The sequence below is a fragment of the Crinia signifera genome, chromosome 5, assembly GCF_055691185.1.
Source record: "Crinia signifera chromosome 5, ASM5569118v1, whole genome shotgun sequence".
Lineage (NCBI taxonomy): Eukaryota > Metazoa > Chordata > Amphibia > Anura > Myobatrachidae > Crinia > Crinia signifera.
Genome location: NC_139221.1, coordinates 168,361,486 through 168,646,493, shown reverse-complemented (window position 1 = coordinate 168,646,493; position 285,008 = coordinate 168,361,486). Strand labels below are relative to the sequence as shown.

The window sequence follows — 285,008 nt, the reverse complement described above, 5'->3', positions numbered from 1 at the left end:
ACCATTTTTATCAAAATTGTTGTGATATATTAGCGCCCTCTGAAACCCCACTTTCTTTTTTCATTTCTATTCCCTGGATCTTACCTAACAGAAGATCCCTCAGAGGTGCTGCTCCATAGTTCTAGAGTGCAGAAAGGGGACCCCCCATATCTTGTTTTTATATATATATATATATATATATATATATATATATATATATATATATATTCTTACAAATAAAGATGCCATCACGGCATCCTTGTTTGTTAATCAATATAACGCTAGTTCTAATTTGTGTCCCACTTCAATTCTTACCTGATGTAATTATATCTGTTTATACCACACCTGTGAGATTTACTGCTGACAAACAAATGATTGGACAATTGAGATCTTAAAAGACATCCTGTCTGGATACATATGGGTAAAGAATCACTTGCGCTATTGGGAAAAAGCTGCTCAATAGAAGTTTGCAATTTAAGTGGAAAAAAATGAGCGCTAGTTGGAATGAGAGTATTATTTAAAAGAAGTAAGAATAGTGTCTAAAAGAGTAAAGAGAAGACACAGGAAGAGGGAGAAGAGAATAAGAAGAAGAAGGTAAAAGAATGCAACGGCACCTGAAAAGAAAAAAAGGTTAATGAAAAAATGCTTACGCTCCTTTGCAGGAGTGTTTAGTATAGGAAGTCCGTGGGGAGCCCTGTCTCTTGCCCTACCTCTACCAAACTCATGCGTTCAGGCTGCAGCGAGTATGGAGCTGGCGGCGGTGATGGTATGAGCCGCGTCTATGTGCGCTCCGTTGCTGCAGCGCGTCAGCGTGTCGCGGCGTGCTTGGATGGAATTCTTTGCCGGACTTGAGCAGGATGGCGGGGTGCAGACGGCCGGGTCTCCTCTTCTCCACGGGCAGCAGGGATCAACGCGTTTCATGCGCAAAGCGCACTTTTTCAAGATGAATTCTGCTTCATGTGTTTGTCTCTTATATTGAAAACTTTATTGTTAAAAACGGATGTGGTCATAGGAAATTCGGTGGGAACCACATGGTCGCAATAGGAATTGAGACTAAGAAAGCCAGTATTTCTTTCGATGGCTATAATTATTAAGAATAATGCTTTGATAAAAAATAATGAATGATTATCAATTATGGAAAAAATATTAAAAATTAATAATTAATAATTAAAAATTAATTAATGAATCATTAATTCAGGAACAATTTAAAAATGCAGGTGCCTAGCCAGAAAAGGAGATAAAGAAGAAAAGGTTTAGAAAAATGAGAACAAGGATGAATGTGAAAAGAAGAAGAAGTTTGATTTATAAAAATGCGTTTAATTCGAAGTCAATATTCATGCCTTTTCGATGAAGGCTTTGTAGTTCAAAGATCCATTTCGCCTCTATCTGTTTCAGGCGTCTAATGTGGTCACCTCCTCTCCAGCTAGGTTGGACTTTTTGGATTCCGAGGAATTGTAGACCTTTCGGGTTTCTTGCATGACAATTTAAAAAATGATTTGAGAGGCTATGTGCAGATAAGCCTCTGTTAATGTTGTAAATATGTTCCGAGGTCCTGACTTTCAGCTGGCGTTTTGTCTGGCCGACATACTGGAAACCACAGGGACACTGGAGGAGATAAATGACTCCCTCTGACTCGCAAGAAATGAATTCTTTAATTTTGTATTCTTTTTTGGTGCTGTATGAAAGAAAACTGGTGACTGGTTTGGTTGATGTTCTTCCTTCATTTTTACACGCTCTACATTTTAGACAGAAATGGAAGCCCTTGGTTCTTCTTCTCTCTTCATTAGTAATTGGGCTGATGGTACTGGTGACAAGTTCCTGTTTGAGGTTCCGGGCTTTTTTATAGATAATGCGTGGTCTATCTTGAAGATGCGGTTTCAAATCTTCGTCTAATTGTAGAATGTGCCAATTTTTCTGTAATACCTCTTCAAAGGCTTTGTGGTTACTGTTATATTGGGTGATGAAAGAAAGTTTATGTTGGTCATTTTCTTTGTTTTTAGTTTTGTATTGTAGTATAGTTTTACGATCTAATTTGGAAACTGTTTCTAGTTGGGTTTTCAGTGTTTCTTCTTTGTAGCCTTTCTGGATGAAGTTGTTGGTCATTATTTCACCTTGTTTGAGAAAAGTTGCTGTGTCTGTGCAGTTGCGACGAATTCTTTTATATTGTCCAATCGGAATATTCTTAACCCAAGTTGCATGGTGGTTGCTTTGAACAGGGAGAATATTGTTGCCGTCGACGGGTTTTGTATAAGTTTCTGTGATGAGCCGGTTATCTTCAACAGAAATTGTGAGGTCTAGGAAGGTGACACTCTTCTTACTTGTTGTGGTGGTGAATTGAAGGTTGAGGCGGTTGTTATTTAGATGTTGTTTAAAGCCTTCTAGTTCATCTTCTGACCCCCCCCCCCAAACAAAGAAGATGTCGTCGATATAACGCTTCCATAGAATTATTTTGTCTAAATATTGATTGTTCGACCAAATGGTATCCTCCTCCCATTTAGCGACTAATAAATTCGCGTAAGATGGTGCGAAAGAGGTCCCCATTGCGGTTCCGCAAACTTGGATGTAGTATTCGCCTCCGTTCCAGAAATAATTGTGGTGTAAAATGAATTCAATGCCTTCCATAATGAAAACTACTTGTCGGTTTGGTAATGTGGATTTTGTTAAGAAATGGTTGGTGTGATCACATCCTTCTTGATGTCTTATTGATGTATAAAGGGACGTTACGTCACTTGTCCCCAGGATGTAATTGCTTTTCCATTCTAAGGTCTCAAGTATTTGTAATATATGGATTGTGTCTTTAAGAAAACTTCGCTGAACTGAAACTAAAGGTTGTAAAAAAGAATCGATATAAACTGAAAAGTTGGATGAAATAGAATTGAGTCCAGAGACTATGGGGCGTCCAGGGGGGTTGGTGAGGTTTTTATGAATTTTGGGAAGGCAGTAGAAGGTGGGAATTTTTGGATATTTAACAAGAATGAAATCATATTCGTTTTTGTTGATGAGTCCTAAAAGTAGGGCCTCATCTAACATAGAGGTCAGTTTATTCTGAAAAATAGTGGTTGGATCGGTTGGAAGAGTCTTGTAGGTTAAAACATCTGAAAGTAGTCTGTTCAGCTCTTCTTCATATTTTGTTTTCTCAAGAATCACCACCCCTCCGCCTTTGTCTGCGGGTTTAATAATAATAATAGTTTGATCTTCTTTCAAGGATTTTAAGGCGTGTCTTTCTTTTTGAGAGAGGTTAATTTTTCTTTTTTGCTTGTCAGGGATATTGAGAATTGCTTTTTCTACTGCTTTTTGAAAAGTTTCTATGTGTGCACTTTTGCAGAATGCGGGATTAAAAGTTGAAACTGGTTTGAATTTGGACTGATTTGTTGGTTCTGCTGTTGATTGTGAATGTGTTTTTTTCGAAAAGAATTTCTTTATATTCAATTTTCTAATAAACTTGTGTGTATCTACATACAAGTTAAATTTGTTAGCCGATGAATCTGGCGCAAATTTGAGGCCTTTTTTGAGTACTGCTAGTTCATCATCTGTGAGTGTACGGTCACTTAGATTGAAAATGGTGGTATCCGTTGATTCCCCTATGGTTGGATTTTTCTTTTTTCCACCTCTGCAGCCTCTACGTCGTGCCCGGTATGGTTTTTTTGTTTTTTGTTCTTGGGAGTGTAGTCGGGTGGTTTCCTCTTGTTCTGATCTAACTCCAAAAAATGAAGACCAATAGATTCGTCTTCACTCTCTTCTTCAGATTCTACTAAATGTGAGCGTTTAGTTGGAATCTTTCTTCTCACCACTTGTGTCTCAGCTGGTCTGGATGAGATCTTCTTTAGGAGTGAGGTGAAGTCTTTATTTTGTTCAAGGATTGCAGCCTGTGTTCCTTGTTCGAAAACACAGGCTGTAATCCTTGAACAAAATAAAGACTTCACCTCACTCCTAAAGAAGATCTCATCCAGACCAGCTGAGACAAGTGGTGAGAAGAAAGATTCCAACTAAACGCTCACATTTAGTAGAATCTGAAGAAGAGAGTGAAGACGAATCTATTGGTCTTCATTTTTTGGAGTTAGATCAGAACAAGAGGAAACCACCCGACTACACTCCCAAGAACAAAAAACAAAAAAAAACATACCGGGCACGACGTAGAGGCTGCAGAGGTGGAAAAAAGAAAAATCCAACCATAGGGGAATCAACGGATACCACCATTTTCAATCTAAGTGACCGTACACTCACAGATGATGAACTAGCAGTACTCAAAAAAGGCCTCAAATTTGCGCCAGATTCATCGGCTAACAAATTTAACTTGTATGTAGATACACACAAGTTTATTAGAAAATTGAATATAAAGAAATTCTTTTCGAAAAAAACACATTCACAATCAACAGCAGAACCAACAAATCAGTCCAAATTCAAACCAGTTTCAACTTTTAATCCCGCATTCTGCAAAAGTGCACACATAGAAACTTTTCAAAAAGCAGTAGAAAAAGCAATTCTCAATATCCCTGACAAGCAAAAAAGAAAAATTAACCTCTCTCAAAAAGAAAGACACGCCTTAAAATCCTTGAAAGAAGATCAAACTATTATTATTATTAAACCCGCAGACAAAGGCGGAGGGGTGGTGATTCTTGAGAAAACAAAATATGAAGAAGAGCTGAACAGACTACTTTCAGATGTTTTAACCTACAAGACTCTTCCAACCGATCCAACCACTATTTTTCAGAATAAACTGACCTCTATGTTAGATGAGGCCCTACTTTTAGGACTCATCAACAAAAACGAATATGATTTCATTCTTGTTAAATATCCAAAAATTCCCACCTTCTACTGCCTTCCCAAAATTCATAAAAACCTCACCAACCCCCCTGGACGCCCCATAGTCTCTGGACTCAATTCTATTTCATCCAACTTTTCAGTTTATATCGATTCTTTTTTACAACCTTTAGTTTCAGTTCAGCGAAGTTTTCTTAAAGACACAATCCATATATTACAAATACTTGAGACCTTAGAATGGAAAAGCAATTACATCCTGGGGACAAGTGACGTAACGTCCCTTTATACATCAATAAGACATCAAGAAGGATGTGATCACACCAACCATTTCTTAACAAAATCCACATTACCAAACCGACAAGTAGTTTTCATTATGGAAGGCATTGAATTCATTTTACACCACAATTATTTCTGGAACGGAGGCGAATACTACATCCAAGTTTGCGGAACCGCAATGGGGACCTCTTTCGCACCATCTTACGCGAATTTATTCGTCGCTAAATGGGAGGAGGATACCATTTGGTCGAACAATCAATATTTAGACAAAATAATTCTATGGAAGCGTTATATCAACGACATCTTCTTTGTTTGGGGGGGGGTCAGAAGATGAACCAGAAGGCTTTAAACAACATCTAAATAACAACCGCCTCAACCTTCAATTCACCACCACAACAAGTAAGAAGAGTGTCACCTTCCTAGACCTCACAATTTCTGTTGAAGATAACCGGCTCATCACAGAAACTTATACAAAACCCGTCGACGGCAACAATATTCTCCCTGTTCAAAGCAACCACCATGCAACTTGGGTTAAGAATATTCCGATTGGACAATATAAAAGAATTCGTCGCAACTGCACAGACACAGCAACTTTTCTCAAACAAGGTGAAATAATGACCAACAACTTCATCCAGAAAGGCTACAAAGAAGAAACACTGAAAACCCAACTAGAAACAGTTTCCAAATTAAATCGTAAAACTATACTACAATACAAAACTAAAAACAAAGAAAATGACCAACATAAACTTTCTTTCATCACCCAATATAACAGTAACCACAAAGCCTTTGAAGAGGTATTACAGAAAAATTGGCACATTCTACAATTAGACGAAGATTTGAAACCGCATCTTCAAGATAGACCACGCATTATCTATAAAAAAGCCCGGAACCTCAAACAGGAACTTGTCACCAGTACCATCAGCCCAATTACTAATGAAGAGAGAAGAAGAACCAAGGGCTTCCATTTCTGTCTAAAATGTAGAGCGTGTAAAAATGAAGGAAGAACATCAACCAAACCAGTCACCAGTTTTCTTTCATACAGCACCAAAAAAGAATACAAAATTAAAGAATTCATTTCTTGCGAGTCAGAGGGAGTCATTTATCTCCTCCAGTGTCCCTGTGGTTTCCAGTATGTCGGCCAGACAAAACGCCAGCTGAAAGTCAGGACCTCGGAACATATTTACAACATTAACAGAGGCTTATCTGCACATAGCCTCTCAAATCATTTTTTAAATTGTCATGCAAGAAACCCGAAAGGTCTACAATTCCTCGGAATCCAAAAAGTCCAACCTAGCTGGAGAGGAGGTGACCACATTAGACGCCTGAAACAGATAGAGGCGAAATGGATCTTTGAACTACAAAGCCTTCATCGAAAAGGCATGAATATTGACTTCGAATTAAACGCATTTTTATAAATCAAACTTCTTCTTCTTTTCACATTCATCCTTGTTCTCATTTTTCTAAACCTTTTCTTCTTTATCTCCTTTTCTGGCTAGGCACCTGCATTTTTAAATTGTTCCTGAATTAATGATTCATTAATTAATTTTTAATTATTAATTATTAATTTTTAATATTTTTTCCATAATTGATAATAATTCATTATTTTTTATCAAAGCATTATTCTTAATAATTATAGCCATCGAAAGAAATACTGGCTTTCTTAGTCTCAATTCCTATTGCGACCATGTGGTTCCCACCGAATTTCCTATGACCACATCCGTTTTTAACAATAAAGTTTTCAATATAAGAGACAAACACATGAAGCAGAATTCATCTTGAAAAAGTGCGCTTTGCGCATGAAACGCGTTGATCCCTGCTGCCCGTGGAGAAGAGGAGACCCGGCCGTCTGCACCCCGCCATCCTGCTCAAGTCCGGCAAAGAATTCCATCCAAGCACGCCGCGACACGCGGACGCGCTGCAGCAACGGAGCGCACATAGACGCGGCTCATACCATCACCGCCGCCAGCTCCATACTCGCTGCAGCCTGAACGCATGAGTTTGGTAGAGGTAGGGCAAGAGACAGGGCTCCCCACGGCCTTCCTATACTAAACACTCCTGCAAAGGAGCGTAAGCATTTTTTCATTAACCTTTTTTTCTTTTCAGGTGCCGTTGCATTCTTTTACCTTCTTCTTCTTATTCTCTTCTCCCTCTTCCTGTGTCTTCTCTTTACTCTTTTAAACACTATTCTTACTTCTTTTAAATAATACTCTCATTCCAACTAGCGCTCATTTTTTTCCACTTATCCTGTCTGGATACATATCTTATAAGGAAACAGTTATGCTATATAGTAGAGAAACGCATCAAGAGACCTTTATATCCTGCTGTTTGGACAATACTAATCCATTGGGTAAGAAGCGCCCTCCCCCTTGTTACCTGTCATTTCCAGCTTGACTGCCTGCTGCTACACCACCGCTCTGGTAATTATTTAACTTATTAGAGCCGTTACTGGCCTCCACTGCACAGTGCACCACAATACACAGTGCTGACTAAGTATGTGTCAAATTGCCGCAATACAGCTCTTTGAGTTATAACAAAGAAAAAGGGATTCTGAAGATACAGCTCTACCTCAGCTGCAGGTCACTACTTGAACTAGACCAGAGCTAATATCAAGTGATGTTTTGCAGGGATCAACAAAATAATCTTCTCCTTTATCTTCAGAGAAGGTATGTGTAAATCACAGAAAAAAACACATGTAAAGCAGCGCTGTAATTGGTTAAAATACAAATGCAAAATGGGATTGCCTGTAAGAATATAACATCTTATTAAGCGTAACACGGTACTTAGAATAAAAAAGGATAAATGTAAAACGAAAGATGGGTATTTTGTTAAAACATAATAGGAATAACGGTACTTGTGTAGTTTCACAGCGCCAGCGTGCGCCCGCTCTATCTTAGAATCCTGGCAGCTTGCCAAACTACCTTACGTCAGTGTGTGACTTTGAATTCTGGCAGCTCGCCAGCTGCCTTACTTGTGTAGTTTCACAGCGCCAGCTTGAACTATGTTGTCAGCGTAGTGACTCTGCGCAAGCCCAGCGCTGACAGGTCATTGTAGTTCCACAGAGAAATATTCTATGTTATCAGCATCCTACACTGACTCCGCGGCAGCGCAGCGCTGACAGGTCATTGTGGCACTTGTAGTTCCACAGAGAAATAGACAGCCCGGCACACGCTAACAAAGGGGGCGTCTAAAGTAGACACCCTGGCACTTATAAAGTGTGGCGAGCGCAGCGAGCCACAAAGCCCGAAGCGTGGCGAGCGGACGCAGATTACTTCACATGTATTCCGCAGGGCTCACCATGCTTCGGGCTCGGTGGCTCACTGCGCTCGCCACACTTTATAGAATCAACTCCATGCCGACGTGGATAGTATGGTATAGGTCAGGAGGACGCGTACCCTCGCTGGGCTCACTTCTCTCGCCATGCTTTGGGTTGGCGTGGATGTTGGGGGTGTTTCAGGAACATATTCACACCTGCAAAATCATACTCCTGAGACAGTACTGAAGACAAGTGTTAACTGTTTTTTTAGTGAATGATAAAGAAGATGAATGAGGAAAAAATTATTAAATAACAATACAATTAATTTTAAGAACAACAAAAGACATAAAAAAGAAGAAAATCTAGAAAGAAGTCATGATTAAGGAACTGCAGTGCCAACATCAGCACTTGAAATGGAAGCAGCTGCTGAAGTGGACGCTGTTGACTCTGGCTCTGCGGCATTGACTTTGTCTACTTGGGGGAGCAGGGTCAGTGTGTGCAGGATGCGCTTGAAGGGGTCCTCTGCACCTAAGCTCTTCCTCCAGATCAGGGCTGGGCAATAGTGGCCCTCAAGCTGTTGATGAACTACACATCCCAGGATGCTTTGCATTAGTTTTGCTATGTGTTCATGATGAAACTGATGCAAGGCATGCTGGGATGTGTAGTTCATCAACATCTGGAGGGCCGCTATTGCCAAGCCCTGCTCCAGATGAGCTCCTGGAGATGACGTGCCTTTGGCGCTTATTGCGCCATTTGCACAATCCCCACAGTCTTTCGATATTTTTGGTGTGAACCCCGGTGTCCGGATCCACAAAGTGGTACCCAGCCTGCTCCAACTGCTGTGTGTTATACGCCCTCCAGCAGTCTCTGTAGATAGTGGTACCTGGATCCACCTGGGTCTCAATGGCAGCCATTAGCGTGCTGGCATCACGCCTTTCCACTGCTGTGATAAAGCACTGGCCTGTCTCCCTCGAGATGCCCCTGAAGACCCACTGCTGGGGAAGCATGTGGCCAACGTGGCTCTTTCGTTGGACATAAAGGCTCTCGTCCACCTCCATGATGGTGCCCGGGCCACCAATGCGCTGGTGAGGCTCCGATAGCAGATCAAAAGTGCAGGCCTCCCGCATTAAATTATTATACATGACGGTCGTCTTCTGCGATATGCCCAGGTGATGCTTGCAGAACCAGATCTTCAGCCCAGCAGTACACAAAGCGGATCAGGGTGACAAATGTCAGATGACACCCACTGAACCACTGCGCTGACCTGGCGCTGACCTTTTTCCGGCAGCTGCGGATATGGCAGAGCCACATCCACTCCCTCACACTCAGCCTCATGGGGTGACCATTATGGCAGGTCTGGGTGTGTGGCAGGAATTGGTGGCCCTGCAGAAATGCCACCGCCTCCTCCTCCATCTGGGGCAGAGAGAAGATAGTCAGGTTAGCCATCATGTACATTAGTCTCACACAATCCTACAGCTGACTGACTATGCTAACTGCGGTGTGCTCTGACTAAGTTACGCTAACTGCGTACTGCTCTGACTAACTATGTTACACTGTCCGCGAAAACACTGTACACTGCCTCCGACAGGAATGCTACTACACTGCCTCCGACTACAGGGACGCTACGCTACCCTGACTAAGGTGGTCGCGGGGACACGATAACTGCAGCTAGAAACACTATCTATGCTGACTAAAGTGGTCGCGCTCAACTGAAAATAAAAGTAACTAATGTAGCTTAGAGAAGTAAGGCAGTTTGGCAAGCTGCCAGGATTCAAAGCTAGAGCGGGCACGGGCTGGCGCCGTGAAACGACGCAAGTACCGGAAAAACCTCTCCGGCAGATGTAAATGCAATGGTAATAACAGTTTAGTCCTTTTTGGAAGGTTAGCAGTTTGCTGGTTTATGCACTGTGTTTTAAATTGAAAGTTAGGACTCACCACTTATTTGGGTATTTTCTGGGCTTGGGTCCAAATGTCCTCACTAGAATGCCGTTGAGCAATGATGGTAAGGGCCACTGGAGGAAGATCAGGAACCTTGTGGAGCTTCACAAGTGTGGTAGTCCTCTTGTTGGTATGCAGTTGCAAGCAAAGTGTGCCAATAGGGTGTCCTGCCAATGGAAAAGGTGCAGAGGGTGACAAAGTGGATACTGCCATGGGTTGGGGTCCAAACACGGATGTGTTTTGCTGATTTTATTTCAGCTTTTTCAAGGTGATGTGACTGGCTTGGCCATGTTGGTTTATATAACCTTACATGATTAGTAATCTCACATTTGTGTTAGGCAATCCCATTAATTAACAAATATATAATGTATTTCACATATATGTAAACCTAATAAAATGCAGAAGACCAACCTACTGTATATTGACTGAGTTTAAAATGTATTCAAAACGAGTATTGCAAATAAAAAAATTGAAGGAAAAAACAGTTGAAACTTGGGAAGGACAGCACTTCCGGGACTCGGGGCTTGGCGTGACTTGTTTCTGGCCTCTGGAATGCATTAAGCCTAATTTGCTGAACACAAATGTATGAGATACCCAAGCCAAGCACCTTTAAAAATCAAATTTTTGCCACAAATTCACATATGTAATGAGATGCGAATTCGCGGCAAAAAAAGTGCGATATGGTGCGATTTCGGGCGATTTTTAGACTTGAAAATGTGCGCATATTAAGACATGCGATTTTGTGTAAAAATAAAAAAAACTGCGGGGTCCCCCCTTCTGAGCATAACCAGCCCCGGGCTCAAAGAGACGGTCCTGGTTTCATAAAATCACGGACAAACATTTTGGGGTTCCCTGGATTTTACAAAACCAGCACAAGGCTCAAGGGCCGGTCCTGGTTCCCCAAATACGGGGGACAAAATGACAGGGGGTCCTTCGTATTTCTAGAACCAGCACCTGGCCCAACCAGCCAGCAGGGTAATGCCACAGCGGGGGGGGGAGGGGGAGACTTTTTATACAGGCCAAAGCATTTATCCCTCTGACCGGTCAACATGGGCAGGGGTCCTGGGGAAGTGGGGACCCCCAAAGTAGGGGTCCCACCCCTCCAGAACTTACCTGCCTATATTGAAGCCCGGGGATGTCCTTTTTTTTGGATGTAACCATGCACAGATCACAATGATCAGTGCATGGTTCTGTCAAATTCGCCAGCCACAACCTGGTCTAATTTTACATGTGCGATTTTTAGAAAACGTGCAATTTCAGAAGTTTTTTTACCAAAAATCGCACATGTCTAAAAAATCGCCCCCTGTTACATTTCGCCCTCTGTTCCGGTCACAGGCAAATTATAACTGGCAATATTGTCATTAATATTGCCTACCTAATTTCTCTGATCCTCACACAGACTATTCCGTATTGCCAATAGCCTAAGATCAGAGTTTGGTTGTCTAAATAATATACCTGCCGACTTTATGGTGTTTATATCTGATTTGTCTAAATCTTGACTGTCTAAGGGTGCATACACATTAGACCAGTGGTAGCCAGCCCTAGCCCTCAAGAGCTACCAACAGTTCACATTTTCCAGACAACCTAGCTGCTGCACAGCTGCACTCATTAATCACTGACACATTTTAAAAGATACACAGATGGAGCTAATTAGCTCACATGTGATTCTGTGAGGAGACCTGCAAAACATGCACTGTTGGTAGCTCTCGAGGACTAGGGTTGGCTACCCCAGCATTAGACAATAATAGTTAATGATATGCACAATTTTAATAACAATATTATCATGCATATCATCTATTGTGTACATGCCGGATCAATAATGATGCGTGCTGCTGTGGGTCGTTAACAATGATCTCCACCGACCTGCATGTCCAAAAGACGGAATACATCGTAAGTGAGGGACATGCTGCAGTATGCAGAATGACCCCAATAACTCCTCTGCCATTGTTCATCTCTGTCCTCTTGCCTATAGACCGCACTGGGTGCACACATCATTCTAGTTCACTCTTTCTGACAAAATCCTTCTTAGATGGACAAAACCATGTGCACTGCAGGGGGGGGGGGCAGCTGTAAAATGTGCAGAGATAATTAGATTTGGGTGAGTTATTTTGTTTCTGTGCAGGATAAATACTGTCTGCTTTATTTTTACACTGCAATATAGATCTCACTTTGAAGTAAAACCCCACACAAATTCTCTCTGCACAAGTTACATCTGCCCCACCTGCAGTGCACATGGTTTTGTCCATCTAAGAAGGATTTTGTCAGAGTGAACTAGAATAAGGCCCTTAGTGAGAAACTTTTTAGGACTTTCTATGCACATTTTTTTAGCAGGGTGTCTATCCACCCCACTAGGGGGAAAAGGGTTCTGTTGATATAATAACTGCACCAATAGCTCAGACTTGTGTCCTTAGAGGCATCAGTCGCACATCCCTAGTAAGAGTCCTGCTTTAAAAAAAAAAATGAATTCGTTTTTTCTGTGTATGCCTACTGAATGATCATTCCGAACTAATACAGTTACACCACTGATAATCTGGCACCTGAGGTTCCTGCACTGTGCCGGATGCCCCCAGCAGCGCATCTCAGCCCCTGTAGCATGACCAACCCACCCATCTTCAACTCAACTATCCCCTCTCTGCCCATCTAAACCCTTTCCGCTGCCCTTCTAAGCATCCCGCAGCCCCTGCTAAGTCTAAAGGTGCCCAGACAGCACAGCGATTTATCGGCCGAATGGCCGATTTCTATTGCAAAATTAACGATCGCAAACCGATGCGCACTCCCGCAGATCTTTAGCTGGATCTTTTGATTTTACCTACTGCAGGGAAGATCAGAAAATGCAGCTAAAGATCTGTGGGAATTGGTTGGTCCATGCATTGCGTCAGGTGGCCTATTCGATGTGCATACAGTCCTCCAGTTTATTGCACAGATGTGGTTAAAATTGAAGGATTGCTTGCAATATTGCCCTAGTGTATGGGCACCATAACTCCCACCCGAATCTTAACTTCCTCCAGCACTTGATGTGTCTGAATTAAAAGAGGTTACAGACCATCATGTGCCGATCGGTGGTCAACCTGTTGTTACAACACCCTGCTTATGCATTCATACAAGCAGATACTGTACTCAAGGAATGAAACATAGTAATATGTTTGTTTAAAAGTATATTACAAAGTCATGGTAATGTTTTTTTTTTCCTTTTTAACTGAGATAAATAATACATTATGACTTATGTCCCTAGCACATTGTACATTGTCTAATCTTATAAACATTATATAATGTTACAATTAAAAAAATTAGATAATTTTTTTTCATACAGGAATTATAACTATATGTGTTAATATACTGTGCTTACCAAATGGTATGAAATCTTTTTTGCTTTCATTGTTCTTTAAGCATCAGCTAGAGAAACAGGTTTTGTTATCTTGAATAGATTATACTAAATTGTGTACAAAGACCATGTTTAGAGTGTCTTTATACTGTATACCTTTCAGCTGACAGCTCTTCATGTGGCTCAGTTATGTAAAGTAGATTGCGAAACACTCACACCTGCAATTGACATGACAGTTTAACAATGGAGACATTTGTTCAATTAGTGAATGCTAGAAGCATGACATCATTAACAGTTACAGGTTAGATACAGTATCTTTGTTGTACTCCCAATATGTGTTTTAGTCCATAACTATTTTCATCTTTCCCTAATATATTTAATTATTAGATAAGCGGAGCAGTACGCACTTTGAAATAGGTTATCACTTGTATGAGTCAGTCATAATACATTCTGCATTCTGAGCCAGAAATGAGAATAATACCTATGTAAAACCAAGGAAACCGAGTTATTTCATCCCCATGGCAACCGTGAAGCTAAGTGCCATTGGAGAAACGGCAAACTAGCATCTATATTATTTTGGTTTGTTTTTCAGCATAATTCAATTATCTGCATTTACTGTATGTGAATGCTATAGGACTACACACATACTGCTCATTGCAAATTCAAACAGATCTCCATCAAATGCAATTTCTAAATGAATTTGCTTCCTCCATAATTGAACTGAATCAAATTTTGAATGCCAATATCTTTTTAGCATGATTTACTGTTTTGCTGTACTTCTCATTTCCTACAGTGACTCATTATTGAATGTAAAGTAAGACATAATGGTGGGGCTGATTCAGTATCACTCGCAGTGATCTAAATTTGGCCCCTGCCCTGATGGTCGGGGTTTGCAATGTGCATGCGCATTTCTGCCCATGTCCAGGAACTCGCTGGGCCATCCGCAGCAGGCAGGGAGGGAGGGAGGGAGACTGTGATGGCACTGGACCATGGGAACGCCCAGCATTTTATGGGCTTCCCCATGAAAATACTGGGCCTTCCCATGCGTACATTTGTCCCGGCGCTCGGAAATAAAAGTCAGTTGAGGCTGACTTTTATTTGCAAAGGCAGGACAAATCATTTGATGGTTAGCAACCATCGAATGATTTCTCCTGCTAGCGGCTCATGCGAGAGGATGTGTTATCGTACACATCCCCAAATGAGTCTACCCGTGCCACAGTTGGGTGTTTCCGTCAGACTCTGTACCCATAGCGAGGCCGAGTGTCGTCCTTCTGATGTCCGAGTCTTATATAAGGCGCCGTCACCATTATATGGGATGGAAACCTGCGCATGCTTTGCTGCCTGCTCTGGTGTTTTTTTGGATTGCTGTACCAGGGCCAGACTGGCCATCTGGTACTTCTGGCAAATGCCAGAAGGGCCGATGGCCAGCTGGGCCGATTTTGTCCTTACTTGAAGTGCTAGTTGCTGCACTGCATCGCCCGGACTTACCACTATAACAAGGTAAGGCATCTGCCGGCACTAGGACCCAGTGGCTTAACAGAGGCTGGACGGAGGCAGCAGCATACAGTAGTATTATGGGTACTCTTTACCTAGCACGGCGCCCATCGCGGGCATTGAATGCACTAAAAAATCGGGTGCGACGCGACCGACGCGATGCCCGCGATTTACCATAGGGAACAATGTTAAATTTCTCAATTGACCCGATTTTTCTGTTCAATGCCTCAATTGACCCGATTTTTCCATAGGAAACAATGTTAAATGGCCCACAGAGGCCAAATAGGCACCCTAAAGTGTGAAATGGCCCCCACAATTGTTAACGCCACCCCACGATCAACGTGAACCCGAAGCGTGGTGAGCGCAGCGAGCCCGCGAGGTGCGGCGGTACGCGTCCTACGACCTTTTCATACCCCCACTATCCACGTCGGCGTGGAGTTGAGAATAGAATAGTGTGGTGAGTGGGAAATCGCGTCGGTCGCGTCGCACCCGATTTTTAGTGCATTCAATGGCCGCGATGCCCGCGATTTTTTTACCTGCGATGCCCACGATCAAAATCGTGGGCGCCGTGCTAGGTAAAGAGTACCGTATTATGAACCAGGAAGTGTCATCTGCAGTTCACGTGCTGGCAATTTGATCGGACGGAGGTGAGATACAGGAGCATGGAGATTAGGCACACAGGGAGAGACAGTACAGCCTACCATACTATAGAGACTGGTGGCAGGATAAGGAAGAGAGAGCAAGTGCAGCCATAATAAAGAGACTGAGGATAGGGAAGAGCAGAGATACAGTCAGAGATAGTTGGAGGGGATAGGAAAGAAAGGGGGTGCCAGCAGGGGACCGGGTATATTCACTACACCCGATCAAGCATATGTAACAATCGGGTGCAGTAAATATATGAATATCTGAGCGGCTCGGCTCCGGCGCCCCCTGCTGGCTGGTCAGTGTAAAAAAAAATATATATTTTTTTAAATTAAATATATATTCATGTGCTTACAGCACATGAATAAAAATAGCATGCCCCTCCTCAGAATAAAATTCCTGATTTTTTTACACCAAATGTAAAAAACAAAACACTTTATTTTAAAAGTTCACATTCCACTTCACCATAAAAAGATAGCGATTGCTACTCGGTGAATCATGGCGAAAAAAACCTTGAAATGTATTCGCCATCTGGTCATTGAATAGGGTGATTCACCGTTTTTGTAAAAAATTTGCCTTACAGCACAAAATCGCCATAAAAACCTGGCGAATCAGCCTCATTGAATACTGCCCAGTCAGAGCCTGGAAGTTAAAGCCCACAAAGACTGCTCCTAGGGGATAGAGACAATGAGAGAGCTGTAGGAGTCACAGCACACAGTGTCTCCAGCTGTGGATTGTTGTCCAGTCAGAGTGACAAGGAAGTCAAAGGACACAGACAGAGAGAACTACGGGAGTCACGAAATACAGAGACTGGGCTGGGTCTCTAGAAGCTGGGGGTTCCCTTTAAAAATTTTGCCAGGGTGCCCACAATTTTCTAGTTACGCCCCTGCTCAGCAGCAGTGAGCACCGCTTCTTGGGCATCACTGTGCTGAATGGATGGCGCCTTAATTTGCATATGGCGTCATGACGCACAATCAGGTGGGCCTGTGTGGCCATAGCAGGTGGGCCTGTGTGCTCAAAATGCCAGGGACGATTTTTGATCCCAGTCCGGCCCTGGCTGTACCCCACTGTGTATTGACTACTGTAACTGCGGCCTGTACCCCACTGTGCACTGTATACTGTGACTGCTGGCCATAACCCCACTGTGTATACGGTACTGTGACTATGGCCCGTACCCCACTGTGTGTTAACACATAAAGGGTTTTTTAAAATTCCATATTTATTTTGTTACTATTTGTTCCAACTTTTTTTATGCGCATCTATGCAGAAGTCCGGTGATCCACACACAGGATAAAATAAAATAATTATTGGTTTGTTAAACTATGCATGTCCTATTTAATAATATATACAACACAAGGGTGGTGGGAGGGCCATTTTGGAACTCATTTCTTTGCATTATGTGTGATTTGGAGCATTACGTCATAGTTTTAAACTTCCACCCTGCCTGGATAAAAACAATATTATTGTGGATTATGAGGTAGTCAAAATTGACTGGAAATAAGTGGAAATGAATGTAATTGAGGTTACTAATACCATAGGAACAAAAATAGGCCAACATTCTGGGGGTTTTGTTTTTTTGCAAAAACAATACAGATCCAAAACCAGCAAGGGCCGTTTTGGCAAAACCAAATACAGATCCAAAACTAGAAGGAGATATAGATCCAAAATTAATCATCGACGCCGACGCACATCCCTACTTGTGTGAGCTTGTGAATTCAACTGCCATTGGTTAACGTGCCATTGTTTAAGTGTGGAGTTACATTCAAGAAAGTTGTTTAAATTGTATTAACAAAGGAAGAATCTTCAGAAGATCCACAAATTAAATGCTCGGCTCTTGTTTGCTAGCAAACTGTATGTCTCAGTGAGGAAATAGTAAAAAATAGATTACAGAATCTAAATAGTAACAAATCTCCTGGCTCGGAAGAAATACACCCTAGAATCCTAAATATTTAAGTTCTGTGATATCACTACCATTATAGCTGATATTCAAAGAATCAATAAACTCCAGGATGGTACTAAGGGACTGGCGCATAGCTTATGTAGTACCGATATGGAAGAAAGGTAGCAAACTAACCCTGAAAATTATAGACCAGTCAGCCTTACATCCATTGTGGGGAACATATTGGAAGAATTAAGAGATAGTATCCAAAATTTTGTACAACAGGAGAATGTGATTAGTAAGGCTCAGCATGGGTTCGTCAAAAGTAGATCAGGTCAGAAAATGTAATTAGCTTCTATGAGGAAGTCAGTAAGGGACTGGAATTTGAGAAATCTGTTGATGTAATACTTCTTGTTGCTAAATTTTTTGACATGTTGCCTCATAAAAGGTTATTAATAAAACTAGGTAATTTAGGGTTGGGAGATAAAAATTGTAATTGGATTAAAAACTGGTTGCGCAATCGGGGATAGAGAGTGGTGGTAAATGGCATACATTCCAGCTGGGGTAAGGCCCAAAGTGGAGTCCCGCAAGGTTCAATATTGGGACCCACCTTGTTTAATATGTTAATTAATGATATAGTAAGTGACATTGTGAGTAAAATTGCAATAGTTGCGGTTGACATGAAATTGAGTACAGAAATTAACTCAGGAGAGTATGTGGATACACCACAAAGGGACTTAGTTAAACTGGAAAGGTGGGAAATGCAGTTTAACATTGATAAATGTAAAGTAATTCAATAATGGAACAAAAATGAACATGCTACTTATAGGCTAAATAGAGTTATTATAGAAAATTCTGCTGTAGAGACTTGGGAATCATCATAGATAAAAAATTGGGTAATAGTGCACATTGCTCAAGTGCAGCAGCAAAAGTAAACACTGGCATGCATTACAAGGGGAATGGATTCAAGGGATGCCAATGTGATAGTGACTCTTTAGAAGGTATTGGTGAGACCACACTTGGAATACTGTGTTCAGTTCTGGGTACTGCACCTTAATAAACCGGCTTGGATGGGAACACTTCGCGGAGCACCTGATCCAAAGAGAGAAACAGGCATACCAGGGATGCCTGCTTTCATCAACACCTATGACTATATGTCTGGAATGTTTTTGTAGACCTTCCAATTTGGTGAGAGTTCCTCTGTAATGTTTTCTCCCCAGTTTTATTCTTTATTTTTTATTCTGTATTTTTTATCTTGGTTGGAAAAAAAACTGTATTACACTATAGTAACTTTTCCATTTCATGTGACTGATCCTAATTGGAAAGTGAATGGAGTGTCAGATTTGACAACAGTGTCCCTCCCTTTGCGTTACATGTCTACCTCAGTGTGGACCAACTAAAATGGTACGGGTCATGTGGTTCTCTGACCATCTTGAATGAAAGTTTAAAGAAAATAGACAGTACTTCACTACTGTGTATATTCCTCTATATTCTTTTTGGGTACTGAGGAGGATACACAGGGAGTGAATTGCCTGGGAAACATCTATTTGGCGCCTAGGAACAATCTATATATTTTGGTCTATGGTATGGTATGTAAGGTGTTACAACTTTTAGAAGTACCCCCTTTTTGTCTCTCCAATGCTTAGTAAATAAACCTCAGAATTTAGAATGCGGATAAAACACATTTTTATAATTTCACTTTGTCAAAAATGTAAACCTTTTTATTTTCCAAATGTTTAAGTACATGTTGTTTTGCAAAGCCTGTCCTTCAGCATCTTCTGAATGTGCTATTGTAACGGGTGTGTGGCTGGGAGATACTGATTTACTTCTGTGATTACAAAGGGCTACCATGGAAACTAGTTTATACAATAATGCGAAGGATTAGGAGAGAGCAACAGTTCAAACCTTTGCTCTAACCTACATTTAAGCCTAATACACACTAGGATGTGGGGGCCCAGCGGGGGGTGCCAGCATCGTCAAGTTCATACACACTTGGCAATGCCGTCTCCGAAGTGAGTGACATTGAGGGGGGGGGGGGGGCATCGTTTACAAGGACCTCCCTCACCCACACATTCTGGACTTGGGAAAAGGTCGTTAATGAAGCGTGGGGGTGCGCAGTGTTAATGTCTTTATAGTAAAAGATATCTTCCAGGGCTTTCTGAAAGCTATCTTTCACTTTATCTTCTGGTGTGTATAAGGCTTTAGGGGCAGTGGCATAACTATAAATTTTACTCTACATTTTCCAAAAAAAGTTTCTGGTAACTCCCCCTTCCCCCATTATGCCATTTACACTATATGTCACAATGTAATGCTACTTACTCTATATACAAAGTATAAAGAGAAGAGCAAAAGAGTGTCTGATGTCAGCGCACTAAATAAGAATACAATAAAAAAGTAACTTGGAATGAATTATTGTAAAATTACTTTTTTACTTCAGCGAAATATATTAAAATAGAGAATTGTGTAAAGAAATTAAATGTGAATTAAAATAAAGTGGTGTGTGGTTGCCTTGGTGTGTGTGTGTTATTAATCTGGTTTGTTGCTTATTACATTTAAATGATAGTATTGATCCTTATTCAGACCTGCATGTTGCCCATCGGTACACCTGGACCGATGTTTCCCGTGGGATCTGCTGGTCATTCAGAGGTTAATTTAATGAAATGGGATCAGATCTATATAGATTCCTTTACTCTCTGATACCCCTTTCCCACTGCAGCTCTAAACGGTAAATTGCCATTTTTGGGGGCTTTTTAAACAGGTAGAGCTGCAGTGGGAAATCTCCAGGTTGCTTTACCCGGTTTACCAAATACCGGTATTTGTTAAATGGGTAAAAAGCAGTGTCCTACACGTTTAAGACCCATTTTTTTGGCAGTGAGAATGTGTCTTAAACAATATTTAAGATCCCACACTAGTCTTCCCCCCCCCCCCCCCCCCCCCCTGGTACCTGCTGACTAGGAGCCCTGGCAGGCCGCTGCCTACTGCACTGCCCCGCTGCCTGGATGGCTTGCTGCCCGGTACCAGGGGAGCGGGGGTACCAGCTGGAAGGTACCAGGGAAGGGGGGCAGGACAGGTACCAGGGGATGGGTGGTATATTACTGGTGAGTTTTTGTAGCTTTCAAAACGTGTGCAATGTGAATGGTCCAAAAAACGGTAATTAACCAGTAATATGCCATTTACAACATGCAGTGGGAAAGGGGTTTCAGACTCAGACCCATTTTATACCGCTTTCACACTGCACTTGTATACAGTATATAACAGTATATTGCCGTTTTTCCCTCTTTGGCACTTTCCCACTGCAGCCTTAAACGTTTTGAGAGTTGATTTACCGGTTAAAGATAACCAGTATTTCAAAACGTTTAAAAAGCACGTTTCAGAGCCATTTTTTTTATGCAGTGAGAATGGCTCTGAAAAGGTATTTAGTAAAAAAAAAAAAAAAAAAAAGATTACAGACATGTGATAGGCTGTCCCCTGCATTCTGCCTTGAAACGTGTTCAGGGGATTAAACGGGTTGACTGATGTGAATGGTACTTAAACGGTATTTAAAACGGTAATCTACTGCAATGTAAAGGCTCACAGGGGCGGATCCAGGATAAAATGACAGGGGGGGGCACCATGATAAAAGAGGGTTTAAGTGGGGGAGGGGCGGTGTTAGTGGTGCCAGTGTACAAGCTAAGAGAATGGCAGAGAGAGGGTGAAAATGGGATTAAAAATAGGCCCTGGCATTTAAAATATGCAGGCCCACCATGGTGACAAAAGTGAAGGATGTAGTTGTGCGCGCGCCGAAAAAGGGGTGTGGCCACTCAACAGGGGGCGTGTCCCTGAGTGTAGTGTACAACACCATATACAACTTCTACACATTATGCAACAAAATACTAGACCCCATTATACTTGCCCCTTACACATGATGCCAAATGGATTGAGCCAAAATTCACATAATGCCACACAGATTAAGCCAAAATTCACAATACGCTTCATAAACAGGGACATTGTCCACCAAAGGCGCGCATTAAACATTTACACCATAATGTCCATTACACGTTAAGTTACACGCCATTATGTCCATTCCTATTAAAAATTATGCTAAATAAGTGCTGCTTATCTACATGCTCATTGCCAAGGGTTCCATACTCATTGCCAGAGGTTCCATGCTCGTTGCCATGTGGGATTACATGCTCATTGCCAAGGGGGAATACTTGCTCGCGGTAAATGGGGGACAGCCGCCGCAGGGGAGAAGTGATAGCCACTGAACGTGACAGAGCCTGGCTGTATTCAGAGCACTGCAGGTCCCGGCTATTTGAAATAATACCCCTTTCACACCAGAAAATGCATTCCCATTAAGACCCCTTTTACACCAGCCTAGTCCCTGCATTTTCTGGTGTGAGGGGGAGAGAAAACCACCCCTCCCCCCCTTTAACCAGTTATCTCACTTAACCGGCTATATTTTCGGAACCAACTGACCCATTTACATGAGACAAGTATCATATTGAAGAACTTTTGAGTGGGCTTTGAATGATTTTGGTCCAGTGAAACTGGAACGTTTGGTTTCAGAGTAATCTGCCCTCAAAGAACATGAACAGCCATGAAATTACATTTCAAAAATAAAAAAATCGGTTTACATGCAATATCTCTGGAACCGATTGACCAATATGGACCAGCCTGATATCATATTGAAGGCCCAGCGATTTGGAATTGAATTAGATCAATCACAAGCTTCTGTGATGCCAGGGGGGAAACTGGCAGCCATCGGAACTGGGTGGGGGTCAGAATTGACAGGTCCCATATTATCCTATGGGGAAAAAACGTTACAGCTTTGCCAGGCGATATCTCCGGTTCCCGGGGGGCTAGAGACACAGGGCTTGGCTCGTTAGAAAGCCCTGGCCCTCAGCTACAAAATTACAGGGGGGCACGTGCCCGGGTGCCCCCCCTGAATCCGCCACTGAAGGTTTAGACCGGTTTTAAATACCGTTTAAAAATACCGGTTTTAAAACGTTTTGGCAGTGTGAAAGCGGTATCAAAGTCCCATTTAACAATACCGGGTCTTTACCCATTTCTGCAGCATGATTCTAAGCTTATGCTCTTATGTGGAGGAATGGGATTCGATATCTTGTATAGTTATTATAGTTCATGCCAGTTCGTATACATACATTGTATCTCTATTTCACAGGATTATACAATGTATTCATGCAGAGAACTCCAGCACAGTTGCTGGCGCAGTTCCCAGAGTCAGTTTAAAATATGTTCATTCTTGTTGATTCAACTATTTAGTGGTATGCTATCGGTTGTGGGTTATTTAGATGAGAGCATCAGGTATTTTCATCTAATATGGTTGAAGACCACTAGCAAATATACATTACAGCTGCAGCTGTATTTGATCAAGGTCCTGGGATACCTATTAGTTCGATACCCAGTGTCAATGAGATGTAAGTTAAATATATAATATTTGTACTAGACTCTATACACAGTATTGGCGTGCCCTGCTATGTTGTTATAGTCTGTCAGTGAGGGACTCGAGCTGTTCTGTAATCTGATTGATACAGCAGCCCTGTTTCTTTAATACAGTAGCTTAGTTCTATTCTGCGCTATTAGTTTTCTATATAGTGGTATTGTTGCAATATTATGCAACAATTAAGGGTATTTTTATTCATACTGAGTGCTATTATAGCATAAGTTTGAGCGCAGATGCCCTCTAGAACAACTACCAGTGCTGTTTACAAAGGTATAATTATTTATTGTACAACATATTTTCATAAATAATTAGTGCAGGTGTGTTGTACTAGTATAGATAGTGTCACACTACCCGGCAATCAGGTGTATTTGGTGTGAGCCTGAGGTAGCTAACAAAGACTGATAAATTATTGGCCAGTCTCTGGGTTGTGTTATTGCTATTCTAGTTTATACAATATAGGTAGTCATTTTGTAGTAGAGGGATTGGTGTAGTTTTATGTGCCACTCTGTGCTATCACATTACCCGACGGTCGGGTGTATCTGGTGTGAGTCAGAGGCGGCTATAGTGTATACAGGGCTGCTTTATTATCGGCGGGTGGGTCTGTGGTGGTAGCATTTACACAGCGCCTCCCCGCTACAGCGGGGGCTGCGGGGCTATTGTTGCGCCACTGCATGCGTGCTTACAAAGACTGATCGAGGATTAATCACTCACTAGGCAGTGTTACTGCTATTCTAGTTCATGCAGTCTAGGTAATAATTCAGTTCTTTGTTGCACTATAACAGTTTGTACGTGAAAGAGGCTGGTGTACTTTTGTCTGCCACTCTGTGCTATCACACTAATAAAATAAAGAGATACAATGTATGTATATGAATTGGCATGAACTATAATAACTATAAAAGATATTGAATCCCATTCGTCCACATAAGAGCACAAGCTTAGAATCAGAGAGGAAGGGAATCTATATAGATCTGATCCCATTTCATTAAATTAATCCTTCTCGCAATAAGTGCATCAGCCAAAACACATGGGAAAGCTTTATTGCTACCCTACCTATTTCAACACAATCCCAGATCCATAATACCATGCGTCTAACTCAACAAGAACCGCATCTTAATGGGTGATCCCCCTATTGAGCTGCCTGGTGGGTGAGCATCAGACAAATATATACTCTTATTACTTTATGTGCCTACATACAATGTGTACATTCTACATCATTGACATATTCAAATTGTTAAATACCTGTAGGTGAAGACAAGACATGTTAATAGGTGAAGGCAAGAAACGATGACAGGCTCCTATGATGGATTAATCTTGGTCCGGTTTTTCACCTGCAGTTCTAGCCTCTGAGTGCCTTTGTTCACCCCCCAACTGTATTCTGTTGGCTGTGTGCATACACAGCCATCTTGCAAGTGGCAACAGAGCAAGTTATGTTATCCAGCAGCAGAGCTAAGTCCTAAGTGATGGTCCTTCCTCTTTGTCTGTATATATATATATATATATATATATATCAGGGTCTCAGAACGGCACTCAGTATGCAGGCAAAAAAACTTGGTGCAGGGTCCATAAATGCATAAACACAGCACTTACCCAACCTCAGTTTAGTAGGAAAGGACCAGACCAGCACTCAATTTAGGTGAAGAAAAAGTTTTGTATTCAGCATTTTCAGTGTAGACAACAGGGCTGACCCGACAGCCGTTTCAACTAAAACCCAGTCCAGTTTTCCTCAGGGGTAACACAGAATGAATTCTAGCAGGTTTAAATAGCAAGTACAAAACAGGCGCCAATCCCGCCTTGAGCCTCAGCTCCAGGAGCTGTCACTCAGGACCACGGGTGGTGTGCAGAGGCTTGCGTCTGGTAACCTGGTTACCGGGGCAGTGTGTGGGCGCGTCATCAGGGAACCCCTGTGACGTCTCCTGCTGGTATTCCTGTGCCCCGATGTCTATACTAGAAACACGGCACTGTCACTCACAGAGGAGGTAAGCGCAAGTATGTGTCAGACACGCTGAGCGTCTTGAATATGTGATTGTTAAAGATGTGATAGTGAGCTGACTACTAATGCTCAGAAAATTGGTGTGTGGAAGGTAATGTCCAATGAGACTTCGGAGGTGGCACACAGCGGGTCACAATCAAATGCATAATAAACGGTCTGTCTTAAGTGCATCGGTGTTCAATTCAGGTCTACAGTATGTGGCAAAGTACATATATATATAAATTAAATCCCTGAATAACCAGCAGATCCCACAGGTAACATCGGTCCAGGTGTATGACATGCGGGTCTGAATGAGGATCAATACTATAATTGAAATTTAATAAGCAACATACCAGATTAATAACACACACACACCAAGGCTACCACACATGGCTTTATTTTAATTCACATTTAATTTCTTTACACAATTCTCTATTTTAACATATTTCGCTGAAGTATAAAAGCAATTTTACAATAATTCATTAAATGTTACTTTTTTATTGTATTCTTATTTAGTGCGCTGAGACCAGACACTTTTTTTGCTCTTCTCTTCATAATCAGTTAATCCAATATCTGTGGCTGCACCCCCTCATCAGAAGCATTAATTCTTGCAGATTGTATCAATAGAGGGACCTCCTCATATAAGAGTATCAAGAATATTATCAAATTATTGGTCCACTCCTAATAAATTCAAATCAAAACCCCAACACTGACCACTGCATATATCACCTTAAAGCTACTGTTAGATAACGAAACACCTATGAATACAGATAGCACACATATTGAGGATCCTGGTGCTGGGCAGTTGGGGGAAGGATCCCTGCTGCTGTCTCTGGATAGATGTGCTGTAGGGTGAGCTTCTAATGCCTGTGCTCTGGCTTACCTGACCACTCCCAGGCTGGTGAGCCATCCCACAGTGCGTGGCCAGCAGTCAATCTCTGCACCTATCCCACATGCATGGTCCACATTTCAGCTGAGGCTGGCGTATTACTGGGGATTGAGTTGGGTTTGCAGGGCAGTCTGCAGAATTAGGGTGTTTGCATGTATCATTTGAGCACTGCATACTGCACCCAGCACTCCCTGCCAACTCTGCAGGCACTTGCTTCCCCAAGCCACCGTGTGGTCTGTGAGCCTATTGTAATGCCACTGCTTAGGGGGAAATTTACTAACACGTGCGTTCTATTAAAAATGGGATGTTGCCCATATCAACCAATCAGATTGTATCTATTATCTTTTAGAAGTACAGTACAATCTGATTGGTTGTTATAAGTAACATCCCATCTTCAATAGAATTCCCATTTTAGTAATTGTACCCCTTAGCAGGTAGAAATAGACTAATCCTTTAAAGAAGCGTACAGCTTTAACAGGCTCTGCTTTGTATTACTTAGAAAAAAAAGGAAATAAAAAGAAAGCGCTCAGGTTCAGGTATAAACAATTGCCAGTCTTTTAGAAAGTTTAAAACACAATATTTATAGATACAATAAAAAATATAGAATAACAATAAATCGTATACATCTTAATGATCCATCTAATAGGTACCGGCCGATATCAAACAAAGGATAAATAAGAAAAAAAAAATAACTGCTAAAAAGCTTGTTTTGGAGGGTGATATTATTGCCAAAGAGTCTCACTTGTTAGATCCACTTTGATCAAGCTTGGTGTGTTAGTAATAAGGATACAGCCAGTCATTAGTGGTGTTTAGTATGCAGGCAGTCCAGCAGTACAAACAGTCTGGATTAGTTTATTTAGACACTGTCCATCAGTCCAATTTGATTGGTTAGTCAGTGGTAGTAACACCGAACAGTTAGTTGCAACTATATTTACCAAACCTCCAATTGATGGCTAGATGGCATGTAGAAAGAAGGAATTCTTCAACAGCAGTGATCACCAAGAGTTCTGGATAGCTGGAGACCAGGTTCTGGTTACAATTCAGAGTTAAAAAGGCCTGCCAGCAATTCCTTTTAAACCGTAAAAATATCCAGGACTGACGCATTTCCCCACTTACGTGTGTCAGCAACTTCCTCAAAGATCAAGTGTCCTTTTTTGTCTACTTCTTACTGGGAGTGGTAATACCCTCAAGTTAGCAGCTGGGTTACTAAAGGTTTTTCAATTCTGTCATTAGCGCTACTCTATATTCTTTGTATTACTCAGCTTTGATGTGTAACTGATGTGTACTCCGATCTGGACATTAATTGATAGCATTTGTGCATCAAAGACAATGTAACAGTTGATTTAACTTTAATCAAATAACCCATTCGTTATGGCAAATAACAGGGACTAATTTAGCATGGATCACTAATCTGAAAAGTTGCAATTGTCTGCGAACAGAAAGACGCTGCATAGATAGAAAGAAAATCACCCTTCACCAAATTGCGGGAGAATTGCAAATGGATCTCTAATCCAGAATTTGCAAATCTATATGCAATTCCCGAAACATTGAAGAAATATTGGCATCTGTACAAATTTGAGTAGCTTTGAGGGTTTCATTAATCTGCGGATGAGGCAGGCTGAATGGAGTCAACACTGACGTCACAGACCCAGCCAGAAAATGTCTGGGCACGCCTGCATTTTTTCAGATACTACCATAAAATGTCAGATTTCATTTTATTTTATTTTTTAATGTATACTGTACATATTTATTAAGTAGGACAGCTAACAGGGGAAGTCCTTCCTATGTACACTCAACTGAAGTTGTTGTATGGTACAATAGAGTAAATATTTAGCACTTACTGGTACCATTCAGTCTGACACTTGATAATGATAGCGCCACCACCTATTAAAATTCAGACCAAATGAAATCATCAAAGTATATCTATTTCAATATTGCAAATATATTATAATCAGTGGCAGATTTTATGTATGAGCTGCAAGACAGCCCCCCTCTGTAAAATCTGCCATCCTGCTCCGCATTAGTGAAGACAGATACAGTCTGTGAGACTGCCCCGGCTTCACAGTGACTGGCAGTCATGGCAGTAAATGCAGTCACATTGGGAGGTGGATCCATCCTCCATGACTGCCTATTCAGGGTGAAATAAGCAGAGATTTGGCTTGCTGTAGGAAGCCACTCCCTGCCTTCTTGTGTAGCCCTAGCAGTCATCCATGGGAGCTTATGCAACCCATAGGAGACAGGCTTTTTGCACATTACTGTCACCACTACTGTGCATGCATCAGGCCACGCACCTGGAAAACTGCACTGTACAGGATTCGGGACCCTAACCTGCAGTTGGGAATAGACAGTAGTGACCAGACAGGCCAGGTAGGAGCCAATTATAATTATTTACCAGAAACCATTGTAAAAATTTTGGTACTTATGTAATATCTGGGCTCCCGTTTTTCTTATGAGACCGCGTCCCCTTGCGGTGCTCGCTGCGCTCGCCACGCTTCGGGCACGGTGGCTCGCTGCGCTCGCCACAGTATATAAAATCAACTCCATGCGTAGTTGGGTTATGAAAAAATGGGGTTCATTTAACATGGGAGCCCAGATAATACATAAGTACCAAAATTTTAAATAGTTAGCTTGTCTGATGGAGATCCTCTCAACTCTGAAACCAATAAACTGATTGCAATTCTTTTTTCACCATTGTGTACTGTAGGTAATTTTCTCGAGCATGTTTTAGACTAAAAGCCATCGCTATTTGGTGTCAGTGGGGTGTGGGCAAGGAACAGAGCTGGCTCTATCATTAGGCAGCTGTCTAGTGGCTGCAGAGTCTGGGGGGTGCCCTGCGTCTATCACAAAATTAAGGATGACTTAGAGAGGCATCCTATTTTACCGTTAGTGTCTGTCATGGGAGCACAGCACTCTCCTTGAGTGACGGATTTTGGGAGCGCTGGCACGCTGTGAACGTCTACCATCTGGCACGTTACCCCCTGGCAATAAGCATGTAACCCCCTGGCAACAAGCAAGAAACACATGTAACCCCTGGCAACACGCATGCAGGTAAAAAAATATAATTAATATATGACAGGAGCCAGAAACTTTTTGGGCAAGAGGGAACAAAATTTCAAATTACACCCCTGGTGTGTGGTTCATGGTATGATTAATATTCTATATAAGCAACTTACAGGCCCCAGCAATCCTGCCATGACAATAAAGGACATGGTACCTAGGTAGCGGATTGGGTGCTGGCAGGGGGGGGGTCACCAAGCAGCTAATTAGAGGGAGGGAGTAAATCCCTAAATACCAGAAAAGAAAACAATAAAAGCTGCCTTTGACAAAGCTGTACCTGGTTACAGTGCAATGCGTTAGGGGCTGAGAGCCTACCTATCTACAATGCCAGCCTATGCACGACTATACTTTACATTGGATCCGGACCTGTCACCAACATATTTCCACATATTGGAACATACTTGGAACTATTTCCACTGACACTCCAGTGAGCCCTATTCTCTCCTGCTACCACCTCTATGGAGGATACTGCTGCTATGTGTTCCAAGTCAGATTAATTCCCCAAGTGGACATTTGTGGTAACTATACCCATTATATCCATGTACAGAGATATTTATTGGAGACTATATGTGGACCCCTACAACTGTTGGTGTATATATATATATATATATATATATATATATATATGTATCAATTTCTCTCTAAACCAGGGTACCATCTCGCATTTAGTTAGTACTTTCACTCATCTCCCAAGTTTAGCCCAAAGAACCGCGCGAATGGGTAGTGGATTAACGCTCTATTTCCTTTTATCAGCGTAAAGCCCTTAAAATCATGTTATTTTTCACCCGACCCCAGGGGTTGTCCCTAATAAATGTCCACGTTATCTAGTAATCGTTGTCTTGAATGTATTCATCCTCCTAGTTATATTGCTGTTGTATAAATGACTGCCGTGTCTTGTATATGTATTGTAATGTGTTATTTTTTATTATTTATGTGTTTGTTGCAAAATGAAAAATAAAGACTCAATTAAAAAAAAATATATATATATATATATATATAAGCAAAAAGGACCGCACTCTCACTGTCAATGAAGTAACTTCCGGGGTGTTCAAAGGGGGTTAAACGTGGATCACCACGTGCCCCAAATTTAATCCAAAGGATCCCTCCCTTTTTTGGGGGGGAATTGAACACTCGCCTAGATATAGCGATAGAATAAAGTCACTGGTGTTGGTAACAATAGTATAAATAATTTATTCCAGTAAAGACATTTCCATCATTGCCCTGACGTTTCGGTCCACATACGGACCTTCCTCAAGGAGCTTTTGTGATGGATCATCAGCGCATCAAAATGGCCAATACCTCAGCCCTGGAGGATCAGGAGTAGCTGTAGGAACCTGCTGTGTGGTCCACGCTGTGCTTCACCCCAAATGGATGCCCTTGTTGCCTAACTCCTGAGGAAGGTCCTTTATGGACTGAAACGCTAACGTTGAGTACCCTTCTTTTTACATTTGATGTTTATGTGAATACAAATACACAGCTTTTTATTTTGCATCAAACAGTCTGGAGAGTGCGTCTTTTTGGTCTTTATATACATGGACTTTGTTTCTTGTAAGGAAAGTTCTGGACGTCACCCCAGCGGTTGAATATTTTTTGTATGGAGTGCGATCTTATTGCATATATATATATATATATATATATATATATATATATATATATATATATATATATATATAATCAGTCCAGAAAGGACACAATGGTTAAGCTCAAGCTATATGTAAGCTTTCTATGGAAATCATTGAGATTTAATAAAGGCAACATTTTCAAGATTTTCTTTAGTTCCTGACCAAGCAAAACAAATATTGTCAACAAAGTGATATGAGGTTAGTGTAACTAGGGCAAACCTAGTACCCATCGCTGTCCCAGTAAGTTGGAGGAAAAAACTCCCCTCATGAGAAAAATAATTGTTTGTCAGGATGAATAGGATACTCTCCAGTATAAATGATTTTAATTTCTCTGACAGTGCATTGATTTAAAAAGTGCGAAACAGCCTCTATACCTTTATCGTTGTTTATTATTGTGTAAAGTATACAGTATACTTACATCTGCAGTACAAAACCCACTGGTTCCCCTGTATCCCTAATATAGGCCTTGGTGTTTACTACCAATGGTTGCAGGAAGGAATCCACCATTTCTGACAAATTGCTTGTGAGAGTATTACAGCCTGATATTATAGGTCTACCTAGGGGTTTCAGGGGGTCCTTATGAACATTGGGGAGCACGTAGATAGATGGAATGCTTGGATCTACAATATTTGAGAAATCAAACTCCTGTTTGGTAATTATATCTTCAGTTAGTGCTCAAGATGTTAACTCTAATAGGGCTTTCTTGATCTTTAATGTTGGATCACATGTTAGCTTTTTGTATGCATCTTCATCCCCTTATTGCTTAGCTATCTCAGCCAAGTAGGATTCCCTTTTCATAAGGACCATCCCGCCCTCTTTATCAGCGGACTTTACAATTACAGTTTTATCTTCTTTTAAAACCTTCAGTGAATGGATTTCCCTGTTTTTGCTAAGGTTCAATCTGCCTTTCTTCTTTCTATCTGTTATTTTTTACATTTCCTCACAGACTATCTTATTAAAACAATCAAGGAATGATCCTCTGAAATGTGTAGGATAACAAGTGGAGGGTGGGTGTGCAGAGACTAAAACAATCATGTGATTTATTGGTTTCTTTAACTTTATGGGAGAAAAAGTTTTTTTTCACTAACTTATACAAAGAAAAAATCAGGCGCAATTTAAAATGAAAATTATAATAATTAACAGTTAAAACTGTCAACACATTTACCATATATCTATTATTCAACAGCTGCTCCCATATGGGCTTCCTGGTCAATTATGAGAAACTAAAATAAATATTTAATACAGAGGGAGTGCTTCAGAATATAAAGCTAATTTATATAAAAAAAACATATTTACAATTAAAAAATATAATTTAGACACAACATATAATGAAAAAAATATTATACATATTCAATAAATAAGTAAAAAAAATGTATAAGTAAATAATAAAGAGGTATGCCTCTTTAAAAACACAAATACTGTACAACAAGATTGCAACTCTGGTGTTTAAGCTTAAAAGTCTGCAATTTATGTTTATAAATGGTAGATCTGCACCTATTGGATGCCTCTAATGTCATGTCTCCAATGTTCCATACACTCTCCCTTGTGGGGTTATAATTGCATTAAAATTAAAAACTATTGGAAGGGTTCTGATAAGGCTCATCATATCTAGCTGATTGCATTTTAGAGGGAAACTGCCTTCTACTGTGATCAAAGCTCCTTGTCCCTTCAAATCTAGAATGTCGGGGACCTTTTACAGTCCATTGACCATTCTGATATGCTAAATTCGGATGACCATTTTGTTATTGCTTAAAGTTATATTTTGCAGGGGGTAGTAATGCATTTGTTTTACGATAATCAACATTATCCCATTTCCTCTCATTATAATGATTTATAAATGAAACTCTTCTTAAAAACTGGTTGACTGTCATTTGAATCTTTCATACGTTTCTCCATGAAATTTACCAATTCCTGTGAAAACTCTACCCTGAAATATTTGAACAGTATTGCATTTTACTGGCAATTCATTACCCTGAGACTTGTACCGTCCCGGTAAGCATTTTGCATGGTATTTTGAGCAATCATGTCAGCACTGCTCAGTTATGCAATTAGAACACTATTTCCTTGTTGATAGTCTGGGTGGCGTTAACAATGGGGGTGCATTTAACATAGTAATCACCCATTAGGGTGCCTGTACAATTTAATATTGCATCGCATGCCATTTCTAATGGCATGCGATGCAATGCAATATTTTATCGCACAGTGCGGGTCTGTGCGCCCGGAAATTGGGTCCCATCGCATCCCATCGCATACCTTAATTAGTTGTATGCGATGCGATGGGTGCCTAGATAATACACAAGTACCATATTATTTACAGATAGATAATATTTTCATCACTTTGGTTTTGGCACAGTATACAAATTGCCTATTGAACACTTTTTGATTTCACCTCACACAAGTCACTCTCGGAAACTAATCAGACCCGCATTGCCATATTTAGTGTTTAACCTTTACGTTCTCAAACCCGAAACAACATAAACACAGCTTATTATGCCTAAATATGCCTATTCATTGTTTTAAAAAGTAGACGATCAAACTAAAGTTGCTATAAGAACATCCACTTGCACATAGGAAGACCATCAATATGTTCACATGTACCTATTCTTTTTGCCTATTTTTAACATGAAAAATTACATTCTTTAACGGAAAAACATATAAATTGATACCAAACACTCTTATGTATGAATTAAATTAAGAATGCAAAATGAAAATCCCAATATGTGATGCCATTTTGGATTACAGTCGCCATATTGAATTCACCTCACTTTTGGTGATGCTTCCCCATCTTAATTGCATTGTATATTCATAAGTTTCATTCCTGCCAAAGGGGATATTGTTATCACAATTTGCAGTTTATTTTATACCTAGCACCTCCACTAATAGCCATACAAACCCACCTTGTGGAAGTCTGTGAAAGGCTTGCAAAAATCTCTCCGATAGGTGGCCAGCTGCAAATCCATTCACAACTCACTCAATGATTTTAACAGTCTGTGCAAGTGCACATAGATTACATGAGGATAGGATTACAGCAGTGATCAGGTCTGAATAACTCCCTTTATCGTACACTCCTGCTATGTATGTTCCAGATTACAGATCACTTTTTTTCTACGTACAGTATTTTGTGCCGTGGTCATAGTGACACTAACTCTGGTTCTTGCTGTCTTCATGTCATCTGATTATGTATATCATTACTAATAGGCTGTAGGTGTTCCTGCCACAGTCTTTGCATCTTGGTTTTGCAATCTTGTATTTCATTTTGTGACACATAGAAAAACTTTATGCCATGTATATTTTTTTTTGCCCAGCTAAACAGGTCCAAAAGTGTCAAGATGTGATTGGTTTTGAATGCTTCCAGGCTGGTGTGGGTGGCTAGACGTTTAACTGTCCCTCCAATATCATCACACGGACTCTTACCATGAGGTGTGGCAAAATCCATTCTGCTTGAATGTTGAAGTCATCCTTATGGAAGCAGAAGTTTTAAAAGTTTGTGCAGTTCTTGTATTGCGCACTAGCACCATCACTAAAGTAATAAACAAACTCCAATTTTGGTAATTAAGTGTGTCATAACTACCATAATAAAGACATGCAGTTATGGCTACATAGTCATGGGTATCGCTTAAAACGCACAGATTTAAAGTGCCACAATCATTTGCCTAAAATACACAGCAAATAGGTATACAGATGGGCTGTTGCATCATCAACAGCACTATACATAACTTCATGGAATTGTTCCACAGTATCAGAAATTGGAATCAATTTGGTCAGTGTGGACCCACTGCTTATAAACAATTGTGTCCCGATCATCCATGTCATGATCATGAAAAAGAATTTCAACTATTTGTGCTTCCAGACCTTGGTATTTGTCACATTGATGAAGCCTTTATATTTTTGAGACTGATAAGAATTTCAGGGGTAGATTTATTAAGATCGGTGAAGTGATAAAGTGTCTGGTTCTTATCACCGGCCAATCAGCACCTACCTGTAATTTTTCAAACCAAGCCTGTAACTTCACAGTTAAGAGCTGATTGGCCGGTGATAAAATCCAGACACTTTGGCCCTTATTCTGGTTGGTGCGGCCAGAGCCGCACACGGGGCTCCGGCCGCACAAACCAATCCCCGCCCACCCTACGGATCGCCACGGCCGTCCGTACACGGACGGCTGGCGATCCGCATAAAAATGGTGGAGGCGTACGCCTCCACCATGGTGGGAGCTGCCCCCTGCATTCGATGGTCGTCGACCATCGAAGGCAGGTCCGCACGCCCCGGCAGCTCCCGCAAGCTGAGACCACACGGACAATCGTCCGTGTGGTAGCTTGTATGGGGGCTGAAAGCTGACATCCGGCGACGTCAGCTTTCCGCCCCCATGAGTTGCGTCATGCCCTCATTACCATGCATACGCCCCGCGTTTGCATGGGAACGCCCATGAAACGCGGGGCGTACACATAGGGAAATGAGGGCATGAAGCCTCTCACGCCCCTATACGCCCCCTTTGCGGCGGACGAAATACGTCTGCGGCGAAGGGGGCTGCACATGCGCAGATTGACCTCTGCGCATGTGCAGAGTAAAAACATCGGCGGTACGGCCGCACGCGGGCCGTACCGCACGAAGCAGAATAAGGGCCTTTATCACTTCACCGAGCTTAATAAATCTGCCCCAGAGTTAGGTCCTTGCAGTCCATCCTTAAAAGTAGATCAGCAGCTGATTTGATTTGTGTGTGTGGTAGTAATGTATACCTTTGTTAAGCAATAAAAAAAATTGTGATGTCTAATGTCAAATTAATCTATCATTTTTAATTTTATCGAAAACTGCGTTTTTGTCGTAATGCGAAATTCACAAAAATAAAGTATTTTGGTTTGGATTTTTTAATTTCGGGAGGAAGAGTTACCTCAGTCTAAATTTCATGGTTATTCCTTAATAAACACACTGGATACTTCAAATAAACTGGATAAAGAAGCCGCAATATGTAAATAATAAATAGACAAATCAATAAATCAATAGGTAATAAATAGTTGTCAGACAGTCATGATATTTGGCAGAAATTGTTGTTTTGACATCCTCTCTTAACAAAAACAATTGAATGCCCCAGGGGTATACAGTATGTATGAAGCAATGATAAAAGTGGAGAAATGTGCCATGATAACCAATCAACTTTGAAGTAACAGATATCAAGTGCATTCTCGAAAATAATACGTAGAAGCAGGGCCTGATTAAAGGTTCTAGGCTACTACACATGTATCTCCCATTGTAATGCTGCTAAACACATGTTTATGTTTGTTCAGGGATTTGCCAGTCATATTAACCATGTGCATGTAATGAAGATTATTAAACTGACATGTAGGATATAATGCTTATGACGTGTAATGGAGACTTTGGCTTTAGGTTGCCCAGCTGGCACTGTAACACAATATACTGTATTTAAAGTAATGGTTCCATCAATTTAATTCTCGGGGCCTGGGTCAGAAATGGGACCACGCCCCTCCCATTGTCCATAATTACTCCCCCTGTTGACCATGCCCCCTTCAGTTTCCTGGGGCCCAGCAAAACTGTTGATGCCCCTGATTTCATACATCTACCTGCCACTAAGCTGCCGCATCTACCTGCCACCGAGCTGCCGGCTAATCCTTAGGATTAAAGGTGCCCATACACGTACCGATTACCCAGTACTTTTTGTGCTAAAATAGCATCGTTGTGCATGCGATGCAATGCTATTTTAGCACAAAAAGTACCGGGTAATCGGTACGTGTATGGGCACCTTTAGGTTGATGATGTCTCAATACAGCTCCCAGTCATTGAAGGGGAGCCAGCATTTTGACATTACCCCTTTAGAGCAGTGGTTCCCAACCCTGGTCCTCAAGTACCCCCAACAGTGCACGTTTTCAAGGTCACCCGGCAGGTGCACTCATTATTCATGCACATTTTAAAAGATCCACAGGTGGAGCTCATTATTTCACTGATTCTGTGTGGAGACCTGGAAAACGTGCACTGTTGGGGGTACTTGAGGACCAGGGTTGGGAACCACTGCTTTAGAGGGTGACACCTGGCCTAGCATAGTCCGCACCCCAGTATTTTCTTTCACACTTTTAGTTGCCACCCAATTATATTTATCAACCATCCACAGCTGTGTATGCTTAATTCAGAAGCAAGTGCAGGGTAAAAAATCACAAGATACATGCAACTCTGAATCGTACCTTTTTGTAAGGAAAAAAAACACATTTCTCGTTTTGATTAAACAGATGGGCCACTCTCTAATAAATCAATGCAGCTAAATATTTTCAAAATATCACACTGCAATTAATTTTCTAAACAGCTTCTCCATCTGTTCTTCATTAAAAAAAAAAAAAACTCACTGAGTTTTTGATAAAATCCATGCTGGTATGGATATTTCATTATTAGATTTAATACAGTGATTCTCAAAATTGTAGATGTATGTGATGTGTGAATCTTGCTGGGGCGACCCTATACTGTCTGGGATGCAGTCATTAGGTCAAGTGTCTAGGTCGACAGTCAAATGGTCGACCACTATTGGTCGACAGTGAAAAGGTCAGCACATGAAAAGGTCAAGTTAAAAAAGGTTGAATGAGTTTTTCTACAGTTTTTTTTTAAATAAAAGTACTTGTACATACTTTACCATCCCAGTGGACATAGAGAGGGAATATATTAGTCCCCGGAGCATGCCAGGAGACACAGTACACTTATAACGTGTCCTTTGTCAACATAGGCAAAAGAAGTGAAAACCCAACGTCGACCTTTCTATTTTGACCTTTTGCTTGGGTCGGCCTTAATTATGTCGACCCTATGACCCATGCCCATCAGGGCCGGTGCAAGGCACCGGAGCGCCCCAGGCGAGTCGGGCTGGGGGCGCCCCGGTGCCGGGGGGGGGGGGGTACCTTTCGTTCGGCGCTCTCTCTAATCAAACCTGGCGGCGGAGGCAGCGGGGGTCCCTGCAGTCTATTAAAAAGCACGAGCGCTATCCGCCGGGCTATGCGGAAGCGCTTCTAGTGTGAAAACACTGGCAGCACGCTGATTGGCTGCCAGAGTTTTCACAATAGAAGCGCTTCCGCATAGCCCGGCGGATAGCGCTCGTGCTTTTTAATAGACTGCAGGGACCCCCGCTGCCTCCGCCGCCAGGTTTAAATAGACAGGTACAGGTACCCGGGCGGCATTTTCCGCCCTCCAGTGGCCGGCGCCCTAGGCAAATGCCTAGGTTTGCCTAGTGGTGGCGCCGGCCCTGATGCCCATATTGGCTCACCACACTTGTCCAAGGTTGAATATTGCTGCAAGGATTTTGTGTCAGTCTGCCGTGCCTGTCCATGACTATACATCAATGTGGTAACCCTGCTCCAGACAACAGAACCTGCCTGTAACTGTATGTGGCTGCAGGAACCTTGTGTGAGCTGACAATTTGGTGCTGGTAGCCGACCGAAGCTGTTGCTGGCTGCCAGCTGTGATGACTAGAATGAGACCAAGAAAACTGTGGTAGCACAAAAAGAGTTTGTGCTGAAAAAGAGTTACGCTGTTTGAGTGCACACTATATATTTCGATAATTTGTACTGTATTGTAATGATGGATACGATATAAAATTTAACTTTTAATAAATTTATTTTTAAAAAGATTTCCTCTTTATTTTTATTCCTTTATATTCTTGGGAACAAAAGAGGATTTGGTTATCTAGGTGAAATATAGGGTTAAAATCATACACATTTAAACATGGTGCTCATACAAAGAGATGAAATAAGAAAGTGTAAAGGAGTAAAGTGTTAAAAAATGTCAGAGCCCGTGGTCTGCTGCACTTAATTTGATATTTTTTAACAATGTTACTGTAGGTCTCCCCTGGGTCTTATCGTGTCTGTGCACTTTTGCCTATATTTGGCTTATGCCCGGTTACCTACTCAGATGTATTACAAATGGGGATGTATGCTGATTACTACTGATGCCTAATTATATTGGCGTTTAGTTCAGCATATTCCGGTTATCCAAGAAAAAAAGGGGGGGGGGGGGGGGGGGGAAGAAGAGAGGGAGATTTTTTGGCGTGGGGTTTATTGTATCTCCTCCAAATTTGAGGTTATACCACTCCCTCCGATCCTGGGGATTATATTTGCCCCGGCTGGTAATAGTATTGTTGGAATTTTTAGCTTCCAAAAGGTTTTAGGGAAAAGAAGGTTTTCTGTGTATAGTTTTTATGTGCACATGTCGCCTTTAAATTGTAATTTTAATATTTATACAATAGCGTGGTTTCCTAGTTGGTCTATCACTGTTTACCTCAGTATATATTCCTATACTGCCGTAGGGGTCCCTGTCTGAACCGACAGTTGGAGCCCCTTTGCAGTTTTTTGGATATCTATTTGGGGTTTATTCATTTTCCCTTTGCAAATAGAAGTAAGGCTAGACTTTTATTCTGGCCAGAGATGGGCGTATTCGATTTGGGCACTGACGCCATGTGGCATCAGACGTCCGATTCAAGCAGGCATGGCCACGCCTGTATTTGCAGGTATACACTTTCTATTTTGTTTCTTTCTGTTTCTATTGGCGCGCCCACCATTTTTGTGGGCACGCCCATGAAATTCTGGGCAGTCCCCTGCGTTCACCCACTGCATGCACCCATCCACTCATCCTAAGGAGAACGCCTTGGCGAATGTAAAACCAGCCAAAGGCGTTCGCTCCGGGGGTTTGGGCATGCGCAAGCACCAACAAATGGCCGGAGTAGCAAATTTGGCCCAAGTGGGTCTGAATCTCCTTCATTATCAGCAGGTCACGCCTATGATATTTTTATCTAATTTTAATCCGTTTGATACAATTTTCCATTTGATACAGTATAAACGATATACAGTATATTATATTGGGAGATAGACCAGCACTCCGGTAGTAGCAGCTGTATTTGAGTGGTGGGTGACTTCGGTGTAGAAATTGGAAAAAGGCGTATTAAGAATACATGTCCAATAATGTCAATGTTTCAGTACATGGTAGTCCTTTTGTCAAGACAGTACATGCAGTTTTAGCAAATATAGGTAAACAGAATAATGATATAACTGTTACCTTAATTCAGGCATGTCCAAAGTCAGGCCCGGGGGCCAATTGCGGCCCGTGCTGTCGTTTTAAGCGGCCTGCAGCCTCCAGCTGGAAGCAGGCAGAGCATCAGATGTGGGAAGCACAGGACACTAAAGGTGGGGCCCCGGCGAGCGTGCCTTTGCCTTGCTGACTGCTGCAGTGAGGCGGTGCCGGCCACCACAGTCAGATGTGTTTGGCGTCCTACCCCTGCTGCTGCAATTGTATATCACCCTACTCCACAATCACAGTGACAGCAGTGTTTGGGGAGGGGGGCAGCAAGGGGGAAGCTTGCTCCCGTAACATGCAGAGCGGGGGAGGGCAGCAGCATGACCTGTCAGTCGAATACAAATCTGAATTAGACACCATCTTACAACAATTGCACAATTAGATGTATCATGCCAGAAAAACTCAAGATGACACTATCACAAATGTACCCTGTTGTACCAATTCGTTATACTGTACCACCCCCAGCCAAGACCGATCATCTCGACAAATAATTCCCTGTACCAGCCTATCTTAATGTTCCTCAACAACGTCATTCAGCCCTGTCATGATACAACCACACTTTACCAAAGATACTACGCATTTCCAAGTGGAGGTGATACCCAACCATACTGTGCATTGCACGATGGATAGGAGTAGCCTCTACACCTCGATTCTACACAAAGATGGTATCACGAAAATTCAACAAGTTTTACGCATTAATGACGTTTTTGAAGTAGATCAGGGCTTCTTTATTACATTACTACAATTGACACTGGACAGGAATTTTTTATGTTTATTGGCTCTTTCTACAGACTACTGTCCAGGTGTACCATGGGCAGTAACGTGGCAACAAACTGCGCCAATGTGTACATGTTTCAAAAAGAACAAGACGTGCTACCAGGACCTGGGGGTACATCAATATATTCTCCTGTACAGAAGATATATTTATGACATGTTTATGTTGTGGACTGAAGAGGAGGTTCTACTAAAAAAAACATCTGGTTAGTTTGAATAACAGAATATCAAAATTACATATACCAACAGCAATACAAGCATCAATTATTTGGATGTGCTGGTGTCAATCATCGATGGTCGTTTAATGAATAATAATAGCACTCTTCTCCTAATAGGACTCAAAGTGCTTGCATTAGCCTTTTACAGCACAAAATACAAAACAAACTCAACAACTTTACAAAGGAAATTAGTGAAATGCTTGGGTGAACAGGAAAGTATTGAGTCTATTTTTGAATGTTTCCAGAGTGGAAGCTTCTCGAACTGAGCGGGGAAGTGAGTTCCATAGAGTTGGAGCCACAGCGCTGAAAGCTCGACTCCCAGATCAATTCAGGGATATTCTGGGTACTGTTAGTAGTCTTTCATCAACCGATTGCAGTAATCGAGTGGGACAATAAGGAATCAGAAGCTGCTGCAGGTACCTTGGGCCCTGGTAATGTAGAGCTTTAAAAGTCAGTAAGCCAATCCTGAAAATTAATTTGCCATCTTATAGGCAGTCAATGAAGGGAGTACAGAATGTATGTTATGTGGCTGGAATGGGGCTGCTTGGTTAACAGCCTGGCAGCTGTATTTTGTACCATCTGCAAGCGGTGCACTTCTTTTGCTGGAAGACTGAGGTAGAGGACATTGCAGTAGTCAAGGCGCGATGATACAAATGCATGTATGACTTTAGGCAGATCTTCTGAGGGAATTAAGTGCTTGATTCTGGCTATATTCCTTAGATGATAGAATGAATATTTATTTTGTGGCTGATACCTGATGTTTAAGTGTCAAGCCACTATCTAGGACAACAAGATTCTGCACATGTTCCATATTTTGAAGTTCTGCACCCCCAAGCGTAAGTCCTGTTGGTTGGCTCTTCTACAGTCTTGTTGTGTGACCTATCATAAGCCCCTCTGTTTTATCAGGGTTCAGTCGCAGCCAACTGGCACTCATCCACTCATGTAGCTCAGCTAGACAGCCATTTAGGGTTGGTATTGGGTTCTCAGTACCTGGAGCAAAGGACAGGTATGTATCATCTGCATAGTAATAGTAAACCAGGCCATGATGTCTGACTATTTCACCCAGTGGTAGCATGTAAACAGCAAAAAACATGGGAGATAATATGGAACCCTGAGGGACACCATATGGAAGTGGCACTGGTGATGATGAATACACTCCAGATGAAACTCTCTGTGACCTACCAGTGAAATTTGATTTGACCCAGCTAAGAACTGTACCATCCAACCCACAGACATTTTTCAGGCGCTGAATTAGAATATCATGGTCCACAGTATCAAAAGCTACTGAGAGATCCAGAAGGATTAAGATTGAGCAGTCACCTCTGTCTGTTTCAGTGCTGTGTCTTCTCCTGAATCCTGACTGGAATGGATCATAAATATCATGGGCTGACAGGCGGGTTTCTAGTTGAGTTGCTACCACTTTCTCAATAACCTTTCCTAGAAAAGAAAGGTTTGATACCGGTCTGTAGTTGCTCATGCAGTCGGGGTCTAAATTTGTCTTTTTAAGATGTGGTCTAACAATTGCTTCCTTTAGTGGCTTAGGAAAAATGCCTGTTTGCAGAGAGCTTTGAACTATTTTTGCAAATACAGGGCCGATTCTACCCATGCACCCTATATGCAGCTTAGTTGAGGCAGGGTCCAGGTCACAGGTGGTGGGACGCAGCCTTCGGGTCATTTCTGCAATGTCTTTTACATCCATTGGGTCAAATCTGTTCCAAGAAGTCAGTTGGCTTACATTCGCAGGCTTGATAGTTTGGAACTCCTTTGATGACACTGTGGGGATTCCAGCCCTGGTGGAAGATACTTTATCTGCAAAGAATTTAGCAAACTCATTGCAACTTGACTGGGTGAGGGCTTCAGCAGGATGCATGAATGCTGGTTTGCAAAGCTTCTTCACTGTACGGAAAAGCTGAGCAGGCCTATTGTTTCTGCTCTGATCTCATTTGATAGGAACTCATTTCTTACAAGTGATTGTTGTTGTTACAAATCTCTTAATAGAAACCTGTACCCATATGATCACAGGTACACAGTTCAATCATCCACATACCAATAAAATTTATAATATCCAACATATCCTCAATTGTCTTTCTAATCATGTCATCTACATCATTATTTGTCCCTGTAACAATTATTACGTTGGGAAGTCTATCCGGACATTAAGAGAGCAAATGGCCCTACAACGGTCTTCCATTAAAAAAAAATAATTGGACTTACCACTAGCTCACCACTTTTTAGAATAAGGTCACCCACTCTCCTCACTGTAACAAATGGCAATTGTCCAAGTACCATCGAGTTTATGAGTAGGAGACCATGGTGGCAAAATACTTAGGATTGATTGCTGTTTTGGTGCTGGGATGGATTGAATACGGAAAGATCCAGTGCGCTTGTCCCCCCTTTCCAACTGCTACTTACATCTTCAGCTCAGTCCGGGTGAGAGGAAAGCATGCAGTGCAGTTGCTCACTGGTCCTGCTTGTGTAAACCTCCCACTAATTTTAAAGTGTTTTTGTGTGTTTTTTTAATGGAAATCTGTCAATAAACCCCACTTTTTTAATAGAGGATTGATTATGTCAGTTACTGCATTGGAATAAGTATTGAAGTTTAAAGATACCCTTATGTGAACATAGGGATTGTGCTCCAGGTCAGTACTCTGGTCCATACAGTATATACCATTTGTGATGTGTGATAATGGATGAAGTTTAAAGATACCTTTACATGAAAATAGGGATTGATCATAAGGTCATTACAAACTTTGAAGTATTCCTAGGAAGTGGAGAGAAACACTTCTGGACATAAAGATACCTTTATATGAATATAGGGACCCGGATCAAGGTCAGTGTGGTCCCAAAGAGAGGTCCATAGAGAACACCTGGCATTGATAACTGTCCATTAGAAACAGCGCCAGTAGGCTCCCACTATGTGTTGAGTACTTAAGATTGAATCCCAATAGATACACCCGTTAAAAACAGTCCAACCATCTGGACTTGACGAACAATTTAACTGGTCTAAACTGATGTAATTATTATCGTTAGTACATCGGGACACATATTCTGTTGGATACCGTTCTTTATATCATTAACACTATATATCTTTAAAGTCCAGCATAATGTATATAGGCTATGGCCCTGGTATGTTTATTTTACCCCTAATATACAGCCTAAGGTTAGAATAGTTCTGTGACTTGTATATACTTAACCACCTGGGGTGTGAAGTGTTTATGTGCTCTCCAGTTTTTCACATTTTTTTTATTGAACTGCACTAGGTGGAGTTAGACTATATATCATACATAGAATAGCTTTATAGCTTTAACGTATGTTTAACCATTAGAATTTTGAGCACCTAACACAATGCCCCTACAGCACAACATGGATGTGACAATATAATTGCACACAACACCTTAGCCTTCCAGAACCCCATTCACCCTATATAACTGTACATAAACATACTCTGCAACTTTGTGCTTCAACAAGAATTCCTTTTCACATACTGTACATCCTTTCAGCAGAAGCATGTGTGTATGTATCCATGTTCTGAGATATGCCTATTGTTTTACAGCGCAAGGTGGACATGGGCCGGTGAGGCCCTTGATGGGTCCCGGAGCCTGTTGCTATGGCAACTGACTAGGGATGCCAATCCCGGGGCATTTTTTCAATCCCAGGATTCCGGATTGAAAAATGCTCAGTCCCGGGATTCCCGGGATGCCGGGATTGGCTTCCCTATTTAAAAAAATGCCCTGGCCGCCCTCATCTTTTCATACCTGGGTGGGTGCGCCCAGGATCCGGGAGGTGTGGCAGGGGGGAACAAGCTGAGCGGTGCGGCTGAATTAAATCCGGCCGTGTCCGGGAGCGGCGGTACAGCTTTCTGGCCTGCGCAGCGTGACTACTGACATCACGCTACACAGAGCCGCGCTACGCAGAGCCTCGCCGGCATCAGAAGAATCAGGGGAGCATCTGAGTAGGAGCCGAAATCCTGGGACTGGAACCTCCAATCCAACTGTCTTCTATTTAAAGTAACATTTATATCATTATTCCATTTGACTATATTTGCTAAAACTGCATGTACTGTCTTGACAAAAGAACTATTGTGCCCTGAAACGTTGATGTTATTGTACATGTTTTCTTAATATAATAAAAAAGCGTTGAAAATTTCATGGAGTGACGCTTTTTCTATGCCTTGATGTATAGAAAATACGGGGTCCACACTCACATCTAGGAGTATACATATGCAGGGGGCTCCCTTAACGAAGTCCCAGGGGGGATTTCCAAATATATATGTAGAGTCCAGCAAAAAGAAGTGGCAGGCAGCACTCACCATTTAATGCAGAATCAGGCAAAATGTAATAGACAAGGGTATATACTTATTGTGTTGACGTTTTTACCGTAAACTGGTCTTTTTCAAAACAAGTAAAGCACAGCTACAGCCCAGAAAGACTGTCACCCATTTACACACATAATGCCCCCAAAGTGCTATATACAGATTGCCTACCCAGTCTGCCATTTATGTAATGCCCCCAGTAGGGCCATTTACATAATGCTCCCCTTAGTGCCATATACCTAATGCACCCCTTGGTGCCATTTATGTAATGCCCCATAGTCTCATAAACATAATGCCCCCAGCATTGGCATTTATGAAATCCCCCCTGTAGTGCCATATACATAATATCCACCTGTAGTACCATTTATGTAATGCCCCCCATAGTGCCATATCCATAATGACCCCAGTAGTGCAATTAATGTAATGGCCCCATAGTGCCCCATAGTGCGATATATGTAAAGCCCTTAATAGTGCAGTTTTCATATTCCTCAAGTAGTGCCATTTACATAATGCCCACTGTAGTGCCATATATGTAATGGCCCACACATTGCCATATAGTAATGCCCCCAGTAGTTCCATGTACAGTACGTAATGCCCCCCCCCCCCAGAAGTGCCATTAGGTAACACTCACCCATTTTGCCACATATGTAATGCCCCCATAGTGCCATATACGTAATGCTACATGTTGATACTCACCACCTCTGCTTCTGTGGCCTGGGTACTGGACTGTTATTGTGTAACCCGGCCCCTTTTACAGTGGGTAGCTCCTCCACCTTTTTTTTTTTTTTTTTTTTTTTTTTTTTTAATTTTTATTAAATTTTCCAATACAAAAAACATACATATAAAACATCACCTTGTGTGTCACATCCACACAAGATACTTACATAACATACCTAACACACACCATAAATATATACGTACATTTGCATTTAGTAATCATTAGTAAGCAATATCTTCTACTGCATCTGTACTTATATTTTACACAAATGTCTAAACACAACACTCAGATCCCTTGTTCCTTGTTTCCTCCTCTTTTATTCTTTGCCCTGCATTGTTTTGATTTCCCCTGTTGTTCTATTGACATTAGCCCGATTTCTTATTCTTTCCCTGATTTGGGTTACTACTGCCTTAATTAACCTGTTGCTTCAGAGTTCTGTTGATCTGCATTGGTACTTCTTTTTATAAGTGCTTTTTGTGCATATTATTTATAAAGTATATTTTAATTTCTTTGTGATTATTCACACTTTTATATCTCCTTTTCCCTCATACATGTACCATTGATTGTTGATCCACATCTACATATTTTAATTTTAGCCGTGTTTTCTAATGGATATTCTCATTTTTTTTTTTTTTTTTTTTTTTTTTTTTTTTTCCCTCTGTGATTTATACGTGTTACTTGAATAAATGGGTGTATCTATTCTACTTCATATGTTTAATAACTTATAACTAATTGTGACTACTCATTGCTTCTATTGATTATTTTTATTTATTTTATGTGTATTTGAGCTTAATTTTTTACTAACCATTTGCTCCATATCTTTTTGAATTTCCCCAGTGTATTCCTGTTCTTGTGAATATGTTTTTCATGTCGTACTATATACTCTACCAATGCTATCCATTCTTTGAGTTCTGGCCCTGTTTTGGCCATCCAGGTTCTGGCTATCATTACCTTGGCCAAAGAGCACAGGTTAGCAATCAAGGCTTTTTCGTTGCTATCTTTTACTCCATCATTAACTATGTTTAACAGGCAACATTTAGGTGTAAGAATGTTTTCTTTTATCCCTATTTCAACTAAGTACCTTTTAACCCTTATCCAAAACTCTTGAACCACCCCACAGTCCCATAGCAGATGGTAAAATGTACCTGGAGCGCAATTACATTTTGGACATTTATCTGCGGATATAGCTTTGAATTTCACCATCCTCCCCGTAGTCATGTAAGATCTGTGTAATATATATAATTGAGTTTGTTGAACCCTGATCGAATTTGTCGATTTAGGGATTGAATTCATGGCTTTAATCCATTCCTCCCCGCTCATCTGTCCCATATCTTCCTCCCATTTCCCTCTTGTTTTACTCAGCCCATCCTCATTTTTGATTTGCAACATATGATTATATATTTTAGAAATCTTTTTACCTTTAGCCAATATTTTCCTTATGGGCGATATGCCGAATTCTGGGACTTGACCTTTAAATTGGGCACCTAATGCATTTTTTAACTGAAGATATCTAAAGATATGGGAAGGTGGTAATGCAAATTCCTCCTGCAAATGGCCAAAGGATTTCAGTTCCTTATTTACATACAGTTGGCTTAGTGTCCTCACCCCATAGTTCCCCCAAACCTTAGATACTTGGAGATGTTTAATTTCACTCAACCCTTTTATATCATCGAGGGGGTATTCAGTATCTAGACTTTGGAAACCATGTAGTTTATTCACTTCCCCCCATATTTTAATAGCTTGTATCACCATTGGGGCGTCCTTTTTACTTACATGACCTGTTATTAGTCTTTGCATAGGTGTCATCCCATTTCCGCTCTTTGACACTAATTCCCTTATCCCTTCTCCCGAGCCTGTTCCCTCCAACCAGTCTGTCATTGATGTAATTTGACTAGAGATGTAATACAGTCTAAGATCAGGGAGGGATAACCCCCCGTCCCCATTTTCCCTCATTAGAGTTTGGAGATTGATTTTGGGGCGTGAGTTGTTCCAAATAAACGAGGAGAACATGCCATTAACTTTACGGAAAAAACTTTTGGATATATAGCAGGGGGATTGTTGTAAAACATAAAGAAATTTGGGCAGTATTATCATTTTTAGTAGATTTACTCTGCCGGTTGTTGTTAAGGGTAATTTGCTCCATTGTTTTACTTTCGCGGCCAGATATACTACCAGTGGGTCTAGATTAAGCTTGGCGAAGTCTTTGGAATCTGAGGTGAACCATATGCCCAAATATTTAAATGTGTTTACTATTTTAAGTGGGGAGGCTAGTTGAGCTCTTACCAGTGACCCCGGACCTATCGGAAGGATGCTGGATTTCCCCCAGTTGACCCGGAAGCCTGAGTGGTCCCCATACTTCTCTATGATTTTTAGTACTGTCGGGACAGATTTAACTCCGTCTGATAAAAATATCAGCAAATCATCTGCATATAGTGCAGTTATATCCCTGTACCTCCCTCTCTTAAATCCTTCTCCTCCCAGCTGCTCTCTTAAGATACATGCGAGTGGTTCTACTGCTAGGGCGAAAAGGCTTGGGGATAATGGGCACCCTTGCCTCGTCCCCCTTTCAATAGAAAATGATTGGGAGATACATCCGTTTATACCCATTCTGGCCATGGGGGCAGTGTAGAGTAGTTGTACCCAACTAATAAATCTAGGCCCTATCCCGAATGCCCTCATTACCTCCCAGAGGAAGTGCCACTCAACGGCGTCAAACGCTTTCACCGCGTCGAGTGACACCACCACCGGGGAGGGTTCGCTTTCCCTAGGGATTTGTAGATGGGTATATAGTTTCTGCAAGTTCATAGATGTGGCCTTGCCTGGCATAAAGCCGGTCTGGTCTTCATGTACAATTTTGTCCAGATGACGATTCAACCTTATGGCCAAGATCTTAGCAATAATTTTGGCCTCTACAGAGATCAGCGAGATCGGCCTATAGGAATCTAATAACACGGGGTCTTTTTCTGTTTTTAATAATACAACTATTTTTGTCTCTAACATAGATCTGGGGAGGCTTTTTTCTATGAAGCTGGTGTTCAATGTTTCCAATAGCATAGGAGCTATTATATCTGCATATTTTTTATATATTTCCCCAGGTATGCCATCTAACCCTGGCGATTTACCGTTTGGAAGGGATGTAATCACTTCCTTTATTTCTTGTAGATTTATTGGTGCCTCCAGCTCTTCTCTATCTACTATTGACAGGCTAGGAAGTTTTATTTTATTTAAAAACTCTATTATTTCCTTCTGATCACATCCAAGCCTGGATTCATATAATTCCTTAAAGTAGTCTCTAAAGGCCTTCTCTATCTCTGGATTTGTATATACTATCGTCCCTTCTTTATTAGTTATTTTTGTTATAATAGTAGCTGGACCCTCTGCCTGTGCTATAAAGGCCAAAAACCTTCCGGATCTATCCGTACTTGCATACCTTGTATATGAACTGTGTTGGATCATGTTGGCGTTTTCCGCCTCCAATACCTCCAACCATTTTCTTTGTGCCTCCACCCATTCCTTTTTTTTATCCTCCGAATCGTCCTCCAGATAAGCTCTTTCCGATGTTTCACATTTCCTTTCTAAATCCTCTGTTTTACTGCGACTCTGCTTCTTTAAATCACTTATTCCTTTTTTTAGAATTCCCCTCATATAGGCCTTAAAGGCGTCCCAAATCATGCTGTTAGAGGCTGATCCCTTATTAAAATCCCAGAATTCTACCCAGCAATCCCCCATTTTTTCAGCATCTTTCATCTTATCCAGCCATCTGGGGTCAAATTTCCAGGCCCTGTTTCCCCTTTGCTCTAGCTCATTGAGTTCTAATATCACCGGGGAATGGTCCGATATACCTCTGGCCTTATATTCCACCCTCCCCACTTTTGGCATCAGACTATTAGAGACCAGCATCAGGTCGATTCTGGAGAAAGATTCGTACGATGCTGAAAAGCATGAAAATTGTTTCATATTCGGGTTCCTTTCTCTCCATGCATCTGTCCAACCCAACCCCTTTATAAACAAATCAAATCCTTTGTTCCCCCTCTTCGTTCCCGCCCGTGCCCCACTCCATCTATCTAGATGGGGGTCGAGGACGTTGTTAAAATCCCCGGTACATAGCACGGGAAGGCCCGGAGAGGAGGACACAAATTCCGCAGCTTCTTTCAATACATCATATGAGAATGGAGGAGGCACATATATTACTAATAAACACATTTGCATTGACCGAATCGTACATTCCAAAAAGATAAATCTACCCATCCCATCTGATCTCACCCTACTGCAGACAAAAGGAAGGTTCTTTTTTATCAATATTGAAATTCCCCTTGAGTTTGCAGTAAAGGGTGAGTGATATATCTGGCCCACCCATGCTTTTTTAAGGGTCCTTAGTTTGCTCCCCACCAAGTGGGTTTCGGCCAGGCAGGTAATATCTGCATTATATTGTTTTATTTGTTTTAATACCAATGCCCTCTTAATATGGTCATTAATACCCCTTACATTCCAGAACATGACTCCTACCATCCCTTTCTTTTATTCCTCATATCTAACCAATTACTGTGACCCTGCTTGGCTGGTTGTCTCCCAACACTTGCATGTCTTATATAAAGCTCTATAAACAGGTACCTATCCTCCATATCTATAGGGTATATAGGGCATTACTGTCAATCTTACATTATTTCTGGGCTTATTCTTAGTTATATATGGCATTTCTGCTAGTCTCACATTAATACAGAGCTTAAATATTTTTTTTTTTTTACATTCTGAACAAGGGTACCAACGACAAAAACACAGACCCCCCCCCCTTCCCCCCACCCCCCACCCTGTATACACAACCCCCTGCTGTATACCTATTTCCATAACCTTACCCCCCTATCCCCTCTGTGGGGCTTTTACTTTTTAGGGCCACCAAAGTGCGGTGGGCTCCCTGGAGCTTAATTAGGATTAACCTTCCCTGACTGCAAGCTGGGTCGGACCCGGTGTCCATCTATCCACCCATTTTGCTGCATCATTGGGTGTATGGAAGAAGATAGTTTGATCATCTGCTATAATTCTCAGCTTAGCTGGATAAAGCATAGAGTACTTAATTCCTTTTTCGCGCATCCTTCTTTTCACTTCCATGTATTTTGCTCTTTCTTTTTGGATTTCTATGGCGAGATCTGGGAACAATGAGATCCTCGTTCCATTATATTCCACTGAGCCTTTTATCCGTGCCTGTCGGAGAATCATGTCTCGATCTTGGTAGTTCAATAACTTTATAATCATCGTGCGAGGGGGAGAGCCCGGGGGTGGTGGTTTAAATGGCACTCTATGGGCCCTTTCTATTGCAAATGACTTTGAGAGGGAGTTGTCTCCAAATTTTTCTATAATCCATTTTTCCATGAATTTTATTGGATCTGATCCTTCTTCTCGTTCTGGAAAACCGATAAACCTTATATTATTTCTCCTTAGTCTTCCTTCCATATCGGTCATTTTGAATTTCATATCTTTCACTTGTTCGGCCAATATGTCCACCTTGGAGACCAATACTGAGTGTCCATCTTCAGTTTTTGAGACTCTACTTTCCACCTCATTAAGTTGTGTTTTAACCTCCTTGATCTCTTGTCTTAGGGAGGTAATATCTGATTGCATATCTGTGATCTTATCAATCAATCTCTGTTCGCTGCCTTTTATGGCCTCCATAAGTTGCTGCATGGTAATTTCTGAATTGCTTGGTGTGGTGTTGCCCTTCACTGGAGTTGTCACCGGGGTAGAGGCAGGGGTATTTGTGCTTCCCCCTGCTTGAGATCTGGCGTATCTTTCTAATCTCGCCGCAGCTGCTGTTGCGGTCCCCGTTTTCCCCATTATAAGTGACGTTTTTAGATGTTGGCAAGTCCCACTGATTTAAACAGAGAGAAAAAGAATATGCACGATCCCACTTTTATCTGGGGGCCTCTGAATTTTTATTGCGCTTTTTTGATCTTGGACAGCTCTTATCTCTTATTCTCTGCCCTTACGCAGATGGGGATATACTCCAGGGATCACCTTATCTGTTCTTTTATCACACCCTTTTGTACTTTAGCACTGATTGTTGTTCGCCCCCGAATGTCCGTATCACCTATAGTCCCCGTGGAGGTACTGATACAGGCTCACACTGTCTCAGTGTATCTCTGGATCACAGCTGACTGTTTATATCCCGGTGCTGACCCAAGATAACCCCTTTTAACTTTGGGCTTATCTTAGTAACACAAAAAAAAAAAATTTTTTTTTTTTTTTTAGTACTCTCGCTCCGTCTACCATACAATACTGATTATCAAATGTCAATGTCGCCTCTGGACCTATTGAAGTGCAGGCACAAACTCTCCTTGACTAAAAGCGCCTCTATCAGCAATACATGCACAGGCCCTTCTGTGCAGACAGGTTAATACACCTTCAGCTTTTGAACTGTCCCTTTACCACAGTATTTTGTATATCACTTGAAAAATGTCATAAACCACTTTGCTTACCCCAGACTCCTCCACTCCTCTCCTTTTTTCAGCGATTTATCCCACTTCTTTACTTTATCCTCGTATACTTGTACTGTGGGCTCAGCAGAGCTCAGCTCCCTCTCTTACTGCAGCTTTCCTCCTTACTGCTGGCCACCTCTTGCTGCGGGGGAGGGGGGGGCAGCTCTCTTCAACTGCACGGATCCTATCCTGCCTTGGTTATACGATATTTTATGAAGGCCTGCTCAGTCTACTACCTCCGGCAGATGTAGGACCGCGTCTCTCCAGGCTGACTTTGTGGAGTATTAGTGGCACCTTGTATTTATCAGTCTGTTCACAGGGGGGGACAGGGCTGCCCAGCGCCCGTTAGATGCTCCAGACGACACGCTGCCCAACTCGTCCTGTCGCCGGGGAGCTGCGTAGCAGGGACCGCGTCACCGGGGGGGGGGCGCCACCACACTCCCGGCACCTGTCGGGTGTATCTGCGGCTGTGCACGGGGGGACAGGGCTGCCCAGCGCCCGTCAGATGCTCCAGACGGCACGTTGCCCAACTCGTCCTGTCGCCGGGGAGCTGCGTAGTAGGGACCGCGTCACCGGGGGGGGGCGCCGCCACACTCCCGGCACCTGTCGGATGTATCTGCGGCTGTGCACGGGGGGACAGGGCTGCCCAGCGCCCGTCAGATGCCCCAGACGACACGCTGCCCAGCTCGTCCTGTCGCCGGGAAGCCGCGTCACAGGAAGCCGCGTCACAGGGGGCCGCGTCACCAGGGGAGAGCCGCCACACACTTAGCGTCCCGTCTCCACGCCGACCACGAGCAGCGTCTCTGCTACGGTGCTGCTAAGCGCTCCCTCTCTCCACCTCACGGCCACTGGTAAGCCTCTTTGCGGCGATAGTCCTCACACTTTTGCCTATGTGACGAAGGGCTCCAGAGTTTTACACACACCGGTCCACGATGCTGCTTTGTCAGTCAGAGTCAGAGAGATTTCCCTTCACGGATGGGAGTCCAGGGAGCTCCTTCACCACACCACTCTACTCCCGCGCTGCCGTGGCCACGCCCCGCCCCAGCTCCTCCACCTTTTTAGCATTCGCTGTCACGGCTAGCGCCAGCAATAGTGAAGGGGTGGTTCCAAATATTAGGGTGTGCAACACCCTGTACACCCGCCTTTGATCTGTATATTGATGTGTATAATGGGCCAAATTTAGACCTGATCTCAAAGCATACTTGCCTACCTGACCCTCTCCATGCGGGAGAGAAAATGCTCTGTTTCTGGACTTCCCTGGTAATGTATAATTGCCATCACCTGTGGGGAGCTAGGTAAAGGTTTTTCACCACAGGTGTTGGCAAGCATACATTACCAGGGAAGTCCAGGAGCAGAACATTTTCTCCCGCATGGAGAGGGTCAGGTAGGCAAGTAAGTCTCAAAGCTGCTTTTTTAGTAAATGGGTTTTGTTTCTGTTCAGGGTAAATACTGTCTGCTTTATACTTTCACTGCAATTTAGATTTCAGTTTGAACACATCCCACCCAAATTTAACTCTCTGCACATGTTACATTTGCCCCACCTGCAGTGCAGCATAATTTTGCCCATTTGTAGCCCCTTTTTTCTAAGTGATCTGTCTAGATAACTTAGAAATTAAGCACAAATTGCTACATGTGTACACCTTCAGTGCAGCCGTTTTCAGAATAACAAAAGTTGGGAGGAATAGTATGACCTGAGCACTCTAGACCAGAGGTTCTCAAACTATTTTGCACTGGGACCCCATCAGACAATAAAAATAATTACAGGACCCCAGCAAGTTACTGCAGAAAGCCATGACATCACATGTGTAGTCAGCAGACAGCAATTGCATGGCAGCATTGTGGGGGAACCAAGTGATGTGAGAAGTCTGAAGTAACAGACTCCTTAAATCACTGACTGAGATTAGAAAATTCATCAGCCTGATGGTCAGCAACATTGAGTCGCGACCCCATGCTGAGAGGACCGGGACCTACTTTGGGGTCAGGACCCACAGTTTGAGAACCGCTGCTCTAGACACTAGGAAAAAGTTTAGCCTAAGCCACTTACCACACATCACCCCTTGGGAACAGGGCCTTCTTATCTTTTGGCCTGGCTGTGAATAATCTTGTCTTGTTTGTTCTGATTTTCAAAGTGCTGTGGAATATGCTAGTGCTAACTAAATATACTGTATGTTAAATAGGGATGCAGTTACAATCCCGGCGGTCGGGATCCCGGCGTTCAGAATCCCGACGCCGGAATCCCGACCGCCGAAATGCCGACACATTCTCCCTCCGTGGGTGTCCCTGGAGGGAGAATAAATTAGTGTGCCGAGCGTAGCGAGGCACCGTGCCCGCTGCATGGCGAGCGCAGCGAGCCCGCAAGGGGGGGCGATCCACGTCCCCCCCTTGTCGGCATTTCGGCGGTCAGGATTCCGGCGTCGGGATTCTGAACGCCGGGATCCCGACCGCCGGGATTCAATACTGAATCCGTTAAATACCTTATGCTGTGTACACACGGGGGCGATAGGGGCTGAAATCGCTGGGAATATGGTCGCTGAGCGACCATATTGCCAGTGATTGGAGTGTGCACCAGCGATAAATCGCCGGATGCGCGCTCCCGTTTTCAGCCCCTGAATGGTCGCTGGTCGGAGGAACATGCTCCTCCGACCAGCGACATCCCCTGCCTCTTCACCCAGCAGTGTTTAAATTTTCATCTGCGACCATCTCTGGTCACAGATGAAAACGGGACACGGGGCAATATGATTGCTGAGCAATATATTGCTAGCAATATATTGCCAGCGATCATATTGCCCCGTGTGTACGCACCTTTAGAGGAGATAATTCAGTAGAAAGTTCTGTGAGCACAGCTGCATGCAATGTCTCTCATTTCAAATAAGACTGAGTGGAAAATCTGACATAATGGTGAATTCAGTAGAGAAATTAAGGAAGTCAATTAGGTAGCCAGCAGGCTTGTATTTACCTTGTTGATCACTTGCAGAGTCTCTGTATAAATATTCTGATTGTTTAATTGCAATAATTACACTGCAATAATTCGCTGTAGTGTGTGGGCACCTTAAGAAGTCTGTTTCAAGCATTTATTTTTTTCTCATTGTAACTAAGCAAAAATGTGAATATCTCTAAATATAAAAATGTTAAATACATTTAAATTAGAGATGTGTAGGTCCCAGGGGCTGGCTGGCAACTTTAGGCCTGGGGGGCATGTCCAGAGCACTGGCCCATGAGTAACAGCGTTTGGCTGACAAAACCCCCTGCTCTCCCTATGTAATAATAATAAACAACAGCAGCAGCAGAACCCCGCAGGCTGTTCCTCTACTATAATAATAAACCAGGACACCACATGCTGCTCCCACTGCATAAAAAGAATAGGACACCACACACTGCTCCCCCTGCATAATAACCGGAGGACAACACAGGCTGCTGCTCCTGCATAATAACACTGCACCACAGGCTGCTCCCCCTGCAAAATAACTGGACACCACACACTGCTCCCCCTGCATAATAACTGGACACCACAGACTGCTCCCCCTGCATAATAACTGGACACCACACACTGCTCCCCCTGCATAATAACTGGACACCACACACTGCTCCCCCTGCATAATAACTGGACACCACAGACTGCTCCTCCTGCATAATAACTGGACACCACAGACTGCTACCCCTGCATAATAACTGGACACCACAGGCTGCTCCTCCTGCATAATAACTGGACACCACAGGTTGCTGCTCCTGCATAATAACACAACACAACAGGCTGCTCTTCCTGCATAATAACACAACACAACAGGCTGCTCTTCCTGCATAATAACACAACACAACAGGCTGCTCTTCCTGCATAATAACACAACACCACAGGCTGCTCCCCCTGCATAATAACTGGACACCACACACTGCTTCCCCTGCATAATAGCTGGACACCACAGGCTGCTCCCCCTGCATAATAGCTGGACACCACAGGCTGCTCCCCCTGCATAATAGCTGGACACCACAGGCTGCTCCCCCTGCATAATAGCTGGACACCACAGGCTGCTCCCCCTGCATAATAGCTGGACACCACAGGCTGCTCCCCCTGCATAATAACTGGACATCACAGGCTGCTCCCCCTGCATAATATCGACACCACAGGCTGCTCCTCCTGCATAATATCAGGACACTACAAGCTACTCCCCCTGCATAACAGGGCTGAAGATTCAGGACACCACAGGCTTCTCCTCAGTCCTGTTCTCCCTCTATACAGATGCTCTTACCTGAGGCAGTGAGACTGAGTTTGGGCAGACACCACAGGTTTCTCCTCAGTCAGTAGTCAGTACCTGCAGCACTAGCGTGGGGAAGGTGCAGCACTAGCGTGGGGAAGGTGGACACACAGGCCGGCCGTCGGAAGTGGGGTGCCGTGTAATGATGGTCGGCACAGGCAGGCTGCTTGCTGGTGCTCTGCTCTGGCCTCTCGTCCCGCCCACAGCCCCTCCCCCTAGCGGCCTCCTGCACTCTCTAGACATGTCCCCAGTGCAGGAGGCCGGCGGCCATTTTATTAAAGCCCAGACAGTGCTGCTGATGCTCTGCTGATACATTGGACCACCAGGCGGCCCTCAGTACTAATTAATAAAGTGGCCCGGGGGGCACATGGCACCCTGCCCCCCGGCCCAGCCCGCCTCTGGTAGGTCCGGATTTACCCGGATCTCAAAACGGGATCTTATTGGCTATCCAGCTGTCACATGTTTTGGAGCAAACACATGTGACAGCATATAGCCAATAAGATCCTGTTTTCAGAGGCGGGTAAATCCGGACCTGCTCATCTCTAATTTAAATGTGTGAGAGAAAAAAAAAACATCCAACATATATGAAATAGCACATTGAAAAAATTGGGATCGATCAAACAGCAAGCAAAATGCAGTAGATTTGTACTCTATAGTACAGATCTGTACTATATAGTCTTGCCTGCCAACACTATTTTTCTATTCGATTTACATGAATGTAGAAAAACCATTCGATGCCCTTTCAATTTTCTATTCGATTTCTATTTGATTTTGCTTCTACATGCAAAATCAAATAGAAAAATAGTGCATGTCTCCTGTGTACCCTCTATAAGATCTTATGAGCAGAGCCCTCATGTGCTTTTCCTTCTTTTATTTAAACCATATTTATTGGAACCTTGTCCCATGATTTTCTGGCATGCTGATAATTATTTAAAAGTAGCTATGTTCATGCACCTTGTACTTGTCATTTATTGGGTGAGATGTAATAGGCGTGATTTTTTAGACAGCTAAAAAATCATACCTTATATGTCACATTTGTGATTTTCACCCGAAATTTTCACTTGTGATTTCTGGTGATTTTTAGTAACAGAAAAGTGCGACTTTTTTAGACATGTGAGATTTTTAGTAACGTGAATGTTCGAATTTTTAGTAATGGTAGTGTGTGTAGTTTGTTCACATTTTTTTTTTCAAAATGGCATCCGCCCTCCCTAGCATAACCAGCTCCCGGGCTCATTGAGTCTGTCCAAGATAAATATAATTACACACACCATGTACAGTAAAGCTTTAACACATACATGCATTCACGCACACAGACCTACAACATACTGACCAGGGCCATCTTAAGGTATGGCCTAAATGGGCTGTTGCCCAAGGGCCCTTCTATTCTAGGGGTCTTCAAGCTGGAGCAGATTGGGTTTTGGGCATCTGCCTCCTGATCTTCTTAGGAGGCAATAAAGAATGCTGTCTGGCCACCATTATTGTGAATCCAATACAGAGTGACCAGGCAGCATACTCATCCTACTTCCCATCCTGCAGCCAAATAGTGAATGGTGATTGGTGGATGGCTGGAGCCATCCAAAATGCATTGCTTTGCCAGGGGTCTACAATGCTGTTAAGACAGCCCTGATATTGAATTTGCCACAAGCTCCCCCCCCCCCCAGGTCTGTCCACTTGTCCGGTAGAGTATCCAAGGAGTTAAAAAAAATGAGGTACGCGAACTCCAGAACTCAGAAAGCTGCCTGTGTTTATTATCACAGGCTGCGCTCCACCGCTTGGAGATGGTAACAAACACTTTTTTGGACAGAACCCTGCACAGATCTCCATGATCACCAGCATAGTATATGTATATATATATATATATATATATATATATATATATATATATATAGGTACTTATGTAGTATCTGGGCGTCCGATTTTGTGATTGTATGCCTTACCTTAAGGCATACAATCAGATGCGATGCGATTTTGCATAGGATTCAATGTTAAGAAGGTCCTGTTCATTTCCCCACTATCCAAGTGGGCATAGAGTTGATTTTATATAGCGTGGCGAGTGCAGCGAGCCACCGAGCCCGAAGCGTGGCGAGCGAAGCGAGCCCCGCATATTTCTTAAAAAGTATTCTGTGTCCCCTCGCCACGCTTCGGGCTCGGTGGCTCGCTACGCTCGCCACAGGTTTATATCCAACTCCATGCCCACTTGGATAGTGGGGAAAGGAAAAGGACCCCTTTTTCCCATTGAATTTTATGTTAAAATGGACTCAGACCATTTTAACATTGAATCCTATGGAAAAATCTTGACCATCGCATCGCATACGATTTGGCCGCATGCGATGCAATGCGATCCGATCTCTAAATCGGACGCCCAGATACTACATAAGTACACATATATATATATATATATATATATATATATGATTATTATACACAAGTATAATAATTATAATGGGTCAAATAAGGCAATGTATTTCAAACAAGCAAGCTTTTATTTCCAGCTGCCAACATCAGAGGAAAGTATTTGTGGGTGTGACCAACAGGAGGCCAGCCCTTTCCTAGAATGTGGGATGGACCACTTTGCCACAGGTAATTAGAATAGTAATAGTCAGAGGCCTAATGAGGACTTTGGGGACCACATTGCAACCTATAGAAAAGGAAGAGCACAAGGACCTCACACTGACTAAATTTGCAATGATGGACAGTGTCGCTGACTGATCAGAGACCAGTGATCCGTCCAGGTTGAAGGACAGCGCTGCTAGTCAATCAGAGACTGGTGACCATAGATTCTATATGACCTGGAATCTGGGGCTCTGTATTTGTTCAGTAGCCGTCACTCTTGTCGATCGGCTACCGGATTGCCATACAAATTGTTTTTCCTATATAACCAACAGCCTAAATTTTCATGGTCATGTTAAATCAGAAAATAATGATGAGTGTCCCCACCTTTATCATTCTAATTTGAAGGGAAACATTTAATAGGATGCAATTTTTAGTAAGGTTCTGAAATCGCATTGCATGTTTTAAATTTTTTTGAAGAAATCAACACTTTAATGGTATGAAAAATGTCAAGTCATGCAATAAAGTGCGAATTTTAGTAATGAAAATGTGCACATTTTAATCATGAAAATGTGAGAATTAATACACATGTGCGATTTATTAGACATGGTAATATGCAGTTTTTGAAGAAAAAAAAAAACTAAAAATAAGGTAAAATGTGCGAGGGGGGGGTACAGAAGTGACTACTCACAGGTTCAGTGGCACGCTCAGGAAAAAGCTTCATAGGTGGTCTTCTGAAGGTAGCAGCAAGGAAAGGTCTATTTCCTAGTGGGAAAAAGGACCTGTCATGTCACAGGACAGAACAGGGTCCAAAGAAGGGAGCTGAAATCAGAGCCGTAACTAGAACTTTGTGGGCCCCATAGCAAAATTTATTATGGGGCCCCGCGTCAATACCCATTACACATTATGTGACACACCGCAATGCCCCTTACACAATATGCCACACACCATAAAGCCCCTTACATAATATGCAACACACCGCAATGCCCCTTACACATTATACAACACACCGCAATGCCCCTTACACATTATACAACACACCGCAATGCCCCTTACACAATATGCCACACACCGTAATGCCCCTTACATAATATGAAACACACCGCAATGCCCCTTACACATTATACAACACACCGCAATGCCCTTTTACACATTATGTGACACACCACAATGCCCCTTACACAATATGCCACACACCATAATGCCCCTTACATAATATGCAACACACCGTAATGCCTCTTACACATTATACAACACACCGCAATGCCCCTTACACATTATACAACACACCGCAATGCCCTTTTACACATTATGTGACACACCACAATGCCCCTTACACAATATGCCACACACCATAATGCCCCTTACATAATATGCAACACACCGCAATGCCCCTTACACATTATACAACACACCGCAATGGCCCTTACACAATATGCCACACACCATAATGCCCCTTACATAATATGCAACACACCGTAATGCCCCTTACACATTATACAACACACCGCAATGGCCCTTACACATTATACAACACACCGCAATGCTCTTTTACACATTATGTGACACACCACAAAGCCCCTTACACAATATGCCAGACACCATAATGCCCCTTACATAATATGCAACACACCATAATGCCCCTTACACATTATGTGACACACCACAATGCCCCTTATACAATACACATACCCTTTCACATTATTAGGGGGAAATTTACTAAAGGAAATTTGTAAAAAATAGGTGTATTTGTATTCAGAAAATCACTTATTTTTGACATTTACTATCCCGAAAATACGGCAATTCGTATTCGTATAGATAGCACATCATTACGAATACGAATTGCCATATTTTCGGCATAGTAAATGTCAAAAATAAGTGTATTTCTGGATACAAATACACCTATTTTTTTACAATTTTTTTTTAGTAAATTTCCCCCAATGCGACACCAGGGCCGGAACGTAAAATACAAATGGGGATGGGGGGGGGGGGGGGGGTGTGGGGTTGCGGACAGCCAGTGCAACATCATCCTAGCAGTGTCAGATCCTGCCGGTGCTGGCTCCCCCAAGTCGCTGTGTGGTCTGCAGGACAATGTAGCAATGTTAATGTTTACTGCGATGCCACATACTGTTATTTGTAACTAGTGATCTCTCTATTAATTTCTAAAGGAATGATCACCCATCACCACCTGTGAATAGTCACAGCCCAAGGCAGCATGTCGCATCGCAGCAAACATATTTGTAAAAATAAATGTAAAAAAAAAAAAAGTAAATAAAAATCATTATGTAAAGTTCTGCAACCCATTTCACCAGCAGCAGCCTGCAGGGCCGTCTTCTTTATTGATTTCTGTCCTGGCACTTGGCTGGGTGGATGGCACGTCTGTCAAGCAGGACGTGGGGCGGGCACCAGCAGGCTCCGTGTCTGTCCCCTGCTTCTCCTGCACAACACCACCTCCCACCCCCACGTCCGGCTACTTCTGCATGGCACTGGCACTGCCACGCACTGCCACCCCCTGCCTGGCTTCTCCCCCTCCCTGATTTCTGCACGGCGCTGCCTCCTTCTGCATAGCGCCGCTACCTCCTTCCACATGGTGTCACCTCCAAACCCCCGTCCATCCCCTGCCCGGCGGCCCGGCTACTTCCGTAAGGCACTGCCAGCCGCTGCACGTCTCCTTCCACTCGGCGCATCCCCCTTTTGTATAGCACTGCCCCCCTGCCCAGCTCCTTCCTCTGCCTGCAGCCACCCACCGCCTGGATCCCTGTTGATGGCGCCGCTCCCACCTGCCCTGCGGTGGCAAGGTAAAGCAGGCGACTGGCGGCCGCGGCGGTGCTCCAATAAACTAACTAAACTACTGAGGGTGCAAGAGATTGCTTGCTGTCCATGGGGCCCCCCTAGCCACCGGGCCCCATAGCAGCTGCACCCCCTGCACCCTCGGTAGTTCCGCCACTGGCTCAAATGGATGTTTGCCATGCTTCGGCCACGATAGCTTTCTCCGCTCCGTTACTAAAGGCAAATGGTGGAGGCATGGATAGGGAGCTGCCTGGCCTTGCTCCTCCTCCTGGGCATTAAAAGGTCCTTTAGGGCACTAGGATTTAGCAACTACTGTAGCAGCAACCATGGCTTAGATCTATTATAGCAGCTTTTGATGACGCAATCTGGGAGTCCCCCCATTCTTGTGAGTGTCACACCAGAGTTGGATCTGGGCATCGAGCTGTTGGATGAGCACTCTGTGATTCCCCTAAGGCAGGGGTGGGGAACCTCAGGCCCGGGGGCCGTATGCGGCCCCAGTAGCCGGTCTGAGTGGCCCGCCCACCCACCTGGCAGCTTTGCCGGGAGTCAAGTACAGGGGAATTCTCGTGAGAGGTCGGTAGTTTTTGCGAGATTCCTCTTAATCAACAGCCGCCGGAGCGTGGGACGGCAGCAGCAGGACAATTTGTACAAGAAATTTTTACATATGGCCCCAGAAGGATTTTTTCCCCATACAAGCGGCCCTTGGCACAAAAAAGGTTCCCCACCCCTGCGGCCTAAGGGGAGGAGTTTTTAGCTGACCTGCCTCCCACTCCTGTGGTGTGCCATGCAGAAGAACAAGAGACTGATGATAACGCCACATGGGCATTCACATTTGTATCACTGTCGGGGCTGCCATCTAAGTGAGAAGATGATCACAAGGATGCAGCTGCATGTCAGTGCCCAGGAATGTCTACTTTACTCCATATCTGGTATGTATCTTTTTGCCTTTATAACACTAGTTTTACCCCATGATCCACCCTCGGCCTTCCTTCATGGCTGAGTATTACTTCCCACTTTGATCCCACCATACACACCCATGCCCACACTACCCCTATATACAAGGAATAAATAATTATTTGTTTTTTTGTTTATAAGTGTAGCACTTTTAGCTATCAGCTATGTAACACTCCTAACATACAGCATCTGCTTCTAACTTATCTAACACCTCCTAACACAGATGTATGCTATCTCTCAATAGTGGCATTTTGGTTGGGCTGGCTTGGGTGGGCCAGTGCATTGTACTTGAACCTAAGAATGTTAGGGACCAACCTGATGAGGTCACCTGAATGCGTTGGGTAGGCCCACACTTTTGGCAAAAATTACACAAGGTACCTCAATTTTACTTGATGTTAAACTGTAGAATTATTATAATTACAATTATTCTGATCACTAATATTTGGAGCATGCACCTGCATTTTTTGTGTGCTGCACTACACATTTCAGTGTGTTAGTACCTCTCATTATGTTTATAATTATGATGTGCATTCCAGGCACTACATTATCAGCCGTCCACCATCACGTTATGCTAGGTCCGCCCAAATGCCAAACAACACCACAATTTGGTGACCATTGCCTCCTCTCCCTTGACAGTTACAAAAAAAATTTTGCTTTAATGATGAAAAAAAAAAAACCTTCTGCCCATCGGCCTAACATGGCTCTCATGCAAGAGAACCTGCTGTGCTGCCCTCCCAAAAAGTGTCACCCCATGGCAAAAACACCTAGTGGGATGAATGTAGAGCTAACTCAACTAGAGGTACCCCAAGATCCTATAAACACCTAGTAGATAATCCTTTAAAAAACAGATGTTTACAGCTAGTTTAGTCATTTACCACATTACCAATGTATAGAGTGTATTAATGATTAATGTAATGTTATCTTCATTGAAACAAACAGTGCTTTTCTTAAAAAAATAAGGACATTTCTAAGTGACCCCAAACTTTTGAACGGTAGTGTGTGTGTGTGCATGTATATATATATATATATATATATATATATACATATACATTTTAAGTTGACCATTGGTACTGTATAAAGATCTTACTGTCACTATTCTTTTTTTCAAACTTGTTCTTTACTGATCTCGCAACTTTTTTGGAAACCTTTGGGAAGTATTTGTAATGATGTCTGCAAATTTATTCTGTGTAATCTAGCTAGCATTTGATTAATTTGATATAATGATTTCAACTCAGATAAATATTTAGCTATTCATTGGCTGAAGACACATTTTATGCAAGTAGCTTAAAATAATTTATAGCACAAAAGGCATGAGGTTGGTCTTTCCAGTTGTCAACCAGGATAGACTGTCTGACAAGCATCAGTGTCTTGTTTCCTAGGCAACACTGAATATCAATTTATTATAAATGTGCCTGGAGGTAGAGCATTAGACATCTAGTTCTATGCTATCAGTGTGTATCTCTATTTTAACATTTGCTAATTCTTCATACCATATTATATTGACTTGTGGTACTAAAATGCATAAAATGCACAATGAGCCAGAGTCATACACTGTGTTGAGGCTGCACACAGTTGGTCTATATTTTAATTCTGTGCATGCATCTCAATGGACAGATTGGATTAGGAGGGTGGGGAAGTGCAGTGGAGTGACGTGTCATTGGGGGCAGGAAAGGAGGGGTTTAGTGACCAAGACAAGCCATATTATATTATGCTGAGATTACTGACATTATTCAGCCAGGGATGTGGCTAGGATGACACGATTCAGCAAGAACCACATCACTGGGCCACAAGGACTGCCCTCTTTACTCACTAAGTGGCGCTGCCGGGATCATTTTGCCGGACTATCCGCAGTACAGTGACAGCGGATAACGTAATGGCTAATTCTCCCACCTACTCAATGCCTAAACCTTAATTTCCTACAGCCAGACTCCCCCCAGCCTGCAGTATACAGATGCATCCATTTCACCAGCGGGCCTAGGTTTTGGCGCACCACTTTTGTAGCACGCACAGACGCACTGAAGTGTGTTGAGGCATGCAATACACATCACCACTGCTGGGTGGATAATGCTCTACTAATCCATCAGCAGGGTTTTATAATCTAAGTGTTTTTTCTCTCTTTATGTTTTTGTCTAGCATTCATACATTTATACTGTACATACTACCTTACTGCATTTTTTCTCAGAAAATGCTATTGCATAGGTTATGCATGTACTGTATTTGGCCACTTCTGTATATGCGTCTCATTACGCTTTTTAAACACATAGGGGATATAAGGAAAGAGAGAGCATACAATCTTCCATACTGTCCATATTAGGCAAGACTCAAGCACCAAGCAGGTTAACAAAATGGCTACCAAGCCAGAACCAGGGCTTCATTGAAGCCCACATCTATGGAGCGAGCAATGGCATATGTTTTACGCCATGTTTAAGGTAAATGTTGAAGATGAATCTCATTATGCTAGTTAACATTTAAGGACTGCTGACAAAGGCACAGACCCGCAGCTCCAGTCTCCTACCCACACTGCTGTCCATGTTTGGGCACACCTGCTGTGCAATGGGGAGCTGAGCACCTGACCGGAGGTGACCCATCTGAGCAAGGATTGCTCACTGTCACCTCACTGCAGTCCGGTGATGGCGGTCTGGCTGCAGAGGAAGCCAGAAGCCCCTGTAAGCTGGGCACACAATTGGAGGGGACCCCACAAGGGGTTGCTGGCAAAGTGAACACATTTTCCCCATAGACTATAATGGGCCATTAATTCAGACCCACCATGGATTCTGACGCTTGCCGTTAGACTTTTGAGGGTCTCAGAAACTAATGGTTCATATCCTCTGGTAGCTAAACATCTCCCCTTCCGTAAGAACCTGGTTCTAAGCTGAAGCAGAGAAATTAAGCCTTAAGACCATTTATCCGTAGGGTTCAGCTATAGCAATTATATAGCAGCGTGCTTTTACACCAACACTGCTAGCACTGTAACAATGCTGGAGTATATAATTAGAGAAGGACAGATTATCATTCCAACCAGCAGCTCAGTAGCTGTATTGGCTATGTTCCACCTATGACCCACCTACTTTGGGCATCATTAGATGCTGAAATAATGCATGGGGCATCTTAACATGCTACCATTAGTTGCACCATTGAAATTATCTGCAGCCCTATACTGAAATTCTACATCTGGGTGTGTCCTTGGATGTGAGTGATCTGTGTACACAAACATTTCAGCAGCATGCCTGTGAGCAGTGAGAGAAGGACCATGTGCAGACTCCATCTGAGCACCCTAATCTCTAGCCGGCAGCACTGAAGACTCTGGGCTACTAGGGAACCCTAGTGCTGTACAAGAGTCTATTAATCTATTGCACATTTGCCAATCTTCATGATTTTCTTACTGCGCATGTGCAAAACACTGAGAAAATGGTGTCTACTCTGTGTGTGGTATGGGCTCCCCTGGTCCCTGGGGGCCAGTGTATGTGCAGTGCGCACATATGACACCCATTATACATATGTCACCGCCTGTAACACTCAGATGTGACTTATGCTGTGTACACACGGTGAGATTTCCTTGCTAACTCTGTACTATTTACATACAATTCATGCTATCTACATTAGATTTACACTATATATTCATTGCAGCCCTGTCTATCTGGGTTTCCATTTGTGCTGCCACGGGAGCGTGCATCGGGATCGCAAGGTAAAAAACCTGTGCGATCTGCATGTGATCTGCATACGATTTGCATGTGATCCCGATGCGATTTTGACTTTATAGTTAAAGTCGCATGCTGATTGTACCCGTGTGTACATACCATTAGAATCAGTTACTGTTCTATAGATTCATATATTTATTATATATTCATGGCTCATCATAGTTCTGCTGGATACCACATTTAGAATAGAAGTGGCGAGAACATTTTAATTATAATTTGATATTTTTATTGTCAGATATCCATTGTCACCAGGAATAAAAAACACTGATCTTCACTCATTGAACATTGAAGAAAATGGAGGAACTCAATTTACATCAAAAGTATCTGGGAGACATAACCATCATCATCAACATCATCACCATCATCACCACTCGTCTTATGGACACCTTGCCAATGTAAGGAAAGTTTCTGGAGGTTCAAGTACAAGCAGTAAGTTTTATCTGTGTTTGTAGATTTTTTACTTTACAAAAAATATGAAGTCCTAAGGTAAACATCAGATACATGCAGTGTGGTGAGGCAGAGGAGACCGAGCCTTTTCTTCTTGTCATGCTCCAGTATACAAGTTGCGTTTTACATAACTATTGCTGTGTCCGAATAACAAATGGAACGTTACAGTGTTTTCCTAGAAAACATTGTCACGTAGCATTCTGTGTGCGGATACAGCAGCAGTCACACACTGAATATAGACATACTGTACCATGTATAATTTTGGAAATAGGATGCTATTTAATGGAAAAAATTGCCTGGCACTACCGAGTTGTGCCATGACATGGAACGACTAGAAGGGCTGTGGAAACATCTGTACTCCAGAGTTTGACTATAAAACTTATATGGGAAATATAAAAATGATATATTACTCTTTTACGCCTGCTCGAAGCACAAGCTTCAAAAGCTAGCCTGCTACCTTATGTGTTTGTGCATGCGTGAGAAAGAGATGTAGTTTTACTCTCTGCCAGCAGATAGCAGTGTTTCGGAGACTCACAGACACTAGACATATATAGATGATATATTTTTTGTATTATTCAAATAATTTTTTATAGTCAAAACGTCTGACAGGTAAGGTGAGTGTTTTAACTGCCCACCTTTATCACACATCAAAACAACAAATTTTCATCAGTACCCCGCATTCTTCTGCCTTATTAGCACAAATTGAATATACCTTTAAAATGACAGTACAGTATGTCACAGTGGCTGACTGTAACAGAAACGCCAAAAACAGATGTTGCTTCAGCTGTCATATTTAATCTGTTAAAACGAAACATTTTTACTTTACAATCTTTTTTCTACATGATTATAAAAGCCATGATTGCTTTCTTCCAACACTCACACCGAAGCATGTTTTTGACACCTAATAAGAATGTACTGTAAAGGTACAGAATAACATGATTTCATTGTATTCTGTTAAATCCCATGATGCTTTTTGGACAGGCTCATCATTATATGCCAATTTTATACCATACACCTATGATTTATAATTATAACATTTATTATAATTGTGATGGCTGTATGGAACACCTGCTCTCTTGTTTCTCTAACATTGCAAACTAGAATCAAAATCACAAACTGGTCCATATTCAAGTGACAAAATCAGGACAGTTTTGGACACCCATACTATCTATTCTCCATATTGGAATTGAGTTGTATCACGTAACCACATGACCTCTGACTGTTAGAAAATATCCACATATCAGACACATTATACAGTAGGGAACCTAGCATTACCTGAGTAACTCCATTTCCCCCATTCTCAACTAGTAATTATAGATCTGAATACTGCTATGATCATAAATACCACCTAAATGTAGGGACATCATGGACATTCCTGTTTTTATGGGACTATCCCACGTTGCACCATGGAACCATTGTCCCTCGGTGGGGGTAGGGGGCAGTTGGGAGTACACCTAGCAGAACAGCAGTAAATAGATGCTGGGTGCTATTTCGAGAGACAGAGGGCCAGATGCACTAATTTTCAAAAGTGATAAAATGGAGAGTGATAAACAGCTAACCAATCAGCTCCTACCTGCCATGTCACAGACTGTGTTTGAAAAATGTCAGACAGGAGCTGATTGGTTGGTTGTTTATCACTCTCCATTTTATCACTTTTGAAGCTTAGTGAATCTGGCCCAGAGTGCTGTCCATGCCATCCAGCGGCGAAAATGGGTGAAGTGATACCTCTTTTCCCAAGGCAATGCCCCTTTCTAGTTCCTGCCAAACAAAGGTTGGGAGGTATGTATGATGTAAGGTGCAAAATAACTCAATCACTTGTTGCGTATATGACAGTGGCTAAATTAGCCCAGGTGTATTACATAAGAGTACAGTATATTCTGGTTAATTGTGTCCACATTGGGCGCAATTGTGAATCCATTAACCTAAAGAGTTTTATACACTAGTTTGAGGTATTGCATTCTAGACTCATATGTAATACTCCGGCAACTCATCAGCCAGCTGCCCAATGGCATTATCACATGGGATACATCATACATCATAAGCGGTCATTTTCCATACGATGTATCGCATGCGATCCCGTTCACTTCTACGGGTACAATACATCCTTGAGGCTGCTGTGCCAATCACTGGATCCTATCCTATGCTCATGGGGTCGCGCAATGGATTGGTATCGTAAGTATATGACATAAGATTTCACATCTATCCCATGATTTATTGACCCGATGCATTGAACTCATGAAGAAAAGGGCCAAATCATACTATTGTACTATTTTTTTTTGTTTAAGAAAAAAATTGGTATTCATACAATACTACACATGACTGTTCCCGAATTTTGTACCTAATGAGTAGTTATGTTGCAGCCCTATCCAAATATATTCACGTTCATACTATAAATTCCAAGTGTATTTTGATTCTTTGTTTATGATTATACATTTGAGGAACTGCCGCATGGTGGTGAAATGCAAATGCTAAATATTATTTACGGTTCAAGAATACTTTTTTTATGTCTGGAGCCTAATGACACCTACTGACCTACTTTTAGTCTAGTGGGCAAGACCAGAGCACCGGCCCATAAGTAATAGTGCATCCTTGTTATTATACTTTATTTATATGGCACCATAAGGGATCCCCAGCGTGCCCACGGTCGAGAGGTATGCTAGACCTGGCTGACAAGATATGATGGGGGATAATGCCATCTCTTAAAGATTTAAAGAATGGATGAGACCAGTCCCCGGGCAGAATGGATGCAGTCTTGGGATGGCCATAGACACATCCCCATTGATGGTTGCCATCGATGGCTTTCAAAGCAGGAACCGGCGTCGCTTAGCCGCGCATGTGCAGAGGAATGGGACAAGCCGCCTTGTCGGGAGGTGCGTGCTTGTGCAGTAGAATCCAAAAGTTCCTTTTGCTAATGCGCGCACCTCCTGGCCATAGTGCCAGGCGGACCGTAGTCTGGTCCCCCGTAGTCGTACAGTAGCTACTACTACTGTGGCAGAGGAGCATGACTGATGGACAGAGGGGGGCAGGGTCTGGGATGGGGCGGGATCCACGCACCGTCCTGGGCATACAATATGAATACATTACAGCCAATCGGCAGCAAGCAATGCCGATGTGCATGCGCACATGGCCACATGCACGGCCGGCCATACCAACTGCGCTGCTGCTGCCTACCGTGCTGCATCACTGGCTGAAAAAAATGCACACTGTGGTGAAATGGGTGGTATGGCAGGAGAGGGACTGTCTGACTTAGTGGCAGTGGGGAAAAAAATCATCACCATCGGATGCTGTCCACTGATGGCATAAAACTATTTGACCCTTGCTTATCAATGGTCAAAAAACATCAAGCACTAGGTCCTGACCATCGATGTTTTGGGAACATCGACAGTCGATGGCCATCCCTAATGCAAACATCCCCCTTTACTCTTTTTGGTACTTGTTTAGTTTCACGGCGGCAGTGGCCGTGCGTCTGAGTCCCCTCAGTCTGAGTCTGAGCCTGCTCGCCCACGCTGCGCGCTCGGTGGATCGATGCGCTCGCCACGCTATCTAAAATCAACTCGGAGTATGAACTATCTACGTTGGCATAGAGTTAATTTTGTTTATTTTAGATAGTTTGGTGAGCGCCGTACCCGGAAGTTCACGGCGTCCATGCTGCCACCGTGAAACTAAACAAGTACCCTCTTTTTTTAACAAATGGCACATGGTGACTCATAACGTGTACATTATTAATGTGGTGGCATGGCACCTGTTGAGCATTATTGTTTAACATCGTGCTACTGCCTGGCTAAGAACACACACAAGTTTTTTGTTTGATTTTTTTTACACCGTTTTATTTACACACTTTGTGAGTGGAGAAACACGAGGCATAACAGATAAATAGCATAATACAAAGCAATTAACACTGTGTACTCTGCAAAAGTACCCAAACTAACTGCTCTTGAGTATAGGGCACCTCATTTTTTTTAGTTGTGCCTGAAGGTCCTGCCCCACAGTACATAGTCCCATTGCCCCACAGTACCTGCACAACAGTTCTCCTTTTTTGTATCTCCATACAAAGTACCCCTAAGATATTGAATACATGCTTTAGCCCAGTCCCTAGTGCCCCGCACCCTCTGCTGCTGCAGTAGCCTGCAGTGCTGCCATGCCCACTGAAACACACTTCCCCACATTATGCAGAGCCACTGCCCCATAGTAACACTGCCTTCACAACAGTGCTTATCTCCAAAGAGATGCTCAGCCCAGTCCTAACACATTTAAAACATTTGAGTGCCGGCACTGGGAAGATGGCATTTTGCCTCGTTTCAAGATCGAAAAATGGTGGGAAAATGAGTCAAGCTTAGTTTTTTGAAATTTATTTATTTATCTATCTTTATAAATGTTAACTGTTCCGCACCTATTTGAGGTAAAGTATTTCCAGTGACCACTAGAGGCCATTAGATGGACCAAATTAATCCTTTGTGTACTAAAATATGTCATAACAGAAAGTGAAAGCAACTGACACTGATAATGTTTTAAAGTTGCTGGATATGGAGAGAGGGAGCTGTGAAGACAGAGATTGGAGGTAGGAGCAGATAGAGGGTGGGGTGGACAGTTTGTGGGCTAAAAACTGTAACAGCTGAAAGTGAAAGTACATTGCAGAAGCCATCAATTTTGACAGGATTTCAACTAGTTTATTTATATATTTTTTTAATTTATAATTTACAGTTTCTTATATAACACAGCATATTCTGTTGCGCTCTACAATTGGAAACAGTGATAAAACAAACTGGGTAGTAACAAACCGACATGTATATATTATGAACCCATACAGAAACTTGGAAACAATTTTGAGGGCAAGCAGAGGGAAAAACACATAGCGATGCATCAATTTTCAATACTGCCCTGATTTCAGTGGTTTTGGGCATTAACTGTAATACAAACTAGGACTGTTGTTGTATTACATCTAATTGCCATTTTAAATTCCTTTGGGCTAACCTTAGAAATGGATGCACATAAGCCTTAATTTCAGTAGTAACCTTAATTAATTATTTTGATAATTGAAAAAGACCACATAATGTATCTGTAATAATAAGGTGACCAACCATCCTCCTTTAGGGAGGACAGTCCTTATTCTGTAAGTTCTGTCCTCCCTTGAAAAGTGTCCTCTTTTATTGCTCATAATAACATTGCTGCAGCAGTGGCTTCTGTGATCAGACCTCTCTGATCGTGCAAAGGTGTTCATTTCTCAGGCTCAAACAGTAGCTTCTGTACATGCGCTGAAGCACTGCACTATTATACTGTATTATGGGTGCGTACAGTGCTTCTGCGCATGTGCAGAAGCTGCTCTTTGACCCCAAGAAAGGAACAGCACTGCAAGATCAGAGAGTTATGTATGCAGTTATAATATAATAGCCACGCGGGAGCTGCTGTGCACACCTGCCCACCCACAGCAGCAGCTCAGAGTACAGACTCCAGCTAGCTACACAGCACACCCAGCCCAGTCAGGGCCGTCTTTTCGTATGGGCTTAATGGGCACTTGCCCAGGAGCCCAAGGTGTATAAGGGCCCTGTGCTGATACCCGAGGATCCCCTTTTTCCGGGGATACCAGAATTTTTAAAATCGGCCCTGGGGAACTGGAGATATCCAACTTCAAAGCAGCAGTCCACATCCAACCTGTTAATTGCAATTCCCAGTCATATTTCTCAGGTTCTCTCTGACTTACAGTTTTTCTGAGAGTATATTCCAAAAGCTGGGACTCTCCTCTTTCTGTCGACACTAGCGGCTTGTCTCTATCATGCCCAAAACCAGAGATATCAGCCATCCAGCAGCCGATCCCTGCTCCAGCTCCAAACGTTGGTGTAGTTTTATATTTTTGTCAATGGATTGCTCTGGCTCCTGATCTCTGATCCCCAAGTCCCCAGCACCTCCTAAAAGTTGGGACTCTAGGTTTTTATAATATTGAAGGTTAAGAAATCTATTTCCAGATAATGGCGATATCTGCAGTCAAAATAGCTGCCCTTCCACCAGAAAATGACGAATATTAATCCCACATTATCCAACCCTCCCCTGCGTATAAAACACCCCCTACCTCCCTGGAAGTCATTTACAAGGGACCCTTCATTCAGCTCAGTGCCCCCTTCCACACGTTAATGTTCACCCTCCCACCACTTGTGCAGTAAAAGAGTAATTAGCCAAAGTTACTGCTCCAGGTCCTACATGTTGAGTGGAAGATAGAGCACCCCCTGCCACCCGTGGGACATCACAGCTGCTGCTGATAGCACCCCCCACCCCTAGGAGGGGAGAATGGGTAAGGGCCCCAGTGCATTACTTTGCCCAGGGGCCCACACTGCTGTTAAGATGGCCCTTAGCCCAGTCTCTGAGGAGGAGGTAAGAGACAGCTCAGGTCACAGTGAACATATTGAAGATGGGGGCAGTAGAGGACGGGGACAGGGACGGGGTGTGTGTGTGTCAGTGCTGATATGTGTAAAAATGTTTTAAATTGGATATACAAAATGGGGTTGGCTTTTATTTTTCATTGCCTGGGTTTGTAGGCCATGCTCCCTTGCTGCCAGGCCATTGACCTGAATTCTGGGCGCACCTATGTCCCTCCTGCTGTGGATTAGAAGTTGGGAGGTATGGCTTGCTGGGGGCCCAAAGCATATGCTTGCTACTGGGCCTACGAGTGGCTAGTTCCACCACTGCCCACCCTGTTTAGGTTTGTTCTTTGTTTCTTTTATTTACAATATTATTTTTATTCAATTTATTTGTGTCCTCCTTTTCATTATAAAAAATTTGTGGCTAGAAACGTCAGTCACTTTGATACTTGTTTCCTAGCACGGCGCCCCATTGATTTTGATTGTATTACATCTTATACAATCGCATGCATCGCATGCAATATAGCGGCATGCGATGCGATCCAATTTTTTATTGTACAACACCACCCCCACTATCAACGCCAACCCGAAGCGTGGCGAGCGCAGCAGTACGCGTCCTCCAACCTTTTCATACCCCCCACTATCCACATCGGTATGGAGTTGATTTTAGATAGTGTGGCGAGCGCATCGAGCCACCGAACCTCGCAATGGGACACGGATTACTTTACATGTATTGCATGTCCCCTCGCGGGGCTCGCTTCAGTCGCGATGCTTCGGGCTCGTATTCCGCGTCCCCTCGCGGGGCTCGCTGCGCCTGCCACGCTTCGGGCTTGGTGGCCTTATCTACAATCAACTCCATGCCGATGTAGATAGTGGGGGTATGAAAAGGTCGGAGGACGAGTACTGCCGCCGCTCGCCACGCTTCAGGTTGGCGTTGATCCTGGGGGTGGCATTGACTATGGGGGGCCATTTAACATTGTAAGGACCCATCAGGGTGCTTGTACAATCAAAAATCGTATACGATCGCATCATATGCCATTGTATGGCATACGATGCAATGCAATATTTTATTGTACAATATCACGTCGCATCAAATACCATCGTATACCTTATTTAGTGTAATGGTATACGATGCGATGGGCGCCGAACTAGGAAACAAGTACCGTCACTTTTGCTACATATCTCATGTAAGTGGCCTGGAGATGCATAGACAGGCTGGCGAGACACAAGGGAGCTAGAGGGACGTAATGGAACTGTAAAGGGGGCAAGGGATGGAAAGATACTGTGGCTGGAGAGATGCTGGAGCTTTGAACAGTGGTGTAACTATACATTTTGCTCCCCCCTGCCATAAAGTTTGTGGCCCCCCCCCACCCCCCCGGGCTCTTCTCCAGCGTGATGACTTCACGTGCATAATGGAGAAGCTGAAGCAGGTTAGATGAAGAGAGCCCAGAAGGCACTGCTGCTTCCCTTGGCTCCAACACTTTCCAGGCCGCCCTAGCAGGCCCATCCGACCGCCCATCCTGTACACAATAGCCAATAGCCGGCTCTGTGTACAGTCAATTGAATCAGTGGGGGGATTTGTCGTCTCTGCCATGGCCACACCAGCGCTGCGGCTGACTCACCTCTGGTGCTCAGCCAGTGGGCAGCAGCATGTCAGTGTGTCAAGCGGGGTCCGGGGGCCCACGCAGAGCCCGCTGCTGCTTACTCCCCCAAGCGGGAGCTGGGGCTGCCTTACAGTAGTTACGCCACTGGCTTTGAAGCACATTAATCTCAAGACTGGCATGTAAGGACATTATGGAGCTCTGAGGTACTATTAGAATGGCCTGAAATCTGACAAAACGGTTATAACTTGACTACAGTTTTTGCCATGCTCCCATCCTGGAATTTGGAAATGAAAAGGTGGTAAACCCAACTTCAGACCATATCTAACTTTCCTTATGTTTCAACTTTCCATATCTTCTTTGTTATTTTATTATCAATCATGATATGGTCAAATAGTTTTCCCTCATTGTACAGCACAACTTCCTTTGTGGACTTCTGTAGCCTGGATTTTGGTTACTGTATAAGGACAACTTTTTCTTTATATAACTAATTACAGCAAAATATAATTCCAGTTTGTCTACATTGTGTATTTTTTTTAATGGAAATTGGATGAGCTCAACTCAATCAATGGATTATACAGAATATAAAATCTTAATTTTTCCTAGGATGTGTCATTATTATTGTTTTGGTATATAAACATACAACCACCCCCCCCCCCCCCCAAAAAAAATGTAATAAATAGAATATACAATTCTGTAAGAAAAAATGTGTTTTGTGCTTCTTTTCATTCATTGTATGCATTTATGTGTTCATTATAATTCATTTATTTTTAAATTCCTTTTAGTGTCTTCTGGAATCCACTTTCTCTTTGAAGATGCTTCGGGACATGTGAAAAAAACAGATGGCGAAGCAACAAAGATGGGTTCCCCATGGCACACCAACACATACAAGGTATTGTAAATCAAAGGGTTTTTATACTTGAATTTATGGCCAATGGACTCACCATCCAATTCACAATGTTTAGGCATTTAACAGTCGGAAACATACAGTAGCTGTATTACACCAAATCTAAATATGACCTTTTTTATCAATCCAGCACTAATTTAAAAAAAAAAATCTGAGATAATTATTGAGATGACTAGCAGAGATCCCCTATAATTTCAGTAGGAAGCACTGTAAAGCTAGCAACACACTCTGCTCTATACTCTATCATTAACAACTCCTGTTATCTCAAACAAAACCTGCAATCTGCTTAAGGATAAACTGTTTGTCCTAAACTACATTTCACATTCCACTAGTGCTGGTTCCTATTGTCAGGGCCATAACCATGGCGGTGCAGTCAGTGCCGCTGCACAGAGTGCAAGATGCCCATGGGAAGAAATTGTCCACCTCCTCAATCTCTGTATGCCGGACACCCACTGCAATGTTGTTACAAGCAGTGATCCAGCAGCTGATTGCTCCATCTGTGCAGTGACAGTGCAATCAAGAACTCTGCCTCCTCTACTGTTCTGTAGAGAGAGATATTATGGCATCTCTCCCCAACAGAACACAGTGAGCGACAGTCAGTAAGAGGGTGTGAAACAAATGAATAGAGTAGCGGCTAGAGAGAAGGTGAGTAAAGGTGACAGCCACACATAAAGAGAAAGAAGACATACAGCTATGATGTAGGACAAACAATTTACAGCAAACTTAGAGAAATTAGATGGCCTTGTAGAGAAAGTAAAGATTGCAGTGACATAGTGAGATATACCAACGTATTACTGCTATATACATGAAGGAGGGAATGCAGTGTACAGGACACAGAGACAGCATACAGACTGCTTCTGAATGTACATGTATGAGAGAGTGCAGTATACATACAGGTCATACAGAAATGACATATAGATTGCTACTCTATAAACATAGATCAGAGTGTGCATTATGTACATGTAGGTGTGAGATCATAGTATATGGGACATGCAGACACAGCATACAGGTGTATGGATCATTGGGTTGACCCTAATTCAACAGTTAATAGGGTGATCCCATATGGTCAACATGGCATAGGTTGATGGAGTCATTAGGTTGACACGGAAAAGGTACACAGCTAAAAAAAATGACTTACACAAAAGATTAAATAGATTGAGTTTCTTGTGTCATTTTGTTTGTTAAACCTTTGTTTGTTAAGACTTGTGTCCCCAATAAATGTACGGCTTTGCTCGCCATGCTTGGGGCAAGGTACCACACTATGTCATTGCTGTGCTTGGAACAGGTTACTATTCCCAATCATATGTATGAAAAAACGTAAAACCAAAAACAAAAAACTTGTGTTGACTACAGTATATGTGCATATAAAGTATAAGTAAAGCATAGGCTTGCTAAGATCCCAAAATGATGAAAGGCCACTCTCCTTCCATACATCACCCCATACCCTTTTTGGGTCCACGCCTCCAGTGCGCACATCAGGTACTCTATACACTGAGTGGCCAAATTATTATGACCACTTCACACTTGTAGTCAGATCGGCCATAACTTCACATTGTTGAGAGCTATAAAAAGGGGATTGCCCTGTGTTGCTTGTGAAGAAATGGGCAAAAAAAAATATATTTAACTGAGTATGAACTAGGGATGAGCGGGTTCAGATACTAGAGATCCGAATTCCCCCTAAACTTATCTAATCTGAGGCCGGATACAAGGAGTCCGATGGGTCCCGCCATTTTTCCGAGTCCAGAACAAGGCCAAAACATCATCATCCCAAATCGGATTCTCATGAAACCGGACCTCTATAAAAGTCCCCACTCCAGCACCATCTTCATTTGGCATGTGAAAAGTCAGACAGCACGGATGTGTAGTGGTCATAATAATTTGGCCACTCATTGTATATACTGTATACTGGTAGGTTAATTGGTGTCACGCTGGGCAGTGGTGGAGGATCCGTCTCAGGCTGTGGACCCAGGACAGATTACACTTGATGTGCTGAGAGTTTAGCAGGTAGCATATAGGACCTACGCAAAAACTAGCCATGAGTATTGGCAGGACTCCTTTGCGAGGGTACAGAGTCTAACTGCCCAGCGGTCTTCACCAGGGATCCCCGCCAGGGAGTTTGGGCTCTGCTGCTTCTGGACGCTAGGAGAACTCACTGGTGGCGAGAAAGAGCGTAACTGGAAACAGGTGGCAGGTTAAGCTCCAGAAGTACAGGACTAGACAATAGCGAAGAACTGAGATTAGCTGACTGGGCGTAGACGTAGACTGCAAACTCAGGCAATAAGATTAACTTAAAGGGCGGACTTGGCTTTTAACCAGAGACTGGAGAGATGCCACCACCTCAATCCGAATCCAGCAGGTGCAATTTAATATACTGCACAGAAGTTATATAACTCTATTGAGGCTGAAAAAGATTGTGAGTACTCACTCCGATAGATGCCCGAAGTGTAGGGTTGAGGTGGGGTCTTTTTGGCATCTCTTATGGGACTGTAAAGTTATTAAAGAATTTGGGGATGAGATTATTAATATAATGGCGTGTGTGGGAGTTCCCCGTAGGTTCCTCACAGCTTCCAATCTTATATTGGGTGTTTGGGACGAGGGCATCAATGTATGTGAATGGAAACATCTGGTGAAGAATATATCTGCTATAGCTAAGGTCATAGTTGCAAGGCAATGGATGGCCCCCACGAGTCCAAATATAAGGGAATGGCTGAATTTAGTTAACAGCACTTGTACACATGAGAGATATGCTTATGCCACAAGGGGGGCAGTGTCAAAATTTTATAAGATATGGGGACGGTGGAAAGACTCGAGTTATTTCAAAGTGTTAGTCAGGAATGAGAGTTAATATGGTTGTGTTTGTAGTAATGTGTTGTACGTTACACATATATAGAATTGTTGATTTTTCACTAAATAGTTGGATAAGAAGGAATTCACAAATATTTGAAAGATTATTTAATTGCAATCAGAATGTGTACACCATTATTGTGTAACAAAGTAGATGAGTATTAAAATTGTTTGTTATTTGCTGGTTATTTCACAATTTGCTCCATGATTGGATTCAGTTAAAGAGGTGGAGAATTATTCGTTTTCGGATTGAGGATAGAGGAGTCACAGAGTAACGCAAATTTTTTTTTTTTTGGGCTAGAAGTTTTAAATTGGCTTTATACTGTCCTAAAGGGGGTAAAGGAGGGGGGGGGGGGTGAGGTATCTAACGCTCGAAAGAGTTATCACACACATATGTCCGCAGTTTATCAGATAATAGGCTATTATCCCTCACGAGAATCTTTGAAATGCTGGGTTCGGTGAACTAGTAAGGGTGGCTGCTGCGGCGATGGGATAAAATTGGATAAGATCTTTTTTTTCTCGAGAGATATGGGGATTGGGCCAAAGTGTCTGTTGTATGTGGGGGGGGGGGGGGGGGGGGGGGGTGTGTCCGAGGGTAATCTTAAATATTTGTATGTTTTATAAAGTGTGAGATATACTGTTGTGATGTTTCTGCTTTTTTAAAGATGGTGGTGTGAGGCACTGGTGCATACTTTCCAACATGACCCTCTCCAGGAGGGACACAATGCTCTGCTCCTGGCCTACCCTGGTAATGTATGATTGCCATCACTTGTGTTGAAGCACCTTTCTTATCAATTAACCTGTTCAACACAGATGATGGTAATCATACATTAAGAAAAAAGTCCAGGAGCAGAGCAATGTGTCCCTCCTGGAGAGGATCATGTTGGGAGGTATGCTGGTGCTTCTCCTGACACAAGGCACCAAAATGTCTAGTTATGTCTCTACCTATTGTTATACATCAACAGCATATATTAGCATGAGCAGCCCTACTGTACATTGATGTAATATCCTAGGCTCAGGTAATTGCTGATAGTAGTTTGAGAAACCAAATATCAGTTGTATGGCCTTGAGAACGAATTCTGACACAATGTACAGTACCAAAGGGAGGGAAAATATTTCCCACTCAAAGGGGTACTTCTTTAACTTGAAAAAAAGTTGACGTTTCATCAATGTGGGACCAGTTAGATGCAAACACTTTTGGGTAGATTAGAGTGTTTACATGATAGACTTGCTCTATCCACCTGATCTATCCACCTGCTGTACTTGATAATTTACCAGTCCTATGGCCTCAATTATCTTATATGGACCTTCCCAAGCGCACACAATTTGAACGTGTGAACCAGAATCAGGCCCTTAATGTGTAGGCAATGTGGGGGAAATTCACTAAGATGTGTATTCTACTTCACATGTGATGTTGCTATGGGCAACCAATCAGATCCTTTCTACTATCATCTAGAGGATGCTAAATAAATCAGTAGATTCTGATTGGTTGCCCATAGCAACATCACATGTGAAGTAGAATACACATCTTAGTACATTTCCCCCAGTGACTGAACACATTTGTAATGTTTATCTTTTGCACATGCTGACAATTTGTCATTGTTAAAGTTTCATATGTTGGCAGTTTAAATGTTAAAATTGTCAATGTCAACATTCTGATCATGTCAATATTATAATGTTAACATTTTTGAAGGCTGACATTCTTAATGTTGATACTGTCCTACAACCCATTAATAGCTGCTTTAAGTGAGACAACTTGTGATTCGTTTATTGAAATTTAAAAGCAAATCTAAATCTGCATTTTAGTACAGCATGTTAACATTACATCTACAGAAATCTTAAAGTAAGATATTTACTATATTCTTTGTATCCCTATAAAATACAGGGGGAAGAAATGAAGTTGTATGATAAGTCTGTCCACTCATCATTATCACCTCCGTCCTCTGCATCTGATCACATGAAATGTAACATATTCAAAGCGCAGATGGATGCTGCCTTTAGAGTGGGACCTCAGGTATGGTGCACATATTAAGTTTCTTTAACATAATGTGTTCTAGAGGACAAACTCAGATGACTTCCATCCTTATAATGTGATTGTTAATTGTAACTAGATTGGCATTGTGTATTCACAGATATTTGCAGAACCTGAAATATTATAGCATGTTATTTTTTTATAGAGTCTATGGGGGGTATTCAATGTGAGGGTCACGGCAGTCAAGCTTGCTCGACCGCCGTGACCCAGTCCCGTTCTCGGTCAGCTCGACCGAGAACATGCAGGTGGGATTCAATGTCCCACCTGCCGGGGAGCGAGAAGGGGCTGTGGCTACGAGTTGTGGCCGGGAAGAGGCGAGCTACAGTCGGTGGCTTGTCACTTCCCGGCTGTTCTCGGCAGAATGAGCCTAACAGCTAGCGATGTCGGGCTCGTTGTGCCGAGATACCCTGCTCAATGCTGTCGGGGAAGACAGCATTGAATAGGGCCCGGCAGGCATCTCCCCGACGGGAGGTGCTTGCCGGAGATTGAATATCCCCCTATGACCACTGCCTTTTGCAGTCAGTAATTGGGGCATTAATAAAGGGGGCATCAGTGGTTTCCAAAGTGTCAGTTCCACACCATTAAGAGGAATAGGTTTAACTAAGGGCACGGATTGTAATAATGATTTGTGTTGTCTTCCTAAATAGGCCACGGGCATTATGAGTTTATGAAGCCAATGGGAACCCTTGCCTACACCTTATCCTTCCTTCCCCAATCCTGGTTTGCTAATTGTAAAGGAGACCCAATTCTCAGATGCATACAAATCTACATGTCTATGACCTGATTGGGATGTTGGGGACACTGTGCATGTGCCCACTAATCAGGGCAGCCATTGGGGGGAGGGGCAGGGACTCCAGTTCTGGCCCCAGACAGAAAGGTAGCTTAGGGCTGGAGTCTATAAAGTATAATTTGTCGTAAATGAAGTTCACATTTCCCTTGAAGCAGTGGCGTAGCTACGTTTTGGGCGCCCCCCCGCCGTTAGGGGGGGGGGGGGGGCGCCCATACCCACCAAAACCATGTACCATTCAATACCCTGCTGTCATGCAATGTAAACATTACAGTTTTCTCAAAAGCTCACCATATGTGTGTTTACAACAATGCACTGTAATGGTGTGTACACACGGTACAATCCAGCATGAGATTTTGACCATATAGTCAAAATTGCATCGGGATGGAATGCCGATCGCATTGCAGATCACACATGTTTTTTACCTTGCGATCTTTATGCTCCCGGGACAGTACAAATCGAAACCCAGATAGAAGGGCAGCAATGACTATATAGTGGAAATCTAATGCACATAGCATGAATTGTTTGTAACTAGAACATGAATTAGCAAATTCTGCATAGCAAGTTGAATAGCAAAGGAATCTCACCGTGTGTACACACCATAACAGTTCTTGGTAGTTCATATAACTATATTTTCTACAGTATATAAAGTGATTTTTGTTACTTAGGCTTGAAAGTATCTATAGTCGGGTGTGGGTTTTTAGGTCTTCACCAACTAGGTCAACAAGCATTGGCTCGACACCACTAGGTTGACCGGCAGCACAGTAGACATGGGTCTAGGTCGACATGGGTCAAGGTTGATATGTGTCTAGGTCGACATAGATCTAGGTCGACAGGACATTAGGTCGACACAAGCATTAGGTCAACATGGGCAAGGTTGACAGTCAAAGGTTGACGTCTTTTTCACAATTTTTTATCCGAATGTCGACACTGTCGACATGGACACAGTTTGAAGTCCACCGCATCCCCTCGCATCACTCGCTTCCCTCGCAATGCTTCGGGCACACTATTTTATTCTCCCACAACGCTAATTAGAAAGCCCCAGACGAGCCCTTTACAAGTGATCAGCAATCGCTGGAAATAGTATATTGGCCCCAGTACTTTCATTAAGACAATCTAGTGTTAGGCAAAAGACTTGGGGTGACATGTAATAGGATGAGATTTTTAGTAAGGTTCTGAAATCGCACAAAATCACATTTTTTTTTTAAATAGCAAATTTTTTAAATAAATTGCAGATGTAATGGAATGTGAATTGAGGTTTGAAAAATGCAATGTCATGCTATAAAGTGCGAATTTTAGTCATGAAAATATGCTAATTTTAGTCATGAAAATGTGCGAATTAATGCATATGTGTGATTTGAGCATAACCAGACCCGGTTTAAAAGAACCAGTACTGGTTTTAGAAATTCATGAGACAAAAAACATAGGGGATCCCCATGATTTCTAAAACCAGCACCAGCCTCAAGGGCCGGTCCTGGTTCCCAAAATACGGGGGACAAAATGAGTAGGGATCCATCGTATTTTGGCAACCAGCACCATGCCCAAAAAGCCGGGAGAAACTTTTTTCCGCAAGTTTCCCCAGCCAAAGCATTCATTCCCATGGCTGGTCAGCACAGGCAGGGACCCTGGAGGAGTGGGAACCCCCCTCCAGAGTTAACCATGCCCAGGCTGAAGGCCGATGCTGTCCCTGGTGCCCCAAAGGCGGTGGGCACCGGGCTGATTGTTGTGTAAAAATAGGCAGAACTATTTTACATTGTTGTGGAACTACAAGTCCCAGCAAGCGTGCACCGCATGCAGGGACTTGGAGAACCACAAGTCCCAGCATGAGGGGCATTAAAGGGCCTGCTGGGTCTTTTAGTTCTACACCAATGCAAATAGTAAAAAAAGACTAAAAAAGTAAAAGTAAAGTAAAGTTTTATTACATGCTACAATCACACATACAATATGTACCTATAGAGGCCCACCACAGGTAGATCCCCTTCTCCAGTAGTATCCATAGGAAAATATACTCCCTCTCCCTCCGGTGAAGAACGGTCTGCTCCTTCGGCTGCACAAGTAGAGATTGTTTGTTAACAATATCGGCTCCTCCCACATACTCGAGGTTAGGCCCGCCTGCCAGCCAATGCCCCCACCTAATTGGCTGGTGGGTCAAGCCTAATTCCAGGTATGTGGGAGGAGCTGAGATTGTAAACAAACTTGCCTGTCAGAAATTGAACTTGTTTTGCGATTTTGGTCACATTTACATTATTATTTTTACATTTGCGAGTTGTATACTTTATCATGGGAAAACATCTGGATGCCAATTGAAGTATTAGAAAAAATCAACAGGTTAAAATGTGTGATTTTTACGGCATTTTGAATCCTATTACATGTGTGATTTTTAGAAACCATGCAAATTTGGCTGTCTTTTGACTAAAAATGGCAAAAGTCGAAATTTCTCATCCTATTACATGTCACCCTTGAAGTTTAAGGTAAAGAAAGGTGTGTTCAGTAGCTTGGGGAAATGAGTTTGGATATTATCAGTATTGGATGTAATTTTACAGATTCTAATTTAAATCTAAGAACTAACCATCATTTTTGAAAAAATGTGTGCTGCCTAAGTTTAGAAATCCACCCAAAACATTATTAGTTGATTTTAGGGTAAATTGTTTTATTTTTTATTTTTAGGGTACGTTGTTTTTTTTTTTTACATTTTGTAAACAAGACCTCAACTATCCTGTAAATTCACTATACTGTAGTAGTGATAAGTGTAGTATTAATGCAGAATGTATATTGGGCTAATTAAAATGTGGATGGAGTTATGTCACGGCCCACCGCAGCTCACAGGTCCGCCTCATACCCACTTAGGCAGGTACATCACTTTTTGCACCTTTCCGGAGGAGGGGGCATCCAATGTCCTCCAGCAGGTCCTGTGGCTCCTAAATGCTGGCAGATGTCCTCCGTCTGGACCGATGATACTCGTTGCTGTCTCCTGATGTGGAATGCCGCCATCTTGGGGTCTCTGCCTATTGAAGTTGTTCTGGGGGGATACATACTGTGGATCAGGTTACCTTAACATTAATGCAAATTCCTGGAACCTTACAGTGAGTTTCTGTGGTAGTCAGCTATTTCTTCTTGCCTGCTCGGTTTCCTGGATTTGGAATCTGCTTGCTTCCAAAGTCCGGTTCAGTTCAAGTTCTTCACCTTTCATCCCTGGCTCCAAACCCGCAGCCTGTATTTCTTCCACAAGTAACTGCTCAGTGTCTCCGTTCGGGAGTCTAGCCGACATCCTTGTGGTTCCCTATATATACATGAAGGCAATACATTCGCCCTGCTAAGCATACTTTACCCAGTGAGCTCATGTCAGAACAACCATCTGAGGTGGATCCACAAAAACCTCCCATGACAGTTTGTACCAGCCACCTGGATTCTGCTTCAGGTGCAGACTTTGGTACAGAGTTATTGCATAAAGGTATGGGTCATAGGGTCAACAAGAGGAAGGTCGACCACTGAAGGTCAACATGCATCAGGGTTGATATGTCTGAAGGTTGACACAAACATTAGGTTGATATGGGCAAGGTCGACACAAAAAAGGTGAAAAACTAAAAAAAGGTGGTCGACTCAAAAAAAGGTGAAAAAAAGGTGTTGACATTTTGACTGTCGACCTAGTCCATGTTGACATAATGCATGTGTTGGCCTAATGATCCTTTTCGACCTAACCCCATGTTGACTTTTATGCATGTCGACCTTCCTCTTGTCAACCTAGAATGAGCCAGGTTGTTCTTCCTTTTCTTCTTAAGAGATTATGCGTATTAAGCAAGGGAATTGTTCCCTAGCTCAATACGTAATCCAGACTCTGGCCTCAGAAATTCACTTGAATGAGGAGGCATTGCTCATGGCATTCTGGAGGTGGGCTTTCTGATAAATTGAAGGATGACCTTGTGACTCGCAACCTTCCTTCAAAACTCGATGACTTGATCTCTTTATGTAACAAGATTGGTTTAAAATACAGAAAAAGAGAGGTGAAGAAGTCAAGAACTCAAAGCTTTCTTCCACCGTGTCCTCAAGTCCCATCACCCCCTAATATGGAAGAACCTATGCAGGTAACTCAGACCTGGCTCACTCCTCAAGAAGGTCAGCGATGTCGCCAAGAGAGGCTATGTATGTACCACGGGGAGCCTGGTCATCAAGTTGCTCAATGCTCCTGTTGTCTGGGAAAGGGGAAAGCCTAGTCGAAGAGGGAGAGGTAAGACTAGGAGAACGTGCATCATTTCCAACATTGTCAGATTCTGTTATTCAAGAGCAGCTTTTGTTTGCAGGTCAAATGTTAAGGGCTCAAGCCCTTCTGGATTCCGGATCAGCGGGGAACCTTATCTTGGACAGTTACGTTAAACAGTTTTCCATACCATTTAGGGCTCTTGATCTTACTGTTCGACCTGTTGTCGGCCATAGATGGAAGTAATATTCCTAATGGTCTAATATCATCCAGCATGGTGCCACTTTCCTTAGGTATAGAATTTACACTAAGAAGAAATCAAGATTCTTGTCATCTTTCAAGCGTCCTTCCCGATCATGCTGGAATTCTCCTGGCTTCAAAAACATAACCCTCAAATCGATTGGTCAACTATGCAAATATCGACCTGGGGATCATACTGTTTCCAAAGTGAATCCAGTCCAAAGACCAAAGTTTCTGATCCATATTATTCCTTTGTGGATGTTTTTAACAAACAGGCTGCCGACATTCTTCCACCGCATCAGGAATGGGACTGCCCCATTGAGTTAATCCCTGGCAATAATTCCTCCATGTGGACGAATATACTCTTTGTCTTTGTCCAAAACTCAAGCTACAGTATGAGTGATTGCATTTCTGAAAACTTGAAGAAAGTGGGGTCCTTCTTCATCAAACAAACATGGCTCTTTAAGGCCTTGCATCGACTACAGGGGTCTAAATGAAATAACGGTGAAGAACAAATAACCTCTACCCTTAATTCCAGAATTGTTTGACCACATTAAAGGGACTACCATCTTCTCTAAATTATATTTACATGGGGCTTTCAATCTTATCAAATAAGAGAAGGGGATGAGTGGAAGACTGCATTCAACACTAGAGATGGCCACTATGAATATCTCATTATGTCATTTGGCCTTAGCAATGCCCCAGCTGTCTTCCAATATTTTGTTCAGTAGTTCTATCTCAACGATATCCTGATCTTCTCTAAAGATTTGGTTTCACATCTAAATGAAGTTGTGCAAAGACTATGCAACAAAAGGTCCAAGACATTTTGAATTGGTCTCAGCCAACTCTAAGGGTGATACAATAATTTTTAGGTTTTGCTAACTACTACCAGAAATGTATCCAGGGGTTCTCCGCCATTGTGGCTCCCATCACTGCCCTTACGAAGAAAGGGCCCAATGCAGCTAACTGGTCACTGAAGGTTTTAACTGCATCTGATCTGTTAAAACAAGCCTTTGTCTCTGCTCTAGTACTTCATCAACCAGATGTATGTCGACCCTCTATCTTAGAAGTAGATGTGTCAGGGCTTGGGTAACTGGTGTCCAAAGCTGTAGCAGTGAGCCAGTGGTGGGTTCACAATACTGGAAGACTTGGGGCTTGAGGTATTGACAGTTCATATGTCACTGGGCACTATAGAGACAGCTAGGGGGGAAGTTGATGTGACTGATCAGTGGCGTGGAGTCTAACCCCAAAGATGGTTTTCACCAGGGACCCCAGCAAGGAGGTTTGGACTTTACTGCAATCAGTGGACAGGCCCCAGCCCTCTGTCAGAGTTCCCACACCTAACGGGCTTATCACTGAGGGATGAGTATCGATGGATCAGTGATGGTTAGGAATTGAATACAGTAGTATCGGCCTGGGAACAAATGTTGTATACTTTGGGAGCTGTGGGCTGTGTCGGCCTGGTAACCAATGGTAGCAATCAGTCTGGGAACCAGTGATGGGTGGATGGATTTGGAACCAGTAGTGATCTTTGCCTGAGATGGCTGGATGAGGTGCAGGCTACTTCAGATGGGAGCTGTAGACAGATAGTCTGGCAAATGAAGGGTTATCCTGGGAGCTGTCTAGCAGCAGCAGATCACTGATGTACTGGAATAGGTAATGATGGAGCCAAGGTAACTTAGAGCCTAGAACGCTGTTCAAGGCAAGATGGAGTGCCAGATGCCTGACCCATATCTCCCTTGCCTGTCTGTGGATGGCTGCCAGTCACAGCATCAATTAACCCCAGGAAGTACCTGTTCACACCTTGATCACATGATCAAGTGCACAGGTCAGAGGATCGAGTTTACAGGAAAAATATTGGATCTAACTCTCTCTGCACATGTTACATCAGACCCACCTGCAGTGCATATGGTTTTGTCCATTAGAGAGTGATTGTGCCTCTCCGAGTGAATAACCCCCTCTGTTCTTGACCCAACAATGTTTGCTTCTACAAAACTTATAACACCTCAGAAGGGGAACACCTGTGTGCCTCCTCCTAGTCTGCAGGAAAACCTACTCCATTGGGCTCAGCATTCCAAATTCTACAGACATCCAGGAATTAAGAAGACCTTTGAGTTTCTCTGGATTTTCTCACTTTTTCACGGATCTTCCTCCCTCTAATGGGTTCAATATAGTTTGTTGCCAAGTTTTCGAAAATGGCTCATTTTGTTCCACTGAAAGGTGGGGCATCCACTTCAGCTATACTTTTTATCTACCATATACGGTATTCTGGCTGTATGGTTTGCCTGGGGAGATCATTTCTGACTATGGCTTTAAATTTGTGGCCCCTTTCTGGAGAGCCTTGTGCATTGCTATTCGGGTAAATCTCAAATTCTCTATGGCCTACCATCCCCAAACCAATGGTCAGACCGAGAGGGTGCATCAGGATTTGGAGGCCTTCCTACCACTTTACCTAACCTCATCACAAGATAATTGGCTTGCTCATAATAATGCTTACCATAAACGTAACCATTACTGGTTTACCTGCAGTCAATTTGTCATTATGATTCTCTGCGCCTCCATTAGGGAATCTAGCTAACATCCTTGTGGTTCCCTATATATATATATACTTTGTATATACGTTACTTGTGCCTTTGTGTCCTGACGACGGGGGCATGACCCCCGAAACGTAGACAGGCAATGGAATAAAAATTCCTCCAGTTTTTTCACCTGCATCAAGCCTCTGAGTGCCTTTGTCCGTTTGGAATATTGTACATGGATGTCTGTGTGTCCACACAGACCATCGACTTATGGCAACAGAGCAAGCCACATGAAAACGCAGCTCACGTCAGTCCTGAGTGACAGGTCCTTCTCTTGGTATATATATATATATATATATATAATGGATCCACGAAAAGAGCACTCTGGAGACTTTTCATTCAAATCAAAGACACACTGTATTGCAGTATAACGGTATTAACGTTTTCAGGACCTCAGTCCCTTCCTCAGATACCTACAGCTACAGGTGGATATATATATATATATATATATATGCGAAGGCAGTACATTCACCATGCTAAGCTAACTTTCCATAGTCAGCTCATTTGGAAACAGCGAGGTGGATCCACAAAAACCTCCAGTGACAGATTGCTTTTACTGCTGCCTCCTTAGAAGCAGCAGTTATCATTCTGTGTGGTATTGCAGCAGGAGGCATCTATTACCAGAGGACGCCTCCATTTGCAGTACTCCAATCAGCATCCAAGGATGCAGCATCAGAGAGCTTGCTCTCCATCAGGACTGCTTGCAGCATTTATGTTTATGAGCAAGCTGCCCATTGCAGAGTAAATCTCTGTTCGACCACAGAGGTCCCTTGCCTCTTCCTTCCCCCTAAATGGTGTTGACATGCCTCTGTTTGGAGAAACAAAAACCATTTCTGCTCTGCCCTAATGGCAAATGGCAGCCAACTTAATCATTGACAGCCTAAGGCCAACCACCATCTGACATCACAGATTTTGCTGCTGAACTGCTTTGTCTACAACAAGCAAAACATCTGTAGTATGGAATGGACTACATTTTACCATAACTGGCAAATATTTTTATTTAAAAAAACAACAACCAGGAGAGGGTTTAACTCCACACTGAGGGCGCTGGCATACTACCTCCCCCCCATGTTTAATGCTGCCCATACATACAGTATGTGAGATATCGCATGCAATCCTTCGATTTCGGCCAGATCTGGCCGATAAATCGAATGGTTGCATGTATTTTTAAGCTGACATTTGACGCGATGTGCAGGCACGCTGATGAATGTCGTATCGATAGATATTATGAGCTGCACATAATATTTATCGAATTGCATGAGCAATCGCATGTGGTTTTTAACCACATGCGATTGCTCGAATGCAATCAGAGGCGGGTTCGGGGAGCGGGGCCGGGATGGGGACCAGAGCGCTGGCGGGGATCCGGTACCTTAATGCTGGGGACCGGAGGGACTCAGCAGCAGCAGGGGAGGCATTGCGGCTGTGTAGCAGGGACCGGAGTGGTGGAGCTTTCAGGCGGCGGGACTTGGCAGCGGCAGCAGATGACTTTGAAACACTGGACGGCCCTCTGAGAGAGAGCTCTCTCAGCCAATCAGAGGGCCGTCCAGTGTTTCAAAGTCAACTGCTGCTGACAAGTCCCGCCGCCTGAAAGCTCCACCGCTATGGTCCCCAGCTCCGGTCCCGCCAACACAGCCCCACACCACCCCTTTTCCAGCACCCAATGTCCATCGCAGGATGGCATGTGACATCGGGTGCTGCACTGGGCAGCACTTGATGCGATCAGATGCGGTGGGACATTGCATAAGTGTATGGGCAGCAATAGATTTATTTTCTCTGATTACAACACTTAAGGAGCCCATAGACACTCCGTTTTTGCCGGCTCCGTTCTGTACTATGCACTGCGCGCTCCCACGCATCACATAGTACGGTACAAAAAGTATGTGCTGCACATACTTTTTGTACTAGGTACACATCGTATCGGATCGCAGTGCATGCACAATGCATGCACAAGGCATGCGATCCGATACGATGTGTACTTTAAAAGTACAAAACGGACCGCAATAACAGACCATGTATGGGGGGCTTTACCCCTAGCTTTACACCCACCCCACATTCTCTTCCATACAGTATATGCAGATCACAGTGAAGAATGTCAGAGTCCCAGAAGAGACTGATCACATTTTTACTGCTCTGTAATAGACAAGACAATAATTTTGCTCACACTGGTTACAAAAGGTTAAGTTCATTTGCTAATTAAAAAAAGATTAAAAACCTAAATTATTTAATTTTATTTCCTAAAAAAATAAATATAATAACTGACAAGCCATAGCAATTTATACTGTAATTGGATCCTGCTATGATATAAAGGTTATTTATCAAGGGTGTCACTCAAACCAAAGTTTCTCATCTAATTTTCAGTTCCGGTGACATAAACCGGCACTGTGAGACTTGGATGTAGAGATTTGCTCATTACATTTATGAAAAAGTAATTATTTCAGAAAAATGTCCAATGTTAAATAACCAGCAACAATCTTATAACAACATGACCAGGACTGTATATTAGATTAGAAAATATGTCTGATAATGTTTTAAATGGTTTATATTGTAGTTTGTAGAGGGCTAAAAGTGGTCATGCAGAGGTGGGGGAACTCATTTCTCTATGCTACCTAATTACCCCCCTCCCCCCCATTAGGCAGAGACAGGGCCAGTAGTGGGGGTTTTGGCATCCCCCTGCAAACTAAGAATGCTTTTCTGTGAGAATTTCTGTGCCAATGTGCCAATGTGGAGGTTAAAATGTTCCACCTCACCATTAGAGGTGGTGGAACTCCTGTTCCCCCTCACTTTAACCCCTGAGTTTGTATATTAAATTGAAATAACCTGTACATTAAAAAAGAAACACCATAACAATAGCATTTGGAAGGCTGCAATCGGGTCTGCTTCACAAAATGGGGAAGTGCCGCCCCAGTTTTGTAGGCATGCTGAGCCCAGGGTCTATGTCATCATATACAAACTTCCTGGAACTAGATAACTTCTGGTTCTGACAGCCATTCTCAATAAGCTTCGACTTCTGCAGACTGGCCTGGTCTACAGACATAGATACTTTACATGCAGGAGTTGTCTATATTCTAAAGATGCCTCATGCTGCATCAGCATTTTATTAGTTCGGTATTGTCCAAATTCTATGTATTATGTGCATTGTTTTGATGTCTGTAAAGCAGCTTGAGTCCTGTTGAAGAAAATGCTCTTTATAAATATAACTTAGTGACGGGGCTGGCCTCAGGCGTATACAAACTAGGCAATTGCCTAGTTAGCACTTTCATTCTCCTCTTCCCACCCTCTGCCTCCTACTACCAGCCTCTGCCTCCACAGCCACTGACAGCCCCTGTGACACTGGTCCCCACTGCCATCCCATCACCCACTTTCTCCCTGTCATCCAACTCTCTCTTGCCCCCTGCTTCTCACTGTCAACCTGGTCGTCTTCTTAGAATAAAGTATAAAAACAGGCTAACATATAATATTCTATCACACTACAGGTCTATTAAAATGATAATATTAAATAATGCAAATTGTACCAGATAGTTTAACCAGGGGGCTACAGTATAATGATACTTCTTGATAGATGTGGTGTAACATGTATAAGGGGCAATACGGTGTGGTGTTATGTGAATAAGTGGCAATATAGTGTGGTGTAAATGGCTAAGAGGATATTGAGATATTTATTGATACTAGCTCATTAAAACTTTTTAAAAACGAAATCTTTAAAACTTCAGATATTCTGAGATGTAGATTAAGGAGCACAGAAGATGGTACATTTTATTATACTGGCTACCTAGTTAAAAAAAACAGGTGCACGGATGAGTAAGAAACAATCAATGGCTGCTTTATCTTCAACAGAAACAGAATACAGTACATGGCAGTAATAGAGGGATTTTGGATTTTGGCTCTCCAGCAACACATTTAGACTGGCCAAATAGCAAAACTGTAGCAGGACATGCTGGGATGTGTAGTCCAACAACAGCTGGAGGGCCAAAGGTTCCCCATCCCTGCCCTAAAGAAATACTCAACATTCTATGCAACAACAAAGGTGCTACAGACTTGTCTGCTAGTAGAAAGCACTGTCAGGCCGCAGACCCAAAGCACATCACCATCAAACATCATTTCATTACATAACTTGTTGAGAATGAGTCCTAAGTAAAGGGAACTGAACATTCAAAAAAAGTATTTTTGTAGATTTATTTATGTGTAATAATAATAATAATAATAATAATAATAATAATAATAATAATAATAACAACAATGTTATTTATTTACAGTTTCTTATATAGCGCAGCAGATTCTGTTGCGCTTTACAATAGTAGACAGTGATAAAACAAATAGGAGGGAAACACAAGGACAGGCACCAGTAATAGCATAGCAGTCCCACCATGTTACAAGTCCAGAAGGGAAGCTATATAATACATAAGTGCCTTAGAGGGTAATGTGTGTAGAACTTAAATATGATAGGCTTGCCTGAAGAGGTGAGTTTTCAGGGAACACTTGAAAGTTTGGAGGCTAGTGGAGAGTCTTATTGTGCGTGGAAGGGCATTCCATAGGATGGGAGCAGCCCGATGAAAGTCCTGTAATAGTGAATGGGAGCTAGTGATCCCTGCAGAAGAGAGACGCAGATCTTGTCCAGAGCGGAGTGGTCAAGATGGGAGATATTTTGTGATAAGTAAGGAGATATATGCTGGTGCAGTATGGTTAATAGCTTTATATGCCATTAGAAGTGTTTTATATTGAATAAGATATTTAAATAGCACTCTTTCTCCAATAGGCGCTTAACAGATAGAATTATTGTAATACAGTACAGGAACAATGAAGGATAGAAAAGCTTTTCATAAACAATACTTAAGGGAATTACGAAATGCTTGAGTAAAAAGGAATCTTGAGTGTTTTTGAAGGATTCTAGAGTGGTGGCCTCTCGAACTGTGTGGGGAAGTGAGTTCCATAGAGTCTGAGCTGCATGGCTAAAAGCTCAACCCCAGATGAATTACAGGAGATTCTAGGTACTGCTAACAGTCCTTCATCTATAGGACAAAGTAATTGGGTGGGACAATATGGAATCAGAAGCTGACCTATAGCAGCTTCTGATTCCATATTGTCCCACCCAATCACTGCGTCCTCTAGATGAAGGACCTTGGACCTTGGTCATGTAGGGCTTTCTTTCATCTTGAAGATAATTCGCCATATTAATGGCAGACAGAGAAGGAGGTAGAGAATGGGAGTTATGTGGCTAGAACGGGGCTGGTTGGTTAACAGTCTGCCAGTGGTGTTTTGTACCAGCTGTAATCGATGCATGTATGACTTTTGACAGATCTTCAGAGGGGATTTAGTTTTGATTCTGGCTATGGGGGTTATTCTGATTCACTCTTTCTGACAAATTCCTTCTTAGATGGACAAAACTATGTGCACTGCAGGTGGGGCAGATGTAACTTGTGCAGAGAGAATTAGATTTGGGTGGGGTTTTATTTCAAAGTGAGATCTATATTGCACTTTAAAATAATGCAGCCAGTATTTTCCCTGCACAGAAACAAAATTACTCACCCAAATCTAATTCTCTCTGCACATGTTACATCTGCCCCACCCGCAGTGCATATGGTTTTGTCCATCTAAATAGGATTTTATCAGAAAGAGTGAACAAAAATAACCCCCTATGTTCCTAAGATGAAAGAATGAGGATTTTATTGTCGCTGATATCTGATGTGTAAGTGCTAAGCCACTATCCATCACAAAGCCAAGATTCTGCACATGATCAGTGTTTTGTAATTCTGTACCCCCAAGCAGTGTTCCCTCTAAGCTGTGCGCACGTGCGCGCGCACACAACTCGATGAGCGTGCGCACAGACTTTACAACAGAGCGCACAAAGCAGCAGTGGTCCCTTTTTGCAGTTGTGGACTCAATTAATGTGTGTTTCACCCATTAACTACATTGTGTGCTGTGTTTTGAATGATTAAATGTTTAATATCATTTTGAAGTAAAGTTAACACAAATGCTGAACGTCATTTTCCAGTTATATATAAGTGACGCACAAAAATTAAAATTTCCTTCCAAAGTTGCACAGCCAAAATCTTTTGCCGCACACAGTCTTCGTAAAATTAGAGGGAACATTGCCCCCAAGTGTCAGTCCAGTTGTCTATGTTGCAGTCCTGTCCTTTGATGTTGAGGTTTAATCATAAGGACCTCTGAATTAGCAGGATTCAGTCTCAGCCAACTGGCACTTAGTCACTCATGTATGTATTGTACACAATGAGCACACCATGAAAGAAATGCAGTATAGTGCACTCCCATCCAGGGGCGGATTGGTGACTAAAACCGGCCCGGGAGAAATCCCACAGCTGCCGGGGGGGGGGGGGGGGGGAGAGGGGGGTTTGCTATGGGGTTGATATTGCCGCTGGGGGGGGTGTTTTGGGCACTATCGGGTTGCCGCGAGGTGATGGGGGGAGTTGCGTTTGGGTTGCTATCAGGGTTTTTAGAGGGGGGGTTCTCTCCACTTGCAGCAGCTCCGGCAGTGGTAGGGAGGACAGCACAGCTCCATCCAGCTCCGTGGCCCAGGAATGTGGCAGCCAGTCAGGGGGGGACGCGGCCAAATCTGGGCCGGCCCACCGAGAAATAGCACAGTTTCCCGGTGGCCCAATCCGCTCCTGCTCCCATCTCTTGAGATCTTAGACAGCCACACTGCCACACAGTATTTCTGATACATCACACTCACTGGACTGCCATACAGGATCTCTAACATTAGATAATTTCTCCCCACTAAGGATTTTTCTTGTCCAGGATCTAATAAAGGGCCCCGCTCTAGGCAAATACAGAAGAGGCTGCCCCCCTCCCTTCCTCCTCTCCCCCTCCCCATAATATGATGCCCTCAATTCTCCAAAAATAATTCCCTCCCCCACTAATATGCACCAGACCAGACAGCTCCCACTGTCGGTCCCCGTATTAAAAAAGTGCTACCTAAAGTACAGCAGCATAAGTAGAATGGAGTGAGGATGGTCCAGGCACGTAAGATGCTGCAGCACAGGCAGTGCTCAGCAGCGATAATGACTAAATCTGTCATTGCTGCACTGCAGACTGTCTGCAGCAGTGAGTGGGTGAGTGCAAACACAATTACGGTGCCGGCATCAGACACAGCCGCACTGCTGCAGGATCGTACAGTTTAAAAAAAAAAGAAACCTAATTAATCTATTGTGCGTGCGCTGTGCCCACCCTAACCCCCCAGGACCCAGTGCTCCAGGCTGCAGGCTGATCAGCCTATTGGTTGGTCAGGCCCTGTCCTTGTCCATTGTAAAGGCTTATCTTTATTTTACAGTCCAGCCTTCATCGTCCAATACAATGATAAAGGGTCTCTCCTCTATTAAGGGAAATCACTCTATTTATGGCTATTCACATCAGGGGAAATTACTCTAAACAGACATATCCCACACTCTTCTAAGCTATGCCTAATAGTGAAAAAGGTGCTTTTCACAGTGGGGGTGTATACCATACTTGCCTACCTGAATGCTTTGTTCCTGGACTTCCCTGGTAATGTATGATTGCTGTCACCTGTGTTGAAACACCTTTCTTATCAATTAACTAGCTCCCCACAGGTGATGGAAATCATACATTACCAGGGAAGTCCAAGAGCAGAGCATTTTCTTGCTCATGGAGAGGGTCAGGTAGGCAAGTATGGTATATAGCTGTTACTATCCAGTGCATACCTCCCAACATGACCCTCTCCAGGAGGGACACAATGCTCTGCTCCTGGACTTTCCTCTGAATGCATGGTTTCCATCACCTGTACTGAAACACCTTTTGTTATCAATGAACCAGTTTAAAACAAGTGATGGCAATCGTGAATTAAGAGGGAAGTCCAGAAGCGGAGCATTGTGTCCCTCCTGGAGAGGGGCATGTTGGGAGGTATGCAGTGTAAGGAAGTTTAACCGGACCTTATGTTCAGACTCTGACACACTTAAGGCCTGGCCAATCACATAAACAATCTCCCATGGAAAGCACTTTCAATTTAACAAGGTATGGCTACAAACTATGCCATACCTCCCAACTGTCACGATTTCCGCGGGAACGTCCCGATATTCGGGGACGTTCCCGCGTCCCGCCCGGGGCCGCCATTGTCCCGCGGTGGGGGGGACAGTTGGGAGCCCCCCCAGATTGCCGAGAATAGATGCTGTGCGCATGCGCACAGCATCTATTCAGCGACGACGAGCGGCGAAAACGGGGCGTGGCCGGAGTTCGCGTCACCCTGTGAGGCCACGCCCCCTTTTCTCGAGGCCACGCCCCCTTTTCGGGCGCCGCGCGAACGTCCCGACCTCCCAACTTCAAAAGTTGGGAGGTATGCTATGCACTGAATTCAATCTTAACTAGGGTTCATTCTAGTTCCTGTTTCATGCCTGCGTTGTCGCTGTCTGCTGTGGTGTTTCTAGCACAGGTCTGGTTTGCATATCAGTGCTGAAATAAAGACCACACTGTGCTAGAAACACCACAGTAGACAGCGAAACCCCAGGCAGGAAACAGGAACCTCATGAGTTTTCAAATATAGCAGGTGCTAGAATGAACACTACTTAACTGCCTTCTTAAAAATAAAATAATCATATCTTATTACTTTTATTACAACTTGTAAAAATACATTGATGATCTCCAAAAAGACTTCAACCTGAGCAAGCCACCAATGACACACAAAGGCAGTAGACCAGGGCAGGGATACACAGAGTAGTATTAAGATAACAACTCTTACTTTGTATCCACAATTGATCACGGCATCCCGACACAAGCCGACCTTCGTTCTTTGTGTGTCAATGTTGGGTTGATCTCAGTGGGACCTCCAGATGATTATCTAAACATTTTATAATAACTTGTGGATATGATTATTTGGTACCTATATGTTAGTTGGGTGCCCACTATAGTTAGTACGCTTATACCCCCACTATCCATGTCGGCATGGAGTTGATTTTATATAGTGTGGCGAGCACAGCGAGCCACCGAGCCCGAAGCGTGGCGAGCCCCGCAAGGGGACGCGGAAAACTAAGCGAATAGCTTAGTGGGCACCCAACTAACATATAAGTACCGATTATTTACCTTTTTTCTGTATGCTACCTAACCACAATCTATGATTTACTGTTGAGCTGGTTCAACTTCTTTAATTTCTATAAAAAATCAGATTTCTATTGAAATATGAACACCGCTTTTAAAGTGACAAATGTGACAGATTATTTTTAGTTTAGAACAAAAGAACACATCAGCTTCCATATTTTTCTATTAAATTTTCCATATCATGATCCATGTCATTAATATGTGTGTGTGTGGGAAGGGGGGGGGGGTTTGACATGTAGTTTATGGTTAAACAAGCGGACTCTTAAAGCAGTGTTATTGTGTATGACTAACCAGCCAAAATAACATTATATGCCTCACTCAACAGACTAAAGCTACACACATTTGATGATATACTAAACAATATGCACGAGAACGATCAGTCATAATTACGTTTTGGTGTGTAGTGTGACCATCTAGTGTCTATATGCACTATGTCATTAACGATGCACACTCCTGTGAGTTTCTACTGATTTTTGAACCTTTTTCATCTGTACATGCATCTCAATCTGAGGTGGTCATCAGAGAAAGCAGACTACTGAAATGTGCCCACTATATATAATTTGTAAAATTGCTCAATATGTATGTACTATTTTGTTTGTCTAGGGCTTCAAGGGAAATCACACACAACATTGCATTTTTTGCAATGTTGTCTAGTGGGCACTAGCTCATATGAATGAAAAGGGTCTAGAGCAGATATTGGAGATATGAACTGCAGTTCCATAGCACATCTGTCCTCTTAGGATGTATATGACTGTGATATACTTCCATTCAGCAAGCTTCAGAAAACATGATTTCCAGCACTTATGTTTAATAGGCAAAGCCATCATTTGCCAATAAAAGTCTATGGAAAAAATCACTGTAGAGGGAGGCCTGAAATATGCATATGGAGTTCAGCTCTTAAACACGGAATTGAATACATTGGCAGGACAGCTCTAGATTTTAAGAATAGTCCTAACTGGTAAATAATCCTTCATATTAATATTATTAGTATATGGGAGTCACAAAACGGGGAGCGACGAATGTCATCTTTTCTGTGTCTCTTCACCAGCAGCAGGTGTGTCTTGCTGCATTATCTCAATCTCCTGCCAGTCTGGCAGTCATTGCAGCATTCTTATGTTTGCAAACTCCTGGGTTTACGTTCATTCCCGGAGCTGGGCGCAGCGATGTTATGGTGGAGCAGCTGACTGCTTTGGATCCAATCCAAACCCACTCCACTTTCAGTCAATCACCATGGCCAATCATGTAAAAGCCAGGGGTATAAGTTCAGTCTCCAAGCACTATGGACTCGACAATGCTTTATTGTACCAAACCTGCTAGCAGTCTGCTAAACCTTGCTCCTTGTTACTAAAGTGCTAATTCCAGCTGTAACATTGCCTGGCTTCCCTGTTCCACTGCTAATCAATGGTCCACTTTAGTGTTCCCAGACAGCTATCCTGTCTCACCCTGGTAATTTGCACCATTTAGCTTTTCTTGCTATCCCCAGTTGCTCTCCAGCTCTGCTCATCGGTCAATCAAGGTTGTTCTGCTGTCTCCAGTTCCCCTCATTTGTCAATCCTGGCGTCCTACTGTTTCCAGCTCTGCTCATCAGTCAATCCCAGGGTCCTGCTGTCTCCAGCTCTGCTCTTCGGTCAATCCCAGAGTCCTGCTGTCTCCAGCTCTGCTCTTCGGTCAATACAGATGTCCTGCTGTCTCCAGCTTGGTCAATCCCAGTGTCCTTTTGACTTCAGCTCTGCTCATCAGTCAATTTCGGTGTCCTCCTGACTCCAGTTCTGCTCATTGATCAATATCAGTGTACTGTTGTCTCCAGCTTTGCTCATTGGTCAATCTCGGTGTCCTGTTGTCTCCAGCTCTGTTTATTAGTCAATCCCAGTGTCCGCAGATAGCTGTCCTGTCTCGCTGTTCATTCCTGCTGTCCAGTTCAACCCCAGTAATTTGCACCATTTGGCTGCCCTGGATATCCTGAGTAACTCTCCAGCTCTGCTCATCCATTAATCTTGGTTTCTTGCTGTCTCCAGCTCTGCTTATTTGTCAATAACGGTGTTCTACAGTCTACAGCTCTGCTCATCGGTCAATCCTGGTGACCTGCTGTTTCCAGTTCTGTTTATCTGTCAATCCTGGTGTCCTGCCGTTTCCAGCTCTGCTCATCGGTCAATCTCAGTGTCCCCAGATAGTGTAGCTATCTTGTCTCACCTGCTGTGCATTGCTGCTGTCCAGTTCAACCCAGTAATTTGCACCATTTGGCTTCCCTGTCTATTCTGAGTTGCTGTCCAGTTCTGCTCATCGGTTAATATCAGTGTCCTGCTGTCTCCATCTTTACTCATTGGTCAATCCTGGTTTCCTTCTGTCAACAGCTCTGTTCATTGGTCAATCCCGGTGTCCTGCTGTCTCCAGCTTTGCTCATTGGTCAATCCTGGTGTCCTGCTGTATCAAGCTCTGCTCATTGGTCAATCCTGAAGTCCTGCTCTCTCCAGCTCTGCTCATAAGTCAATGCTGGTGTCCTGTTCTTCATCTCTGCTCATTGTCAATCCTGGTATTTTGCTGTCTCCAACTCTGCTCATGGGTCAATCCCAGTGTCATTTTGACTCTAGCTCTGCTCATGTGTCAATCCCAGTGTCCTGCGGTCTCTGGCTCTGCTCATTTGTCAATCACAGTGTCCTGTTGTCTTTTGTTCTTTTTATTGGTCAATCCCAGTGTCCCCAGATAGCTGTCCTATCTCACTTGCTGTGCAACCTGCTATCCAGTTCAACCCCAGTAATTTGCACCATTTGGCTTCCCTGGCTACCCATAGTAAATCTCCAGCTCCGCTCATCGGTTAATCTCGGTGTCTTGCTGTCTCCAGCTCTGCTCTTCAGTCAATACAGATGTCCTGCTGTCTCCAGGTCTACTCATTGGTCAATCCTGGAATCCTGCTATTTTCAACTCTGCTCATTGGTCAATCTCAATGTCCTGCTGTAAACAACTCTACTCATCGGTCAATCCCGGTGTCCTCCCGACTCCAGTTCTGCTCATCGGTCAATATCAGTGTACTGTTGTCTCCAGCTCTGCTCATTGGTCAATCCAGGTGTCCTGTTCTGCATAACTGTTTCAGGCTTTGCTGCATCATACAAGGTACTCTTTATGTATTACGTGGCTGACCTACATTCTCTCATTCCACCATCATTGTTGCAGTGTACAGTATTTCAGTAAGTGGCTGTCCTGCATCCTCTCAGTCCACCACCATTGTTACAGTGTATTAAGTGGCTGACCTGCATCCTCTCAGTCCGCCACCATTGTTACAGTGTATTCAATGGCATTGCATGCATGCAGGGGATCTCGTGTGTGAGTTGAGAGACGGGTGGGCATGTGGGCGGCATTTCAATGACTTGCAAAGCTGTGAAATTCGCAGCTTTGCGAGTCAACCAGAATAGAGCCCAAAGCCTGAAACTCCTTCTAGCCAATCAGCATGGGTGTGGCATGTACACATAAACTGCTGGCTTTCACTTTCAAGTTTCGTTTAAATTCAAGGTTAATTGTATTTTCTTCTCCTAACTTGAACCAATTAATGTATTGCATTGTCATGGGTTTGGTGTTTAATACAAATACAAATCTTGCTGAAAGAATAGTAGTCATTGTTTCCAGGCCATAAATAACAAGCAAAATAATTAATGGATACCAGAATGCTATATAGCTGAGGAGACTACAGATTACAACTCCGATTTCCCGATTCTACTGTCTCTCATTATTTATGGAATGTTTTAACTGACTAGCTTTAGATGCTAGCACAAACAGCATCATACATTGCTGATGTTTTTTAATCAGCATCTGAAATGATGTGACATTATTTCACAGATGATAAAGACAAAAAAGTGTAACATTTAAATATAGTACAGCTATAGATCAGTAAAAGAAAAGTCATGATTACTCTTTTGAATTACAATTCCTCCACGGCACACTGTCTTTAGGTTTAATATATATATGGCCATTTACAGTATATGAATGGATATAGATCTTTTGGTCGACCCAAGAAAGGTCGACACTCCTTAGGTCAACACTAGATGGTCAACAGGGACTGAAGGTCGTCAGGTTCCCTAGGTTGACCGGCAGAAGGTCAACAATGCAGAAGGTTGACAAATATTTTGTTGTACTTCTTAGTTGTATTTCAGCATATAAGCTCCTTCATTTTATTGCAGTAGGTACTCCATATGTGGATTGCAATAGGTACTATTTACAGTAGTATGGAAGATATAAAAAAAGAGAAGAGGACATCATAGTTTACCATGTGTCATATGTGGCAATCAAACTTAAGGTGCCCATACACTGAACAATTTAACAGGCATAGGTGTGCGCCACCCATTTTCTGGGGGTGCACCATTGGAGGGGCGTGTCCATCACCGCCTACTGAGCATCAATGCAAACTAAATAGTAGGGGACTTAATTATGTATACGGACTTCAGAATGAATCATACCCCGCCACACACATACTGGAAACAGGGACCGTCAGCGCCGAAAGCGCTGCAAAAATTTACACTGTGAGGGCCGTTACACATAATGCCATGCAAATAATTCCACATACAGTAATTCCCATTACACATAATGCCACACACCATAATGCCCATCACACATAATGCCACACACAGTAATGCCCATTACACATAATGCCACACACAGTAATGCCAATTTCACATAATGCCACACATCGTGATGCCCATTATACATTATGCCACACACTTTGATGCCCATTACACATAATGCCACACGCCATAATGCCCATTACATATTATACCACACACCGTAATGGCTATTACATATGATGCCACATAAGTGTTGCTTACCTACATGTTAATTGCTAGGCCCTTCATGCTGGATGCCATGGAGGATTACATGCCCAAATGGCTCAGTGGGACTGTGGGACAGGGCTGGAGCCTGGAGCACAGTAGCACTGCACTTGCCATTGACTTAATGGAGCAGCAGACTGGTTACACTGGGAGTGGCTGAACACATCCCATAACTCCCTCCCTCCCTGCCCCCTCCTCATATCTCACATCACCAATCTTTGCTGGTCCACTTCTGATATGCACATTTCGGTAGTGGGGCAGGATGAGGTGACTCGGAGGTTTTCTGCGGCGGGTGGCTGGCTCCGGTCTCTTTTCTGCAGCCTGCGCAGGCCAGGTGCAGGTTGAACAATTATAGACCGCATTAAAGTCAGCCATCCCCTACCCCTGATCACTTGTGGTTTAAAGTCCCATAAAGGGATGTGTTAGAAAAAAAAACACATTTTAAGGGCTACCATGTGTACACATATTGTGATGGTACAGCTTATTTCTTCCCCTGGCAGTGTGCCCTGTCATATCCCCACTACCAGGACAAACACCAATGCTCAGATAAAATCGTCCCCTCTAGAAATGCAGTGTTTGCCCCTGATTTGTGTTATGACACAGTCCAGTGGGCAGCAACAGCAGGAGGACTCCTGTTACTATCGCACATACAGCAGCAGCAGTTGTGGGGATGGAGCAGCTGCAGACTTGCAGAGTCAGGAAGTGTTGCCATGGAGACCCAGCAGCAGGCCCCGCATCAGCCGCTGACGCCACAGCTACCGTCCCCCCGCACATCACGTCCCCCTTCCCCCTTTCTCCCTCTGTGCTTCTGTGTGCAGCTCTGGTGCCGGCTCTGTTTCATGAACACCACAGCCGGTGTTAGGAGCTGGGGTTGTGACGGTGTAGCCGCGTCCATGGCCTTGCGTGCCGAACTTTAATAAAAAAAAAAAAAGACAGAAAAGTCAGCAGTCGTGCACCCCCTGTGTGCACGCCTATGTTAACAGGTGCGATGTGATGCGCACTACCATGCACATCACATGGCACAGCATAAAAAGTATGTGCTGCACATACTTTTTGTACTAGATTGCATCTTATTGCATTGCAAAACATATACAATGCAATGCAAAACATATACAATGCCCAACTTACATACGATAATTGTACTGTGTATGGGCACTTTTACATTTTGGATGCAATAAATTCACTTTGTACAAACTCACACCATTGTCTTACAGTGGTTGTGAGAACAATAATGTTACTAGTGTTTAGGACTAATGACTAGAGCTTATTCTACTTTCTCCAATTTGTAAAATTCGGTAGTTGCTCCCAAAATGAGTAAGTTGAATTAATAGTACATCGTTTTTTGCTGAAATATTAGAGATATTTCCAATTATACCCATTTCAAGCAGAGTAGCCCCAAACTTCCGCATTTTACTCTGCATTTTCAGTGCTGGGTTATTTTGCCTGACCCCAAATTACTGGTAAATTGCTGAATAACACAGGTATTTCTACTGTGTGAAAGCTTCAACCTGGGTTGTAATTCCCATGGCTACAACCCTGCTTTTCTTCCCGCACTTTCTGGTTGACCAGGACTGGATTAAGCCTTCGGGGGGGACTGGGTCATTTTATACAGGGGGCTCTCTCCCTCTTGTCATTACTGACTGCAAACTGCACAGGAGCTTATTAGTGATGAGCGGTTCGGATTCCGTGGAATCTGAACTGCTCCGAACATCGTCGCCCGATGGCCTGTGAGCCGCGCTCGCAAGTTTCCGGCTTTGGAAACCCAAGCGTGGCTGAACGCAGGAATCTGGCATCGGATTCTCGCGAGACGCTGAGTCTATAAAATCTCAGCGTCCTGAGAATTTAGCACCATTTCACACTCACGCTTTCAGCTGCGCACAGCTCTGCTTGTGCCCGGCGGGTCTAGATTCGCAGGAGCCTGGGGTGTTGAACTTGAATCATCAATCACCTGTCACATCAATCATTAGTGTGCAGAGGGGTGTTGTGCAGAGGGGTGCAGACAGAGGGGTGTTGTGCAGTGCAGACTGCAGAGGGGTTTGTGCTGTGCAGACTTAGAGGGATGTTGTGCAGTGCAGACTAGAGGGGTTTGTGCAGTGTGTAGAGGAGAGTTGTGCTGTGCAGAGGGGTTTGTGGCAGTGCAGTGCAGACTCAGCAGTGGAGTTTGTGCAGTGCATAGGGGTTTGTGTGCTGGGTTATATATTAATATATAATAAATTATATTGTAGTAATTGTACTGGTCGTGTGTTAGGCAGGCTGTCAGTGTAGTGGGGTACACAGACAGGCTGTCAGTCAGCTTTTCATTGTTAATTTTTTTTTCACTGTGGTGTGTGGTCACTGTGGTGTGCTACACTGCAATCCAATATATCATACATATATACTACTGTCAGAAGCAGAACAAATTCTGTGTGTGATTGTTCTGCCTCCACGGTCCACGACCACGCAGTGTTACCCACGCCCGTCCATAACAAAAAAAAGACATTTTGCTGTTCTTTATTTTTTTTGCTGTATACTGCACCCCAATAACGCCACAAGTTTTGTGTGTGATTGTTCTGCGTCCATGCAGTGTTATACAAACTGCGCATTAAAAAGGAAAAATAAAAAAATAAAACAATTTTGCTCTTCTTTATTCTTTGTGTGTACTGCACCCCAATACACTCATTCTGATACTAAACACACCGATTGGAGTATAAAACTTATCCGGCGCTCTGTCGCAAATTCATCCACTGAAAAAGTTTCATTCAGCAAACACTCCACATATATATAAAGAAAATATCTCATGGTATAGTACAACATGTATATTTAATCGACATAAAACAATCAACATGGATGTTATCCATTAGATGTCAGCATGACAAGTGGGTAATTACCAGAGGTGGGAGAACTGCAGACGTACAGTTCAACAGCGCATTTGTTATTTGTATGGAGTCGGGATACCGGTTCTCCTTTCTCCTCTCGTACGCCGTTCTGCTCTCCCAATCGCCTGGGCTCCCCTTTCTGTCAGCTGTAACGAACACAGGTGCGGGCTCTACTGACGTGTTTCTTCCCTGTCCGGGGACTTTATCAAGGTGTGCCTACCGCCCGCTTGATTAGGCTTTTTAAATCGCTCTTGTCCAATCCTAGAGAACTCTGGCAGCCCGGTTGGATTCCTAGACAAACATTACTACAAGTCCCATATGTCACGCTAGCAGTAGCACCAACTGGAGTGTAACAGAGGCTAGGTGCCTTGATGTAAGGTTTTTGCATAGACGACAGAAGGAAGGGATGCAATCGGATAAAAGAAAACCAGTTTTAATAAAGATACTGCGATACAGAAGATGAACTGTGGCACAAAGGTAATACTGAAGATATGAAATAACCAGAGTCAATGATATATAAAACTTATTGTAAAGTTCGTAGTGGATGGATAACGAGGTTGAAAACTGTAGATTTGAAGAATAAACGTAAACTTGAATAGTTGATTTGAAGGATTTACTTGAAGAGATGATTGAATTGAAGATTGAATGATTGAATGAAAGATTGGATGATTGAATGGTTGAACGAATGGACAATTGGACGATTGGACGATTGGGTGATTGGATGGTTGGATGATTGGACGATTGGGTGATTGGATGATTGGAAGATTGGATGGTTGATAGGATGAATCCGGGAAGTATTGCAGCAGGCCTGAGTAGCTGTGACCAGGGAGAGTTGCAGTGGAAGTAACCGTCAGGTGAGGAAAGGGTGATCCCCTTTGGGGGGCTAACCTTGTCCGGAACGTAGAGGCGGCAGCAGGGTTCTGCAGGTGGATGGTCTTCACAGCAGGAGAGCAGGAGTGGATTCAGTCTGGAGATAGCTGACAGGCAGCAGCGCTTTCAGCAGGAGTGGGAGTCAGATGCCTAGGGAAAGGACATCATTGTACTGACTGACTGTTTGGCCCAGCTGGTCAGTATTTAAAAGGAGAGCTGCACTGTAATTGGCTGAATGTAATTGGTAGTGCAGCCTGGTTGAAGAAACCAACAAGATGGCCGCCGCCAGGGAAGGCGACAGGTTTCAGAACCAGGAAGTGTGTGCAGTACACTCCAGGCAGCGTGTCCAGCAAGGCCCAGGCAGAGTTCACAGCATCATAGCGCCTCAGTGTGGGAGGCATGGGTGGCAGACATGGTGGTCGTGACACCATAATCCTCTCCGTGGCTGCAGGCTTCCTGCTGCTGGAGTTATCACGTGATTCCAGCGTTCAGGGTTGTCATGACACTCGAACACCAGAGAACAGTCAAAGCGTTGAGTGTCTCTCTCATAAATGATTCTATAGATTGTCCAATGACCCTCCTCTCTTGATCGGTTCTCAAAGATGTTCTTTAGGTAATAAAGACAATGTATCAATTTTCTGCAACTTCCAGTTTAACATTATTAAAAGGTTATATTTAAAAACTACATTTACAACTGTTCATACTTCCTCATCATCATGACTATAACAAGGTGCTAGATTGATAAAGTGCTAGAGAGATAAAGTGCTAGAGAGATAAAGTGCTAGAGAGATAAAGTGCTACAAGGTAGACAAAGTGTTATTTAGTGATTTCAAAGGAACCATTTTATCTCGAAATCTGCAATGAGTCCCCCAGGCATAAGGGTCCCCAATTCATAGATGGTTTTCATCTCAGCCCTTGCTAAAGCTGATTTCAATACCCTTTGTCTCATACTTCTTTTTATATGTCTAATACCACAAAAGGCTTTTATTCCATATGTACAACTCCCATGGTGCACTCTGATATCCTTCAATGTTTCTTAAGGCTTTGTTCTAGATTTTTGTATTGGCTATTAAATGTCGTTACAAATGCCCATTGAAATGCATCTGTAGTCCTATTTTGACCTTTATCACTTTTTTTTAGGTTTTAGCAGTGTTTCCCTATCCAAATCTGCAACTTTGTTATTTGCTATGGTCAATTGGTCTTTATTGTAACCTGAAGCTTCAAATTTGTATTCCATCTCTATTGATTGTGTTTCATACACTTCCTTCTTCGTACAATTTCGTCTCAACCTCAATTGGCCCTCAGGTATCGATTTTAGCCAATTGGGATGATAACAACGCATGGCATTGATATAGGCACTTGAGTCTGTTGGTTTACTAAAATTTTGTTTACATATTTTATTGAAAATGTATTGAAAATTCGATGTTCAATGAATTATTGTTCAGGTATTCATAAATTTTTTTTTAAAATCTCCTCTCCTCTCCAAATAAAAAATACATTGTCTATGTATCTTTTCCAGGACACCAGGTTTGCTCCAAATGGGCATTGGTTCCAGATGTATTCATTTTCCCAATGCCCCATAAAAATATTTGCGTAACTTGGAGCGAACCTGGTGCCCATCGCTGTGCCAACGTTCTGCATAAAAAACTCATCATTAAAAGCATAATAATTGTGTTCTAAAATAAATAAAACCCCTCTGATCAGCAGTGTTTGTAAATCCTCGTTCAAATTACTCGAGGCTAAAATATCCATTAGGGCTTTGACCCCATCCACGTGTCTGATGATCGTGTAAAGCAACCTAACATCTGCTGTTACTAAAATGAGGCCTTCTTCCCAGACCATTTAGCATGTCCCTAGTGTCTTTTAGATGAGATTGTTTTTTTTGGACTAGGGGTTGCAAATAATAGTCGATAAATTCAGAAAGGTTGGCCGTAGCTGATCCTATTCCCGATATAATCGGTCAGCCTGGGGGGTTTAGAGCAGGCATGTCCAACCTGCGGCCCTCCAGATGTGCTAAAACTACACATCCCAGCATGCCTTGCCACAATTTGGCTATTAGGGAATGCTAGAATGATGGCAATGCATGCTGGGATGTGTAGTTTTAGCACATCTGGAGGGCCGCAGGTTGGAAATGCCTGGTTTAGAGGATCCTTATGTATTTTGGGGGAGGATATAAAGGACCGGAGTATAAGGTTCCTCATTAATCAGAAATTTATATTCCTTATCATTAATTGTGTCTTTATTTCTAAACACCATTAACAGTTCTTTTAGTTCCTCCACTATTTTTTCCGTGGGATAATTTCTTAATTTTCTATATGTAATTTCATCCTCTAGTTGTTTATATACTTCATTGTTATAGTTTTCTTTCTTCATTAGCACTTTTCCCCCCTCCCCCTTGTATGCTGGTTTAATTACTATACCATCATTCTCTTTCAGAGATTTTAGTGCCATATGTTCTTTATACATTAAATTATAATTTCTTGTTTTACTATCCATTTCCTTTATATCATCTCCTACTAGTTTTAGGAATGTTTCGATATAATTACCCTTCATATGCATTGGGAAAAATACAGACTTTGGCTTGAAAGGGGTGTCGTTTTCCTCAGGAACAGCCGGTAAATCTCCATTTATGAAGAATTTCTTCAAACATAATTTACGGACAAATTTATTGAGATCTACATAGGTGGTAAATTTATTCAACGGTAGGGCAGGATCATATTTTAAGCCTTTTTCGAAGACTGCAATTTCTGCTTTTTCCAGCAAATGACTGCTAAGGTTAAATATTTTTAATTTTCCTTGAATGTTTTTATCCCCATTAGCTATAGTAGTTTCCTTCTTTTTCTTATTCTTAGATCTCTTTTTCTTTCTCCGTTTTTTCTTTTTAGTTCCTCCTCTACATCCCCTCGTTTTTTCTTTTCTGACTATGGTCTTTGTGGGGAATGTCCTTGTTTGTACAAAAAAGATGGTGATAAGGGTTCCCTATAATTATTGAGAGCCTCAAATCTGTTCCTTAACCCCCGTCTTGTTTGTATATGGGGTTGATCCCTGTTGTATTTCGAGCTATCCCGATCCTGTTGGTATTTATATTTTTCTTTATTATGGCCTCTCTTATTTGGCCTTGAGGATTGTATTCTTCTTACATTTCTGTATGGGATATCCTGCTCTGGACTTCCCTTTCTTCTTGAAACTTCTTCCCCTATATTGGGATAGTAATCCCTATCTATTCTACCAAAGTCTAACCTCCTAGAAACTGGTTCGTAGTTGGGTACTTTTCTCTGAGGAGTATAATTCCTTCTTTCTGTAGTGTATCTTTGTTCATGATTTCTTTTATTTCGTCTATGAGGTGGTATCCATTTTTCACTTTTATTTTTATTTTCTTCTACTCTTTCATACCTTTTCAGTATAAATTCTCTTTTTCTTATGGATTGTTTAAATTCCTATCTTTCTGTGGTTTCTGTGGATTTTTTTGTGAAATTTTTTTGTGCGTTGTTGTATTTTCGCAAATTACCTCCTGATCGGATGTTAACTCCTCCTCCCTATCAATTTTCTTATTCCTGTTGAATTTACGCACTTTGCACTCAATCAATTGTTTTTCATTTCTCTTTAGTAACGATATTTAATAGCCAATACAAAAATCTAGAACAAAGCATTAAGAAACATTGGGGGATCTTAAGAAAAGATCCGGTAATAGGCGGATTAATACCAGAAGCTCGCAAATGCATCTACCGCAGAGCACCTACTATTAGAAACCAATTGGTTAAAAGTGTATTAGCAACCAAAAAACAAATTACAACCATTAAATCTAAAGGTTTTTTTTCGCTGTGGATTATGTATAGCCTGCAGACATGTAAAAGAAAGCATAAACAAAATTAGTGAGGTAGAAATTAACACCACTAAGTTTAAAATTAATGACTTCATTACCTGTAATAGTAGTAGTGTTATATATGTGATAGAGTGCACTCGCAACCTGTGGTATATAGGTAGGACATCTAGACCTTTAAAACGCGTCTAGGGGAACATCTGAGAAATATCAAAAAAGGTGTAAAAACCCATGCTCTTTCAGAGCATTTCAGAGTGCACCATGGGAGTTGTACATCTGGAATAAAAGCCTTTTGTGGTATTAGACATATAAAAAGAAGTATGAGACAAAGGGACTTGAAATCAGCTTTAGCGAGGGCTGAGATTAAAACCATCTATGAATTGGGGGCCCTTATGCCTGGGGGACTCTACGGAGATTTCAAGATAAAATGGTTCCTTTGAAATCACTAAATAACACTTTGTCTACCTTGTAGCACTGTACCACTCTAGCACTTTATCTCTCTACACTTTATCTCTCTAGCGCTTTATCTCTCTCGCACTTTATTAATCTAGCACCTTGTTATAGTCATGATGATGATGATGAAGTATGAACAGTTTTAAAAGTAGTTTTTAAGGTACTTGTTTCCTAGCACGGTGCCCCTCGCATCGCATACCATAAGGCATATGATGGAATGCATTGCCATGTTACGCGATGGCAGCCGATGTTATACAATTTTAAATCATATACCATCGCATTGTATGCCATTGTATGCCATATACAATGGTATACGATTTAAAATTCTATAAGCACCCCCACTATCCACGCCAACCAGAAGCGTGGCGAGAGCAGTGGTATGCGTCCTCTGACCTTTTCATACCCCCACTATCCACGTCAGCGTGGAGTTGATTTTATATAGTGTGGCGAGCGCAGCGAGCCACCGAGCCCGAAGCGCGGCGAGCAGAGTGAGCCCCGCGAGGGGACACGTAAAACATGTAAAGTAATACGCGTCCCCTCGTGGGGCTCGCTGCGCTCGCCACACTTCGGGTTCGGTGGCTCCCTAATATATATTAAAAAGCCTAATCAAGCGGGCGGTAGGCACACCTTGATAATGTCCCCGGACGTGGAAGAAACGCATTGGTGAAGCCCTCACCTGTGTTCATTGCAGCTTGCAGAGGAGCCCAGGCGATTGGGATAGAAGATCAGCATGCGAGAGGAGAACCGGTATCCTGACTCCATACAAATAACAAATGCGCTTGTTGAACTGTACGTCTGCAGTTCTCCCACCTCTGGTAATTACCCACTTGTCATGCTGACATCAATGTCGATTGTTTTATGTCGATTAAATATTCATGTTGTACTATACCATGAGATATTTTCTTTATATTCCCTACATGTGGAGTGTTTGCTGAATGAAACTTTTTCAGCGGATGAATTTGCGACAGAGGGCAGGATAAGTTTTATACTCCAATCCGTGTGTGTTTGGTATTCTGGTGAAGGTCTCAAGGAGAGCCTTGTTCTGGGAGTTAAAATCAATTGGGCTGCTCTATTTGCGCACATTTTCCTTCTGACACTTGTATATATTGGTTACCATTCTGATACTGTCAGAAGTTCCTTGTTTTGTTAATAACAAGCCAGCTTGCTACATACCTTGGCTTAAATTGAATGAAAACAACATTGTGAGCTGTAAAGTGGTCAAAATTGTCTGGAAAGGTCTGGAACTTAATGTCATTGAGGTTAATATTAACCCTAGGGACAAAAAAAAAAGGCAAAAATTACGCAGTTTGGGTGTTTTTTGGACCATTTTAGAAAAAGATCCCAAAGCCTTTCACCACTGTTTGATAAAGCCAAATCCACATCCCGGCGACGAATCCAAATCCAAATCTTCGGCCCCACTCATCTCTACTTATTATACTGTCAAAACTCAGAGTAAAGGCAGTATAAACCTAAAGTCAGGGCTGCTGACAAGGGGTAGTATGGGGACAACTGTCCCAGAGGGTTAGGGCCCGCCCCAGGCCACTCTACCCCCCCCCATCACCCCCCTGCCTCTTCAGTACATAGCCACTGGGCCTAAACCTCTAGTCGGCAGCCTCCATCCTTCCTCACAGCGGCAGGCTGGCCTGAGTGCGACCTTAAAACAAGCAGTGCAGTGGGTAACAGGACAGACAGGAGCCCAACAGAAAGCCCACACAAGTGTAGCATGACGTGATGACATTGTGTACCAGCCGGAGCCCTGAGAACGAGGAGCTGGTGCCACTGGTGTCACAACAAGGGAGGGAGTGAGAAACTGAGTGGTACAGCCTGCCAGTGACTGGGATCCAGCATCCGGATCAGCGTTTTGCCGCCCCAGTCTGCCCGAGGAACAGGTAAATAGATAATTAGAGTGTAATCATGGAGGGTGAAGAAGGGAGGGAGGGAGGGGGCCCTGCTGTTTTTGTTAGTGCCAGGCCCCAACATTTGTGATGGCATCACTGCCTAAAGTTTAGAGCTGCAAAAATAGCAGATGCAGACAACTGGCAATATTAGCTGGCATGTAGATCATACATATGTATAATGTAATTGACTAGATCAAATAAACTAGGAGGCAAGTTCAAATGTAAGGACAAGTTATTAAGCGAAGAAAGGAACATCATTGCTGAGTGAGTACATGTAAACTCCATGGGTAAGTGTGCTAGTCAGGGCATCTGGATTATGAGAGAGTTGTACCCATAATATATGTGGTCGACAACTGGATGTGGTCAGAAAGAATAGGGAAAAATTACATGGGAGAGGAGTATGTACAAACCTGCTGGTATTAGATGTCTTGAAGGATCTAGACTGTACAACAGGCTGATCCCAGCATGAGTACACTACAGTAGCTAGTGGCAGTATAGAAATATTTTAGCGGGGTAAGCAACCGTGAGTAAACTAACTGTAGTTTAATTTGTTTTACCTCTTTCTGATCAGGCAGTTTGGCATTCAATTCAGCTTGCTATGATACAGTTGCTACTGTACAGATGGAGCTGCTCCTGGCGATATGAAATCGCCATCCGCCACAAGGCGGTGTGTGAGTATCTCATGCCCATCCGTCAGAGCCCTCCACCGACCTCTGCATCTCCCCACCACAGGCTCCAGCTATCCCTGATCCGTGCCTGTCTCCCTGAAGCAGAGACGGCAGGAAAAGCGCTCCCCGCCGTCGTGCTAATCATGTGAGACACTCGTGTGTCCCTGTCACATGGAGTGCCTCTCCGCCAGCCTGCGCCAGTTAAGGGAATATTGCGATTGCCTGCGCTGGCTGAGAGGCACTCCATCTGCATATGTGCACTTCAAGGCCAATTAGTGGTTTAGTGTCCAATGTTGCTGAGTGGCAAAGCATACAGATACAAGTGTAGGTGGTAGGAGTCTAGCTAGGAGACGATAGTCCCTGAACGCTAGTCCATTCACATAGAATGCACTCTTTGTGAATCTGACCAAGCATTTTTTTTGCACCCCAAATTATGCGCACAAATAAAGTGGAAGCAAAAATAAATATATACATATTTTAATGTACAATAAAAAAACACTTTTACAAAAACTTTTACACCTGAGTGGGTTCCGAACCCCAGATACCACACTTAGCATGCTGTAGCCTTACATGCTAGGCAACAATGGATAGTGTCGTTTTTTTTACCACTTACCAATTAGGCAGTTTAGCTTTCAATGCAGCTTGGGGACATACTGTACCGTACAATACTGTATAGTAACAGCAGAAATTAAAGCATGAGTGATAAGATACATGTGAGGGAGCCTTGAGCGTGACATCATTAAGACCCGCGCAATTATGGAAAATAATCCGATTTACAGATCTTCGCAGAGGGGGGCGGCCTAAAATGACGCGATTATGACACTTTAGTCCCGCCCCCTCATCGGAGATTGCGGATCAGGTTATTTAAACGGCACATCAGGGGGGGGGGTAGCCGCAATCAGGGAGAGGGGGGGCATTCCGGGAGGGTAGGCAACCCTGATGTAAGGCAACCTTCAGCCCTTCATTCATGTGGAAGGCAGACAGTACTGTACTGTGTATGTTTACATTTAAAGTTACTCTACGTGATCTGTATTCAGCAATCCTGTATCCCAGCACTCACTGTAAATCATATTACTTCATTAAACATACAGAAAAACATACCTCCCAACTGTCCTGCTTACCGCGGGAACGTCACGATATTCGGGGACGTTCCCGCGTCTTGCCCGGGGCTGCCATTGTCCCACGGTGGGGAGGGACAGTTGGGAGTCCCCCCCCAGCCTGCCAAGAATAGACGAGCGGCGGAAAACAGGGGCGCGGCCAGAGGACGCATCATCCCGTGAGGCCACGCCCCCTTTTCGCGAGGCAAAGCCACCTTTTCGGGAGTGCGCACGGCTGTGCCGCGTGAGAGTCACGACCTCCCAACTTCAAAAGTTGGGAGGTATGGAAAAATAGTTCTTGAACTATGTGACTTTGGAAACCTCATGCATGCCAATGGTGATTTTCAAAAGCGACATCTGGTGGATGAACATAAGCTTTACACTCATACAGCACATTAGCCATGTTGTGCAATGCTTTGCCATGCTGCGACACGCCTCATCTATCTGTAAATAGCACAAGAATGTTGTCAGAAGTGTAACGTATGCTGAAAAGTATGTTGTCCAATGTGATAAACCATACAGGTGTCATTTGGATAACATCACTTGTTGGTTACAATTTTACCACCAGGATCCTTGTAAAAACATTGAACATAACACATAATAGTGGCTACAATCACAGCTACATAGGATGTTTTAGAGTGTTACAAATAATGAAATAAGCTTCTTTGGTTTGAACTATAAACCCTAATAATGTGGTCAAACTGAACTTTTTTTTGATGTATGCCGCAATCCTTGCTGCAATCCAGTCTCCAAATTCATAAAGGCTCACAAAGTTAATATAGGTAATGCATTGTCCATAGAAGCCTATGGTCTCCTTAATGAAGAGTTCCCCTGAGCAACAAGCAGAAGTGTACATGCATGCACAGTGCACAGTAAAACTCCCGGGTGATAAACTCGGAAGTCCTTGCATCTTAAGGGACAGCTGTTATCAGCAGAGATGCCCTTAGCATTTGTAATCACATTTATTCAGGGTGTTAATAAACGCTACTATGCATGCGATAATTGGCAGGACATATTTCATGCAGTATATGATGCATGATACATTCGGCCCTGTACAAGCCAAGAAGGATGGCATTTTGGTAGCCAGTTTATGATGCAGAATATTAAGGCCCATCCATGAGTGGCACCTATGATAATAAAAAAAACAGTGTAAGGAGCCATTATACACAAGTTTTTTTTCTCACAATGCCATATTATTATTTGAGCTCTTACAATTATCAATGCAATCATTGAATATATATATATATATATATATATATATATATATATATATATATATATATATATATATAATGTGCATAACAGATTGTATTGTCATAATTCACAGAATCATTGCATACAGTACAGGTACATACATGTAAAATGTCTTTCTTGCAGGTTGGCAAAGACGAGACGTGTGTTTCAGATTTCATTAAGAGTCCGAGTCTGCAGGACACTAATGTAAGGTCTGTCATTGATTGCTCATTGCATTTTGCCCTTTGTGAATGGAACAGTCTCATGTTTTTCTAAATGCTCATTGTTCTATTCTTTACACATTTATTCACAACTAAAATTCATATGTATACTCTATCTATCTATCTATCTATCTATCTATCTATCTATCTATCTATCTATCTATCTATCTATCTATCTACATTGAATGTAGACCGGCACTCTGTTCTGCAGTCCCCTATTCAGGAGAGACATTGATGGTTGGGATGCCCATCTGTATGTAGTAAATAGTGGACAGATGTTTCCTAGTATGAACGCAGGCTTGCACTCCACGGACTTAGGTTGATGACAATCAAAGATTTATTGTGACATCGGTGTAATCAATGTTTCAAAGCCTAAATGGCTTTTTCATCAGGATACACAATCAAAGAATAAGTGTACAAAGCTTACCTATATACTGTGCATCTAATAGGTGACAACAGGATTCAGCGGCTGGGACGCTGTTCTGTCGGGTGTGGGGCGCCCATGGATGACGTCACTAGCCCCTGTGTCGTGCTGAGAGGCATCATGGGGATTGTAGTCATGCTGTGTAGTCCATTACTCCGCATGGAAATTGGCAACTCTGCTGTGTATACACGTTTCCAGGGTCCCTCCTCCGGCAGATGAATCTGTAAGAATACAATAGAGAAAACAGTGTGCTTAAAACTTGTGCAAACTTTTAGGGGAGACCGCTTAACTGATCTCCAATATTGTGCAAAAAGTGTAAAAAATCTATGAATATACTAAAAGATGATCCTAAAAAGAGTTAATAATAAAATGTTTAAGCGTTTAAGATCACAGACGATGTGAACATCACTAGTAACCAGGACACACTGAGTCGGGAATTGGACAAAGTCGTGGAGAAATTTGAAGAACGTGGTTATAAAATGTCTACTCTATTACAACAAAAGGAGATTCTACAAATGCCTAGAGCACAACTATTAAAACCCAGACCACAAAAAACAAAACAGAACCGTATTCCATTAGTGTCGGAATTTACAGTGGCTACATCGATACTCCCGAGGGCAACAAAAGCCCTATGGTCCATTATAAGAAGCGATCCAGACCTTCCAGGGTTCAAACCCCTGGACCCAATGGTCAGTTATAAGAGGGGCAGCATATTAAAGGATATTCTGGTTAAGAACAATATTACTGGACTATGCAACCAGAATAAAAATACACAGAGAAAGCTACTAGGTTGCTACAGGTGTTTATCGTGTACTACGTGTAATTTTCTACAACGAGGTTAAAAATTCAGACATCCGCATATAAATAAAGAATTTCAGATCAAAAATGTGGTCCTTGCACAAGCAGGTTCGTCGTATACATAATCTGGTGCCCGTGTAATTTACATTATGTTGGCCAAACTACAAGAATGTTCAAAGAGAGAATGGCCATGCACCGGTCCTCAATCAAGGCAGAGCTACTGGGGAAACCGATGGGCCAGGCTGTTGCTAGGCATTTTAGAGAAGCAAACCACACTATGGAGGACTTGCAATACAAAATCATAGATCACATCTGGCCCCTATCCGTGGTGGAGATAGAGCAAAAATGTTAATTCAACGGGAGACAAGATGGATTTACCTGCTGGATACAGTGTCACCAAAAGGGTTAAATAAAAAACCATCATTCAATTGTTTTTGGGTCCACATAGGGATATATCTGACCTTTAGAAGCAGCAACTAGAGTATCAATAGCCAGTAATATAAAGAGTATATAGAATGTACCAGTGCCTATGCTGTTATCTTAAACATTTTATTATTAACTCTTTTTAGGATCATCTTTTAGTATATTAATAGATTTTTTACACTTTTTGCACAATATTGGAGATCAGTTAAGCGGTCTCTCCTAAAAGTTTGCACATGTTTTAAGCACACTGTTTTCTCTATTGTATTCTGACAGATTCATCTGCCGGAGGAGGGACCCTGGAAATGTGTATACACAGCAGAGTTGCCAATTTCCATGCATTGTCCGCAGAGCCAGATTAAGGTCTAAATGGGCCTAGAGCTGGATGATCAAGGGCCTATTATGCGCAATAATAGGGGTTGTGGCCAGCACCTAATAATGTGGGGGGCGTGACCAGTGTTCTGGTTGGGTAGTCTGCTCATGGGTGTGTCTATTTGTGTAAATACTTTCAACTAATTATATATACCTGGAAAAGGCAGAGGGCTGGCATAAGAAAAATGCAGGGAGATATATTGGCGGGTGCACTCCAAAGGTACACCCGCAGGATGTCAATGTACTAAGATACTTGCGGGGTGAGACGGCACTGCAGTCATTAAAAAAAATACTGAAAGCCGAAACTTTGTAGACAATTTCAGCACCTTTTATGTGGTCACCTAAGTTTACCACACCATATACCCCTTATACAAATCATCCAACACAATAGTAACCCCCTTATACTGTACTTGCCTCTATTACATTATGCCACATGGAATGAGCCAAAATTCACACAATGGCACACAGATTGAGTCACAATTCACGTTATGCCACACAGATTAAGGCAAAATTCACATTGTGACACATGGATTGCACCAAAATACACACTACACCAGGCATATCCAAACAGTGGCCCTCCAGCTGTTGTGAAACTACACGTCCCAGCATGCCTTGACATAGTTTTAGCATTCCCTAATAGCAAAACTGTGGCAATGCATGATGGGACTTGTAGTTTCACAACAGCTAGAGGGCCATAGTTTGGACATGCCTGCACTATACCAAACAGATTAAGCAATAATGCACAATATGCTTCATAAATAGGGGCATTGGCAGGCATTAAAAATTTACACCATAATGCCCATTACATGTTAAGACACACACCATAATCTCCATAACGTATTTTGCCAAACACCATAATGCCTATTAAAATGTATGCTACATACTGTAAGTGTTGCTTACCTACATGTTCATTGCCAGGGGTTCAATGTTCATTGCCAGGGGTTCCATGCTCATTGCCAGGGGTTCCATGCTTGTTGCCATGTGGGATTACATGCTCATTGCCAAGGGGGAATACATGCTCGTGGTAACTGGGGGACAGCCGCCGCTGGACAGAAATGACAGCCATTGACAGCCGGGCAGAGAGCAGGGGGCTGCCCGGCTGTATTCAGAGCACTGCTATTTGAAATAATACCCCTTTCACAGCAGAAAATGCAGGGATTTACCCGGGAATATGGTCACAGTATCATGCAGGGACATTCCGGGACTGGCCTCACTAGTCCCTGCCAGGGGCTGGCTGGCAACTTTTAGCCTGGGGGGCAAGTACAGAGCACTGGCCCATAAGTAACAGCGCATCGTTAAATTTAGGTTTTGCGGTTTAAAAATATGTATTAATAAAAAAAAAACAACAATGATAGGACACCACATGCTGCTCCCCTGTATAATATCAGGACACCACAGGCTACTCCCCCTGTCTTATAATACAGACCACAGGCTGCTCCCCTGTATAATAATAGGACCCCCACAGGGTGCTTCTCCTGTATAATAATAGGACCCCCACAGGCTGCTACTCCTGTATAATATAAGTACACCACAGGCTGCTCCCCTTCTATAATAGGCCATCTCCCCTTCTCCCCCCCCCCACTCTCCCTCTCTCCCCTTCTCCCCCTCTCTCTCTGTCTCCCTCCCCTTCTCCCCTCTCTCTCTCTCTCCTCCCATCACTCTCTCCATGCCCCCTCTCTCCATGTTCCATCCACATCCCCCCTCTCTCTTCATATCTCCATCTCTCTCCATGTGGCCTTTCTCATATGTGTAAAGGTCTGAATATTTGGAACTTTTATATGCAGCATGTTTTCTTTTTTTACATTTGTATTAAGTTAAAAACAATTAAATAAAATTATAGCCTGACTCCAGAGTGCACCACCCCCTTTAACACAAACTCAGCTGCTGTACACAGGTATACAGGAGCCAAACCATTTTAGTGTTGACTTTGCTTTTATTTATTTATACTGTGTATATATATATATATATATATATATATATATATATATATGTTTGTAGATAAACACCTGCAAAAATGAAAGATGGCACTCCAGAGGGACTGAGGTGAAAAAAGCTTTATAGTTTGTGCATAAAGAAATGCGCCAACGTTTTCACTCCACCTTTTTGCCTTGAAAACGGGGTGTGCCAGCCCCGAAACGTTGGTGCATTTCTTTATGCACAAACTATAATGTTTTTTTCACCTCAGTCCCTCTGGAGTGCCATCTTTCATTTTTGCAAATATATATATCCTCCATCCTTTTTGGAGGCACCTGGACAATTACAAATCCATTGAAGGAGTGCCGGATCACTCAAAACTATATATAGTTTTGTGTGATCCGGCACTCCAGTCGGTGAATTGCATCAGGGTATGCCACAATAAAGTGGTGGGATTATCTGGTGGGGGCACCAACAAAAATCTTGCCTAGGGCATCCAAATACTTAGGGCCGGCTCTGGCCACACCTCAGGAGTGGACAGGTGATAACAATAATCATCTATGGCGGTTAGTTTGGTATTTGGCCCTGCTTTTGCCTTAAGCGTCCCAAAACCTCCTGTTATAGAGGAGCAGCCTGCATTGTTCTCCTGTTATAGAGGATCAGCCTGCGTTGTCCACCTGTTATAGAGGACCGGCCTGCGTTGTCCTCCTGTTATAGAGGAGCAGCCTGCGTTGTCCTCCTGTTATAGAGGAGCAGCCTGCGTTGTCCTGTTAAAGAGGAGGAGCAGCCTGAGGTGTCCTCCTGTTATAGAGGAGGAGCAGCCTGAGGTGTCCTCCTGTTACTATAGAGGAGGAGCAGTCTGTGGTGTCCTCCTGTTATAGAGGAGCAGCCTGCGTTGTCCTCCTGTTATAGAGGAGCAGCCTGCGTTGTCCTCCTGTTATAGAGGAGGAGCAGCCTGAGGTGTCCTCCTGTTATAGAGGAGGAGCAGCCTGAGGTGTCCTCCTGTTATAGAGGAGGAGCAGCCTGAGGTGTCCTCCTGTTGTTATAGAGGAGGAGCAGCCTGTGATGTCCTCCTGTTACTATAGAGGAGGAGCAGTCTGTGGTGTCCTCCAGTTATAGAGGAGCAGCCTGCGTTGTCCTCCTGTTATAGAGGAGCAGCCTGCGTTGTCCTGTTATAGAGGAGGAGCAGCCTGAGGTGTCCTCCTGTTATAGAGGAGGAGCAGCCTGAGGTGTCCTCCTGTTATAGAGGAGGAGCAGCCTGAGGTGTGCTCCTGTTGTTATAGAGGAGGAGCAGCCTGTGATGTCCTCCTGTTATTATAGAGGAGGAGCAGTCTGTGGTGTCCTCCAGTTATAGAGGAGCAGCCTGCGTTGTCCTCCTGTTATAGAGGAGCAGCCTGCGTTGTCCTGTTATAGAGGAGGAGCAGCCTGAGGTGTCCTCCTGTTATAGAGGAGGAGCAGCCTGAGGTGTCCTCCTGTTATAGAGGAGGAGCAGCCTGAGGTGTCCTCCTGTTGTTATAGAGGAGGAGCAGCCTGTGATGTCCTCCTGTTATTATAGAGGAGGAGCAGTCTGTGGTGTCCTCCTGTTATAGAGGGACAGCCTGTGGTATCCTTCTGTTATTATGAATGGGGTGTTGTTGTTGTTGTTATTATTATAGAGGAGGAGCAGCCTGCGGTTTCCTGCTATTATTATTATACAGGGGGAAAAGTTTTTTTTTTCTTTTCCAGCCCTCAGCCCCCCCCCCTATTAAAAAGTTAATCGTTTTGTACCTTTACATAATGTTCAGCGTTATGTGAACTTTTGTGAAAAAAAAAATATCTTGGCACATTTTTTTTTTTTGCATTTTTTTCTTCATTATTTTGATACGTAAAAGTTACAATAAAGTATCTATGGTATAATCAACTCCAGGCCTAATCTTTTTTTTATGAATCCATATTTTTTAAATGAAAAACCTCCATTTAACAATGCGCTCTTACTTGTGGGCCAGTGCTCTGGACTTGCCCCCCAGGCTAAAAGTTGCCAGCCAGCCCCTGATAATAGGGGATGTACTAAAAGGAATGACAGTGGAATGACACTATAGGCTGCTCCCCTTCTATAATAGGACACACCAGGCTGCTCCCCCTGCCTTCTAACAATAACAGGACCCCACAGGCTGCTCCCCTGTCTAATAACAGGACCCCACAGTCTGCTCCCCCTGTATAATAAAAATACATCACAGGCTGCTCCCCCTGTATAACATGACCCCACAGGCTGCTCCCCCTGTATAATATTAATAATAATCATAACGGGACCCCCACAGGCTGCTACCCCTGTATAATAATAATGGGACCCCCATAGGCTGCTCCACCTGTATAATAATAACGGGACCCCCACAGGCTGCTCCCCCTGTGAAGGTATCCGCGTCCGCTCGCCACGCTTCGGTGGCTCGCTGCGCTCGCCACACTTTCTATTCTCAACTCCACGCCGACGTGGATAGTGGGGGTATGAAAAGGTCGTAGGACGCGTACCGCCGCCCCTCGCGGTCTCGCTGTGCTCGCCACGCTTTGGGCTCGCGTTGATAGTGGGGGTGGTACAATGTGAAAAATGACATTTGGGGTGCATTTAACATGTTTGCTAATAATTTAAATGCATTAGGATACATTTGTGATCAAAATCTCATGCCATCGCATAGCATTGCATCGCATGGCATGCGATGGCATGCGATTTTTACAACAAATGCATACAAAACCCGTCAAAATCGCATCTCATGCCACTACATATGGCATGCGATGGCATGCAATGGGAGCCGTGATAGTATACAAGTACCAAAATACATCACAGGCTGCTCCCCCTTTATAATAACAGGACACAACAGGCTGCTCCCCCTGTATAACATGACCCCACAGGCTGCTCCCCCTGTATAATATTAATACTAATAAGGGGACAATCACAGGCTGCTCCCCTTGTATAATAATAATGGCACCCCCACAGGCTGTTCCTCCTGTATAATAATAACAGGACCCCCACAGGCTGCTCCTCCTGTATTATAATAATGGGACCTCCACAGGCTGCTCCCCCATATAATATTAACTGGACCCCCACAGGCTGCTCCCCCTTAGAATAATAACTGGACCCCCACAGGCTGCTCCCCCCTGTATAATACTGAACCCCACAGGCTAGTACTCAGCCTGGAAAGTCCCTCTAACCTTGATGCCAGACAAGTGAGGCAGCAGCAGCAGGCTGCAGCATGAGGAAGTAGGTGGAACAAACAAAGAATCTAAAGTGGCCTCCTGCACTAGACATGTCCTCAGTGCAGAAGGCCGGCGGCCATGTTTATGGAGACCAGTCGGAAACTGGTCAGCCTGGCTGCAGCAGCAGCAGCCTCAGAACAATGGCGGCCCGCACAGGAAACGATTGAGTGGCCCAGGGGGCACATGGCACCCTGCCCCCCTGCCCAGCCCGCCTCTGATTGTATGTTAAAAGTACAGAGATAGCAAAGATTCTTATCTTAAATTGAAGGGAATCTCACTGTGTGTACACACCATAAGACTTAATCAAATGTATTTTCTCTTTCAATGGTCCTGGTGACACAGCTCAACACTGGGATGTAGGAGGGTCCGAAGGAGCCAGGCACCTATCCTAAAGTTTTAGAGGGTAGGCTCCTCCCCTACTGCATCCCTGGACTCTTCAGTTCGTGTTAGGTGCCCACTGGAGTGGGTGCTATTCTAAAGGGCTGCAGGAGCAGCCGAAGAATTAGAGTAGTTAGGGGATTTTTATTATTTTATTAACTTTTACCCTAGCTAGGTAGGCACAGTGTGAGGATTCTCATAGTGAATCCTCACACTGCTTGCGCAGCAGGAGCTGACAGAAGCGCGTCCTGTCAGCTCACTGTGCACAGGGGAGACGCTGCCTGGTCTCCCTGTGCAGCGCTTATAGCCTTTTCTAAAAGGCTGCCTGGGCTCCGGAGTACCCTGAAACCGGCTCCACGCTTAGGTGGGGATCATGGGGGACAGGCGCTCCGTGATGGCGGCGGCCATTTTATGCGGAGCTTACACGCTGAGCTCCTAGATGAGAGGACAGCAGCGTTGTGACAGGCATGTTCCAAGTGATCCCCATTTGAGGGGGAGACACTGGAACTAGGAAATCCTACCTAAGGAGCGGCTTGCTGGGGGTGGTTGGCGCCAAAAGGTCACGGACCCCGCAGCAGCAGGGACCTGTGGTCTCTTCCTTCACTCTGACTTTGGCGCCTTTCAGAACGCTTGCAGCGGAGCTGAGCTGGCTTACTGATCCTGGCAGAGTGACTTGGATTTCCTGGGCATCGCTTCCCCGCAGTTGAAACCAACAGACAGATAAGTGATTGGGTGCATTGCCTCTGTATAAACGCTTGTACATTGTTTGCACTGTGTATACTAATAGATATACTTTTATCACTTGCGTCATGTCTGAGCATCAGGCTGTGGTTTTGGGGGAGGGAGCCCTTAATGCACTGAGCGCGTGCAATGTTTGCACACAAAAATTTGTCCCTGAGCAGATGGCCAAGGGGGGCTTATGTATTACTTGCGCTGATGTGAGACCCATGGGCAGTGATCCCCATAGGGCAGAGCATATGGAACCTGCGTGGGCCAGGGCCCTAGGCAGGTCAGTAAACGCTTTGGTGCAGCTTTTGGACAGGCAGAGTGATGGGCTGGTAGAATCACAGAGACCTATGCCATCATCTCAGCAGTCGTCTGGCTCCTTGCCTCTTACCCAGGCAGATCCTGCACTTATCCAGGTGATGCAGGATACTGCAAAAGGGATTAACAGGTTCAGTGAAATGCTGGACAAAATGGATGATGTGGCAGGGACCCCTAGAAGGTCTTATGCCTTAACTACTGTGGTAGATGTAGAGGAAGGAGAGTATACTGACATCCCCTGGGATCAGGGTGATGATTTGGAAGAGAACTCTGCTGCTGGTATAGAGGATCTCATTATAGCTGTGAAGCAGGCTTTAAAGCTGACTGTGGAGGATAAGACTCCTGTTAAAGGTGTTTTTAAGCGACAGCGGAAGGAGGCTGTTACTTTTCCTTCAGATGAGGGGTTACAGGAATTGTTAGAAGGGGCTTGGAAAACTCCTGATAAGAGGCTTCAGATGCCTAAGCGATTCCTTAGTCTGTACCCCATGCCAGAGTCTCATGCGGAGCTCTGGGAAAAGGTCCCAGTTGTGGACGCTTCAGTGGCACGTTTGTCCAAGGCTACTGTATTACCAGTACAGGGCGGTGCAGCTTTTAAAGATTCTGTGGATAAAAAGCTGGAGGGAAACCTCAAGGCTATCTTTGAAGGGGTGGGGTTTACCTTACGACCCCTTATTGCTTCAGCCTGGGTTTCTAAGGCCATGATAGAGTGGGCTGGTGAATTATGCACCATGCTGCAGGCTGACCCGGGTGCATTACTGCTGGCAGAAAAGATTAAGGCAGCAGCAGAATATGCAGTTGAAGCAGAGGAGGAAGCTATTAAAATGGCAACCAGAGTGTCCACAGTCTCCATTAATGCCAGGAGAGTGCTTTGGCTAAAAGCCTGGGAAGCAGACAATGAGTCCAAGAAGGCTCTGGAAACATTAGCCTTCAAAGGAAAGGTACTCTTTGGTACCGAATTAGAGGAGATTATAAAACAGGCCACAGGCGGCAAAAGTACATTCCTGCCGGCCTCCTCAGCAAAGCAGACGTCCAGATTTTCTGCTTTTAAGCCGTCCTTTCGGCCCTCCCCTAGAGGTGGTGCGTCCTTTCGAGGACAGTCTTTCAGGGGAAGGTTTCAGCCCTCTAGAGGCAAGACACAAAAGTCAAAATTTGGCTCTTTTCACAAGAAGCCTGCCAATAAAGGAGAGGATAAACCCTCTGCATGACTGTCAGGGGCTTTGCCCGACAGTGACAAAAGTGGGCGGGCGTCTCACGCTCTTCAGGGACGCTTGGGCTTCTCTAGACCAGGATGCCTGGGTGCTAGACATCATAACACAGGGTTACAAAATCCCTTTCAGAGGGCCACCTCCGAAGAGGTTCATTCCCACATCCTTACCAAAGGAGGCACGGCTGCGTACAGCTCTTGTGAGAGCAGCGCACTCCCTTTTGGAAAAAGGGGTGGTGACACTAGTCCCCAAGACAGAGTGGAAGAAAGGCTTTTACTCCACGCTGTTCCTGGTGCCCAAACCAGACGGGTCTTTCAGACCAATACTAAATTTGAAGTCTCTAAATGTTCATTTATGGGTAGACCATTTCAAAATGGAGTCTCTACGGTCAGTACTCCTGAGTCTGGACCAGGGAGAATTTTTGGCGTCCATGGATGTCCAGGACGCATATTTGCACGTTCCTATACACCCGGAACATCAGACCTTGTTGAGGTTTGCCATAGGAGACCTGCATTTACAATTCCGGGCGTTACCCTTTGGGCTAGCAACCGCGCCAAGGGTATTCACAAAGATAATGTCAGTAATGGCGGCGGTGCTGAGGCTCAGGGGAATCACAGTAATACCCTATTTGGACGATCTCCTGTTCAAAGCAGAGTCAGCAGCCATGCTGCAGAGTCACTTGGCAGAGGCCATCAGTTTTTTGCAGGCTCACGGCTGGATTTTAAATTTACAAAAATCTCAGTTGATACCGTCACAAAGGGCTCCAATTCTTGGGAGTCATACTGGACACCCATCTTCATCGGGTATTCCTCCCGGAGGTAAAGGCCAGGGATCTGGTCACCCTAGTCCAGGAGATTCTCAGGGCTCAGAGCATTTCAGTATGGAGGTGCCTCAAGCTCCTGGGGAAGATGGTGGCGTCATTCGAGACGCTTCAATTTGCCAGGTTCCACTCTCGGAGGTTCCAATGGAACATTTTGTCAGCTTGGTCAGGAAACACTTTGACCATGAAATCCGAGATGATAGTGCTGTCTTCGGACACCCGAGAATCTTTGAAATGGTGGATAGAAGTAGATTCCCTTCAGTGGGGTCGGTCATTACAGACCTGGGACTGGTTGATAGTAACTACCGACGCCAGTCTCAGGGGCTGGGGGGCAATAGTCCTGGATCTCAGGCTTCAGGGCCTGTGGACGGCAGAGGAATCAGCGTTACCAATCAACATCTTGGAGCTGAGAGCTGTCTGGAAAGTCATTTCCTTGGCGGGAGACAGGTTACGGAACCTCCCTTTGAGGATTCAGACCGACAATGCCACGGCGGTGGCGTATCTGAATCACCAGGGAGGTACACGCAGCAGATTGGCCATGTGGGAGGTATCCAGAATCTTCCTATGGGCGGAACAGAATGTTCCAGCTGTATCGGCTATATTCATCCCAGGAATAGAGAATATAGAAGCCGACTTCCTGAGCAGGGAGGAGCTCAAGGAAGGGGAATGGAGCTTACACCCTCAGGTGTTTCACCAAATCACTTCGATGTGGGGAACTCCGGATGTGGACCTGATGGCATCCAGGATCAACCGTCAAGTGCCCAGGTTCTATGCCAGAACAAGGGATCCACTAGCGGAGGCAGTGGATGCCATGACTGTTCACTGGCAGGGAGATCTCCTTTATGCATTCCCACCAGTACCAATGTTACCGAGACTTCTGAAGAAAATACAGGGGCAGAAGGTTTCAGTGATCTTAGTGGCCCCAGATTGGCCAAGGAGATCCTGGTACTCGAGGCTTCAGAGGTTGTCTGTGGACTCATGGCGTCTACCTCTGAGACCAGACCTTCTAAGACAAGGCCCTTTCAATCACCTGGATTCAGATCGATTGATTTTGACGGCCTGGCTATTGAAACCACCATTTTGAAAAGAAAAGGGTTTTCTGAGGCAGTAGTACAGACTATGATAAAAGCCAGAAAAGCTGTATCTTCGGCAAATTATTATAGAGTCTGGAAGACTTACATTCGATGGTGTGAGAGAAGAAAGGCTCATACATCTCATTTTAAGCTATCAAGAATGATGGAATTCTTACAAGATGGTTTTTCATCGGGCCTAAGCCTTCAGTCACTAAAGGTGCAGATTTCGGCCTTGTCCATCTATTTCCAGAAAAAGATAGCCATTTTGCCGGAAATTCAGACCTTTTTACAAGGAGTATCCAGGTTGAAACCTCCATACAAGCAACCAGTAGCACCTTGGGATCTATCACTGGTTTTGGAATGCCTTCAAAAGGCACCTTTTGAACCTTTAAGGTCGGCTGACTTTAAGTTTCTTACGTGGAAGCTAGTGTTTTTGTTAGCAGTAGCATCTGCTAAAAGAGTTTCAGAATTGGGAGCTTTGTCATGTAAATCTCCTTTCTTAATTTTTCATGATGACAGGGCTGTTTTAAGAACAGTGCCTCAGTTTTTACCGAAGGTGGTATCTACCTTCCATTTAAATCAGGAGATAGTTCTACCTGTGTTTCAACCCCCAGAGGGTTCTAAGAAAAGGGACAAGTTGAGAACTTTGGATGTTGTGCGTGCCTTACGCATATATGTGGACAGAGTGAAGAGTGTCAGGAAGACTGACACATTGTTGGTATTGTATGACGTACACAAGATTGGTTGGCCTGCATCTAAGCAGACTATTGCTAGGTGGTTGCGGTCTGTGATAGCCTTTGCATACACCAAAGTGGGTAGACCAGTACCGGCCAAAATAAATGCGCATACCACCAGGTCAGTTGCCACCTCTTGGGCGGTTCGACATGGGGCCACAGCTGAGCAGGTTTGCAGAGCTGCCACTTGGTCATCTGTTCACACATTTGCCAAATTCTATAGATTCCATGAGTTCGCGTCGGAGGACGCATCATTCGGGCGAGCAGTGCTGAGAGCTGCAGACCTGAGCGTACCCTCCCAAAGGACCGGCTCTGGAACGTCCCAGTGTTGAGCTGTGTCACCAGGACCATTGAAAGAGAAAAAGGGATTTTTGTAAGAACTTACCGTTCGAATCCCTTTCTCTGATATGGTCCTGGTGACACAGCGATCCCTCCCTTACGCTCAGTAAGTATGCCAGAAGTTTCATGATGTTCATGTTAAAATGGTTAAAAGTTAACAGTTTTCTGTTATAAAATGTGCATATAATATGTGCAGGCGTTTGTACTGAGTTAATGTATTCCAGTGGCTTTGAAAGATGAACTGAAGAGTCCAGGGATGCAGTAGGGGAGGAGCCTACCCTCTAAAACTTTAGGATAGGTGCCTGGCTCCTTCGGACCCTCCTACATCCCAGTGTTGAGCTGTGTCACCAGGACCATATCAGAGAAAGGGATTCGAACGGTAAGTTCTTACAAAAATCCCTTTTTAATAATATCTGCCAATGATCAGATATTATTGCACTCAAACTCAGCATTTTCTTTAATTATACATATAGTGTATTGCAATCCTTTTTTATGTGGGATTATTCATACTGTTGCGTATTATTTGCTAAATATCTATCCTGTGAGCTACAGTATATCTTCAAGAATTGTAGAGCAATTATAGTTCTACACCAAGATTATTACAGCTGTAAACATTTAGCAATTATGAATTCAAGGTCAGTTCTACTGCACAGAGAAAATAGATCTCCGCTTTTCATTTACATGTTAAATATTTATTAGCAATATATTTTAATTTTCCAAGACATAACCTAAAGGATGAATACTAATTTAAATTTAGATATGCAGTTTAAAAAAAAGTATAAGAAATATACATCCTTAAAATCACAAGTGCCTTACAATCTAATTGCTGATTACTTCCAAGGCTACTTTGCATTAAATGTCTTGCAAAACGACCACATGTGCAATTTTTGCATGCCATCTGCTTAAGACATACAGTATTTGACAACTCTATAGCTGTGTACACATGGGGGCGATATATTGCTTAGTGTCTCCTTTTCATCAGTGACCAGAGATGGGAAAGGGAACCTCTGCCAGGGAGAGCCGCAGAGGGAATCAGCTGGTCGCAGGCGCAAGCTCCTGGGGGAGATTGTGGGATCTCACAATGCCTTAATAGACTCACACGACTGCCTGGAAGGCGAGGTGGCGGCTCTACGGCACAAGGTGGCATATACGGAGGACCTTTCTCGTAGAAACAATCTCAAATTGAGGGGGATCCCCGAGAATGTCTCTAATAGTAGTCTTCATGACTTCGCCGTTGATGTATTTAAGAAGCTTCTGCCTTCTGCTTCGATCCAACACTTGCTTCTGGACCGTATCCATCGATTGCCGAAGCCAAGAACTGCCCCAGAAGGGGCCCCAAGAGATGTCATGATGAGAGTCCACTTCTACCACATCAAAGAAGCCTTACTTAAAGCGGCTAGACCCACGTCTGCCACAGTGGACGATCTGGGCTCATTACAGCTCTTTGGAGACCTCTCCCAAATAACCTTTTCCCAAAGACGCTCTCTTCAACCTATCACTTCGGCTCTTCGGAAAGCAGACATTGCTTACTGATGGGGATATCCTACCAGACTTCTTATTTCTCAGGAAGGCTCTACCATATCTATTACCAATGTTGAGGATGGTATGAGGCTCCTTGATAAGTGGAACCTTGCCGATCGTCCAAGAGTTTCGTCTCCCGACCTTCGACTTCAGCAGAACTGGTCGATAACGGAGAAGTGACTATGGTTCATCTGTCTTCATTTTTTTTTTATATAGGGTTCTCTGGCCTTGTGGCTTTTTCTTGATGCCTCCGATTGCCCCTATACTGATGGCGTGGTGTAGAATACTACTCTTTGTTGTATGATGTACTGTGCTCTTACTATCATATATACTGTCTTGTGTACTGTTGTTTTGTTTTTGTCATTCTAGTATTTGCATTACATATGCCCATGGATCTCTGGATTTGGGATGTTTCCAAAATGAAAATTTATATTCTTTTTAAAAAATCGGTAATCAAACTCAATTGCGACGGAGACGTCTTTGTTTCTGGATCTATTGCTGCCTAATGTCTATCTTAACAACTTTTATGCTCTTCACCAGAGACTACTGCGTTATGCTATTTTTTTGTTTGTTTTATACTGTTATTTGCTTATATACATGTCTGATGACTGGGTGGCCGTGGGGTGGTTGGACACTACCCCCCACTTTTGATGGGTGAGGAGTTGCTTCTTTGGCGCCTTACTAGGACTCCAAATGGAGTCTGTTTCGTTTTTACTGTATACAGGGCGGTTTGTGGTAGGTCGCACAAGACAAATAATACACGTTTTGAGGACCCCCTCAATTTTTGAATGTAAACTGAAGTGACAGTAACACAAATGGGGGTGTGCTACCTCGGACACGAAGATTTGACAGGAAATGAAGAAGAAAAGTATGTCCTATATCGGTGCACCAATAAAGATTTTTAAAATTTTACTTTTATTGTATTTCTTTTAAGAACTGCGAGATAAAAAATACATGTAACAACTAAACAGGGGTGGGGTAACACTCTTAAAAACTAAGGTGGCAGGCAGATGTTTGTAATAGAACCTGTTATATGTGCTGATTCAACTTTGGAACAGTGTACTCATGATTTGTATGGGCTGGATCAGACCAACAAATCGAGTATATGTAAATAAGAGCGTGTATAAACCTCTTATAATGATGCTCTATGGTCTGCAAATTCACTCATGCCAGTAAAGGCATTGCATATAATGGCCCTGAGGAAGCTAAAATCTGTGAAGCGCGTGCCGGCTAGCGGTGTGCGGGCAGATGTTTGCACCTGTTTGTTATTTTTCTTATTAATGTATTTTGAAATTCTGTTGAACAGTGCTATGCCGCTATAGCCCTTCTAAGGGCGTTCACTGCAGCCAGCTACGGTCCACTTGGAGGCGACTCCATTGGACTAGCACAGTGAATATCTTGGAGGCACCACCTTATAACCATACTGACTCCCATATCAGGCACACTATACAGCCGATGGGAGATCTCTTATCCAATGGTGCAGTACCCCCATTTATGATTAGTGACTCAGATCAGGATTCTCCTGTAGGAGATAGAGTGATTTTCACCCATACGCTATACTATTATTAAGTGTATGCTAATCCATTTCTGATTATCACCATAAATTGATATATGCAATGCCTTTACTGGCATGAGTGAATTTGCGGACCATAGAGCATCATTATAAGAGGTTTATACCTGCTCTTATTTACATATACTCGATTTGTTGGTCTGATCCAGCCCATACAAATCATGAGTACACTGTTCCAAAGTTGAATCAGCACATATAGCAGGTTCTATTACAAACATCTGCCTGCCACCTTAGTTTTTAAGGGCCTTATTCTGGTTGGAGCGGCCGGGCCGTACGCGCACGTCCCGGGGTTTTTAATGATCTGCGCATGCGTACATTCGCTAATGCGCAGGCGCGAACACTCCACAACGCTTACGGACGGGTCTCTACGTGCGAAAAAACCTGTACGCGAGTGTACGGGCATTGGGGGCGGCATAGGGGCGTGATGAGGGGAGCGGCCGAAATAATGAGGGAAAATGGGCGTAAATATGGGCGTACACGGGGGTGTGCACCAAAAATGAGCGGTGCTACTACCGCACGATCGACTAAAGCACCGTTCATTTCGGACACAAAACAGGCGGCCGCCAACCGCCATCTCAAACCACCCCTACAGATACCGCATGCCAGCGTGCGCCTGGGTTAGCTAATTTACGCGGATTACTACCAAACACATACACCTGAATGTAATAAGCAATGCTGCAGTCTATTAAGTCCAAACCATGATTTCACTACCTGCAAGCCACACACATCACTCTAACACATTGGAAGCTTATCTTTCTATACTTCTCTACATTTAAAGGTTTGTTTAATTTAAGGTAAGAATCTTTGTAAGACCTGCTTATATATGCTAAGGTAGGTATTTGTTAAACAGTTATACACATTCACTACGTGCTTTCATAGACTTTACACAGTAGCACACTCAATCGACACAAGTCGACATGTGTCGACGTGTTCACTCTAATACAAACATAGGTTTTGTATTTATGATACAATAACATAAACCACATCTAACACCTACAAAGGATGTTTCAGCAATGTTTTAATCCCATGGCCACTATTTTGCACATTAATTAATTCAATCAATTAATTAATTTTCATAATTATAGTTGAAAGGCAACATTTGCAGGTCCATATATATGAAGGGTATGTCAGCGTACACGGACGTACGCTCACTCTCACGAGCGGTGACATAAGCTGACTTTTCTATTGAAAACAATAGGGACCCGTCCGTGCAAGCTGGCGTACGCTCAGATCTCCGCAAGAAGGCGGTGGGAAGACGGACGAGAGACGTCCGTAAACGGCGGCGTACGCTCAGTTGTACGCCAGTTGTCGGAGTGTAAGGGCTGGCCCGTCCGTGTACGTTGGCGTACGCTCATTAGTACGCCACTCCCCTTCTACGTTGTTTATGCCCGTACGTATGCGGCAGAGTTGTGGGTGGACTTAACCCCAACGGCCGCGTGCGGCTAGCGTACGTTAATTGCGAACGTACGCACGTTTGGCCGCAACGATCAGAATAACCTCCTAAGAGTGTTACCCCACCCCTGTTTTGTTGTAACATGTATTTTTTATCTCGCAGTTCTTAAAAGAAATACAATAAAAGTTAATTTTTAAAAATCTTTATTGGTGCACCGATATAGGACATAATTTTCTTCTTCTTTTACTGTCATTTTTACTGTATGTGTTTCTCTCTGTGTTTTATTTCTACTATGTCTCCCTCTTGTATGTTGTTTGTCTTCTGTCTCACCCCCTACGACCAAAAACATACTGTTGTTTGCATGTTTGTACATTATTACACAACTCTTTTACATCTATTATGGTAAATGTTATATCATTAAATGTCAAGGGTTTAAATTCCCCACAAAAGCGGAAGCTGGAACTCTCCTCCTTCTATGAAATGAGGGTGACTATAGTTTCAAGAAACTCATTTTAGAAGTTCTGACCCTCCTCGCCTCTCTGATAACCGCTTCCCCCATTGTTATATGGCAAACGTCCCAACAAAAAAAGTGTGAGTAGCCATTATTTTCTCGCACAACTGCCCCTTTATTTTAGAATCCCAACTTGCTGACCCAGAAGGAAGCTATCTTATATTGGTTGGGACCTTGGATGGCATAGTGGTTACTCTGGTATTGTGCTATGCCCCTAACTCTAGACAACTACATTTTTGTAGGAGACTATGTGCGACTGTTCAGCGCTGTGCGAAAGGTGCCATAATGATGTTAGGTGACTTTAACTTGGTTGTAGATCAACAGGTCCCATCCGACAAAACCATCCCTTTATGGCCCTCTGTCCTCCCCTCTGGTTTTCGACACTTACTGGGCGAATATGATCTTTGGGGTGCATGGCGCACCAAACACCCGACGGTTAGGGACTACTCATTTTACTCCCATGTTCATTCATCGTACTCTAGGATCAACTTAGTTCTGACCGATAAATGGACTTTGCTGTCAATTACCAAGATTTAAATTTTACCCATGACTTGGTCTGATCATTCCCCTATATTAGTTATATAGGATATAGGAGACCACCCCTGGGTCCCTGGAGGCTAGGCAATTAAATCCATCCAGCAAGCTATAAAAATGTATCTGCACACTAATACCCCCGATGATGTTTTTAATCATTGGTGCACCTTTAAAGCAGTGATATGCGGGACGGCCATTCAAACTGCAGCTAGACTCAAGAGAGCACATAAAGTTAATTTTGTGTTGGCTGAAAAGGAGGTGGGCGGACTAGAAGAGGCGCATAAAGCAGATCCCCTGAATAAAACCACTTATTGACTGTTGCTCTCTGCGAGGGAGAAGGCGAACACCTTTTCTCTTCAGGAGGTGCAGCGTAATCTGTCCCATTTGAATCAGAGATTTTATGTTTTAGGTAATAAAGCTTTTGGCCCGCAAATTGAGAGGTCGTCAAGCCAAAGCCGGCATTCATCATGTCTACACTTCTAAGGGCTCCAAGGTCTCTGATCCGAACGATATAGCAAACGCATTTGCAGAATTTTATTCCCAGCTATATAATTTGCATTCTGATTCTGGTAAGCCCCAACCTCTAGAAGTAGACATCCGGTCCTTCCTAAACAACTTAACCTTACCCAAATTAGACACTGAGACCTGTCTAGCCCTAGACTCCCTGTGGTCCCTTTCTGAACTTGAAAAAGCAATTGATAATTTTCCCCGGGACAAGGTCCCTGGACCAGATGTATATCCGACTTATGGGCCCCATACATCAGCAATTAATTGTGACAATCCTGAGATCTGGAGATGATTGCCACAATTAATTTTAGATGTGTGGGCTCCCCCTTTTGGCAATCCCAATCAAAAATTAATAGGGATCGCCAATCGATTGTTTAATCAGATTTTTAAATGTATGGGGCCCATAACTTTTATAAAAGTTATAAAACGGACTTATGGGCCCCATACATCAGCAATCATAATTAATGGATTTCCAGATGCAGGGATTTTTTGGCCAGATAAATGGATTCTACAATCTATTTGACTTGCCCACACATTACAGATTTATTTCAGTTATCGGCAGATTTTTCCATCTTCATATCTGGAAATTGCCCAATCGATTGTCATTTCAGCTGTTCATAATGTAAATAGATGAAGAAGACGAATTGGGAATGCCCACACATATAAAAAAGATCCGCAGAGAATACCAGATTATTAAGCATGTTTAAAAATCTGATTAAGCAATCGATTGGCGATCCCTATTAATTTTTGATTGGGATTGCCAAAAGGGGGAGCCCACACATCTAAAATTAATTGTGGCAATCATCTCCAGATCTCAGGATTGTCACAATTAATTGCTGATGTATGGGGCCCATTAGCCCAAATACTATTAAACGTTTTCAATGAGGCATCTAATTCTAGGGGATTTCCAAAAGAAATGTTGGAAGCACAAATTGTGGCAATTCCAAAACCGGAGAAGCCCCCTTCTTCAGTTCAAAATTTTCACCCATTTACGCTGCTGAACACCGACGTCAAACTTTATGCTAAATTAGTCGCAAATTGCTTATGCCCCCTTCTTTCTTCCCGTATAGCTGCAGATTAGGTTGGCTTTGTTTCTGGCAGGCAGGCCCCAGATAATACCCGCAGAGTCTTTAATATTTTTGAATATTGTGATTTTCATAAGACCCCTCTGCTGGTTCTATCTTTGGACGCAGAAAAAGCTTTTGACAGATTACACTGGGGATATCTGAAATCAGTACTAGTGTCTTTTGGCTTTCGGAGCAGATTTTTAGACTCTATTTTAGCTCTTTACTCTGCTCCGTCTGAAAGGGTTTTTGTCAATGGCAATCTCTCCTCGGGTTTGATATTACTAGTGGTACCAGACACCCCTTATATTTGCATTGACTATCGAGCCTTAGCTGAGACTATTAGAAGGGATGGAGGAGTGATTGGGAGTATATACCACAAAATTACTACTATGTCTGTTAAATCCTGTAACTTCCCTCCCCAGACTGCATACCATTCTCGAAAATTATACAAAAATATCATATTACAAACTGAACACCTCTAAAACGGAAGCTCTCCCGCTCAACATTTCCCAGGTGACACTAGCCCTACTCAAAGACAAATACAAATATGCATGGCAGTTGCGGTCTATCAGGTATTTAGGTGTACATTTGGCCAGGGATTCTGACCTTGTTGATTGTAATTGTATGCCTTTACTCTACTCACTAGAGAAGTTAACAAAGGAGTGGCTGCTTCATGAAATCTTATGGCTGGGGCAAATAGCTGCCGCTAAGATGGTGTTGCTACCTAAGCTTATGTACCTCTTCCAAGCCATTCCAAGACCTATCCCTAAATCCCTTAGGTCTAGAGTCAATCAGCTGTTTTCCTGTTACATCTGGAAGGGAGCTAAACCCCGTATTGCCAGGCGCACTCTAGTCTTACCGAAACACTCCGGAGGTGTTGCTTATCCTGACATTTACAGTTACCATTCTGCTTGTATCCTCAGTCAGGCTCGTGATTGGTTTACCGTTATATCCCCCAAACAGTGGGTACTTATAGAAAGATCTTTTTTGGAGAAGTATGATCTTACTGATTCATTTTCACTTCCTGTGAAGGCTATCCCATCCTGGAGTCGCGATTAGGACTACTTTGTGCGCCTGGCATACTGTGATATCGGCTGACCCCGATATATCTTTACCGGCCCCCAGTCTTTCTCTTAAGACTGGATAGTCTCATCCCCGAACTTCGACTAGACACCTGGATGGAGATAGGCATTGCTTGTTTGAAGGATATTTTCGGTACAGATTCCCTGTTTCCTTTTCCTTACAGTTGCAATTCAATATCCATAAACATGATTTTTTTTTATATTTACAAGTACGCCAATAGTTATCTACTCATATGGATAAGCATATTTACTACTACTATTCCACGTATGCCTACTGTTATGTCCTTCAGATTGTCTTCCCCTAGTCATAGAGAAGGCATATCTCGTTGGTATCAGCATATTGTTTTGTTAGGTAAGAAAGGAAAACTGATATCTCAACTTAAATGGGAAAGGGATTTGTCTAGAATTTTCCTGGATACTGAGTGGGATTCGATCATATGTCTTGTTTCAATATCTCTAAATGCCTCCACCACTGTGAAATGTTTTATAAGTTGTGTCATAGGGCCTACTTTACTCCACAGCGGCTTAATCTTATTTGGCCCTCGACGTCCAATCTTTGTTGGAGGAGCTGTGGGTGTGTTGGAACTATTTTACATATTTTCTGGGATTGCCCAGTTTTGCGGCCACTGTTGATCGAAGTATTCTCCCTCATTAGTGACGTTCTTGGGATATCTGTCCCTAGTGATCCCATGGTTGCTCTGGTTCACCATACCATGCACCCTCTGTTAAGCTGTGATAAATACCTGCTGGGACATATTCTAATTTCCACCAAGGCAGCCATAGGACAACTATGGAAATTCCACTCTATACCCTGTATACAAACTATTATCAATAACACTCACAAATGTCGTGTTTGAGACGGCTGGTTGTAAATATTCTTCCTCGGCCTCCTCAATTCATATAAAATGGTTTAAGTGGAGTGAATATTGGTAGAGACTGGGTCATTTTACTATTTATATTGACCCAGTTGATATGTCAGTCTTATATTCCCCTGAGCTTGGTGATTCATCTTAATTGGTTTAGATGTCAGTCTGTGGTGTGGGGTCTTTGTACCCCCTTGTCTTGTCCTTTCTTCTCCTTTGTCTGTTGTTTTCTTTTCCTTTCTTTTGTTTGGTCATCTTCCTTCTTGATCATAGTGTAAGCTTTGATTCTTGTATTGCTATGTATGTGGATATCGGGTAATAAGTTCTTGTACTTGATTCTTGCTTCTGATTAGTTCAAATGTACATGCTTATACTACTGTCTGTATATTCATATTTAAATATTTGTAACCAATAAAAAATTTAATATAAAAAAAAGTTATGAATGATCTAGTCCAAAGGCCATAACTCACTACTTATTTGTCTAGATCTCTCTGCTGCTTTTGACACTGTTGACCATTCTCTACTCATACAAACACTACAATTACTAGGTTTTCAAGACACTCTCTTGGTTCCTATCCTACCTATCTAATCAATCCTTCATTGTCCTCTTCTTTGGTTTCACCACCTCTTCTCTACCTCTTTCAGTTAGAGTACCGCAATGCTCGGTCTTAGGTACTTTGCTTTTCTTAATTTAGACCTCATCTCTTGGAAAACTTATTAGCACTTTCATTTTCAGTATCATGGGCAAGGGATCTTATGGATCTTATGGTATTGTGTGATGCTGGAGACTGACCAATAGATGAAGGGTTGAAATGGGCAGGTTTAATGAAGGATAAAGGGGAAAACAATAGTTACCTCCAATATAATTTGAGAAGAAGCCATTGACAAAAGAAATAAGCAAGTCCTTGCAGGAGCAACTTGGGTTTTTCAGGGTAGTTGAAGAGAACTGTGCTGGTAGCTGAGGATGACGATTTGAAGAAGATAAGGAAGACTGTGATTGTGTCTGGAAAAAAGAGTGTAGCTGATAATAAGACAATTGGGTCCAATGAGAAGAGCTGAAAGACTTTGGTATACTGGAACTGGAGCTTGAGGGTTCTACGAGGGTCCAGTGGGGACCAGAGGATGGAGGCAGACCAACGAGAATGGCCGACCTGTAGAGACTGTGATGAGGTCAGGGGCTAGCTGGAGTAAACTGACAGGCACAGCAGAGTGAGCACAAGGCACAAGAAGGCAAAATATAGAAAGGCTTAAAATGGTGAAGTCAGTTTTTAATATACATACACAAACATAAACAGAAATAATACAATATCAGATCCAACAAAGCAAATTGAATAAAAGGTCCAGTTGCCAAGGTATAAGGTACAATTACCAAGAAATGTATCGGAACTGGGTGTTAATCAGTTCATTCGCATAGTATAATAGTCACCAGTCCGGTCCCGGGAAGCAGGCCTGGGGATAGTATACCAATAGGTAAGGTCCTGATGTATCCTTGGTCCGGTCCAGAAAAACGGCTGCCACTTCACTCCTGCCAAGGCGTTTCGACCCTGTATGGAGCGTTTTTTTTATCAAGGCTGCCTTGATATATCTATCTATATATATATATATTTGCAGAAGAAACAATAGTGAGCGCTATACAGATTCACCAAATAAGCACAGTCCAGTATTTAAGTCCTTTTGAGTATTTTTACAAAGGATTGGGGAAGCACCAGAGTCCGTTCTGGGACCCACAGCCGGTTTTTCAATCTCAGGAGGAGAAGATCTCTGGAACCCACAGAGATAGAAATCTATTGGGGAATGGAGGAAAAACAGTGCTTCATGGTGCATTAAACAGAGTTTTTTTTAATTAGGACAATAAAATATCCACGGTACAATTCAGAGTAGCCCGGTACCAAGATTATGCACTCTGTGGACTGGATACCACACGGTTTTGAATAAGCACAACACAGGCATATACTGCTCACATGACCATCGATGGACCCGAATAGACCTCTATCGGTGTGCCGCCACGCTGGATTGCAGGACGGGGAACGAGAAGCCACAGCCGGAGAACACGTCTGGGAGGCAGGTAACAGGAGCTACGTAGGCCACGCCCTGACGTGTTTCGTCACAAAGACTTCGTCAGAGGGCGTGGCTACTACGTCTGCTCCCCTTATTTTTATAGTACCGGCTATCAATCAGAGCGGCCGTACTCAGTAGGAAACTCCCCCTGTGGGCGGCTTCTAGCAGCGCCCATATCAAAAAAAATATTCATAATCAAGGCGGCTTATAGCAGCACTTTGTGTCTTTATGAGTCAATCACAAGTTGTCATTGTTGACCTGTGTGATCGCATCCATCGATGGTCCGCGATCACAGCTCCTTCATAATTATAAAGACGGGCTAATTACAGAGTGTACATCGCAGATTCACTAACAATAACACATTAAAACACAAATATTTCATATGCAGTCATTTGACTACTATATATACCACACATATAAAAACACCTATATAAACAAGTACATATATAAAAATATATATAGAAAATACATATAAGAAATACATATAAGAAATACATATGAAAATACTTATAAAAACAAATAAGAATTAAATGCATACCAAATTCAAATGTTGGCCGAGTTCATTTTTGGCAAGTGACAGGTATCAGCAATCATGTTTTCGAATAAGCCAGACCAAAGGGAATTTACAATGCATATTCCAGATAAAAAATATTCAATTAATATACGGGGTAATCTCATACCCTTTGTTTAATAGTTTAAAGATAGTAGTAGATAATAGATAGTTTTAGCCTTTCTATAAACTATACGGGGAGCATCAGGTAAATGGCCGGTCAGGACAGGGTCAAGTTTAAGAACATTCCAATGTTTTGGAAACATTGGAATGTTCTTAAAATTGCACATTTTATTAACTGCAATTCGACGTATGTCGTTTATTTGGCAACCTGCGGGTTGAACTATATAGGCAAGACCAAACGATGTCTAAAAACAAGGATATTAGAACACCTTAGAAACATAAAACATGGTGTCCTTAATCATAGCCTCTCAAGACATTATAAAGAACACCATAATTGTGACCCCCGATCGCTCACCGTAAAAGGGATTGAACTGGTATCAAAAGGAAAAAGAGGCGGTGATCGTGACAAAGAGTTGTTAAAAAGAGAAACATCCTGGATCTTGCGTATGGGCTCACTCACACCCGCAGGATTAAACGAAGGGTATGAGATTACCCCGTATATTAATTGAATATTTTTTATCTGGAATATGCATTGTAAATTCCCTTTGGTCTGGCTATGATGATAGGCTTATTCTAACATGATTGCTGATACCTGTCACTTGCCAAAAATGAACTCGGCCAACATTTGAATTTGGTATGCATTTAATTCTTATTTGTTTTTATAAGTATTTTCATATGTATTTCTTATATGTATTTTCTATATATATTTTTTATATATGTACTTGTTTATATAGGTGTTTTTATATGTGTGGTAAATATAGTAGTCAAATGACTGCATATGAAATATTTGTGTTTCAATGTGTTATTGTTAGTGAATCTGCGATGTACACTCTGTAATTAGCCCGTCTTTATAATTATGAAGGAGCTGTGATCGTGGACCATCGATGGATGCGATCACACAGGTCAACAATGACAACTTGTGATTCACTCATAAAGACACAAAGTGCTGCTATAAGCCGCCTTGATTATGAATATTTTTTGATATGGGCGCTGCTAGAAGCCGCCCACAGGGGGAGTTTCCCACTGAGTACAGCCGCTCTGATTGATAGCCGGTACTATAAAAATAAGGGGAGCAGACGTAGTAGCCACGCCCTCTGATGAAGTCTTAACCTTGGTATCGGAGAAACACTGAGACTGAGTAGATTGCTCTCCTGAGTGGGCCTCAGCCCCTAAGGGTGTCATTCGAAAAGCCCAGTGGAGTACCCATTCCCATGCCAGGGGCTGGAAAGTGCCCTATGATGGGAGCAGAGAAACACTTGGTCAGATGCTGACTGGCCGGCTGCCTGGAGTCCGAGGATGCACTGTGCCCCCGGGGAAACTCGGGGGTGCCAAACATGCACAGGTGATCCCAAAAATCACCATGCACTAGTAAGCACTAGCACTGCGCTCTTCCTCTCTAGGTTAGGCTGCACATCCTTACCTCGTCCTTTTGGATGGGGTAGGACAATTTTTCACTACCCCCTTCTGGCTGGGGTCTTCTTTATTATTTATTTATTTTCCATCTCCACGTTCGTGGACTTTTCATGTTTTCTGTAGTTTGTCACTTGTTTTTTTTGTTTGTGTGGTTGACCCTTATGGGCCTACCATTCCCCAATGGACCGAAGCTCTAATCCTTTTGGGGAGAGCTTCGATCCCCTCGAGGGCAACCCCAAGCCGCAAAGCGGAGGGAAGCCTAATGCGGGTCTCTCCAAACCTTCGGGTGTGGAGGACCCACCGTCCTAACCCTTCCGGGGGTTGAGGAAAGAGGGTCTCTCTGAGCTCCGGCGAAGAGGACCCACTGATCCCATTTTTCCCCTCTTCGGCCTTATGGCTGAGAGGGGTTAGGGGAAAAACAAGGCCCTTCTCCATTGGGAGAGGGACCATTCGATCGCACGACCCCCTATGCACGTGTTTAGGCACAGCACTGGTGGTGGGAGCACACCTCGGGCTCCCTACGTTTCTTCAAACTCATCCTGTGAAAGGTTGTTTTCTCTGGCTGGTCATATTGTACAGAAGAGGAGATTTTGTTTATCATCTGAAAATGTAAATAACCTGGTGTGTCTTAGCAACTGACTTGGTGCAGAGGAGTAAATAGTTTACACACCTAAATGATTTCTGTCCAATCTGTCTGGTGGGAATAAAATCTGGTAATGCATGAGGGCAAATGACATCCAACCTTTTCCACCCAAGCTCCTGTCATTTTTCAAATCCATAATTATTGACTTGTGCGTTATCACCTTGCACTTATCACTGCTTTATCACTTATTTATCCATACCTCCCAACATGACTCATCCCAAGAGAGATATAATGCTCTGTTTCTGGATTTTCCTCTTAATGTATGATGATTACCATCACCTGTTTTAAAAAGGTTAATAATGGATAAGGAAGTTGTTCCACAACAGATGATGGTAATCGTTAATTGTAGAGGAAAGTCCAGGAATGGAGAATTTTGTTCCTCCTGGAGAGGGGCAGGTTGGGAGGTATGCTTTATCCCCTTCTCCAGGCTTAATACATCTGCCGCATAGATTGTTTATACTGCTACGTTATGATCGTAGCTCTGGACTCTGAGGGTAAAATTTTTCTAAAACGCTAGGAAACATTAATGCCATGCCAGTCATGCCAGTGGCAAATAGGTTTGGTTTTATATTTAAAATTTATTTTACATTAATGCTAAAGAAATATTACATGCTAATGTTGATGTTAAAGCATACCTTCCAACATGACCCTCTTTAGGAGGGACAGAATGCTCTGCTCTTGGACATTTCTCTTCATTTATGGTTAAATAAATATTTATTATTATTAATATTATTATTATTATTATTATTTTATTATTATTATTTTAAATGCTACAGTATAAGTGAATATTGCTGAGAAAAAGCACATTCTATGAAGTGTTTTACAAACCAAATGTTATTGCATTGTTGTTCCTATAGCAGTTCCTAATAAAAGTGAGCAATACGCTACTTATGAATACATTATTGAATTTATTTTGCCCAAAAATGCGATTAATCGCAAAAATGTCACAATTACATTTAATCATTGGCCACCATAGCAGGACACTCCTGAAGAAATAGTTTTTTTCAATGCAGGGTGGCTTCACAGGTGATAAATTTACATGAAGAAGATGCGGCACTCACAGAGTTATTTAAATAAATACACTATGCATGTGTTTCTTCAACGGTTTCAGTCTTTATTTCAAAAACCATCATCCGGAATAAAGATCATCAACATTATAAGATTTATATAACAAACAACTAACAAGACACGGCTGCCCACTTCCGGCAGTGTCATGACGTGTCATCTTATATTGTTACATACTCAAGAATATATTTAAGCTTGCTACTAGGCATACAACTAAAAATCAGAGAAAGCTAGTAAATGACAAATACTCACTTAGCCCATACGGCTGAACAGTGTTTAATTGCGCTATCCATTTAGCTTCTTTCCTAGTAATTGTCGGTCTCTATCACCCCCTGTTCATTTGGTGGCACATGGTCAATTATTTTATACTTCAATTGAGCCAGGCTATGGCCCATTCTTTTAAAGTGTTTCATCACAGGTTGATCTATCTGCTTCCCTGCCAATATTTGTCTATTAGCACTCCTGTGTGCCATCCTCTCTTTAAATAGACTGTTAATTTTGACCACATAAAATTTTGAACACGGGCGCCGTATGTAATAGACAACATATTAATTATTGCAGGAAAGGGTATGGTTAATGAAGATTTTTATTCCACTTTGGGGATGAAAACAATTATCCCCCACTTCCAAATGTGAACAAGTGGCACATCATAAACATGTATACACCACCAGCTTATGGCTTAAGAAAAGTGTCTAAAGTGAGGCACTTCAATAGATTGGTCTCTAATAAAAATGAAGGTCTAACCTAAGGAGTCTTAGGAATCGTATTAGATATTATCCATAGTGAAAGTTATGCCTATATTTTTTATTAGAAATTATTTTACGCCCTTATATAAATTAAAATGCTAAATTTAAACAGCAACAGATAAATAAAATACTGTCACAAACTTGGGGTGCACTACCACTCGGGGATTGGCTAGACCTGACACAGGGGCGCGGAGTCTAACCGTGCCGGGGGTTTTCTGCCAGTGACCCCTCCAAGCGGGATATGGGCTTTTGCGGCACCCGACACGTCGGTCGCGGCCCCCTGGTCAGGTTCCCCGTATGAGTGGCGGTAGCTTGTGAAATATGGAAGCGTGGTTGTCTAGCGGAGTTGGTATCAGTGCGGGCAAGTAGGAACACAAGGGAAAGGCAAAGGAGTATCCAAGGACAGGCCGGGTCGTACACTGGAAGGCACAGGATGCGGTACACAGGGAGCAGGCAGGAGGATGGTCACAGAACAAGCCAAGGTCATACACAGGAATCACTGGACACGGTACCAAAGGATCAGGCAGGAGAATAGTCAGGAAACAAGCCAGGGTCAAATACAATAATCAGAAGTCTGGAATAGTACAAGGCACTGGAACGCTGGAGCTGGTGTGAACCTATACTCTGGCAGCTTCTGTCTCCCAGAGGCTGCCCTTTATAGGAAGCACAGGGAACCCACAGGTGAACTAATCAGTGGGCTGAGCATGCTCAGTTTACACTGAACTCTCCTGCAGGAGAGTTACCCAGGTGTAACTAATTAGCTGAGCTCAGATCTCACAGCACAGTTCAACTATACAGAGCTGTCAGCAGCAAGGACTCCTCCAGGTGCTGTAATTAGCAAAGCTCAGGCCACACAGACTTTCCTTGCAGCATCGAGCAGGCTGAACAGACAGGAGAAGCCACAAACCAGGTAAGAAACAATGCAATAACTAAATGTTGTGACATTACCCTCCCCTCTAGGGGTGGGCTCCGAACACCCCACATGGATACTTTCAAGGTCGCCTGTGGTGCTTCTTCTTTTTCTTAGAAGAACACTTAGATCCCTTTAAGGCTGGTGACGCCTCTGGCTCTTCAAAGTGGGCTCTGGCCAACACTAGACCACCCAAAAAAGGAGCAGCATCGTGTTCAGAATCATAATCTGAGTTGGAATCTAGTTCTGGGGTGCAAATCAAAGATTTTTTAGCGGATGATTCTTTGAGACCATGAAGTGCTAAAGAGCCGACACGGATGCCCCTAACTATTGAGTTCTTCGATTCAGATCTTGGCAAAAAATTTTTTGCAGAAGCTCTAGTACTCTCGGTATGCCGTCTAGATGACCCATGGTTTTGAAGAGGCATAGGCAGACTTTTAGCCAGGGAGGATGAAGGAGTCTTAGATTCAAATTCCTCGATCACAGCCCTGGAGAATGATATTAGATCTTGCAGTCGAGGATCATTGGCTTCAACAAGTGGATTGACCCATTTTAGTGCTTCACCCCGGAAGGATAAGATCATAAATCTTACAATATTTGCCATATTGACACTGGAAGATGGATCATGATTCATGGCATCTAAGTAGTGATCCGCTAAAGCCTGGTAATGGGCAAGGTTCCCATCAAAACAAATATCTTCAGAAGACTCTTCAGCTGGCTTTTGTGTACTAGCCAACCCTGGTGGGACCTTAGACACAATGGACGTCTCTTGAACTTGAGGCACTGCTGAAGCCTTATGGATGTCCAGTACAGTAGGCATCGGTACTCTAGAAATTTTTTCTTGGCTGATATGTTTAGGCCCAGGGGTCATGGAAGCAGACCTGGAGACCGCAGAGGTAATGGAGACAGGCCCGGAGGCAATTGATGCACACCTGGAGACCATGGAGGCAATGGAGACAGGCCCGGAGGCCACGGAGGAAGGCCCGGAGGCCACGGAGACTGGCCCGGAGGCCACGGAGACTGGCCCGGAGGCCACTGAGACTGGCCCGGAGGCCACGGAGACTGGCCCGGAGGCCATGGAAGTGGACCTGGAGACCACAGAGGCAGGCCCGGAGGCCACGGGGACTGGCCCGGAGGCCACAGAGACTGGCCCGGAGGCCACGACACACAAGTCCACATGCCCGGAGGCAAGGGCAGATGGGTCCTCATGCCCGGAGGCAAGGGCAGATATGTCCTCATGCCCGGAGGCAAGGGCAGATGGATCTCCACCAGGAGTGACAGACCTGGAACCCCCACCTGGGGTGAGTGACTCGGAACCCCCTTCTGGGGCGATTGACTCGGAGCCCCCTTCTGGGGCGATTGACTCGGAACCCCCTTCTGGGGCGATTGACTCGGAACCCCCTTCTGGGGCGATTGACTCGGAACCCCCTTCTGGGGCGATTGACTCGGAACCCCCTTCTGGGGCGATTGACTCGGAACCCCCTTCTGGGGCGATTGACTCGGAACCCCCTTCTGGGGCGATTGACTCGGAACCCCCACCTGGGGTGACGGACTCGGAACCCCCACCTGGGGTGACGGAAGCCCCTTCTTGAGGCAAAGTGCTCAGTGGCCCAACCTGGGAAGCCACACTCAGAGACCCTTCCTGGGGTGTGGCTACCAGAGGATCCTTTTGGGGTGCAACTCTCGGAGATTCCTCTTGGGGTAGTGTACTCAGAGGCCCTTTTTGGGGTACCACTTTCAGAGACCCCTCTTGGGGTGCAGTGCTCGGGAAACCCTCCTGGGGCGCAATGCTCAGAGACCCTGTTTGGGGTGTGGTACTCTGAGACCCTGCTTGGAGTCTGACAGTCTGAGACCCCTCCTGGTGCACGACACTCTGAACCCCGTTCTGCGGCTTGAGAATTTGAGAACCCTCCTGGGAAATTACCCTCCGAGACCCCTTCTGAGGAAAAAGACTCTGTACCCCTTCTTGGGGCTCGCCATTCTGAGACCCCTCTCGGAACTCGACACTGTGAGAGTCCACTTGGGGTGAAACACTTTGATGCCCCTCTTCGGGCAAGACACTAGGAAGCCCTTCCTTGGGCAAGACACTAGGAAGCTCCTCCTGGAGCACAATACTCGGAAGCCCCTCCTTGGGCTGGGCTAACAGAACCCCCTTCTGGGGCTGGCTGGACAGAACCCCATCTTTGGGTTTAATACTCGGACTCCCCTCCTGGGGCTTGTGACCATGAACTCCCTCCTGGGGCTGAATGGACAGGACTCCCTTCTGGGGTTGGACTGATGGGACCCCCTCTTGGGGTTGGAAACCCGGACTCCCCTCTCGGAACTTGACACTCGGGTTCGCTTCTTGCGGCTTGACCGAAAATTTACTGCTTTTAGGTAAAAAGATTTTAGTTCTTGGACCCCAGTGATAGCCATGAAACTCTTCCTGAGTGGGCACAGCAGCAATAACCTTATTCCTGGCCTCTCGGAGGGGGCAATCCCCAATCAAATGGTCCTGGCCTCCACAATAAAAACATAAATTTAAGGACCTGCGTCGCTGGCGTTCCTCACCTGACAACTGGGGACGAGGCCGACTCACGTACTTGTCCTTTAAGGGCACAGATGTATCTGCCAATGGGGTACCCGGAGTGGAATCTGAGGGTCTTGCAGGCACCAAGCCCACAATAGACTCGCCGAGCAGTTTGGTGACAAGGGTGAGGACGTTAGACAGCAGCTCCTGTAACTGCTGTATTAGCAGGCGAGGCACCCTAATGGACTCCGGATCAGAAATCACTGGTGTTGGAGAGGGTGGAGCGAGGTCCAATTGCTGCTGCAGGGTTTGCAAGCTTTGCATAATTAGAGCTTGGGACTGTCCTTGCTTGTCAACCCGGACCAGCAGGTGTTCCAGGAGTTCTTTATGAGACATGCCACTAACAGCATCCATATTCCAGTTGCGCCAGAGTATTCTGTCACAAACTTGGGGTGCACTACCACTCGGGGATTGGCTAGACCTGACACAGGGGCGCGGAGTCTAACCGTGCCGGGGGTTTTCTGCCAGTGACCCCTCCAAGCGGGATATGGGCTTTTGCGGCACCCGACACGTCGGTCGCGGCCCCCTGGTCAGGTTCCCCGTATGAGTGGCGGTAGCTTGTGAAATATGGAAGCGTGGTTGTCTAGCGGAGTTGGTATCAGTGCGGGCAAGTAGGAACACAAGGGAAAGGCAAAGGAGTATCCAAGGACAGGCCGGGTCGTACACTGGAAGGCACAGGATGCGGTACACAGGGAGCAGGCAGGAGGATGGTCACAGAACAAGCCAAGGTCATACACAGGAATCACTGGACACGGTACCAAAGGATCAGGCAGGAGAATAGTCAGGAAACAAGCCGGGGTCAAATACAATAATCAGAAGTCTGGAATAGTACAAGGCACTGGAACGCTGGAGCTGGTGTGAACCTATACTCTGGCAGCTTCTGTCTCCCAGAGGCTGCCCTTTATAGGAAGCACAGGGAACCCACAGGTGAACTAATCAGTGGGCTGAGCATGCTCAGTTTACACTGAACTCTCCTGCAGGAGAGTTACCCAGGTGTAACTAATTAGCTGAGCTCAGATCTCACAGCACAGTTCAACTATACAGAGCTGTCAGCAGCAAGGACTCCTCCAGGTGCTGTAATTAGCAAAGCTCAGGCCACACAGACTTTCCTTGCAGCATCGAGCAGGCTGAACAGACAGGAGAAGCCACAAACCAGGTAAGAAACAATGCAATAACTAAATGTTGTGACAAATACATTCAGTCATTTTGTCATACAGTACATTACTTCAGTGAACATAGATTATTTACCCTACATGTTTCCTATCTACGAGACTTCTTTAGCGGTATTTCTTTGGAAGATGTATGTATCAAAAGATCAGTTGGAAATCAAATTTTATTGAGATCCAACAGTAAGATAATTAAAGATCCGATTGGACCAATAGTTCCCTTGATAAGTTCAGGGTCACGAAAAGGTCACAATCACAGCATCCAGTCAAACTTATCTATTTGTTTTCCAAGGAGGTCACATTCAGGACATCCAGGGAGCATTCTCAACTATATTAAGCACAGGAATATTCCCTGGTGTAGCTGTACCCCAAAATCTAATAGTCATTCTCTTTTTAGTATGGAGAAAGGAATGTCCCATGTAGAGCCAGATTAAGGTGTAAATGGGCCTGGGGCTGAAAATTATCAAGGGCCTATTATGCGCAAAAAATAGGGGTTGTTGCCAGCACCTAATAATGTGGGGACGTGACCAGTGTTCTCGTTGGGTAGTCTGCTCATGGGTGTGTCTGTATTTGTGTAAATACTTTCAACTAATCATTTATACCTGGAAAAGGCAGGGGGCTGGCATAAGAAAAATGCAGGGAGATATATTGGCAGGTGCACTCCAAAGGTGCACCCGCAGGATGCCGATGTCCTAAAATACTTGCGGGGTGAGGCGGCACACCAGTCATAAAAAAAATACTGAAAGCCGAAACTTGGTAGACTTCATTTTAGCACCTTTTATGTTGTCACCTAAGTTTACCACACCATATACCCCTTATACAAATCATGCAACACTATAGTAACCCCCTTATACTGTACTTGCAACATACACATTGTGCCACATGGAATGAGCCAAAATTCACACCGATTGAGCCAAAATTCACACTATGGCACATGGATTGAGTCAAAATTCACGTTATGCCACACAGATTAAGGCAAAATTCACATTTTGCCACATGGATTGAGCCAAAATACACATTATACCAGGCATGTACAAACAGTGACCCTCCAGCTGTTGTGAAACTACACGTCCCAGCATGCCTTGACATAGTTTTAGCATTTCCTAATAGCAAAACTGTGGCAATGCATAATGGGACTTGTAGTTTCACAACAGCTGGAGGGCCATAGTTTGGATATGCCTGCACTATACCAAACAGATTGAGCAATAATGCACAATATGCTTTATAATTAGGGGCATTGCGCGCCAAAGGCACGTATTAAAAATTTACACTATAATGCCCATTTCATGTTAAGCCACACACCATAATGTCCATTATGTATTATGCCAAACACCATAATGTCCATTATGTATTATGCCACACACCATAATGCCTATTAAAAATTATGCTACATAAGTGTTGCTTACCTACATGTTCATTGCCAGGGGTTCCATGTTCATTGCCAGGGGTTCCATGCTCGTTGCCATGTGGGATTACATGCTCATTGCCAAGGGGGAATACATGCTCGCGGAAACTGGGGGACAGCAGCCGCCGCCAGGCAGAAATGACAGCCATTGACAGCAGGGCAGAGAGCAGGGGGCTGCCTGGCTGTACTAAGAGCACTGCATGTCCCGGCTAATTGAAATAATACCCCTTTCACACCAGAAAGTGCATGGACTTACCCAGAATATGGTCCCAGGATCATGCAGGGACATTCCTGGACCAGCCCCTTTTACATCAGCCTAGTCCCTGCATTTTCTGGTGTGAGGGGGAGAGAAAACCACCCTTGCCCCCATATATCAGCTATATCTTCAAAACCAACTGATCCATTTACATGTAGGCTTCGAATGATTTTGGTCCCGTGAAACTGGGCTGTTTGGTTCCAGAGAAATCTGTCCTCAAACAACATGAACAGCAATGAAATTACATTTCAGAATTTAAAAAAGAAATAGGTTTACCCGCAATATCGCTAGGACCAATGAACCCATATGGACCAGGTATCAGATTGAAGGCCCAGCGATTTGGGTTAGATTGAGATCAACCTCGAGCTTCTGTGATGCCGGAGGGGGAACTGGCAGCCGTTGGAACCGGGTGGAGGTCAGAATTAGTGGGTCCCATGTTATCCTATGGGGAAAACATTCCAGGTTTGCCTGGCGGTATCTCCGGTTCCCGGGGGGCTACCGATGCGGGGCTGAGCTCGCTAGAAAGCCCTGGCCCTCAGCTACAAAATGGGCCTATTTGGAGAGTGGGCCTGGAGCTGTAGCTCCATCAGGCCTATTGCTAATCCGGCCCTGGTCCCATGAGAAAAAAGGGTCAGCTGGTGTATGCTGAGGATCTTCAAAAATTGCAGACTAGATGGGCCAAGTGGTTCTTATCTGCCGTCAAATTCTATGTTTCTAAACCACAGTGTTCACAGAACATTACTTCTCAGTAAAAACTGTGACTTACAGTAGTGATGGCTATTGGGCCATCTAACCAAGTGTCTATCTTTACTGCATGTAGATGACTGGTACACTTGAATATATTTTTAGCATGTTTATACTTTTCTGGTTGTCATAACATGTAGTCTCCCTTACATGTTACTTATTGCATTTATGTAGTCAGAAACACAATTTTTCTTTCTACATGCTAGTTGCAAAAGGTAATAAGATGAATGTAATTGACTGTAGCTGATTACATAGAGAGTGTTTTCTTTATTCAATTAAATAACAGGAATTTCTTTATTTTTATGTGGTAGCTGACTAGATGGACATGTGCACAAAATACTTGAATTTTGATCTTGGAAGGACACGGGCCCAAATATTTTGTTGTTATTTTATTCATATTTTAAGGAAGCACAGTTAAAAATAAAAATAAATGCCAGCATTCCCATATAAATCCTTCAGATCACCTTGCCAACCCTGCACTTCTTTACTGTTGCCCTGTCTATAAGTGAAGCCTTTATTACCCCTAATGGTCTCTCATTTCACAAGTAATGATTTTTTTTATACCAATGAATAAACAGAACATTAATGTATAAACTGTCATTTTTTTTAAAAATTATTAACATATCCCAGAAGCAAATCTATCATGAGCTGATATTTCCTTTAAATTTAAATTTTAGAATTATTTTGACTATCCAATATAACTGAAATAATTGACTCATGGGCAGAGCTACTGAAATATGTTTATACATGCATTCTTAAAACTAACGTGCCCACTTTCTCCATTGAATCATCTATATGTGTCAACATTTTAGATTCTATGTAGTAGAAGTTTTTCATGGGGAAGTTTTAAGAACGACATGACATGAACATGCCCTTTAGGTTTATCCCTATATCAGAACTTTTGGAACTCTGAAGCCAACATACTGTATAGTACAGGTCGAGTATCCCGTATCTGAATATCCGTTATCTGAAGTATTCCGAAAACCAGACATTCCAGAAAGTGAAAAAATTGTTGTTTTTTTTGCTAAAAACTCACTGGGGACATTTGTAACAGCACCACTGGGGACATGATATGTAACTGGCACTATATATGTGCAAGACAATGATTGCTTGGCATTCAAATTCAGTGCTGAGATAGTACACACATTTTGTTTCACGTTTTGAAACCTTGTTTTTTGAACAAATAAAATATATTTGTGTGTATTTTATGTGGTAATAAAATATATTTGTGTGTATATTATGTGTTTATACAGCATAAATGCAAGATACTTAAAAATACATCATTGAAATATTAAAATATTCCGAAATACGGAATAATCCGTTATCCAAAATTCTCCTGGTCCCGAGCATTTTGGATAAGGGATACTCAACCTGTAAAAGTGACATTGTTGATGAACAACCAATAAGTAATGTACATTTTATATACTCTACTTTCATATAGGAGTCCAGCATCTGTCCGAGCTGAGAGCACACAGTCTACAGGATCATCCTCAAGCAAGCAAGAAGTCAGGCCACCAAGATTGAAAAAGTTGACAAGACAATATAGTTTGTAAGTTTTTTATCTTATTTTTTTTTTTAAATTGTGCTTCATCAATTTTTCATAATAAAAAGATAAACATTGCAAACAATACTAAAATAGTTTGTGAAAAAAAAACAGTGTTATGTCCAATGTTTCAGTTTCATCGTTATATAGTTATAATATTCCCAAAATTTCTTTACTAGACTATACTTAGTCCAAATAATACCAAGGAAATTCAAATTGCATTTAAAAGTTTATTAGCCATTTGAGTGCATCAAAATGTCCACTAAAAATGCCAGCATCTCTCACAGCGTCTATTCTTTTTTTGGGTGCAATATTTAACTAAACTTCAATTAATTGACTTGGCTGTATTGGTATTTATTTAAAAGAATAGTCACTGTAAGGGAAGCTTACATTTTTAGCAAATATTTTGAGGATTTCTCAAAGCAACTTTGGCACTCAAAGGGTTAAATATACAATCGCTAAAAATCCAAAAAGAATAAAATATTTCCCAAATGCATATGCTGACTGTCACACTTGTGTGCTCATCAAACTTCCAAAATGTGTGCTTTGAGTGACATTGTTTAAAGGGAGGAATAATTTATCTACTAGCAATAAACAATGCCCTCTGTCTTTTTGACGCTATGCTAGGTGCATGGAAATGTGCCTCGCATTGCATTCACAAGAAAATGACATGTGATAAATCACTTTTCATACAATCATTCAGAGAAATGCGTTGGTTTCGTATGAAACATGTCCATGTCGCACTAGTGGATCTAGAAATAATCACTTCCTAAAACCTGTAATTTCATTGTTCAGATTCTGTAATCTGTCCTTTAGCAAAATTATTTATACCTGCCACCGGAAGTCAGCCCTCTGCATCTCTCAGCCCAAAATGGCTGTCCCAGAGGGAGTAAAAACCTCCTAATGGGTCTTCCTGTTATGTGGGTGACTAGCAGGTAGGACTTCCAATAGGAAGTCACTGCCAGTCACAGTGAAGCCAGTGCAGTCATCCGGATGGCATCTGGCTTCACTAAGGCTGAGCAAAGTGACAGATTTTACATGGGGGGGTCTGCAGCCAATAGGTAAAAACCACCACTGCTCCTTTTGATTTGTACTAATTCCATTAATTAAAAAACAATCAGAAGTCATTTTTAAAAAATCACAGAGATAATCTCAGTAATTGTAATGGCCCATTTTTTTCAATAGTTTTTTTCCAGTGTTTACACTACAATTACAATCAATAAAGGTGAATCGCTATTAGTGGCAGCTTTTTTTGTTAATTTCCATAAATAATTTACTAACTTCATAGATTTGTTCTTTTTGATACTTAACTTTGAGATATTAAAATGTCAGTTGCCAAATGTGTTTTTTTTTTGTTGTGGTTGGTTTTTGGAGGTTTAGAAAACTGATGGTTTGTGAGTAATTTTGTATATATTGTTATACATTTGGTGATTAGCAGATCTCAAAATACTTTATGGCAATTTGTATCACTATTTTATTTTCTGCCTTTCTGCCTCTATTTTTTACTGGCTTATGTGGCATTGTCCAAGTCCATACTTGCTATTTTTTGTGACATTTCCAAAGTTATATGGCAATTTTTCTAATTACATTGTGTGAAATGAATGAAGAATTATTTTAAAAAATAATAAAAAATCTGCAGTTGCTTTCATCGAATACTAAGTGTTAGCCTACAGCATATCGTTAAAGCATAAAGTCAAGGAGTCCTTGACTTTGAAACAATTGATTAATACAATTGATTGTTCCTGTGCAGTATGACCTCCATGGGATCTAAAGGGGATTACAGATGTGAATTACACCAGACTCATCAATGACACAGATGGGAGGAATCAGGGATCATTGTAGGTGATACATAAAAAATGAATTATTTTGTTTACTCCTTCGGATTCCAATGTAACCTTTACTAGCACCAATCTACAGAGACATTTTTGGAATAACCAGGAAACATGTTTTAGAAGTGCTGTACAAAACAGTATAGCCACTTAACCACCTACAGCAGGGGTGGCCAACCCGCGGCTCTTTTCTCTCTTATGCGCTGCTCAGTGGCTACCTTTGATGTGTGGCTTAGCTGCACCAGCTAGATGGCTCAGCAGTCCCTCCTGCTTGCACAGCGCGATGGGCCACAACCACGTGCATGGACAGAAGTGCTAGGAGGCAGTGTCCCCGGTGCCATTGTAGTGACTGCGGCCGGAGTGTGTTTGCCACTTTGAGCTGACATACTCCTGCTCCGTGTGGTGCCTGCACCGCCTCAGCCCCGTGGTTCGTCTGGCATCCTGAGCCCTCCTGGGCTAATTTAAACATATGCAATGTCTCTCATTCAAACGGATCTCTCTCTCTCCTCTCCCTTCCTCATAAATATAAAAAAATGTTTTATAAATTGCATAAAAGCAAAACAAAGGTTATCAAGCACAAAAAGGGCTTTTTGGTCTATATTGCCAGCTACAGGCTCCTCCTCCTACCTTCATGGAGTGATGCAAAAGGAGTTGATTTACCAAGGTAAAGTGAAGCAGGCGCTGATATGAGGTACCTCCAATTATGTAATATGGAATTATCAGCTGCCAGAAAGTGGTTATAGGCGACCACTAGAGAAAAGCTATACATACAACAGAAATTAAGCAGCGCTGTTTGGTAGATTAATAACAAGAGTATCAAGGGATTGCCTGAAAGTGGTACAGTTATTAAAAAAACAATAATAATGCAATAAGACATATTTAAAAAAATAATAAAAAACATATGATAAGAATCAGTTAGTAACCCTCTCTGGTGTTTGATAAGTTCACTTGTATGGCAGATCCTCTTATGGATGAATAAAACATGTGGCAATTTTATTTTTGGTATAAAGTCTCACCACTTGAAGATGGGGATTATTTCCGGGCTTGGGTCCGTAGTCCTCACTATTCTGTGGTAACACAAATGTTGGAAGTTGAGCCGCTGGAGGAAGTTCAAGGACCGTGTGGAGCTTCCCAATGTGGTGGTGTTCTTTACCAGAATAAACAGAGGCTGTGTGTAGATTGCCAGTAATAGTTAAAGTTGCCAAATGATGGTTCTCTCATGGAGGAGGATGCCAGTTTTCTTTAAACCAGATGAATGGTATTTGTGGGTCCCACCGATGCGGTTCACTGAGTGTATCAGCTTTTTCAAGCATGATCCAACACTGTCCAGAAAAGTAAATCATCTTTTTTTTTTAATATATATTGTTTGGTTCTTTGATTGTGATCAGCACAGAACAGTTGCTTGTGACCTTTTTGCCTGCCTTAAAGACATCTATATAAAAATGGTAGTTTACATAGTTGACACTGCTGCAGGAACAGATAAGTATCAACTTTCTTACATTTTGATAGAAATTAACTTGTAGTGTGCAATTGCATTGCATTTTAATTTTCTATTGTATACTAGGGGTTTAGTCGCAGGGAGGTAGATAAAATGGGTGGGGCCCAGATTGAGAATCTCACTCAGTGCATGTCATGGAAAATGTATGCGCACCTGGAGCAAAAGTCCCAGTGCGAATACATCTGCAAGCGATGTGAGCGAACGTCCGCCCTGGAAGCCCAGGTCACTGATCTAGAGCGGACTGTTCAGCGACTAAGGAATCTTGCCCAGTTGGACGAAGTTTCGGTGGAGGATAGAGACGAAATGACTGAGCTGGAGGAGACTGTTCCCTCTAGCAACCAGCGGAGTGGTACCTCTAGCTCTAACAGGATGACAGACAGGGAGGTGCAAAGTCAGATAGTGGTGGTAGGAGATTCTATCATCAGGAGAACAGATAGGGCAATCTGCTATCGGGACCATGATCGCCGTACATACAGTCTGTTGTCTCCCGGGTGCTCGGGTACGGCACATCGCAGACCGAGTAGACAGATTGTTGGGAGGGGCTGGGAGCAACACGGCGGTCTTGGTACACATCGGTACCAATGACACAGTTAATGGTAGGTTGGATGTCCTTCAGAAATAGTATAGGGAATTAGGTATGAAATTAAAGGCAAGGACATCTAGGGTAATATTCTCTGAATTATTACCAGTGCCACGCACTAGCACAGGGAAGCAGAGGGAGATCAGGGAGGTAAACGTGTGGCTAAAGGACTGGTGTAGTAAGGAGGGATTTGTGTTCATGGAAAACTAGGCGGACTTCTCGGTCAGGCGCTATCTTTTTTTGCCATATGGATTGCACCTGAACAAAGAGGGGGCTGCAGTGCTGGGGGGAAGGATGGTTAGAGGGTTGGAGGAGATTTTAAATGGGGCAATGGGGGGGGGGGAGCTAGATACTATGGAACCCATAGTGAGAATAGTAGGATTGGGGTCAAGAATCAATTTGGGGGAGGAGGAGGGGGGAGAACATAGTTACAGGCAATGTCCAGGATACTAATAAGGGTAATATTGTGGGTAATTCCCAGGGTGCTCCAGGAATATTATGTAATAACAGTAATCTTACCTCATTACAGCTCTTAGGTAGAGATGACCTTAGGGTATGGGAAGGAGTAAACAACATAATAGGTCAGGCAGTGGGCATGGTGGGGAGGGCTGTAGCGAGTCTACTGAGGGGGAGGTGGGTACGAGGAAGTTAGTAAGGAATACAAATAAGTCCAGAGGAGAAATTAAACACAATGTTAGGGACGCAACTAAAAATAAACATAAATTAAAATGCCGACTGGCTAATGCAAGAAGCTTAGCACGTAAAATCGGGGAACTAGAAACTGTGGTCACTAGGGACGATTATGACATAATTGGTATTACAGAAACATGGTGTAACGAGTCGCACAACTGGGCATTAAGCATGGAGGGATATACACTCTACAGAAAAGACAGGGAAAATAGAAAGGGCGGGGGTGTGTGCCTATATGTAAAAAATAACAACATCGTGTGAGAAAGAAATGAGCACAGGTACAGAGGAAGATTACGTAGGAGGCCGTGTGGGCTGAGATAACCGACAATAACAAAAAACCTAATAACAAAATTTTAATAGGGGTATGCTATAGACCGCCAAACATAAACAAAAGGGACGAGTCTCTTCTTTTAAACCAAATCAAACAATCATCAGATCAGGGTCAGGTATTAATTATGGGGGATTTTAATTTACCTGATATTGATTGGAAAAACAAAACATGTAAAACAGTAAGAAGCAGTGGGTTCCTAAACTTTCTTAAAGACCAGTTTATCACAGAAACGGTAGAAGCTCCAACTCGTAATAAGGCACTATTGGATTTGGTATTATCAAATAACATAGATCTAGTTTCAAACACAAAAGTAATTGAACATTAAGTGAACAGTGACCACAATATGGTTTCACTGGAAATCAACTTCAGTAAATGACAGCATAAAGGATTGGCAAAAATACTAAACTTCAGAAAAGCTAACTTCAAATTATTCAGAGAAGCCCTAAAAATAATTTTGTGGGAAACATTTTTCGAGGGGAAAAATGCTGAGGAAATGTGGGATACTCTAAAAAATGTACTCGAATCATTAACTACTGTATCAAATACATTCCTAAAGTAAGTGGGTGCCAGACAGTCGGGATCCCGACAGTCGGGATCCCGACAGTCATTTACCCGACGTCTGGATCCGGACTGTTAAAATACAGATGCACGGGTTCCCGACGGCAACCGGCTATTCTCCCTCATCGGGGTCCATTACCCCCATAGAGGGAGACTAGAATAGGTGGCGAGCGTAGCAAGCCACCGTGCCCGCAGCGTGGCGAGCGCAGTGAGCCCACAAGGGGCTTTGTTGCGCCACGCTGTCTGAGTCCGGCCAGTCGGGATCCCGACATCGGGCTAATGAGTGTCGGGATCCCGACTTTCAGAACCCTGTAACACACCCAAGTACATAAGGATAAATTCAGTTAAAAAAAGCCACCATGGTTGGACAAAAAAGTTAGGTCAGCAATCAACAATAAAGCAAGAGCATTTAAATTCTATAAAGATAACTTAAATGAGGAGGCGTTCACCAAATACAAGGAATCAAACAAAATTTGCAAAGGGGCAATCAAAGTAGCTAAAAGGGATTATGAAGAGTGCATAGCCACTGAAAGTAAAACTAACCCAAGAAGTTTTTCAAGTACATAAATAGTAAACATATAATTAAGGACAACATAGGCCCACTAACCGATATCACTGGAAAAAGTTTTACAGAGGATAAGGGAAAATCAGAACTGTTAAATGAGTTCTTCTCATCACTGTGTACTAAGGGAGAGCAGACTGTGGAACGCAAAAGTACCACAAATGGGATGAAGAAGCCGGACCTCAATATTGATTTCTCTACCGGGAAAATAATATTGAGGCTCAACAAAATCAAAACAAATAAATCACCTGGGCCAGATAGGATTCATCCTAAAGTACTAATGGAATTAAGGGAGGAATTAGTTTCCCCTCAATATTATATCTTTGATAATTCACTATCATCAGGAAAGGTACCAAAAGACTGGACAATAGCAGAGGTAGTGCCATTATTCAAAAAAGGAAAAAAGGAGGATCCCGCTAATTACAGACCTGTTAGTTTAACATCAATAGTGGGTAAACTATTTGAAGGATTTTTAAGAGATGGTATCCAGGAATATTTAGACCTTCATAGTTTACTCAGTAATAACCAGCATGGGTTCTTGAAAAATTGTTCATGCCAAACTAATCTACTTGGTTTCTATGAGGAGGTTAGCAAAAGCCTTGATAATGGAAACGCTGTAGATGTGATTTTCCTAGATTTTGCTAAAGCCTTTGACACCGCACCACACAAGAGGTTGATAAATAAAATGGAGGACCTGGGATTAGGGGCAAATATCTGTAGATGGGTAGCGAACTGGCTATGTAATAGAGAGCAAGGAGTGGTCATGAACAGTGCCATATCAAATATGATACCAGTACTAAGTGGAGTGCCACAGGGTTCGGTTCTAGGGCCCATTTCATTTAACATTTTTATTAATGATATTGGGATGGGGTTACTCAGCAATGTATCCATCTTTGCGGACGATACAAAACTCAAGCAGAGTTATTAAATCATCAGAAGATGTCCCCACGCTTCAAAATGAACTTGACAATCTAGATGAGTGGGCAAAAAAGTGGAAGATGAGGTTCAATGTAGACAAATGCAAGGTCATGCACCTTGGGAGACATAACCAGTGTGTTAGTTATAACCTAAGTGGGGATGAATTGGGTAATTCAGTACTCGAAAAGGATCTCGGAGTCCAAATAGACAACAAACTGGGGTGTAGTGTTCAATGTAATATAGCAACAAAAAAGGCCAAAAAGTTCTAGCATGTATTAAAAGGGGCATGGAAACTAGGGACTCAAAAGTAATTATGCCTCTGTACAAATCATTGGTTAGACCGCACCTCGAATACGGAGTACAATTCTGGGCCCAACACTATAAAAAGGACATCATAGAATTAGAAAAAAAACAAAGAAGAGCAACACAGCTTATTAGGGGAATGGAGAATTTAAGCTACGAGGAAAGATTAAGCAATTTGGGACTATTTACACAAGAGAAGAGACGTTTAAAGGGGGACATGCTCAATATGTATAAATACATTAGGGGCCAATATAAGGAACTGTCAAACACCCTTTTTCTGCTAGAAAGGAAAAAATTTTTTTACAGTCAGAGCAGTCAAACTTTGGAACACTCTTCCTGAGGAAGGTGTGTCGGCAGACACTATAAATACGTTTAAAATAAGGTTGGATAAACATTTATTGGTTAAAAACATCCATTGCCCACTAGCGATGATGCACTCTCCCGCATCATCGCTAGGAAAGTGGTTCATCTGCTCGTTTTACCAGATGAGGCGATGATGGATGGTTTTTCATCCATCATCGCCATGTGTGTATGCCTGCCGGGCTGAAAGATTAACCACTTTCAGCCCGGCAGACCGCCCCGCTGCCCCCCCCGCCCCCTCGCCTGTCATACTCACGGCACCCTGCGCTCTCCCTCTGGCCGCCTGGCTGCTGCTGCTCCCCGTCCAGGTTAAACACCCGGCTGGCCCCGCATCCCTCCCTGCACAACACGGAGCAGACAGCACAGAAGTGCTGTCTGCCCAGCTAAACACACTGACCACCAATGTTTATATATTTCTGCCCACTGCCACCAATGTATTAATTTAAAGGCAGCAAATATTATTATTATTATTAATATTATATATATATGTATATAAATATATATATATTATATTATATGGACAGGTAGCGCCCCAGGCGGGGGGGGGTGCTCCGGCACTACTCGCTCCACTGGGGAAGGGGGTGTGATGCGGGTGCCGCGTTGCTCCACGGGGTATCGCTCCGAGGGATTGAAGGGGCTGCGGGTATGGCTCCATGGGGGGGGAAGCCGGCGGGTGATGCGGTGAGGGCTGCCGCGTCGGAACCCTTGGAATTCAAACCCAGCCCATTTATAATGAAAGATTTTCAGCAAAGTCTTTCGCCTTCTGAAAATCTCTTGCTCTTTGGGGACAATAGCTCAGTGTACGCACTACTTTGGTGAAAGATATAGCTATCAAAGATTTTGGCAAAGTCTTTTGAAATGAAAATCTTCAAGTGTGTATGGGCCTTTAGATTTAGGTGAGTTATTTTGTTTCTGTGCAGGGTAAATACTGGCTGCTTTATTTTTACACTGCAATATAGATCTCACTTTGAAGTAAAACCCCACCCAAATCTAATTCTCTCTGCACATGTAACATCTGCTTCACCTGCAGTGCACATGGTTTTGTCCATCTTAAGAAGGATTTTGTCAGAAAGAGTGAACTAGAATAAGGCCCTATGTAACTACGTAACATAATAATAGTAACAGATTTCTTAGGCCTTTGAGAAATGAGGACCATATTTAGTAGTTTTATGGCTGTTGTAAAATTATTTATTTATGTTTGAATAGTATAAAAATACGTTTGACAGCGGACCAGGTGGTGGCAAAGTGAATCTGACATACATTCACAATGCACTGTCGCATAAAATTATAGTGCTTCCTTGCATTCAGTAAAATGAGTCACAGAAGATTGTTCTAGCGTAGTTGAGTTTTTTGAGGGAATACAGTACAGTACTGCATTCATTTTTGTCACTGTATATTATTAACTTGGTGCCTGGTAACTACTGTATTTTATTATGATTTCTCCTGCTAGCGGCTGCATGCGAGGGGATGTGTTAGCGAACACATCCCATCACATGCTAACAAAGGGGTTTGGGTGCCGCGTAGGGGGGAAGATGCATTCGTGGGGCGGTGTCAAGTTTCTTGCTAGGAGGCGAACATATGCTGTCTAGCGAGCCAACCTGAATTAGGCCCTATATGTATAAGCAACACTTTTACTGTGGGCATTATGTGTATAAGTGGCACCTCTACTATGGGCATCATGTGTAAACTGCACTACTGTTGCAAGCATTATAGGGGTTATTCTGGTTCATTTGGTTCATTTGCTCAGATGCGAATTCGCTTCCTTGCGAGTGAACCAGATCCCACCTTCCGAATGGTGGTGCGCTGGCCCACCATTCACAATGCATGTATGTTTGCATGTATGACCCTCCAGTATCTTTCAATAGTCACCGATCATAAGGGGCTTTACTGCTGCCTGTACTACTGTACTGTGGCCATTATGTGTATAAGTGGTGCTGCTACTGTGGGCTTTATGTGGGTTGGGCAGCAGGAAGGGAGGGTTAGGGGGAGCATGGAGAAGGTTAAAATACTCACCGGATCACTGTCAGTATTCTCCCTATCGGGATGCTGCTGACGGCCCAGGGCGAATTGGCCCTTGCAGGAAACTGGGCCACTTTCCTATCAGCCTGCCCATAACACACCAGAACCATCCACTCTCCTTCTGACTGGGCCGTGGACTGCGCAACCGTGATCTCAGCATTTAGCAGCCACATGCGTGTGCAGACGCACACAGCTCCTTCCACAGTGCTTTGCTGTGTGAGTGGACTCCCATTTAAATAGGCCCACAGCATCTACTGTTCTGCTGTAGACAGGAAAGTTTACTTCCTGCTACAGCAGTCTGCCAGTGATCACCCTAGGCTCTGCACCCTCCCAACGACCCCCCCCCCTCGCTTCTGCAATCCCAAAAACCTTATCCACATAAATACACAACCCACCCCCCCTCTTTCCTGTGCACTATGGAACGCGAGATCCGTCTGCAACAAACTCCCTGCCATCCATGACCTATTCATCTCTAGAGCATTCCACCTCCTTGCTATCACTGAGACCTGGCTCTCCACCTCTGATTCTGTCTCTCCAGCTGCTCTCTCCCACGGTGGCCTCTCTTTCTCTCACACTCCCAGGCCTGACGGTGGCCAAGGTGGCGGCGTGGGTTTTCTCCTCTCAGCCTCATGCACCCACAGTGTCATTCACCCTGAACCCTCTCTCCTTTTCTCCTCCTTTGAGTCTCACTCTATCCGTCTATACTACCCCTACCACCTCCGTGTTGCTGCAATCTACCGCCCCCCTGGCCCTATCTCCCAATTTCTTGACAATTTTGCCGCCTGGCTTCCACACTTCCTCTCCTCTGACCTGCCATCTGTCATTCTTGGTGACTTTAACATCCCCTTGGATAACCCCGCTGATCCTGGCACCTCCAAACTCCTCTCTCTCTGCTCCTCTCTTGACCTATCTCAGTGGACTACCTCTCCCACCCACATCCAAGGACACTCCCTCGATCTCGTCTTCTCTCGCTCTTGTTCCCTTACTGACTACACTATCTCGGCTTTTCCTCTTTCTGACCATCACCTCATCTCCTTCTCCCTCACTGCTTCCCCCTCTCCCACCCCCCCTCCCAAGAGCATTGTCTCACGGCATAACGTCAACACACTTGATCTTGCTGCCTTCTCAAACACGCTGTGTCCTCTTCTCGCCCCAATCGCCCTCATGTCCTGCCCGAACCTCGCCGCCTCCCTCTATAATGACACCCTATCTTCGGCATTGGACTCTGCTTGCCCTCCCTCCTCTATCCCCTTTCGATGCTCCAACCCCCAACCGTGGCACTCGCCTATCACCCGATTCCTTAAAAAGTGCTCTCGCACTGCTGAGCGTTTCTGGAAGAAATCACGCTCCCTTGCGGATTATCTCCATTTCAACTTAATTCTTTCCTCCTTCAGCTCTGCCCTTGCTCTGGCCAAGGAATCCTACTTTAAGTCCCTCATCCTTTCCCAATCATCCAATCCCCGCAGGCTCTTCGCCACCTTCAACGTAGCCGCTGATTTTGCTACCTACTTTTCAACCAAAATCTCCTCTCTCAGGACTGCCATCACTGCTGCCATGACCTCACCCTCTCCCTCCTCCCCTCCTACATCTCCACTCCCCTCCTTCCAACCCCTGTCCTCATTTTACCCCACCACTGCTGCTGAAGTCCACTCTATCCTTCAATCCGCTTCTCCCTCCACCTGCCCGCTCGATCCTATCCCCTCCAATATTATCCGTCATCTCAGTCCGTCAGTCTGCTCTCACCTGGCTCACCTCTTTAATCTTTCTCTATCCTCTGGGATCTTCCCTTCCTCCTTCAAACATGCTCTTGTCTCCCCAATTCTCAAAAAAACAAATCTGGACCCCAACTCTCCATCCAACTACAGGTCCATCTCCCTCCTCCCTTTTGCCTCCAAGCTCCTAGAACGTCTGACCTATAATCGTCTCCTAAGCCACCTTACTGCTAACTCCATTCTAGACCCCCTCCAATCCGGGTTCCGCCCTTTACATTCCACTGAAACTGCCCTGACCAAAGTCACTAATGATCTACTATCGGCTAAATCCAAAGGCCTCTTCTCTATCCTCATCCAGCTTGATCTGTCGGCTGCCTTTGACACTGTTGACCACCCTCTCCTGCTCAACACCCTCTGCTCCTTTGGCATCACTGGCACGGTCTTCTCCTCGCTCACCTCATACCTCTCCGATCGCTCCTTCTCCATCTCCACTCCAAGCTCCTACTACCCCGCAGCCAGTCGGTGTTCCCCAAGGGTCAGTCCTTGGCCCTCTCCTCTTCTCCCTCTACACCACCTCTCTGGGTACCCTCATCAGCTCCTATGGTTTTCATTACCACCTTTATGCTGATGATACCCTAATCTATCTCTCCTCCCCCGACCTATCCCCATCACTCCTGTCCAAGGTCTCCGAATGCCTCACGGCCATCTCGGCCTGGATGACCCAACGCTTCCTGAAACTAAACATGGCTAAAACTGAACTTCTAATCTTCCATCCCCTGAACATCCCCTCTTCTCCCACTATCTCCATAAGCATTGGTGAAACCGAGATCACCTCCACCGACCAAACGTGCTGCCTCGGTGTCATCATTGACTCCTCCATCTCTTCCACCCCCCCACATTCATGCTCTCTCACAGTCTTGCCGCTTTCACCTACGCAACATCTCACGCATCAGACCATTCCTCTCCACTGATGCGACCAAAATTCTCATTCACTCTCTTGTCATCTCCCGCCTTGACTACTGCAACATCCTTCTCTCTGGGCTACCTCTCACTCGCCTCGCACCTCTCCAATCCATTCTTAACACTGCTGCTAGGCTCATCTTCCTCTCCAGCAGCTCTACCTCCGCCTCCCCCCTCTGTCTATCTCTTCACTGGCTCCCCATTCCTTTCCGAGTTCTCTTTAAACTCCTCACCACCACCTACAAGGCTCTCTCCTCCTCCACCGCTCCTTACCTCTCTTTACTGATCTCTATCCACACTCCCTCCCGTCCTCTTCGCTCCATCGCTGACCGCCGACTGACCTCTCACCTAATCACCTCCTCCCACTCCCATGTCCAAGACTTCTCTCGCGCTGCCCCCCTTCACTGGAACAACCTCCCGCCACCCATCAGGCTTTCTGATTCCCTTACCTCCTTCAAGCGCTCCCTCAAAACCCACTTTTTTCGACTAGCCTATCCCTCCTCCTAACCTCTTTTGATCCTCCTATCCTGCCTCCGTTCCTACTTATCCTATTGTTTTTCGTTCGTCCACCCACCTATTTTTAGTATGTTAACTCTTATGAGTAGGGTACTCCTTCCTCACGTACTCACCCTACCTCTTTACCTCACCTGTGCTCCTGTCCTGTTCTTCCCTTCCTCTACTTCATCTTCAGTCTCCTCGACAATTTTGACACCTACTTCTGAACTTATGCTGATTTTAGTTCTACCAGCTATACCCCTATTTATACTGTATTCTTCAACACACCCTGTACGTTACCTTGTAATTTTTTTTTTGTTTGCTATGTACGGCGCTGCGGACACTTTGCGGCACCTTATAAATAAACGTACTACTACTACTACTACTATTCATAGGCCCCACCCCCTTCTTCGAGGGGGCTTAGCCAAAGGTGTCCTAGCAGTTTGTAACTGTCCCAATAATACAGATTTTTCTTCCTTAAGCTGAAGGGGACCGGTCACAAGTAGGGGTGAGTGGGTTTGGATTTCCGAAATCCAAATAATGCCGGACACCCCAGATCCGTGTACGGACCAAGCACTGTTTGGTGATTCCCGCCAGGCTTGGGTCTCAGGACGTGCCAAAATGTCATCATCCTGCCATCGAGATCCAGACTTGATATACAGTAAGTCTGATATAGGTCTGTGGGATGGTGACCTGGTGTATATGAGTCCAGTCCTGTGCTGCCTAGTGTGCTGTGCTGCCTAGTTCTGTGTTGCCATAAGTCCATTGGTGCTTCTATATAGGTCCAGTCCAGTGATATTGCTGCATTAGTTCAGTCCAGTGGTACTGTATTAGATATATAATAAAAGTAGTTTGTGCAAGGCCCAAATAAAATATTGCATCTTTTTCCTGACAATATATTACATGATTGTAAGTTAACAAGAATGGCCCTCCTAGCTCTATATCTTACTAGTACTACCCAGTTTGTTTTATCACTGTTTTTCCAATTGTAATGCATAATGGTATACTCTGCGCTATATAAGAATCTGTAAATAACAAAACACCCAAATCGAACTCTCTCTGCACATGTTACATCAGCCCCACCTGCAGTGCACATGGTTTTGTCCATTAGAGAGTGATTGTGCCTTTCCGAGTGAATCAGAATAACCCCCTAAGTACAATGGCCAAAATTCAGTGATCTGAATTCAACAGATTGACCACCCTTTTTGGGCTGCCAATAGCAACTCCTGCATGCCCCTGTGATTGTGTCCATGGGGGTTCGGATCTCTAGGATCCGAACCCGCTCATCTCTAGCCTAGACATCTCAAACCGTGGACACACTTGGACTCTACTTCGGGATTTGTGATATCTGAATGCACAGTTAGTTTATGTGCTTTAACAAGCTTTATTTTTTACATTTTTATAGAGGGGGTAGGGCTTCCATCTCTATGAGGAGCTGGACCACCAGTCATGGACATAGGCCTTAGTCTTTCCTTGACACTTCCTGTTGTAAATAGCATGTTGCCAAGTTAGCTGTTCTCTGTACATAGTTAAAATAGTTTGGGGCTAGTAATTATTATTACGTTTAGGTTGTTGGATTTTACATCCCCTCTATGCCATTTTGCATTGGCCTGAGCAGATGATGTTGATGGACTTGCACGTCGGTGTCATGACTGATGCCAGTAGCTTCAGCACTAGTAGTAGGAGTTGTTGTTTCCTGATCTTTTATTGTTTGTCCTCCATTTTGTGTACTGAAATGTTAATGTGACAGAGAAATTAAATTAGGCACCTTTCCCCCCACACTCAAATGGGCAGGATGGAGGCAAAGTCAGATCCGCAAACCTGTGTGCACTAACGCTCTGCAGTAAATCAAATCCTCATTAATGTCTTAATGCTACTTTCTGGGATTTCAGGTCCAGAACACAGCTTTTTAAGGTGACTACACTTAGGGGGTTATTGTGATTGCTTTGGTCCCTCGTGCATTCACACAGGTGCATTTCTATGCATGTGCAGATGCAGGGTGTGAGCAGGCATGGTGAACTACATGTTCAACATCCCACTCGCACCCAGTATTACGCGCAGGAGGCATGGGGTGGCGCGGGGGGCATAGCCCATGGGAGCGCCCAGCGTTTCATGGGCATTCTCATGAAAATGCTGGGAGCTCCTATGGTAATCGACCGGTAATACGGGTGCAGGGGGTGGGCAGCTGACATCAGCGGATGTCAGCTGCCCGCCTGCTTCCCACACAGGGCGCTCGCAGATCAGAGACATCATAGAGGTGCCTCTTATCTGCGAGCGCTGGAGAAATCATTTGATGGTCGCCGACCATCGAATGATTTCTCCCTCGCACCTAAGGCTGTGAATGGATGTATGGATGATTATGCAAATCATCCATTCACAGCCGTGTAGGAGATCGCGGCGCGCCAGTAATTCACAGCATTACCTATGGACCACAATAAGGTCCTAAGTGTAAGTCAACTTCCTCCTCAGCGCCAGCTACATCAATATCCTCCTGCTGGTGTACTTTAATAGTGACAATTTCAATTCAATATCAGTACCTGCACTGTGGGACACTGGACGTGCGGTGAGGTAAATGGCTCATGAGTCCCTGGCAAGTACCAGAGCGATTTGCACACAATATATGAGCCATGGGGTACATACCAGCATTATACACATGTGCAGCAGTATACACTGCTGGAGATTCGCTGAGTTTTAATAAGAGATGTGCAGAAAAGGTAGCGAGGTGAGGCACTGCCTCACCTGCCATAGACATTTTACTCCAGAGTTTTGACGATAAAAATTATTAGAATAATAAAAATAAGAATTTTTTACAAATTATTTGTATTTTTGACATAATTTATCAATTCAAAACGCTGGTATATATGCTAGTATGACAGGAAAAGCTGTGCCTCACCTGCCTCACCCCACCGCACGCCACCCATGCAAATGTTGGAATGCAAATGTGGAAGGAGCCACCTCTTCCTGTACAGTGATGGGAAGGTCAGGCATCACAACCACCAACACACTTGGACTCTCCTTGTAGATATGTGATACCATCTTAGAACACACAGTTGTTTGCTGTGCTTTTGACAGCTTAACTCTATTAAATGTCTCTAGCGGGGAGAGGAGGGCTTACATCATCATATGAAGCTGAACCACTAGTCCAGGGCCTTAGACGTTCCTTGCGACTCTGTGTCATAAATGGTATATTGGCAAGCTTATGTTACTCTACAAACGATTTACATTTATTGATTTTCTTTGTATTACTGAACTTTGGCATTTTGGATTTTATATGACCTTTACGATGACATTAGGTATTGGCAGATGACGTTGATGGCATTTCATCATATATGTCACGACTAGTGGCAGCAGCTCCGGCACTAGGAGGAAGTGCTTCTTGTTCTCACTATTTTAGCCTATAATTTGTTGTTCTCCTTTATTGTTTTGGAGTACCACTGAACTGGACTTATGCAGCAGTATCTTTGGACTGGACTTGTGCAGCAATTTCACTGGACTTAACATGCAGCAATATCACTGGATTGGATATATGCAGCAGTATCACTGGACTGTACTTATGCAGCAATCTCACTGGACTGGACTTATGCAGTAATATCACTGGACTGGACATATGCATCTGTACCAATGGACTTGAACGGCAGTACCACTGGACTGGACTTATGCAGATGTATCACTGGACGGACTTATGCAGCAGTATCACTGGACTGGACTTTTGCAGCAGTTTTACTGGACCTGACTTATTAAGCTGTATCACTGGACTGCACCTATACAGCAGCCCCAATGGACTTATGGCAGCACAGGACACCAGCATTAGGCACCACTGCACTGTGTATGACAATCTATCAATAAACCAACACCAATGGCAAAGTAACTGTGTCACAGGTGAAGGATTGTATGGTATCGTGTGGTGCACATGAATAGATGATTGACCAGAAGATGTAAGTTTAAAGCGAGCAGGTTTAATGAAAGAACTCATATATAAATGACATGGACTAGAATCAAATACTTCTTTGATGAGCAATCATAGAAATCATAAATAGCAAGGAACAAACTGAGAAGCAAGTCTTTGCATACATATTGGAATTGGTATCTGAAGATTGGTTGGAAGATTGGTTGGTCGATTGGTTGGAGGATTGGTCGGACGATCGGTTGGATGATTCGTTGGTGGATTGGACCCGGATCAGGAAGTGGAACCGGAGAGAACTGTGAAGATCCAATGGCTCCCGGGTGAATGGAGGTGGATCAATGGACCAGACTACCAGGAAGAGGCTGTAATGAAGTCAGAGGCCAGCAGAGACTTCTGACCAACAGGACACAGTGTGTATAGGCACTAGCAGGAGTCAGGATCTTTCCAGGGATGTATACTGCCCAAGAGACTTTTTGCACTGATTCAGGATGACCTAGGCAGATCCCCTTTATAGCAAGGAGGTTGCTGCCATTGGTCACCTGGACAGAGGAGGAGGGAAAGACCCAGATCTGGCCAATTACTGTTTTGCCTTTTTCTAAGATGGCAGCGCTGGCCTCCCAGCACCTACCAACACACAGTCAGACTGCTGCGCCTCCAACAAGCCCCTCAGAGCCAGCATCCTGAACTGCCATGACCTGCTGCTGCCAGATCGCTCGGGGACCCCACCGGACACATGCCACTAAGCAGCGGACACGGACTGGTGAGTACTGTGCCCGACGTGTCGCCAAATGGCGGCATGTGACAAACTGCTTATGGTCTGAGCCATTCACTTGTGTGTACCTATATAATTCTACATTATCAAAATCTGCACACACATCATTTCCAACATTGTGGGGGTAGTTTAATAGAATGAGAGATTAAGAAAGTGAGAGATTTGGTAAGAAATCTCCAGTTTCTTAAAAGTTTTTTAACTACAAAACCAGTTGATTTTGTAGTGTAAAGCCAAGATTAGGTGTAAAGGATAGGCAGAAAATATCTGTGATATCCTCTGCATTACCTTTATAATTGTTAGGCACCACCGTCTCCCTACTCACCTCCTGGGTTCCAGCACCAGTGATCCCTCGGTCAGGCTCAGTGCTGGGTGCCGCCGCTCTCCTGCCATCTCCCCGATTTCTGGCTGTGTTCAGGGCACCAGAGCATCGGGCAGGAAGTGCGCGGCGGCCATCTTCTTCTGGGTAAGCTCTCGGCTCAGAAGCATCATGGATGTTGCTAGGCAACGCCCTGAGCTTCTGTTCTCTCCCCGGCTGCAGGGCACGCTCCACTGACATCATCAGTTGGCAGGACCGGATTTTCAAATAAATTCTGGCCAGACTCTGTCTGACACTGGTTATAGTATGTTCAGCTCCCTGTCTACGTGTTCCTGGTTCCCCTTGCTCCAGTCTTGGTTGCCTGTCAGTCAGCCTTGCCTGAGCCAGCCAGGTTTCTCATCCGCAGATAAGTCAGAGGTTTCCCTGCATCTTTCTCTTTATATTCTGCTATTGTTGTCATCTCTGCACTGTTGCAGTAACCTGCACAGGAGGGTCAGGCTTAGCCTGTTTGGGTTGTTCCCTCTCTAGTGCAGGTACAGTATACCAGGTTTATTATTATTATTGTTTCCCTCTGTGCATTGTTGCACCTATTGTGTACCTTAGGAATTTTACCTAGTCACCATCTGTGCATTGTTGCACCCGTGGGTTATTTTTCCCAGCTTACTGGTAGGCTGAGTGTGAATGCCTATTTCACCATACTTGCAGTGCGCTCTACTTCTTGCAGGCCACCTTGTCCCAAACAAGACCAGGCGGCACCGGTCTAATTCGTCCCCACAAACGTGGCTTTTAATGGTGAAGCCTTAGCATGCAGAAGACCAGCAGGACCCTAGAACCACTGCAATCGGGTCCACACACTCAGTCCTTTTTTACATCATAACCAGACCAAAAATATATAACAGTAAGAATTTTTAGGAAAATTCTTCTTGTAGCCGCCAATCTACTATGGATCCCAGTCCAGGAAACCCAGCGCTGGTTCTTTCTGACCAGGTCCGCCTTCTCACCCAGCAGATGGTAGAACTTTCTGTGAGAGTTGAGGCACAGGAGGAGGTCAGAAGGGTTGTGCCCAATGGTACAGCGCACATACTGTAAAGGAGCCTAAAATTAACTTACCCAATCACTTCTCTGGGGATCGGAAGCAATTTTACAACATTAGGGAGAGTTGTAAACTCTATTTTTGGCTCTGTCCTATATGCTCTGGTTCTGATGCTCAGAGGGTTGGTCTGGTTATCTCTTTGCTCCACGGAGATCCTCAGACTTGGGCCTTCAGCCTAGAGGCAGAGGGTCCAGTTCTCCAGATGGTCGACTCCTTCTTCAAAGCTATGGGAGTCCTGTATGACGATCCTGATAAAGTGGCCTTTACAGAGGCTCACATCAGGGCATTGAAGCAGGGCCATCATACAGCGTAGGCATATTGCTCTGAATTTCGCAGATATGGAAATGATTCTGCCTGGAATGATCCAGCCTTGCAGAGCCAATTCCGACTTGGCCTCGCAGATCAAATCAAAGACTTCCTTGTGCAGTATCTGGCACCAGTTTCATTGGATGATCTAATGCAGCTGGTGATCGGGATAGACAGATGTGTCTGGGAAAGACGCTCTGCCGCCGCCTGTTCCCTACCTCGGATCTGTTGGGGAGTCTCTGGTTTATGGGAAGGAACCAATGCAGATTGGCATCACTCGCCTGTCAAACCAGGAGAGGTCTCGTCTATGCTCCCAGGGCCTCTGTTTATATTGCGGAGGTAGGGGGCATCTGGTGGGTGCTTGCCCAGAGCATCTGGGAAATACCAAGGCCTAAAGGGTTAGGGGAGGAATCCTCTCGGGTCAATCTCCCTTGTCTACCAATAATTCGTTATTAATCCTTTCTGGCTCTTGGGGTGCAGCGCTGGGAATCCCAGGCCTTTGTTGATAGTGGTGTCATGGGGAATTTCATTGATTTGCAATTTGCAAGGATCACGGTATCCCCCTGGTTCCCCTTTCATCTGAGCTGTTGGTATATGGTTTAGATGGTAGTCTTTTGCCTAAGGGGCTGATTTCCCATCGCACTGTATCCCTTGATTTAGATGTTGGTTTTTCTCATTCTGAACAGTTAGATTTTTTTGTCATTCATAGTCCTCTGGCTCCAGTGGTTTTAGGGTAACCTTGGTTAAGAAAACACAACCCTAGCTTTGATTGTCAGATAGGGTAATTATTACAATGGGGAAAGGAGTGTTCATCTTCTTGTCTTCGTCTCCTCGTATGTACAGTATAACCAAGACTGCTGATCCACTCCTTCCATTTCAATATTCTGCTTTTCCCTACGTTTTTTCTAAGAAAGAATCGGATACCCTGCAGCCCCATCGCTCATATGATTGGGCCATTACTCTTTTTCCTGATGCCAAGTTACCCAAGGGTCATCTTTATTCTTTATCTCTACCCGAGGCAAAGGCGATGGAGGACTATATTGAGGAAAACTTGAAAAAAGGATTCATAAGGCCTTCTAAGTCCCCAGTGGGGGCAGGGTTTTCCTTTGTTGCCAAAAAGATGGTTCTTGTATTGATTATAGGCAATTGAACCTTATTACTGTAAAAAACATCTGTCATCTGCCTTTGATCTCAGTTCTGTTTGACCATCTCCACTCAGCCACTGTTTTCTTCAAGAATGACCTACGTGGTGCCTACAACTTAAAAAGAATTAGGGAAGGGGATGAATGGAAGACAACCCTCAATACCCACACTGGGCATTATGAATATCTTGTCATGCCCTTTGGTTTAGCCAATGCCACTGTAGTCTAACAAGATCTCATTAATAATGTCCTTGATTTTTTCTTCCTCTTTAGAGGGCATGTTAGAGCTGTTCTTCAGAGACTCAGGGAGAATAACCTTTATGCCAAGCTCGAGAAGTGTGAGTTTGAGGTTCAATGCATTCCTTTTTTGGAAACCTGAAGGGTTTCAAATGGAGTCAGCTAATGTATAGGCTATTTTTGATTGGATCCAACCCACAAACCTTAAGGCTGTTGCCACGCATGGGGTCTGAGTCACTGTGACAAATGCCTCAGGTGTTGGACCGATGTGCAAATCGGGGAGGCTTGATCAGACCTTTGTACATGAACAGCACCAAAGTGCACCCAGAGGCAGTAGACATTCAGAGCTAAAAGTACAACCAGATTTATTGTGGAAGCTAGAAACAGAAGGTTGTACTAGGTAACTGATGATATAGTAACGGTAATGGTAACAAGCAAGGACAATAATGGAAGCACGATGACAGTTGCAGTGCAAAGCACTGATGAAGCCCATAAAGTCTATGAGTGATAAAGTGATAATACGTTGCAAGGAGTTGCTTGAACTGTGGAATACTTGGAATGCTGGTTATAATGTGAAATGATGGTAGAACATCGGCTGGAATGCTGAACGATGGTAGAACATTGACTGGAATGCTGATCGATGGTAGAACATCGACTGGAACGCTGAACGATGGTAGAACATTGACTGGAATGCAGAACGATGGTAGAACGTCGACTGGAATGCTGAACGATGGTAGAACATCGACTGAAGCTAGGCTGGAGACTGCTGAGGTGAGTAGCCCTTGCTAGACTCACGAACACAGGAGCTGGAATACCTAAAACTTGAACACACACAGCAGCAGCAAAGACACAACTGAATCACAGGAGAAAATTGAAGCATATACCCACTGATAAGCCGGGATTGGCTGGGCAATTATGACAGGGAACCAGACTACACATGATTGGCAGCAGAAAATCTCACACAGAGCTAGGACTACCACAGGTGTTAATTTCTAGCAAGCATAGTCTCTCTAGGAAGCATGATTGCAATCAGGGGCTGGCTGGCAACTTTTAGCCTGGGGGGGCAAGTCTAGAGCACTGGCCCATAAGTAACAGCGCTTTGTTAATGTTAAATGAAGGTTTTTCGTTTAAAAAATATGTATTAATAAGATTAGGCCTGGAGTTGATTATACCCCCTGCATAACACCCCCCCCCCCCGCCATAATAACACCACAGGCTGCTCCCCTACGTAAAATTAAATGACACCACAGACTGCCCTCCTGTATTAAAAGAACAGGACACCACAGGCTGCTCCCACTGTATCATTATTACCAGGACACCACACCCTGCTCCCACTGTATCATTATTACCAGGACACCACAGGCTGCTCCCCCTGTATAATAATTACCAGGACACCATAGACTGCTCCCCCTGTATAATTAATACCAGGGCATCACAGGCTGCTCCCCCCCCCCTGATATAAGATGGAGACCCCCCCTGATATAAGATGGAGACCCCCCTGATATAAGAGGGAAACCCCCCTGATATAAGAGGGAGACCCCCCTGATATGCTGGAGACCCCCCTGATATAAGATAGAGACCCCCCTGATATAAGAGGGAGACCCCCCTGATATAAGATGGTGACCCGCCTGATATAAGATGGAGACCCCCCTAATATAAAATGGAGACCCCCCTGATATAAGATGGAGACCCCCCTGATAAAAGAAGGAGACCCCATGATATAAGATGGAGACCCCCCTGATATAGGAAGGAGACCCCCCGTTTATCTGGCACCTTGTCAGTGTATGAGAGCCCAGACATTACTCAGGATTTCCTGATGAGCAAATGTACAATGAGCACCTGTTACTGACACTTATTATTGCTAAATTATTCACGTTCCCCTCGGTCAACGTGATACGGGAGGGTGTCATCTCACCCTCTACACAAAGGCGTACAACAGCCGACAACAGCACAAAGTGTATGCCACACATCCAACACTGTCATGACAACACCTGCATGAATGGACGGTACTCCACAGCCAAGGACTTACAATGTTACAATGCGATGAGGGCCCAGAGGTTTGGGTATCAAACTAGCACTACTATCAGAGATAGATAGATATAGACACACACACACATACAGTTTGCACTCAGGATAAATAACATTTTCTCCAGGTGTCCTTGCCATATGAGGATAGATAGACCAATGGGACACTGTCGGTGACCAGGCCGGCACTCCGGAGACTTACAGCAGAAATAAAGACACTACACCCCAGTCGGTGTGGTCCAACACCACACCCCAGTCGGTGTGGTCCAACACTACACCCCAGTCGGTGTGGTCCACACCGACTGGGGTGTAGTGTCTTTATTTCTGCTGTAAGTCTTCGGAGTGCCGGCCTGGTCACCGACAGTGTTCCATTGGTATATATATATATCTCCGAAATGTCGGGGCTGTGGTGAAATTGGGATTTACCTGAAAACTTTGTTGCAAATAAAATGAATGGTACTTGTGAGTTATCCGGGCGCCCGATGTGGTCATCGCATGCCATTATAATAAGCATACGATGCGACGCGATGCGACGCGATTTTCCATCGCGTCGTATCTCGTCGCATCGTATGCTTATTGTATGGTATACAATGGGATGCGATGCGACGCGACGCGATGTTTACACTTCCCGCCCATTTTTAAACCCGCCCTCTGGCACATCTGGCAGAAAATCAGTGTGAGGTAGTTTCCAGAGGAGAGAGCAAGTGTTTGAGTGTGACAGATATTGATTTACAGCGTTTCTGAGGTGAATTATTGGACATTTACCCCAATATTGCCCCATTTGGCCCCTTACACCTGGCCCATTTCACCCCTTACACTATTATTGCCAAAATGGCTGTGGTTGATGGCATCTTCAGCCTCCCAAAAACAGAGGAAGAGACAGTCGCATTCCTGCAGGAGAAAGGGCTGCTCCCATTGACTGCCACATGCCCAAATGGCCACCCTATGCGCCTGTCCCTGAAAGAGCGCAAATGGCGCTGCTATATTAAAAGCTGCAGCAAAAAACAGAGTCTGCGGGCCTCCCTATTCTATCCTGGGTGCAGGCTCCCATTCATGACGATCCTGCGGTTTATCTGGTGCTGGTGCGATGAACTGACATCAATTGAATTCTGTGCAAAGAATTTAAAACTCTGCAATAAAAGCACCATTTTTTACAACGCCTTGATGCGGGAGGCATGCCAATGTGATTTAATGGCACAGCCACAGCAGCAGATTGGAGGCCCAGGCAAAATGGTGGAGGTTGATGAAACCCTGTTTGTCAAACGCAAGGCCAATGTTGGCAGAGTACTCCCACAGCAGTGGGTGTTCGGAGGAGTGTGCCGGGAGACAGGGGACTGTTTTATGGTTGCAGTTCCCAAACGAGATGCACCCACTCTCATTGGTGCAATTGTGCAGCACGTGGCACCTGGCAGCACCATCGTAAGTGATTGCTGGCGCGCCTACCAAACTAGTGAACTGGAGCGGGCTGGTTACAGCCACTTGCGGGTAAATCACCGCTTCAACTTCGTCGACCCAGAGACTGGTGCACACACACAGAACATTGAGCGACTATGGGGGTGTGCAAAATGGCGCAACAAACGCCAGCGGGGCACAGCCCGCCATCATCTAGATTCATACATGCAGGAGTTCATGTGGCGAAAATGCCTGGCGAGAGACAACACATTTGAGCGTATTCTGCATGCACTCACGTTAGTTGATAAATCATGATATTGATTGATTATTGTGTGCTTTATGATTACTTGTTATTCTAATTTATTTCATTCTTATGTTAATTACACAGTTATTACCTTTAATTCAGTTGTCCTTAATGTGTCAGATATGCATGATATGGATGAATGATATTGGATGCTCACAGCCACTCCACTATCAACGTGAACCCGAAGCGTGGCGAGCGCAGCGAGCCCGCGAGGGGCGGCGGTACGCGTCCTACGACCTTTTCATGCCCTACTATCCACTAGGGCGTGGAGTGAGAATATAATAGTGTGGCGAGCGCAGCGAGCCACCGAGCCCGAAGCGTGGCGAGCGCAGCGAGCCCCGCGAGGGGACACGGATACCTTCACAAGTAAGCGCGTCCCTTCGCGGGCTTCACAGGTGTCCACATCGCCATGAACACCTGTGAAGCCCGCGAAGGAACGCGCTTACCTGTGAAGGTATCCGTGTCCCCTCGCGGGGCTCGCTGCGCTCGCCACGCTTCGGGCTCGGTGGCTCGCTGCGCTCGCCACACTATTATATTCTCACTCCACGCCCTAGTGGATAGTAGGGCATGAAAAGGTCGTAGGACGCGTACCGCCGCCCCTCGCGGGCTCGCTGCGCTCGCCACGCTTCGGGTTCACGTTGATAGTGGAGTGGCGTTAACAATGGGGATGGGACTAACATTGTGTCACTTTTTGGGACACTTTCTTGGGGGTTTTACACTGCAAAAATCGGGTGGTATCGCATCGCATCGCATGCCATGTGGTTAACATGCGATGCGACGTGATCACTTTACATAGTACCCGATGTAAAATCGGGTTCGGGTGGTCATCTCGTCGCGTCGCATCGCATGCCATTTGGTTAACATACGATGCCATGCGATGCGACGCGATGCGTATACGACCAAAAATCGGGCGCCCAGATAACTCACAAGTACCAAATGAATTTTATCAAAAAGCATCTTTGATAAAGTGGAGAGTGCCTGCGTCTCTTTATGAGATCCTAGCTATATATATATATATATATATATATATATATATATATATATATATATATATATATATCTCCAGGATCTTATCCACAATGAATTCCTTATGACCCCGGCCATAACCATAACGGTTGCTGGTCTACGGAACCTAGGCCGAAATGCAGGCTTAAGCAAGGAACAATGAAAGGTATTGTGAACATTCAAAGTCCTAGGAAGCTGAAGCCTAAATGCCACTGGGTTGATTTGTCTAAGGATTTTAAATGGGCCAATGAAGTGAGGACCCAGCATCTGTGAATATTGATGAAGCTTAATATTTCAGGTAGAAAGCCATACCCAGTCGCCTATCTCATTCATTGGAAAGGGTATGACCCGGAGTTAAGGTCTTATATTCCTGATGATAGGCTTCATGCCTCTGCTTTAAAAATAAGTTATTCTGAGTCTTCCTGGATAAGCCTGAGCTTAGCAGTCAATGGACCCCTCCTCAAGGGTGGGTACTGTTAGGAGTAGCCATCTCTCAGCTCCCAGCGGGTTCCAGCACTGGTGATCCCTCAGTCATGCGCAGTGCTGGGCTCCACCACTCTCCTGCCATCTCCCTGATCTCCGGCAATGTCCAGGGCACCAGAGCGTCGGGGCAGAAGTGCATGGCAGCCATCTTCTTCTGGGTAATCTACCAGCTCATAAGGGTTGGGAATGTTACTGGGCAAAGCCCCAAGCTTCTGTTCTCTCCCCAGCTACAGGGCATGCTCCGCTGATGTCATCAGCAGGCTTTTCAAATAAATTCCATCCAGACTGTCTTTCTGACGCTGGTTATAGCATGTTCAGCACCCTGTCTATGTGTTCGAAAGTATACCTGCACTAGAACAGGAACGACACAAACCGGCTTATTTCACCATCCCTCTAAAAAAAACAAAAACAATATGCATTATAAATTCAAATTTATACCTCTTTTTTAAATAGTTTTTTTTTTTAACTATGTAACAAAACACATTTTAATTTAATGCATTAATACAGTTCTGCAAGAATTATAACCAAGGTAGTGTGAAAAACAAGATAGTGTGAAAACAGGGAATAATTGCATTGCAACTTGTAAAAAGATAATGTTTCCATCTGAGGTTTTTAGAAGACTTTACCTCATCTCAGCAGGAACAGTGCCATCAAACCCAAACAAACTACTATTGTGCATTAAAACAATAAAAATTGTATAAAAGAGCTGCAAGTAGTCCTTGATACGTTGCACAGTCTTATGTTGCTAAGTTACAATGAAGAACATGTTATTTAAATCATTATTTCAAATTATTATTGAAAATCTTAGAAATTATGCAAATTATGACTAATACAGCTTGTGGCTGTTTCCACTTTTATTATGGTTTTGTGTTTAAACTGACTCTATAATGTTGTTTTCCTTCTATTTTTCTCGCTTTCTTTTCAATATCCATATGAAATATAGACAATGTTTAGGTTGTCAAAAATTTGACACAGAATTGATGAACATATTTTTTCTTTTTGTTCCCCCACAGCTGAACCCTCCCCTTTAGTGCCTAAATCTAACCTCCCCCCTCCTGCAGCCTAATGCTAACCGTCTTTCCCATAGCCTAACCCATAGCCTCATTCTCTGCAATGGACACGCAAGCGTCTCACGCATCCATGTCCGCCCACGTCCGATGGCACTCACCATCAGATGGCACGCCAGCGGACTGGCAGAGAGTGGCTCCATCTATATTCGCACTCTCGTGCGGATGTGTAGTTTTTGGGGTTCGCACACATCCGTGTGAGAACCACTGGACCGGTGCTCAGGGACAAACCGACAAAGAGATATACTAACTGTGACTAATCTTCTCACTTTGCTGGGCGAGCCTCTCTGACCCTAGGAAAGGAAGGTAACAACAGCCTCTCTAGACTATTCTAACTCTAACTAGGGATAAAAACTAATTTACCCTATTAACACAATCAATTAACTAGGCTGACTCCAATCCTAACAATCTATATAGGCTAACAGGCTCATATGTAGACAGCAACATGTTGACAACACAATAGGAAACCTGTGTGTGTTAAGCTGGCCATACATCAGAAAGACCTGCTCACTATCATGATTGAGTCAAGGTTTCCCTTCAACTCCCTGGCAGAATTGGGGTTTTTTGGACACACAATGTACTTACAATGTGCGCACAATCTGTTCAATCCAGCTGCTGCATACTACCAAGTTGTCAGTGCTCCTTGCCAAGGGTTAATGGTCGCTGCAAGGGGTTGATGCTCCTTGCCATGTGGTGATGGTCACTTCTAGGAGTTACTTCTCATTGTCAAGGGGTTAATGGTTGCTGCCAAGGGTTACTGCTCTTTGCCAAAGGGGTTATTGCTTGTGGCCAAGGGGTTAATTGTCACTGTCAAGGGCTTAATGCTCATTGCCAAGGGGTTAATGGTTAAAGGGGTCTCGGAGCCTTGGAGGAGATAGACACTAGAGATCATATTCTTTGCGTGGAGTGGCCCAGATTGGCACAAATAACCAACTCCTGCTGCAAGCTCCTTGTAGCTGATGGTAAGTTCTCAACCTTCAATGGATGAAGACATGGATCCGTGATTTGTATCCAATTTGGAATGGGGCAATCATCAATCCAGATGGAAATGGTCATGGCTGCAATATTCTTCTTACGCGTTTCACTACGCCAGGTAACTTTATCAAAGGATGAATTTGATTATTCGATTATCCTTTGATAAAGCTACCTGGCGTAGGGAAATGCGTAAGAAGAATATTGCAGCCTCCCCAACTGGTGTTTCTGGATTGCAGTCCTGACCATTTCCATCTGGATTGATGATTTCCCCATTCCAAATTGGATTCAAATCACGGATCCATGTCTTCATCCATTGAAGGTTGAGAACTTACCATCAGCTACAAGGGGCTTGCAGCAGGAGTTGGTTATTTGTGCCAATCTGGGCCACTCCACGCAAAGAATCTGCACCACTTGTTCTCCCTCTGGATGACCATTTGGGAACTTACAACATCATTTATGGGCACATAACACAGGACTCTCTAGGACACCTTTACTTATTGGTTGGTGAGAAAACCACACAAACTCATTTTATTTCGTATTGTATTACAATTGTTTTTAATATGTGTGTTTGCTGGCTACACTAAAATAATTTTTTTAGTATATTAATAAAAGTTATTGTGATAGATCAGCGGTTCTCAAACTGTGGGTCCTGACCCCAAAGCGGGTCCCGACCTTCTCAGCATGGGGTCGCGACTCCATGTTACTGACCATCAGGCTGATGACTTTTTTAATCTCAGTTAGTGGTTTAAGGAGTCTGAAAAGTCTGTTGAATTGTCTGTTATTTTAGACTCCTCCCATCATTTTGTGCCTCCACAATGCTGCCATGTATGTGTTGTCTGCTGACTACACATGTGATGTGATGACCTTTTGCAGTAACTTGCTGGGGTCCTGTCATTATTTTTATGGTCTGATGGGGTCCCACAGCAAAATAGTTTGAGGACCCCTGTGATAGATCAACCAATCCGCATTTTTCATTCAATCAGCGCTGCTTAATCTTTTTCTTTTCCCACAGGCCTGACGAGACCTGAACTGTGGGTCCAGGCCTGAGGAGACCTTTACTATGGTCCCAGGCCTAAGTGGGCCTGTACTGTGGGCTCAGGCCTGAGGTGGTCTGAACTCTGGGCACAGGCCTAAGTGGGCCTGTACTGTGGGCTCAGGCCTGAGGTGGTCTGAACTCTGGGCACAGGCCTGAGGAGGCCTGAACTGTGGGCAGAGGTAGGACAAGGCCTGCACTGTGGGCACAGTCCTGAGTAGGCCTGAACTGTGAGCACAGGCCTGAGGAGGTCTGAACTGTGGGCACAGGCCTGAGGAAGCCTAAGTTGTGGACACAGGCCTGAGGAGGCCTGAACTGCAGGCACAAGCCTGATGAAACCTGAACTGTGGGCACAGGCCTGAGGAGGCAAGACATGTGGGCACATCCAGGGAGGGCCTGGAAGATGTCACAGGCCAGAAGGGCCTCACATATTTCCCACGGGCATAGTGCCCAAACATCCAGTGGTCTAGGGTGCTATAGGTGGTGGTGGTGGCCCAAAGCCGCCTACCCATATTGTTGGAAGGGAGGACAGAGATGAGCTTCTTTAATGTCTTTTGCATCCCACCACTGCCCTTCTCTTCAGTCCTCAGCCAAGCAGGTATATTCCATCTTCTGGCTTCATCTCTTCCATCTGCCATCCTCACAGCTCTGCCGAGACATCTTCCTGATTGATCACACCGGCCACCACCATTTCTAGGCTGCATCGCCGTCTTCGCCACCCTCGTCTCTCTTCTGTCTTCAGGAGCTTTTCGCTGCTCCCTCTCCACTCAACGGACTGACGCCTCCTGCTATGCACCATCTATTATAAGATACATGGAGGGGGAGGAGCTATGAAACGGTGAGCCCTGCTTGGCTCTCCGCGATCTCTTGACTTACGCTGGGTGCCCCATACAAAATATCGCAATCTCATTGGAGGAACTAGTATCCTCCGGGATGCAAGTTCCTCCAGGCCAGGCCCACTGCCGCGCTGAAGCCCACTCCTGCCATTGGACCCAAAATGAGGGAATGGAGGTAAGAAGACTCCTCTTCCACCCAGCACCCCCCTAGGTCCCCGCTCACACCTCTACCCCTACTCCCTGCAACATTACCCTCCCCTGTCATAGCATAATAACGGTCAAGATGCCGTCTTCTGCATTTTGATTGCCAGAATCCTTGATTTGTGGTTTGTTGGGACACGGTCATTAGGTCTACACCAACTAAGTTGACAAGTATTGAGTCAACACCACCAGGTCGACATGGGTCAATGTCGACAGGTCATTAGGTCGACACAATCATTAGGTCAACATGGGCTAGTTCAACAGTCAAAAGGTTGACTCATTACTCCCACCTACTTTGTCAACATCAGTACCAATTGGGCAGCTAAGACCCACAGCGTGGAGGTCACATTGAGAAAACTCACTGATGAACAGACACAGAAGGCAGGAGAGCATCATGGGTAAGAAACTTCACAGCACCATGCACCAGAACAGCAAAGGGGATGTGCTATCCAGCAATGGCATATTTATAATGGGTGCAAGGTATGCGATGCACATGGGCCCCTGGGTCCAGGGGGCCCATACACCCTGCACCCATGAATCATACTTACCTTTTCATTGATCCGGTGCGGCCATTTTCCTGGTGATTCACCCGTGCAAGTTAGATGACTCCGATGTCATCTAGTGGCCACTAGCGTGTAACACTTGAATCCCCCAATAGAGGTGAGGAGCAATGTCAGCCTTTTATTATATAAGATTATAGTCCATTGCACTGTTTCTAGGCAAACAATTATATCAAGATGCATAACAATAAAAGTGCCAAAAAAACAAACAGACCGACATCAGAAAACTAATTTTCGTAACCTCAAAATAAAAATGAAAAGTAGAAACATTACATTTTAAAACCTTGCTCAATTGTTATATGATAAACAGAAATCTAAATTGTTCCTTTTACTGTTAGTACTGTTTCTCTCTAGCATGAGCAAATACAGATGGTTGCTATGAAACCAGAACACTCATGACCAAGTGCAGGCTTAATGACAACGAGCAATTGTGTAATGCAAAAAAGTAAATTGAAGAGAAAAAAAACCTATTGGAACACAAGCTACAGTAAATGGAAGATAATATTTATAGGTAGTTGGAAGCATTGCACAGTTCAAGAGCATAGGGTTGCTAGGCAATCCAAATTCTCAAAAACTGCATGACTTCGTAATAATATGTATCCAATTATATGGGAGACAGTCAGTGGTAGAAAGTACCACTGGAATGGAAATAATGAAGGTTAAATACTTACAGTATGGTCACTAGGTTGACACTATGAAGGTTGACATATATCAGGTCGACCACTAAAGATTGACATGGCTTAGGTCGTCACATGAAATAGATTGACATGGCTAACATACCTCCCACCGTCCTGATAATCGCGGGAATGTCCCGATTTTCAGGGACGTTCCCGCATCCCTCCCGCCACCGGCAGTGTCCCGCAGCACAGGGGGGGGGGACAGTTGGGAGTCCCCCGTTGGTTGCTGGCGAGCGGAAAATAGACGCTGTGCGCAGAGGCATAACTACACCTTTGTCGGCCCCATAGCAAAATTTTGAAAGGGCCCCCCAGCACTTCACCCAAACGAGGACGGTGGGGGGGGGGAGGTTCCGAATAGCAAAGGGGGATGGGTATGATACAGAAGGTATATTAGGTATAAGCACAGGACAATAGGCACAGCACAGGGCAAAAGGGTTCAGGACAATAGAGACAGGATAGGACATTGGACATAAGCTCAGGACAATAGGGACAGGACATTATTATATTCATAAGCAAAGAACAATAGGGACAGTACAGGACAATAGGGATGACAAGAGATAGGACAGGGCAATAGAGATAGGAGGGGACCCAAGCACAGGACAATAGGGACAAGACATCACTACTCACCGAGCATGTACAGTATTCACCTTCATAGAATGGATCCAGGCCTCGCTGGGATTGACACTCATATGCCAGGGTGCAGGCATGGAGGGGGGGGGGGGATCAAGCTCCCTGCTTGATCTCCTCCTCACATGCGCTGGGGTGGGGGGGGGAGACAGGAGGCACCGGCAAATGCTGCTCCGCTCCCTGCTGGTCTACCCTGCTCGCATGGGCAGATACAGGTCACATTCAGGAAACTAAGGCAGCTACTGCAGGGCTCCCCACTTGGTCTGCTGTGCTGTGCTCCTTACACGTGATGGGGGGCTGGGGTCCCGGGGTCCCGGCAAGTACTGCAGTTCCACCGACAGCAAGTGCTGCATTTCCCCCGCTAGGTCTCTCTCTCTTGCTCACATGCGCTGGGTGGGCGGAGAGCCGGAGACAGGGCACAGGAGGCGCAGGCAGGCTGCTGCTTCTCCCCCTTGCACGCGCTGGGGGGGAGAGAGACAGGAGATGCCGGCAAGTGCTGTTCCCTGCTGACTCTCCCCCAGCTTAGCACCAGCACAGGAAAAGGCAGAGTGCTTGCTGTCCTTGGGGCCCACCCAGCCGCAGGGCCCCATAGCAGCTGCACCCCCTGCACCCATGGTAGTTCTGCCACTGGCTGTGAGCATGCACACAGCGTCTATCCCCTGCATCCAGAGGGACTGGGGGCTTGGCTAGAGGCTCACAGAGCCTCAGGGCCATGCCCCCAACAGCGTAAAACGGGGCACAAATATAGGCCACGCCCCCTCCCGCGGCAAGCCATGTCCCCTAATTTTGGGTGTGCAAGTGTCCCTCCTTAGTCATACTAGAAGTTGGGAGGTATGGGCTAAGGTCTACAGCAGGCATTCCCAACCACGGTCCTCATGGCACACCAACAGTGCAGGTTTTAGTGATATCCAGGCTTCAGCACAGATGGTTTAATCAGAATCCCTCAGATACTAATTAAGTCACCTGTGCTCAGGCCTGGATATCTACAAAACCTGCACTGTTGGTGTGCCTTGAGGACCGTAGTTGGGAATGACTGGTCTACAGGGTCGGAAGATGGACACAAGCATTAGGTCGATAAAGGGAAGGTCGACAGTCAAATGGTTGACATGATTTTTTTCAGCCGACTTGTGCCGACCGGTGATATTTCCTACCCTACCATACACTAGGGATTGGAGGGAGAATGTAATAGTGTGCCCAAAGCACGGTGAGCGGTCACCGTAGACTGATACGGTGTCCATATAAACTTACCACAAAATTTGGGACAATTTCTTTTGAGAAACTTGTTTCAAAAATTTGACCTTCCCATTGTCGACTTAATACTTGTGTCGACCTTCCAACCCTGTTGACCTAAACCATGTTCACCTATTGCATGAGTTGACCTAAGCCTTGTTGACCTTTACTGGTAGCCCTAATGTATGTTGACCTTCATAGTGGTGACCCTATTACCCATACCCTACTGTACATCCCTAAATGTGCATAAGTTGCCTAGCACCCAAATATGAAATTGTGTTCAGATAATGTGGTCAAGATCTCAAAAGAAAGAACAAATATGGGCTTATGGGAAAAAGTAAACTCTGTTTTAAGGGCCTGATTCAGACCCGCTCCCTAGGCTTGGCAGTGCCGCTGCATCCTCTCAGCAACATTCGAGAGGATGTGTCTAAGAACACATCCCCTCGCATTCGGTTGAAGGGGAAAGAAATCCTTCAATGGTCGCCGACCATCAAATGATTTCTCTGCCCTTTGGAAATAAAAGTTGGAAATGGACGAAAAGGGGGGGGGGGATGCTGGCATTATGTGACATCAGCCGTCCGCCTGCGTTCCCAGGGAAATAGCCAGCTTTTTAATGGGGACACCCAAAAAATGCTGTGCGTTCCCCTGTTCTGACGGATCAGTGGGTGTGGAACTCAACAAAGGCATTTGCTCCCAGGTTTTGCACATACATTGCACATGTGCAAAGCCCAATCGTCAGGGAGGAGGCCAATATTGGCCTGCTTTGAGCGCATCTCACTTAGCCCCTGAGTTCTTTGGAACAATTGCGTCCATTTTAATGATTCAACTAGGTTTAAGGATAAATAATAGGTTAATATGGATCTCTCCACAGTTACAGATTGGTTTATGATCAATATGAATTATTGACAGAATTTGCTGTGTTAATGGGCTCAACTGGTTATTAACAACAAGCTGTCAATATTGATAGCGAGAGCAATGCTGCTGAATGCAGCAATGCCCCTGGTACCCCCAGCAGTCACTCATAGCTCCTAGCATCGGCAAGTGTGTATGAACATGCCAATGCCGGCTCCCATTGCTGCTTATATAGTGCCGGCATGGGTGGGCAAGGGGGCAGCTTGCCCCCCCCCAAAAAAATATAATGAGAGGCCCAGATATCCTGGAAGAGAGGAGTGGCAAGTAACCTCCTGGTGCTATGTCTGCCGGAAACAGAGACACAATATACAGTAGGCTTTAAACCTACAGTAGGATCGAGTACCATGGCCAAAATGTAATGGTCTGATTTCAAGAACTTGACCACCCTTGTATCCTGGCAAAGTGAATGAAGGGCTTTATCCAGAAGACCTATGAACTTTGCGGAATCTCTCCACTTTAGCCCCTCCTTGTCACAGGGGATGGATTTGATGGTATTGTGTGGTGCTGAGGAATAGAAAACTGACCAGAGGATGACCGTTTCAAGCATGCAGGTTTAATGAAGAAAGAAACTCATAAAGGGGTAACATAAACTGGAATCAAATACTTCAGATACTTCTTTGATGAATACTCAAGAAACATAAATGGCAAGTCTTTGCATAAATTGGAAAGTAAACTAGTAGGCAAGTCTAAGCATACACTAAAGGTAATGCATATGTTGGAGAATGGATGTAGACGGCTGAATATTGGAGATTATTCGGAGAAAAAATGTAGCTGGTAGGTGAAGAATAGGATCCAAGAAGACAACGGAAAGAGTGGAGTTTGTTGGAGGAACTGGAACTAAACTGGAACCAGAACTGGAGGGTACTCTGAGGGTCCAAGGAGGCCCTGGAGATGTAGGTGGATGGCCGAACCAGCAACTGGAAACAACTGCAATGGGGTCAGAGGCCAGCAGGGACAACTGACTCAAAGGCTCAGTGTGCTTAGGCAATATAGAAGTCAGGACCTTCCCAAAGGTGTGCACTGCTCTGGAAACTATTTGTACTGCCCCAGAATAGCCTAGGCAAATCCTCTTTATAGCAAGAGGAGGACTGCCATTGGCCATCTGGGCAGAAAATGCGAAAGGACAACCTGGCCAATCACTCGACTCCTGGCGCCATCCATCAGTTCAATCAGACTGCCATGCCTCCTGCTCCCGCACAGCACCACCATACCCCACAGACACAGATAGGTGAGTACCGTGCCTGCCGTGTCGTGCTGTGGCAGCATGTGACACTCCTTCACTTTCCCTAGCTGCTTCTGCTACAGCCTGATTAGTGCTCCGTTTTATGTCAGTCATGAGTTTAAGATTTTGCTGAGTCCAATCCGTGTGTATAGCCCATTTTTCAAAAGATAACATGTTGGACTAACGAACGAAACTAATTATTCCCAACATATATCCTTAATATCACATATGATATATAACATAAGATAACAGAGGAATGACTTGCATGGGCTATACACGGGGATTGGACTCTTAAAATCTTAAACTCATGACTGACATAAAACAGAGCACTATTGAGAGGTGACGTGGCAATAATTGATTGGTCAACTCACCTCTTATACTGAGCAAGATCTGTCGATGTTCGGCTTAGCCGTTTAAAGCTTCACAGCTGTGTGTCAGTTTAATTTTGTTGTGTGTGTTCCGAGAATGAATCATGTCAATGATTTAGCTTTAATACCTGCAACACCTAATAAACCGTGTATAGGAGTCCTATACTAATAGTACGAGCATCCTGTGTGTGATACATATGCCCTAAGAGTGTGAAATGACACCATAATGTGTATTAATAACACACAGTAATTATGAATACCAATACAGAATCATGCCTGTCTGCCTATTATAAGACATATTGGGCGTTATTCTGATCGGTGCGGCCCGATCAGAAATATGCGGTCATGTCCGTGCAGGCGAATCCCCGCCTTCTATACGGATCGCCACCTCCGTCCGTATGCGGATATGTGGCGGTCCGCATGAAAGTGGACGGGGATACGCCTCCTCCATGTTGGGAGCAGCCCCTGCATTCGATGGTCGCCGAACATCGAATGCAGGGCCGCACGCTCCACCAGGTCCCGCCACCCAAGACCACACGGACACTTGTCCGTGTGAAATCATGTATGGGGGCGGGCAGCTGACATCCGGCGATGTCAGATGCCCGCCCCCTACACACGCGTCACGGCTTCATTACCATGCATACGCCCCGCGTTTGCATGGGAACGCCCATGAAACGCGGGGCGTATGCATAGGGTAATGAGGCTAAGTAGCCCCTCACGCCCCCCTACGCCCCCTGTGCGGCGTATAAAGAATACGTGCGGCGAAATCGCCTGCACATGCGCAGAGTGACCTCTGCACATGCGCAGACGATCAACATCGGCGGGACGTCCGCATGCGGTAAAATCCGCACCGATCAGAATAAGGCCCATTGAGACACAAAGTTTAAGCAAAATAACAGTAGCAAATCAGAGGTTAATGAGACTGGTTAAAATACCAAACCTCTTATATACAGTATACTATTAAATTTACTGTAATATCTGTATACTGAACTGACTCTGGGCACAGAGCCTACAGTTTATTCAGAACTCTAAATAAAGCTATATTGTATAACCCTTACTAATTGAAGGGATACAATGAATCAATAAGAGCAGCCTTGAACTTTGTGATACAACAAAACCTATTCCCCTATATAAAATCATAGGATGGATCAACCAGGCAGAAAAAGGGACCAATACAGGTCTTATTAATTAGACCCCCAGTGACAGAGATGCTTTGACGTACGGCCTGGGGGCTTAGCCCTATATCTGCAGATATATGCAACCAAGAACTCTGTATTATCTGATTATTATATGTATATTTCTCATTCAGTGTGCAATTGGGATACAAACTGTTTTTTTTCCTAACCATATTTACCCCTCCCTGTTGGCACCTGAATGACATTACCTCTGATTGAGCAGCTTGCCAATAAAAGTGTTGTGCTTATTAATTAGAGCACTGGGACTCACTACTAAACAGGGGCGGGCTGGGTGCCACATGCCCCCCCGGGCCGGTATGTAGTGGCTGGGCCTGGGCCAGCTGTGTGCATTGCCCTGCTGTCCCAGCCATTTCCGGGTCCTGCTGCTGCACACAGGCATCCATGTATGGCAGTGGTGCCAAACTTTTTGCGACGAGGGCCAGATTTGGTTAAGTGTAAATGTGTGGGGGCAAACTATTCAGCCTCACATTCTTTGAATCATTAATTCAGAATGGTCCCCCACTCTGCCCCCATTCACTTTATGTCCCCCAGCCTGCCCGATTCACTGTATGTCCCCCAGCCTGCCCCTCCTTCACTGTATGTCCCCCATTCACTGTATGTTCCCCACTCTGCACCCATTCACTCTGTCGCCCAGCCTGCCCCCCTTCTCTTAATGTCCATGAGTGCCTCCATTCATTGTATGTCCCGAGGCCTGACCTTCCTTCACTGTATGACCCCCATTCACTATGTAAGACAGTTTGCATCCTGTGCTGTGCTTCCCACATCTGATGCTCTGCCCGCTTCCAGCTGGAGGCTGCGGGCCGCTTGAAATGACAGCACGGGCCACAATTGGCACCGGGCCTGACTTTGGACATGCCTGATGTATGGCGACGGCCTCTCCAAAAATGTACGCCGCCTTGGAGGAGACAGACACTAGAGGTACTGCTGTACCTCTAGTGTCTATCAGAGGATGACAGCGTGGTCAGCGGTACCGGGAAGTGCGGATTCGGGTAGCGCTGGCACGCTGTTTAAAAGTAACCCCTAGACAATGAGCATTTACCCAGGACTGCCGAGAGGGGGGGCAGGTACAGTTTACCTGCGGAGGCCACCGGCGGGAGGGCGGGTGGCCCTGCACCAAGTCTGCAGTACCAGGACCAGTTCCTGCCATCGGAAGCCTGATCATGGATGCTGCATGTAGTGAGGGGGCCCTGGAGGAGCTCATGGAGGCTGAGCTCGAGCTGACCCTGCTAGAAAAAAACTGCATGTACTGTAAGTACATTGTTCTACCTACACTTTTCCATATAGATATACTGGTGTGTATGTATGTATGTATGTATGTATGTATGTATATATATATATAGAGAGAGAGAGAGAGAGAGAGACCAGGGGACCGGCACTCTGCAGTAATATAACAATCTTCAGCCGGGGTGCAGACACGTGGGTAGGTAGAACAGGGGGGTAGATACGCGGCACTCACGCAGACTTCCAAACCACACAACACAGAGGATGCGGATATATATATCAGTGTTTTTCAACCACTGTGCCATGGCACACCAGTGTGCCTTGAGCTGTTCTCAAGTGTGCCCCCAGATCTAGAGATGCCCAAACCAGTTTACAGTATCACCAGTTCAACTGTTATTTACTGGTCTCTACTTTTCATATGAAGGGCCAATGTATTTTATTTTGTTACCAGTGTGTTTGTTTTTATATGGGGGCCAATAGGTTGTTTTTTTTCCTGTGGGGGCCAATGTTTTTGCCCTGTGGGATCTCTTGGGTTGGGATCATTTGGTCTATTGCATTATGGTAGAAAGTCATTAGGTCGAATCCATTAGGTCGACATGCTAAAAGGTCGACATGATTCTAGGTTGACATGGGAAAAGGTCGACATGATTCTAGGTCGAAAGGTCATTAGTTCGACAGGTCATTAGTTCGACAAGGTCATTAGTTCGACATTGTCTATGTCGACATTCACAAGGTCGACATGGGGTTTATTACTGTTTTTTTTACCTGAATGTCAACACAGTCGACATGGACACAGTTTAAAGTGCACTGCATCCCCTCGCATCGCTCGCTGCGCTCGCCATGCGTCGGGCACGGTGCCTCGCTACGCTCGGCACACTATTTTATTCTCCCACCACGCCCTAGTGGATGGTAGGGCATGAAATACCGCCTGTCGGCACATGTTGGCTCAAAAAATAGTGAAAAACTCCATGTCGACCTTGTGAATGTCGACATAGACAATGTCGAACTAATGACCTTGTCGAACTAATGACCTGTCGAACTAATGACCTTTCGAACTAGAATCATGTCGACCTTTTCCCATGTCGACCTAGAGTCATGTCGACCTTTTAGCATGTCGACCTAATGGATTCGACCTAATGACTGTCTACCATAATGCAGTAGACCAAATGACCGCATCCCATATAAAGGATAATTACAGGGAGGGAAAACTAGGCTGCCATGGAGTGGATCGGAAGAAATGGAATTATCGTAAGTATAATTAGATCCTTTCTTCCTCACCCTCCATGGCAGCCATTACTCTGGGATGTACCAAAGCAAAACTATAATAAGGGAGGGACAATGAAAAAACCACACAACTAGATGATGCTCAAGAAGGATATATTAAACATAATCACATTACAGCTTGTTGGAGCACCACCTTCCCAAAGTGGGTAGGAGATACATCCAAATTATAATAATTGGAAAAAGTATGGATGGAAGACCATGTAGCTGCGGCACATATTTCTTTAGCTGAGAGCAGCGCTCTGTGGGCCCACGACGTTGAGACTGCAGTAGTGGAGTGTGCCTTTAGCTTCTCTGGAACTTCCAAGTTGTTCTCTCTATAGGCAAACGAGATAGCTTCCTTGATCCATCAAGCTATCGTTCCTTTAGAGGCTGCTTCTCCTTTCCTCGGTCCCGAGTGGAGAATGAAGAGCTGTTTCACCTTCCGAAACTCACTTACTCTCAGAAGATAGACTGAGATTGCTCTGTGAACGTCCAATTTATGCAATCTTTCCTCTTCGGCATCCTTTGGATTTGGAAAGAAAGTTGGCAAGATTACTTCCTGATTCAAGTGAAACCCTGAGACTACCTTTGGTAAGAATCCAGGGTTTTGTTTTTAGTACTATCTTGTCAGGAAAAATATTTAAGTACGGCTGTTCTGACCACAGCGCCTGAAGTTCGCTCACTCTCCTGGCAGAAGTGATAGCTGTTAAGAAGATGACCTTCCAGGTCACATACTTCAAAGATACTTGGTCCAATGGCTCAAAGGGAGCGGACATAAGGACGTTCAGAACCAGATTTAAGTCCCATGGAGCCAATGGCTCTTTAACTCTTGGACGTTCTCTCTTTAATGCCTGTATGAATCGTTTGATGAGTGGATCATCTGACAACTTCCTATCCAGGAGGACAGATAGAGCAGAAATCTGAACTCTTAAGGTAGAGGCTGCCAGTCCTAGCACAAAGCCATCATAGAGAAATTGTAGGACACAAGGCGTTCCAAACCTTATGTTTTCAGGATACATCTGAGCCCAGGACAGGAATTTCTTCCAGATCTTGTGATATATCTTTGAAGAAACGGCCTTCCTTGTCTTCAACAGAAAGCCTGCCACATGCTCTGACACCCCTTTCTTTGTCAGAATCGCCCGATCAACATCCAGGCAGTCAATTTCAAGGTTTTGATACCTGGATGGAGTAGTGGACCCTGATGCAGTAGATCGGGGATCATTGGCAGAGTCCAAGGCCCCTAAACCACCATCCTGAGGACAGTTGGGAACCAGCTCCGCCTGGGCCAGTAAGGGAGAATAATCACCACTGTGGCTTGTTCCTGTCGTATTTTCTTCAGGATGCGAGAAATCTTCGGGAATGGGGGAATCACATAAGCGAGTTTGAAATCCCACTTTAGGGAGAACACATTGACTCCTTCTGACCCTGGAAGATGGTACCTTGAGAAGAAGCGATGAACTTTCTTGTTTATGTGTGTTGCCATGAGGTCTATTTGAGGGACCCCAAACCTTTGTGTTACTTCCTTGAACACCTGATGATTTAACTCCCATTCCCCTGGCCATACTTATTCCCTGCTGAGGAAGTCTGCCAGAGTATTGTTTTCTCCGGGAACATGCAGAGCTGACAGTGACAGCAGATTTGATTCTACCCACGGCAATATTTTTGCGACTTCTTCCAACAAGGCTTGACTTTTTGTGCCGCCCTGCTTGTTGACATATGCCACTACGGAGGTATTGTCCGACAATATTCTTAGATGCTTGTGCTTTACCTGATCCTGAAAGTGACGCACTGCATTTACTACTGCTCGCATTTCCCTTTGGTTGGAAGACATTGCGCATTCTGTTTTGGACCACAGGCCTTGACAGCTTGCTTCCTGCATATGTGCCCCCCAACCAGAGGAACTTGCGTCTGTGGTTAATGTCACATAATGAGGCTGAGATAGCGGAGTGTTTCTGTGTTTCAGGAATGGACTTTGCCACCATACCAGAGAATCTCTTGCACTTTGACTTAAATCTACATTGGTATTTAGGTCTAAATGCACTCTCCTGAGAGCCAAGGTTTCTGCTTGCAGAATCCTCATCCGCCACCTTGCCCACGGGATTATGTCTATGGTGGAAGACATCATCCCTAGAAGACGAAGAAATAGACGCAGAGATGACCTCCTCTGACTCTGAACTAAGGCAGCTAACTCTTGGATCTTGACGCACCTCTCTTGGAACAGAGAAATCGTGTACTGGGTAGTATTTATCATCACGCCCAAGAACTGCAGATTCTGACATGGTTTGAGATGGCTTTTGTCTCGATTGACCAACCAGCCATGTGTCTGTAGAATTTCCATTGCACTTTGTACTGCTAGTTCTACCTCCAGCTCTGATCTTCCGCAGATTAGGAGATCGTCCAGATAGGACCACATGGCTATCCCCTGTAATCTTATGTAGGCTACAAGACTCACTATGACCTTTGTGAAGATCCTTGGGGAAGACGATAGGCCAAACGGGAGGCATGTGAACTGCAGATGTTGATTCAACACATGAAGCCTGAGAAACTTTCTGTGCTTTGGGTGAATGGGTACATGAAAGTAAGCATCTTTCGGTACTTATGTATTATCTGGGCTCCCATGTTAAATGCACCCCATTTTTTCATACCCCTACTATCCAACTACGCATGGAGTTGATTTTATATAGTGTGGCGAGTGCAGCGAGCCACCGTGCCCGAAGCGTGGCGAGCGCAGCGAGCCCCGCGAGGGGACGCAGTCTCATAAGAAAAACGGGAGCCCAGATATTACATAAGATTTCAGATCCACTGATGCCATAAAATCTGCCTACCTTATCCCTTGTACTATGGATTTCAGAGTTTCCATATGAAACTTTTTGTCCACAATGTATTTGTTTAAGTCTCTGGAGGTCTAATATTATCTGAAATGCCCCTGATGGCTTCCGAACCAAAAACATTTTTTGAGTAAAAGCCGGCCCCTTTCTCTCCGGAAGGAACTGGTTCTACTGCTCTGGATCTTAACAGATCCCTTATTATTTGTCTCAAGGCCTGTATCTCTTCTGAATCTGTAGGGTCTCTTGACTTCAGAAACCTTTTGCTTATTGGAACCTGCTTGAACTCCAGCCTGTATCCATATTTTAGTACTGAAAGGACCCATTTGTCCTGTACTGACTTTTCCCACTGGTGGACAAACTTCAATAGTCTTCCTCCCACTGGGATGGACTCTCTTGTGTATTCGCTGTCAGAACTTCTTGAACCCCCTTCTGTAGGCCTGACGAAAGGACTGCCTTGTAGACCCAGAGAATCTACCATACTGTCTACCAGGCCTATAGGCCCTGGCTTCCTTGAACTGTTCTCTAGGTGACTGTCCACGATATCTGCTTTTTATCCTGCGGCAATCTAGCCGACTTACCACAGGACATTCTTTGGATAATTGACTCCAAGTTGTTTCCAAATAATAATGACCCTTCATAGGGTAGAGAGGCTAGTCTATTCTTTAAACTTGCATCTGCTGACCAGCTGCGCAGCCATACTGCTCGCCTTGCTGCCACACCTGCCGCCATGGTCTTAGCAGCGTACTCAACTACATCCAAAGATGCCTCACACAAAAAGTCAATGGCTTTCATCATGACACCCATGCTTTTCTGCAAATACTGTCTTGACACATTTTCCTCAATATCAGTGGCCAAGGATGAGCCCCATGCTCTTAAGGCCCTGGAGGTTGACGCCATAGCAACCCCAGCTTTTAAGGATACTGCTGAGGCACCATTCACTTTCTTCAGTGCACCCTCTTCTTTCTTGTCCATACTGTCCTTGAGACTAGCACCATCCTCAAGAAGGATTGTAGTTTTTGACACAACTTCGGCCACTGCCGCATCAACTTTAGGGACAGTACAGTATTTCTCAAATGCTTCATCCTTGATTGGGAACATCCGTTCCAATCTTTTAAAGTTACTAGACTTCCTGTCCACTTTCTGAAATTGACCAATCATTACGTTCATAAGTATTTTATGCACCGGGAAGTTTCTAGTTTTCACAACCCTGTCTTCAAACAGGGCATCACGGACCTCCTCCTTATCTTTAATGTCCATAACTTTGTAAATATACTTAAGGAGATTATCAACCAAATCTGGATTGTATGAACTCTCCTTCTCAGTGATCTCCCCAGATTCATCACCAGTATCATCATCTGTATCTTGTACCAGCAACAAAGAATCTGTGTCATCATCATCATCATCACCACAGTCTAAACTGACTCGGGACCTTGTTCTCTTAGTCCCCTGCATATCCTTCAACTCATCCTTAGTAACGAAGGATTTCTTCATCCAGTCCATTAGTTGGAGCATGGTCATAGACTGGGCCTCTGCCGGCTGCCTGCAGCCCTTGAATATATGGACATCCTTTTCAGGAGGGAGATCCTTGTCACATTAGAATCAGATAGATAAAAGCCTATCACTTAACTGCCCTAAACTTTGCATAGCATGTAGCAATAAAAGTGCCTCACTGAGGGCTTACCTTTCCATGGCAGTTTCAGCTTCAGGGGGGTAGAAACGCTTACAGGATCCATCTGCAGACTTCACACTTAGATCAGCATACAAGCTGGGACAGTGTGCAAGATCCAGCGTTTTTAAATCCGGCGCCGGGCATTTGCACATGCGCAGAAGCGCCTTCCGGACGCCGCCGCGTCACATCCGCCTCAGCGTTTCACATCCGCCCGGCGTTCCAGACGCCCGAGCGTCACATTCACCCTTAGCACGGGCATCCTAGTTTACTGCTTCCGCCCACCTCCAGCCTGAAGCGCTGAGCCACCTGTTCCCAGCGCCACACTGCTGCCAGCATGGACTCAATATGGAGGGGCAATAGAGTAGATGCCACAGGACACGGCCTGATATCTGGCAGCAGTTCCAGGCACACAGCACAGGACACAGCCTAATGAGTGCCTCTTCCCCCGGGGAGCCACCCCACAGCCTGGCCACGCAGGGACAATAGCTGTAATAAATGAGGTAACCCAGGCACAAAACAAAAAACCTATCTACCTTTCCTAAACTTTGAGACAGGAAAAAGACTGCAGGGTGTGGAGGAAGGGGAGGATATATACCCAAGGTGGGCGGAGTCAAATCTACCTGTCTAAACATAGGAGAAGAGGAAATAACCCAGAGTAATGGCTGCCATGGAGGGTGAGGAAGAAATATATATATATATATATATATATATATTTAGGGGACATGCTTGGCTCTATGGCTATAATGTTATGCTGCATACTGGATTAAGCTGCCTATGCCTGTCTAAACAGATGAGTACTATGCTTGTTTTTTGCCATTAAACTGCCTATTACATTTATTGGATGTGCTGGTCCTATCTTTTGCATACCCTATGCAATTGGAAAAAGACTATATATATATATATATATATATATATATATATATATATATATATATATATACGTAATGAACAAACAGTGGCACTCCACGGGTTAAACAGGAAAATATATGTTTATTGGGTATTAGGATGTGTGGCATTATGTGTAATGGGCATTACGTTGTTGGCATTATGTGCAATGGGCATTACGGTGTTTAGCAATATGTGTAATGGGCATTGCGGTGTTGTCATTATGTGTAATGGGCATTGTTTAATTTGCATTAAGGTGTGTGGCATTATGTTTAATTGGCATTATGTTTATTGGGCATTGCAGTGTTGGCATTATGTGTAATGGGCATTGTTTAATTGGCATTACAGTGTGGCAATATGTGTAATGGGCATTGCAGTGATGGCATTATGTGTAATGGGCATTGTTTAATTGGCATTACGGTGTGTGGCATTATGTTTAATTGGCATTATGGTGTGTGGCATTATGTTTAATGGGCATTAAGGGGCACTGGCTTTATGTGTAATGGGCATTACAGTGTGTGGCATTATGTGTAATGGGCATTACAGTGTAAAATTTTGCAGCGCGCCTTCGGTGCGCGCTGTCCCTATTTCGTGTGGTGTGTGTGAGGGGAATGAATGTTCAATAATTGCTGCATACTAGATAGAGGGAAGAGGCTAGGGTGGTGAAACGATGTTGATGGTGGTGGGCCACTTGCTTGTGTGCCCCCCAGGCTGAAAGTTGCCAGCCAGCCCCTGCTACTAAATCCTTGTATTTAAAGTACCAATAATTAATGTACATTAGATTGGGTCCCTGACGACCAACAGTGATCCCACAGGTAACATCGGTCCCGATGTACTGATGGTAGTCACTTAGGTCAAAAGCAGGGACTAAAATCAATAAAATTAACATTTAATTCATTGAATGAACTAGAACACAGCCATATTTTATTAAAATCACACTTTAGCTTTCTTGCCCAATTCTTTATTTTCAACAAATTTTGCTGTCAAATATATTTTTATTAAAATTTATTAAAAGTTACATTTTATTATATTTTCTACTTAGTGCGCTATTAACTGACATCCTTGTGTTCTCTTTTCTTGTATCCCATTAACCTAAATCAAAGATTGTTTGCATACTGTAAAATATACAAATAATAATTTACAAACATAGACTAACATATACATATACATACAGATGGAGCTGGCCTGGTCTTTGCAGGGGATGGCGGCAGAATCGCCAGCCGCCATCCCCCGCCAGCCGCCATCTGATATGCAAAAGGGGACACGCTTCCGGGGGAAGCGCTTCCGGGGGAAGAGCCATCGGAAGGGGACGCGCGCGCACGAGATGCGCGCGCGTCCCCTTCTGACGGCGCTTCCCCCGGGTCCCCGCCGGCTTGTCGGCAGTCACCCGGGATCCCCACCGCCTCCCCGCACCCCCCCTAACGTGTGAGACACATGCGTGTCTCAGTCAGATGGAGCGCCTCGCTGCTGGCGGATCACCAGTAGTTATCATCTCTAGCTTACAGTATTTCAATAATTAGCTATATTTCTACTCTGAAATCAGTCGTAAACAGCTCGTACATTTAACCCTTGTTTAAATACACTAATATACATTACACCATATAGATATATCTTCACAGGTCCCGGATCCCACTCTGTGCTTGATTTAAACAAACCACATCACCATCTGTGGCACTCCAGAATTGGGGTACCTTATGCCCCGGGTCGACATGGATGGGCAGCATGCCCTTTTTACAAATGGTGGCCAGGGACTCAGCACTCACCTCCAGCCCAAACCAAGAAGGGCCCGCTCTGATTGGTGGTCCAGCAGGGCGCCAAGAGGAGGGGGTCGTCTTAGCCTGTTGCCAGGCAGAAGAAGGAGTAACAAGTGGCAGGGGGTAGAAAAAGGGGAGGAGCGGAGACGTAGCAGAGGTGACGGAGGTGTGGAGAGACCCGAGGAGAAGCAGCGGGACGGCAGCACGAGGCAAGAGACGAGGGACGTGAAGGAGGACGCCCGCAGCATCAAGCCAGAGACCGGAGCGAGGGCGGCGACGCCTGGGTGATCCCCGCTGACCCCGCGACTCACGTCAGCAGCAGGGACGCGGCGCACTGGAGCGCGCGACCCCCGCTGACCTCCTGAACCACGCCGGGAGCCAGAACAGCGCATAGCAGCGCGTGACCCCCGCCGACCCCAGCCAGCCGGAGAAGGAGGAGAGCAGGACGGCGCCTGGCAGCGAGTGACCCCGCCGACTACAGCTGACCGGGTAAGAGGAGAGCAAACGGCGTGCAGCAGCGCAAGACCCCCCCTGAAGACTCCAGGCAACAGAGAGACCGTGACTGGCAGGAGCTGGCAACTGCAGCAGACCCTAAGGTACCCTGGTCCTACCCTCTCCCCACGGCCCTTCCAGGCCCTCCTGGACCACTGCCACCCAGCCAAAAGACTCCCACTGCCCCGCACCCTCTTCCACAAGCCTCACAGACCAGCACAGGTGGCCTAATCCCTCCCTATTGGAGAACAATTGAGGAACACCCTGCCTTTTACATTATTGCCTACTTTCTCCCTATTGGGAACAATTGAGGAACACCCTGCCTTTTACATTATTGCCTACTTTCTCCCTATTGGGAACAATTGAGGAATACCCTGCCTTTCACCTTATTGCCTACTTCCTCCCTATTGGGAACAATTGAGGAATACCCTGCCTTTGCCTTGTTGCCTAACCCCCCCAGTGATTGGGTGGTGTTCACCAGTTCACCGCCACGTTGGGCCAGTGACTACAGGCGTGACAATTGTACTTGTTGGCTCAGTGCCAAAATTCAGGGACGCTTTTGCCTTGGAGGACCAGTTACTTTTCTTTAGTGTCCCTCCCAAAATACGGTGCACCTAGGCCAGACAGGTACCTTATCATTAGAAGTGAGCTGCGCAGTTCAGGGACTCACCGTGTCATTTGTTCTATGGACCTTTATTATTATTCATGCTAAGTGTAAAGTGTTGCAGTTATCTGGAAAATCATTCATAAGCCCTTTTAAATGTGTGACCCTTCCTTTCTACTGTGAACAGATTGGTAGCGGTTTTATTGAAGCGGAATATTGTGTGAGTTGCGGCCTACGGGTATTACAGCTGGCCCCATTGCACACAATATTTTTATCATAGGACATCGTCTCTTATCCTAGTAATATCTGTCAAATTTATTGTTCAGACTGTGTATCTGTTATCGATTACTGGTTTTATTGTTACCGATTACTCATTTTGGTTATAGCGGTGACCTTGCACTTTGATACAGTTTAAATAAAGTATACTAATCACCGCCCTAACGTGTGCTGACCGGTTTGTGGGGTTGTCTTGAGGTACCGTCTTCCCTGGGAACCTTGTCCCTCCACCCTCCGAACTGCAGGCGAGCGAAGCCGGCAAGATACCGCAGAGCAGTGTAAGAAGAGGAGTCCGGAATCTCAGGTACCGGCCACATACATCTACACGTGATCTGGTTATATCACACATCCTCCTCGTCAACTTTCTCCTCAGTGCCAGTTACACCAATATCCTCCTCTTGGTGTACTTTAATGGACTGTGGGTGCTCCTTCCAGCATAGCAAGTGGTGTGCAAATGGTGGAAGGAGCCACCTTTTCCAGTCTAGTGTTGAAAAGGTCAGGCATCACAAGCCCCAACATACTTCAGTTCTGGAGGCCATATCTCCAGAAGGATATAAATACATTAGAGACTGTACAAAGAAGGGCAACTAAAATGGTGCATGGCCTACATCACAAAACGTACCAGGAAAGACTAAAAGATCTTAATATGTATACTTTAGAGCAGAGAAGGGAAAGGGGGGACATGATAGAAACTTTCAAATATATCAAGGGTTTTAACAAGGTACAGGTGGGAGACATTCTTCACAGGAAGAGGAGCAACAGAACACGAGGACATGCACTGAAACTAGAGGGAGGAAGATTCAGGGGAAATTTGAGGAAGAATTACTTCACAGAAAGAGTAGTAGATAAGTGGAATAGCCTCCCATCAGAGGTGGTAGAGGCAAATACAGTAGTACAATTTAAACATGCTTGGAATAGGCATATTGATATCCTTACAAAAAAATAAGGATCAAATATGGTTTGAGGTAACATGTTTAAAAAAGGGGCAGACTAGATGGGCCAAGTGGTTCTTATCTGCCGTCAAATTCTATGTTTCTATGTTTCTATGTTACTTGGATTTTCCTTGGGGATTTTTTTTTTGCGAGCAGGAGGAGGGCTTCATTGTCATGTGAAGCTGAACCACTAGTCATGGACATAGGCCAGGGCCTTGGCCATTCCTTGCCACTCCATGTCGTAAATGGCATATTGGCAAGTTTATGTTTCTCCTCAGATGATTTAAAAAAATCATTTTAATGAACTTTGTCTTTTTGGATTTGACCTTCCCTTTACTATGGCATTGGGCCATGGCCGTGGCAGATAACGATAATGGCATTTCATCGTCTATGTCATGACTAGTGGGCGCTTCTTCAGCACTAGGAGGAAGTGGGCCTTGATCTATCCCTATTTTATTCTCCATTTTATTTCTGTAGTGATATAAATAAATTACATGTCACAGAGAGTGTACCCCCAATACACAGCAGGCATCCCTGTAATTATTATGTGTCACACAGGGTGTACCCAATACACACGAGGCACCCCTGTAATTATTATGTGTCACAGAATGTGATAAATTCACTACAACACAGGACAGCATCACTGGACTGAACTAAGAGAGAGCCACCCAGACTAATACAGCAGAGAACTGAGCAGAGCAGAGCAGGTCACCCCTCCACCCCACCCCACTCCCCCAGCACCGATACTAACTAGTTTAAATGTCCTTTCACTAACCCTGTCCAGGACCAGAGGGAAATGGCACCAAGACGCGGGGACTTATAGAATCCGGATCTTGCAAGAATCAGACAGCTGGATGATGAAGTTTTGCCTCGTTCCGTGATCCGAGTTTGGCAGGAAGACCCGAGCCTTACTCGGATCTGTACTTGGATCAGAGATCTGAACGTGCTCATCCCTAATATATATCTATATATATATCTATATATATAGCTTTGGCTTTGGTTTTGTTGTAGGACCGGCACTCTGTGACCAAAGTATTACAATTTGCTGCGGTGCCCTCCTTCCTGGATGGGAAAGTATATATAGTTGCTTGGTTGGCACTCAGAGTCTTATCAATCAAATCAATCAAGGACAATAGTTTAGGTCAATGTTTTGGGCTTGGATATCCTTTGTCAAGACATGAAAAAAATATACAGAAATATACTTACATTTATAGCAGTGGAAATAACCCCATGACAAGAGAAAAAAACAGCATGTGGCTCACCACCGCCTGAAGAGGACATCATAATCAGATGCTAATCTGTATGGGTACACTGTGATGTATCTCCAGAGGGAAGTGGCTGCTCATAGTGTATCTTCACCCAATAAAGACATGTACAATGTAATGTAAAAAGCAAACAAACTAATGATACAAAAAACATGCTGGTCATAATGTAACAATAATGTTGCAATGGTAAATATACAGAGCCAAGGTGAACATAAGTGGTGAGTAATGTGGCTGTACCCAGAGAATTTGTTTTGGGGAAGCCGGCACATGTATTACAATCACGTACTACTGTGATTATACACTTAACAATGGTCAGACAAAAGAAGCATGTGTGCAGTAATCAGAGCATACTGTAAATGTAAAGTTTCAGGCTAAATACGCAATATTCACAATTGTGATCATGAAAAAGGGATTTTTGTAAGAACTTACCGTTCGAATCCCTTTCTCTGATATGGTCCTGGTGACACAGCTCAACACTGGGATGTAGGAGGGTCCGAAGGAGCCAGGCACCTATCCTAAAGCTTTAGAGGGTAGGCTCCTCCCCTACTGCATCCCTGGACTCTTCAGTTCAATCTTTCAAAGCCACTGGAATACATTAACTCAGTACAAACGCCTGCACATATTATATGCACATTTTATAACAGTAACTGTTAACTTTTAACCATTTTAACATGAACATCATGAAACTTCTGGCATACTTACTGAGCGTAAGGGAGGGATCGCTGTGTCACCAGGACCATATCAGAGAAAGGGATTCGAACGGTAAGTTCTTACAAAAATCCCTTTTTCTCTTTCAATGGTCCTGGTGACACAGCTCAACACTGGGACGTTCCAGAGCCGGTCCTTTGGGTGGGTACGCTCAGGTCTATGCTCTCAGCACTGCTCGCCCGAATGATGCGTCCTCCGACGCGAACTCGTGGAATCTATAGAATTTGGCAAAGGTATGAACAGATGACCAAGTGGCAGCCCTGCAAACCTGCTCAGCTGTGGCCCCATGTCGAACCGCCCAAGAGGTGGCAACTGACCTGGTGGTATGCGCATTTATTCTGGCCGGTACAGGCCTACCCACTTTGGTGTATGCAAAGGCTATCACAGATCGCAACCACCTAGCAATAGTCTGCTTAGATGCAGGCCAACCAATTTTGTGTACGTCATACAGTACCAATAAAGTATCAGTCTTTCTGACACTCTTTACTCTGTCCACATAGATGCGTAAAGCACGCACAACATCCAAACTCTTCAACTTGTCCCTTTTCTTAGAACCCTCAGGGGGTTGAAACACAGGTAGAACTATCTCCTGATTTAAATGGAAGGCAGAGACTACCTTCGGTAAAAACTGAGGCACTGTTCTCAGAACTGCCCTGTCATCATGAAAAATTAGGAAGGGAGATTTGCATGACAAAGCTCCCAACTCTGACACCCTTTTAGCAGATGCCACTGCCAACAAGAACACTAGCTTCCATGTGAGAAACTTAAAGTCCGCCGACCTTAAAGGCTCAAAGGGTGCCTTCTGAAGGCATTCCAAAACCAGTGACAGATCCCAAGGCGCTACTGGTTGCTTGTATGGAGGTTTCAACCTGGATACCCCTTGTAAAAAGGTTTGAATTTCCGGCAAAATGGCTATCCTTTTTTGGAAATAGATGGACAAGGCCGAAATCTGCACCTTCAATGACTGAAGGCTTAGGCCCGATGAAAAACCATCTTGTAAGAACTCCATCATTCTTGATAGCTTAAAATGAGATGTGTGAGCCTTTCTTCTCTCACACCATCGAATGTAAGTCTTCCAGACTCTATAATAATTTGCCGAAGATACAGCTTTTCTGGCTTTTATCATAGTCTGTACTACTGCCTCAGAAAACCCTTTCCTTTTCAAAATGGCGGTTTCAATAGCCAAGCCGTCAAAATCAATCGATCGGAATCCAGGTGATTGAATGGGCCTTGTCTTAGAAGGTCTGCCTCAGAGGTAGACGCCATGAGTCCACAGACAACCTCTGAAGCCTCGAGTACCAGGACCTCCTTGGCCAATCTGGGGCCACTAAGATCACCGGAACCTTCTGCCCCTGTATTTTCTTCAAAAGTCTTGCTAACATTGGTACTGGTGGGAATGCATAGAGGAGATCTCCCTGCCAGTGAATAGTCATGGCATCCACTGCCTCCGCTAGTGGATCCCTCGTTCTGGCATAGAACCTGGGCACCTGATGGTTGAACCTGGATGCCATCAGGTCCACATCCGGAGTTCCCCACATCGAGGTGATCTGGTGAAACACCTGAGGGTGTAAGCTCCATTCCCCTTCCTTGAGCTCCTCCCTGCTCAGGAAGTCGGCTTCTATATTCTCTACTCCTGGAATGAATATAGCCGATACAGCTGGAACATTCTGTTCCGCCCATAGGAAGATTCTGGACACCTCCCACATGGCCAATTTGCTGCGTGTACCTCCCTGGTGATTCAGATACGCCACAGCTGTGGCATTGTCGGTCTGAATCCTCAAAGGGAGGTTCAGTAACCTGTCTCCCGCCAAGGAAATCACTTTCCAGACAGCTCTCAGCTCCAAGATGTTGATTGGTAACACTGATTCCTCTGCCGTCCACAGGCCCTGCAGCCTGAGATCCAGGACTACTGCCCCCCAGCCCCTGAGGCTGGCGTCGGTAGTTACTACCAACCAGTCCCAGGTCTGTAATGACCGACCCCACTGAAGGGAATCTACTTCTGTCCACCATTTCAAGGAGTCTCGAGTGTCCGAAGACAGCACTATCATCTCCGACTTCATGGTCAGAGTGTTTCCTGACCAGGCTGACAAAATGCTCCATTGGAACACCCGAGAGTGGAACCTGGCAAATTGAAGCGTCTCGAATGACGCCACCATTTTCCCCAGGAGCTTGAGGCACCTCCATACTGAAATGCTCCGAGCTCTGAGAATCTCCTGGACTAAGGTGACCAGATCCCTGGCCTTTACCTCCGGGAGAAATACCCGATGGAGATGGGTATCCAGTATGACTCCCAAGAATTGGAGCCTCTGTGATGGTACCAACTGAGATTTTTGTAAATTTAAAATCCAGCCGTGAGCCTGCAAAAAACTGATGGCCTCTGCCAAGTGACTCTGAAGCATGGCTGCTGACTCTGCTTTGAACAGGAGATCGTCCAAATAGGGTATTACTGTGATTCCCCTGAGCCTCAGCACCGCCGCCATCACTGACATTATCTTTGTGAATACCCTTGGCGCAGTTGCTAGCCCAAAGGGTAACGCCCGGAATTGTAAATGCAGGTCTCCTATAGCAAACCTCAACAAGGTCTGATGCTCCGGGTGTATAGGGACGTGCAGATATGCGTCCTGGACATCCATGGACGCCAAAAATTCTCCCTGATCCAGACTCAGGAGTACTGACCGTAGGGACTCCATTTTGAAATGGTCTACCCATAAGTGAACATTTAGGGACTTCAAATTTAGTATTGGTCTGAAAGACCCGTCTGGTTTGGGCACCAGAAACAGAGTGGAGTAAAAGCCTTTCTTCCACTCTGCCCTGGGAACCGGGGTAACCACCCCTTTCTCCAAAAGGGAGTGAGCTGCTCTCACAAGAGCTGTACGAAGCAGCGCCTCCTTTGGTAAGGATGTGGGGATGAACCTTTTCGGAGGCGGACCTCTGAAAGGGATGTTGTAGCCCTGGGTTATAATATCTAACACCCAGGCATCCTGGTCTAGAGAAGCCTATGCTTCCCTGAAGTGTGTGAGACGCCCCCCCCCCACCTTTATCACTGCCGGGCAAAACCCCTGACAGTCATGCAGAGGGTTTGTCCTCTCCTTTGGAGGCAGGCTTCTTGTTAAAGGAACCAAACTTGGACTTTTGTGTCTTGCCCCTAGAGTACTGAAACTTTCCCCTGAAAGACTGTCCTCGAAAGGACGCACCACCTCTAGGGGAGGGCCGAAAGGACCGCCTAAAAGCAGAGAATCTGGAGGTCTGCTTAGCCGAGGGAGCCGGCAGAAATGTACTTTTGCCGCCCGTGGCCTGTTTAATAATTTCCTCTAGTTCAGTTCCAAATAGTAACTTCCCCTTGAAAGCTAAAGTTTCTAGGGCCTTTTTGGACTCATTGTCCGCTTCCCAGGCCTTAAGCCAGAGCACTCTCCTGGCATTAATAGAGACTGTGGACACTCTGGTCGCCATTTTAAGAGCTTCCTCCTCTGCTTCCACCACATACTCTGCAGCTGCCTTAATTTTCTCTGCCAGCAGCAATGCACCAGGGTCAGCCTGCAGCATGGTGCATAATTCACCAGCCCACTCAATCATGGCCTTAGATACCCAGGCTGAAGCAATAAGGGGGCGTAGGGTGAATCCCACCCCTTCAAAAATAGCCTTGAGGTTACCCTCCAGCTTTTTATCCACAGAATCTTTAAAAGCTGCACCGCCCTGTACTGGCAATACAGTAGCCTTGGACAAACGTGCCACTGAAGCATCCACAACTGGCACCTTTTCCCAGAGCTCCGCATGAGACTCTGGCATGGGGTATAGACTAAGGAATCTCTTAGGCATTTGTAGCCTCTTATCAGGAGTTTTCCAAGCCCCTTCCAACAATTCCTGTAACCCCTCATCTGAAGGAAAAGTAACAGCCTCCTTCCGCTGTCGCTTAAAAACACCTTTAACAGGAGTCTTATCCTCCACAGACAGTTTTAAAGCCTGTTTCACAGCTACAATAAGATCCTCTATACCAGCAGAAGAGGTCTCTTCAAAATCATCACCCTGATCCCAGGGGATGTCAGTATACGCTCCCTCCTCCTCATCTGCCAAAGTAGGCATAGCATAAGACCTTTTAGGGGTCCCTGCAACATCAACATCCATTTTGTCTAGTATTTCACTAAACCTGTTGATCCCCTTAGCAGTATCCTGCATCACCTGAATAAGAGCAGGATCTTCCTGGGTAAGAGGCAAGGAGCCAGAAGACTGCTGAGATGATGGCATAGGTCTTTGTGATTCTACCAACACATCACTCTGCCTGTCCAGAAGCTGCACCAAAGCGTTCACTGACCTGCCTAGGGCACTGGCCCACGCGGGTTCAATCTGCTCTGCCCTATGGGGTTCACTCCCCATGGGTCTCACAGCAGCGCAAGTAATACATAAGCCCCCCTTGGCCATCTGCTCAGGGACAAATTTCTGTGTGCATACATTGCACGCGCTCAGTGCAATAAGGGCTCCCTCCCCCAAAACCACAGCCTGATGCTCAGACATGATGCAAGTGAATATATATATATATATATACAGTGCAAACAATGTACCAGCGTTTATACAGAGTCAATGCACCCAGTCACTTAGCTGTCTGTTGGTTTCAGATGCGGGGAAACGATGCCTAGGAAATCCAAATCACTCTGCCAGGATCAGTAAGCCAGCTCAGCTCCGCTGCAAGCGTTCTGAAAGGCGCCAAACACAGAGTGAGGGAAGAGACCAAAAGTCCCTGCTGCTGCGGGGTCCGTGACTTTTGGCGCCAACTACCCCCAGTCAGCCGCTCCCTAGGTAGGATTTCCTAGATTCAGTATCTCCCCCTCGACTGGGGACCACTTGGAACATGCCTGTCACAACGCTGCTGTCCTCTCATATAGGAGCTCAGCGTGTAAGCTCCGCATAAAATGGCCGCCGCCATCACGGAGCGCCTGTCCCCCATGATCCCCACCTAAACATGGAGCCGGTTTCAGGGTACTCCGGAGCCCAGGCAGCTTCTTAATAGAAGCTGTAAGCGCTGCACAGGGAGGCCAGACAGCGTCTCCCCTGTGCACAGTGAGCTGACAGGACGCGATTCTGTCAGCTCCTGCTGCTCTAGCAGTGTGAGGATTCACTATGAGAATCCTCACACTGTGCCTACCTAGCTAGGGTGAAAGTTAATAAAAAAATAAAAATTCTCTAACTACTCTAATTCTTCGGCTGCTCCTGCAGCCCTTTAGAATAGCACCCACTCCAGTGGGCACCTAACACGAACTGAAGAGGCCGGGATGCAGTAGGGGAGGAGCCTACCCTCTAGAGCTTTAGGATAGGTGCCTGGCTCCTTCGGACCCTCCTACATCCCAGTGTTGAGCTGTGTCACCAGGACCATTGAAAGAGAAAAGGGGTCAGTCATCAGGGATTTTTTTCTCCCGCCAAAGTCAGTAACTTTGCACTAGGACAAGATTGTACTCTTTTTTACTATGTTTAAGTATATTACTTAACTAGATCGGAGCTTCTTCATACATTTTGTTATTTTCATCTAAAAAGCTAAACTTTAGGTGTCTTGCCGGAACAGACGATATTGACTTAGAGCAATAGGCTTTTGCATGTTTCTTATTCAGGTCAAGTCACAATTTTTCCACACTAGCTGATTTTGAATATCTCAATTTCAACTTTTTCACTCCGCCCTTCTGTACACTCACACGTATACCAAGTTTATGTTATATATACTTAAAAAATAATCAAGAAGACTGTGTTAATAGTTTCTCTGCATAATAGATATGGGTCCATGCATTGTATCGCGCCCCTATCTGTATGCATATCGGCATTTACTAATGCAGTATGCATGAAGATTTTAGCAATAGACAGATATTGTGGTAATAGTTGTCCTTTTGATGGTTTAGGAGTCCTGTCTTCATGTGCACTGAGTGACTGTTGGAGTCATCACAGCAGGGACAGTGAGGGCAACACCAATCTGTAGATGGCATTGTCCACCTTTACAATGGATGTGACCACTAATATCACAGTCAGCTGATAAGCATAAAAGATTTGTAAAATAGAAATGTATTACTTTATTTATGTAGTGATAAGTCCAGGGAGTATACTGTAGATGCCCGATAAAGCCAGATGTGAAAAATCTCATTTTAATTACCAGTTTAGTGATGTGGTATTTCTTAGCAAGCGATTAGATGCCTGTTAGATCAAACAAGACAAAAAATATAAAAAATACTTTTTTTTTTAAATAAATCTTTTAAGTTATGACATGGGAACCTCAAAAGTAAGGTCAATAATATACATTACTTTCACATATCTGATGGTTTAAATAGTATCTTAATGTAGTAGTCCAATTGGTCAAGATGAAGAAGAGATATTCCAATATCGAATGTGACTAGTACTGGGACTGTGTAGAAAAATAGTTTGGCGCCTTGGATCCAGACCCTTTTTTAAAATAATTTTTATTTTATATTATTTCTATTGTAACTCAAATCTCAGCAGCTGAAGGGCCAATGGGATGCTCAATTCCAAATTGAATAGTTAATATATTTAGATCTAGAACAGGTACAATGAAAATAAAAACATTTTCTAGAACCAATATACTTTGCAGGGAATTACACACAAAAACAAAGAAAATAAAAAAGGGTATAAAAACGTTTACATTAAAATAAAAAATGTATTATCCTATGCTCTACTTATCATAACATCAAAATGAGTGATCACTCCAAAAGATTTTTTAGTGGTATGACATCACACTCTGGTTAGACAGCCGTAAAGAATTTTTTTTAATAGGTAATCCTTCAGTCTTATATAGATGGTTAGTAGTTTTAATGAAACTGTCCATTTTATTGCATGATTGTGGTCCACGGTGAAATAACAGAATGATTAATAACTGCTAGTATGATCAATATTTGTTAGTGTGATCAATATTGTCAGTTTCCTATGGTTAATATGCAGAGTAGGTTGTTATTGGTCATATAAATAAGAGGGTACCTATTTGTGGTTTTGTTGGAAAAAAACCTTTAGGTGTTCACTTCTGTTGTCTCCATGTCTCCCAGCTGCTGGCGCTTATTACCTGAATGAACAGCTATTTCCAGAGTCCATAGATTCAGTTGGTATAGTATAGTAAGAGATCGATCAGGCTCTTGTGTATCTCAAAAGAATAAGCTCTGATTTATTTATTAACAGTTTCTTACATAGCGCATACATATTCCGCAGTGCTTTACAGAGTATAGTTGAACATTCACATCAGTCCCTGCCCCAGTGGAGCTTACAATCTATATTCCCTACCACATGTACATGTGCACACAGACATTCTAGGGTTAATTTATGTTCTTTTGTTGGAAGCCAATTGACCTACCAGTATATTTTTGGATTGTGGGAGGAAACCAGAGTAAAATCATGCAAACACGGGGAGAATATACAAACTCTGCACAGTTAGGGCCATGGTGGGTATTGAACCCATGACCTCAGTGCTGTGAGGTAGTAATGCTAACCATTACACCATCCATACTGCCCCTCTGCTCTGATGCATTTCTCTGCCTCCTCGTCTCAGCAGCTTCTTCAGAGAGAATGATACATTTTCTTTAAATATTACTTTTCTTGGGTTAAATAAAAGAAGTATCTCAACCCTATAAATAACATTTATATAAATAAAATTCTATTCAAAATAATATCTTTATATCTACCTTGAGAATGATGTGCATGCACTATTGCAAATTATTTATACCAATGTCACCCAAACCAGCTATCCCTTACTCACAGTGCTATTGCCATATTTCTTGCCAAATTTAAAGAAACAAAGTTTCAAATAAACCAAAAAGTAGACATAAAATTGCTTTGGATGGATCCATGACCACTGCTGTGCTGGCATTAGTTTCGAAGAGGCAACAACTTAACACTCATCGCCAACTGATCTTGTGAATGTGGGATTAGCTATACATATTGGGGGAAATTTACTAAGATGTGAAATATATTTCACAGGTCATGTTGCTATGGGCAACCAATCAGATCCTGTCTACTGTCTTCTAGAGGGTGAAAAAGAAATAAGAAGTAGCTTCTGATTGGTTGCCCATAGCAACATGACCTGTGAGGTGTATTTTACATCTTGGTAAATTTCTCCCATTCTGTCTATGCATAAATGGCCTATTTGGATGCCATTGGTTGAAAACATTTGCAATAGTGTGTGGTCTTCATTTTTTAGACAATGTCACTACATGCAAAAGAAAATGTAGTTAAAACTCATGAACTTACAAAGATAAGTTAAAAAACCATTGTTTTTATGATGAAATTCCTCATCTGTCAAATGACTACCTGCACAATAAAAAAAGTTGCATCAAAGATGGCTGAATTCTAAATGGCCAATATACTGGTGACATACCATAAAAAGTCCTGCAGTGCATTAATATTTCCTGATTCATTTCTTTTTTATAAGGGTAATTTCAAGAAAAAAATCAACAAAGATTTTATGAGGATATCCTACAGCGCTGGACCTTTGGGATCAGTATCACCTGGATGATTAGTGGTTTCTATCAGTGAATGCAGTCCACTCTTTATTTAAAAGTTCAAGAGCAATTTATTCAAAAAAACGTGAAAAACTCCACATCAAAAGTATCCACAAAATTGGCTTCCAAATGCCACAAAGCATGCATAAAACAAAGTCACACGGAAAAAACTAAAAATGAATAAAATATGTAAAATATCCAAAAAACATTCCTTTTTTCTATGAACTGGCTTCTGCCTCCCAGGGGGATGGGTGATGTGTGGATGACACAGACCAGATCTTTTCGGGGAGACTTATGATTATGTGAAAAAAAGGTAAATATCTCATAGGGAAAAGATGTTATTCCCGGGTATCCTCTATGGAGCCCTTTTACACAGTCTCAAAGCCACCTCTCCAAGGCTTGGAACACACAAATGAGGGAAAAAATATATAAGGAGATTTGCTCTCACCACTCCGTTTTTGCACATCTCCTTGGATGGGGAATAGCACGGTCAGCCACACTGCCACTGCGGATGTACCGTACAGACCCCTCTCCTCTGGATACCGTCTTGCAGGGGATGTAACACTCAGAGACTGCTCTGCCACTGCAGCCCCTGGGTTCCTGCCGTTTAGTGTGCACGACGCTGCTCACGTTGGAATGAATGCAGGGACTGGAGATGGTCCCAGTAACCGTCTCTCACTCCGGTACGCTACAGCCAGCTGCAATTAGCTGTGCGTCTCCTGCTCCCTCCGTGAGCAATAGTCTGATGGCTTTACGGATAGGTGGTTTAAACAGCGGGACTGTCCTAGCACCTGCCTGACCTCGGCCAGACAGACGCCGCTCAGCTGCCCGCTTGTAAGCGCTCTCCTTTTTCCTCTCCAAATATCACACTTTCTCCTTGTCTGGAATAATAGCAGAAAACCAGACGGGGAAAACTCCAGAGCTGCTGCCGCCAACGCGTTTCTACCCTCTCAGGGTCTTTATCAAGGCACAGCTGGAGTTAGTATCTCCTGATTATTTATACCCTCCCTGAAAAAATCTGGTCTGCTGGTTCCAGGGCAAAGGTATACATATTACCTGGTTCTCTTAAAGGGAAAACCACTCTGCAAATGCGATCTCAACTTTACACTATCTCCCAGGTCGATACATTTCCTGAGGTACACAAATGTCTTGACATATTTATGTAAGCATGAAAAAGTATATAATAAAAACCATATAATAAAGAATTTTCTTTTAAACAATACAAAGCGGATTTGAGGTAGGGAAATCACTCATATTAAAAATTACAAGAACCATTTAGTTTCAAACTCTCCATTCAACCCCTTTGGCTGTAAAGTATCTAATTCATATATCCAGCGCATTTCTGCGCGTGCTAGATCGCCCATTATATCCATTTTCCTCCAATTACCTTTTATACAGTCAATAATTTTAAAACTGACAATATCATTGGGGGAACACTGGTGTACTTTTTTAAAATGAGCTGACATGCAGTGGGATTCCACACCTTTTCTTATATTGTTCAGGTGTTCTCTTAATCTTATTTTGAACTGTCTAGTGGTTCTTCCCACATATTGTTTCTTGCATGTACATTCTATTAAATAGATGACATTTTGGCTGTTACATGTGGCGAAATGTTCCATTTTATATGTTTTTTTTGTGATGTTTGACATAAAGGTGTCAATTTTATTTCCTTCTGACCCTTTACAATGCTTACAGCCTGCACAAGACCCGCATCTATAAAATCCCCGGCTCTTAATTCTTGTAAGCATATTGTGCTTAGGGGCCGATGCGCTTTTAACTACCCAGTTTTTTATATTGGGGGCTCTCTTATAAATTACCTCTGGTTTATTTGAAACAAGATTACCTAAAATGGGGTCAGCTTTAAGCAAGCCCCAATGTTTTTTTAAAATTTTCTCTATTTCCCTATGGTCCCTGTTGTAAACAGTGATAAACGATGTTGAGCAATCCTTTTTATTTTTGCTCTTTTTGTTGGTTAGCAGGGCTTTCCTATCAATCTTATCTACCTCTCCTAATGTTTTGTCCAAAGTCTCATTGTCATACCCTTTATTCAGGAATTGGTTCTTTACTTCCATCACTTGATGTACATATATCTCATTATCAGTACAGTTTCGTTTTATTCTGCGGAATTGGCTGCCCGGCACTCCCCTCAGCCAATTGGGGTGATGGTTACTCTCTTTCCTGATAAACGAATTACTGTCTGTGGGCTTACTATAATTTTTGGTCATGATTTTGGAGTTTTCAACATATATCATTAAGTCCAAAAAATGGATTTGAGTCTCGCTTGACTCAAAACTCAATACAATGCCCATATTATTATCATTGAGGGTATTTTTAAACATTTCCAGAGTCTCTTTGCCCCCCCGCCACACAAATATCACATCATCTATGTAGCGATGGTATGTGACCAAATTCGCCCCCAGTTCCTGCCATACATGTGACTCCTCCCACATGCCCATAAAAATATTGGCGAAACTGGGGGCGAATTTCGTCCCCATCGCCGTCCCGGCGCACTGCAAATACCATCCCTCCTCAAATACAAAATAATTATTTTTCAAAATAAAATCGATACTCTCTAAAATGAAAGCCTTCAAATCTTCATTAAAATTTTCCCTTGTGAGTGCTGCATCTACTGCCTTAAGTCCATCTTTATGCTGAATGATTGTATATAACGATGATACATCGGCTGATACTAATATATCGCCTTCTTTCCAGACTACACCATCCAATTTATTTATAATATCCATAGTATCCTTTAAATATGCCTTTCCTTTACATACTATAGGTTGTAAGTGGTGATCCACCATTTCTGAAAGATTAGAGGTCAATGATCCCACTCCGGCTACTATCGGACGCATTGGAGGATCGTCAGTATTTTTGTGAACTTTAGGCAGCCCATATATCACTGGTATGACCGGTGTATCAATATTTAAAAACTCTTTTTCTTTTTCTGATATAGTACCCTTTTTGAAGTATTTCTCTGTGAGATTTATTAGTTTATCTTTTATTAATTCTGTGGGATTTTTTCTTAATGGTGTATAAGTTTTTTTGTCCAATAGCAGATCATTAATGATCTGCTATTGGACAAAAAAACTTATACACCATTAAGAAAAAATCCCACAGAATTAATAAAAGATAAACTAATAAATCTCACAGAGAAATACTTCAAAAAGGGTACTATATCAGAAAAAGAAAAAGAGTTTTTAAATATTGATACACCGGTCATACCAGTGATATATGGGCTGCCTAAAGTTCACAAAAATACTGACGATCCTCCAATGCGTCCGATAGTAGCCGGAGTGGGATCATTGACCTCTAATCTTTCAGAAATGGTGGATCACCACTTACAACCTATAGTATGTAAAGGAAAGGCATATTTAAAGGATACTATGGATATTATAAATAAATTGGATGGTGTAGTCTGGAAAGAAGGCGATATATTAGTATCAGCCGATGTATCATCGTTATATACAATCATTCAGCATAAAGATGGACTTAAGGCAGTAGATGCAGCACTCACAAGGGAAAATTTTAATGAAGATTTGAAGGCTTTCATTTTAGAGAGTATCGATTTTATTTTGAAAAATAATTATTTTGTATTTGAGGAGGGATGGTATTTGCAGTGCGCCGGGACGGCGATGGGGACGAAATTCGCCCCCAGTTTCGCCAATATTTTTATGGGCATGTGGGAGGAGTCACATGTATGGCAGGAACTGGGGGCGAATTTGGTCACATACCATCGCTACATAGATGATGTGATATTTGTGTGGCGGGGGGGCAAAGAGACTCTGGAAATGTTTAAAAATACCCTCAATGATAATAATATGGGCATTGTATTGAGTTTTGAGTCAAGCGAGACTCAAATCCATTTTTTGGACTTAATGATATATGTTGAAAACTCCAAAATCATGACCAAAAATTATAGTAAGCCCACAGACAGTAATTCGTTTATCAGGAAAGAGAGTAACCATCACCCCAATTGGCTGAGGGGAGTGCCGGGCAGCCAATTCCGCAGAATAAAACGAAACTGTACTGATAATGAGATATATGTACATCAAGTGATGGAAGTAAAGAACCAATTCCTGAATAAAGGGTATGACAATGAGACTTTGGACAAAACATTAGGAGAGGTAGATAAGATTGATAGGAAAGCCCTGCTAACCAACAAAAAGAGCAAAAATAAAAAGGATTGCTCAACATCGTTTATCACTGTTTACAACAGGGACCATAGGGAAATAGAGAAAATTTTAAAAAAACATTGGGGCTTGCTTAAAGCTGACCCCATTTTAGGTAATCTTGTTTCAAATAAACCAGAGGTAATTTATAAGAGAGCCCCCAATATAAAAAACTGGGTAGTTAAAAGCGCATCGGCCCCTAAGCACAATATGCTTACAAGAATTAAGAGCCGGGGATTTTATAGATGCGGGTCTTGTGCAGGCTGTAAGCATTGTAAAGGGTCAGAAGGAAATAAAATTGACACCTTTATGTCAAACATCACAAAAAAAACATATAAAATGGAACATTTCGCCACATGTAACAGCCAAAATGTCATCTATTTAATAGAATGTACATGCAAGAAACAATATGTGGGAAGAACCACTAGACAGTTCAAAATAAGATTAAGAGAACACCTGAACAATATAAGAAAAGGTGTGGAATCCCACTGCATGTCAGCTCATTTTAAAAAAGTACACCAGTGTTCCCCCAATGATATTGTCAGTTTTAAAATTATTGACTGTATAAAAGGTAATTGGAGGAAAATGGATATAATGGGCGATCTAGCACGCGCAGAAATGCGCTGGATATATGAATTAGATACTTTACAGCCAAAGGGGTTGAATGGAGAGTTTGAAACTAAATGGTTCTTGTAATTTTTAATATGAGTGATTTCCCTACCTCAAATCCGCTTTGTATTGTTTAAAAGAAAATTCTTTATTATATGGTTTTTATTATATACTTTTTCATGCTTACATAAATATGTCAAGACATCTGTGTACCTCAGGAAATGTATCGACCTGGGAGATAGTGTAAAGTTGAGATCGCATTTGCAGAGTGGTTTTCCCTTTAAGAGAACCAGGTAATATGTATACCTTTGCCCTGGAACCAGCAGACCAGATTTTTTCAGGGAGGGTATAAATAATCAGGAGATACTAACTCCAGCTGTGCCTTGATAAAGACCCTGAGAGGGTAGAAACGCGTTGGCGGCAGCAGCTCTGGAGTTTTCCCCGTCTGGTTTTCTGCTATTATTCCAGACAAGGAGAAAGTGTGATATTTGGAGAGGAAAAAGGAGAGCGCTTACAAGCGGGCAGCTGAGCGGCGTCTGTCTGGCCGAGGTCAGGCAGGTGCTAGGACAGTCCCGCTGTTTAAACCACCTATCCGTAAAGCCATCAGACTATTGCTCACGGAGGGAGCAGGAGACGCACAGCTAATTGCAGCTGGCTGTAGCGTACCGGAGTGAGAGACGGTTACTGGGACCATCTCCAGTCCCTGCATTCATTCCAACGTGAGCAGCGTCGTGCACACTAAACGGCAGGAACCCAGGGGCTGCAGTGGCAGAGCAGTCTCTGAGTGTTACATCCCCTGCAAGACGGTATCCAGAGGAGAGGGGTCTGTACGGTACATCCGCAGTGGCAGTGTGGCTGACCGTGCTATTCCCCATCCAAGGAGATGTGCAAAAACGGAGTGGTGAGAGCAAATCTCCTTATATATTTTTTCCCTCATTTGTGTGTTCCAAGCCTTGGAGAGGTGGCTTTGAGACTGTGTAAAAGGGCTCCATAGAGGATACCCGGGAATAACATCTTTTCCCTATGAGATATTTACCTTTTTTTCACATAATCATAAGTCTCCCCGAAAAGATCTGGTCTGTGTCATCCACACATCACCCATCCCCCTGGGAGGCAGAAGCCAGTTCATAGAAAAAAGGAATGTTTTTTGGATATTTTACATATTTTATTCATTTTTAGTTTTTTCCGTGTGACTTTGTTTTATGCATGCTTTGTGGCATTTGGAAGCCAATTTTGTGGATACTTTTGATGTGGAGTTTTTCACGTTTTTTTGAATAAATTGCTCTTGAACTTTTAAATAAAGAGTGGACTGCATTCACTGATAGAAACCACTAATCATCCAGGTGATACTGATCCCAAAGGTCCAGCGCTGTAGGATATCCTCATAAAATCTTTGTTGATTTTTTTCTTGAAATTACCCTGCTAGTATCACAGTTGTACTATCGTATGAGGACAAACAGCTGCAGGATCCCTTTCTGGCGCTCGAGGAGTGACTTTGTCATTTTTTGTGATATATTTTTATAAGGGTGTTTCCACAGTGTAGATTACACTGCATTTTAAAACAGATATACATTATAATGTTTCAGTAGAGTAATGGTATCAACTATGGGCATGATTCTGGTTCACTCGCAAAGGCAAACTTCTTCTTTAATGGCCAAAACCATGCGCACTGTAGGGGGAGCAGATGTAACATGTGCAGAAAAAGTTACATTTGGGTGAAATATTTTATTTCTGTGCAGGGTAAATACTTTATTTTTAAACTGCAATTTAGGTATTAGTTTTGAAGTACAAACTTCACCCTTATCTAACTCTCTCTGCACATGTTACACCTGCGCCACCTGCAGTGCGCGTGGTTTTGTCCATTAGAGAGTGAATTTGCTTTTGCAAGTGAACCAGAATCAGACCCTGTGGGTGAAATGTAATAGGGGTGAAATGTAATAGGATACAGTAATAGGTAATAGGATGAGAGAATCAGAAAGTGAGAGATTTGGTAAGAAATCTCCAGTTTGTTTTAAAGCGGCAATCATTTACACTGCAAAACCAATTTGATTTTGCACTGTAAATGATTGCTACTTTACAAAAAATGGATATTTCTTACCAAATCTCTCACTATGATTCTCTAACCCTATTACAGTTCACCCTATATGTATTGAATTAGTTAGGTAATCTCTGAAGCAGGATTAACCTTACTGTACTTTCTTTTCCAAGTAATCACAGTGATGAAGATGACCTTCCCCCAGCACTGGCTGCGGTAGCTGCCGAATCTGCTGCTGAACAGAGAGCTGCTCTTCTACTGGCTTCCAATGGAAATTCTCAGGCTTCCTCAATTGAAAAGGTTTATATAATACTTATGCTAATTAGTTACAATTCTGGTTTGGCTGTCTGAAAATGCATTTGGGCTTTTCCTAGAGAGGAAACACTTAAGGTAGGCAAGTATGTATGCAGTATACAGTGATGCTTTGTGGCATCACTACAGAAAACTGCTATATGCAGCAAGGATGTAAAAGGACACATCTGTAATACCCAGTGCCAGATTAAGCCTTCGGGGGGCCCGGGGTACTTTAGCCAGGGGGGCCCCCCTTGCACTTGTCATTACTGGCCGCACACTGCATGGGAGAATATTACACTGTCAAAACACAGAGTAAAGGCAGTATAAACTTGGTCAATGGGTAACTGCATATATATATATATATATATATATATATATATATATATATATACACACACACACCATATGAAAAGCCTGTAGGAAACCTCACAGTCCTAGTGCTGCCTTTGATTAAAAATCCTCCCATGACTAAGCTGCTGCTGCTGTTCTCCATGGGCATGTAATGAGCTCCACCAATTAGAGCTCAGCACAAACCTCTCAGCCTCTGCCCTCTGGTTTAAAGTGTCATGGGACTTAGTCAACGCCCAGTAATGCACTGCACACTTGTGCAATCAGTGTGCCTTGGCTCCCGATGCTCAGCACCATTAATTATTGTCACATTGGCAGATAGGTGAAACTGCATCACTACCCCACTCCCATGCACAAAACCTTTAGCTAAAAAAAAAATTTTTTTTTTTTTTAAAAATACATGCCAACCACAGGGGGCCCCTAACTAGTGGGGGCCTATAATCTGGCCCTGGTAATACCCCTTTCCCACTGCAGCTCTTAAACGGTATACAGTATTGCCGTTTTTTTTTAGCCTTTTTAAACAGGTAGAGCTGCAGTGGGAAAGCTCCAGGTTGCTTAACCGTTTAACAAATACCAGTATTGTTAAAGCAGTGTTTTACATGTTGAAGAGACTTTTTTTTGCCAGTAGGAAAGGCTCTTAAACGGTATATAGGACTCAGGCAATAGCTATGTGTATAGTGCATATGTAATTAGCCGCTAATTACATATGTGCATATGCAATGAGACACTCATTACATATGCGCATACAGTGGCAAACGCATGATTTGTAGAGGGGGGTTTCCAAATGTAATCCAAAATCTCCCACTCTGCAGTGCATTGGAGTAAGTACGGGAGTCTGGGGGGAGAGGTAACAGCCTTGAAAATTTATATTTTTATACACTCTATATGGTATGGAATAGAGTATTAACATTTAACAGTACAGATGGTCTATAGTATATATAGTATAGGCTGTTTTAAACATATAAATAAGATAAGTGGCCAGGAAAAGTTTAAACATATCATCAGAAATAAATACACAGACCTAACAGAACCAGAACTGCACTTTCTAAGCTCACAATCTCCCACTTCATATAAAGGCTCCTGTCTCTTCCTCCTGGCAGCTACTCTGTGGTCCACTGTGATGTTTGAGGGCTCAGATCCACACATACAGTAAATGTGGTAGAAGAAGCTGGTACACTGGGCATGTGCAGCAGCTCTGCTCTGTCCCTTACACTGCATGATGTGGTGGTAGCTCTACTGATCATACAATATACCAGTGCTACTGTTGTCATAGTTTAAGGCACTTGCCAAGAGGAGGGGGGTTTTTGGGCAACCAGAAACCCCCTTGCGTTTGCCTGTGGCATATGTTATGAGTGACTCATTCATATGCACTGCACTAATTACATATGCGCCTATGTAATGAGCAGCTCATTACATATGCACTACGCTGTCTTATAGCTACTGTCTGTCCTGCTTTCACACTGCAAACCTGCTTGAGACATGGTATTTATGTGCAGTGTGAAAGGGGTTTTAAAATGGTAATATACCGTTTCAAAATACCGGGTCTCAAACGATTAGGCATTGTGAAAGCAGCATCAATTTCATCATGGGATTCTATACAAAGATGCTTAATCACACATACAGCTATGGCAGCTCAGACCCCACCATCGAGACATGTGCGAATAGGTATGAATCGGCCCCTACATATGCACCAAGCAGTATCTACATCTAAAGATTCTGACACAGTGGTTGTCTCAGTGCATGGCTGTATACCAGGGAAGGCCTTTGTAGAGGTATTTGCATAAATACGCAGATGTGTGACTGGCAGTAGACACAAACACAGATGTGGCTGCATCTTACTCAGAACTAGACCCTATATGATATTTTTATTTTGAAAGTCTATATACAGACTTTCTTTAGTGTACATGCATCCATATGAGGGAGTTGTACATCTTTGGTAACGAACATGTATGGTGTGTGTAGAGTAAACAAGTGATTATGAAGCAAAATATGTTTTGGCAGAGTCCCAGCAAAGTAAACAGCCCCTTCACATTAGAACCGGGTGATCTTCTGATGGATTTCACAGAAGCCACACCAATGGTAAGTTTTATAAATATATATTTAGATGTTGTATTTAATTATTTTTCTGAATGTGGTATTGAAATGTTGCTCTACACAGTATGCATTTGTATGACATCTTCTGAATTATGATGCTAACATATTGCAGTTAACTAGTTAAGGCCCCATCCATTGTGATTTGGGTCATTTTCAGCCGATTCCGAGGCATCAGGCCAAGGAATCAGATAAAAAAGGGCCCAACTCACATGTGTTTAACCCAATGCAAGGTCCCTTGCGCATCGGATCAGAGCCAGAGACTGTCACTATTGCATAGCAGTAGTGATACATCGCATATGATACATAGTTTACAAAAGGATCACATACTATGTATCATATGCGATCCTGCTACCCAGGAGCTGCTGGGTGAGATGGGGGGTATCACATGTTAGGTATGGCATGCAATGCCTCGTTGTCATGGCCTTTACACTTTCGCATTGCAGTCCTATAACTTAACCGGTAATAACCCCTGGAATTACCTGTGTTGAACTAGATGGGTTAACATCTTTTTTTCAGCCTTAATTACTATGTTACTGTTACCCTTTACATTTTGTTTTTCAAGTAATTTTGTGTTGCACGGTGTTGGGCTGTAAGCACAACCCCCACCTCTGGACATTGGGCCCTCCTACCACCCTCACGGAGTCTGTTTCTGACCGTTTTAGTAGACATATGCACATTTGTGTCCGGCTGGAGGTTATTTTGCAGGGCTTTGGCAGTGCTCCTCCTGTTCCTCCTTGCAAAAAGGCAGAGGTAGCGGTCCTGCTGCTGGGTTGTTGCTCTCCTACGGCCTCATACACGTCTCCTGATGTACTGGCCTGTCTCCTGGTAGCGCCTCCATGCACTGGACACTATGCTGACAGACACAGCAAACCTTCTTGCCACAGCTGGCATTGATGTGCCATCCTGGATGAGCTGCACTACCTGAGCCACTTGTGTGGTTGTAGACTCCGTCTCATGCTACCACTAGAGTGAAAGCACCGGCAGCTTTCAAAAGTGACCAAAACATCAGCCAGAAAGCATAGGATCTGAGAAGTGGTCTGTGCTCACCACCTGCAGAACAACTCCTTTATTGGGGGTGTCTTGTTAATTGCTTATAATTTCCACCTGTTGTCTATTCCATTTGCACAACAGCATGCAAAATTGATTGTCAATCAGTGTTGCTTCCTAAGTGGACAGTTTCACAGAATTGTGATTGACTTGGAGTTAAGTGTTCCTTATATTTTTTTAAGCAGTGTATTTATATAGATATTATACACTTAGTCAATATGTGTGTTGAAACGGAAATCTAAATTGCAGTGTAAAAATAATGCAGCCAATATTTACCCTGCACAGAAACAGAATAACTCACACAAATCTAACTTTCTCTGCACATGTTACATCTGCCCCACCTGCAGTGCACATGGTTTTGCCCATTTTCCAAACAAATTTGTACTGCTATCAGATCTGAATTAATACTGTTGGACCACCCCCATCATTGTGGGAAATTTACTAAGATCAAATGGGTACAAAGGTACCCATTCGTACCCATTTGGTGTTAAATTTGGCCAGTGCCCACTGTGGCTGAATTGCCGATTGTACGAACGGCAACTTCAGCTGAATTTGGCTTTACAAATGAATACGCCATCAATAGAATTCGGCCATAGATATCTATCTGATCAGCTAATTTACAGCAAATGGTAATGCTAAATGCAGCAACGAAATCAGCAGTACAGTAAATATGTCTGGAAAATACTTTAGAGCTCATTTTCCAGGGGTATTTGGCTGAAGCCTACATGGAACAGTAAGATCAGTATAACCAGCGTCAGGCTCATTGATCCAGTCCTGTTTGCAGAAATACAGGCTGAAAAAATTGTTGGGGTCTCCTACTTTTTCTATAACCAGCATCCAGGGGCGGATCCAGGATAAAATGACTGGGGGGGGCACCATGATAAAAGAGGGTTTAGGTGGGGGAGGGCCAGTGTTAGTGGTGCCAGTGTACATGCTAAGAGAGCGGCAGAGAGAGGGTGGCAATGGGATTAAAAATAGGCCCACCATGGCAACAAAAGTGAAGGATGTAGTTGTGCGCACGCCGAAGGCGCGCTCTGGAAAAGGGAGTGTGGCCACTCAACAGGGGGCATGTCCTTGAGTGTACACCATATACAACTTCTACACATTATGCTACAAAATACTAGACCCCATTATACTTGCCCCTTACACATGATGCCAAATGGAATGAGCCAAAATTCAAACAATGCCACATGGATTGTGTCAAAATTCACATAATGCCACACGGATTGAGACAAAATTTACATAATAACATACGGATTGAGCCAAAATTCACAAAATGCCAAATGGATTGAGCCAAAATTCACATAATGCCAAATGGATTGAGCCAAAATTCACATAATGCCACATGGATTGTGTCAAAATTCACATAATGCCACACGGATTGAGCCAAATTCATAAGATGCCGTATAAATTGAGCCAAAATTCACATAATGCCACATGGATTAAGCCAATATTCACATAATGCCACACGTATTGAGCCAAAATTCACATAATGCCACACGGATTGAGACAAAATTCACATAATGCCACACGGATGGAGCCAGAATTCACATAATGACAAAATTCACAATACGCTTCATAAACAGGGACATTGTCCACCATTGCATAAAATTGTCCTCGCATAAAACATTTACACCATAATGTCCATTGCACGTTAAGTTACACGGCATGATGTCCATTATGTATTATGCCAAACACCATAATGCCTATTAAAAATTATGCTACATACAGTAAGTGCTGCTTATCTACATGCTCATTTCCAAGGGTTCCATGCTCATTGCCAGAGGTTCCATGCTCGTTGCCATGTGGGATTACATGCTCATTGCCAATGGGGAATACATGCTCGTGGTAAATGGGGGCGAAGCCGCCCCCAGGCAGAAGTGATAGCCACTAACAGTGGCAGAGCCTGGCTGCATTCCGAGCACTGCAGGTCCCAGCTATTTGAAATAATACCCATTTCACACCAGAAAATGCATTCCCAGGTTGGCCCCTTTTACACCAGTCTCTGCATTTTCTGGTGTGAGTGGGAGAGAAAACCACCCCTCCCCCCCTTTAACCAGTTATCTAATTTAACCGGCTATATCTTTGGAACTAACTGACCCATTTACATGAGACAAGTATCATATTGAAGAACTTTTGAGTGGGCTTTGAATGATTTTGGTCCAGTGAAACTGGAACGTTTGGTTCCAGAGTAATCTGCCCTCAAAGAACATGAACAGCCATGAAATTACATTTCAAAAATAAAAAAATCGATTTACACACTATATCTCTGGAACCGATTGACCGATATGGACTATCCTGGTATCATATTGAAGGCCCAGCGATTTGGAATTGAATGACATCAACCACCAGCTCCTGTGATGCCAGCGGGGGAACTGGCAGCCATCGGAACCGGGTGGGGGTCGGAATTGACGGGTCCCATATTATCCTATGGGGAAAAAATGTTACAGCTTTGCCAGGCGATATCTCTGGTTCCCGGGGGGCTAGAGACATGGGGCTGGGCTCGTTGGAAAGCTCTGGTCCTCATCTACAAAATGACAGGGGGCACGTTCCCGGGTGCCCCCCCCCCTGAATCCGCCACTGCCAGCATCAAGCTCTTGTTCCCAAAATATGTGTGACAAAAGTAAACCAGCACTGGGCTCAAACAGCCAGTGGTGTCATGCCATAGCCGGGGGACACTTTTACATAAGGTTCTCCAGCCAAAGCATGATCAACGTGGCTGGTCAGCCCTGGCTGGATCCCTGGGGGAGTGGGGACACCCCAATGAAGGGACCCCCACTCCAGGGGACCTTTGGTCCAGGCTTAAGCCCGGGTCTGTAGCCATCACCCCTGGGCTGTCCTCTTCTCCAGTAGAATCCATATTGGTACCTGTGAATAAAATTAATACTCAACATCCCATCCGGTGAAGATCATGCCTTGTTTGGGCCAAGTAGCATCCAGAGATATAAAAACAGCAAACTGAATACCCGGTTCCAGCGGACCAAGAAGCTGCTTGTTTACACAACAGCCCCTCCCGAGAATGAGGGAATTGTCACTGGGTCATTCCTCAGCCAATCAGGAGTGGTCTCTGCATGGCTGCATGGAAGCCCATGTTATGAATTTAACATACAGTAGGCTTCTATGGTGGGAACCGGCAACTTAGACTGACCCCATTGAGGGCAGTCAGCCTGAGTTGCAGGTTCCCACCATAGAACCCCATGTTAAATTCATAACACGGGCTTCTATGGAGCTGCGCAGAACTTAACCCCCAGAGCCCATTCCTGATTGGCTGAGGTAATACCCGGTGACTCGTCCGTATTTGTTTCACAGGAAACTCGGCAGCTGAATGCGAATCACTTCACCATCAGAAAATGCGAATCTGGAGAATATGGCAGCTTTGTAAATGAACAGTATTCTCTGATTACAGCTGATCCCGGTTGTACCCATTTGTATACGGGATCTGCCGTAATTGGCCTTCTTAGTAATCCCCCCCCCTTGTGCTAACTCTTTGATTCCTCTGTAACACAGCCTTCAGCAGCTAGGATGGCAGCCTTCAGCAGCTCGGATACAGCCAGCTAACAACCTGTGAAAACCACCAACCCATCATGCAAAACCCATCTAGCTTCTATCTATACTGCACACGGTTACTCTGGCTATAAGCTGGTGGTTATAATGATGTGACTTAAATGTGTATACAGATGAAGTCACTCTCAGCATGTTCGCCTGCACGCCTTATGCTGGTATCTGGTAGATAGTGATCTGGCGGACGTCTCACACACTCGCGGGTCCATTCCTGACAATTGGGAGCGCAAGCATCTCTGACGTGTGTGTGCCCATTCACCGGTCCAGGCTGGCAATCGTTGCGAAGGGAGCATCTCACATGAGAGCGGCCCCATCTGTATCACTGATTGTAGCAGGTATCTGCTATACACAGTAGAATTTAAAATAGAGTATAATAGCATATTAATAAATCAATTCAGTGTGTGTCTCCTCCCAACTTATTGTAGCAGATGGATGCCGTATATTGTACCTAAATTAACACTGTCATTATTGGAATTTTAAATACAGTACTGTAGGTGGATGTTATACAAAATTTTATATAATACTGTAATAAAGTACCCGCAAATACCTCATTTTTTTCTCTGTGCCTATCCTGGCTTCTCACTCTGTGCATCTGACATCCTACATATTTGTGTCATTATAGGTTATATGCAAAATAATGCAGGACTGGAGACCCAGGCGTGTACTGGAGCTGGCACCAAACAGTGGTCTGATCAATCACTGCTGGTAGTATTCAGCCAGCCAGCTCTTGGACAATTTAAGTAGAGCTCGCAGTCCAACTGAAATGCCCCTTATACAACCTTGTTGGCTGGCTTCATGAGACCAGCAGGGCTCCCTGGGAAAACATATATGGTCAGTGTATAAGCAGCGCTTAGAAAGCATGCACTAGGTGAATGGATTAATGGTGGAGGTCACTGGTGAAGCCATATAGTGGTTCCTGTGATATGGTTTCAATCTAGATAAAGTGCAGTATTCAATACACATTTACGAAATGTGCAGCGAATCCTGTTTAGGATTCGCTGCACATTCGCAGGGTTCTGGAGGGCATGAGCATTCGCTGCCAGCCCTCCGTGTCACCTTATTCAACTCGTCAGGGGCAGCGAGCCACCACAGGGAGCTGGGGGAAGGCGGCAGGCAGGAAAATGGATGTCTCCCTGCCTGCGCCTGACACTGAGGAGGACTGCCAGGACACTGGCAGAGCCCCCCCCCCCCCCCGAGCTGGCAGGGGGCTGGGATCATCAGCCGCTTCACTCCCTGGTCCCGATCCTGCATATGTAATGATCGGGACCAGAGTGCAGTGAATACATGAATATTAATGAGCTGCTCTTGGCTCCCGGCCCCCTGCTGGCCAAAAGTGTATAAAAAAAAAAATTAAAATAAAATTAAATATATATATATATATATATATATATATATATATATATATATATATAATAATGTGCTTTAAGCACCTCCCCCCCCCCCAAAACCCTTTATTTCAAAAGATCACTTTCCTGTTCACCTAAAAAAAAATGTCAAATGCAAAACGGCGAATCATGGCAAAAATCATGGAGAAAGCAGTTCTCCATCCTAGCATTGAATACACTCTTGGCGAATCCCAGTGAAAACCCCATTGAAATACTCCAGCAACTGGCAACGAACATGAAACGGAGAACTGTACGGCATTCACTGTTTGCTTTCGGCGAACAGTGAACATTGAATAGGGTGAATCACATTTTCAGTGAAACAGATTCACCACAAGGAGTGAAAACAGCCCGATTCGACGGAAAAAAACCGGAGAATTGGGAGCACTGAATACTGGCCAAAGATGGAAATTCCAGGGGCTGATTTGGACACTTGAGATACAGTACTTCTCCTTGAAGTCGAGTGGGTGCAGTGGGATGTGATCACACCTCCACCATGCTTATTGAGGACAAGAAAAAACGGTACTTGTTTCCTAGCACGGCCACAATCTTTGGGATCGTGTACCTTTAAGTTAAGGTACACGATCCCCGCGATGGACCATTAACATTTGTCTCGACACGACCGACGCGATGCCCCCGATTTTGCCATAGGCTTCAATGTTAAAATATTTTTTAACATTGAAATTGGGAGCATCGCGTCGGTCTTGTGCCATTATAATGGCACAAGATGAGATGGACTTGATGAAGTCCATCTCACATAGGAAAACATTTGAAAAATGTGAAATGGGCCAATATGACCCATTTCACATTATATATGGCCCCGTCGTCACCCCACGATAGACGCCAACCCGAAGCGTGGCTAGCGCAGCGAGCCCGCGAGGGGCGGCGGTGCGCGTCCTACGACCTTTTCATTCCCCTACTATCCACGTCGGCGTGGAGTTGAGAATATATAGTGTGGCGAGCCCAGCAAGCCACCGAGCCCGAAGCATGGCGAATGCAGCGAGCCCCGCGAGGGGACGCGTATACCTGTGAAGTTATACGCGTCCCCTCACGGGGCTCGCTACGCTCGCCACGCTTCAGGCTCGGTGGCTCGCTGCGCTCCCCACACTATATATTCTCAACTCCACGCCGACGTGGATAGTAGGGGAATGAAAAGGTCGGAGGACGCGCGTGGGGTGGGGTTTACGTTGTAAAATTTGGGGGTCTAGAGAATATTTTACATTGAATCCAATGTAAAATCGGGTCCCAGGGACCCTATACACATTTGATTCAATTAAAAAATCGGGTCGGTCGCGTCGATCGCATCGCATGCGACCAAATCGCATGCGATGCGATCGACGCAATTTTTCCGACACGACCACCCTGATGGAAATCGGTGTGGCCGTGCTAGGAAACAAGTACCGAAAAAACTTAGACCTCTGATGGCAATTTTGGAATGCACTATCAACTCAATCCAGCAGAATTGAATTCATTGTCAGAGGATTCTAGTTTACAATGAGTAAATAGTAAGGTGCGCTGCTAACTGTAGCTGATTCAAGGTTTGTCAATCCTCAAATTAGTACAATAAATAACAATAGATAACCAGCGCTGGCTGTAATTGAATTATAAAATATATACGGTTTCTTTCAATTTGAAATATTTAATTAAAATTTTGTCTAGACATCAAATACTAAAAAAATGGTAAACCTCTCTCTTTGCATATTGAAGGAAGCGTTGTCTCATATATCCGGGTCATGTGTGTAATATAGGTCATGTGACCAAATCCAACCAATAAAAAGTCTTAATAATATGTGATATATAAGTATTTATCCTCAAATAAATGGATATTTTTATTGTTTCTTGACTCACACAATCAGACATGGCCTCCCCTGCTGCACTATTACATGGTGGTTTCCACTTCACACACACCTCCAGGCCTGGTAACAGTAAAGGGGGGGGGGGGTTTGGAAAATTACTGCCCCAATTGTGCACATACACAGTCCTACCATTGGTTCCATCACTACCATTTACATGATTTGATGTTCACTCTATCAGGGTTTTGACCCCTTTCTCTCTGCATGTTGCAGCTATCTATCACCCACCTGGGCTTCCCAAACATTAATTTCTGGAAGATTTGTCTGCCTGGCTCTCACACTTCTTATCTTCTGACATCTCCACCATCATCATATGGGATTTCAATATCGCTAATATCACTTTCTCCTCATGCCTCTACAGTCCTCTCTCTAACCGCCTTTCTTGGCCCCACCCAATGTTCTGACTCCTCTACTCACAAGGAGGGCCACTGCCTTGATCTTGAATTCACCAAGCTATGCTCTGTTTCTGAATTCGCTAACACTCCATTCCCTCGTCCATTTCTCCAAACTCTATAATACCAAAATGATGCAAGCCTCCTCTAACCTGCAGAAATACCAATGCTATTTGTATTCAACGACTGTCTACCTCTCTGCAACAACTGCTCTCACCAATTTTTACACTTGCCTGTCCTAAGACAGCTGTATCCCAACTGAATCACTTTACAAACTTCCCTTGATGAAGTTGCTCCAGCTGCTCCTCACAATCCATGTAGGTCTAGATGCCAACCATGGCACTCTAAATGAATAAGACCCTACAAAAATGCACATAGATTTAAACATCAGTGGCATGTGTCACGCTCCTTGAAGCACCAGCTGGAGTGTAACGGAGGCTGGGTGCTTTAATGTAAGGTTGTTGCATCAACGACAGAAGGGAGTGAAGCAATAGGATAAAATAAATCTGATTTAATAAAGATACTGTGATACAAGTTGATATTGGTGGCACAAATAATATACTGTAGGTTATGCAATGATAAAAGTCAATAGTCCAGTACTTTATTGTAGAATATGATGATGCTTGACCCTTGGAAAGAATATTGGAAGGTTCATTGAAGATTTGAAGAATATCTGAAAGATTGGAGGTTAGGATTGAATACTTGACTGATTGGTTGAAGGATTGGATATTTGATTGAGGATTAAATGATTGGTTGGATGATTGGATGGTTGTTTAGAAAATTGGATGATTGATTGGAAGGTTGGATGATTGGTTGGAAGATTGGATGATTGGTTGGAAGATTGGATGATTGGTTAGAAGATTGGATGATTGGGTGGAAGATTGGATGATTGATTAGAAGGTTGGATGATTGGTTGGAAGATTGGATGATTGGTTGGAAGATTGGATGATTGATTAGAAGATTGGATGATTGATTAGAAGATTTGATGATTGGTTGGAAGATTGGATGAATAATAAATGAAAGAACAATAATGAAGAAGTCTGTCCTTGCTGGATTGGATCGTAGCTGCAATCAGGAGTGACCGTGGATAATAACCGTCGGGAAAGAAAGATAAGATATTACCCCTTTGGGGGGCTAACCTTAACCAGTCCACATTGGTGGCAGCAGAGTCCGGGGTGCACGAGGAGAGCAGTGAGACGATCAGCAGGAGAAGAACTTCACTTGAAGACGCAGGATTGTAGCAGGAACTACAGAGCCAGACCAGAGCAATGATGCTTAGGGATAGACATCATTGTACTGACTGCCGGTCTTACCTGGCCAGTCAGTACTTAAGAGGTGAGCTGTGCAGCTATTGTCTAGCCTATTTGACAGGAGAGGCGGAGCCACACAGGACAGGCTGAGGTGTCCGAAAAGATGGCGCCCGCCAGTGGGGCGACAGGATTCAGCCGGCAGTGTGTGTGCGCAGCTGCGCAGTTGCCGGCATTCAGTCAGAGGCCTAACCAGGCACAAACACACATGGCGGTTCAGGTCTCATGCTGCTCATGCCCAGCATGGCACCGGAGCACACAGCACCACTGTCACCACACGGTGACAGCGTGGGCACATGAACCCACCAGGACCAGGAACACGAGCGGAGGTGAGCGCCATGGTATCAGACATGCTGTTAGAGGACCACCTAGGGCTGGGCACAGCACAGGGGACTTGGGTGAGAGCCATGGTGGATGTGACAGCATGAATCTCAAAATCAAAGTGACCATCACATTTAAGACTACCTAGCACTTCTATCATAATGCTCTGGATACTGCTAAACAAACATATTTTCATTTTCTCATCTCTTCTCATGCCACCAACCCCAAGCGACTTTTTAATACATTTAAATCACTTCTCCCTCAATCTCCCCACCAGCTACTATTAGTGCACAAGAACTTGCTTCCTTCTTCAAGGACAAGATTGATAAAATCCAAGATGAAATAGCATGCTCTTTCTCAGCCAGTGATTTGCTTAATTATTTATTATTTATTAACAGTTTCTTATATAGCGCAGCGCTTTACATAGAATATTTGAACATTCACATCAGTCCCTGCACCAGTGGCGCTTACAATCTATATTCCCTACCACATATATACGCACACACAGACATTCTTGGTTAATTTTGTTTGGAGCCAATTAGCCTACCAGTATATTTTTGGTTTGGGGGAGGAAACTGGAGTACCCAGAGAAAACACACGCAAGTACGGGTAGAATATACAAACTCCGCACAGTTAGAGCCATGGTGGGAATTTAACCCATGACCTCAGCACTGTGAGGCAGTAATGCTAACCATTACACCATCAGTACTGCCCCAAATACTTCCTTCCTGAGCTTTCGCTCTCGACAGTCCACAGAGACAGCACTGACTAAAGTAGTAAATTATATGGACATTGCTAAATCTAAAGACCATTTTTCACTTCTTATTCTTCTAGATCTCTTGGCTGCCTTTGAAACTGTTGACCATTCTCTTCTCATACAAACACTACAATCCCTCAGTCTTCAGAATACAGCCATGTCTTGGTTCTTATCCTACTTCTCTAATCGCTCTTTCAGTGTTCGCTTCTCTGATTCTATCTCCTCTTCACTACCTCTGTCAGTTGGAGTACCACAAGGCTCAGTCTTAGGTCCTCTGCTTTTCTCAACTCTTTCGTATTTCAGTTTCATCTGTATGCTGATGATACTCAAATCTATCTATCCTCCTCTGAATTGTCACCATTGCTCCGTGTCTCTGAATGCCCTTTCTGCCATTTCATCTATGATGTCATCTCGCCACCTCAAACTCAACATTTCCAAAATAGAAATAATTATATTCCCACCAGCCAAGAGTAGTTACCAACCTGATATCTCTATCAATGTTGAGAACACAACAATCAATCCTACTGCACAAGCTCACTGCCTAGGGGTCATCCTCGACTCTGTCCTTTATTCCTTTCATTCAATCTGTCTCTAATTATGTTACATCCATCTAAAAACATATCCAAAATATGTCCGTACTTTGCACAAGACACTACAAAAACTTTAATCCATGAACTTATTATTTCACGCATTGATCATTGCAATAGCCTCCTTACTGGTCTTCCTAGGAAAAGACTCTCACTTCTACAATCCATTTTAAATTCAGCTGCCAGGCTGATCTTCTGCTGATCCACTCTGTCAGTCCCTCCATTGGTTGCCTGTATATTACCGTACTCAATATTAAATACTTCTACTCATTTACAAAACCATTACTTTGACTACACCAACTTATATGAGTATAGATATATGGCTGAGGGGCCCCAAAAACCTTTGTGTTCTCCCAACGTCTACCTCAGACATATATCTATACTCAGTTACTTTGCTGAACTATTTTTGGGAGCACCACCAACCAAGTACCCAGTTAGCAATTTTTTCCGTCAAATACAGTCCCATGTTGGTTTTTCTAGATTAACACCTATACTTGGCCTGTTACAATCCTTCAAGTTAGTCTATATATACACCAACTTGTATCTCTTCACTTATATCAAAAGTCTAACTTCTGATAGGAAGTCACTGCCAGTCAAAGTGAAGCCAGTGCAGTACCACAGGCTGCATTTGGCTTCACTACAGTGGTGGATTTTTACCTGGGGGGGCTGCAGCATAAATCCATCCTTCTGTCACTCCAATGTGCTGTTCAGTGTCACTCCTGCCTCAAGCCCCCTGTGTCACTAAGTAGAGCCTATTGTGAAAATGCTCCAACCTTTTAAAAAACTGACACTGTCTTTTGGGTGTTCAAAAAAAAATATGACAGTGTTGTGTGGGAGCAAATCTCACAGCGCTAGGGCGCAGCTCGGACTGTGAACTATATGTCGGGGGGGGGCGGGGGTTATGTCTGGCCAGTAGGTCCGCTCCCTTGCAGCTCTATTCCATTAATTGGCTTCTCTTTTCCACCCGGGTAAGAAACCCTTGGCCTAACTTGCTGTAAAACAGAATGTTGGTGAAGTTCTTTTGGAAGCTTAGAGCAGATCTCAGAGCTGCCCGAACCATCTGCTGCTCCTTGGCTATACGTATTTAAATATCAATCAACCAATAATGTAAAATCTGCTAACATGTCACACAACATTGCTAGGCGCAGAGCCAATAGGTGTAAGACTTCCAGAGCCAATACTTTCAGCAAATGTGGAGACATTGGACAATCAAGTCATATATTGGGGTTATCCTTTATTAAAGTTTGCTTGTAAGTCAGGATGAAACTTGTGAAGACGGCATGTTGAGATGTCGAGTCAAACACGTAGGATTAGAAAGGAAGCCCCCGGTTTCAATGAAGAACAGGTATACATCTCCTACCTGTGTATCAAAGACATTTCTAAGAAGCACCCCATATTGATGGGACAAGTTCAGTCAACTGCACCTAAGCTCAGGACTTTCTTGCTAAGTTAATGTCGAATTACAGTACCAAGCATAGGCTGAAACTGGTCTATCACAACATAGTCTGTATCTTCATCCTCAACTGCCCGTTTAATGGCCTGTAAGATACGGCCATGCATCCCATACAGTGCAGGTAGATCGGGCTCTCTCATTTCCCCGGCAGGTTTCATAAGGATGGGTGGGAGGGTTCAAGGACAATTCCGTCTTTCACCTCTTTTTTTTTTTTTTTTTTTTGCATTATGTGCTCTTTGGGGCTTAGTTTTTCAAACTGCCACCCTGTCTGCCACTGCAGTGCCACTCCTAAATGGGCCACGTGTTTATGCCACCCACTTGTGTCGCTTATCATAGTCATCCAACTACTGTACCTCGGTGCAACCTTTTGGCCTAAAAACAATATTGTGAGGTGTGAGGTGTTCAGAATAGACTGGAAATGAGTGGAAATTAATGTTATTTTGCTTAATAATAGTGTAGGAGGAAAAAATTCTGGGATTTTAGCAGTTTTTATGCTTTAAAAAAAAGAAAAAGAAAATCAGAACCCAAAATCCAAAATGTTGAGGGGTGTTTGGCAAAACCCATTTGAACCCAAAACCTGAAGGGGTACTTGTTTCCTAGCATGGCGCCCATCCCATACCGTACTTAGTGGTGTGCAATGTGTGCGATGCGATATTCCTGATAAATTAACACGAGTGCCTGTACAATGAAATATCGCATAGCATTGCATGCCAGCAAATGGCATGCAATGCAATTTTTAATTGTACAAGCACCCTGATGGGTGCTTACAATGTTAAATGCACCCCCACTATCAACGGCAACCCGAAGAGTGGCGAGTGGCGGCGGTGTGCGTCTGCGTGCTCCGACCTTTTCATACCCCCATTATCCATGTCAGCGTGGAGTTGATTTTAGATAGTGTGGAGAGCGCAGCGTGCCACTGAGCCCGAAGCATAGCAAGGGGACGCGGAATACATGTAAAGTAATCCGTGTCCCCTCGCGGAGCTCGCTGCGCTCGCCACACTATCTAAAAGTAACTCCCCGCCAACGTGGATAGTGGGGTATGAAAAGGTCGGAGGACGCGTACCGCCGCCCCTCGCGGGCCTGCTTCGCTCGCTACACTTCGGGTTGGTGTTGATAGCGGGGGTGGCATTGACAATGGGGGTGCATTTAACATTGTAAGCACCCATCAGCATAGGCGAATCTAGGGGGTGATCCGGGGGTGCACCGGACCACCAATTAGCCAATTTTGTAGCTGAGGGATCGGGCTTTCCAACGAGCCCAGCCCCATGTCTATAGCCCCCTGGGAACTGGAGATACTGCCAGGCAAAGCTGGAACGTTTTCCCTATAGGATAACATGGGACCCGCTAATTCCGACCCCCATCCAGTTCAACGGCTGCCAGTTCCCCCTTCGGCATCACTGAAGCTCGAGGTTGATCTCAGTCGAACCCAAATTGCTGGGCCTTCAATCTGATACCAGGCTGGATCCATATGGGTTAATTTGTTCCAGGGATATTGAGGTTAAACCATTTTTTTTTCATTTCTTAAATGTAATTTCATGACTGTTTATGCTCTTTGAGGGAAGATTTCTCTGGAACCAAACAGCCCATTTTCACGGGACCAAAATCATTCGAAGCCAACTCAAAAGTTCTTCAATATGATGCTGGTCTCATGTAAATGGGTCAGTTGGTTCTGAAGATATAGCTGGTTGGTTAAAGGGGGGTAGGGAGTGGGGAGTGGTTGTCTCTCCCCCTCACACTAGAAAATGCAGGGACTAGGCTGGTGTATAAGGGGTCAGCCTGGGAATGTCCCTGCATGATCCTGGGACCATGTTCCTGGGTAAATCCCTGCATTTTCTGTTGTGAAAGGGGTATTATTTCAAACAGACATGATCTGCAGTGCTCTAAATACAGCCGGGCAGCCCCCTGCTCTCTGCCCAGCTGTCAATGACTGTCACCCCTGCAGCTTCCACTCCAATTCTTCCTCCCCGCTTTCACCTCAGCCCGCCCCCCCCTTTAATCATGTGGTGCCGGCGCCCGGCGTGCTCCCCCGACGTCACGCACAACAACAGCATGCACAATATTTTCAAATGACACCAGGAGGGGAGTGGGAGCGTGCTCTGCGCTGCGCTCTACTCCTCTCCCCATAGATGCAGCTGCACCGCTCTCCATCTCTCCCTGCAGCAGCAGCGAAGGCTCATATAAAAATTTACAGTAAGTGGCACTTTTGGGGGCATTGCTTAAGGGACGCTACAAGTGGCGGTATGTGGGGGCATTATGCATAATATGTGGCTTAATGTGTAAGGGGCATTACGGTGTGCAGCATCATGTGTAAGGGGCATTATGTGTGCAGCATCATGTGTAAGGGACATTATGTGTGCAGCATCATGTATAATGGGTACTATGGTGTGAGGCATCATGTGTAATGGGTACTATGGTGTGCGGCATCATGTGTAATGGGTACTATGGTGTGCGGCATCATGTGTAATGGGTACTATGGTGCCATCAAGCAAGAACCCCCTAGCAATGAGCACATAGGCAAGCAGCACTTATGTGGCAAATATGTAATGGGCATTACGGTTTGTTATATAGTATGTAATGGGCATCATGATGTGTGGCACAATGTGTAATGGGCATTATGGTGTGTGGCCTTATGTGTAATTGGCATTATGGCGTGCGGCTTTATGTGTAATGGGTATTACGGAGTTTGCTAAAATGTGTAATGGGCTTTACTGTGTATGGTCCAAAGTGTAATACCACACCCCTTTTTGTGATGCCATGCCTCCTTCACATGAAACCACGCCCCTTTTTCCAGCGCGGCTACGCCGCGCTAAGTTCCCCCTGCTGTTATGTCTGGATCTGGGACCACCCATTACCATAATTCCAGATTCGCCTATGCCCATCAGGGTGCTTGTACAATTAAAAATCGAATCGCATCGCATGCATCGCATGCCGCTATATTGCATGCGATACGATTGAATAAGATGTACTACGATCAAACAAGTACCCCTGAAGGTAATCAAAACCCAAAACATGAAAAGTGGCCAGTGCATAGCTCTAGTAAAAACTAGGTGTAAACAGAGCCATTTTAGCCATTTTTAACTACTGTCTGCATTTTTAGACAAGATTAGAAAATGTATCTACTGTATTTAGTACATGTAAATATATTTTAAATATATATATTATATATTAGGGATGTGCGGTGCCCGCCATCTTCACTCCAGTCTAGGAGAGGGTTGGGAGAGGGTGTGTTGGTGCTGCTGCTGGGGCTTGAACTGAAGTTGTCGGGGGGCTGTCTGCTGGGGCTCCCTCAGTGCTGCTGTGTACACTGTCCTCTCTGCTTAGGGTGGGATCACCCTAGCAAGGAGGACAGTCAGCTGTGTAACTAACTGACACTGTAAACTGATAACTGATTCTGCTGTGTGTGTAAATGTGTACTGTTAGTACTACTGTCTCCTCTGTGCGGGGGCCTACCTCTGGTGCTGTGCTGTATATATAATAATATTATATTATATATGGTACTTGTTTCCTATAACGGTTACACCGATTTTGATCGGGTCGGAAAAATTGCGTCGGTCGCATCGCATGCAACCAAATCGCATGCGATGCGACCGACGCGATGGACCCGTGTTTTACATTGAATCAAATGTGAATAGGGTCCCTGGGACCCTATTTTACATTGAATTCAATGTAAAATTGTCCCCAGACCCCAAATGGCCCCTTTGTGAACGGCACCCCACGATTGACGCCAACCACGAGGGGCGGCGGTACGCGTCCTCCGACCTTTTCATACCCCTACTATCCACGTCGGCATGGAGTTGAGAATATAAAGTGTGGTGAGCGCAGCGAGGCCCGCGAGGGGACACGCATTACTTCACAGGTATACGTGTCCCCTCGCGGGGCTCGCTGCGCTCGCCACACTTCGGGATCGGTGGCTCGCTGCGCTCGCCACACTATATTCTCAACTCCACGCCGACGTGAATAGTTGGGCTATGAAAAGATCGGAGGACTCGTACCGCCGCCCCTCGCGGACTCGCTATGCTCGCCACGCTTCGGGTTGGCGTCAATCGTGGGGTGCCGCTCACAATGGGGGGGGGGGGGGGCATTAATTTATAGGCATGACGGGGGCATATACAATGAGAAATGGGCCATATTGGCCCATTACCCATTGTTAGCTATGTAAGATGTGCTTAATCGCGTCCATCGCATCTTGTGCCATTATAATGGCACAAGACCGACGCGATGAACGCAATTACAATGTTGAAAATATTTTAACATTGAACCCTATGGCAAAATCGGGTCCATTGCGACGAAGTTAAGTTAAGGTACATGATTACTCCCGATTGTGGCCGTTCTAGGAAACAAGTACCTTATATATATATATTCCACTGGTGCTGCTACTGCATGCACTGAATAGAGGCTACCAGTACCTACTCAGTCCACTGGTGCCACTGCCAGTGCTATTGCCTACCTACTTAGTACCTACCTAAGCTATTATATTTAATTAATAAATAATACCTGTCCTGCAGTGCTGTAATAAATTCCAGGCTGCTGGTGCCCTGCCAACCAGTACCTACTGCAATATAATTATTATAATATCATTCTGCTGGTTCCTAGTATTGCCGTATCTACCTGTCTGGTGCTTTGTACTACTGTATCTACCTGTCTGGTGCCTAGTACTGCCGTATCTACTGTCTGGTACCTAGTACTGCCGTATCTACCGGCTGATGCCTAGTACTGCCATATCTACCTGTCTGGTGCCTAGTACTGCCGTATCTACCTGTCTGGTGCCTAGTACTGCCGTATCTACCTGTCTGGTGCCTAGTATTGCCATATCTACCTGTCTGGTGCGTATTACTGCCGTATCTACCTGTCTGGTGCCTAGTACTGCTGTATCTACCTGTCTGGTGCCTAGTACTGCCGTATCTACCTGTATGGTGCCTAGTACTGCCGTATCTACCTGTCTGGTACCTAGTACAGCCATATCTACCGCACGCCCCGTTGCAACGGAGCTTGCCCCGGGTCCCCGCCGTCGCCACCGGTCCCCCTTACTGACCCTACCCCCACCTGAACCCTGCCCATCTCCCTGAAGTAGAGATGGGCAGGGAGATGCAGGCCAGCCGCCATGATATTGGGACGCGCGTGTGCGTAAGATGCACGTGCGTCCCAGTCCCTATCGCCGGGTTACCCAGAGGAGAGGATCTGGCGGGCGCCGGCATTGAATGAGGGCTGCTACAGTACATCTAAATATATATTCATTTTCTGTTATTTACCTGTATGTTCTAATTTTGACAACATAAATATCACATAAATATGTAACCCAGTCTGTCTAGTAATAATACAATGTTCTTCAAATATATGTAAATTGTAATATATTTTGTTGCTAAGCTCTTATACCTAGTCTAATTACAGTAGGTTACCTTAGTAACACAAGTACAGTACTTTTCACTTAGGAGATTAATATAATACAAAGCTAAATAAGTATTAAACTGCCTCTGCTTTGCCTTTATGCTTTGAACAGCAAGGTACTGTACTTTTAATGATGTCAGTTAAGTGTTTGAGCATTGTTAAAAACAGTATTACAGAAACAGTTTCTACAGGTCTTGGTAAATATAGAAACCTACTGTATCAGTGTAGCTGTCCATGGCAGTGGTTTCCAAACTGTATGCCATTGCACCCTTGCTGGGGTAGGTCAGGTTGTCAAGTTTAAACTGGTCTAGACTACATTATCTTGTCTCTAGACTGTTTTTAAGACATTCAGTTAGTGGGGCTGCTCTAGTGGCAACATCTCTGCAGTAATTTCCCACCAGACCAAGAAATATTTTGAGGTGTGACTTACATTTGGGTTTACCTAAGCTGAGGTTTAACTTGTCCTCTAGTCCAATGTGATGATATATTTTATTGAGTGCATTTTATATGTCATACATTATGTTTATAGCTATATGAATTTTATTTAATTATTATATGTTTTTTATCATACTTGATTGATTCAAATTTATATTAGCGCTCCACTATTACCCATTTTTTCTCATTTGTGTGAGTGTGAGCATCTTCACAAATCACCCGTATAGGCACCTGATTTACCACGGTAACCTCTGTGCTCTTACCTTGTACTCTGCTTACAATGTACCCCAAATACTTTGCTTTCATCATTTCAGTGGCACATTTCTCAGAGTTGACGGTAAACCTGTGTGCCCATGGGGACGTTCGGTAGGTGAGACTCCATGTCTGAGCTAAAGATGATGATGTAATTTAAATATGCAGCTGCATTTTACCTGTTGGTCACCATTTAAACAAAATGGCAGCACTTAACACTGAAATACGTCCTCTGGGTTTTTGCTTTAGCAGCTTCATTCAAAAGAATTTGCTAATACCCTTTTGTTAAATTGAGAGGGGTAAGATACTGGCTCTTTGCTAAATTTTCCACCACTTCATTAACCTGTGATGTAGTGTAAGAATCAAAGTGAGAAACTTGATTTAACTTACAAAAATCATTGCAGAATCTTAAAGCACCCAAATGCTAAGGTACAGTACAATGGGGTTATGACACTCGCTGTTTGAATTCTCTATGACCCCTAGGCATGGCATCTCCAATAACTCTTGCTTTACCACTGCCCACTTCCCTTTGGTTATGCAATTTGGCATTTGTTTATTACACTCTCAGGTGGAGTTACAATATCGTGGTGGAAGATCTCTGTCCTTCCTGGAATGGCAGAAAACACATCTTGGCCACCAACTTCACCACTTCCTGTTTCTTAGTATTAGGGGTGACTTCAGTGGGTACCTGGGACCTTTTCTCCCACTAAAGAGAGGTGCCTTGCACTTTCTTTCCAAGGTTTCAAAAAAAATGTATGCAGTAGATTTGTACCACTTTCCTTCAACCCTCCTGCCAAATCTTGTCATTGACTGGTCCCACTGCCTGTATGATCTCATAAGGGCCTCGCCATTGAGCATACATCTTGCTTTTAGTAGTGGGCACAAGCACTAGTACCTTGTCTCCCAGTTTAAAGGAGCGGTTGTCTAGAGTGACATTATAACTATGCTTATGATTCTGTTTAGCCCTTTCCATGTGTTCCTTCAGGAGTGGCACAATCTGCCTTAGTCAGCCATGCAATTGGGACACAAACTGAAAGACATTAGGTTCTTGGTATGGTTGTTGTTCTTACCCTTCTTTTAATGATCCAGAATCCTTCTGGGTGGTCTCCCATAGAGTAGTACAAAGGGTCTAAAAATCTTTTATAAGTTTGGAAACTAAAGGGGTACTTTGGTCCGTTTAGATCTCCTTTGGTACCTCCTTTGGTATTTTCAGGTGGTTATACAGGGTTAGTAACTCTCTGGCATTACTGCCATATTTCATATCAGTGGTATAGCCTCTGGGTGTCTGGTGGCATAAACCACTACCACAAGTATGTATTGATGCCTGCAAGCAGATTTTTACACTGGCCCTATTAGATCCTTACCAATTTTCTCAAAATGCATGGGAATGATAGGGAGAGGTACCAGTGGAACCCTATATACATGTACACATTTTAACTTATATAGTAAAAAAAATCGGTACTTGTGTATTATCACGGTGCCCATCGCATCGCAGACCATAAGGCATGCGATGGTATGCGATGTGATGTTCCGCGATGTCCCCCGATGTCATACAATGTTAAAATTGTATGGCATTGTATATGGCATACAATGCCATACAATGCGATGCAATGCGATTATAAATTGTATAAGCACCCTAATGGGGGCTTACAATGTTAAATGGACCCCCACGCCACCCCCACTATGAACGTGAAGTACGCGTCCTCCGACCTTTTTATACCCCCACTATCCACGTCGGCGTGGAGTTGATTTTATATAGTGTGGCGAGCGCAGCGAGCCACCGAACCTGAAGCGTGGCGAGCGGCTGCGGAATACATGTAAAGTAGGGTTATGAAAAGGTCGGAGGACGCGTACCGGCGCCCCTCGCGGGCTCGCTGCGCTCGCCACGCTTCGTGTTCACGTTCATACTGGGGGTGGCGTGGGGGTGCATTTAACATTGTAAGCACCATTTAGGGTGCTTAAAAACACCCATTAGGGTGCTTATACAATTTAAAATCGTATAGGGGGCTTAAATCGCATCGCATTGCATTGCTGTGTATCGGGTGTATGGCATGCGATGGCATGCGATGCGATGAAAAATCGTGCTCTGCTATGCGATGGGCGCCATGATAATACACAAGTACCAAAAAATCCAATCTGTCCAGTTAGAGAAACTATTAACTAATATATTCATTATTGTTAATTAAATTATTTAGCGTTTATTTCAAGGTAGATCACGTTTGCGCCCAATTGTTCTGTGTTTAGCAGATTGTTATCATCCTTTTCTTCATGCCATTTAACCAGCTCCTGCAGAAATGTAAAATCACAGCCCAGGATTAGTGGATAAGGTACTCTGGAGGTCACTTCAACTACCACCTTAAATATCCGGACCATTCCTGCAGGCCTTTTTTTAAATGCTTGGCCATACGCTTAATTTTTCAAAGGAAATCCCCAATGTTGTCAGCTGGAGTGAGCTTCCGTAATCTCTCCCGCTACTTCCCACCTTTTTTAAACTCCTTTAACTCCTCATACAGCAGCTGAATCTGAGCTTGCTGTCTTTCAGCCTAAGTTTGCTGCCCCTCATGCAACATCTACATCTAAGCTTGCTGACCCTCATGCAGCTTGCTGACCCTCATGCAGCATCTAAATCTACGCTTGACGCCCCTCTCACAATATCTGCTCTGAGCTTGCTGCCCCTGTGTCTGGGATTGCTGTTTAGCAGCCAGATCATGTTGCCCTGCAGACATTTCAGCTAACATTTTAATTAAAGGCTCCATAGTACCAAGCATTTTCCCTCAAGTTTGGGAGGCTTCATATACTGTGCCAAACTCCCTCACAGCTCACTCTTGCCTGCTTTACTGACCACTTAAAAACAAAACAGCAAACAAAATGTTATGATACAATGGCTCGTTAAGGCTGGTTGTCACTTACATAACCTTTATAAACTTCAAGTTACCCTGTTGTTCAACTACAGGCACAACTTTGAAAGGCTGACAATAAAATAGGACATACCGCGATCACAACATTTTCTGTATCCCAAGCCAGCTGTACACTTTGTAATGAGAAATGTTTCTCTGTTCATAACTGTCTTACCAGGGTTCCTGTGGTTTGCAATGTCCAGTCTCTGTTTTGGCGCAAAATGTGACAAGGAATCAAAAATATTGGATTAAATGAAGTCTGGTTCTTTATTTGTAGCAGGTAGACCTCATACAAGGTAACAGCTTGGCAGTTCCTGATTTAAAGCATGGCAGGTTTTTCTCCAGGCAACACATATTGTAGGCTTCACAATATGGGTACACTCCAGATATCCATAACATATGACAATTTATGACATAACAATTTATTTGTGGTGTACAGGAATTACCTATTGGAATTGAGACTGTTTTTTTTCCCAAAACATTATATACAGTACACTAGACTAGTGGTTGGTGGTCAGGCAAAAGTATGCAGAGACATTGATGACGCTTCAGACGGAACTGGACGTGAGACGTGTTTCATCTCCATGGCAATGGGAGACTTTTTCTGCCATCGGTATACTTCTTCCGCTTTTACCAATATTATTTTCAAGTACCCCCAACTGGTCTGCAGAGTACCTCCAGGGTTGCGAATATACCAGGTTGGGAACCGCTGTCCTAGAGTGGATTTTAGTTCAATAAACACCCACATGGAAGTAGTGGATCTATTTATACTCATTTAAATCATTCCTTTCTTGCCTATTCATTTGTCATCACTATTACACGTTAAACCTGTTTAAATACAACTGGATTCCTTGGTCAAAGGGTGATGGTCATCTGAAATATTAAAATTATGTTTTACAGCCATATGCATGTTCATTTGTTTATTTTTTTATGATGTTGCATCAGTTAATGTTTGAAATCAGAGTAAATCAGAGTAAATCAAAACCTGCACATCTCTAGTCTTAAGGCCGCGTCCCTGTTTTTTGTCGCTCTGCTGAATAGACGCTATGCGCATGCACATAGCATCTATTCTCTTCAGGCTGGGGGACTCCCAACTGCCCCCCCCCCCACCGCGGGACAATGTCGGCCCCGGATGGGACACGGGAATGTCCCCAAATACCGGGACGTTCCCGCGGTAAGCAGGACAGTTAGGAGGTATGCTTTTTGTGATTTATTTTTTCTAGTTTCAATCCAAACTACATTAATGCATTTTCTCTCTTTTTAAGATAAAGACATATCCTGCTGAGCCATCTAATTCATTTTTTGACCCCTTTACAACAGTGCAAGAGTACCCTGTAAGTACAGTAGTAGTGTTTATCTTACCTAGAATTTGGTCATGTGATTTGTATGGTATGATGTTGTGAACCTAACATATCTATTGCGCTTGAGGATAAATGACAAAATGCCATCATAATTTTAGTTATCTGATGTGGAATAAAAGAGTAAAAATTGGGTTAGTGGGTAAATTGTTTTTGTTAATAGCCAGCTATAAATATTGAATTAGGTGGATATGAGAAATACATAGATATAACCATTTTTATCTATCCTGCAAAGCATGCGTATACCTTGCACAGTTATTGTTATAATAGTGTGCCGAGCGCAGAGAGGTACCAAGCCCGAAGCATGGCGAGCGGACGCGGTACACTTTGACGGTGTCGATGTTGACCTATGTCGACATAGACACCCAAAAAACATGAAAACCTCATGTCGACCTTTTCACCATGGGGACCTTTTCATTGTTGACCTTTTGACCCTGTTGACCTTTTCACTGTCGACCATTAGTGGTCGACCATATGACTGTAGACCTAGACACTGTAGATCTAAAATACCATAACCGATAATTATAGACTTGCAATCAATATTATGTAACAAACCAGAGTTTTGCACCACAATGGTTCATAGGAAACATTGTTACAAAGACAACACATTGTGAATTTTGTAAATCTCATTATAAATATGTAGTTAAAAGTTTTTACTGAGCAAATAGTTTGTCCTTGATAAACTTCTTTTTGGCCCTTCCTCTGGCAAACATCACTGTTTTTTTCTTGAATACCATTTATAAACTTGGATACTGAAACCATAGTGATAGCTTGTCTTTTGATAAATTGTGGTCCCATTGTAGCCCACCTTGCGCACCTATCTACCCATGTTTTCTAATTATGATATATCCTAATCAACAAACTGGAGCTGTTTATTTTTCTGTTTGCAAATGAACAGCTCCAGTTCAGTTGGATTGTTGAGATATGCTTACCAGTAAAAAATGTTATAATGAACATACATTGCATGCTTTTAACGCTGCTTTGCAGAGCCCCTCTGAGGGTATCTAGACATATGCTGCAAGGGCCGGCAACAGAAATCTTGGGGCACCATACACTTTTATATCTGATGGCCCCCCACCCCATCAAACGCTATCAACCCCCTCCCATGTTAGAACATAAACTGGATGCACTTCCTCACCCCACTGGCCTGCATTCTATCACACTGACGCACTCCCTCACCATGCAACCTACGCCCTATCACACCGAGGCACACTCTCACCCTGTGCTGACTTACACTGTGGCCTGAGTTCTATCACACTGATGCACCCCCTCACCCTGCCACCTGCACTTTATTAGCCCAACGCACTCCATCACCCTGCTGCCTATGCTCTATCACACTGACACACTCCATTGCCCTGCGCTCACTCACCCTGTGGCATGCGATCTATCATACTGACGCACTCCCTCACCCTGCGGCTTGTGCTCTATCACACCGACTCACTGCCTCACCCTGCTGCCTACGCTCTATCATATGGATGCACTGCCTCTCCCTGCGCTCGCTCACCCTGTAGCCTGTGCTCTATCACATTGACACGTTCCCCTTACCCCGTGGCCTGTGCTCTACAACACCAACGCGCTCCCTCAGCCTGCACTCTATCACACTGTTGTGCAACCCTCATGCTCCAGCCTGCACGCAATCACACTGGCGTGCTCCCTCACCCTGCAGCCTGTGCTCTATCACACTGACACACTGCCTCACCCTGCAGCCCATGCTCTATCACACTGACGCACTCCCTAAGCCTGCGCTCTATCACTTTAATGCACACCCTCACCTGAGCTCTATCACACTGGCGTGCTCCCTCACTCTGCAGCCTGTGCTTTATCACACCGACACACTGCCTCACCCTGCAGCCCATGCTCTATCACACTGACGCACTCCCTCAGCCTGCGCTCTATCACTCTAATGCACACCCTCACCCTGTGGCCTGCACTCTATCACACTGACTCCCTCACTCTGTGGTCATTGCTGTATCATACCGATGCGCTCCATCTCCCTGTGGCCTACATTTTATCACACCAATGCACTTCCTCACCCCGCGGCCTTTGCTCTAACTCACCAACGCCCTCCCTCACACTGCGGCCTGTGCTCTATCACACTGACGCACTGCCTCACCCTTCGACCCACGCTCTATCACACTGATGCGCTCCTTCAGCCTGCGCTCTATCACACTGATGCACATCCTCACCCCGTGGCCTGAGCTCTATCACACTGATGCACACCCTCACCCCGTGGCCTGAGGTCTATTACACAACACGCTCCCTCACCCTGCGGCCTGTGCTTTATCACACCGTCGCACTGCCTCACCCTGCAGCTTATGCTCTATCACACTGACGCGGTCCCTCAGCCTGCGCTCTATCACGCCGATGCCCTACCTGACCCTGTGGCCTACGCTCTATCAATTGATGCGCTCCCTCGCCTGGTGCCCACTTACCCTGTGGCCTGAGCTCTATCTCACTGACGTGCTCCCTCACCCTGTGGCCTGTGCTCTATCACACCTTCACACTGCCTCACTCTACAGCCTATGCTCTATCAAATTGACTAGCTCCCTCGCCCGGTGCCCATTTACCCTGTGGCCTGAGCTTTATCCCACTGACATGCTCCCTCACCCTGCGAACTGCGCTCTATCACACTGACGTGCTCCCTCACCCCATGGCCTGTGCTCTAATGCACCAACGCACTCCCTCACACTACGGCCTGTGCTCTATCACACTCAGGGCCGGTGCAAGGCACCGGAGCGCCCCAGGCGAGTCGGGGTGGGGGGTACCTGTCCTGCGGCGCTGTCCGGTGCCGGGGGAGGGGGGTACCTGTCCTGCAGCGCTGTCCGGTGCCGGGGGAGGGGGGTACCTGTCCTGCGGCACTGTCCGGTGCTGGGGGAGGGGGGTACCTGTCCTGCGGCGCTGTGTATTTAAAGCTGGCGGCGGAGGCAGCGGGGGTCCCTGCAGTCCATTAGAAATAACAAGCGCTATCCGCCGGTCTATGCGGAAGCGCTTCTGTTGTGAAAACACTGGCAGCACGCTGATTGGCTGAGGTCAGCGTGCGCCGTGCTGCCAGAGTTTTCACAACAGAAGCGCTTCCGCATAGCCCGGCGGATAGCGCTTGTTATTTCTAATGGACTGCAGGGACCCCCGCTGCCTCCGCCGCCAGCTTTAAATACACAGCGCCGCAGGACAGGTACACGGGCGGCACGGGGGGGGGGGGGCAAAATGCCGCCCTCCAGTGGCCGGCGCCCTAGGCAAATGCCTAGATTTGCCTAGTGGTGGCGCCGGCCCTGATCACACTGATGCACTGCCTCACCCTGCAGCCTACACTCTATCACACTGATGTGCTCCCTCAGCCTGCGCTCTATCACACTGATGTGCACCCTCACACCGTGGCCTACACGCTATAAAGCTGACGCGCTTCCTAACCCTCCATCCTGACCCCTAGTTCTGACTCCTCACTACTGCCCATGCAGATTCAGCTTTACAAAAAAAACAAAGCTGATGATAGACAACCTTAGACTGTGTGCTCCTGCACCCACCACACCAGTACACACTGTAGACAGGATGCTACAAAACACCCTAGTCTTCACTGCGAGAGCATTGGCCGTATGGTGGTGAAATATTTGCCACCGTAATGCCTACAGGCTACAAACCCCCACAAATCTTCACTACTCTAACGTTGTGCATCTAATTGCTTACAGTGTTTAGGTACTCAAAACCATGGACGTGGCCACATTGCAGTCCACAAATGTCACCATGAAGTTTCATTTATAGTAGGTGACCGTAATATCCTAGATTTTCCAGATAGCACAAGATTGTGGTTGATAACTCAAAGGCTGATGCACTGGTCATTAAGCTGGATGTTTCAAAGTAAAAAGTCCTTGTGTTAATGGTTTCATATTTTGGCTGGCAGAGCCGGCCCTAGCCTAAATGACACCCTAGGCAAGATTTTGGCTGGTGCCCCCTAGCACCGCCACTAGTTCCGCCTCTGACCCCACTCCCCTTTCCCAGCACCATCAACCCTCATCATAGTACAGTAGTCATCATTTTGGTGCTCCTACTCGCAATATTTTAAATAGAAATAGTGCACACATTCGGTGCGCAGCCCAAACAGGGGTGTGTTCTTGCTGGGAAGGGGCATGGCCACCCAATAGTACCCCAATTCAAATTATGCCACACAGTAGTGCCACTTTATTCACATTATATCATGCAATGGTGTCCCTTATTCACGTAACATCACACAGTAGTACCACTTTACCTTATGTACATTACTCCTCACATTATTCACATTATACCCTTAGAAAAAACCCTGAGAAAATATTGTATTTTAAGCACCTCCATGGCTACACTGTAACCCAGCACAAAGCAGTGTGTGCTGGGCAGAGGAGAAGAGCTGCTGCTGTCACTTAAGGGAGGGGGCCCGGGGCCCCCACTGGGCCCTTCCATCAGACTTTGGCCTGGGTAATTTGTACCCCCTACTCCTTTCTCTCGGCACCCCTGATAATACCACACAGTAATTCCCCTTACACACATTATTAATGTCCTTATAACCATAATGCCCCTTACACATTATTCCAACCTTTATTAATGCCCTTCATACACATAATGACACACATAATGCCCCTTACTCATATGTTGCACATTATTAATGCCCTTATACACATGACACACAAAATGTCTGTTACACATATGTCGCACATTATTAATGCATTTATACATGACACACATAATGCCCCTTACACATATGCCGAACACTATTGCACAACCAACCCACCCACAGACAGCACTCACACAGCCGCTAACACTGTGACCTCTGCCTCTGCTTGGATACAGATGTTTCCTCATACATCTTGCCTCAATAGGCCATGCAGCTCCTGGCCAGTTCTGCTAACGTTGGGTGCATTTTTTGCTGAAAATTCGTCTTATTTGCATTGTTATGTGACCAGCACACACAAGGAGCTTCCGATGATTAAAATTATATGTGGCATAAATATATTCTGTGTGCTACTGTGGCTGTACCTGAATACGAAATGCTATGTTACAGTGATTTCCATGAATACACTATTTCATATGCAGATACAGCCTCACCCACACACAAAATATAGGCATGCTGCATATCATTTTACTCAACAGAAGCTGCTGATGCCCCTAGGCATTCCAAATACCCTAGGCAATTGCATAGTTTGCCTATGCCTAAGGCCGGCTCTGCATTGGTTGGTTTGAAATTGATTACACGGGTAACAGTTTTTCTTATTTAAGAGTCAATTTCAATTAATTTTATGCTCCTAAATATGCCCTGCTTATTTTCCAATTGGCTCTAGTTTTTATATATGGATATGTCTTTAATATTTATGAAAACATGTAATTAAGCAATGTTAAAAATAGTTAAAAAGATTTTTTTTTTTTATTCTGATTAAATTTGATTTGTAAAATGTTAGGATAATAACATGCATACATGTTCTAAAGCTATGAGAACTGTTTTTTGATTCTCTATTGTATCATTCTTTTGGGCAGTCCCTCTGCAGACTGTACACCTTCCTTAATATCTTTCTTCCATAACCTGAATTTCCTGGTGGAACCGTTTACCCTGTTCTTCGCTTAAATCTCCTAGATTGGATGCAAAGGGAGCTAAATGGCTGTTCAAAAAAAGTACTTTAAACAAATGTTTTCACCTTCCTTGTTGAAACATTTTAGCATGTTGTGGATTATTTCCTGAATGACAGACACATAACTCAGCCATGCTTCAGATTCGGTTTCAGTCATAGATGTAATAAAATGTGGGTCCTTCACCAGTGGTGTGTCAGTGGTACGTCAAAAATTCCTCCCTTTCATTTTTCAATACTAAGAGATAGAAATAGAAACATAGAAACATAGGGCCTTATTTTGGTTCACTCTTTCTGACAAATTTCTTCTTAGATGGACAAAACCATGTGCACTGCAGGTGAGGCAGATGTAACTTGTGCAGAGAGAATTAGATTTGGGTGGGGTTTTACTTCAAAGTGAGATCTATATTGCAGTGTAAAAATAAAGCAGCCAGTATTTACCCTGCACAGAAACAAAATAACTCACCCAAATCTAATTCTCTCTGCACATTTTACATCTGCCCCCCTGCAGTGCACATGGTTTTGTCCATCTAAGAAGGATTTTGTCAGAAAGAGTGAACCAAAATAAGGCCCATAGAAACATAGAATTTGACGGCAGATAAGAACCACTTGGCCCATCTAGTCTGCCCCCTTTTTTAAACATGTTACCTCAAACCATATTTGATCCTTATTTTTTTGTAAGGATATCAATATGCTTATCCCAAGCATGTTTCAATTGTACTACTGTATTTGCGTCTACCACCTCTGATGGTAGGCTATTCCACTTATCTACTACTCTTTCTGTGAAGTAATTCTTCCTCACATTTCCCCTGAATCTTCCTCCCTCTAGTTTCAGTGCATGTCCTCGTGTTCTGTTGCTCCTCTTCCTGTGAAGAATGTCTCCCACCTGTACCTTATTAAAGCCCTTGATATATTTGAAAGTTTCTATCATGTCCCCCCTTTCCCTTCTCTGCTCTAAAGTATACATATTAAGATCTTTTAGTCTTGTTCAAATGTTCAACAAATATATGTAAATTAATTGTCTGACAATAATTTTACAAATTGTTTCATTAAACCCAATTTCATGATTTTTTTCCTGTTGAGTAAGGGCATATGTGACCAGAATACTTACTAACGGGTATCTTCATAAATGTTCCCCTTAGTACAGATGAAGCCACTCTCAAGCACGTGCGAAAATTGTGGAGACGGCAAACGTGGACGCAGGACCATCTCACATGGTTGCGCATCCATTGGGGAGAATGGGGAGCGCAAGCATCTCCAACACATGTGTGCCACATTCGCAGCCGCAGGCTAATAAGAAATCAGCATCAGACTTTTGGACTGGTCCTGCTTCCAAAAAGTTGGGTGCCAGAAAACATAGGGGTCCCCTTTATTTTGCAACTAGTACTTGGCTACAACAGCCAGCAGGGGAAATGCCACACCCGGGGGACACTTTGTGTACAAGGTCCCCTGCCCATCACCTCACCCCCTGGCTGGTCAACCCTGACCATGTTGACCTAGACCATGTCAACCTAATGATCGTGTCGACCTAATGCCCTGTCAACCTTGTCCCATGTCGACCTAGAGCCTGTCAACCTTGCAGTATGTCGACCTAGTGGTGTTGACCTAATGACTGTCGACCATCTTTAGGTCGACCAACCGACTGTATCCCGTGACATTTTAAGGCATCTCAGGATGTCTGCACTTCTAATGACGTATCTATGTATAAGTTGTGTGAATTTATTTTGTGACTTAGGGGTAAATTTACAAAGTGCCGTTATTTTGGAAGCCACTGCGTCTTGGTGTGGTTTAACCCAGGGTTTACTTATTTATTTATTTAGCTATTAACTTGATTTCTATTTTAATTTAAATGCAGCATGAAAGAGAGCTAGCAAAAGCCAATACTTACTAAATGCACCCCTCAGAGCAATTTCCAATTACCTGCGATAATGTACCACAGCTAATTATCTCCTTCGTGGCTATACAATTAGCCCCAATGCTGGCATTATTGGAAGTTTTACGATGAAAGGGAATAGATGCTGGAATCTTTTGTCAGACCATCAATCTCCACATTTTCTTAATGAGTATTTTGACGTCCAGAGTTCCTCATAAACATGTAGGAGTCGTAGACTAGACTAGATTGTATAAGTGTATTGCTAAATGGTTATATTTCAAAAAACACAGGAAGAGGTAGCCTGATTATAGATAGCATACCCTCACTCACACAATGGTGGTGGTGCTCAAACGTATCAAGGTATCTTTATGACAGTCAGGGACACCAATGTAGTGTGGATAGATAGGAAACCCACACCTCAAATATTCATGTGGTCAAATGTCGTACCTCACTCACATGTGAAAAAAGATGATTGCTCTCATAAAGGTATCTTTTCTGGGATGACCTTCAATTAGGTGTCTCTAATCCTTATCAGAAATTGGTATGCGATGGTCAATGGCATAAAATGAGAGATCAATTCTCAGTTTCAAGGATTTTATTCAAACATTCAAGTGCAAAGGTGATCAGTGAACTGGATAATAATTTGGTACCTACAAGCCATGAAAAAAGACAGCCTAGCCTGTCGAAACACATCGGTGGAGAGAGAGTATGGCGATCCTGTCCTTGTTGGGTGACCTCGTCTGCGGTTAGTGGCCATATACCGCTGTTCAGGTACCGAATTTTATCCAGTTCACTGATCACCTATGCACTTGAATGTTTGAATAAAATCCTTGAAACTGAGAATTGATCTCTTTCCTTCCCTGGGCTATTGTTATGCCACTGACAACAAAGGTTTCTATAGAATAACCTGATCACTATGAACTCCCTTTGTAAGATCTATTTAAAAATGTCTCTATAATCTCTCTTGCTCTCGATAGCTACCTTCTTCAACAAATCCTTCTGTCTCTGATTATCTCTCCTCATGCAACCTCCCTAGCATCGATCCAATTACCTCAACGGGCCTAAATAGATCTATAACTGAAGATGAAAGACTATTAGCTCTTAAAATGCAAAAACAATCCAAAGCATTGTGTCCACATGGTTTGTCAATGTCTTATTATAAAACATTCCAGTCCTCCCAAGTACCCCACCTATAGCAGATGTTCAAACTAAGGGGCAGATTTATTAAGTTTGGAGAAGAGATAAACTAGAGATAAAGCGTAGAAAAGGTAAAAGGAGATAAAGCACAGCCAATCAGCTGTGTTTGAAAAAGACAGTTGGGAGTTGATTGGCTGGTGCTTTATCTCCTTTTACCTTTTCTCCGGTTTATCTCCAGTTTATCTCTTCTCCAAGCTTAATAAATCTGCCCCTAAACCTGAAGAAACTCCATTTCATCCAGATACTACTAAGGCCATGATCACAGTTACACCTAAACCTAACAAAGACCCTCAATCTGTAACTAACTATCACCTGATCTCACTTCTTAATACCAGTTAAAAAAAATTCTCTATAGTACTCACCAACAGAATCAACCCGATCCTCCCTACTCTCATTCACCCCAACCAAGTGGGCTTAGTTTCATCCAGACAGACACTGAATAATACCAGATGCACCATTTATATTATTCATTATATCAATTTCAATATTAGAGTTAAGTGGCTCTAATCAGACCAAAATAAATCTAGTAGATTTGATCACCTTGGAACAAAGTACTGCTTTCCTTCCTGCCAAGATTGCTTACTGGGTCCAGTTGACTCTTTAGACTCTGCAGACCCGCTAGTGGAAAATGCATTGCTGGTGCCAGGAAGGTATGGAGAACCTTTCTACTTTAATTATGCTGGAATCTCCAGGTACCATTGTCTTGGGGTAAAATGTCCCCACATCAGGATCCGGATAGATGCCAGACGCCCTCTCAGACGCTGGCCTCAGAGAAATTGATGCCCATAGCTCCTCTCTTTGATATGCATAAAGAGGGTTTTCAGATTTTTCAGGGAAGGCATTGGCTGCTCCTTTCCCTGAAAATTGGAGATTCAGAGCTCGCAAATTCCCCAACATTCCCAGCACAGGTTTGTTCCTTATGTGGCCAAGATGGGCACCAAAAGTGGTATGTCTGCAGATGGCTTGTTCTATCTCTGGTGTCTTTACAGCATTATAGACTTATGCTCTCCCGCCTAGGATCCAGATACATGTACAATTCAGGAATAGTTTGGTTGAGTGTTTGGTGAACTCTGGATCTGCTACTACCCTGATACAAAGGGATCTGTTGTCCCATAGTTGTTGTTGCCCCATGAACTAGTTTGTGTACATGGAAATGTTCATGCCTTTCCTACCATCATTGTCACCATTGTGGTGCCTTTGATGATCAGGAAAAAGACTGTTACATGTGGGTGTTTGTCTGTGGTTACCAGTAAGTCATGACTGGACTCACTTCCAGGCCTTTGTATTGCCAGAGGAACAAGTGCCTGCAGTGACCTTTGGAGAGGTAAACTACTAGAAAGGTGGCAGGGGCAATTTAAATTGATAAGAAAGCTTGGGGATGTAAAGTATGAGATATCTCAACCTGACTCCTGTGGAGGTAGGCAGATCTACCAGTTTTTTTTTGTAGACCCTGCTAATGGCCATACTTGGTCCACAGGTTCCACAGTTGGATGTGGCCTCTTCTACCCTTGGACATCTAGATCTAGACAATTTGAAACCTCCCTTGGGGAACCTTCTTAAAAAGTTCTGAGATTTATTTTTATAAACCAGAGAGAACCAATTTAGTCTTACATTACATCATAAAACCCCACTAAGCTTAGTTGTTAGACAAAGACCTTATAGGCTTCCAATGGGGTAACAAGTTTAAGTAATCAAGGAAGTAAAAGATATGTTGAAATTAGGGGTCATTGAGATTTAGTTTAGTGACTGGTGTAGCCCTATTGTGTTGGTCCTGAAGCCAGATGTTATCCAAGGTATAGAATTCTGAAAAGTTAACAAGGTCTCAAAATTTGATGCCAAAGGTTGATGATCTGTTTGGCAGGTTAGGTTCAGCTAGATATTTTTCTACCCTTGACCTTGCCAAGTGGTATTGGCAGATTGAGTTAAAGGAGGAAGCTAAGAAGAAGACTGCTTTCTCCACTCCGTTAGACCTATTTCAATTCAAAACAATGCCCTTCGACTTACCGGTTGCCCCAGCCTCAAAAAAAGAGAGCAGAAATCAGTTTCTCAAGATGCACTCCTCCCTCCCCTACCAATTTTTAGATGATTATTTTTCTTTATTAATGAGTAATAATAAAAAAAAAGTCACCTTCAGTCTGATCAATTATTTAATCCTGCTTGGGTACATATTAATTAGTACCTTACATCATTGGTACTTTGGAGTCCTATATTGGAGCAGAGTATAAAAAACAAAGTGTAGAAAGATGTGTTAATAAGAAAGAATTAACTTGTGTAAAGAATAAAGATATTATTAAAAAATCAGTCTCTGCTTGCCACTTATTTGTGTCTTTGTGAGTGGTACTCTTATTTGTTTAGACACTACTGGGTCACATTTGTAACATAAGTCCTCTATACTGGGTGCCCCAGCCTGTTTTTAGAGGTTAATGGACCAGGTATATCATCCTCATCAAAATTATACTGCAGCCTATTTGAAAGATATTGTTATATATAGAAAGTAAAAGAAAAATGATCTGCTTCAAACTTGCTGGAAATGGAGAGAGGGAGCTGTGAAGACAGAGGACCTTATTCTGGTTTACTCTTAGAGGCAAATTCCTTCTCAAATGGACAAAACCATGTGCACTCCAGGTGGGGCAGATATAACATGTGCAGATAGAATTAGATATGGGTGAGTTATTTTGTTTCTGTGCAGGGAAAATACTGACTGCTTTATTTTTACACTGCAATATAGATCTCACTTTGAAGAAAAACCCCACCCAAATCTGCACATGTTATATCTGCCCCACCTGCAGTGCACATGGTTTTGTCCATTTGAGAAGGAATTTGCCTCTAAAGGTGCCCATACACTGCCTGTGTCGTCACGCAGCAGTGTACGGACACCCGACAGCAGGGACACATGCGATCCGTTGTGATGGATTGCATGCATCCCTGCTTCCCGTCCGCCTCGCCACCTGGAGGAATGGGTGGTCAGACGGCCTGACGGTCTGACCACCTAGTCGGGTCTGATGCGCATGGGACCGTGCATCGGACCCAACGGCATGTCAGGAGGAGGCGATTTGGTCCGTTTTAACAGGCTGATTGGTCGCAATCGGCCGAAATCGGACCAAATCGCCTCGATGTATGGGGGCCTTAAGAGTGAACCAGAATAAGGCCCAGAGATTGGAGGTAGGAACAGATAGGGACCAAGCCATCATTTATACAGGCTTTTTTTATGCATTATATTTTAACTTGTATACAGAAAACCAAGTATACAGTTACATAGTTACATTAATATTAACAATAATAAAATATTATGGTCTTACAGTATTACATCCAGCAAACAAAAATGAGTAAAAATATTGTAATCTAATATGCAATATCATAGACCTTGTTATACAGGAATATACTGTATTTATCCAGCAACAAAGTTACCTTAATCTTATTGTGTAAACATGTAACGTGAAGTAAACTGTAAAATATAATAATGATTTAAAGCATATAGCAAAAAGAAAGACAGAAGAGAAGAAGGAAAAGAAAGTTTAGGGAAAGATGGGTTATATGAATATCCTAAGAAGGTTGTGTTGTGATCTAATGCATATGTGATGTGTTGAAGCACATGACATACAGTAGTAGAAGCTAAGTAACATTAGCCAAGTTCTTATAATTATCTGTTTCACAGAACTCTATTCAGGGAAACCAAATCATAGAATAAGTATGGAATTTGTCTGAGGAGTATAGTATAATATCATCAATTGCCCTATACCATTCAAGTATCTTAAACCAATATGAAAGGAAGGGGGAGAGGTAGATCTCAAATGAACTGGTATGACTGCTTTGGCTGCACTGTTAAGGTATTTTAAAAACAGATTTTTTTATATTTCAGTAGAGAAACTGGATGCAAGTTCAGTAGCCAAAATTCTGGACTGTTTGAAGCTTGTGGGGCCTACTATTTCCCTTGTGGTCGAGATCACACTATTACAGAAGGGCTGAAGTATCGGGCATGTCCACCAATTATGTAATGGAGAACCAATATCCGGATCGCATCTCCAGCAAGTTGCTGAGGCACTTGCGAACATTTTTGAGAGAATTGAGGGGCAACGGTACCAACGAGAAATTACCCCCCCCCCCCCAGGCTTTTAACTAGTATTAGTATCACTTATATATAGACTGCATCAGAATTTTTTTTAAAACATGACATACACCATCATGTTTATACAGATGGAGCCCCTCTCATTTACTGCCAGCGCTTGCCAGAATGTCCCCGCTGGCGGAGAGAGACTTCATTTCCATCTTCTGCTCTTCCATTGTTAGTAGGTTTCCCCCATTTTATTCTTGGTCCTCTTCTCTATCTCTACACGTCCTCTCTGGGCTGGGTGAGCTCATTTGCTCACTCAACTTCCACTATTACATCTATGCTGATAATACTGAAATCTACCGCTCCCATCCTGACCTCTCTCTCTCTATCCTCACTCATATCTCCAACTGTCTCTCTGCTATCTACTCCTGGATGACCCAGCGCTTTTTTAGACTTAAAATATCAAAGTCTAAGCTGACCTCTTCCCACCCTCCTGCATAAAACCTGACCATCTCTCATCCTAACCTACTGTTTATGCTCACTTCTTCCCCTTCTGTGTCACCCCTGTCTGTCTAACCCTCCCCTTTAGAATGTAAGCTCTCACAAGCAGGGCCCTCTCTCCTCATGTGCCTTTATTAGAATGCATAAACCTTTGCCACCCTGATAATTGCTCCAGTGTTCTGTCCCCTGATGCAACTACCCATATTAACCATGTACTTGTCCTAACTTTCTTGTGCTTGTGTTTTTGCGCATAATTATTCTCTGTAAATCGCTGTGGAATATGTGTGCGCTATATAAGAACCTGTTAATAATAATAATAATAATATTTGACTGGGATGCGCAAGTGGCTGGGTGGCCGGACCCTGCGTGTCTCCGCTTCAGGGAGACGGACAGGGTTAGGAGGGGTGCAGGGGGTGGCGGCGAATGATGGGGACCAGCGGTGAGGCGGCGGGGAGCGACAGAGACCAGCGCAACCCCTTCCGATGTCTGGCGGGGGCTGGCGATTCTATCGCCAGCCCCCGCAAGCATGAGCTGCATTCCATCTGTAAGTGTGATTATGGTTGATATATATCTTTCTGTGTTCCTTATGTAAATTAACTTTTGAAGTTATTATTGTAATTATAATATTCTTGGGAATGGAGCAAGCTTGAAATATCTGTCTGATTGCTAGAGACGGGTCACCCACCAAACAAAGCAACAAATGTTGCACACAGACCCTATAAGCTTAAGCCTGACAGACAAGGCGCCAGATGCGTCATAGGGATGACCATCGACCATCGATTATGCAAAATCATCGATGGTTTATGGCCAATGTTGAATACTTTTGCCATCGATCGGGAAGAACCAGATGGTTTCCCTACATCGATGGGACAGCAAAATTTATATTTTATTTTTATTTTTCAAAGTGCCGGGCCACAGAGCATAGCTCCGCCCCTGACACCCGCGAAGCCCTGCTCACGTGTTTTGATTGGCCCATAGGCCAATCAGTAAAACATAATGTATGACCAGCTTTACATTATCGATGGCCAGTTGCACATTTGCCATCGATGGCAAAGGCAGCGATGGCCATCTTGCTTCAAAAAGTGATAAAATGGAGAGTAATACCCCTTTTACACCAAAATCCTTGGTCGGACCCTGGTCTTTGAACACAGGAGTTTCCAGGGTTGGACCCAGCTTCATACCCCATTTACACAGCACTGTGACCCAGGTCAGACCCAGGTCTGCGCCATTTACACTGAACCTGGGTCAGCACTGCTTTTCCCTATGGATGACATTAAAAATGTCCATTTTAGGACTGATAAACTGCCAGCTAACCTTCCCTCAATGATTTAAAATAAAAATTAAAAGACATGACAAGTTAGCATTGAAAAATGTTGGTTTGTTTATTTTGTAAAATATTTTTTCAAAAAGTTTTATTCAGTGCTCAAGCACACATAGCGGTATAAAAGTTCAGCATCATCCATGTGCTCTCCCCAGCCCCTTCCACTGCAGCAGCAGACCGAATCTCCCATGTGCTCCGCCCCCCCCCCCAAAATAATAATAATAATAATATAAATGATACTGCATCAAATTATGATTTCTGTGTGCACTGCCCGTATCCTTCCTGGCTGCTGTCTTTTGCCACTGCAGCGCACTGTGGAAAGGCGTCCAGCACTTCTGGTATCCTTTCAGCATTACCTGGATGTCCCAACCTGGGTTGGGACCATTTACACAGCCCCTTTTACACCAATGCTGACCTGGGTCTGACCTGGGTCCAACCTGGGTTATTCCTTGGTGTAAAAGGGGTATAATAAACAACCAAACAATCAGCTCCTGCCTGATATTTTTTCAAACACAGTCTGTGACATGGCAGGTAGAGCTGATTGGCTGGTTGTTATCACCCTCCTTTTTATCACTTTTTGAAGCTTATTGCATCTGTCCCAAGGACCTCGAGTGCCATTCCCTATACCAGTAATTATGTTACTGATATGTCCGCGCAACAGTGACAAATGTAAAATTTCTAAAGGAGGGTTCCAAATACCACAATCTCCCACTCAATGGAGACACAATCACAATCAAAACAATGGAGCAAGATCTGGTGTCTTGGGAAGACCCTGGACATTAATGTAAACATTACTCTTTTTATACACTGAATAATTTATGTAATAGAGTATTAATATTTGCATACAAAGTCAAAGGTGCAGGTGCACAAATCAAACTCCCAATTTAAAATTTTGCAATAAAATTTTGCATTTTTAGCGAGGTTCTTCACTTATTTATGGCCATAAGTAACGGCTTGCCCACCGCGTCCAGGTGACCTCATTAGTCGGGCAAGTCCCTAACAATGCCCGACTTATGAGGTCACCTGGACGCGGTGGGCAAGCCGTTACTTATGGCCATAAATAAGCGAAGAACCTCGCTAAAAATGCAAAATTTTATTGCAAAATTTTAAATTGGGAGTTTGATTTGTGCACCTGCACCTTTGACTTTGTATGCAGTTCTACTGAAAGGTCTCCGCAGGGTCGCACCTCTCAATTGGTGTGCACCCCAGGACCCCACCCCTGAGTATTAATATTTACCAACAGGGCCGGCGCTACCCACTCAGCAGCTCCTGCAAAGCAGGGAGGCGCCATGCTGAAAAGGCGCGGTCTCCCTCCCTGCTCTGCTAAAGCTGCCTCAGCCCTCACTGTCACTGCCTCCTGCACGCCGCCCGCAGCGCCTGTCTGACAGCTGGCGGGCGGCAGTATAAAGAGCTGCTCCCTGCACAGTGAGTGCACACAGCCTGCACGCCGCCCTCAGTGCCTGTCTGACAGCGGGAACGGCAGTATGGAGAGGCTGAGCAGCTCCCTGCACCGCGCACACACTGTCCTCCTCCTGCGACGTGCCCCCTCTTCCTCACGGACACTTGCGCTGAGGCATGTAGCGCTGTCTGTGAATTCCTGGATGACATGTCATGTCCGGATCCACCCCCTACCCATTGCTCCCTGCACCTGTCAGCTGTCAATCATATGACGAACAGGCAGCAGCGCCGCATCCCCTTCTTTCCCTCTTCTCAGTGTGCTGTGCCAGTGCCACTGCCAGTCCTTCACACTCCGCCCCATCTATCTCCTCCCCTCTTCTTCCATCTCCTCCTTCTCTCCTCTCCTTTCCCCCTCAGTCACGAGAGGGGTGTAATGGCATCCTCAGCGTCCTGCCTACGCAGATAGAACAGGGTTGCTGACTTTTAAAAGCTTCTCTCCGGGAGAAGCCCGGAGAGGAGACTTTCAGCAGGAGCTTGAGGGCGGGGCTTAAATGTGACATCATTAAGCCCCACCCCCACGAAGGAAAGTTACTAAATTTGCCTATCTTCGTGAAGGGGGCGGAGATAAATGACACGATTATGATGCTTTTGCTCCGCACCCTCCCCGAAGATCTGCAGACATAAGGTAATTTAAACGCTGCGGTCAGGGGGGAGAGCCGCAATCAGGGGGGGGGGGAGCGGGGGTCCCCCAGAATCCGGGAGGGTTGGCCACCTTTCCGGGGGGCTGGGAGGGTGACCCGATTTTCGGGACCCTCCCGGCCATTCCGGGAGGGTAGGCAACCCTGAGATAGAAGAGGAGGGACTGCACAAGAGTTAAACAGCAAAAGAACAGTGAGTCTTTTATTATACATGTTTATAACACATTTTTTAATAATTGTAGAGGTACTTGTGGACAATCACGGCTCCCACCATGTGCATCGTATGGTAAAATATTGCATCGCATTCGATTTTTAACAGAAATGCATCCAAATGCATTGAAATTTGTATCAAACATGTTCAATGGCCCCCAAATGTCATTTTTCAGGCTGTACCACCCCCACTATCAACGCGATCTCGAAGCGTGGCGAGCGCAGCGAGCCCGTGAGGGGCGGCGGTACGCGTCCTACAACCTTTTCATACCCCCACTATCCACGTCGGCGTGGAGTTGAGAATAGAAAGTGTGGCGAGCGCAGCGAGCCACCATGCCCGAAGCCACAGGTATACGCGTCCCCTAGCGGGCTTCACAGGTGTCCGCGTCCCCTCGCCACGCTTCGGGCTCGGTGGCTCGCTGCACTCGCCACACTTCTCTATTCTCAACTCCACGCCGACGTGGATAGTGGGGGTATGAAAAGGTCGTAGGACGCGTACCGCCACCCCTCGCGGGCTCGCTATGCTCGCCACGCTTCGGGTTCGCGTTGATAGTGGGGGTGGTACAGCCTGAAAAATGACATTTGGGGGCCATTGAACATGTTTGATACAAATTTCAATGCATTTGGATGCATTTCTGTTAAAAATCGCATGCGATCGCATGCAATCAAATCGCATGCAATTAAATCGCAGGCGATGCGATTGCATGTAATTTTTTTAAAAATCGTATCCAATCGCATGCCATCGCATGCCACTACATATGGCATGCGATGGCATGCGATGGGAGCCGTGATAATCCACAAGTACCATTGTAGATTTTTTTTCATATTAATTTAGACACTTGGGCTGGGTTATGTGCCTAAAGATGGCCTAAAGATGGCCATACACGCTGCAATAGCAGCGTGCAATGCGATGTGCGCTCCTGTGGGCATCGCATCGCACAGTACAAAAAGTATGTGCAGCAAATACTTTTTGTACTGCTTTTGGATCGCATCGCGCATCTAGCCCATAACGTATGCGATTCTCGCAGCAGGTATGGGCACCTTTAGTGCCTGCAACATTTTGCGGACACAGCACTGAGATGGTGTATGCATACATGTACATGCACCCGAGATCCTCCATAGGATCGCATATTACATACGCTCCCACAATCGGGCTGCAGCTTGTTGCAATGGCAGGGGCGCAAAATTTATGGTTTGCAGGAGGGCGCCGGACACCCTAGCACCGGCCCGATATAGATGGTCTATAACAGCGATTCTCAAACTGAGGATCCTGTCCTCAAAGTGGGTCCCGACCATCTCAGCATGCTGAGGATGACTTCTCTGATCTCTCAGTCAATGATCCAAGAAGTCTGAAATACATGTAGAATTGTCTTTTACTTCAGACTACTTGTATCGCTTAGTGCCCCCGCAATGCTGCCATGGATTTGTGGTCTACTGACCACACAATCACATACTGTATGTGGTGACCATTCTGCGGTATCTTGCTGGGGTCCTGTATTAATTGTTATTGTCTGAGGGTGTTCCAGAGACAAATAGCTTTTTTGACACGTAAGAAGGTTTACGATTTGCATATTAGTAAAATTATTTGTATATAAAGGTTTTGATTTCAGCAAAAAAACCTGTACTTGCTTCAAACAACATTTTATTTGTAGTAGGGTGGCCAATCCCGGGATCGGCGGGATTTGGCCCCAAAATGTCCGGGATTTCAATCTCGGGATTGGAGAATCCCGGGATTTCGGGATTAGACTGCGCATGCACAGTCTAATGCCGGGCAGCGTCTGAGCACCCTCTCAGACGCTGCCCAGCTGTTCCCGACCCGGCGTGCGGCCTGCGCAGGGGGTTAGGTCATAGGTCACGCTGCGCAGGCCGCAGCGCCGCACCTCCAGCGCCGGAACCCTCTCACCGCCTGACCTTTCCCGGCAGTATGCAGTTTCTCAAGTGCCTCTGGCCACCGCCATCATACCCGCTGCCTCAGCACCGCTGCCGCCCCCGTCATATCTGCTGATGCCCCCTCCCCTAATGTAAGTAAATGTGGGGTTTAGGGGCAGTTTTCTTTTAGGGGTGCCAATCCCGGGATCCCGGGGATTGAGCATTTTTCAATCCCGATTCCCGGGATTGAAAAAATGCCCCGGGATTGGCATCCCTAATTTGTATCTTAATGCTTCAGTTAGTCCTGCTACCATATGCGGTAAACTCCGTGGGTGCACTTTTTCCAAACAGCAGCAGGGACTGCGTGGTAAAATCTGCATTAAATTCACCCCCTCTGGGGCTTACTGCTCAAGGTAACCCAAAGATTAGAGGTAAATAACCCAATTTATATGGGTTATTGTGTGAGAGCCATGAGTTTACTGTGCTAAGAATTCCCTAATTAAATTGATTTGGACGTCAAACTAGAAGCCTTAGCTACTCAGTAAACACCTCGACTGGATTAGTCTGCTAGAGAATGTGTATATTTATCATATAAGGAGGTAATCAATATGGTCACAAGAGTTCTGAAAAAGAGGTGGGAATCATAAAATAACCTTCTTTATGCTGCCAGTATTTAATAAGCCAGCCCTTGGCTCTGGTATGTTTTCTGAGCAAAACCTATGTATAGTTTTCTTTCTTCTTCCAGATAGATTTATTGGAGACTCCACTGCAACAATACTCCTCCGCACTACCGTCGCCTAAGAGGTTGTCACCAGCCATTCACATGGTTCCTGGCAAGCAACTACTGAATCAAGCACAAGCAATGCAGACCACTCACTCGTCCCACCTCTCACTGGTAGACAGGTATAGACTAACATCTGGGTTATAGTACATCCTGTGCACTGTTAGTGCTAAAGCATGAACATCAGGAAGATACATTTTTGGTTTTATACAGTATTTATATTATTTGATTTTTTTTAGCGCGTGACCCTGACACTTCTGCAGTGTCCATTGGACACGTAACAGAATGGTGAAGCAACCTTGTTTATTTAATTGTAGTTTTTTTGAGTAAAAAGGAATGTATAATTATCAATAATATATTGTAATATATTCTTAATGGCCAGATAGCTCAGCAGTTGCAGTCGATGATGTCGCCCTTCATGACCACCTATATTTCTCCCATGATAGTGAAATTTTTTCCATTTTTTCATAAACTGCATGCAGTTTATGTAGGAAAGTAGTGTGCTACTGCACTTTCTCCTTAGTGTTGACCCGTAGCAGGATAATGTCACTGCACATGCATGACCCAGTGCCATTGACTCTATCACAGTGTCACAGTGCTCCATAGCTGTGCAGAACTTAGCTCCAAAAGAATTTGACTACTCAGTGCCACTTTACCACTGATATCCGCTGATATCAACTCCACTGTACTGTTGCTGCTGTTTAATAACCTGCAAGCATAGGTTTTTCTATAATTGGTACAATGTGTGCAGTGCACACAGGCCCCTATACCTAAACACTGCTTCCATAGTTTAATACTCACCTCTCCATAGTCATGTAACAGGATACAGTCAAGATCCCAGTCTTCAGTATGCAAACGCCAGAATTCTGACTGCATTCAGAAGAGAGGTGCCAAAACTCTGAAAGAATCAGGATGACAGCAGACATCCCTATCTTTAGTACTGTATGCTGGGGCAGGTTAGGGTCAGAGTGTAGAGAGGGGGGGGGGTTAGGTTGAGGCACTAGTGGGGAGGGGGGGATTTAGAGTTAGGCTTCAAGGAGGGAAGGATAGGGTTAGGCTACAGGGAGGGGAAGGTTAGGGATATTCACCAAGAAAAGGGTTTAGGGTTAGGCTGTGCGGCCAGAGGATAAGCTGGGGTATGGTTAAGGCGCTAGCAAGGAAGGTTAGGGTCAGGCTGAGAGGAGAGGGGGATAGGGTTAGGCTTCTGCAATGGCAGTTTTCCTTAAGAAATATGATATTGACATTTCATACACTTTAAACTAAAATCATACAGAAATTGGGAAATACAGGCAAACCTATCCCTAAATTAACCCTTTCAGATTAAGAAAGATTGCTGTCAGCCAAATGTTGGTTAAAAAATATCTATAAATCTTGGTCAAAAATGTTATGCTGTGTATGAGATATTTAATCGTGTTCTGCATTCATATTTACACATTGTCCACGTTTCTTTTTCAGTTCAGAGGCACTCAGACGAGAACTTGAAAGAGAAAAGCTGATGAAAAGACTTCTGATGACAGAGCTCTGAGTGTTTCGTGTTCATCAGACTACTGGACTAGGCCTATTCAGTGCCTTCTGTCATCTTACATTCTACTGCGTTCTTATGGCAGGCGGAAATGTCCAACTGCATTTCAAATAATGGGCCAAAACTAGTGACAGTTAAACAAAAAATGCATGTATAAAGGAAAAAAGATACTGTTTTATCTTGTATAATGTTTATTTTTTGTAAATAATTTAAGAGATTGACATTATACAGAATATTTTAATAGGTAAAAATACTTTTATTATCCTACACAGCTTAATATTTTTGAATAAGGATATTCTGTAAAGTTTGTTTTGAAATGCAGGGTGAATCATTCAGCGATGAAGACCTATTTAATTGTGTTTCATAAAGAAATTATATATACTGTAGATATACATATATATATATATATATATATATATATATATATATATATATATATATATATATATATATACCATAGCACGAAGCAAAGGCGTCACTCTGAGAATTTTCACAATCAGTGTAAGGCTTTATTCACCAACAGGCAATCCGACAATTGTTTCGAGCACTTAAGCTCGTTCTCAGGGATAACCAAATCACAGTGCACATATTTATACCCACTGTTCTCACTTCTCACCTGTGCTCCGCTCTCGGGGCAGTCGTCACTGCCCCGAGAGCGGAGCACAGGTGAGAACAGTTCTTTTAAATTTGAGGTGAAGGAGGAGTTTATGTGGGTATAAATACGTGCACTGTGATTATATTTGGTTATCCCTGAGGACGAGCTTAAGTGCTTAAAAACAATTGTCGGATTGCCTGTTGGTGAATAAAGCCTTACACTGATTGTGAAAATTCTCAGAGTGATGCCTTTGCTTCGTGCTATGGTGGATGATTGGGTGACAATACCCTAGGAAGACACCAGAGTCAGTATTCTAATTGTTGCAAGGGAGTGCCGGTTTTGCTTCTTCTATATATATATATATATATATATATATATATATATATATATATATATATATATATATATATATATATATATATATATATGACATCCTGATGCTCTCTTGTTAATTCTGTCTCACAGAGAGTGTATGTAATGTTACAGTGAACAAAGGAAATTGGTCTTCGGTTTCTAAGGCAAACAATACATACTGTGTTATTTCAGCCAACATCAGGCATCTGGGCAAATTACAGTGGTGCAGTGATGCTTCATAATAATCCATTCATTATAATTTAGATCATTGTTGGCCACATTATGGGTGATGTGTGTGCGTGTGTGCGTGCGTGTGTTCAACTTCTGACTAAGCTCAATATACTGTAATGCAAAGTTTTGTCCTGAGAATTTAGTGATCAGTACTCTTTTGGTCAAATTAAACCACTGTTCTTGATATTCCGGCTGAACGGCATAAACAGCCTGTGTGTAACCAACTTTATACAATGGGGAATAGGGTATATTCAAAGGGTATTCAATTGACCCCCTGCACGCGCTGTTTCCTCCTCGCTTGGTTATTGCAGCGACAGGGAAACGGCGTGTCGCGACCCTGCATTAGCTGCGAGGCTCGCTGTTTGGGGTAATCCTCGCTGTCCTCTCACAGTGAGGATTTTTCTGGGATTTATAATAGGGTGAGGGGCCAGTGCGGGTGTTAAACGGTGAGGGTTGCTTGTTTTCAGAGATGCCCGCCTTTTAATTCCCTCGTCGGCCGCACTGAATCCTAATTTACAATCTTTCCAGATTTTAAATAGCATTAGTAGTAGTATGTTTATTTATAAGGCGTCACAAAGTGTCTGCAGCACCGTACATAGCAAACAAAAAACTAATTACAAGGTAACGTACAGGGTATGTTGATAAAATACAGCATAAATAGGGGTATAGCTGGTAGATCTAAAATCAGCATCAGTTCTGAAGTACAGTAGGTGTCGAAATTGTCGAGGAGACTGAAGATGAAGTAGATGAAGGGAAGAACCGGGCAGGAGCACTGGTGAGGTAAAGAGGTAGGGTGAGTACGTGTGGAAGGAGGGCCCTACTTATAAGAGTTAACAGACTAAAAGGAGGTGGGTAAACAAATGAAAAACAATATGATAAGTAGGAATGGATGGAGGGGTAGGGTAGGCAGGTTACGAGGAGGAGGGATAGGCTAAACGGAAGAAGTGTGTTTTGAGGAAGCGCTTGAAGGAGGTAAGGGAATCAGAAAGCCTGATGGGTGGCGGGAGGTTTTTCCATATTCTCTTTTCTATCTATACAAGTTCCTCCTACAGTATATTAGACTATAGTGTCAACCTTGAACAAACATGGATGGCATGCATAAATTGATGCATATAGAATCATTGGAATAACAAAATCTGCACTTGGACATTGGTGCAATAAAAAATTAGAAGTGTTTTATTCATACACTCATCTTTATACCACATACTGTAGTATTTGCATGTCATGGAGCTCTCTGGCGATAACATATATATATGTATATATAAAGTACCATCTCACTCCCCGTCTGACAGTCGGAGCAGACGCCGCCGGGATACCCGAGTAACTGACTCACGTCAGTGGTCATGCGCGCAGACGCCGTCGGAAGTCTGCTATATCCAATTTTGTGGAAGGCACCTCTCCTTTATTTGTTTGGATGTAACAAGTGCCGGTTCCAACTCCCTTGTATATATATATATATATATATATATCTATATAGATATATATATATATATATATATATATATAGAAATTTGTATTAGAGAGTCAGCAACATCAAAGTAGAAAACATTTTATTATAGGCATATAAGTGCAAAAAATCGGACAAAAAAGCCATTAAAAAGCAGAGGAGACACTACTTATCAAGCAGGGAAACTGGTCACCGGTAACATGCATGGTCTCACTCCGCCAATCAGTCATAGCACCCGACAGGCTGTTTCGGTGCTCACACAGCACCTTAATCATGGGCAACAAACTGAAGCAACCATACACATATATATACCCCCACAGGCTAGTTAGCCTGATTACACTCACCTGCCACGCCGGGAGTCTGTAACCAGCACGACTGCTTGACCCGGAAGTGCGTCACGGTCGTCCAGACAACGCTGGACGCCGGATCGCGCAAACCAGGAACACAGACAAAGACAAACCCGGAAGTGCGTCACGGCGTCATGGCAACGCCGGACGCTACGAGACCCAACAACACTGTAAAACCTAAGCGTGCAGCGCTGGTCACATGACCAGAAAACGTCAGCAGCTAGCGCAGGTCAGCTGACCAAAGCGCTATACTCTAAGTAACCATAGGAACAAACTCCAAAGGCGCATACTAGCGCAATAATAAAAAAATAGAAAGATATTTCGGCAGTCGGCAGTCTTTTTGTCACCACGAGTGCCACGCTACATTATTTGGTGTGCCATACTATTGCGAAAAAAAAAATATATATATATATATATATGCGGGTGGGTCGGTCGGCACTCCTGCTGGGTAGTCAATGTACCGTGGTGCCTTCCAGGAACAATGGATATTTTCAAAACAAAACAGGCGGCACTCGTGGATTTGATAATGAACAAGTGTATTAAAAATACATCGTGGTGTCACATCAAATAGCCCGACGTTTCGAGGCTGTGCGCCCCTTCTTCAAGGTGTGAACAAGTGTAAATGGTGTGCTCTTACCTTAAATAGTGAATGGCTGCTGCTTGTCACTGCGGCTCCCGGGATCCTCCGTGCGCTCGTGTGCCGTGGGGCACTTCCGGCTAGACTGCCTCCCAGTGCTTCCGGGTTCACGGGTTAGGAGGATCGTCAGAGACGGCAGCGTCCGTTGTCATGGATCCCGCCTGGTAACCATGGCAACCTCCTGGACGCCGGTGTCCGCTGTCCGGAGTCACCGTGCTTCTGCAACACACAAATACTAAAATCAGCAAAATGTGATGTGAAAATTGTGAAATAAAAATATGTGTGTAAGTGTCCACTGTACTTTGCATTCTTATGGTGGACGTTTGGTGTTAAGTGTCTGTTGAGCTAATAAGCCGAACAGGTACATGGATCGTGTAGCGTGAATTGGAAATAACAATAAAAGAGAAAACATTAAAAATACACAGAATCGCGGCTATGGATATACGTTTAGAAACTAAACAAAAGTAAAATTGAATGCATGCCGTATATAGGGGGTTTGTCTTTAAAATGCTTGGCTACAGGTTGGTCTATGTTTTTTCCTGATAATGCTTGCTTGATCGATGTGCGATGCATCGCCATGCGTTCCTTCATGGTTCGAGTTGTTTTGCCCACATAGTATTGATTGCAAGGGCATACAATGATATAAACTATGTGTGTACTGGAACAAGTGAGTACATGGTTGATTCTTACATCTGTGGGTTTGTGGGGATGTCTGAAGTGTGGTCCCACCATCATGAACTTGCAGGTTTCAGATCCTAAACATTTGTAGCAGCCTGGAACTTTTGTTAAGAAGTGACTGTTGCTGGCTGAATTCTTGAACCCTGTAATGTCTGCATGGACAATAATGTCTTTGATGTTGCGGGCTCGCATGAAACAAGACATGGGCCTCTGGTGTTTGAGCATTGGTCCCTGTCCGTTTTAACAATCGGCCACAAGGCTCTGACTGAACGCTGTATGACGGGACTTGATGTGTTGTAGGTGTTTCTCCAGGGGATTACTTGTTTGGTGTCTCTAACCTTGGGTGTCAATAAGGTTTCCCTTGAGATGTTTTTCACTTCTTCCTTTATCTTGGATAGGGATTTTTGATCATATCCTCTCTCCATGAATTTTTTAGTTATGTTGTCCAGTGCTCCTTCAATTTCAGGTGGCTCGCTTGTGATTCTTGCTGTTCTGATGAATTGTGATTTTGGAAGGCCTTTCAGCAATGCTTTAGGGTGATGGCTATTGGCCCTGAGCAAGTTGTTTCGATCGGTCGGTTTAGTGTACACTGTCGTTTGTATCTTCCCTTCTGTGAGTCTCAAAGAGACATCCAGGTAGTGGATAGTCTCATAACTCCATTGGGAGGTGTATTTGATGACCGGATCGTTTCTGTTGATATCCTCCATGAGTTTTGCCAACAGGGTCTCCCCCCCAGTCCAGATCATGAAAATATCGTTGATAAATCTGGTGTATATGAGTATCGACAAATTGATTATTGGATCTGAAAAGAAGCTGGACTCCTCTTCTTTGAACATGAATGTATTGGCGAAGGAGGGTGCCACGTTGCTGCCCATGGCACACCCCCTCCGCTGTACATAAAATTTTCAGTCATACAGGAAATAATTCCTGGTTAATGTCAATTCCAGGAGTTTTATGAACAGATCCAAATTCAACTCCTCTGATTTCTCTTTGATCAGAAAGTCTCGCAGAACCTTCAAACCGTCTTGATGTGGTATACTTGTGTAAAGGTTGCAGACATCGAGAGTACACAAGATACTGCCCTCCGGGATTGATGTGAGGTGACGTAATCTATTCAAAAAGTCGGTGGTGTCTTTCACAAAAGTGGGTTGTTTGGTAACCAAAGGCTGTAAAATAATGTCCAGAAGTTGTGAAATGGGTTGGTACAATGAATTGCGTGCCGAGACTATGGGGCGTCCTGGTGGATGGAGTGCGTCCTTATGGATTTTGGGAACTGTAAACAAAATTGGGGCCACTGGATAAGGTTGAATTAATGCTTTGTGTATTCTGTTAGAAATGTGACCTTCCTCTAATGCGAGGTTCAGGATTGAGTCCAGTTCTTGTTTATATGCCTTTGTTGGATCCCCTTGTAGAGGGGAATAAGTGTCTTTATCTTCCAACTGTCTTTGGACTTCCTCCATATAGTCGTCCAAATTTTGGACGACTAGACCGCCCCCTTTGTCACAAGCGAGCCACCTGAAATTGAAGGAGCACTGGACAACATAACTAAAAAATTCATGGAGAGAGGATATGATCAAAAATCCCTATCCAAGATAAAGGAAGAAGTGAAAAACATCTCAAGGGAAGCCTTATTGATACCCAAGGTTAGAGACACCAAACAAGTAATCCCCTGGAGAAACACCTACAACATATCAAGTCCCGTCATACAGCGTGCAGTCAGAGCCTTGTGGCCGATTGTTAAAACGGACAGGGACTTACCGATGTTCAAACACCAGAGGCCCATGTCTTGTTTAATGCGAGCCCGCAACATCAAAGACATTATTGTCCATGCAGACATTACAGGGTTCAAGAATTCAGCCAGCAACAGTCACTTCTTAACAAAAGTTCCAGGCTGCTACAAATGTTTAGGATGTGAAACCTGCAAGTTCATGATGGTGGGACCACACTTCAGACATCCCCACAAACCCACAGATGTAAGAATCAACCATGTACTCACTTGTTCCAGTACACACATAGTTTATATCATTGTATGCCCTTGCAATCAATACTATGTGGGCAAAACAACTCGAACCATGAAGGAACGCATGGCGATGCATCCCACATCGATCAAGCAAGCATTATCAGGAAAAAGCATAGACCAACCTGTAGCCAAGCATTTTAAAGACAAAGGACATACAATGTCTCAATTGAAGTACATAGCGATCGACCACACTCCTCCTTACATACGAGGAGTTGACCGAGGCAACAAATAGCTCCGATTGGAGGCCAAAAAAATCTATACCTTGAACACCATACACCCCAACGGACTGAACGAGAGGATGCCTTGGAATGTGTTCTAACACTAATAACCTACAACGACATTCAGCCCCCCCTTGCTTAACATCCCAACCTCCAAAAAAAGATCTCCCTTTCAGGAAGGAACCGCAGAAGAATCAGCCACAACAAGAATAACAGGACTTCTATCCCTGTAACCCCTTGAGCCATCTGGCCCGTTCTACCTAGCAGCACAGCAGCAGACTAATTTAACCCCCTATATACGGCATGCATTCAATTTAACTTTTGTTTAGTTTCTAAACGTATATCCATAGCCGCGATTCTGTGTATTTTTAATGTTTTCTCTTTTATTGTTATTTCCAATTCACGCTACACAATCCATGTACCTGTTCGGCTTATTAGCTCAACAGACACTTAACACCATACGTCCACCATAAGAATGCAAAGTACAGTGGACACTTACACACATATTTTTATTTCACAGTTTTCACTTCACATTTTGCTGATTTTAGTCTTTGTGTGTTGCAGAAGCACGGCGACTCCGGACAGCGGACACCGGCGTCCAGGAGGTTGCCATGGTTACCAGGCGGGATCCATGATAAAAAAACCTCTGGGTTTTGAAACGTTGGTTTAACACCGCCTGCTCGTGTGTTTTTCTTCATCTGAGTGCCGCCGCCCCCCCACCTCCGATATTGCACCGAGAGACCCCCGCTGGTTCTCTCGGACCTGGAAGGCACCGGATTTATTGAATATTTACTTATCAAGCTTGTTACTACGCTTGGGCTCATCGGAGTGCCAACCCCCTGCTTCTACATATATATATAAATATATAGTAGACGAATAGTCGGCACTCTCCTTTCGATTATTCAGCTGCCGGGGTGCCTTGTATCAATTGCATACAACAGGACGGTTCTTACCGGCACTCCTCGGACTTAATTTAGGTCATCAAAGAATTTTCAATCGGACACAACTGGCTTCGTGCAACGTTTCGGGACACTTTAATCACATCCCGTCATCAGGCAGTGTACATACAATTTCACACACAATAACTAACCTTTTTATCCTGAAGTGGCTCTCCGTTTTCCCGCGCTGGACCTCCGAGACTTCCGTGTCTGCCCACAGCCGTGACGCTTGTCTCATGCGTCGCTGGGTTGGTTGCCTAGGAGACGCGTCACCGCCCGTCATTCTCCTCGTCCCCCGGCTCCAATCTCCACCTCCAGCACTTACTTCCGCTCTATGCGATGCGTCGTCGGTTGCCTGGGTAACGCTTCTCGCGTATCCCGTCTACTGCACGTCACCCGGCTTCAACTCCGCCTCCAGCATATGCGTGCATACACGTTACTGCCCACTCAGGTTGCCAAGGAGATCCAGACGCTGGATTTTGGAGAGAAATACAAACCGTGCATTTAAATCTACAATATTGCTTTTCTGGTGCACTATTCAACATCATATATTAAAATGAGCCTTTCTGCTTGAATACACTCAGTTGAAAAGACCTCCGAGTGCCGCCTGTTTCTTCCTTCATTACCTACACGTAGAGAGGGCACCGGGGCAGCTGCTCAAGGGACCGGAGAGTGCCAGGCCGCAACCCCGCTAACTATATATATATATATATATATATATATATATACATATATATATTTATGATATGTACAGTAATCCCCCAACATCACCATAATATTTATTGCAATTGGTAGCAGCTGGCATGCTTGGCCAAATCTGTGGTTGGCTCACATATACTAAAATTGTAAAACATAATGAATATTAATGTAATATTTACATGAAAATAATATGTTGCATTTCACAAGACATACGGTATTTCAAAATGTTGCACTAATTATATAATTTAATTTTAACAGTAGGAGTTCCTGCCAGGCTAGTCGATTATCAGTGTAAACTGTAAAACTGGGACAGGGTGCTAATATTTAAATTTTTTCTTTTTTTTTTTCTATTAATAACACTGGTTCCCACTACACCGAGATACACTTTTTCTGACATTAAAACCATGATTTAATATATCCTATTTAAAGTAATACAAATTACTTTATCTACTAATGTATTTTGGATGAGTCTCTGATTTCAAAACGGTTGAACAAATCCACCTGTAGAATAATAGTCTACCACTAATGCATGTAGTGTTTTAATCATTTTGTCATACTTTCATGCCACCATTTAAACTTAAGCAGCCAACAAAACTGCAAGGAAAATGTGTTGAATTATATAATAAATGTTCCAGTGCCACGGCAGAGTGTCTACTGTAATACTAGGCAGTGGCATTACACTTGCACTACACTTTTGAAAACTAAAGCAAGCACACTACCTCCTGCACAAAACATGCAGCCATCGGAGAATAAAGCTAGGACCTACAAAACAAGCAAAAACAAGGAAAACAAGTATGAAACTATATGTTAGAAATGTGCACCGGGCACTTTTTCATGTTTCGTGGTTTGGTTTTGTATCTGAATCTCCCTTTGTGTTTTAGATCTGGATTAATTTTGCCATAGCAACCCTTTCAGGTTTTGGTTTTGTATCTGTATTTTTATTTTTTAATTAAAACATAAAACAGTAATATTAACCTCAATAACATTCATTTGCACTAATTTCCAATCTATTATGAACACCTCACAGCTCACAAGATTGTTTTTAGGCCAAAAGATTAGGTATCTGGATAACTTAGTTTAGTAACAGAAGTGGGAAGCACAAACCCATGGCACACCTCCTGGCACTGTTGTGGCAGACAGGATAGAAGCTTTAAAAACTTGGCCCCAAAGAGCACATAATGCAAAGAAAAGAGATGCAAGATGGAATTATGTTTGAGCCCTCAACCTACCCTTATGTTGTGTAAATAGGACCTACACACTTTAACACACCTCTAATTTCAGTGACAGGGTCTGCCACACGACTGTGGCTGAAATGATTGGTTTGTTTAGGCCAAAAAAATAAGCAATGAATCTATCTCTCCTTGCACAAACTGGTGTCACGTGCTCCGCCGTGTCTCCAGGAGCCGCCAGTCTGTTTTCCCCTGGAGGGATCTGCGGTAATCGGGTGGGAGACTCCCGGCCATGCTTGGGACATGGCAGCCGGGTGTAAGTCTGTGCTAACCTGCCAACGAAAGGGGGCTGTTATTGGTGAACATTTAGTTTTCAGGAGAATGCCTGAGTACTGTGCAGAGTGTAACAGCTGCTGCCCGTGACCTCACGGCCAGTACATGTACCAACTGGCTCTACAGAGGTAAGATGTCTTCCTCATCCTCCAATTCCTTACCCCCTTCAGTATGTACATCCTCACAAAGTATTAATTCATCCCCATTGGAATCCACCATCACAGGTCCCTCTGTACTTTCTGGAGGCAATTGCTGTTCTTCCTGGAGGAATTTATGATTAGTTTTGATGAACATCATTTCCATATTCTGTGGAAGCAACCTCCTAAGCCGATCTCTAACAAGGTTCCTGGTTGCACTAAAAACTATTTCACACTGGAGGGGACAACTTAGGTAATATAAAGCCAGTTTGTGCAAGGGCTTATATAATCCTCCACCATTTTTTCAATGGTGACAGTATCATATGCATTGACAGTAGACATGTCAGTAATTGTAGGCAGCTCCTTCAGTCCAAACTTACCCCTGACATCCCTGCATCACCGCCAGCGGCTCTGCTATTGAAAATGTAGTCTTTTGTTTGTTTGTTTGAGCTGACAATTTTCTCACCAGGAGGTCTTTGCACCTCTGCAGACTTACTGTATGTCCGCCGGAAAGAGAGAGAAACCATAGGCTTTAAACCTAGAATCAAGCACGGTTTTACCATGTAGTGTGCCCACTGCACTGGTGGTTGATACTGGGCACACGTCTACCACCAGCATAGTTGTTAAGGCCTCAGTAATCCGCTCAGCAACAGGGTGAATGCTGTCATACTTCATCTTCCTCGTAAAGGACTGTTGGACTTAGTAGAAGTGGTCTTCTGACTTCCTCTCTACGCTGACTGTCAACTCACGGTAGCAACCGCAGCAGCAGTGGCAGAAGTAGGCATAGCATTCCAGGATCATTCAGAGGAATAGGAGAGGAGTCAGTCTTACCAGTGATATGGCCTGCAGGACTACTTCCGATCCTGATCAAGGAGAAAATTGATGACGAGGGAGTTTGTGGTTTTATCCCAAAGCCAACAACTGTCTCCACTGATGCCTGATTCAAACAAACCACATCTCAGTGTCAGAAACTGGACTGGTGGTGCTCCTCCCAGCACTTGCAGAGGGCTTGCAAATGGTGGAAGGAGCCTCCTCTTCCTATACAGTGTTTGGATGGTCAGACCTAGGCAGACATAGGCATTACAACCGTGGACACACTTGGATTCTCCTTGGGGATTTGTGATATCTTTTCTTTAACCAGTTTAATTTAAAGTTTTTTGAGAGGGAGGAGGGCTTCCATCTTCATGAGAAGCTGAACCACCAGTCATGAACCTAGGCCAAGGCCTTAGCCTTTCCTTGCCACTTCCTGTCATAAATGGCATATTGCCAATTTTAAATTTCTCATCAGATAGCTTACATTTTTTTTTTGGTTATTGATTTTAGCTTCTTAGATTTTACATGCCCTCAATGACATTGGGCATCGGTCGTAGAATACAACGTTGATGGAATTACATTGTCAATGTCATGACTAGTCACAGTGGCTTCAGCACTGGGAAGTTGTTCCTCTATACACCTACTGTATGTAGATATTCCTTTAAAAATCAGATGTTTGTAGCTAGGATAGTCATTTACCACATTCACAATGTATGGAGTGTATTTCTGATTAATTTAATGTTATCTTCATTAAAAAAAAAACAATGCTTTTCTTTAAAAAATAAGAACATTTCTAAGTGACCCCAAACTTTTGAACGGTATTGTATGCTATATACCTGGGGTAGCCAACTCCAGTCCTCGAGAGCTACCAACAGTTAATGTTTTCCAGATCTCCTCACAGAGGGGTTTATTCTAGTTCATTCTTTCTGACAAAATCCTTCTTAGATGGACAAAACCATGTGCACTGCAGGGGGGGCAGATGTAACATGTGCAGAGAGAATTAGATTTGGGTGAGTTATTTTGTTTCTGTGCAGGGAAAATACTGACTGCTTTATTTTACAATGCAATATAGATCTCACTTTGAAGAAAAACCCCGCTCAAATCTAATTCTCTCTGCACAAGTTACATCTGCCCCACCCGCAGTGCACATGGTTTTGTCCATCTAAGAAGGATTTTGTCAGAAAGAGTGAACTAGAATAACCCCCAGAATCACAAGTGAAGTAATTAGCTGTGGATCTTTGAAAATGTTTCAGCTAGTAAAGAGTGCACCTTTGCAGCAGCTAGGTTGTCTGGAAAATCTGATCTGTTGGTAGCTCTCGAGGACCATAGTTGGCTACCACTGCTATATACCTAATTGGTCTAAATATACATTTACATAAGTGTATGTGAAATGGTTAAATACGTTTTTGTTCTTATGTTATTTAATGTGCATGTGTGTTTTTAAGGTGTTGACATATGGGGGAAATTTAATAAGATGGGAGATTAATTTCACATGGGATGTAACTATGGGCAACCATTCAGAATCTACTTCTTATTTATTTAACACCTTCTAGAAGATAATAGAAAGTATCTGCATCTGAAATAGAACTCCCATCTTAGTAAATTTCCCCCATTGCTGCATACACACAAGCCAATTAATGATTTGGCCACAGAGGAAAGTACCAATGGTGAAGAGCCCATGAAGCACTCAATGCATTACATAATGGAACTACAGATGGGGCCTCAGTTTTTTGGCACATGGGGACAGGACATGGACGCGCTAGCGTCTCACATGCTCACACGTTTATTGCTGAGAATGGGGCTCACGAGCATCTCGTTGTGTGTGTGCCCCCTTCTGGTGGAGGGTGTCAGATGGAAGGCGGCATAATGGTAATGCTTACATTTTGCCCATCTTGTAAGGTATGAATCAATGCGGCTTGGGCATAAATTACCCATAGACTATTAGGGCCCTTTCTAGACAATTTATCGCTGAGTGTTTGTGGCATCGCTGCAATGGGCATGGTCTTGCATTAAAGGTCTTCCTTACCGGAAAAAAAATTGGATTCATCCTTTTTGTAATGCCCCTTGCATATTATGCACCACACCATAATGCCTTTTGTTCCATATTATGCTCCACACAGTACTGTAACTTGCACCATATCATACCCACATATGAATGGACCATACACCATATAAACAATGCACTGTAATTTCCTTTCAATATATTATGTTCCACACAGTAATGCCTCCTGCACCATATTTATCCATACACCAGATTTATCCATACAAAATATTGCCCTGCACAGTAATAACCCCCAGTTACCATTGTTCGCACCTACAGTACCTCTTGTTAACTGTCTCACCCAAAATTGCCACTGCCTCCTCTAGCATCCTTAAGAACTGCCTCGTAAGTGGTGGTGACCATTTTGGTCAGCAAGCAAGTGGTGGTTCCTCAGAAAGAGTGTTGATTGGATTGATTCATGCAGACGTTGGAGGTGTGGTTTGTTTGGATTGACCTGGTTTTGTCCTGATTTTGCCTGGATACATTTTGGAAGGGATGCAACAAACGTCTTAGTAGGCCTTTTTTTTGTTTTCATTTTATAAAAAATGTATTTATCCAACATGTCTGATAATGTGGATTATTTTCTGTCATCATGATCAGTTTTGACCTATTTGCTGCGATTTCAGGTATATTGCCCAATGCTATGTACTGTATGCTAGTCTCATGTAAAGTATTGATTAATTCTTCACCATCTCTGCTGTGAGACTATTTAATGGATCTGTACTCCTTACTGTAAATTACTTTCTTATGTTATGTCTTTCAGTCAATCCTCTGTATTGTAACAAAAGGAAGCATTTCGAAAAGGAAAATTCTTTAATAAATATTGCACGTTTAATACTTTCAATTTTGTTTCTCTACTGGCTAATTATTTTATTAAGTTTTTTATATAGAAATGCCGTTTAGGAAATTAATATGATACAAAGGGTACTGAAGGCCAGATGCAAAGATCTAAGTAAATCGGACATGCACAGAGAAGACGCATATAGAATTGTGTCCTGGCTCAATTGTGCAGCTAAAAACAGCAAAAGTAAATCCTTTGCAACAAATATAGTTTCCCAGGGGGCAAGTACACTCCAATAGGAAAATATTATGCATACTCACTGTGCGACTATTCGCATGGCCTGGCATGCCATGCTGCATACCAAGATGCATTTGCCCGTGTATATGCATTGCGCCTTGAATGAGTATGGCTACAACTGTAGAACACCTCTGTATTTTCCCATGTGAAGATCTGTACAACTACATCTGTGTCTGTAGCAACTGAACTATTAGTTGCAGTCAATCGTGTACACTTCACATGTACAATACTATTGCATGTGAATACATTACATACTTCTCCTAAAAGGCATTTTTATTTTCCTACATCCAGGCCTGCACATTGTAGCATGCATTCATGCTTTGGTGTTCTCTACCCCTCACGGTTGAATGTGTCATCCTGCAGATGTAGGGACAGGAGCCTGTCCATGCACTCTGCTTCACCGGGTGCGGAGGGTCAGCACATGCATGGTTAACGCTGCCCTGCCGGAAGTGTGGTCTGTAGCCCATAGGCTACAATGGGCTGTCGCCATCTCAAAATTGCAATAGTCTAGGTACCCGATGCAATGCTGCCCAATGTTGATTCATCAGGCAGCATCACTTCCCCCATAGTGACCTTTGGGGGGGGAGCCGCTGTGAGCATGGCAGGAAGGATTGCAGCAGGGATCTGAGATTCCTGCTGCGCAAGGGCGTAGGGAGGGCGGAGCCACCGGAGCTCCTGCTCCGGGCGCCGATTGGTGGAATGGCGCCGCCGGCCCGCCCCCCCTCCGCAAATGATACTGCCGGTGCCCGAGGAGTTAATGGCGCCCGCTGCCGCTCACACGGATGCAGCTGTTTTTTTTTTAATGTATAGTGCTGCGGCAGCCGGCAGCGAGCTCCCAGCATAAAAACTGAGCTCTGTCCCCCACGTGTCCGTCTGCGGTAGCAGGAGGACGGAGCTCCGTCCTTCCTCTGCCTAGCAGTGGAAGCTCCGCCCATCAGCCCGGCAGCTGCCATTCCGTCCGTCTTCCGCCCGGCACCTCCGTCCACGGCCCTGCCTGTATGTGATCTAGGAAATACCTGCCAGCTTCGTCCACTACAGCAGCTAGGCCCCCTCTGCCCAGCACCTCAGTCCCACCCTCTGCTGACTCCAGGTAACTCTGTCCCCTGTCTTCTTCCTCTGCCCCCGGCTGTGTGACATGCAGTGTAAGCTGCAGCACTGCCAACTGCCATCTGTTTACACTACTATCGAGGGGCATTATGTGTGTTGCTATGGGGGCATTATGCATGTGGCACAATGGGGGGATATGCATGTAGCAATACGGGGGGGAGGCATATGGGTGCATGTGTGTAGGTGGCACTATGGGGGCATATGTGTATGTGGCAATACTGAGGGGGCATTATGTATGTAGCACTATGGGGGCATTATGCATGTGGCACTATGGGGGGGGGCATTATGCATGTGGTACTAAGGGGGGCATTATGCAGTAGCGCACGCAGGGGGGGTTTCCGAGTACCCAGAAACCCCCCCATAAGTCTAAGGGCGCTAGGCTGAAAGCTGAGGGTCCTCTCTTTCCATGGGTACAAGAATTTTAAAAATCGGCCCTTGGGAACCGGAGATATCGGACTTCAAAGCAGTGGTCCCCATCCAAGCCTGTGAATTGCTCTTCCCAGTCAGATCTTTCAGGTTCTGTCTGACTTAGAGTTTTTCTGAGGGTATATTCCAAAAGCTGGGACTCTCCCCCTTTGATGGGCACTAGAAGCTTGTCTCTACTGTTTCCAGAACCAGATATATCAGCCTTTCAGCAGCTGGTTACTGCTCCAGCTCCACACACCTGGTATGTAGTTTTATATACTTGTTGGCAGATTGCTCTGCCTCCTGAACACTGATCCCCTAGTCCCCAGTACCATTTGGTAGGTGGGATTCTCTAGTTTTCAATTCCATTACAATCGAAGAAATCTATTTCCGTGAACTGGAGATCTCTGCAGTCAAGCAAGCTGTCCTCCCACCAGAAATTATGAATAATAAGCCCACTCCACTATACACCCTCCTCTGCATATTAAACACCCTCTACCACCCTGGAAGTTATTTATCAGGGCCCCTTCATTCAGCCCAATGCCCTCATCTCCCACCATCTGTGCAGTAAAGGGGTAATTAGTGGAAATTACTGATCCAGGCCCTACATGCTGAGCGGTTGATATAATACCCCTACCACCTGTGGGACTTCAAAGCTTCCCCCACCCCTACCTCCGGAGGATCGGTAGGGGCCCCAATACATTGCTATGCCCAGGGACCTACACTGCTGTTGATGCCCCTGTATGTATGTATATATATATATATATATATATGTATGCATGTATGTATGTATGTATATGTATATATATATATATATATATATATTTATTTGTTTTTATTATTTATATACATTTGGTCTATCTATAATACTTTCCGTGCTTTGCTCCGCCCCTCTGGAAACCCCCTTCTGAAAATCCTGCGTTTGCCACTGGCATTATGCGTGTTGGTAGATTCCATTACAGTGTCTTATATAGCGCAGCAGATTCCGTTACAGTGTCTTATATAGCGCAGCAGATTCCGTTACAGTGTCTTATATAGCGCAGCAGATTCCGTTACAGCGTCTTATATAGCGCAGCAGATTCCGTTACAGTTTCTTATATAGCGCAGCAGATTCCGTTACAGTGTCTTATATAGCGCAGCAGATTCCGTTACAGTGTCTTATATAGAGCAGCAGATTCCGTTACAGTGTCTTATATAGCAGCAGATTCCGTTACAGCGTCTTATATAGTGCAGCAGATTCCGTTACAGCGTCTTATATAGAGCAGCAGATTCCGTTACATTGTCTTATATAGCGCAGCAGATTCCGTTACAGTGTCTTATATAGCGCAGCAGATTCCGTTACAGTGTCTTATATAGCGCAGCAGATTCCGTTACAGTGTCTTATATAGCGCAGCAGATTCCGTTACAGCGTCTTATATAGTGCAGCAGATTCTGTTACAGCGTCTTATATAGTGCAGCAGATTCCGTTACAGTGTCTTATATATCGCAGCAGATTCCGTTACAGCGTCTTATATAGCGCAGCAGATTCCGTTACAGCGTCTTATATAGTGCAGCAGATTCTGTTACAGCGTCTTATATAGTGCAGCAGATTCCGTTACAGTGTCTTATATAGCGCAGCAGATTCTGTTACAGTGTCTTATATAGCGCAGCAGATTCCGTTACAGTGTCTTTTATAGAGCAGCAGATTCCGTTACAGTGTCTTATATAGCGCAGCAGATTCCGTTACAGCGTCTTATATAGCGCAGCAGATTCCGTTACAGTGTCTTATATAGCGCAGCAGACTCCGTTACAGCGTCTTATATAGCGCAGCAGATTCCGTTACAGCGACTTATATAGTGCAGCAGATTCTGTTACAGCGTCTTATATAGAGCAGCAGATTCCGTTACAGTGTCTTATATAGCGCAGCAGATTCCGTTACAGTGTCTTTTATAGAGCAGCAGATTCCGTTACAGTGTCTTATATAGCGCAGCAGATTCCGTTACAGCGTCTTATATAGCGCAGCAGATTCCGTTACAGTGTCTTATATAGAGCAGCAGATTCCGTTACAGTGTCTTATATAGCGCCGCAGATTCTGTTACAGTGTCTTATATAGCGCAGCAGATTCCGTTACAGCGTCTTATATAGCGCAGCAGATTCCGTTACAGTGTCTTATATAGCGCAGCAGATTCCGTTACAGTGTCTTATATAGCGCCGCAGATTCTGTTACAGTGTCTTATATAGCGCAGTAGATTGCGTTACAGTGTGTTATATAGTGCAGCAGATTCCGTTACAGTGTCTTATATAGCGCAGCAGATTCCTTTACAGTGTCTTATATAGCGCAGCAGATTCCGTTATAGTGTCTTATATAGCGCAGCAGATTCCATTACAGTGTCTTATATAGCGCAGCAGATTCCATTACAGTGTCTTATATAGTGCAGCAGATTCCGTTAGTGTCTTATATAGCGCAGCAGATTCCATTACAGTGTCTTATATAGCGCAGTAAATTGCGTTACAGTGTCTTATATAGCGCAGCAGATTCCGTTACAGTGTCTTATATAGTGCAGCAGATTCCGTTAGTGTCTTATATAGCGCAGCAGATTCCATTACAGTGTCTTATATAGCGCAGTAAATTGCGTTACAGTGTGTTATATAGAGCAGCAGATTCCGTTACAGTGTCTTATATATTTCAAATGTAACATGCCAACACATGTTAGCCACGCCCCCAATTCATTACCGGGAGGAGGGAGGGGGCGCGAAATATGCCCTTGCTCCGGGCACCATGGCACCTAGCTACACCGCTGCTGCTGCGGTCCCTCCTACATACATTCAAGGAACCTAGTTTTTTCGGGGAATTAGCTGCAAATATTATATGATAAATGTGCACCTAAGTGATTAGATAATAGCATTGGTTTTTTCAGACTTCTTTATACTGTTCAAGGCTCTAGTTGAAATTCTATGGAAGGTGCTTCAGCTGCAATGACAAATGACTCACTTCAGCGATTGCTGCAGTGACTAATGCTGTTCAGCACTCAGTTTCTAGCTGCTTTCCACGAAAGGAAGAAAAGCTTTTGCCATAGCAGCACATCCCAATGATTTTCATAACTGACACTGGTGGTCATTTATGAATAATGCATAATTCTAACGAATATAGCACATGATGCAATACATTTCAATATGCCACTCAAATTAATCTACAGTACCTTTGATGTGCCCTCACTTTGTAAAATAATTTGCTTCAAATGAGCAGTATGCCAGAGTGAAAATGGAAAAGTGTAAACCATTAAATTAACAGAATGTGCCAACAATAAAACTTTATTGTTAATAAACAAAACACAATAGGGGAAATTTACTAATAAATACGAATACAGTAAGTCCAATGCAAGATACAACTGCAAACAACCATCATCGGACATATTTTCTGGAAAATACGACTCATAAATAGGAAAGATTTACTAAAAAGAAAGTACTCAGTCTCACATCAGTCTGTATGACAATTTAACTGCAATCTGATTACAGTCCAACCTATATTTGAAATCATTTTTTTAGACTTGAGCTTATGTTGCTCTCTGGTCCACTACTATACAATCAAATTAATGGTAACCCTGGATATTTTTTCTGCTAAAATTTGGTCTAACCCTAACACCTGACAATTATCTGTATTGACCCTTGATGTATTTGTGTATGTTAATTGTATATCCCCTCTTAAATACTGTACCTTTGTTCCAATGAAGACATACCTAACCTGGCTAACAATTCTTCATAGCCAAATGACTCTAAACCCTTAATCTATTGAGTTGCCCTTCTCTGAACCCTCTCCAATTTTACAATATCTTTTTTATGGAGTGGTTCCCAAAACTGAACTTAGAATGGTAGGTGAGGCCACACTAATGCTTTATATATCGGCAATATTACACTTGGATAAGATAAGAGAAAATGTATAGGGAACAAATGGAATGGGGTGAAACATGATATTGTGACAAAGAGGAAGAAAATCACTTGTCAAAATCACAGATGTGTAGGGGAAGAGATGCTCATGGTGTCTGACAGAAGGACACTAGAGAAGTGGAGAATAGGCAGTGGCACACATGGGAATTGGTAAATAAATAGTGGCATGGGAAGTGGAGGAGGACAAAGTTACACATTCGGTGAGGAGTGGAAGGCAGAGGCACTCTTAAAAAATTGAGGATTTAGAAGCAATCTTGGGGAAGAGGCTCAGAAGGATTCAGAGGCACTCATGTGGATGGTGGAAGTGCACTTGTGTAGAGGAGGAAGGTGGCACTCATAGAGATAGAAGGATTCAGATTTACGCTTAGGGAGGGGGTAAGGTGCACACATGTTAAGTGGTGGACGGGCAAAGGCAAACACGGGGTGTGGAGTAGCAGGCAAAAGCATTCATGAGAGTAGATGAGGAAAAGGTACTTATGAAGGTTCAAAACAGAATGGAGAGTGATAGAGGCAAAATTCTAAGCTGTATAGAGTAAAGATGTCTCCAATTTACAGTCGTCCTGCCCACTACTGTCTGCTCTTGTTATCTGCTGAATTAGGTGTGTAGGTGTGTATTACTGTGCAGTACCAGTCTTCTTGGTCTTCAGGAAGGCTTCATGTCCTATCTCAAAATAGCTGCCAAGTTCTCTATTGAGCATGTGCAGAGCCATCTTGGTTCTTTATAAGAGACTGTGGACACTGTACAGGAACATGGTGGTTTCCTACTTAGCTCCAGATATAGCTGCAATATGCTGTACCTGCAATCCAGCCAGTATTCCTGTACAGCTATCCTCACGTGAGTATGGCTGTGCCGGATATCTTTCAGTTTAAATAAATAAACCCCACTGGTTGAGAAACAGTGCTGTTCAAAGTTTCAGTCATCCATTGGTGTGTGCTCTATTATTTTGCAATA

The 285,008-nt window shown here is 43.9% G+C and overlaps 1 protein-coding gene across 2 annotated transcripts; it reads left to right on the top strand.

The window, feature by feature from the left end:
- Nucleotides 1-75,495: 75,495 nt before the first annotated feature.
- Nucleotides 75,496-265,308, top strand: LOC146080710 (band 4.1-like protein 4B). Of its 2 annotated transcripts, XM_083188267.1 has the most exons (9): nt 75,496-75,602; nt 80,347-80,475; nt 115,207-115,269; nt 152,170-152,277; nt 218,330-218,456; nt 220,800-220,877; nt 243,787-243,855; nt 263,328-263,485; nt 264,819-265,308. In XM_083188267.1, the coding sequence occupies exons 2-9, from the start codon at nt 80,450-80,452 to the stop codon at nt 264,886-264,888; spliced, it is 699 nt and encodes a 232-aa protein (XP_083044393.1). In that variant the 5' UTR covers nt 75,496-75,602; nt 80,347-80,449; the 3' UTR covers nt 264,889-265,308. The 2 variants fall into 2 exon arrangements, with proteins under 2 accessions (XP_083044393.1, XP_083044394.1); XM_083188268.1 differs by lacking the exon at nt 115,207-115,269.
- Nucleotides 265,309-285,008: the final 19,700 nt, after the last annotated feature.

Bases quoted from the DNA above. Each gene is read 5' to 3' on its own strand.
- LOC146080710 (XM_083188267.1), top strand. From the start codon at position 80,450: ATGCTGCCTTTAGAGTGGGACCTCAG. The intron at 115,270-152,169 runs GTAAGGTCTGTC...ACTTTCATATAG, and splicing joins CGAGTCTGCAGGACACTAAT to GAGTCCAGCATCTGTCCGAG. The intron at 243,856-263,327 runs GTAAGTACAGTA...TTCTTCTTCCAG, and splicing joins CAACAGTGCAAGAGTACCCT to ATAGATTTATTGGAGACTCC.